The sequence below is a fragment of the Malaclemys terrapin genome, chromosome 4 (assembly GCF_027887155.1).
Source record: "Malaclemys terrapin pileata isolate rMalTer1 chromosome 4, rMalTer1.hap1, whole genome shotgun sequence".
In the NCBI taxonomy this organism is placed as follows: Eukaryota; Metazoa; Chordata; order Testudines; family Emydidae; genus Malaclemys; species Malaclemys terrapin.
Window position 1 is genome coordinate 13,992,116 of NC_071508.1, and position 240,678 is coordinate 14,232,793.

The 240,678-nt window shown below is 44.9% G+C and overlaps 4 protein-coding genes across 13 annotated transcripts; 1 reads left to right on the forward strand and 3 right to left on the reverse strand.

The window, feature by feature from the left end:
- Positions 1–36,528: 36,528 nt before the first annotated feature.
- Positions 36,529–59,224, reverse strand: DYRK3 (dual specificity tyrosine phosphorylation regulated kinase 3). Of its 4 annotated transcripts, none has more exons than XM_054024919.1 (3): positions 59,125–59,224; positions 49,298–49,413; positions 36,529–39,351 (listed from the first exon to the last, which is right to left on the reverse strand). In XM_054024919.1, exons 2-3 carry the CDS (start codon positions 49,379–49,381, stop codon positions 37,780–37,782), a joined length of 1,656 nt encoding a protein of 551 aa, XP_053880894.1. In that variant the 5' UTR covers positions 49,382–49,413; positions 59,125–59,224; the 3' UTR covers positions 36,529–37,779. The 4 variants fall into 4 exon arrangements, with proteins under 4 accessions (XP_053880894.1, XP_053880892.1, XP_053880893.1 ...); XM_054024917.1 differs by lacking the exon at positions 59,125–59,224 and adding an exon at positions 51,873–52,048; XM_054024918.1 differs by lacking the exon at positions 59,125–59,224 and adding an exon at positions 51,033–51,285.
- An 89-nt stretch (positions 59,225–59,313) lies between these two features.
- Positions 59,314–95,303, forward strand: EIF2D (eukaryotic translation initiation factor 2D). 4 transcript variants are annotated; one of them, XM_054024914.1, is made up of 16 exons: positions 59,317–59,530; positions 62,243–62,433; positions 63,250–63,333; positions 68,017–68,107; positions 70,315–70,422; positions 73,413–73,702; positions 76,588–76,705; positions 77,671–77,716; positions 78,814–78,917; positions 81,289–81,447; positions 82,109–82,198; positions 82,557–82,652; positions 83,193–83,313; positions 83,958–84,132; positions 84,239–84,320; positions 95,178–95,268. In XM_054024914.1, exons 1-15 carry the CDS (start codon positions 59,475–59,477, stop codon positions 84,307–84,309), a joined length of 1,800 nt encoding a protein of 599 aa, XP_053880889.1. In that variant the 5' UTR covers positions 59,317–59,474; the 3' UTR covers positions 84,310–84,320; positions 95,178–95,268. The 4 variants fall into 4 exon arrangements, with proteins under 4 accessions (XP_053880887.1, XP_053880891.1, XP_053880889.1 ...); XM_054024912.1 differs by lacking the exon at positions 84,239–84,320 and having other exon boundaries at positions 59,314–59,530; positions 83,958–84,171; positions 95,178–95,303; XM_054024916.1 differs by lacking the exon at positions 84,239–84,320 and having other exon boundaries at positions 59,314–59,530; positions 83,958–84,171; positions 95,181–95,303.
- RASSF5 (Ras association domain family member 5) lies at positions 85,118–184,014 on the reverse strand. Of its 4 annotated transcripts, none has more exons than XM_054024921.1 (6): positions 183,275–184,014; positions 148,342–148,460; positions 95,357–95,470; positions 92,344–92,641; positions 89,120–89,235; positions 85,118–88,004 (listed from the first exon to the last, which is right to left on the reverse strand). In XM_054024921.1, the coding sequence occupies exons 1-6, from the start codon at positions 183,984–183,986 to the stop codon at positions 87,852–87,854; spliced, it is 1,512 nt and encodes a 503-aa protein (XP_053880896.1). In that variant the 5' UTR covers positions 183,987–184,014; the 3' UTR covers positions 85,118–87,851. The 4 variants fall into 4 exon arrangements, with proteins under 4 accessions (XP_053880896.1, XP_053880897.1, XP_053880898.1 ...); XM_054024922.1 differs by lacking the exon at positions 183,275–184,014 and adding an exon at positions 171,389–171,764; XM_054024923.1 differs by lacking the exons at positions 148,342–148,460; positions 183,275–184,014 and adding an exon at positions 130,988–131,488.
- Positions 184,015–195,731: 11,717 nt separating this feature from the next.
- Positions 195,732–228,593, reverse strand: IKBKE (inhibitor of nuclear factor kappa B kinase subunit epsilon). Its single transcript, XM_054024925.1, has 20 exons — positions 228,504–228,593; positions 226,476–226,616; positions 225,628–225,763; positions 224,028–224,209; positions 223,209–223,369; positions 221,711–221,821; positions 216,285–216,464; positions 215,414–215,610; positions 214,011–214,075; positions 213,824–213,915; positions 212,804–212,905; positions 210,446–210,521; positions 210,223–210,332; positions 207,085–207,161; positions 206,832–206,871; positions 205,755–205,856; positions 201,405–201,501; positions 200,292–200,404; positions 198,682–198,753; positions 195,732–197,678 (listed from the first exon to the last, which is right to left on the reverse strand). The coding sequence occupies exons 1-20, from the start codon at positions 228,588–228,590 to the stop codon at positions 197,645–197,647; spliced, it is 2,175 nt and encodes a 724-aa protein (XP_053880900.1). The 5' UTR covers positions 228,591–228,593; the 3' UTR covers positions 195,732–197,644.
- Positions 228,594–240,678: the final 12,085 nt, after the last annotated feature.

Consider the following 240,678-nt stretch of genomic DNA (forward strand, 5'->3'; position numbering starts at 1 on the left):
CCTCCAGAGCTTAACTATCCTTTATGTTAAAAAGATTTTCCTAATATCTAACCTAAATCTCCTTGCTGCAGATTAAACCCATTACTTCTTGTCCTACCTTCAGTGAACCTGGAAAATGATTTCTCTCTCTCCTCTTTAGAACAGCCCTTAACATAGTGGAAGACTATCAGGTCCCCTCTCAGTCTTTGTTTCTCAAGACTAACCATGCCCAGTTTTATTAACCTTTCCTCATAGGTCAGGTTTTCTAAACCTTTGATCATTTTTGTTGCTGTCTTTCTCCAGTTTGTCCACCTTTCTTAGTGTGGCGCTCAGAGCTGGACACAGTACTCCAGCTGAGAACTCAGCAGTGCCAAGCAGAGTGAGACAGTTACCTCCTGTTCTCACATACAAGACTCCTGTATATGTATGGCTCTGCCTTCCCCATTACATTGACATCCTAACCCAGAAGAATGACAACAGCACTTCCCTGACTCTATGTTGCTGGTGACCCCATTAACGCTGGACTAGGATTCAGGAATTGCAGATCATCAGGAGACATAACCAAGCCACAGTGATCTTGGAAAGGGATCTCTCCATTTTATTAAGGGCCTTGAACAACCGGGCTCAACCTGTGGCCAGCCAGTGTCCTGGATGAAGCACTCAACTACTCTGGCCATTTCACATGAGAGTAATCCTACTTGAGAAACCTCCTTCACCCTCCACGATCCTCCCCAACCCCTGTGTAATTCAGGAAGAATGAACATTTCAAGACCTTCCGGATGAAACTGATTCTCTGATGACAAAAGGGGCAGGTCATTTTACTTCCCGTTCTGGTTTCACAATGAACCAGAAGCAATTTCCTTTTCTTCCTTCTTGAGTCAGTTCAGGCATCACACTGACCTTTAGCAAGAAACAGCCCAATTGTCTCCAGGGAGGGAAAGGGCAAGGAAGGAGAGGAAGCAGATAACTAATGCTAATAGAAATACAGAACTCACCCACTTTCCAGCTAAGAGTTTTGGAGGGTTCGGTTCCTCGGTGCCTCCAATCAGATGTAGAAAACAGGCATCATGTGATCTGATCCAGATCTCATCCATCCAACATATTATTCATATGTTATATACAAAGATTGTGGGCTTTGCTCCCTTCTCCCAGTGATACCATTGACTTAGCTCCACAAAGAATCTAGTAGTGAACTTTTCAGACTGTGCATTTCAGCATGTGTTCCATGCAGCACACATGATAGACAAGTCCCTCTGCTTTCCATCACAAGCCTCTGCCCTCCATGAAATAGTGTGAGCAGACCACAGGAAATCTTGTTGGATGGTTGTCGTGCTGTGCAACTAGAAAGGCCAAGCTCCTGGGAACAGTCTGCAGTGTGCAGCACAGTTATGTACCACATGCATCTGAAACAAACTGCATGTCGCAGCTCTGGGAACAAACAGCAGGGAAATAGACCTAAAAATAGGAAATCATCCCATGTATACAATTTTCATTTGGACATTAAAACTGCACATCAACTGCTTTAGTTCCTCTTTTGGTTAGCTGTGGGTTCTTTTTTTCTCCCCTTCGTATTGGACACGACTGACTGCAGTTCTCAGTAAAGACCAAGAAGCTAATGGGATGCAGCAAAGTTGTGATTGGGGGGCATGGGGAGGAGGAGGGAATTGTTTGCATGGCTGTGAAGTGAGAGTAAGGATGCAAACTTGGAGATGCGTGTGACTATGTCTGTACGGAGTGTAAGTCTGTATGTGTGTCTATCTAGCCATATGCCGTGCTCACCACAGTAAGACGCTTACAGTAGGCTGCAGATTGGCCTACGTAGACCATTCCAGGATAGCTTTTATTTAAAGTGCTACAATTTCAGAAGCCAGACAGGGAAAAAAGTAGTGTTTATGTGCTGGCCTGTGTGGGTCCCATATTGCTTCCTATCCTCAGACTAGAGAATAAAACCCTGCAGAAGGTGTGGGGAGCTCACAATATTCTAAACAACTGAGGCTACATCTACACTACAGAGGGGAGTCGATTTAAGATACGCAAATTCAGCTACGTGAATAGCGTAGCGGAATTCGACGTATCGCAGCCGACTTACCCCGCTGTGAGGACGGCGGCAAAATCGACCTCTGCGGCTTCCTGTCGACGGCGCTTACTCCCACCTCCGCTGGTGGAGTAAGAGCATCGATTTGGGGATCGATTGTCGCGTCCCAATGGGACGTGATAAATCGATCCCCGAGAGGTCGATTTCTACCCGCCGATTCAGGCGGGTAGTGTAGACCTAGCCTCAGTTACACTGTCATAAAACCTGTGGTAGTTGAGATGCTGCCAACTAGTGGCAGGGGGGAAGGAGAGGATAGTGAAAGAGCCATAGAAGGGAAAATTCTGCTGCTGGTTATACCACTGCTTCCCTACTGAAGTTATGGCACCATGCAGTTAAGAACAGAATCTAGTTCAGAGGGTTGGACTGCTGGTAACTTGACTAAAATACCCATCCCTTTGGTCCCTGATGAAAATGCACCAACCTAACACTTGCAGTTTGAAAGCAGTTCATTGGTTCATTAATAAACCATTGTAAAAGAAACAATCCCCAAATAGCAAAGTCAGTTTTCCTCAGTTGCTGTCGGTCCTGCCTCCATCCTCCAGTGCCCTCTGGAAAGTCTGGAGGGGCAGGGAGGGGTCTATACCCTAGAGAGCACTCTTAACATGCCTCATTCTTAAAGGGCACTTGTTCCCTGTGGGTGACCACCCAGCCTGAACCACAGAGACAGAAATATGGAGCAAAGATTGATTGGCCAATGCATTGGCGGGGGGAAAGGCTAGCTGGTGCTAGGAAAGTGCTCCTCTGCTTGTCTGCTGACTGTGCTACGGGGGCGGGGGGGGCGGAGTCCAGCGGGGGTGGGGACGTGAAGGGGGAGTTATGCCTTGTATTTCCCTGCCTTAGCCCTTGATTAAGTTATTTCCCTGAATAGGAAAAAAATGGCCCCCACAGTCACCCAGATACAGTCCAGTCATGCGGGGGCTACATAGGCTACTGTAGTAGCCTGTATGTGGTCACAATAAAAGATCCCAACAGAAATAAAGTCCCCAGGCTTCCCAGGCTGTCTGCCCCTCTCTTCATTTCAATGGGCAAATCCCTACATCATCAGGGGCAGAGCCTGAACAAATCTTTCCTCTGCTCTTTCCTCCCCAAAGACCCCCAGTAACTGTGCCCCGTGGCACATGATGGGATTGGTGACAGGGCTCCATGGGAACTGTGATTCTCGCTGGCTTCACACGCCCCTTGCTTTAGGATTCAGGGGGCAAACAACCCAAAAGCCTCCCAGTCAAAGGAAGCAGAAATCTCAGAGTGTCCCCTGTTCTTGCCACAAAATTACCCTGGTGGATCTCAGGGAGCCTCTTGGCACACCTGGGCTGAGTTTCTGCTTTACAGAAAAAAAACCCAAACAGGATTCAGGTTTTTCAGTTTCCTCCTGCCACAGCCAAGAATCCCAACAGAATGCCGTTCTCTTACTCTAACCACCAGAGGGTGATATCACTTCAGCTCTGAGACTATCCTATGGTTTCGTGGGATCATTTGGTTCTAGGCGACTTCACCAACACAATTGCTTAAGGAATCATTGCATTATTCAGAAACTGCCTTAAATTTCTTCATGGATTCTAGTTTTACACCTGGTAGACATGAAGCAATCCCAAACCATTTCGACAGTGGGTCACAGGCATCACACAGGAGATCCTCCTTCACACCTAGATGCTAAACTAGCTTATCCCTTTGCCTAGATCTGTCCGTACCTGTAGCCCTGGGGACATTCGCCTTCTGTTGATCCACAGAGCAGGTACAATGTTATGCAGCAGGTTTGGAGAGGTTCCTTTCCTAGCTCTTGGCAAGGTGCTGACTTTCCAAAGTGCCAGGGGGTGCTCGACCCCTGGCTCTGCCCCAGGCCCTGCCCCCACTCCACCCCTTCCCCCCCCAAGACCCCACCCGCATCCTGTCTCTTCCCTCCCCTGCTCCGCCCCAGCCCCATCTCTTCCCGCCACGTTCCGTCCCCCTCCCCCGAGCACGATGCATCCTCGCTCCTCTCCCCTCCCCCCAGAGCCTCCCGCATGCCGCAAAACAGCTGATTCTGGTGGGTGGGAGGAGCGGGTAGGGCAGGGCCCGCTGGCGGGCAGGAGGTGCTTCAGGGAGGGGGAGGTTCTGATAGGGGGGCTGCTGATGGGTGCCCAGCACCCACCATTTTTTCCCTGTGGGTGCTCCAGCCCCAGAGCACTCACGGAGTCAGCACCTATGCACTTGGGAGCAGATCCTCAAAGGTATTTAGGCACTTATCTCTCATTGATTTCACAGGGAGTTTGGTGCTTCTATTATCTTTGAGGAGCTGGGCCTTAATCTCTCAGTGCCTCTGTTCCCCATCTGTAGAATGGACACAATCATACTCCTAGACTTGTCTTACTATATGTTTGCACAGTGTGCAGCACACTGGGATCCTGGATCGGCGTTGGGGCCTCTAGGTACTATTGTAATTCAAATGATCACAAGCAGCAACCTTTCCACCACTGTGCCTTAACACACTTCCGAAGGGAAAAGTTCTGCGGGCTGATGGGGGAGTTCAGGCTCCCCATCCCAGACATGCTTTGGCCTCTCTGCTGAGGGGGCCAGCTCTGAGGGTGTTTTCCATGGCACCGGATACCTGGCCACAGCGCAGGCTTCCCAGGTTGGGTGGCTGGAGTAAAATCTGTACCTGCTGCTGTAAATAAGCCCCGAGCATCTCTTTGCATGTCAGTTTTCTCTCCCAAATGTCCCCAGCAAACTGGGAACTGGCCCAACATTATAATTGCTCAAGGCCCAGGGCTGTGGCAGATTAAAAATTCTGACAATTTTGAAATCGAGTGGGGAGGGGAGCAGGGGGGAGTCGGAAAGATATACTCTAGTTCGTGCAAACCAGCATTATTTCGGGACAAGTTCCATGACTGTGCTCTATAAGGAGGGCAGACTAGATGATCCCAGTGGTCCCTTGTGGCCTTAGAACCGATAAATGATTCATCTCAAAGGCCACACCAATCCACTTTCAGAAGGGAGCACGTGGACTTGATTGGAAGCAGTGCTGGGGAGGTGAAAGGCTCCTAACGCCAAACCCCTGAGCCCTCCAGCCCTCTGTCACATTATTAAGAGCAGTTTGCTCCCTGCGGTAAGCCTAATCCTGCAGACGGGTTTGAGAATGGGGCAATCCTGAAGTTTGGGGACCTATTTCCAGGTCTCACATAAAACAACCAGGATCTGTCTGTTGCTCAGCTGTGCTCTCCTTCCCCACCCTAAGGAGTTTGAAGCTCTCTGTGCTCCGTTTTTTGCTCTTTTCAAAGTATTAGAAGGGTGGAAGCAGTTACTATCAAATGCTGAAATGCCAAGATACTCTGAAATCTAGCTATCGATGGCATTTCTAATCAGAGAATCCTAGAAGTTAGAGATAGGAAAAAAGCTATTAGATCATCCAACCCATCATCCTGAGTCTACTGCAGGAATGTTTCTTTCAGCACATCCATCCCCAGAATATCGAGCTATTTCGGCCTTAGTTAGTAAAAAATAACCTCCAAACCTCCATCCATCAGTGGCGTCTAATGCGTTATTTCTGGGAGGGGCAATTCTGTACTTGCTCCCGAAGGATGGGCTGGCTGATATGACAGGTCTTTCCCATCTCTAGCTTCAAGGCTTCTGTGATTAGAAAAATCATAAACAGAGCAGCCTGCCAGGAGATAGATAGGTAACTACTAGGATTCTCAAAAAGAACAGGAGTACTTAAGGCACCTTAGAGACTAACAAATTTATTAGAGCATAAGCTTTCGTGGGCTACAGCCCACTTCTTCGGATGCATATAGCTATATGTCTCTAAGGTGCCACAAGTACTCCTGTTCTTTCTGAGGATACAGACTAACACGGCTGCTACCCTGAAACCTGTTACTAGGATTCTATTATAGAAATACACCTCTACCTTGATATAACGCTGTCCTCGGGAGCCAAAAAATCTTACAGCGTTATAGGTGAAACCGCATTATATCAAACTTGCTTTGATCCGCCGAAGTGCACAGCCCTACTTCCCCACCCCCCTGGAGCGCTGCTTTACTGCGTTATATCCGAATTCGTGTTATATTGGGTCGCGTTTTATCGGGGTAGAGGTGTATATAGAAATACCATGGATACACTGACATATTGGAGGACAAATATACAGATACTTAACTTCTAGGATCCCAGAGACAGAGCGTCAATACGTATCCTGAGAAATGGCTGTATGGGTGATAATGTAATTATCTGATGTGTCTTCCCCCTGGCTTTTTGGACTCTCATCTCAACCTCCACCTCTCCACCCCCTCCATGAGGCCGTTCTGTGCTAAATGCAATTTGTCCCCAGTGATGAGTAAAAACCCCAGCCACACCTAGGAACACAGGAACCAATTGAATAGTGTGACTTCCACTCCATGCCCATTAGAATAATTTATAAGGATGTGGATTTCAATGAGAGGAAGCTATCGTTTCCCGCCTCCCTCTCCGGACTCCCCAGCAGGGAAAAGAAATGGCTGGCGGCAAGCTCAGCCTTTATATCCTCCTCACACAACTGGCTGATTTGCTAAAGCACTTTGCTGGGCGAGCCGTAAACTAGATTATTATCTGATTATAGCAGAGTTATAGGGGGGGGAAGGCTCTTGTGGCTCCGGGTGATGATTATTAAGGCTCCTATCCTTGGGTACGTCTGTGCATGTATGAGGCTGGTGACAAGCTTTCAATGATAATGCATTTAAATAACCCTGCATACTTTCAGGACAGAGCAAACTGAGTTGAAGAAATATTGTAAAATCCCATTAAATCTATTAAAGTCCTTCTTAGAGTAATGAGAGGATTGAAATGCTGCCACAAGCACAGGAGGTAGTGCTGGGAAAGCTTGCTGGTAAATGTAGTGTCTGTGATTATCCTTTTTCAGTAAAATCTGGAGAGGGTCATGTAGTTATCTGTGTAAAGGAGAGAAACGTATTCATCCCCGATGCTGCTGTGCCGCCCCGCACTTCCATCTTGTCAGATCTCACAGGCAAAGCAGAGTCTAGATGATTTGTTCCTTGACTATGAGGCTGCCAAAGAACGCTTAGGGCACTGCAAAAAGTGGGACTGGTGAATCAGTACCAAAGCAGCCAGCTTCATTCCAATTACTTGCTGCCAAACTAAATTCCCCAAGTTGTTTTAATTGCATACAGCAATTCCTCTTCACCACCTGCTCTAAACTTTTGTGGAGTGTTGCTGCATGCTGTTAAACAGCTGCTGTGTTCCTCCCCAGAAGTGGTGGCATTTGCGTGCTGAGGGAAATGATCTCCATGTATAGTTTGTGTGTCCGTTTAGAAAGAATTTTGGGATGAAAGAAGCTATTATAACCTAGACATATTGCCTGGAAAGTAATTGAGACTGACAGATGTATAGAAACACCCTCCGACTAAGAAATGAATCATGAGACCACAGCTTAGCAGGGAGATCTTTTTTACAAAGGAAATTTTTCCTATTATAAAAAACATATTCAAGAGCTTTGGGTTTTTTACTATATATTTGTACAGCTCCTTGCAAAATAAGGCCTCATCCAGTTTGGGGCCCGTCAGTGCTACCATGGTATAAATATTACTTAATAACATCCGACTTAACCCTAAATCTATGTATCCTTATTGTGTGGGTTTTTCCACCATAATTTTTCTTATTGTGTTTGTGCTCTACAAAAGGGGCTTATGTTGGATCACAAGAATGGCAGAAGGGCAAGTACAGTAGTAAACAGCCTCAGCACATTTGCTTTCAGCTCCTGTCCTGTCAGCAGTGCATGAGGTGAGGAGGGCTGAACTTATCAAGACTAAGATTTCCAGAGGGGCCGAAGGGATTTGAGGCCAGATTTTTATAGGTATTAGGAGTTTAAAGATCCAGATAGGCACATTTAAAAATCCCACTGGGCACTTATCTGCTTCTTTAGGCAACTAAGTACCTTTAAAAATCTGGCCCTTAGCTACCCAAATCCCATTGAATTTCAGTGGAACATGAATTCCCTTAAGATCCTTTGAAAAATCCCACTCTTATATTGGCACTTATCACTGTAGTATTTAAGTATTGTGACGGTCTTATTTGGCTGATAGTACCAAAGTAGGGGTTCACTAATTGCTGGAAGTAGTCTATAACCTTAGCCCAGGGGTTCTCAACCTTTTTCTTTCTGAGGCCACCCTCCCCCACTGATAGAGCGCTATTCACACTGTTTCATGCTCCTGGATTGGAGCAAACAGGATCTACCTGGTCTGACACTAGAGTGAGTCAGCAGAAGTCACCCTGTATGTATACAGTAGCCTAGTACCTGAAATCAGAATGAATCAGAAGCTCCCTGCGTCTCTAGGAAGATTCTAGAACAAGATTCCCGGTTATAATGTCTTTCTATGGTTTCTGGAACCATCAGACTGCATTTTCAGGCACTATAGAATAATAATAGACCCTCCTGCTCAACTATTGTAGAATCAGAAAACGTTTCTAGCTGGCATTATTATGCTGTATGCATCTTGCTGGAAACCCAACTTATTAGGAGGTGCCTCTTTTTTTAAAAAAAAAAACACCCTCCTACCATGACAGGATGATACAGAGAAATGTATGCCTGGCATTCAGTTTTGTGTCAGGAACGGTTCTAACCGCAACGGAGTTTGGCGCCTCATCAGTAAATTGGCAAGCCGGCAGAGTCCAGAATTGCTCACATGTCAGAGTAAAATAGTTTGCAGGATTCATCAGGCTGAGCATACTCCGACCGGCTGGCAGAGCCCATAAGTGAGTGTCATGTCACAGAATATTGTTCAGGATTAAATCCATTTGATTAATGGGTACGACACTGTGACAGCCTCCTGAATTCCTCTTTCCATGCCCTCTTAGGGAGGCTGTTGCCCTCGCTGCACTTATCTCCTGAATGTGCAGTGCAGAGGATACGGGGAAGGCGTTTGAACTGGTCCAACTGGTCACATTACGCTGACGGTGACTCAAGCTATGCCGCTAATAATGGGAAGTCTCTTAAAGTCCTTATTCAGGATATGTGTATGCTACGGGGCCTGTGGCAACATAGCTATGGCACCGTACCTAGGCTGGCATCACCCCATAGTGCGGACACAGAAGAACACCAGCTCCCCAAGCAATGGCAGCTAGGACGACAAAAGCATTCACCCGTCGTCCTGCCTGGGGTTAGGGCAGCATAGTTACAGGGCTCAGGGGTGTGGATTTTTCACACTCCTGAGCCTGGAGCTAGTCAGCCTAAGTTTTAAGTGTAGCCCAGGCCTCAGGCAGAACATTCCCACTGAGGAAGGACCACGGGGCAAATCGTCAAGTGTTTACTTATTTCTTACTCAAGCAAAACTGCCACTGACTCCAGGGAGAGCTTTACCATAGTCAAAACTAAATACAAAAGAGCCAAGGCCCAGTATTAACGGGTGCACTGCTGCTCCCAGTACCACCGAGTGATAGGGACGTGTGTCCTGATTCATTGCTGGCACGGAGTTGCCAACCCACCACTCACCCCCAGGGCTGAACACGGTGATGCAGCAGCCCTGCCTCAGTTTCCCTGCAATGATCTTCAGCCACTGAGGTGATTGGGCCGATCGGCCAAACAACTTTAGTACGTTCAACCCCTTCCAGGGGAACAGAGTCACTTAGTCCAAATCTAATAAACGTACCAACCCAAGAAGAGAATCCTCAGTCCGTCTGGGTTGAGCCTTCAGCCCTCTTCTTGCAGGTGAGTCCAGCTACAACAGCCAGTCTTTCCACTTAGCAATCCATCTAATTAACTATCCAGGCCAGGCCTACCCTCCAGCCAACAAGCCACAGTCCTACTATAATCCCTGGTCCAAACCAGCCTCCCAGCTTCACCCAGGTCAGCCTGTCTGCCCTCCTTCACAACTAGCCCCCCACGGCTGGGCATTCCTCCTCTTAAGCCCAATGCTCAGCACAGGTGTAGCAGAGGGAGACTAACTGGGCCCAGGGCTGCTCTTTAACCCCGTCCTATTTGGTGTGGGCGTTTGTCTACCAAATGATCTCTGCTTCCTTAGGTGCTGTCCAGAAAAAATGTATATGTATGCAGAAGGAACATGCGTCATAATCTTTCTTTGATTGCATTGCTGTTTGTGGGAGGGGGTCGATCTGGCATGCCAAAATCCAAATCACACCAAAAAGGAAGACTAAAAGCTTGACACACACCTGCTGATCAGCAGCTTGGATCTACTGATAAACTGTCAGGACTGCTCTAGGTGTGTTTTATTTCTAAACCTCATCTTGTTTCAGTCATTTTGAACACAGTGAGCAGACATGGCTTGAAAACTGCCCTGTGGAGGTTAATGAGGTAGCCATAGACGTTTAGGACCATTTGGGTTAGAGAGAACCTCTATAAGCTATATGCATCCGAAGAAGTGGGCTGTAGTCCACGAACGCTTATGCTCTAATAAATTTGTTAGTCTCTAAGGTGCCACAAGTACTCCTGTTCTTCTTTTTAGAGAACCTCTAGTGAGTCCTGAAGTGTGTCAACCTGCATCCCATCCCTGTAAAGAATTGAATTTATATGCCAGTCTAGACAGGGGCTATGTAAATTAGCTCCTGGCAGGAACTCAGATTCATGTGGTTGTCCTGCCATCAGGAAACATGGAGATTTATCCTGCCAGGAATCAAAATAGTTTTTTTCCTGCCAGAGATTCAACCTCTCTCATCTGACCATTGTCCTTTTGTCTGTCTTCTTTCTACCGTGTCCATCCCCATAATACCTGACCCCTCTACAGCACTCTCCAGGCCATAATCTCAGATGTTTTTAAGTAAGACAAATTAAGCATCACACAGTCCCCTACTGTTGTTGCTATGGTCATTTTAGACAGGGAAACCGAGGCACGGAGCAGTAACGTTATTTGATCACGGTCACACAGGGAGTCAGTGACAGAGCTGCAACTAGAACACAGATTTCCCCTACCTTCCAGTCTCAGGCCTTAACCACAAGACCATCCTTTCTCCAGGCACACTTGTTTGTCTTTCTGTGGGTCTTCTTCGCTTAGGAAAACATTGTGACACCTTCCAGCTACAGGGGGCAAGCCCGGCCTCACAGCATCCTTCCCTTTCGCCGGCAATAGCATTTTTTAAGTGATTGCACTGGTTCAACACAACCAAGGAGCAGAGACCTTCATGCTGCACATAAAATGTAGAAAACTGACCTCTTCGATTTTGGAAGCATTTGCTCGTTTGGCTACTTTCCACCGTGAACTCCAGTGCTCCTATTAATTTATGAGCTGAATTTTCTGCAAAGAAAGAATCCGTTTATTTAACAGTTAAAAGGGACCAGCTCCCACCAGTATTTTTTGCCATCTCTGACATTGATGCTACTGAGGATATTGTTTATTATCAGGGCAAACAACTACCATCCTAATACAGGACTTCAAATGAACACATGCTAGTCTGAGTCCTTAAAGAGCTTTCAGTTCCTAAGCCTTGCTGCCTTGATAACCTGCACTCCCTTATCTGTTAGCTGTGTCTGCAACTTAGCAGCAGCTCAAGGCCAGTGATAGTGGGTCCAAAGTACCTTCCCTGAGTGTTAAATAACTCGACACAACTCAAACAGATACAGGTCAGTGTCACCAGGGAAGGCTGTTGGAACAGGTAAAATTCATAGATTTGACATTCAGAAGATGATCATTATGATTATCTAGCCTGGCCTCCTGCAGAACACAGGGAACTATAGCAGATGGAGAACTGAGATGCAGAGAGAGGAAGGGCCAGATTTTTAGAGGTATTTAGGTGTGTAAAAATGCACCTAGGCACCTAGTTGGATTTTTAAAAGTGCTTAACTCCTATTGAAATTGAGGTTAATCCACTAACCACTGAGCCATCCTTGCTCCCCACAGACTTCTGAAGCTGTCAGATCCAGCTGAGGACTGATAGGGCATGACCAAAAATCCCAACATAACTTATTTACTGTAAATGTTCCTTCCTGCCTAACCCATCAATGTCTCTAATTAAGTGAGCGTAGTACCAGTGAAAGGTGCCACCCTGGCAACCCTCACATCTGAAGTCCTCTTCTGAGCCACAACACAAGTACAAATACAGTGCAAGTGTCCGCACCTGGTCCCCACCACCATGACTCAACTTGAACTGGAGTGACTTTCCCTAATGACAGGAGGGGTGGGGGTCATTCTCTATGAATAATCCTGGGCTTCTCTGCTGAGGCTGCCAACAAGGGGGGAGAAGTTAGTTCCACCTGCACTGTTGGATTCTTGCAATATGGGCACCCGTTCACCAAACTCTAGGCCAGGAGTCGGCAATCTTTCAGAAGCGGTGTGCCGAATCTTCATTTATTCACTCTAATTTAAGGTTTCGTGTGCCAGTAATACATTTTAACATTTTTAGGTCTCTTTCTATAAGTCTATAATAGATAACTAAACTATTGTTGTATGTAAAGTAAATAAGGTTTTTAAAATGTTTAAGAAGCTTCATTTAAAATTAAATTAAAATGCAGAGCCCCCCGGACCGGTGGCCAGGACCCGGGCAGCGTGAGTGCCACTGAAAATCAGCTCGCATGCCGCCCTTGGCATACGTGCCATAGGTTGCCTACCCCTGCTCTAGGTTGAGGCTCCCTCCCCACCCCAGCTCATTTCCTGTTGCCAATGAACAGTCTTCATATGAGAATGGTTCCTACCAACCTGAGCTGCCCTGGAACTGGAGAACTAGGAGTGTGAAAGACTATGTCCTATCCCTAATCTCCTGAGCCATCCCATTTCCCAATCTACTGCAAATATGCTGCTATTCTCCTTCCCACTCACGCAAGACAAAAAAAGTGGGAATGTGCTAATAAAGTTTGCAGGTGACACAAAGCTGGGAGGTATTGCCAGTACAGAGAAGGACCAGGATATCATACAGGAAGATCTGGATGACCTTGTAAACTGGAGTAATAGTGATAGGGTGAAATTTAATAGTGAAAAGTGTAAGGTCATGCATTTGGGGATTAATACCAAGAATTTTTGTTATAAGATGGGGACGCATCAGTTGGAAGTAACAGAGGAGGAGAAGGACCTCGGAGTATTGGTTGATCACAGGATGACTATAAGCCGCCAATGTGATATGGCCATGAAAAAGGCTAATGCGGTCTTGGGATGCATCAGGCGAGGTATTTCCAGTAGAGATAAGGAGGTGTTAGTAATATTATACAAGACACTGGTGAGACCTCATCTGGAATACTGTGTGCAGTTCTGATCTCCCATGTTTAAGAAGGATGAATTCAAACTGGAACAGGTACAGAGAAGGGCTACTAGGATGATCCAAGGAATGGAAAACCTGTCTTATGAAAGGAGACTCAAAGAGCTTGGCTTGTTTAGCCTAACCAAAAGAAGGCTGAGGGGAGATATGATTGCTCTTTATAAATATATCAGAGGGATAAATATCAGGGAAGGAGAGGAATTATTTAAGCTCAGTACCAATGTGGACACAAGAACAAATGGATATAAACTGGACATTAGGAAGTTTAGACTTGAAATTAGACAAAGGTTTCTAACCATCAGAGGAGTGAAATTCTGGAACAGCCTTCCAAGGGGAGCAGTGGGGGCAAAAGACACATCTGGCTTCAAGACTAAGTTTGATAAGTTTATGGAGGGGATGGTATGATGGGATAGCCTAATTTTGGCAATTAATTGATCTTTGACTATTAGCGATAAATATACCCAATGGCCTGTGATGGGATGTTAGATGAGGTGGGATCTGAGTTACTACAGAGAATTCTTTCCTGGGTGCTGGCTGGTGAGTCTTGCCCACATGCTCAGGGTTTAGCTGATCGCCATATTTGGGGTCGGGAAGGAATTTTCCTCCAGGGCAGATTGGCAGAGGCCCTGGGGGGTTTTCACCTTCCTCTGCAGCATGGGGCACAGGTCACTTGCTGGAGGATTCTCTGCACCTTGAAGTCTTTAAACCACAATTTGAGGACTTCAATAGCTCAGACATACATTAGGGGTTTGATACAGGAGTGGGTGGGTGAGATTCTGTGGCCTGCGTTGTGCAGGAGATCAGACTAGACGATCATAATGGTCCCTTCTGACCGTAAAGTCTACGAGTCTATGATTCTCTAAGACAGTTTGTGATCGGAGAACCCCACCCTCCATGCTTTCAGGGAGATTCTCCATGGCATTCCACCTGATAGACTCATTTGCACCTGTGCATAGGGAGTTGAAAATGCTACCAAACCAGTTTAGCTTCAGCTCTGTGTAAGCTTGAAAGCTTGTCTCTCTTGCCAAGAGAAGTTGGTCCAATAAAAGATATTACCTCACCCAATACCCTGGGACCGGCACAGCTACAACACTGCACCAAACCAGTTTGGCAGTGTTCTTATGCCCATTTGGCACAGGAGTAAATGACCGTACCAGGTGCAACTTAAAGCAGTGGGGAATCAAGCCCACCACACCCACTAAATCTGACTGCGCTTGTGGGAAAGGATGTAATAAAGAGGTGGGACGCTTTATAGTGCAGAGCATCTACTGTTCAGGCTGCACACACAGGAGAATGCCTTTGGGCAGCCGGCCATCTGTAAATATGCAGAGGGAGCGGAGCTAAGGGTTCTTCACATGCTCATCATCTCTCTACAAATCCTTCTTTGTCAGCAAGCCAAGAAAGAAAGTCGGAGGGGGGGAAAAAGGCACCGAGGATTTTCTCTTGTCAGTTTCCATATTTTCAATGTAACAGACTAAACTGAGCCATCAAATGAGCAGTCAATGAAGCAACCTATTGACTAAGCCAAATGATGACAGTAGTGTGTTCTGTTTGTGATCAGATTGCTGGTATTAACAGGGATCTCTTCATGTGCTACCGCTCAGCTTCGCGTCAGCAGTTCCATTATTCCATTATTCAGGGATTTATAGAGCTCAGCCATAAAAAAATTTGCTTGGGCCTAAGTTTGGGCCATGAGGTTTTTACATCTAGAGCAATGTGCTTTACTGAAGTGTCAAAGAACAGTAAGTTAAAAGGTTCTTTAACGGGAATTTTCTAACAGAGATGTGCCCAAAACCCAAACCACAGGTCTAGCTTGTGTGTGTGTGTGTGTCGGGGACGAAGGGGTTACAAACCGTCTGGCACTAAAATGAGGCGTTGTCTGAAAGGATTGTACTCAGAGGTTCTTGTGAAGCGTCCTTCAGTCCTTTCTCCATGACGGCTGTACGATCACCATCATCTGCTTTCCCCTTGTGCTATGTTTACTGATCATGGCACGCCTACTCTAATTAGTGTTCCAGCTAATCCTTAAAGCATGTTTTATGCACAAAGCCAGGCCCATCAGCTGTCAATTTATACTCAGGAAGCAGGGCCGGCTCTAACTTTTTTGCCGCCACAAGCAGCAAAAAAAAGCGCCGCCCCGCCGTAACACCACCCCCCACTGAGCGCCGCGCCGCCAAACCCCCCCCTGCCGAGTGCCGCACCACCAAACAACCGCCACCCCCCGGCCGAACACCCCCCGCCTCCCGCCGCGTTGCTGAATCCCCCCCACGCGGAGCACCGCCGAACATCCCCCGCCAAGCGGAGTGCTGCCGAACAGCCCCCGCCCCTCGCCACACTGCCGAACACCCCTCGCCCCCTGCCGAGCGCCACCAAACACCCCCCGCCCCCCGCCGCACTGTCGAACACCCCCCGCCCCCCATGGACCGCTGCACTGCTGAAGCCCCCCGTGCAAGCACTGCCAAACACTCCCCGCAAAGCGCCGCGCCACCGAACACCCTCCGCCGAGCGCTGCGCCTCCGGAACCGCCCCACCCCGCTGAGCGCTGCGCCGCGCTGCCCCCCGCCACCCCAAGATTGGCCGCCCCTTACCAGGTGCCACCCCAAGCACGTGCTTGGTTGCCTGGTGCCTGGAGCCGGCCCTGTCAGGAAGAGGGCACACAGCTGATGATGGGGAGGCTTTTGGTGAAATTTAAGCCGAATCCCTTCAGACAGCATGGAAATGAAATAGCCCAACCAGAAGTGAAACTTCTGAGGTGAGGAGGAGTTGACGTGACAATCCTTGAGGGTCTAGCCCAGCCTCAGCTCCAACCGCCCTCTGCCTCTGTGCCCATTAGTCAGAGGGTGCAGGGCCATGTCATAATCTAGCTGGGTTTTTATACTATGCTGCTCACCAAGGTATCTAGAAAAACAGGGTGCGTGAAGGGGAAGAAACAGATAGCGATGAGTGTGCTGGGCAGGAGAAAGGACGTGGGAAGGGGAGGCCCAAATTTGAAGCAAGAAGAGAGAAAGAGGACTGTGGCCAGCAAGGCCACGCGAAGCAAAGAACTGCCTTATGGGTGCTTGAGGCCTAGAATCCTGAAGCCTGCAGGGGACTCTGGTTCTTAGCACCCTGAAGCAAAGAGAATCTATTTACTGGGTTGGGACCTGCAACCTAAAGCAAAGATGGAGGAGGGTGCAACAGGCTTGAGGCCTTTACCCTAATGCAAAAGGAGGCCTGGGGCACTCATTGGGAATGATTGGAAACAGCCAAAGGAGAGAAGGCTTTAAGGTGACCTGTAAAGGATTTTTTTAAATATTGAGCTTATGCTCTTTTTTGCTTTGTTCTAATGGCTAAAGAATGCCGGAACATTTGGGAGAGGGTTTTTTTTGCTTGTTTCTTACCTTAGAAATATCAGGTGCGTTGAGTCTGAGTTTTAAATGACGCCAAGCATCATTTCGCTTGTTGGCACTTATGGTTCAGCAACAGGTCATTTTTCAGAAAGCTGGAGCCTGTCCATTGGGTCACAGCCAAAGATCTCCCGAGCTGATGCCAGTGCATTTCTGGGCTTGCCAAGTGCCTGTTTTAATGGTGCTAAGAGATCCAGGAATTAAAAGAGGAATCTGCACCAAAGAACACAGCTGTGGGGGGAAATGAATGGCCTTTGCTCTGGGCTGGCAGCAGAGTCTTTTTCCATAAATATCAAAGGAATATAGTTTTTGCTTTCAAACATTTCACCTGCACCTCCTAGCAGCAGCCTAAATTAATCCCTGATGTGATTCCCACCTAGCAGAGTTTGACCCAGGGTGAATTTGGCCAGGTAATTGTGACTATTATAGTCCTGGGAGTCTGGGGGGATTGGTAGCAGGACATAGAATCTTTCCGCTCAAGGCTGACTGATTCTATCCATCTCAGCTCAAGCATAACCAAAAGCTGCGACCACCTGCTGTTTGACATTCCCTATGGGAAATGAGTTGGTGTCGCAGTTCTGTTCCCAGCAGACAATTGTCCAAGGGAGAAAAACCTCCAGATGAACAGGTGCTTTGAAAGAAAGTCCACACGCTGTGTTGAGTCCAAACCCACCCCTCCTCCTCTGGCGTCTGGCTTTGTTAACAAAGAACTAACATCAGAAAAGTTCAGCCCAAACTTTCTCCTTGGGCTTGGTTCCTTCTTCAAGACTGGTCAGCCCACACCCTAGATCCCAGAGAGCCACTCCCACCTCCTTTATATCCAGGTGCATAACTAGCCACTTGCCTCAGTTAGCCAGCAGAACCTATTTAACCCTTTTTCAGCAGGATTAACTTCTGCTAACAGGACAGGGTTTCCAGGCAAACACTGCCAGCCTGTTACAGTCCATTGCAACTGACACTATAATTGGCATCCTTGGGCACTTTGAGCAAAGAGGACAGTTGTGGACTAGACCATGAACTGCCCCTCATCCCCTCAAGCTAATTCCTTCAGGTCAGGGTGGGGCAGGTCAGCACAGTTGAAACTTGCACCACCGCTGTCCATAGCTCCCCTATCATCTTGGCGATCTCTTCCTCAGCTTGCACTATGATATATAACCCTTCCCAGAGCTAAATTCCTAGGGTATCACTACCATCCCCTACATTTGCCCCTTTCCCGTTGCACGAAGGTGGAGCACATATGATGTCATCTGCATATAATCCCAAATCCCTGCCCCTCTGCCAGCAGTGAGGAGGCATTTGTGTGACAAGATTACAGAGATTAGCTCCATTAGCATAAACGACTCCTGGGGCTGGCCCTAATCCAGTGAGACATATGCAGTTGCAGCTCACACAGCAGCATTTATTGCCTTTATTGACATGCCCTCCAGGACACAGTTGGGCTGGAGGAGGTTTTTTCCATTGTTTGTAGGTCAGGCGGGGGACCGAACAACCATGTGAAATCTGCAATCATCCTCTGATTAGCCCAGCCACCCATTAACGGGACACTCTCCCAAGGGCTTTTCTTCTCCACGTATTGTTATTTATTGTTCCTCAAATGTTTCATTCCCTCAGTTGTTGTAATCAGAATAGGAGCTTCTTGGGGCAGGGACCTGTCTTTTTACATCTTTTGGCAAGGCCAGTTGGGAGCTACATAAATAAGAGAATGTTTTCAACTGCTTGTAATTAAGACTTTGGTCCCCAGTCTTCCTTACTCTGGTCTTGGGCTTGGTGCAGGAATAAAGATGGCTAGAGGGGGTACCTTTAAACCATCTTTGCGTTCCACGTATTCTTAGGCTGTGAAGTCCCCAGCATCAGTTAGAGCAGACTCAAGGCTGCTTCAGCTTATGCTCTGCTTTCCATGGCTCCCTGATAAGGGAGCACAGCAGGCAATTCCTTCCTGACCACTATGCCCTGAAGCATGAAACTCACCTACTTATATCTTAATATGTATCAGAGATGGGCCTGAGTTGTGAAATTCACGTCCAGATTTGAATTCTGGGGTGTTCAGTTCAGCCTGTCACAGCTGAATGAGCCAGTCCCAAAGTCTGAACCCAGATCCGAATGTCCCCAAAGTGAGGAGTCAAAGTATTGGTTCGGTCCCATCTCCAATGCCTCAGAAGCCTGAAAATAAAAAGCCTGTCTCTATTGATTTGATTTGGTTCCATTTGTCAGACATCGATTTCCTCCTTCCCAGCCCATTTCTAATGGAGTTTGGTTTGGTTTGTTCACTCCTTTATCTGTAGCACATTATATGTGGCTGCCATCAGCACAGCCCTGGGCTCTTGCCTGTGTAAAAAGCTTTTCAGAGTACAAGTGAGATGTGCCTTCACATCCAGCAGAGACTGCATCCCCTAACACCGTCCTGTGACATTGGTTCAGTATGGATTCAGAGGAAAGGGGAGGCCTGGTGCTCGGCCTTTTAGAGCCACTGCTCATTCATCTATAGAGACACTAGGGTTCAAACAGGTCATAAGTGGAAATGAATTGGCGGGTTATAGCATAACTACAGATGACATCATAAAACCACACATGACGCTATCCAACAGTTCCCCTCCTTACTGGAATTTGGGAAAGGCAGCATCAGGGACAGGAGGCTTTATTTGTATTCGCCAGTCAGGATTGCTACTTTGCATAGGTAGCCCTACGTCATAAACTAACCTGCTGTATGGGCCGATGTTTTATCTGGGTCTGAGAATACATCCTTCCAGCTGTTTCCTAATTCAAGTGACAGGTGTTGCCATCTCCCCACTAGCGGCTAGTGTTTTTATTTGCAGAGGAGATAGTGATAGGTGACAAGAAGTCGCACCCTGGATGAAATTCACCACTTAAGTCCCACTTAACCTCTCAAGATAGGGCTTAAGTGAGACTTAAGTTGGGTTGTCAGCCTTATGCTGGCCCTCCACATGGGTCCAGAGCTGGTCAGACACAACCATATCTGGACCAGTGGCCCCTAACATCAATCTGTGAGCAGAAACAGCTGCTCTGTCGCGGAAGCTCATTCCTTTGACATGTCCCTTAGCCACCCACTACACATTCAAGGCCACATCCTCAAACATGGTCACGCCACCATGACAATATGTGTGCAACTCCTGCCTGTGTGCATACAACTGGGGTAATTGCACATCACAAAGAGAGCAGTTTTGCCTGCACACTGCCTGGTTCGCGTGTGCAACAGGATCACTTGCACTGTTAGTAGCCTCCATTATTTGTGATCGAAGCCGCATTGTGCGGCACGTTGTACAACACACACGCTAAGAAACAACCCCTGCCCCTAAGAGCTTGCAATCTAAACAGCCAATACAAAGGGTGGGAGGGAAAACAGACATAAATTCTGTAAAACAGACTGTAAATTCCTTAGTCGGGGATCATCTTTTTCAGGGGTGCCCAATCTGTGGGTCCGGAGCCACATGCGGCTCTTCAGAAGTTAATATGCGGCTCCTTGTATAGGCACCGACTCCGGGGCTGGAGCTACAGGCGCCAACTTTCCAAAGTGCCGGGGTGTGCTCACTGCTCAACCCCTGGCTCTGCGCCTACTCCACCCCTTCCTACCCCCTGAGCCTGCAGTGCCCTCGCTCCTCCACCTGCCCCGCCCAGAGCCTCCTGCATGCCACAAAACAGCTGATCGGGAGGTGCGGGGAGGGAGGGTGAGGCGCTGATTGGCAGGGCTGCCGGTGAGCGGGAGGCACTGGGAGCTGGGGTGGGGGAGCTGATGGGGGGCTGCCGATGTATTACTGTGGCTCTTTGGCAATGTACATTGGTAAATTCTGGCTCCTTCTCAGGCTCAGGTTGGCCACCCCTGATCTTTTTGTTCTGTGTTTGTACGGTGCCAGTGGGGTCCTGGTCCCTGTCGCTGTCTCTGAGGCACTGGCACAATACAAATAATCTAACAGTGAGAGGTATGTGGTCACATTTAATGAGTGACTACAGAACACCGCCAGGGGAAATGATTTGCCTAAGGTCATACAGCAGGCAGAGCTGGGAAGGGAACCCAGGTCTCTTGACACAACAGTAACTTTGTCACCTTGTTGCTGCTGGCAGAGGATACCAGCTTGCTTTCAAAGTCCTCCGTGGGTGTCACTGATTCATTGGACCAATCTAGGTTCCTTTCCTGATTCCAGCTTAATGGACCCAAATGGGGAAGAGAAAGCAGCAGATGTAGTTCATTTCCCACCCGAAAGGTTGGGCACCTCCCCTACACAGCTTTACTGACTCACACCCAGTCTTTTCCCTGGCCTGTCTTATCTGCGTTCCTCAGCAGGTGTCCGCTCCCCAAGAGGTGGGGCGGCACAGCTGATGGAATGTTATCTAGTCTCAGTTGCAGTGGAAAAACACTTGGGCTAGTGAGGTGCCGAAAATGCCCGTCTGCAACTGCCATGGGCCGAGCAGAACAGCTGTTCCGGGGAAATGCTAGAGGAGCTTTGCTCTGAAACCAATGCATCCGCCCCGGTGTGCTTAACCAATAATGTGGGATTACATCGCACCAGGCTATGGCCTGGTATGCAGTGTGAGCCAGAAATAAAACTGTTTACATAGCAACCAGGAGAAATAGCAACAGCAGGCTAAGTGAGGTGTGTCTTCTTTTTTTTTTTTTTTTTTTTTAAATAATCTATTTTGTGTTTGAAGGGCTTTGTTTACATTTCCAGAGAGTTTTGGTTCCAATGTCAATTTCACAGGCGGTGTCCTGGAGCCTAAACATGCTTTACTCTCACCTGAGTGGCTTTGCAAACAGCGTTAGCCACACAGCCTAGCCCTTCACAAGTTCCACACCATATATGCCAGCGGTAGTGTTATTATTAAACATTTAAATACAGTCAAGGATGTGGGGCACTCAAACTATGGTAACAAAGGCCATAAAAGTACCTAAAACAGATACAGCTGGTGTGGTAGTACCTAAAGGCCTCAGCCAAATTGGGCTCCATTGTGCTAGGTGCTGTACAGACATGTTATAACTGACAGTACCTGCCCCAAATAGCTTGCAGGTTTTATTCCCACTTTACAGATGGGGAAATAGAGTCAGCAAGGTTAAGTGACTTGCCAGGGTCACACAGTGGCCAAGCCAGGATTATTACACTAGTGATCCTGGTGGCTAGTCTTGCAGTCTGACCACTAGACAGTTCAAATCCTTGCTCTGAGACTAACTCCCACTCTCATAAAATACACAGGGCCAGTTCAAGGGTTGGATACGCAGGGCCCCTGCCATGCGCACTGTGCCACGGGGCTCTTTTTTGGATCTGCTCCACTGATTCCCCAGCTGGGGTGGGGGGGGAAGGAAATTGGTTTGTTTGTTTGTTTTTTGCTTAACCACTTTGGGGGCAAAACCACTAGATATGCTCCTGATAGTATGTTCTTGATACTGAAAAATTGTCTGAACACTAAACATACCATGGGCATTCATCATAGTCAAAATAAGGCAAAGCGGGGCTATTTTTTAAGATCATCGAGAAAAGTGAGTCCAGAGTGAAAGAGCCTGCCCTGTGCTAGCAGGATGAGAGGTGAGTAAATGGGACAGCAAAGGGATCAGAACTGATTCCATATGAAGACATACAATAGTGATACTGCTTACAAGCAGCTTTGCAACTGGAGATCTCAGAGCACTTTACAAAGGAAGGTAAGGATCTCTGTCCCCGTTTAGTAGATTGGGAACTGAAGCACAGAGAATGACTTGCCCAGGTCACACAGCAGGTCAGTGACAGAGCTAGAAACAGAACTCAGGTCACCTGACTCCCATTCCAGCTCTTTCCACTGGCCCGCACTGCCTCCTTTCTTATCCACACCAAAAGATTAGTATTTTCCACCTGGCAAGGAGCCCACATAAAGCACCAGGAGAAGACCCTGAACTGGATTTCAGTCCCTGCCTGCAACCACTCACTCTTTAACATATATCCCCATCTCCTGAATTTGTCATGGCTCTTTGGGAATTCAGTGACCCATCTTTCAGAAAATGCTGGATTCTTCATCAACCCACTGAGGGAAAAAATGAGGTCAGGACTCGCAGAAAATATTTGCACAGGTGCTGACTTATTGACTGTGTATAATTAGATACGGTTTAACTAACAAACAGTCCAAATGATGCATGATCCTGTGGTTTTAATGTAATTGGAAATATGAATCACCCAAAGATATTTATAAAGGCCCATGTTGTTCTCGCAAATCCCATCACACTGGGCTGTGTCAGAGGCTCATGCTCGACCCTGCTATCCACTACAGCTGCTAAAGAGAGGGACGGAAATTGTTGCCATGGACCATATGATCACATTGCCATAGGGAAAAGAGGGGAATCCGGAAGGAGGAATTTGGGGGGTTGGTTCCCTCCACCTTTTCTTGCTATCTTGTTACTTCTCCAAACAACCCGTGTATGCCTCTCACAGTGCAAAATAGAAAGACAAGGGAGCTAGAACTCGGCTGCATATACTGTGACTATAGCAGTCACATGTAACTGATCCCTCAGTGGCTTTTCTCCATGCAATTGTCACGGCCGAAAATGTCCTGAATCAGCACCAGCTGGCTGGAAAATGAATGCTGTGCTATGCACTCCTCCCTCTGCCCCCCTCCCCACAAATAGCTGGAGGTTTCCCCATCCCCCTACTCACCACTGGCAGGGATTTAACAATCATTGGAAACATACCAGGGCTGCAGCCATGCCCAGAACAGGCCAAATGGTGCCAGCAGAAAGGAACGTAAGAAAAAAGAATTACGGGTGAGATTTTCAAAAGAGACTGAGGGAGGTGGGAGCCTTAATCCCATTGAAATATAAGGTGAGTTGGGCACCTAACTCCTTTGAAAGTCACACTCAGACTACAGCTCAGGTTAAAGGACATAATAAATTAAATTACCCTTTGCTCTCTGTAGCAATCTTACCGCAAGCTCTAGAATAGGCTTCCAAGGAAGGTTGTAGAATCCCCATCATTGGAGGTTTTAAGGAGTGTTTCAGGTTGGACAAACACCTGTCAGGGATGGTCTAGGAGGTTTACTTGGTCCTGCCTCAGCAGAGGGGACTGGATTTCATGACCTGTCAGCCAGACGGTTCTATGAGTCTGTCATTTTATAACCTTTCTGACTTCAGATCTCTCCTCACCTGTGGCAGCTTTTTTCTGTACTGACAATACTGTTACTTTTAGATAATTTGTGCTGAGTGTTTTATAAGGCAAACAGAAAGCCTTTCCTGTCTCCAAAGAACTGGCAAGCTAAGTCACCAATCCCAACATCTGGGCCATGCAGATGACCTCTTATGCAGAGCCAAAGCTGACGGCCTGTCCCTATATCTACAAGGAGTCCTCGCCTAAAACAACAAACAAAACCCTAAGTAAGGGCTAGATTGAGATACCCTTATTCACATTGAGTAGAACCTTACTTATCAAGTCATCATACTGAAATGAAAGGGTCTGTGTGGGGAGCAACATACTAGTCCTCAGCCTCAATAAAAGTTTCAGAATCTAGTCTACCCCGGAAAGTTACACCAGTGTAAGGCAGAGTGTGAATTTAAATCACTAGAGTTACCTGGATATAAATCTCCCCCCTGCAGACTCTCTTTTCACAGTTCCTTCTTCTGGTTTAGTTTATAGGTGTTTGGAAGTAGTTCAAGTTAAGCTGCAGAAAGCCCCTCGCTCCGAAATGAGGGCTGGTTGGCACTTCAAGACTTAGGTCAGTTTAATGACATCGCTCAGGGCTGGGAAAAATGTCATGCCCCATGTGGCGTTGTTAAGCTGACCTAAGCCCCGGTGTGGACACCATTAGGTTGGTGGACAAATTCTTCCATTGATCTAGCCTCTCAGAGAAAGATTTGCTACAGAGACAGAAGAACCCCTTCTGTTGCTGTAGGAAGTGTCTACACAACAGCAATTTAATTACACTGGTATTTTTATACCAGTATAACTGGAAAACTCTCCCATGTAGGCAAGCCCTAAGAGAACAGAAAACCACCCTCCTGAAGAACAAAGGAGCCAGAACAGGGCACTTTCCCAGCCTTTGGGGAAATTAGGACAGGAATAGCTACAAGTTTAATGTCCCTTCCCACCCCCGCCTCAGCCCCAGCCCCCATTGCTCAGCAACACTGACTTGCAAACACAACTCTTAAAGGGTCAGGGTGTAGTGCCCATCCTGAGATGATTTAAAGTCTCATAAGCGGAAATCAACAAGGCCGGGAACAGGCCCAGTTTTTGTTGGTGTATGGAGCCGGGGCAGGCCATGCAGGAGTCAGTTGGTCAACACGCTAACGGATTGGCCCCCCCGGCTGTCTCTGCTGCCCCAGTGGGGCTGCTGTTGCCAGCATCACTCAAACTGATGTGGTGTTCCATGTGTGTCTATTTATAGCAGACACTGCTGAGTATCAGGAGAGTTTTCAGGATGGTGCTGAAATGTGATGGCAAACTCCATCCCTCCCTCTATGGCTGAACAGCTGAGCTTAGTACCCCCAACCACTCGGCAGCCACTATCACAGCTTCGGGGCTGCAGCATAGATGATCAGCACTTCAGACTTCTCTGACCCACCCACGTCAGGCAAAAGCTGGTGGATTCAGATAGCTATGTCCTGGCCCCTGGCCAGTCCTAACTCATACTACACCCCTGCTACCTAGACACCGCCCAGGCCTCAGCACAGTGAGCTCCTAGAGAGTTGTGCTCTGGGGCGCACAGGGAGTGAAAACCCCTGCGCTGGATCCTAAGGCCGGGCACTTCTTGAACAGGCAAGTAGGTAATGCTGCAGGCAGAAACCTTGGCTTTGTTCATGCTTTGTTGGGAGCCAGTCAGGTTTAGATCGGGTTTAGGAGGGGGGTTAGGCTGAATCATGGCCAAAGTTCTACCGTAGATTCTAAAGCACCAAAAATCTTCCAACATCCCCTCCAATCTCATGAGATCTGCTGCCCTGGTGAGATTTCTGCCACCTTTGGTCCATGCTTGATGCCTAAGGCGGGCTGCATTTGAAGCTCAGCTAATTCACTAGCGGACAGTAAGCCGCATTAAACAATGTTATCAGCCTGCACAGCCGTCAGAGATTCAGTCAGGAGCAAGCCTGGACACTGCTGCTTCTAGGCCCTGGGAGAGGTCAGCGGCAGGACAGCATGGGAAACTTCAGCTGCCATTGCCAGCATCCTGTGTAGCAGAAACCTGCATGCTTAAAAAAATCCCATTGGCAGCCATATATTTCAAATCTGATGGCGGCTTAAAATTAGCACTGGGTGAGCATACACAGCACAGATCAATGTTTTTCTACATCACAGTCACATTAGCTTATTTAGAGCTCTTTCCCTATCTCCTTCCCAAGACACACCTCCTGGTTTGCACCCCTAGCTCCCAATGACTTCGGCTGAAGTCGTGGTGATGCTGGGTTTTTGAAAAAATCAGGTCCTTGCTGAATATAGACCCTCCTGCTGCTCCATTGAGCCTACCATCAATCAAGCTATTCTCAACAGAAACCTAGAATTCAAGGGATCAAGGATCCAGTTTTGCCAATTCCCGAGCACCTTCAACTTTCATTAAAGCCAAGATGCTGAATGCTGTCAGTGCAGGAAAGAGTCCGAATTGTGATTTTTGTGCACACTGTCCAATCAAACTCCTTTTGCTGCTTTCCAAATTATAGGACATCTTTGTCAAACCAATGTGACACGGTATGTTTCCACTAGAAATAACAACACAAAAAGAGAAGCCTTTATCCAAGCCCATCTTCTTCTTTCGCCCTCATTTGAATGTTGATGGCTCAGGTCCTTTGGAACCTACATCTGTTCTACCCCATTCTGGTTTTGAAAAGCTAAAGATGCAGATAGGTGCTTAGAAGGAGAAAGTGCCTCGTTGTGGAACTCCCATTGAAATTAAGGTGCTTTGGAAAATCCCACTGTCTATCTGCATCTCTAGGCATCTAAATATCTTTAAAAATTGGGTCCTAAATGCCTTGCCCACAGTCATACATGAATCTGTGGTAGAGCAGGAATTAACCCAGGTCTCCAGAGTCCCAGGCTAGTGCCCTAATGACTGCATTATGCTTCCTCTCATCGGCTGCCTTTCAGACCAGTGCATCACAGATCACATTACACATGAGACTAAAGTGTGGAATCTACCAAACAGAAAATTAGGAGTATTCTTTCAGAATTATGTAATACACGTTAGGCTTCATAAGTCTAACAGTTGCCCAAGCTAATATTCTAATAGAACATATATAATGTACTGCATTAGTTCACAATGCAATTATAGAATAAGATACAGAAAGAAATCAAGCTGTATAGGCAAGGTTTTCAAGTGAGATTTGAAGAAGGCTCAAGAGATGCAGGGAGGCTGTTTGAAATGACATGAGCTGCAGGGGCAAAGGCGCTCTCACCACCATTAATAAGATTGCGAAGGAAGGAACCCAGAGAAGCACAGGCTGTATATGAGTGCTGAGGCGCAGAGAGAGAGAGAAGGGATCTTTATTATTCATGAGCACATTTGCAGAATGTGTACTCGAATATAGCCCCTGTAAAGGGGTTTGTTAGGGTCACCCCTCTCTGGGGCGGCTGGGAGCCAGGCCGCCTCACTACAGCCCCTGACTCTCAAGGCAGACACTGTCTCCATTCCATTTCTACCCCATTTCAAATAAGAGAGGGCAAGTTGCACAACATTAAAATGAATAAATCCTGCATAGCACAACAGTAACGAAGGTGATTTCATGAGGAATATACAACCTACCTTTGTGGGGGGGAAGGCGGCAGCCATCTCTGCTTGCACATATTTTTTTTGTGCTTTTTGATTGTCCATTTACTGACAGGTCGAGTGCAGCGAACCACTGGTGTAAATTACTTACATGACCTTTCCTGTTTGATGACATTACAGCCAGTATGTCAGTTACCCAGAGCTCAAATATAATTTCATTTATGTCATCCATCATCGACACCCTGCAAAGATGCTGACAGCTTTTAGTATTAATGCTACTGTAATCAAACATTGTAGCAGAGTTGCTGGGTGGAAGATGGATACTTATTTAAAGGCTTAGAGCATATTACCATTTTAAATTAGTCCACAATGTGCCCAGGGCCGTACTAGACAAATGAGAACAGTCACCCATAATGAATCACATCAGTAACGGTGTCTTATTTTTATATTTCTTCAAGATGCACATTTTTCCCCCCATCCTGTATCTAACTAGTAACCTAGGGATCATCAGATGGAACACACAGCTAGCTCACCCATCTGGCATTGGGTACATCAGTGGCAAGTTGTAACTCCTGTGTTTGTTACCTCATCCTTCCAACCTAGCCCAACTCTGTGTCATCCTCCTATTGCAACCTACCTGCCTCGCAGACTGTGAACTCTCTAAGGCAAGGACTGTCCTCCTTGCTCATTGTCCATAGAGTGTCTAATTCAACCAGGCCCTGATCCCTGACTTGGTCTCCTAGATGGTACAGTAACACAAATAATCAATAATAAGTTAAACAGCTCCAGTATCCTGTCACTAACAGCTGGATACACCAGAAGAAAATGCAGCACTTCTAACCCCCAGTACCAAATCTAGCTGTGTGATCATATACCATAGGGAAGAGGCGTTCCTCCTGACCCCTGCCAGTGGTCAGCTTATCACTGAAGAATGAGGACTGGTAACGGGAGTGGTGTAATTGCAGATGTCTTTCTTCAGATCAGGATTTAACCCATTTTTTAAAAGATCTCACACATTATGCATTATTTCTTTAATTCCTTCTCACTCTTAGATATGCTTTTATTCCCCTTATCCTCTGTGGTAGAGTCATGTCTTTGCGTTCCCCCCCCCTCCCCAAAAGCAAAAACAAAACAAAAATGTGCTTCTCTGCAATCTTCACTTTCAAAGCCAAAGAACATATGGTTTTCAGAGCTAGCAGGAGGAATGCAACTCCTTACATGGTTTCACTCTCTGGCTAGAGGAAGGGGCTGACACTTTGTCATCTTTAAGAGCTGCTCTCGGCAGCCAGGAATTGGCAGAGTTATGTTGGCAAGCATCTCGTGCAAAGGCTGCTGATCAAGAAAAGCATTGTCCTTGCAGACTAAGCAAGCTAATGTGCACATGAGGAAAAATTCATCTGAAGCTTCATTTGAGGGGAAAAGAGGAAAACTTGTTTTGTCAAAGTACCAGTGACTCCTCCCTGCAGTTTTGCATTATCAGTGAAAGACTTCCACTTCAGTTTCACAATCCTTCCTTTGCTTGCATCTCACTCCTTATAAGCTCAGACTGCATGGATTCCTCGCATCACGGATGTCTGCTACTGGCGGCAACTATGTATAGCAAGTAGAGAAATTATGCACATTTATTACGTCGGTATAAACCAGGGGTAGGCAACCTATGGCACACGTGCCGAAGTTGGCACGTGAGCTGATTTTCAGTGGCACTCACACTACCCGGATCCTGGCCACTGGTTCGGTGGGCTCTGCATTTTAATTTAATTTTAAAGGAAGCTTCTTAACCATTTTAAAAATCTTATTTACTTTACATACAATAGTTTAGTTATATATTATAGACTTCTAGAAAGAGACCTTCTAAAAATGTTAACTATTACTGGCACGCGAAAGCTTAAATTAGAGTGAATAAATGAAGACTCGGCCCACCACTTCTGAAAGGGTGCCGACCCCTGGTATAAACACTGGCGTGAGACAGTGATGGTATGGGTGGAAAATGTTTGGCGTGTATCAAGTTCAGCCAATCCCAAGAACATGTATTCATGCTACTACAACAGCATGATCAACCGAGAAAAAAAGCAATCTTGGGCATCTTTGCTCATGGATTCATCAGAAGTGTTTATAGAACTATTTATTAATATGACAGAAGGTAAAAATAGTGCTTAACACCCATTCATTTTCTGTGACCAAAAAGTTTGCATGATTCACCTAAACCTTTTATAACTATGGCTAGAACTAATTTATTTGCTGCTGCCTAAAGCCAAACACGTTATGGGCAAAATTCTCCTTTTCGTTTCACAGAAAATCTTGATTCAGATATTCTGCTCTCCCTCCCCATAGGAACTGTCTATATGCAGGAATCAAGAGCACCCATTGTTAGAGGAGACTGCTGACCTGTACCTAGACAGTAGGAACTAAGCAGCAACACCAGAACCATTTTCACTTCTACAGAATGTTCTAACTCAAAGTTCTGGGTACTGCTGTGCAGAAGGTATTGCCTGGCCGCCCACTGGTGGTAGTGGGAACATGGGGTGTTGTCCACCTTTGTTTGGGCGCCTCTGAAACACCACAGGCCCCTTGTAACTGGAGACACCCATGCCTTGTCTTCACTAGGAAAAGTCTGCAACCATTTCCTACCATTGCTAACACTGATGCAGCTCTAGCAGCGTTAGCAATGTTGGGAGCTCGTGGCCCTTGGTCTTTTAAGCACTGCGTCATTGAACCCTATGTAGAGCAGCTCTAATTGGCACAGTCCTTAAAATGCCAGCTGCACCAGTTCACTAGCGCTCCCAACATCACTAGCACCACTGCAGCTTAATCCTTTGGTTGAGGTTTGGACATATCTGCCAGAAATATCAACACAAGAAGTGGCTAGGGATTTTGGGTGCCTATTTTGAGACACCCTAAAGGGGCCTGATCTTTAGAGAGTGTTGAGCACCCGCTCTCTGAAAATTCAGCTCCTTTTAAGATGTCTCAAGTTGGGCATCACAAAAAATTGAGGCCTCAAAATTATTAGTTACATTGAAAATCTTGGTCCATCTAGATAAATCAGCGAGGCTGCTTTAAAAATCTCAACCTATATGCTTAAAAAAAAGACACTAAACACTAGGGACGCGAGACAGAGCTGTGCTAAGCAATAACTCACTTGCCAAATTGACTGCAGTTGCATTTTTAAATCACTTTGTGCTACATGGTCCCACGATGTGTAACAGCAATGCCTTCTGATTATGCGAAGAGTGAAAAGCTGAGTCTATTGAACCCACAGAACTATCGCTAAATGGAAAAATAAATCTTTCTATCTTCTGCCTGCCCAAGTGATCTATGGCTGTCTTCTTAAATGTGTAATTTTTCTCTTTAATAATCCAACATGAATTAGTGAATGCTAATTTTTCCACAGTGGAAGCACATATCTCACATTACAAATTACAGGCCAGATTGTGAATTTCTTCCCTATATTGGCAAGTAACTACTCAATTAATTCATTTCACCAAGACAGATCCAGATCTTATGTTGACATTCCTTAATAGGTCTGTTTAAGTGAAGCCCCTACTGCTGTTCAAATGTAGCTTTAGTATTTAATTCCTTGCTTCCTTAAGCTGCAGCATTAAACAAAATTGTTTGCTAGTGTATAGTACTGCACATTATAATTGCTCTCAATTTCAGAATTTGTCTGATAATAGTGTGTCAACACACAGTACGACAGAGTGATGCAAAATATCTTAAGGGACACTATGAGAATACTACAAACTCATGTAATACACTCATTGAAAAACATTGCTAACAGTGAAAGTCCTACCAAAATACTCTTGGCAAACAAGTGGAGCAGGAACTATTTAGTTATGAAAAAAAAATCTAAAATATACTCAAGTTTCAATGGGTATTTATTTTACAACAGGCCTAGGATTGTAAACAGTTTTATTTTAATAAAACAAAATTGTCATTCAATGGAGTTATATAGTGAAGGAAAATCCACTCACTCTCCCCTGTTATAAAAGTCTCCTAATTGAAGGCTATCCTTAAATCAATCATTAGAGAACTAATATACTTTTCTGCTTTAGTTCAGTTGGTTAAATTGGTCAATAATGGGCAGTGACTGATTCCATGAAAATTAAGTGCTTCTTTATGAAACATGCAAGATTTAATCCTGTATGCTGTAGCTACGTAGGTCTTTTTATGGCAGTGTGACTTCAGCTTCAAACTATTCCAATATCTCACTGGGTAGCCCACTGTACACAAATGTAGGTTTCTATTAAAAGCAAATCTTTCCTAAGTAGCTATTGCTGGATTTTTCCTTCCAGCCTAGGGATTAAAGGGATTCTGCCTCCACAACAAAAACCTCCAATAGATTAAATAAGAAAGTGATGACTCAAGAATGCTATGGCAAAACTTTGAGATGTTCAAACGCAGCACTGCTAATAAGAACATTTGTCAGGTCATTCACGTTTAGCATGAGCATATTGAAATTGTAGATGTCCACAACACGTTTTCCTCTAGTTCAAGGAGAGGAGATTAAGTATACAGCAAAGGTGAAAACTTCCAGTCTGAAAAAAGATTTTTAGGTTCAGATTCAGGTAGTTGATATTTTAGTTCCTTTCCCTCGCAATTACATTACGGCTTGCTATTTTTATTTGTGGCTGTTGTTGGTTGGTTGGTTTGGTTGCTTCCCTTCTCACTTAATCTTCTCATTCCCTCCCTCTGCACACAAAACATGCCACATTTTACCACGTGGGAAATGTCTCCTTTAAATGCTGACATTTTTCAATTGCACTCTAGTTAAGAACCACAGAGGGTAATAGTGGCCAATGCAAGTTAGATGACTTTTTAAAGAAAGTCAAGTATTTCTTTTAGGAATTTGCAGAGACTGTTGCTAAAGAAAATTATGTATTTATTTAAAAAAAAAAGAACTGAAGTACAATTTTAGGAAATATTTGTTCATTACATTTACATACAAAGTTTAAAACTGGCTTATTTCAAAAGTGTTCCTTCACAAAGAGAAAATGTTAAGTTCACATGCACCTTACTGTTTTCTACATTTGCCACCATATTACACCTCATAACAATTTACAATAATAAAAAGGCTAACCTGTAAATTCTTTAGACATATGGACATTTAGTATGAACAGCTGCAATGTATAAGAAACCCTGATTAGTAATTTGATTTCACTGAGACAAATGTAGGCTCGTAAAATAATAAGGCACAGTTCTATGAACAGGGAACATGGTTTGTTCTTTCAGCAACCCAGACTTCAACCAGGTAGCTAATTTATAAGGGTGTTATTTGGTGTAAAGTAAATGCACCCTGTTTAAATGCAGATAGAACAATGTTCTCCTATACAAGACTGTTCTGAGGAGCCAAGTGTTTTGCATGTTATGGTGGGAGTTGTAATTAGAAGCTATATTTAATAGGATATCAGGGGAGTTTTATACCAGACTAGATGGGGGTTCTTCTAAGGGAAGTATGATTATATATAATCCTACTGTATGTGTATACACATACACACACACACATATGTATACATAAGCTTAATCTCTCTGCCTCCTTATTAAAAAGAGCAGCATGATAAAATCATTGAAAAGAGCAGGGGTATACCTTGTGTATCAGAACTCAGAGCCCAATTTTCACAGTTGCAGAGCACCCAAAATTCCTACGGAAGTTTGAGAGATGTAGGTGCACAGCAGCTCAGACAGGGCAGGTCGAGGAAATCAGATTCACAGATCTGTCTATTAAAAAAAAAGTTTTGGGTACACAGCCTCTGTCTTTAATCTTGTTACATAGTGCATTAAAGTACTGCAAATATTTCCATATTATTTTGGCTCTTCACTTCCACTACAGCATTAAAGACTTTGTCAGGCAGGGGATTGGCATCTCTCGTTTTCGACACAGAGCTTTGGGTGCAGAATCAGCCTTTTGCTTGTATGGCTGGGATTAGTAAGACACTGCTGAGATCATCATGTATGTGCTTCACAACCAAAATAGCCATTACTAATGAGGAGGGGATGGTTGTGGTTTGTAGTGGGTGTCTTTTTAAAGGACCCAGGGTTTATTCAGAGGTAATTTTCAGAGGATCACTGTAATGAAGCACCAGTAGTATTAGTTTACCATTAAAAAGATACTAATTTTTTTTACCGCCGCCAAGTCCAAAGGGATCACAGTCAAAGTGAACTATACCAGATTTTGACTAACACACCCACCGTTCCACAAAAATTCTCTCAGAATGCAAACCCCTTCCAATTAGTTTAGATTCTTAAATTGTCACTAGACGAGACGTCTTTCTCAAACTAGGTAGGAAGAAAAAACAAAAATTCTAACAGTAACTGCAGCATGTGGAAAATGACAACTGTATGGAATGATCAGTATAAAAGTGAAAAACACTTTTTCAATAATCAGTATTAGTAAGAGCAAACCTATGAAGGAACATAACATAACCTTGAGTACTAAATGCAAATGTTTGCATCTGTAATGGAAGAGTAATACTCCCCTGCCCGCCTGACTTTTAAAATAGAACCACGTTTATCCTTGCATCTTGGATAGTCATATTATGTTTGCCGCAGTGTAAAAGTAAACAGTTGTATGTCACATGTGATGCTTATGTCTTATTATTCAGTAATTTAAATTAAAAATATTGCTAAATTAAATTGCTACAATCCACACTTCTTAAAAGAGGATTAAAAACCACACAATAAACAGCCCGTGTTATTTACAATATGTCTACATTATGTGTTGTAAAACATAATGAACATTATAAGGAAGTTTTAAAAATGAAGTTTGGACTAATCCATTAAAAATTCTTACAAATTTGATGTTATGGTTTTACTATAAACCTCAATAAATTACATTTGTTTTGTGTTAGAGTCACAGGTGAACATGATTTAAATTACAGTAGAACCTCACTAATGCCTGGGAGACCCACTGGGATCTTGCTGATTTGCAAAATAGAGAAAACAACAGAGGACAATGCACCAGTACCAACAAAAAGCTACTTTTTCCATTTTAAACAAACTTAACATACTAGGTGTTCTGTTTTTCCTTCTCTGCAATGTCTATACAGTCAAAGGCCTTTATCCAACAAGGTACCTAAGCATGTTCCTGATTTTAAACATGTGAGTAGTCCTACTTAAATGGGACTACTCATGTGCTGAAAGTTAGGCATGTGATTAGGTACCTTGCTTAACTGGGGTCAAGGTGAACAAATGTTTCTGGTAAAAGCAGTGGTATTTTTTCTGCCATTGTTATATTTCCTGCTTTATAACACACATTTCAAATGACAGCACTGTATCTATACAAGAAGTGTAACATTAGAGGCCATCTAAAATGGTAGCTACGGTATTTTTGGTGACGTGACACTAAAATAATCTTGTTTCATGCAGTACTTTAACAGATCAAAAACCTCTGGCATCAAGGACCGTGTTCATTGCTCTCTAGAGCAGACACATGTTTTCTACTGTATGTATGGTGCCCTAATCCTTAAAGGAAGTTTATAGGTCCTATCATAATATAAATAGCAATAATGATAATTTGTCCTCATATATGTAATATTCTCTTTTTCATTTGTCTTGAATATTCTTCCATGGCTCCTGTGGTGTTTCTCCAAAGATTTCATTCACATTGTGCAAATAATTACTCTTGCTTCTGAAGATGCTCCATATGTATTCAATTCAGCTAAAACCATAGGCATCTTATAGCACTTATTAAAGTGTGCTTGCTTGACTTTCCATTCAAATAAAAAATTACTGTAGCCAGCCATTTGAGGAAGATTGCTATAAAGTGCAACATGACCATATAAGGACCACATGTAGTGGCATTTGAGACATATTAACCAATGTATGGATAAATGCTAAGCTGCATTACTTTCAATTAATGTGATTATTAAGCTTATTGAAGAAAAATTACAACAAAATTTAAAAGGCCATGTACTGCAGAACCCTTAATATAGCCAACTTCCTGGGGGAAAGTTTGGAATTTAGAGATCAGAATAAATATATATCCAAATTGTGCTCTGTCTTCTTGAATTTTTACAATGGTATTTACCAAACAGTTTGAGGGCATTTGCCGCCACCACTGAGCCTGATCCAAAGCCCCTTTTTGCCTAATTTTGGTCCTGACCCTGCGATATGCTGACAAACTTGCAGGACTGGGCCTTTTATCATCAAACATTTTACGGATAAATACAACTAAACGCAACAGAGAAAAAAATGCATTTCCATCTTCTCAGAAAGAGTCTGGGATTTAGCTGTTTGGTCAATATATTTTGCAAATCACACCAATAATTCCTTTGGTTTCCCTGTTTTAACATAAACCTGCTCTAGAGAAACTTGTTAAATTTAAAATGCTCTGTTTGTAAAAGCTCTAAAATTGTATTTAAAACTCTGTTCAGACACTTGGCAAGGGATCAGATGTTTGTGTAACTGAATCCTCCCGGACCATGGGGCTCTGAGGAGAACAATCTTGACAAGTTGTGCTGCTGTCTCTATTGGTCATAACAACATTTCACATTCTTGCCAGGGGGAGAGAGAGAGAAAGAATATATCTGAAGCACTCCAAACAGCATCTGAGACATCTCATTCTTTCAGCCACCTGCTAGGACACTGCTAGAAACAGAGCAACTTTCCCCCCATACAAACTTGCATTTCAATACTTAAATTTATTACTCTTTACCAAATCTGACAATTTGTGTTTAAAAAGATTTCAGGCCACTCTTTCAGTGACTAGTCTCTTGTCTCACACATAACCTCTGGTTACAGTCCTGACCCTTAAAAATTCTACTTATCTAGCAAAAAGGAGTGACTATTTTTAAAATGATTTCAATGTTATTCAATGGAATTCACCCTGCAGGACAGAAAAAAAGACTTTAAGAGCGTAGTACTGTAAACATTTCTAATGGCAAGGGTGCTTTATTTTGGCTGGGCATCTTCATTTTGGGAGGGATGGGGAAAGAATCAGTTAGCAAAAGTGTACGTTAAATTAGGGTTACCATACGTCCGATTTTCCCGGACATGTCCGGCTTTTTGGGCCTCATATCCCCATCCGGGGGGAAATCCCAAAAAGCCGAACATGTCCGGGAAAATAGGGAGGGGCCGGCGCCGCTGGGTGCTGGGCCGGGAGCGGCGGTGCTGGGCCAGGGTGCTCGGCTGGGGGCTGGCCCGGCGGTGCGGGGCCGGCGGGGCTGGGCCGGGGGTGCAGGACCGGGACCGGCGGGGCTGGGCCAGGGGTGCGGGGCCGGGCCGGAGGTGCGGGGCCGGGCCGGAGGTGCGGGGCCGGGCCGGAGGTGCGGGGCCGGGGGCGCTCGGCCGGGGTTTGGCCCGGGGATGCGGGGCCGAGCCGGGCCCGGCGATCCAGGGTCGGCGGTGCGGGGCCGCGGGTGCTGGGCCAGGGGCCGGCCCGGGGCCGGCCGGGGGTGCTTGGCTGGGGCCAGCACCCCAGGAGCCGAGCTAGGCTGGAGACGCTGGGGCTGGCCGCCGGAAGGAGCCGCTCAGTTGGGGGGGCCAGACTGGGCCGCGCCTCCTCCCCCCACCCCCCCCACCCCAGCTTACCTGCTGCCTGCTTCAGGCTTCCCGCGAATCAAATGTTCGGAGTTGGGGTGGGGACTTTGGGAAAGGGGTGGAGTTGGGGCGGGGGCATGGGCGGGGCTGGGGCCCCGTGGAGTGTCCTCTTTTTGGACACTCAAAATATGGTAACCCTAATTAAATTTAAGTCAAAACAATGTTTTTAATAGCCCTGAGCAAATTATACTTCATGTTATGATCCAGTTCTGCTCTTGTGCATGCCTGCAACTCCCATTGACTTCAGTGGGGGTAGTGAGTACATATCCCAGTAAAGAAGTTGATCCTAGCAGGTCTACACACAACTGATGTGTCCCTAACTACTTGTATGCTCCTTTGAAAATCCCAGCCTAAGTAATTTAGGAATGCAGCAACTTGGATCCCTATATGCCAGGAGCCCTCCAAAACGTGTAAGGGGAAAGCATTCTGTCGGGAAACCAAATCATTCAAATATAAATTTGATATTGGCAAGTACCGGTAACATTCTCGCTTTTTAGATTAAAACACTTGTGCTCTTGACAGTAAATCTGTAAAATTTCATCCAAATTTAAGAAGTTCACTTGGGGATTAATTGAAAGCAGAGCTCATTCTATCCAACAGAATACAATTTTAAATGCTTTTTTCTTGCTGTCTTGTGACAAAGCATTTGCTAACTGAAACTGTCCTGATAAGAAATGATTTGATTCTTTTTTAAATAGTGCTATTAAACACAACTGTTAAAGCATGTAATCTCACTGACCAGAACAGATGTGTTGACCTATCAAGTGATGTAATATGCACCACACTGCAACTGAAACAACTTGATAAAACAATTAGCCCTTGAAATGTTTATATTTTGATTCATCTTTTTTTGTACAAGATTAAGTGTTTAATGAAAAGTAAATCCATTAAAAACCTCTGCATTTCACCACCTTACACGTTTCTAGCAGATAATTAAAATACATGGTATGTATTTTGGGAATACATAATTTTCTATTAACTGACCAGTTTTGGTAGCACAGTGCATAGAGGTATACTGCCATTTGATTCAGATGTTAAATTAGCCCTCAGTTTGTTTGCCACTCCAACTACTGGAGGCAACTTAGAACCTATTCCTGGGAAGGAGCTTGTGTAGTTAGATATCCGTTTACCCATGCTTTTATCAGTACTGGGTGGTTTGGGCATTCGCTTACAAATCCAAGGGTGTCTTAAAGCTTGACTTGGAGTCATGCGCGCAGAAGGATCCCAGTTAAGACATTCTTTTAAGAATTCTATAAACAAGGGGTCATCACAGCCTTTCAACGCCGTCACCCAGTCTTTGTTGCCTGGAGCACCACGCATTTTACCCCTGCGTGATCTACTGCCATTGAGGATCACTTTCCCATCCGTATGTGTAGTTGCAGTGCAGTAGCGAGGATGACCCTTGGAGTTGATGAAGTTCTTGGCTCGCTTGGATTGATCCAAAAGCTTCTGAGGTGGCATTCCAAGAAGCTCCATCATACAAGCCAGTTGGTCTCCCTCATCTTCTCCAGGAAAAAGAGGATATCCAGTCAACAGTTCCACCAGAATACAACCAAAACTCCACATGTCTATGGGCATCCCATAGCGACTTCCCAGAATGACCTCTGGGGCCCTATAGAATCGAGACTGAATATACGTGTAGACTCTTTGGTGCTCAAAGCAGCTAGACCCAAAATCAATAACCTTGATGCCACTCCGCCCTTGCTGTTTTAGAAGTATATTTTCTGGCTTCAGGTCACAATGTATGATTTTGTTTTTATAAAGAGCCTCCAAACATTGTAATATAGAGTGGGCAAACTTGCGTACCAGCTGCACACTGAACCCTTGAAATTTATTTCTTTTGATCAGCTCATACAGGTTCATGCTCAGGAGCTCAAAGGTCATACATATGTGGTTCCGAAAGGTAAAACTTTCTAGCATGTGAATAACATTCATGCTGCCAGTTTTATCCTGTTTCTTGAGATGCTCCAAAATCCGAATTTCCTCTGCTGCTTGACGGTGAAACCTCTTCTCATTGCGAACCATCTTTAAGGCCAAATGCTGGTGGAGTTTATGATCATAAACTTTAGCTACTTGTCCAAAACTGCCCTTTCCAATTATTTTAAGTACTTCGTATCGGTAAGCCAGATGGTCATGAGGCACATGAATGTATCCACCTTGGTCATCATCATATCCTCCATTGTTGGGGCCACCGACTACTCCTTGCCTCTTTTTTGCATTTGGACCCACAAAGTAAATTTCAGAAAAGTTACATATTTCTTGCTGCTCGTAAGCAGATAACTGATGTTTATATTGCTTCACTGCTTGCTCTGGAGCCTGAGAGATAGCTTTGCGCACTTTTGATGAACTTCCACAAGATTTGGCTGTGCTTAAGCTGTCTATACTTTTATCTTTTGACAGGGAAGGAAGAGATCTTTCGGAACTACTGATTCCTGCAGACTGAAGAGTACTGCTCCTCTTATTGCCAGAGTCCTCAAATAGTTGCTCAACTTTGACCTGACTTCCAGTCAGAGGATGATCTTTCATAGTGAGTTTGTTGCTAGTAACCTATAGGGATGAAAAAAGCCAAATCTTAATTTTTTTTTTTAAATGGATAGAAGAAGATTAAAATACCACATAAAACAAAATGCTTTGACATCAGCATTAGGTTTGCATTTATTTTCACAATGCAGATGTATTTTAAATGTACTGCATAAATTATATTGTTATCTATTCTAATCTGAGTTATATGCACTGCCATACACGTGTTTGTACACCAAATGCAATGAACTTTTTGAAAATGGAGTACGTATAAATATACCGTATCTTCTAGTTCAGAAAAAGGGCAGGTGGTGCAGCCCAGTATTGCTATGTTTAGTCTTGGAGGTGGGTGTGGCAAACATGACCCAATGACAGATGCAGCTTGCACCTGTTTGAGATATGCAACCTAGCATGAATGTGTGCAGAGGGGGGGAGAATATTACATGGACAAGTGCGCAGAGGGGAGACAAGGGATCTAGAGTAAAAAATCCACGATGGATGGGGTAAAAGGATGGGGAAAAAGGGACAACAGCAAGCAAGAGGAAGATGACAAAACAAGATAAAATAGGCTGTGTTTATGCTCAAATACGTACCCACAACTCCCATGGACTTTAAAGAGGGTCACATTACTGTGTCAGACTGCAAAACTGGATACAGTGTGTATCCCCACGAATACCAGCTTCCATCAAGTTTCTTTCCTTTTTCCTCCCCTTCTAGTGTTCTAAAACACAACAGTTCTCCACTCACTGCTCTAAGCTAATTTGGGCATAAATATTTTCATCTACCAAGAGATGTTAATTTGTTGCAGACAGAACATTACGACTAGTAGGAAAATATTGCGGAATATATTTAAGACTTGTCATTTTTACAGGATTAAAATTAGCCAATGCTGCACTCCCTGAAATTCCGTCCCTTCCTTTAAAGGCAATGCACTCATTCACGATTATTGCTCCTTTCATTTCCCCAGCATTCTACACTACAAAATCGCATGAGATACTATCCTATGCAATGCTGAAAAAGTCAGGACTAGTGCAGCAACATCTGTTTTCCATTCTGGCCTTTAATCTCAATAAAGATGTGAGACATGTGCCAAGCCCAGTCCCTGAAACTCAAATAGCTGCTTAGCAATCAAGCAAAAGTATAAATAAACCTGTAGCTCCAGAGCAATAACATCCAATTACTTTTTAGTTAAACATACAATCCACCATCTCAACACAGTCAGTAAATAAGAGCAATGATTATGTTTGCCAAAAACAACTTCGCAAATATCCCCCGTCCTCCGTCCTGGTTAAGAGTCAATTTGCTAGCTCTGCACTGAAATGTTAGTGTGCACTTCATGACAGGAGCCTGGAAAATGCAGACTTCCTCTAGGAGCCTGTCTCAGATCAGTGATGATTAGGCCTTTGGAATCTCTCCTTTATTCAGTGTTATGTCTGCCCAGAAATGTGGACAATACACTGTAAGAGACACACCTTTCCAGGAACTCACTGAAAACATACAATAAACACTTTATTCTTTCAGCCTGTGGCTGAACTGCTGAGATAAGAGTGAGAGATACTATAAGATTCTGAATGAAAGGCATAGAGAATGAAGGGCAAGGAGATCAAAATGGTAAATTTGCAAATGAACAGAGAATCCAGACTTGGAACAAGGTGCAGTTTTTGTTTTGGGGTTTTGTTTTCTTTTTGTTAAGATGTCTGAAAAACTGTTCTCCTACCTCCATAGCAGAAATCTTGTGTGTGACCATGTCTTTTTTACTTTGACTGCAATCAGAATTTGATTAAGCACATAGCCCTAGTCCTTGAAAAGTCTACCTGTACTACAGGAAAGGATATTCTTTGTACAAGAACTCTGTGTTATTTAAATTAACTCACCATGCAGGCAGGAAGGATTTTAAAGGGCCAGGACTGTATGTGCTATAGTGAACTTCACTCAATTTCATCTTCCAGCAGGCAATGCCTATTTATCTAGCTTTATGAGGTTCCTGCAAAGTTCCTCAGTCTTCTTTAGACTTTACAAATAATTGTGTGTCATTTGAAAGTTTTGCTGTCTCTCCCTTTTCTACATCATTAATCCTAAATAAATGGTCCTAGAGAAATGATTACGCAAGAGAATTAGAATTTCAGGTGAGGAATAAGCAGCAGGAACAGATGAATTACCCATAATAGTAAGGGAAGAAAAGCCATTGAAGGAGCACTTCTGACCATATCCTTTTAACAGGAGGCTTTCAGAGCTTTCACTTAAGATAGCAGCAGCTATTTAATGGTCCATTGCAGAATACTTATGTCAGGTGTTTGAAACACTTTATTGGAAAGGTCTTTAAGCCCGCTGAACTAACTTGATTTTTAAAGGTGAAGTCAATTTGAGTACATGATATTATATATTTTACATACACACAAAACTGCTTAGAAAAAGTTCAGTATTTTGTTTCCAGCATGACCTTCATCTGACACGCCTCCCACCAGGATGTAAAAGGAGGTTGGCTGAAAAGCAAAACACTGAACTTTCTCTAAATTCAAAAAACATTTGTAAAAAGCAGCAAGACTGGTAGTTAACTCTTTAGTGGCATGTTGGGAACAGCTCAAAAATCAAAGCATTTCACAGAGCCTGACCTATTGTTGCTCACATCCCTGCATTACTCGGGATTCCTTCCTGCGCTTGCCTGCATGCAGCTGCAGTTCCACTCACAAACTACTTGGCCAGTTGCTATGCATTTTTTGTTCTCTTTCGTCCCCTGCCCCCTTCCCAAAATTCATACCTGGAAAACAATTCAGGAATGAAGGTGTTAAGGCAGAGTTTCACCATTTAAAAAAGGCTAATGCACCCGTTAACTTACATTTAAATCTCACATCGATACACTGTCCTGTAGATATCTTATGTTCCTATCCTAGACAAACTCATCAAGATGCCCTAGAAGATAAATAATCAACTTTGCTTTGTTGTCCTGTAACCTAGATCTGTTCACGTGACATCCTAAAATACAAATAGGGCCTTAGAGCACCACACACACTTCTGTTACAGTGCTGTACAATTAGGAACTAGTGCAACACTTTAAGAGCTAGAATTATACTAAATATGGTATAACCATTCTCCAAATGATGATGTACCTCAAAGGGCACTAGCAAATAGTTTTGCCATAACATTTAGGATTCACAAAGAAAAAAAGAGGGGGATAAAAAGGAATACAAAATCTAAAGAGAAATGCTTTTATGAATTCTTTGACTATGGTGATCCCTTGTAGAGCTAGAAACCCAAAAAGCTGCATTGTGCCAGTACTTGAGAACCAGCAGGTGAAACTGACTAATTCAGTTTCATTGAAGCCAGCACTTGAATCATGTGCTAAAAAAAACAAAACTCTCCTCCCTCCGCCCCAAAAATAAACAGTAAAAATGGTGAAAAGCGAGATTTATTGATTTACTTGTTTATACTTTCTAGTTTTAAGATGCTACCATGATACTAATAAGGGTAAAGTATTTTTTTTTAAATAGTGAATATTATCCCCTTAATATAGACAAAGGTAGTTAAAAATATATAGTATATACTTGTTCATTAGCCCGTTCGTTTATAAGCCGACCCCCCAAGATGGTTAGGTAAAAAGAGCAAAAACTGTATGACCCTTTCATAAGCAGACCCTATATTTCAGGGGTTGGCAAACTTTGGCTCCTGGCCCATTAGGGTAAGCCGCTAGCAGGCCTGGACGTTTTGTTTACCTGGAGCATTCACAGGCATGGAGCCCCTCAGCTCCCAGTGTCGGCGGTTTGCTGTTCCCAGCCAATGGGAGCTGCGGGAAGTGGTGCGACCCCGGCTCTTTGATGCGTCACTTTTTTACCAAAAATATTCGGCTTATGAACAAGTAGATATGGTATATTGTTTTAATCACCACAAGTGGCAAGGTCTCATCCACAATGTTGTTCGTCCTCATTTACTGGCTGTCTGAGTTATCCTGAAGTCTTCTGACACTTCAGACTACCAATACTGCTGAGGAAATCAGACCTGCTGCATTTATGAGCCCTGCACAACTCACAAAACCCATCTGAGCTTAAAGTTGTGCTGCTATTTTACTACATGCTACTAGCTTCAACTTAGTGTATTAAAAAACAGTAGTATTTGATCAAAAGTTATAACTGCAGAATAATGGCGGTTAAAGGCCTGTCAGATATCTGTGCTGATTCAGTGCATCTCCATGGCAGCCTCAATTTGCAGGGTTCCTCTGGAAAGAGGTACAAAGGGAGCAAGTGTACCCCTCTGTACCCAGGTGGGAGAATAAAGCTTTTAAGACTTCAAAAAGATAAAAGAGATGTATTTAAGTCAACAAAGCCTGATAAAATTCACCATAGAGTACTTAAGGAATTAGCTGAAGCAATCTCTAAACCATTAACGATTATATTCAAGAACTCATGGAGGACAGGTGAGGTCCTAGTGGGCCGAAGAAGGGCAAACATAGCACCTATCTTCACAAAGGGGAGTTATACACCAGTCAGCCTAACTTCGATACTCAGAAAGATACTGGAACAAATGATTAAACAAGCAATTTGTTCAAACCTGGAGAATAAGGTGATAAGGAATAGCCAATATGGATTTGTCAGGAACAAAACATGCCAAGCCAAACTAATTTCCTTCTCTGACAGGATAATGGGCATAGTGGATGCATGAGAAGCACTAGATATATCCTGTCTTTAATAGGGCTTTTGTCACAGTCCCATACAACATTCTCACAAGCAAATGGGGAAAATATGGTAGATGAAATTACTATAAGGTGGATGAAGACCACCAAGCTGGGAGGGGTTGCAAGCAGTTTGGAGGATGGGATTAGAATTCAAAATGACCTTGGCAAACTGGAGAATTGGTCTGAAATCAACACATCAGCCTTCTTCCAATGACTTCATTTTATAAGCCAGGAACTGCACAGTTTACTTTTGCCATAAATTAGCTGTCAGCAGCCAAGAAACTTGATAAACAACACAAATAATACTCCACTGACGATTTCTCACATACTCAGAAAAACTTCATTATGAATAATAAGGAAATGGCTAACCAGTTTGCTAAATGTTTTGCCCTTCCAAGTGTCTCAACTGTTACTTTTACAAACTAAATTAAAACTATGTGTCTCTGAAAGCAGAAACGTTTAGTTTACTGTATATAACTAAGTCTGAGAAGAGAGACAGTTGAGGGTACCTGGAGTTTTCAATACGAATGCAATTTTATATAGATTCATAAATTCTAGGACTGAAAGAGACCTCGAGAGGTCATCGAGTCTAGTCCCCTGCCCGCATGGCAGGACCAAATACTGTCTAGATCATCCCTCATAGACATTTATCTAACCTACTCTTAAATATCTCCAGAGATGGAGATTCCACAACCTCCCTAGGCAATTTATTCCAGTGTTTAACCACCCTGACAGTTAGGAACTTTTTCCTAATGTCCAACCTAGACCTCCCTTGCTGCAGTTTAAGCCCATTGCTTCTTGTTCTATCCTTAGAAGCTAAGGTGAACAAGTTTTCTCCCTCCCTCTTATGACACCCTTTTAGATACCTGAAAACTGCTATCATGTCCCCTCTCAGTCTTCTCTTTTCCAAACTAAACAAACCCAATTCCTTCAGCCTTCCTTCATAGATCATGTTCTCAAGACCTTTAATCATTCTTATTGCTCTTCTCATAGACTCATAGACTTTAAGGTCAGAAGGGACCATTATGATCATCTAGTCTGACCTCCTGCATGATGCAGGCCACAAAAGCTGACCCACCCCCTTTCCCTTGACTCAGCTGTTGAAGTCCCCAAATCCTGTGATTTAAAGACTTCAAGTCGCAGAGAATCCTCCAGCTAGCAACCCCCGCCCCATGCTGCGGAGGAAGGCGAAAAACCTCCAGGGCCTCTGCCAATCTACCCTGGAGGAAAATTCCTTCCCGACCCCAAATATGGCGATCAGTAGAACCCCGAGCATGCAGGCAAGATTCTCTGGACCCTTTCCAATTTCTCCACATCTTTCTTGAAATGCGGTGCCCAGAACTGGACACAATACTCCAGCTGAGGCCTAACCAGAGCAGAGTAGAGCGGAAGAATGACTTCTCGTGTCTTGCTCACAACACACCTGTTAATACATCCCAGAATCATGTTTGCTTTTTTTGCAACAGCATCACACTGTTGACTCATATTTAGCTTGTGGTCCACTATAACCCCTAGATCCCTTTCTGCCATACTCCTTCCTAGACAGTCTCTTCCCATTCTGTATGTGTGAAACTGATTGTTCCTTCCTAAGTGGAGCACTTTGCATTTGTCTTTGTTAAACTTCATCCTGTTTAACTCAGACCATTTCTCCAATTTGTCCAGATCATTTTGAATTATGACCCTGTCCTCCAAAGCAGTTGCAATCCCTCCCAGTTTGGTATCATCCGCAAACTTAATAAGCATACTTTCTATGCCAATATCTAAGTCGTTAATGAAGATATTGAACAGAGCCGGCCCCAAAACAGACCCCTGCGGAACCCCACTCGTTATGCCTTTCCAGCAGGATTGGGAACCATTAATAACAACTCTCTGAGTAGGGTTATCCAGCCAGTTATGCACCCACCTTATAGTAGCCCCATCTAAACTGTATTTGCCTAGTTTATCGATAAGAATATCATGCGAGACCGTATCAAATGCCTTACTAAAGTCTAGGTATACCACATCCACAGCTTCTCCCTTATCCACAAGACTCGTTATCCTATCGAAGAAAGCTATCAGATTGGTTTGACACGATTTGTTCTTCACAAATCCATGCTGGCTGTTCCCTATCACCTTACCACCTTCCAAGTGTTTGCAGATGATTTCCTTAATTACTTGCTCCATTATCTTCCCTGGCACAGAAGTTAAACTAACTGGTCTGTAGTTTCCTGGGTTGTTTTTATTTCCCTTTTTATAGATGGGCACTATATTTGCCCTTTTCCAGTCTTCTGGAATCTCTCCCGTCTCCCATGATTTTCCAAAGATAATAGCTAGAGGCTCAGATACCTCCTCTATTAGCTCCTTGAGTATTCTAGGATGCATTTCATCAGGCCCTGGTGACTTGCAGGCATCTAACTTTTCTAAGTGATTTTTAACTTGTTCTTTTTTTATTTTATCTGCTAAACCTACCCTCTTCCCATTAGCATTCACTATGTTAGGCATTCCTTCAGACTTCTTGGTGAAGACCGAAACAAAGAAGTCATTAAGCATCTCTGCCATTTCCAAGTTTCCTGTTACTGTTTCTCCCTCTTCACTAAGCAGTGGGCCTACCCTGTCTTTTGTCTTCCTCTTGCTTCTAATGTATTGATAAAAAGTCTTCTTGTTTCCCTTTATTCTTGTAGCTAGTTTGAGCTCATTTTGTGCCTTTGCCTAGTTTCCATTTTTCATATGACTCCTTTTTATTTTTTAGATCATGCAAGATCTCGTGGTTAAGCCAAGGTGGTCTTTTGCCACATTTTCTATCTTTCCTAACGAGCGGAATGGCTTGCTTTTGGGCCCTTAATAATGTCCCTTTGAAAGTTGTTTTTCCCCTCAGTCTTGATTCCCATGGGACCTTACCTATCAGCTCTCCGAGCTTACCAAAATCCGCCTTCCTGAAATCCATTGTCTCTATTTTGCTGTTCTCCCTTCTACCCTTCCTTAGAATTTCAAACTCTATGATTTCATGATCACTTTCACCCAAGCTGCCTTCTACTTTCAAATTCTCAACGAGTTCCTCCCTATTTGTTAAAATCAAGTCTAGAACAGCTTCCCCCCTAGTAGCTTTTTCAACCTTCTGAAATAAAAAGTTGTCTGCAATGCAGTCCAAGAATTTGTTGGATAGTCTGTGCCCTGCTGGGTTATTTTCCCAACATATATCCGGATAGTTGAAGTCCCCCATCACCACCAAATCTTGGGCTTTGGATGATTTTGTTAGTTGTTTAAAAAAAGCCTCATCCACCTCTTCCACCTGGTTAGGTGGCCTGTAGTAGACTCCTAGCATGACATCACCCTTGTTTTTTACCCCTTTTAGCCTAACCCAGAGACTCTCAACACTTCCATCTCCTATGTCCATCTCTACCTCAGTCCAAGTGTGTACATTTTTAATATATAAGGCAACACCTCCTCCCTTTTCCCCCTGTCTATCCTTCCTGAGCAAGCTGTACCCACCCACACCAACATTCCAATCATGTGTATTATCCCACCAAGTTTCAGTGATGCCAACAATGTCATAGTTGTATTTATTTATTAGCACTTCCAGTTCTTCCTGCTTATTACCCATACTTCTCGCATTTGTATATAGGCATCTAAAATACTGGTTTGATCTTTCCTCCCAGTTTTGTCCTGACCCTCCTTCCTCTCTGCCAAGATAGCCCACATTCCCTCTCGTTTCCAACCCATCTCCCAGGTCTCCATGTTCCCCACTTACCTGTGGGCTTTGCTCACCTGTCCCCGTCCTGAACTATCTGTATTTAGAGTGGCAATGGAAAATGAGCAGGCATTTAAATACTGGATAAGACTATCCTTTAAAGTAGGTTCTCTGTAAATATGACGTGGAGGAACCAAAGTCAATAAATTCGTTGCTACTAATAATGGTTGGCAAAATAATTTTCTTTAAATGATTTCTACAGTAATAGACAAAGTTCTGTGACAAAACAGAAAATGTTGAAGAAAAGAAACCAAGTATCTCTTCAATCTAAATGTTTTCCCATAAAAACTGCTTAAAATTTTCATTTCCACATGCATTCCTAATTCCTGCTAAGCAGGACACTACTAAGTATTTATTTTGTTTGGCACAAAGACAATGCTTGGCATTTTACAAACAAGTAAGAAAACAAAGTCCTTGTCCCAAAGAACTGACAGTCTAAACAGACAAAATACAGATGAAGGAGAAAAGAAGAGATGTGACACACAAGCAAAGTGATCAAGGGGCTATTTTTGGCATGTGTCTTGTTAGTTCCAGAGTTGATTTTAATACAGTTGTGAAAATGTTTGGATATGTTGTAAGTTAGATATAGCACTTTATATCGCAAGAAAACTGCACAACCATTAATCATTTAAAAGATTATTTAAAGACAGCACTACAGCTCTTTTGTATCAATATGCTCACACATGTCTCTCACATATAAGCACCTCAGTGTTTGAGGAAGAAGGCCGGTCAAATTAACTGCTGGCATAAACTATCTCACTCTATTGACTTCTCAATAAGTTCATTTTTAAATTTGTCCCTTCATCTATCCCATTTCTTCAATCTGGCTTTTAGCCACAAATTTTCAAGGAGCACAAGATTTCAGACAGAATTCAACTGGAGCCTAAATATATTTCCAGACTATTTTACAGTATGACTGTTACACAGCTGAAAATGACTGCTACAGTCCAGCTGAGACAATTAAAGAAAGGATCACGATTCAAAACTTCTGTTTAAGAAATGTACAACTGCTACAAAAATACAAATTGAACATCAGAAGTCTGTGAAGTGCTATTTTGCTATCAATTAAAGTGCCAGATAATGCTAGTGCTCCCACCAAAAAAAAATTTTTTTTTTTGTATTTCGTTGGGTGTATCTACAAATCACACATTTGTACAAACAGAACTTCTGGTTGTGTTCTACTATTATGCCCCTGTTATTTCCAGTATTTTCATGTGAGACAATAAATATAAGTGTGCACTAGTTAAAGTAGAATACAGCTGTGGATTAATAAACTACCATATATATCAGTATGTGATGTTCTATGGCATGAGGTCCCAAACAGGTTGTAAACTAACTTTCTTGATCAAAGCATGGACAATGGATTATAAATTAGCTTATTCAGAGTTACTTAGCCGGTTCATGCAGAACACCATATCATGTTACCTTTTTTATTGATAGTTAGTAAAAGCAAGTGTGTTAATGAGCTGTGACAAGGTTATAATATTTAGCTTTATTAATTTACTGTGTGACTACTTAGTTTATATCATTATTTCATTACCAACCAGATCACCAAAGCAAGAAGCCAGAAAATTACTCACATTTGATCTCCCAAGTGAAGGAAGTCCAGAAGGGCTGTGTTCTTCATTTGTAGGATCTGGGTACCTAATTTGATCTATTCTCATGTAGGAATCATACAATCCATCTCCAAACCTGGCTGAACATGTCAAATATAGAAGCCAGTTAGTCACAACCGTGTGCACTAATACAGGAAAAGACATTTGTCTCAGCTCCTAAAAATTATCTCATTTGTAATCATTCTTCAAAGTTTTTGCTAAGACAGTCAGCTTTTGCTAATTTATTGGATAAAATGCAGCAAGAGCATCATAGCTAAATATTAATGAGCTACTCAACAGTTTTATTTCTTTTAATGATCCTAAGCATTTAGAAAGCACTGTTCAAACCTTAGTTTCTGATTATTTTTTTTAAAAACTAGGAGCTTTTCTTAAATTAGATTCATCTGTCATTTTTTTGCAGTGCAAAAACATCCTTAAGAACCTTTAACCTATATCCTATTTTAAGGAAAAAGAAGGATAATCCTGAACTATCTGTATTTAGAGTGGCAATGGAAAATGAGCAGGCATTTAAATACTGGATAAGACTATCCTTTAAAGTAGGTTCTCTGTAAATATGACGTGGAGGAACCACAGTCAATAAATTCGTTGCTACTAACAATGGTTGGCAAAATAGTTTTTTAAAATGATTTCTACAGTAATAGACAAAGTTCTATGACTGTGCTTAAAATAAAATTGGCTAAAGCAATTAACATTAAAACTCCAGAGTTTTGATCACCATCTGCACTCATAATGTCAGTGTGAGTTAGACAAAAAGTACTATTTATATCGAAATAATATGACATCCTCTCTCATTGCTATAAATACTGTCCTTCGTATACCAAAACAATGCTCTAAAAAGTTTAACTAATTGGTTTTTCATTTTAGTTCTGCTGACAAAATGCAAAACTCAGTCACTTCTCCCAAACAAGCAATCACAACCGGGAAGTTGGAAATTATATTTAAAAATTCCCAGTTACAAGTTCAAGGCAAAATGTGATCAGCTAATTTCGTCTGCCACCAGAAAACATGCTTGTTCACTGCTGTGTATGAAGAATGAACTACATTTTTTTCACAACAATGTATCACCAGCTTCTTTGTAAACTTGTGTGTTATTAGGAATGTTTTGTACAATATACTGATATACGTGAAGGGTGCTCAATAGTAAATTAATGTACATTGTATAAGTCACAGAACTGAATGCTAGAACACATATATTTACAGAATTATATAATGCAGATACTGTACAAAATAGAAGAGTGGGAAAATTGTGTTCCTTTTCTTAATCTCTGGAAACTCTCTAGCTTCCTTTAAACTTGGATTCTGAAAAACTACTCTACTCTGTGGTTACTTTAAAGGATAACAAACACTTCAAGCATTAATTGAAAACACAGTCAAGGATATAAAATAAGTTGCCAAAGGAAAAATGCCAGGAATGTTCCTTTCCTTGTGCAGAGTCTGCCCAAGTCCTGATGAAATCTGGCCTGTTTTGAGTCATTTAATCCACATTTGTTTTCCCGTAAAAACACCAGGGATACTTTAGATGGATGCTATACAGATAAAATGTGTTGTTTTAACAACCAATTGCTGTTTTTGCTGTATTCATCCTCCCCTTTTGGTTTAGCAGAGTGAAATGTACAAAGACATAACAGCTACTAAGTTACCAAAAAAAAAAAAAAAAAAAAGTAGGCACTGAAAGAAACTCAGCATCATTTGAAATCACCACAGAAGGAAGTTTTCTACTGTTTGCATATTTCACGCCTTGTCCAGAACTGGATTGTTCGTTACAATCTATTCTCCAGTGCTTTGTCCAGTCTAGTTTCAAAAGTCTCATGGGATGATTAGGCTTCCACTGGTTTCCTGGGACGACGAGTAACTCGCACCCTTAGGAGATGTTTCCCAAGACAGTCTACGTTTCCTGTCATTTGATTTCACTCCCCACCACACTTTAGGTTCCCCCTAGTTATTCCCCCACAGGCGCCTATGAGATCTCACCCCAGTACTCCCCTGCCCTTGATTATACTCCCAGCTGCCCCCACCCCCCATAGAACCAACCACTTTTCCTCCTTATTTTTATCCCTCTAATCACTCGTCCCCCACCCCCGGGGGGTTTCCATCTGTCTGAGCGGATGGGAAACCCGCCTCCCCCTGCAGTCCGGACCCTCCCTGCTGCCCCCACCCCCGGGATCAAACCCCCTCGCCCCGTGGTGTTGTGATCCCTCTACTCACTCCCCCCAACCCCAGGGGTTCCCCGCCCCATGCTGCCAATGGCCCCCGCGTCCCCCCGGCAGGCACCCCCCGCCCACGTGCATCACCCCCCGAGGGGGGCACCGCTGGGGGGGACCCAGGCCGACCAAGTGCATCACCCCCCCCCGAGGGGTGCACCGCTGGGGTGGGGGGGACCCAGGCCACCCCCCCGCCCAAGTACATCGGCCCCCGGCTCCCCCGGGCACATGGAGGCGGGGGACCGTGTCTCATGCCCAGGCCCCGGCACGTGGGACCGAGGCGGGGCTGCGCTGGGGCGGCCCCGAGACCCCGGCCGGGATGCGGGGCCCCGCGTTACCTGCGGTGAGGGGCCCCTCCGGCTTCCTGCTCAGCAGCATCACGGCGGGGGGGCAGCGGGCCCCATCCCCCTCCCGGCCCCGCACACCGCTCCCCCCGGGCTGGGGCGGCTCCTTCGCTCGGGCCCAGGCCGCGGCAGCGGCGGGACCCCGGGCGGTTGCTAGGGAAACGTCCTCCCCGCCCGGTCCGGCAGCGGCCGCGTCTGCGCGCTGAGGGACAAGAGGGGGAGGGGAGAGAGGGGGAGAGAGACGAGGAAATAACCCAGGGTGAACTGGGAGGCGGGGGAAGGAGAGTAGGGCTGGGCCTGGGAACCCTGGAAGCTCCCTGGGCCTTGCCCTGTGCGGTCCCTTCTCTGAGACCCACCCCGGGGAGCAGCGTTTCTGCTTCCCCACTCAGAGCCCCCAGCCTAGCACACGGTGGGATCTAGGTGTGCCCCCCCGCTCCCCACTCTGGTGTGCAGGACCCAGAGCTGCTGCTGCTTGGGACTCACTCAGTGCAAACAAACGTTAACACCCCACACACAGACACACACAATTAAAAGCTACTGGGGATTGGAAATGGAAAGTTTTCCATTCCATTGACATAACTGCAGCTAAGCAAACACGGTTGTTGCTGGGAGAGGCCCGGCCCCTGGAGTGTAATGGGGTTTGGCTTTTCTTTTTCCCCTTTCCATTCTTCCTTTACATACAGCCCCTTTTAACTGCAAAGCCCTGTTCATTTCCTCCTGTGATGTCTACTGTAGGTGGATATCCTGAGATAACAGGAGAGTGGAAGAGCGGTTAGGGTGCTAAATAGAAACCTGGTTCATTTTTTAGCTCCACTACAGACTCCCTGTGTGACCTTGGATAAGTCTACACGAGAAGTGCTTTTCTGGAATAGCTATACCAGTATATTATACTGGCAAAGTGCTCCTAGTGTGGACACAGATCATACAGGCAAAACTGCACTTTTGCCAGTGGAGTTTATTCTGGCAACCACTCCTCACCAATGAAATAAACTATACCAGCAAAAGCAGTTTTGCCAGGTTTTTTTGCCAACACAGTGATTTTGGTGAAGGATCACACTTCCACGCATCCTGACCAACAGAAGTTTGTAGTGTGGACTCGGCCTTAGCCTCTCTGCGACTGTCTTCACTAGCCAAAAAGGCATGTTGTTACTATGGGATAATTAACACAGGTTAGCTACTCCGAGGGAAAAATAGAGCAGAGACAAGGCACTGTGGTTTTACCGTGAGGTGAACTAAGATAAGTCAGCACTTGCTGGCTAGGGCTACCTTGTGACAAAAACTACTAGTACCTTGTCTCCATTTAGGATTTTACAGTGAGATAACTAGTATGTATTAGGGATCTTGTACAAAACAAACAAACAAACAAAACTCTTTCTGTTAGTCTCAAAGGTGCCACAGGACCCTCTGTTGCTTTTTACAGATTCAGACTAACACAGCTACCCCTCTGATACTAAACAAAACTCTTGTGTCAGTGAAGACGTCTGACTCCCATCAGTAAAATGAGTCTAATAGCTAGCACTTCCCTACCACACCGGAGTGTTATAAGGATAAATGCATTCAAGATTGCAAAGCACTCAGCTACTACAATAATGGTGGTCAGATAAGTACCTTAGAGAGAGAGAGAGAGAGAGAAACTTTTTAGGGTAGGGAATATGTCTACTCTATGTAAAGTGTTACAGTTCTCTAATGCATGTTTGAACAAAGGAGACATTAATGAGCGTCCTGTGTCCCTGACTCTTGATGAGGGGAGATATGAATAGTGTTGCAAAGGAAAACCTCGAGGAGTCCTTGTGGCACCTTAGAGACCAACACATTTATTTGGGCATAAGCTTTCGTGGAAGTGGGTTTTAGCCCACAAAAGCTTATACCCAAATAAATGTGTTAGTTTCTAAGGTGTCACAAGGACTCCCCCTTGTTTTTGCTGATACAGACTAACACAGCTAACATTCTGAAAGGAAAACCTGAGAGCCATCTGGTGTTGGCAACAGACATCACAACCCTGCCCATATCCCCAGAGGCATGTCATGCATGTGAGAGAAATTGGAGATTCTATTCACACTGAACTGTGATTTATTTTTATAAATCATTATTCAAAATCTTTTAACGTGTACGAGGGCTTCCGTTCTTTTTCCACTGACTGTTCCTGTGTGTGAAGCCATGTGGAATCCTCTATTCACTAACAAAACATGAAAAACAAAAGCTTATGCCTAAATAAATCTGTCAATCTTTAAGGTGCCACTGGACTCCTTGTTGTTTTAACAAAACACAGTTAAAGGGAGGGTAGGTTGCCTGGCAATGCCTCATCATACCCTCCCAGAATGTAGAAGTGGCCACCTGACACACACATGCCTGAACATCAGCAAATACACAAAACAAAACACAAACATTAGAAAACAAGGAAATGCTCAGTTAAGATAATGCTTCCCATAGCACTTCCACCATTGCCTTAACCCTCTTCCCTTTTGATCACCACAATAAAGAGTACCTCAGGGAGATCTCAGTGCCTTCCCTTCCCTAAAGTGGGTTGAGTTCAGCAGTTAGGATGAAAAAGGGCAGTGTTGGGCTAAGTCAGAGGAAATTTTACATCTTTAAAACCCTCTGATTCCTGCTCTCAAAAGTGCCTCAGGAAAATGGCGTTGCTATACCACTGTGAGGTCTGCCAGTGCCCTACCAGCATCTTCTATCAATGGTGCCACAGAGAACACAATGAAGGTACATAGAAGCGTATAATAGGAATGCTGACATGGAGCATTGTGGGCACTATTAAACTATCAGTTTTTGTTAGGCTGGATAAAGTATTGTTATATTCCCTGTGACTAAGGCCATCTCCCCAGTAGCAGAGTTAAGGTTGTGTCGCGTGTATGGTCTAGAAGAGGAGGTTACCTTAACTGTGCATTTCCTTGTTCTGTAGGTGGGTCTGTGAGGAGTGCATCTGCTAGAAGGAGGCAGAAAGGGGGAAGGGACCCCAAAGTCCCTACCCCACCTCAGTGTAGGGTGAAGGGGCTCTGCGTGCTCCTCTGTAGCATAGGAGACTTGCAGAGGTGTGGAATCAAAAAATCCCATGAAGATTAAAATAGCTTGAATGAATAGTTCCGAGGGGTGTGAACCATCCCATTCATTGCTGTTGCTGTGGGTGTTCTCATCCCGCATCTCAACTATGGCATGCACTGAACCTGCTTATTCTCAGTTCCCCTGGTCTCAGCGTGGTGTGACTGTGGCATGTTTGGCGCATGCTCCAAGAGAGGCCCCAGATTCAGTGCTGTGTTCCCATACTGTGCAACAACTTTGCCTGTTTTCAGTTCACCCAACACTTAAGCCCGCTAGTTTCTGCGATGTCCCTTCATTGGGACATCTCACAATGAGTAAAGTGAAGCAGGTGGATAAGTGTTTGCACGATCAGGTCTGTATACTGTCACAATTTTGGAATCCTCTGCAAGTTTATTATGTCTGTACAATATACAGAAGTCTGAATTGAAAACACAGATTTTTTTTTTTTAAGTTGCAAATGTTTCTCCTAAAATACAGTAAATGATCTGAAAAATAGTCAGCCTGCACAAAATATAGTATCACCCAAACACAAAAGAACCCATTTCAAAGTGGGAATTATTTGAAGAAAACCAGAAAATTGCTCACACATTTCTTTCCTACATGCATCAGACATTCCCCATTATTCCTTGCATAGAGCAAAATGTGTGACTAATTTTCTGGTTTCCTTCAAATAGTTTCTGTCTTGAAATTGCTGCATCTTCTTGCTTGGTATGCCTGGGGCTCCGCTTTTCTTGTTTTCTAGCCAGATATCAAAAGTGGGATGTAATTTAGGCCCTGGTCCTGCAATTGGATCCATTCAGAGAGGCCAGCGCAGCATCTTATTGATGTAAATCCTCATTGACACAGGTCCACTTGCATGCATCCTATTGCAGGATTGAGGCCTTCTTAGCGCTTCTTACAACAGCTGAATTGACTGCTCTGAAGTCCTCTGTTTATCAGAGTAAGGGGACAGCCATGACAGCAGCAGGCCAGGCTTCCCACATGCTCATGCTGTGCTCGCTCTGTCTATTCTGTTTTATTAGAAATGTTTATATAGATTTAAATGAAAATATTTTTGGCTTGATTTAAACATCCCCCTGCAGTGTTTGCAAGACAATCACTGCAGCTCCCGACTTGAGAACCTGTGAGTAATATTCACTATAAAGAAAGGGCGGGGGGGAAATAACACTCTTTAACAAAGACATGCATACACACATACATGAAATATTATTGTATACAGGATGGGACATGTAGCATTGCAGGGGAAGGTGTTTGGAGACCTCTGGCTGGAGGTCAGGCAATTAATCAAAAGTGAGAGACAGAAAGCTATGTGACTGCACTCTTTGCAAGGGGCAAGTACAAAAATCTCTATCCACTATCCACGCTAAGTAAAATGCAAACTGGGTGAGAATGATTAAGGGGTTTTGTAAGGTTTATTTTTAACAAAGGTTAGGAAGATTTTGTTCAAAGACCTACATTTTGTAAAGTGAGAATCTAAAATGAGGGATTTAGAGTAGCAGCCGTGTTAGTCTGTATCCGCAAAAAGAACAGGAGTACTTGTGGCACCTTAGAGACTAACAAATTTATTAGAGCATAAGCTTTTGTGGACTACAGCCCACTTCTTTATTAGAGCATAAGCTTTCGTGGACTACAGCCCACTTCTTCGGATGCATAAATTTAATAAATTTGTTAGTCTCTAAGGTGCCACAAGTACTCCTGTTCTTAAAATGAGGGACTGTCTCTCCAAAGGAGTGAGATTTTTGGCAGGGCGGCCTAGAGCTGGAAGGGCTGAATTAAGGCAATCAGGGCCCCAAAGCACAAGCCACCCCTCCTGAGGGTGTGTTCCAGGATGGGGCAGTTGATACCTCGTCAAGCTTGTATTGTTACCAGCTGTCTCTTGCCTCATAACCTAAGTCGTGCAGAACGCAATGCCATCCACAGCCTCAGAAACCACCCTGACATTATCATCAAAGAGGCTGATAAAGGAGGTGCTGTTGTCATCATGAACAGGTCTGACTATCAGAAGGAGGCTGCCAGACAACTCTCCAATACCAAATTCTACAGGCCGCTTTCCTCAGATCCCACTGAGGAATACACTAAGAAACTGCACCATCTACTCAGGACACTCCCTACACTAACACAGGAACAAATCAACATACCCTTAGAGCCCCGACCGGGGTTATTCTATCTACTACTTAAGATCCACAAACCTGGAAATCCTGGACGCCCCATCATCTCGGGCATTGGCACTCTCACTGAAGGACTGTCTGGATATGTGGACTCCCTACTCAGACCCTACGCCACCAGCACTCCCAGCTATCTCCGTGACACCACAGATTTCCTGAGAAAACTACAATGCATTGGTGACCTCCCAGAAAACACCATCCTAGCCACCATGGATGTAGAGGCTCTCTACACAAACATCCCACATACAGATGGAATACAAGCTGTCAGGAACAGTATCCCTGATGATGACACAGCACAACTTATTGCTGAGCTCTGTGACTTTATCCTCATGCACAATTATTTCAAATTTGGTGACAATATATACCTCCAGACCAGTGGCACCGCTATGGGCACCCGCATGGCCCCACAATATGCCAACATTTTTATGGCTGACCTGGAACAACGCTTCCTCAGCTCTCGTCCACTCATGCCTCTTCTCTACCTACGCTATATTGATGACATCTTCATCATCTGGACCCATGGGAAGGAGGCCCTGGAAGAATTCCACCATGCTTTCAACAGCTTCCACCCCACCATCAACCTCAGCCTGGACCAATCTACACGGGAGGTCCACTTCCTGGACACCACCGTACAAATAAGCGATGGCCACATTAACACCACCTTATACCGAAAACCCACCGACCGCTACGCCTACCTTCATGCCTCCAGCTTCCACCCCGGTCACACCACACGATCCAGCGTCTACAGCCAAGCACTGAGGTACAATCGCATCTGCTCCAACCCCTCAGACAGAGACCAACACCTACAAGATCTTCACCAAGCATTCTCAAAACTACGATACCCACACAAGGAAATAAAGAAACAAATCAACAGAGCCAGACGTATACCCAGAAGCCTCCTGCTACAAGACAGGCCCAGAAGAGAAACCAACAGAACTCCACTGGCCATCACCTACAGTCCTCAGCTTAAACCTCTCCAACGCATCATCAGTGATCTACAACCCATCCTGGACAATGATCCCTCACTTTCACAGACCTTGGGAGGCAGGCCAGTCCTCGCCCACAGACAACCTGCCAACCTTAAGCATATTCTCACCAGCAACCACACACCGCACCATAACAACTCTAACTCAGGAACCAACCCATGCAACAAACCTCGACGCCAACTCTGCCCACATATCTACACCAGCAACACCATCACAGGACCTAACCAGATCAGCTACAACATCACCGGCTCATTCACCTGCACGTCCACCAATGTTATATATGCCATCATATGCCAGCAATGCCCCTCTGCTATGTACATTGGCCAAACTGGACAGTCACTACGCAAGAGGATAAATGGACACAAGTCAGATATCAGGAATGGCAATATACAAAAACCTGTAGGAGAACACTTCAACCTCCCTGGCCACACAATAGCAGATGTAAAGGTAGCCATCTTACAGCAAAAAAACTTCAGGACCAGACTCCAAAGAGAAACTGCTGAGCTACAGTTCATTTGCAAATTTGACACCATCAGATCAGGATTAAACAAAGACTGTGAATGGCTATCCAACTACAGAAACAGTTTCTCCTCCCTTGGTGTTCACACCTCAACTGCTAGCAGAGCACCTCACCCTCCCTGATTGAACTAACCTCGTTATCTCCACACTGATATATACCTGCCTCTGGAGATTTCCATTACTTGCATCTGAAGAAGTGAGGTTCTTACCCACGAAAGCTTATGCTCCCAGTACTTCTGTTAGTCTCAAAGGTGCCACAGGACCCTCTGTTGCTTTTTACAGATTCAGACTAACACGGCTACCCCTCTGATACTTGACAGCTGTCTCCAGAGTCAGACACGTGTTCACATTTCGCAGCTCCTCCCCCTAGCCCCTTCCACGAGGGCTGGGAATACTGGGAAGCTGATTTCTTCCTGCCACTCCAGCAATAGCAGCAGCCTGGTTCTGTGATGCATCTTCCAAATGTTTTGGTGTCTGCAAACTTAATTGGGCTGCAATCATCTTTGCACTCATGAATAATTTACTTACGGCAGCGGTCCCATTGACTCCAGTAGCACTTCTAGAGACAAAGTTCCTCACGCGTGTCTACGCGTTGGCAGGATCAGCCTCCCTCGCCTAGCAGGCATTAGACAGCTTGGCCATTGCAGAGGAAGCAGCAGAAAGCAGCTACGTGTTGCCACACGGGCTCTTTTTGCTGCAGGACTGCAACATGGCTGCTCCCATGCAATGAAGCAGGAGCGCTGCAATCCTGGGGCTTAACTCATGCTTTCGCCTTTCTAGCATCCTACCTGCACGGCTGGTCCAGCGCCTCTTGGCCTGCCAGGGTTTTGGGGGCAGAGCCGAAGGAGGGGCGTGAAGCCTCCCCTTTGGAGTGGATCATGTTTTCCAAGTCCTTCAGGGTGAAATCCAACACTGCCATCAAAGGGTCTGATAGGTGAGTGAGTTATGTTAATTTCACTCCAGGCCCACGGTGAGATTTTTAGGGTAGCTAGCATGTTTTACCTCCTCCTGCTCTGTCTGGTTAAGGCAGGCACACAGTCACAAGCTTTTACAAGCTTGAACAGGAGCGATTTCTAAGAGGCATGAGTCAGATTTTACATCTTGCTGAAGAGCAGACAGCAATGTCCTGCATCACAAGAGGGGGAGGCTTTTTTTATTATTAATTCTTAAATGCCATTCCTGAGAATCGGCAATGTATCTCCTTCCAAATAAGTGAAGCTAGGCTGTGAATTCTTTTTCTGTAGCCTTGGTATAAAAGCATTGCCAGATGGAATGCACCCAAGGACAGGTTACAAAGTAGCTTTGAAACAGATGGGCTTTAAATAATGTGGCAGTCTGAGTCATGTTGTGAGGCAAATTTTGAAGGCTTTCTTTCTTTCTTTTCTTTCAGCAGGAAAACCTCCCTTACCATATTTCTGCTAGCTTGTGGAAGTCTATTTGTAATATTTTGTGTAATGCTGCAGTGAACATATTAACACTTAAAATATTTGAAACACAAGATGGGTGAGGTAATATATTTTATTGGACCAACTTCTGTTGGTAAGAGACAAGCTTTTGAGTTTACACAGAACTCTACAGAAGTTGGTCCAATAAAAGATATTACCTTGTCCCTATACTAGTCTGGGACCGCATACTTTAAATATTTGTAATAATACAAACCAAGTCCACTAAGGGCCCTGCAGCACAAAGCTAGCATTCACTAACTTCAGTCAGTACTAGTGTTTAACTGAAGATGCCTTTGCAGCAAAATAAAATGTAAAACATGTTTTTACATCAATAACTTATCAGGTGGGAGGCAAGGGGATGACATCGAGTACTACCCAGGCCTTGTCTCTGCTAGGATTTTACATTGAGGTAACTGTCTTGAGTTAAAACAACAAGGAGTCCTTGTGGCACCTTAGAGACTAACAAATTTATTTGGGCATAAACTTTTGTGGGCTAGAACCCATTTCATCAGATGCATGGAGTGGAAAATACAGTAGGCAGGTATAAATATACAGCACATGAAAAGATGGGAGTTGCCTTAGACACCATCATAGGATATAACCACATCAGCCACACCATCAGGGGCTTGTTCACTTGCACATCTACCAATGTGATATATACCATCGTGTGCCAGCAATGCCCCTCTGCCATGTACATTGGCCAAACCGGACAGCCTCTATGCAAAAGAATAAATGGACAGAAATCTGACATCAAGAATTGTAACATTCAAAAACCAGTAGGAGAGCACTTCAGTCTCCCTGGATGCTCAATAACAGATTTAAGTGGCCATTCTTCAACAAAAAAAACTTCAAAAACAGACTTCAAGGAGAAACGGCAGAACTGCAATTAATTTGCGAACTTGACACCATCAAATTAGGCCTGAATAAAGACAGGGAGTGGCTGGGTCACTACAAAAAAGAATTTTCCCTCTGTTGATACTCGCACCTTCTTGTCAACTGTTGGGAATGGGCCACATCCACCCTAATTGAATTGGCCTCGTTAGCACCGATCCCGCACTTGGTAAGGCAACTCCCATCTTATGTGCTGTATATTTATACCTGCCTACTGTATTTTCCACTCCATGCATCTGATGAAATGGGTTCTAGCCCACAAAAGCTTATGCCCAAATAAATGTGTTAGTCTCTAAGGTGCTACAAGGATTCCTCCTTGTTTTTGCTGATACAGGCTAACACAGCTACCCCTCTGAAACCTGTCTTGAGTTAGCTATCTTGCAGTAAACACATACCTTTTTAGCAGTGAAGACATAGCCTAAGTTAACCAATGGCCTTTATCCGAAAGAAGGCTTGGGGTCCCAGTTCACTATTGCTGTTTACATTCGTGTTGTCACTTACACCCATGCAAAATGAGTGTAGAATTCTACCAGTCTGATTTGCTCATGTTTTACACCCACTTTGTGCTGGGCTGAATGACCCCACAAAGTTTCACGACAACAGCGAATCAGGCCCTCCATCTTCAGATAGATGCATTTTTACTAGCAGCTTTGCTGATGTAGAATTGTATGTTGTTTGTGACTGTTGATGAAGGGCTTCAGCCTGCAAAACAGATGGAACGTGGTGTGAACGAGGATTAGGCAAAATGTGAACGGAACTGGGGGGCGAGCAGAGGGATCCTGCAGTCATAGAGCAGTGCTGCTGCGTGTCTGCCATCTTGCTGCTGCTGCCTAGTGCCATGAATGAGACATAAGAAATGAACTGATAGCTAACTGCCTCGAACACAGTGGTTCTCAACCTTTCCAGACTACTGTAATCCTTTCAGGAGTCTGATTTGTCTTGAGTGACCATTAGTTTCACCTCACTTAAAAACTACTTGCTTACAAAATCAGACATGAACATACAAAAGTGTCACAGCAGAGTTACTGAAAATTCCTTACGTTCTCATTTTGTCTGTATGCAATTTTAGTTTGTAGGGACTTCGCTAGTGCTTTTTATGTAGCCTGTTGTCAACTAGGCAAATATCTAGATGAGTTGATGTACCCCCTGAAAGACCTCTGTGTAGTTGAGAACCACTGCATAGCTAGGATCCCACCTGAGCCCATGTCTCCTTAGGCATGACTAGTCGCTGCCTGTACCCTGTCCTTTAAAAAATTTAAATTAAAAAAAAAAAAACCTTACTTTTGCTCAGCACAGATTTGTCTTTACAGGAGGAAACTGCGAACTGATGTTGCAGCAGCTTTTCCCGCCCTCAGCAGTGAACAGCTGTCAGAACTTGTTCCAAACAGAGAAGAACTCAATGTAGTCAAACTGTATGCTCACAAAGGGGATGCGGTCACAGTCTATGCCAACAACAGGAACCCGGTCCTTTTTGAACTGGAGAAAACCTTATATCCAACAGGTATGAGTCATGAAATAGAATATCTTTCCCAACCCCTCCTGCCTCTCGGACATAAAACTCTCCCACAAGTTCTGTGCATGCCCATCTATTCAAGGTACTTGTACACGCCATTACTGTAGTATCTGAGCACCTCACATTCTTTAATGTATTTATCCTTACAATACCCTTGTGATGTAGGGCAGTATTATCCCCTATCGTACAGATAGGAAACTGAGGCACAGAGAGGTGACTTGCCCAGGATCACACAGGAAGTCTGGGGTGGAACAGGGACTTAAACCCAGGTCTCCCAGATCCTGGGCTTTTGCCCTAACTGCTGGACCATCCTTCCTTTCTGGCCCATTTACTGTGAGACACAACTGCCATGAGTATGAAGTTCAACCTTCTTTATGTGGAATTCTGTGCGTGAAAGACTGAATTGCCCTGGTACAATATGCTGTTCCATCATTTTTCTCTGCCCGCTCAGTGACTCTCCCATGTTATCATAACAATTCAGGTCAAAGCATCCTTGATTTAAAGAAGACAGTGTCAACACAGCCATAGATCATCTATCCATCCTTTATTAAAATCCATTGGAAGCTTGAAACTGAAACATTAGCATTTTAGTTTGTTCGTTGTGAGTATCTACTGGCTTGTTATTTTGATGCTGTTGGGCGGTGCAGCCTGATTTGTTGACCATCCATGTGAGAGAAATATCTGGCTAGTTACAGTCAAGGATGTGCTGCTGTAATTGTATTACAGGGGCTTGAAGATGGCGAGAAGCAACAGCTAGAGACATCTGTAATGCCATGTTTTTAAAATCGGTTTTCTTTTGGACAGTTTATACTCTGTGGTCCTATCCAGATCTTCTTCCAGCATTCTCAACATGGCCCCCTGTGCTGCAGAGACTAGCAGGAGGAGCAGGTAAGAGAATCAAAACTCATTACTTTGCGATACATGTGTCAGTTGCCTTGGGAAATTCATTCTTCTGGATCTGTACTTTTTTTAAGCTAATTTTTCTAGTGCAGGACAAGATTTTAAGATTTTTTTTTTTTAAGCAGAAATTCACTGTTCACAAGGATGCACTGAAAATGTGGGATGGTTGTTTTTTTGTCTCCTTAAAAAGGAAAACCAATTAGCCACAAATACAGTTTGGACCTATATATTATATTTAGTTCACAATCTGTTCAAATGCATTGACCCTTCCCATCAGATGGCGCTAGAGTTGGAATTTTACCTGTTGTTGCTCCTCATGCATTGGTTAGAAAGATATTGATTTAACAGCCATTAACTGGGACACTAGAAGTACTTGTTTCCTCATTCTGTAGCATTTGTTGTGATTAACTTTCACAGGGCAACTCAATTTAGCTGCTTTCATTTTGCTTTGCTTTAAGAGGCATCTCTATCCACATTCAGGATAATAAGATACCACTGTGTGTGCATGTAGTAGAGATGGGCCCCAGCTGCAGTCTCAGAGCTGATCCCCCACCCCCTACATTTTGGATTGTGTATGTCATGTGGGGGTTACGTTCAAATCCTTGGTGCTGAAATCTCATAACTGCTCATGAGAGCTGTGACACCTCAAACCTTACTCCTGGCTTGACCTCAAACCTAAACAGCAAGCCTAAACCTGATCAGAATCTGAACGCTGTCTTCTCAGCGTGTGTGGGGATGTGTGTCTAGAAGTGGGCTGCCTTTCTCCCACCACATAACCTGCCTCAGGTGGAAGTAGGGTTGTAGTGGCACTTGAGGCCCTCTGCTTTGGCTGCCTGCTGCTTTCTAGCTGAGGGGCCTGTGTGGAAAGCAGCCCCTGGTCCTGTGGCCTGGCACGGAGATAGACAGCTGAGGAGTGGGCCTAGCCACTGACCCGCAGTGACTTAGTTTACATGGAGAAGGTCCTGTTGGTAGGAGAGGGAGGCTGATTAAAGTGGGGTTCAGGTCACTGGTCTCCCTTGGCAACCAGATGGCCTCAACTGACCTCTGAGCCAGAGCCAAAGATGAGAGGGTGGCCCTGGAGACAGTAGTCATCATAGAGGGGAGGGGCAGAGAGATAATGATGTAGAAGCCTCTGGAAAGGGCGTGAGACTTTGCAGCAGGGAGCCAACTGTTGTGGTAAAGCCAAGGCAGGGCCACTCTGTATTATCTCTTCATTTGGCTCTAAGCATCCAGCCAGGTGTTTTTTGCCTTGATATGTTCTGACATGCTGCAGTGCTCAGACCGTTGTGTGGCTCCTTCCCTTGCCCAGGAATTTCACAAATCAATCCCAGTTTGGGAGCCAGGGTTGGATGCATATCGCAGTGTTAGATTTGATGAAAGCTGTTGTAGCAGCAAATGGGAGAAAAAAAGTGTTTGCTTCTGTGTGTGTATAAAAATCCATGATGCTGGGGAGCGAGGGGCCTGCAATAATCCAAAGTGTCTACTCAGATCAGACCACGCAGCTGTCGAGCCCTGCTCCTTGCCTCCATCCGTGGCCAATATCTGAGGCAGGCAACCCTTGTAACCTAGGAGGGGAATGTTACAATGGTGTATTTGGCAAAGAGAGGGTTAACACTGTGTCCCTGTGCAGAGGAAAGGTCACAGCTGACCTCAGTGCAGGCATTGTCAGGGTAGCAGGGCTGGCCCAGCTGGGGCTAATTAGGTAATCACCTCTGTACATTCAGAGGGCAGTACACTAAGGGGCTTGCACTGGCTTGTAGAAGAAGCTAGAACCTACTAGGAGGCTGAAAGGGAAAAAGGTTAGCTGGAAACACACTCCTTTATTCCTCCCTCTCCTTTTCCCATGCCCTTATTTTAAAAATATGGGCTCAGTTTAGCTGCCCAAAGCTTTCCTGCTTTGGCTAATTTAATTTAACAACCAGGCTGAATGAAGCCTTTTAACAGTAATGTACTGGATGGGCTCCTGGCAGAGTGTTGGAGCCCTGTTTTCTTGCAGCATTTGCAGCGTCGGTGTGCAGAATTAGAAGCTTTTGGTGGAGGGCTTTACCTTTGAATCCATGACGAGGGGCCAGCTCAGATGTATTAGGGGAAGGGAATTGTCTTCCATATGGAAAATACTCTGTACAGTGCACATGATTCAAAGTAGCTTTGGCTTTGTCAGCAGGATCGTTTTAGATAAGAGGCTGTGATCCAGATCCACAAAGGTATTTAGGCTCTTGACTTCCATTGATTTCAACAGAAGTTAGGAACTTAAATACCTTTTCTGGATCTGGGCCTATGGGCCTCTTCTGGATTCATAGACTTTAAGGTCAGAAGGGACCATTATGATCATCTAGTCTGACCTCCTGCACAATGCAGGCCAAAGAATCTCACCCACCCACTCCTGTAACAAACCCCTAACCTATGTCCGAGTTATTGAAGTCCTCAAATCGTGGTTTAAAGACCTCAAGGTGCAGAGAATCCTCCAGCAAGTGACCCGTACCCCATGCTGCAGAGGAAGGCGAAAAACCTCCAGGCCCTCTGCCAATCTCCCCTGGAGGAAAATTCCTTCCTGACCCCAAATATGGCGATCAGTTAAACCCTGAGCATGTGGGCAAGACTCACCAGCCAGCACCCAGGAAAGAATTATCTGTAATAACTCAGATCCCACCTCATCTAACATCCCATCACAGACCATTGGGCATATTTACCTGCTAATAATCAAAGATCAATTAATTGCCAGAATTAGGCTCTCCCATCATACCATCCCCTCCATAAAATTATCAAGCTTAGTCTTGAAGCCAGGGCCGGCTTTAAGCCAATTCGGCTGATTCCCCGGAATGGGGCCCCGTGCCTAAGAGAGCCCCACAATGTCCGGGGTTGCCAGCAGAGCAGGGAGGGGAAAAAAAAAAAAAAGCCGCGTTCTGCTTGTCCCCCCTCCCTCCAGTGCTTGCGCCGCCATACAGTTGATCAGCGCAAGCCTGGGAGGGAGGGGTGAGGAGAAGGAATGCAGCATGCTTGGAGAAGACACGGGACCAGGGCGGGGATTTGGGGAGGGATCCAATGGGGCAGGGAGAGGGCGGAGTTGGGGCAGAGGGGCGCGCGAGACAATTCGCGTCCCAGCATGGGGCCCCACACCTGCTAAAGCCAGCCCTGCTTGAAGCCAGATATGTCTTTTGCCCCCCCCTACTCCCCTTGGAAGGCTGTTCCAGAACTTCACTCCTCTGATGGTTAGAAACCTTTGTCTAATTTCAAGTCTAAACTTCCTAACGTCCAGTTTATATCCATTTGTTCTTGTGTCCACATTGGTACTAAGCTTAAATAATTCCTCTCCTTCCCTGATATTTATCCCTCTGATATATTTATAAAGAGCAATCATATCTCCCCCCCAGCCTTCTTTTGGTTAGGCTAAACAAGCCAAGCTCTTTGAGTCTCCTTTCATAAGACAGGTTTTCCATTCCTCGGATCATCCTAGTAGCCCTTCTCTGTACCTGTTCCAGTTTGAATTCTGTGTGTTGCTTATATTTTAATAGGATGGTAAGCTGGTTTTGTAGGTCCTCCCTCCCCATCCCTACTGTTTAGATTGTGTATAGAAGGGAGAAGTAGTGTAAGTAACCTAGGTAGTGGCTGCAGTTCTTGTTTTATGCTACTGGCTTCTGGCTTGCTTGTTTAGTTTAGGTTTTAGTTGATCCTGCCAATCAATTTTTAAAGCACCTCAATGAAAATTGTCTTGGCTATGAGCCTTAAAGCTAAGTGGCATGTGGCAGATTTTCTAACAGTCTCTGCCATTGCTTCGCGGAATTGTTTGGTGCATTCTAAGGGTTAGGGCAGGAGCCTCTAGAGGAGTGTGGTCTAGTGAGATAGAAAAGGAAGGTCTGAGAGTCAGGACTCCTGGCTTTTAATTCCGCTGATGTGCTTTGAGAACTTGGGCAAATCATTCACCTTGTAGTTCTCTGAAAATCCTATTTTCCTGTGTGTCACAAAAGGGAAGTGATGTTATTTGTAGAGAAATGAAAAATCAACCTGCTTAGTGCAAATACCACAGATATGTTAGGACTGTAATTTAAGGAAAATGCTTGATTTCCACCCTGCACTGAAATGTAACGAATCAGACTAGAAAATGTCCTTCTGAGACAAGAAAAATGGCTGGAAGGAAGCCATGGTCTTCTGCTAGAAAGGAGGTGGGACAGGACTAGTTTCCCTCTTGGTAGCAAACAAACTTACTGCCAAGTTTCTCAGTTGGTCCTTTACATAGAGTTCACCTCTTTCTCCTAACAGTCCCTTTGACCCTGACATTACCAGTTGCTGAGCAGACATGCAGCTGTTTCTTGTGTCCCTTGGGATCCCCCTGAATCAGGCCAGTTATCCCACCCAATTCCGGAAGGAAACTGGAAAGTATTCTTAACTCGATAGCAGGCACACAGGAGATTGTGTTTTACCTGGCATGTGCTCGGCTGTTACCAGGGTTGTATTTTTGCTGAATAACAGAAGGGCTGGGGGTAGGGTGACCAGAGAGCAAGTGTGAAAAACCGGGACGGGGGTGGGGGGTAATAAGAGCTTATATAAGAAAAAGACCCCAGAATCGGGACATCTGGTCACCCTAGCTGGGGGTAGAAGAGGTGGCTGGGTAGTCACTGACTTGCAACTGTAAAGCAGAGAGGATGCTAATGGCTCTTTACTTTTTTATCTCAGATCTAATGCTGCCAGGAGTTATGGTGCCATCTTGTGGTCTTCCTCAGGTACAGCAGGGCACTCTCTGTGCCATCACTCTGGTTGGAAACAGGTACAATTTATATATAGGTTTCAGAGGGGTAGCCGTGTTAGTCTGTATCAGCAAAAAGAATGAGGAGTACTTGTGGCACCTTAGAGACTAACAAATTTATTTGGGCATAAGCTTTTGTGGGCTAAAACCCACTTCATCGGATGCATGCATGGGGTTTAGCCCATGAAAGCTTATGCCCAAATAAATTTGTTAGTCTCTAAGATGCCACAAGTACTCCTCAATTTATCTATAGTTTCTCTTACAATGAGGGAAGAAAAGTTGCATTTTTATGTGAGGATTTTGAGAGGGATTAGGAGACACAAAATATGAAGGCGGACTCTGATGTTGGGAAATTCTGCAAAAAATATTTGCAATTTTGCTGTGGCATAATCATTAGTATCCTACAGATTTCGCTTTTGGTGGAAAATTTTGCAAATTGGATGGTTTTGAATCCTAAAATGCACCATGTTCAAATAAATATAAGATTTTTCTTCAATGTCAAGGGTTGTGTTTTGAAATAGGAGTATTTTTAACAAAACAATGAAATTCTGCTCAGTTTTTCTCTTAGAAATGGGCTAATTTGTCCTCTGAAGTATGGTGGGCAGGGACCACAGAATTTACCAGTGTGGTTGGGGTGGGTTTGTTTGATTGTTTTGTGAAAGCTTTTTTCCAAGTGTTGTTTTGAGTGCTCTTCACAACCCTGTAAATTAGTCTCCTCCTAAGGAGAAAGGCAGGTAAGTAGCTGGCTCACCCAGTACATAAGAATAGCCATTCTGGGTCAGACCAATTGTCTGTTTAACCTGGTATCCTGTCTTCTGATCAGGGTGGATTTAATTTAAATCAAATTGGTTTAAATCACTAGTCAGGAAGACTCTATTTAATCATGGATTTCTACATAAAAGTGCATTCTTGGTGGTGGTTATAACCTTAATACATATTCTTTACAACTCAGAGATAGATGTAGGTTTCATTTTTAGAAGGTACACACTATACATTTTTAAGTGATTTATTTTGAAAACTTTTCACACTAGTTTTATAGCTATATCAGAAAATGAATGATTGTTTGGTTATTTCATTTACCAAAGGTAATTGTAGCAGATATTTATGAAGTCATTGGGAGGTGAACTATCTCAAGTTCAACAGGTTAATCATTAATATTTGGAAGATTTTCTTGCCATGCTGTATTAGGGGTAGAACATCACCAGACAGACATTTACATTTTTTAGTTTTTATTTAACTAAAACAACAATGTTATGTATTCTGGATTTTTTTCTTCAACAGCAAACATCCTAATTTAACAAAACAAACATATGAATGTTTGAATTTAGTTAAATATTCAAGTTTTTTTAAATCATGTTTTTGATAAAATTGTTTTTAAACGAAAATAGTTAAATGAAATTAAAAAAAAACCCAACAACCATTTTTGCTGTTAACAAGCATGTTATCTCTGGAGACACAAATCCACAGTTTGAGAACTGCAAAACTAACCATCTCTGATGGTATCTTCTAGACTGAACACTGAGTCCCATTGGGTAGATAGAAAGATTAACCTAAATCTATACAGAAGCCCCTGGAACCCCATAAGAATGGGTCCCTAATCTGTGAACTATTGGAACTCATTTACAAAACTTTTCTTAAACATTATATGAATTATTGTCTCATACTATAGAATTAGAATTTATAATCCCTATTGCATGATGAGATATCTTTGAGCTATAATGTATCTTAATTAAAATTATCTTTAGCTAGGTTTTTTCCTCAAAAAGCATTTTATCAAAACAATCTGATTTTTTTAAAAATATTTTTAAAAAATCATTGATTTTTATCCACCCTGCTTCTGACAGTGGCTGGTACCAGATGCTTCAGAGGGAATGAATAGATCAGGGCAACTTTTCAGTGATACATCCCCTGTCGTCCAGTCCCACCTTCTGGCAGAAAGACAATTATGTTAAGAAAGGGTGGCTGTCCAGTGACAATTCATGTGGGGTTGTATTGGGAGAAGACCTTGCATACTAGAGGGGACTGGGTGAAAATAGAAGATATCCTGATGACTTGAAATTGCAGACTGTCAAGAATAGATTCAGTGTAAAACTGTCATCGAATAGTAATTAGCCTCCATTATCAAGGACATTGAGAAAGAAAGCGAATGTGCTATGGTGGCTTAGGAATCATGTGTTCCAGGTAGCATGAAAATTTAGCCATTTCCCATTCTGATACTGTTTTCTCAGAGCCCCGGTAGCAGTAGGAGTCGCTACCATGTCCACTGCAGAGATGCTGGCCGCCAGAATGAAGGGGAAGGGCTTCACCGTGCTGCATGCTTACACAGACCACTTATGGTGAGTTTGCAGACAAGAGTACAGTGTGTCTCAGAAAATGAGATGAGTGAGTGCTGGGTCTGAAAGACTGCCTGGAACCTGTTGTTGTAATTGGCCCTACAAATTTACCCTAATGGTGAGCTCAGCTGTGAGAGAGTTCATGGAATGCCACAATAACCTATAACCACACATGTTGACAGGAAAAGGTGCAAAAGCAAGGCAGGCAGGCTGAATTAGTCCAGACAAAAGGGCTACTGCTATAAATCAGGACAGTGTTCAGGTCATGCCTGGTAGACAAGAAAAGCTAAAACCAAAAAAATCAATGAGCCAAAATTGGGGTGTCAGAAACTAAGCATAATTGTTGAATGTCATGAGGGGATGGGCTATTCCACCCCCCACTCCTTTTTTGGGTCTTTAAAGAGAGAGATGTGGCATAGAATAAATTGGCTACCGGAGCAAGCTTTGCCATCTTGGTTGCCACCCTCACCATCTCCTGGGACCTCAGACCACCTGATTTGTAATCATGAGAGATGTTCTAACCAGACTGGCTCAGAGAGGGAGCCAGGTGACCACTGCCACCTCCACTGGCTCCAGCTAATTCCTGAATACCACTTGAGATGCAGAACTTGGCCATTCTCCATCCCCTTGCAAAATGTGTCCTTTTCCTTCCCTACTGTATTTCTTCTCTTTTCTATCCCACTCCTTTTTTCCTTCTGTCTAATAAGAGTCTGGCTTAGTCAGCCAAGACTGCATATTTTGCAACACTGCTGTAAGCTTATGACCCAAAAGAGACAGCTAAAAGCAATGCCTTAAATAGCCCAATGCTGGTACAGGTTTGCTAGGATTTGGAGTAGCTGGTAAGACCAGGTGCTGGACCTGTGTTTTTCCAGTAATGAGGCTGCAAGTGAGAGTCAACACCAGAGACAGAAGCTGCATTTTCTATCTGTGCTGTTGTTTTCTCTGCCCGTGTATGTGTGTGTGTTGTTTTGTCTGCTAGGAAGAAGAGTTGGCTTTAATAGCAGCAACTAGGGTGACCAGACAGCAAATGTGAAAAATTGGGACAGGGGGTGGGGGGTAATAGGAGCCTATATAAGAAAAGACCCCAAAATTGGGACTGTCCCTATAAAATCAGGACATCTCGTCACCCTAGCTGCAACAACCCATCTCAACTAACTTCTCATTTCCCCAAAGGGACAGTTGCTACCATCTTGAATAGCATTTAAGAGACTATCAAACAGAGGGGATTTCCCCCCCTTAAAAGCTCTCTCCAGGGAAAGGGAACAAGGGATGTTGTTAAAATGAAAGCCTTATTTAATACTTTAACTAGTTTTCCTTATTTTCTGTATCTTGAGTAAAAGAATTCTTAATGGTGTTTGTGTCGTGGTATTAATCAATCTGAGGTTTCCATATACCAAATCCTGAACCTCATTTAACAGTGCTTAATGTTAGTGACTGGGTCATGTTAACATCTTTGACTCTTTGGGCCCATTTGTCCCATCTAAGTCAGTATAAGAGACCAAAGGTTTAGATCCCAGCAGAGGCAGTGTAGATACATAGTTCGATACTGTTTAAGGGCGTATTTTGGATGACCCCTTAACAATAGACGTCTGGTCTACTCCAGGTGCTGTGGGAATTTTAACATCTACTTCTAGCAGGAGTTAGGGGTTTGCCCTGATGTCCTTTTATGTGCATGTGCACATGAACACAGGATATTGGAAGTAAATCTCTAGTGAAACTTCTTTGAGCTTAATGGAGTTGCATCATGAACAATTTGGCCCATTGTTACTCTGCCTTAATTTAGTACTTTTTTGCTCTGCGCTGATTTTCATTTAAAGAAAAGGTGTATCCAAATCTTGACTCCCATTTTCCCTGGACAACACTCTCTGCAGGGACTTTCAGTAACCACCTCCCCAGCCTGTTCTCTTATAAAACGTGTGTACTGCGGAAGGAGATTGCTATAGCTTTCACTCTGACTGGTGTCCACAGAGAGGTACTTTGGGTGTGTTCCCTTATTAGAACCCTGCAAGAGCCTGTCTGTGTCCCACTAGCTTGTTTTCAGAGCTCCACGGCCTGAGGTCAGCTGGGGTCAAAATGTAATGCCATTGGATGGCTGTTTGGCCTACGTGAAATGAATTGGACATGGGTGTGTCTCAATCCAGTCCCTGACGTTCAAGTACTCCTATCACAAAACGGCCATCCCGCCTGGCACTAGCCACCCTCCTTGTTCCAAGTTACAGGTGGGAGGCCCAGACCTGAATGAGCCGTGGAGACTCCACTGCCCTCTCGGCTCTGGTAGGACAAAGCCACCGATTAGAGTTAAGGCATGGTGTGGGAGAAGTTTGCACTGCTGCTGATTGTGTTGTTCCTGTTGTGTGGATAAACAGAGGACTTGAGCCTCCAGGACTAACAGTCTGGTGCTTATCATGGGCACCAGTTTCACCACAAGGGGTTTTAAAAATCAAAACAGAGTATTTGGGGACAGCAAAAGCATGATGTGCTGTAGGCTTGGCAGTGACAAGTTACCTCTCAGTGGACGTGGGATCCTGACTGGCCTGCTTTTGGGCTGGCTCGTAGCTGCAAAACACCAAAAACCCCATCAGCTGAAAAACCCGCCTTATAGTGAGAGGCCTTATGGAAAAGAAGGATAAGAAGTGGCTTGATGAGTCTAGAAGTACCTATGTGGGAAGGAGATTTCTGAAAATAGAGGACTCTATGCCTTTTCTGCTAAATGAATGAGTCCCAATGGCCAAATTCAGACTAGAAATAAGGTGCAAACTTCTCACAGCAAGGGTAATTAACCATGGGAACAACTTACTTACCTAGGAATGTGGTGGGTCCTTCATCACTGGATGGACCTGAATTTTTCGAGCTCCGTGATTTTGTGACAGTCAGCTGGGACTGGCCAGGCTTTTCAGCACAGGATGCTTCATAGCTATATGGGGAACCATCCTGTATCAAGAGAGTAAAGAACCATCAATAAAGCTGCTTTATGCTTTTTGTTATTTTTAAAGGGGATTTGGAGACAAGTCTTACCCACCCACAATAGCTCCCTTGGTAGCAGAGCCTGCGGAGTTGGAAAGCACTGATGACGATGACAAAGATGAGGAGGGACGGGAGCCTGACAGAGACCTCTGCATTGCCCCGTCGCTACAAATGGACATTGGCAATTTGAGCCTGCAGGAGGGAGATAGCTGTGCAAGGCTGATGGAGGAGGAGGAACCCAGTGAGACTGGAGCTGCAGAAATGGCTGAAGATATCGCCGAGGTTCAGCCGGAAACGGAAGATGGCAGAACTCCACAAGGTACTACAGCATGAAAATGAAACCAAGTTATGTGTCTGTGGATCTATGTAGCTGTCACTTGTGTATTAGATTTCCATGTGTTCCCGTTACTTGACTAGCCATAGCAAGCCTTACTTCAGCTTGTACTGAGAGCGGCTGCCCAGTTCTTGAACAGTGGAGGGACACGGAGCCTGCAGTCCTTTGCAAAACCCCGTAGTGACTGCTGTGAGCCAGGGCATTCATGCAGAAATCATTGCATGCATAATGTGGCTCCTTGGGTACCATGCTGACCTATAAACACCTCCCTTTCCTCACTGAGTAGTCCATGAATACTGCGTGCAGATGTGGTCGCCCCATCTCCAAAAAGATACATTAGAACTGGAAAAGGTTCAGAAAAGGGTAACAAAAATTATTAGGGATATGGAATGGCTTCTGTATGAGGAGAGATTAATAAAACTGGGACTTTTCAGTCTTGGAAAAGAGACGACTAAGGGAGGAGATGATAGAGATCTATAAAATCATGACCGGTGTGGAGAAAGTAAATAAGGAAGTGTTATTTACTCTCATAACACAAGAAGTAGGGGTCACCAAAGGAAATTAACAGGCAGCAGGTTTAAAACAAAGAAAAGGAAGTATTTTTTCACACAACGCACAGTCAACTGTGGAACTCTTTGCTAGAGGATGTTGTGAAGGCCAAGCCTATAACAGGGTTCAAAAAAAGAATTAGATAAATTCATGGAGAATAGGTCCATCAGTGGCTATTAGCTGGGATGGTGTCCCTAGCCTGTTTTTTCCAGAAGCTGGGAATGGGTGAGGGGATGGATTGCTTGATTATTACCTGTTCTGTTCATTGTCTCTGAATCCCCTGTCGGAAGATGGACACTGGGCTAGATGGACCTTTGGTCTGAACATAAGAACAGCCATACTGGGCAATCTCTTGGCAGTCCCAGGGATTTGCCTGTTAGTTGATGGGCAGGCAGCAATTCAGTAGCACCTCATGCCTTAGCTGCTGAGCACATGTCTTGGTGGGCTGAATTCTCCTTGACTTCAGTGAGGTGAAGGTTCTCAGCATGCTGTGTGGTCTGGGCTCTATGGAACTGTTTTGCCTGAAGCTGCTGGAGCTGACAACGTGACGGTCTTTCAATATAGTACCAAAACTTCCCTCTTTTGGTTCCGCTTGTGTTATGAGATGTGTTTACGTGATTAAGGCATTGAATTGAGAGGAGATGTGGATTCTAGTCCTGGATCTGCCACTCACCTACTATGTGACTGTGGGCAATTCACTTCTCCTTGCATCTCCATTTCCCCATCTGTATAATGGGGATAAAGATACTTATCTTTGTAAAGTGCTTTGAGAGATTTATGGATTAAGCTAAATGTAATTGTTGTGGGAGCAACGCCGAAGGCTCCATGCTCAAAGGATACCCTGGGTGATAGTGTGCTTAAGAAAGCACCCTCTGGCATGCTGCAGAAAACTTAGTGTTCAAGTACCATAGTTCATGACATGGTATAGATAATATAGCCAATTCAGTGAGGTTTTTTGGCATGACGAGCTTCACAAATGTTGCCAAAGTGGGTGTGATAAAAAGAGAATCATAGACTATCAGGGTTGGAAGGGACCTCAGGAGGTCATCTAGTCCAACCCTTGCTCAAAGCAGGACCAATCCCCAACTAAATCATCCCAGCCAGGGCTTTGTCAAGCCTGACCTTAAAAACCTCTAAGGAAGGCGATTCCACTACCTCCCTAGGTAACCCATTCCAGTGCTTAAAAAGAGAGAGACACCTACCTCTTGGGTAGATAAGGTGAGCCCAAGATGGGACTACAGTGGGAGCTAATAATAATTTTGCAGCCAAGCTGGTCTCTAATGTAGGCGATTCCAGTATCCCGTTGGGAAGGAAAAACTTCTCTGACTGTACACTTTTTTTTTTTTTAAACTGAGAATTTCAGCCCAAAGGCCCATATTTGTAAAAGCTGCTTCCCCTGAGCAAAAGTTGCCTGGTGTGAGGCTTTTCTGGAGCACTTCTTACAATGTGTCCCTCTCTGGGCTCAAAACATAAATTCCTTGTTAGTCGGGAGTGCCATTTTTGGAATTTCTAAACTAGAAGCAGCACTCTGAAAAAATGATCTAGGTACGTAAACTCCACACCGACAGTGCACTGCAAACAAACCACTTGGGAAAGTGCTTTTCAAAGGATTGCAGGCTCCGTGTGCCCAAGTTCACAGAGGGAAAACAACCCACCTGAGTGACGTCTGAGAAGTGGTTCTCTGTTTAACAGGCTGTAGTAGGGCTAGGCAATAAGCATAGTGAAAAAGTCAGAATTTGGCCTATGGTATGTTAAAGGGAATTGTATTTAAAACAGATTTATGTAATTACTCAGTTCACTTCATAACAACTCTTAGACCTTTGATCTTCCTACTTTAATCTAGATAAAACCCTGGAGAGGGGGAGACTAGGAGATGAACACTATTATCCTTATTTTACAGATGGGGAAACCTTGGGCACAAGAGAGGTTAAGTGACTATCCCAAGGCCACAGAGGAGAGCTGGTATCAGCACTAGGATTAGAATGTACAAGATCCTGGCTCCCAGTCTCTGTTTAGATGTGGTGAACGTAGTGCGTAAATCAAAATGATTTAACGTTGTAAGGTGCAAACTCAGAGGAATCAATACAAAAATAAAGGTCCAGATGAATGAGAAATCATTCTTGTGAATATCAGAGGGGTAGCCGTGTTAGTCTGAATCTGTAAAAAGCAACAGAGGGTCCTGTGGCACCTTTGAGACTAACAGAAGTATTGGGAGCATAAGCTTTCGTGGGTAAGAACCTCACTTCTTCAGATGCAAGTTCTTGTGAGTGCGCTCTCCCTTTCTGCACAGAGGCCTGTGAGAAATGTTTGTGTTTCTTCAGAGCGAATGGATGAGTTACTGCATCAATGTTTTTTTCACGCCTTAAAATGTAAAGTGAAGAAGTCAGAGCTCCCTCTACTGACCAGCACCTTCCTGCGCAACTATATGTTCTCATGCTGGTATGTGGTAAGACGACCATCCTTGGGTTTGCATGGTGGGTTTAAATGAAATTGCTGTGGGACAGTGAGATATTTAGGATGAAGCTGCTGCCTTTCATGTAATTCAGGTGTTTATGGTGCATGTTTACACTACAATTCAATTTATTTGATTGCCAATCAACTCAAGTTGGCTAACCAGTTTATACATCCTACCCTGGACTGTCTCCCTCAATTTCCCTCTTGAATTAATTGCCAATGGCCATTTGAAGTTAAAAACCCTATCAGTGGTTCCCAAAGTGGGATTGCTGGCCCCCTGGGGTTCTGCGGGGCGGGTATGTCCCTTGAGGAGTACTGCAGTGGGGTCAGAACAGTGTTCCAGCACTTCTGCTCCATGGAGGATGCCATTTTGTTCTCAAAATGGCATAGTCTGTGCACCATGACCTTGCACACACCATGTGTGAGAGATCATGCCAGTGGGGGCATTCTGGTAGTGCCCATTCAGGACTACACCACCAATTGTAGTTTAAGTGAAAATAGGGGGGGGTGTAATAACTGCAGACTGCTTACTTCTGGTTCCTTTGTGAGTCTATTTTAAAAATATATATTTTTAAAATAATAAGAACATGAAATGTATGTCTAACAACTGAAAGGGGTTTGGGAAGGTTGGTCAGAGCCCAACAGGTCCTTGGCAGAAAAAAGTTAGGAAATCACTGTATGTTACAGACATGCTCTTGGTGGTGTTACACCTAACACACTGGAATAATCAGCATTGCCTCTGCCGATTTCAGAACAGACTCCATTATCTCAAATACAACATTTAAATCCACTTTCTCGCCTGCAATTCATATTCACACCACTAAGAAGCTTTTAGCACAGAGATTCTTGAAAACTGCATTTATTGTTAATCTTGCCAAACATCAAATATTTTTCCTTGGTTCCAGCTATTTCTTGTAACTTAAAGGTTTAATTGTTTCATCTGTTTGTAGCCCAGAAGGACAACAATTAGACATAAAGAAATCAAGCTACAAGAAGGTGAGATTTCTTGATATTTACGTTTGTTTTTTTTTAAATATATATATAAAGTTCTTAGGCCCCCTTGTAAAGAAGCCCTTCCCAAAGACATGTATTGTAATCTTTTCTCTCATCACTTGTTCAGTATCACCTTGGTGGACCCATACAAATGATTTCAGGACAAGTTAGTCTATCAAATATTGCTAGCTCTGTCTATACCATTTTTTGCTGGGGAACACCAATCAAAACTGGGAATCTATTTTGCTAGGTACTGTCCATACACAGACTAGGAGATCGTCCCCAAGGAATTTAGACTTGGTCTATAGTAGAAAATTGTCAGCTTGACTATGATGCTCAGAAGCATGAAAAATCCACCCTCGAGTGGCGTAGTTAAACTGACCTAATCCCCAGCGTAGACAGCAGTAGGTTGATGAAAGAATTATTCTGTTGATTTAGCTACTGCCTCTCGGGGAGTGGGATTACCTGCGCCAGTCGATGTAGGCAGTGTTTACACTGAAGCACTGCAGCTGTCCTGCTGTAGCATTTCAAGTGTAGACAAGCCCTTAGAAAGTCTGATTATTCCTGTTTTACAGACAGGAAACTGAGGCACAAAGAAGCGGTGATTGGCCCACGGGCACCCACCATCTGTCGCAGAGGTGGGAATTTGAACCCAGATCTCCTGAGTCCCTTTCCAGTGCCTTAACTGCAAGCTGATCCTTCCCCGCTGGGATATTCTGATTACCATCCTGCTGTTTTCCTCTTCACTGCTAACATGATTTTAGCAGCTGCTCTCTCATAGGGGAGAGCAAGGAATTAAAGTGTTGTCAGCTGGGAGTAGTAGGTGGCCCTAAGAAGGTCACAAAACAAATCAGTTGCAGACCCAGTAATGGAACCTGTGGTGTCTTGCTCTCAACACTAGACTGCACTGAGCATGCAAAATACTGCCACGGGCCTGTTACATTTATGGAGCTGAGGAGTTGGTTTTGTGACTTACTTACTGAGATGATGGTGCAGATTCCAAAGCAGAGACGGGATGGCTTGGGTTCACTGGCAGCATGAACACAAATTTCAACGTACCTGACTTTTTCCATTATTTCTGCCTGATGTTTCCCCTTCAGCTCTCCAAGTTCCTGCAGTACATGCAACAGCAGAAGATCATACAAGTGAAGGAGCTGAACAAAGGGGTGGAGAGTATTGTGCATATAGACTGGAAACACTCCGAGTAAGTTGTTATAAATGGCACTGAAGTTGGTAGAGATGTAAAATGTTGTGATCTCGCTGCTTTTTTCATAGGAGTTAGGGATGTCAGACTAACTACCTGAGGTGAAATTTGGTTATGTACCTCAGTTCCCAATTTAAATGGCTCTTATATTCTTTACTTGTCCTAAACTGTTATGTAGGGGTCGTGTAGAATAGTCCACCCAAGAGGTGGGTGAACTGGTCTATCCGAGCTCCTATGTAGCACTTTACAGAGGAGATAAGTAACATCATCCCCAATTTACAGATGGGGAAACTGAGGCACAGAGCCTCATCTAACATGTCTGCTTCACAAGGGTGAGATTTGATTGTAAAGTGACATATTTAGATGAAAGAGCCACACCAAGTGGTATTACTATAGATTTTTGATAGTTTAAGGCCAGAAGGGACCATTAACTCTTTCATTTTGACCTCCTGCATAATACAAGCTATTAAATTTCACCCAGGTATCCCATTATTGAGCTCCATAACTTGTCTGGCTAAAGCCTACCTTCCAGAAGGGCATTCATCCAGTCTTGATTTGAAGACCTCAAGAGATGGAGAATCCACCACTTCCCTTTGTAATTTGTTCCAGTGGCTAATCACTCCCTGGTAAACATTTGTGCCTTATTTCCAGTTTGAATTTGACTGGCTTCAGCTGGCAACCATTAACTTTTGTTCTGCCTTTCTCCACCAGTACCTGGTATTTTAGAACCTGGTATTTTCTCCCCGTGAAAGTACTTAGAGACGCTCATCAAGTCACCTCTTAGTCTTTTGGATTAGCTAATCAGACTGAGCTCTAAGTCTCTCACTGTCAGGTATTTTCTGCAGTTCTTGAATCATTTTTATGGCTCTTTTCTGTACCCTTTCCAATTTTTCAACATCCTCATTAAGTTGTGGACAGCAGAATTGCACACTCTGCATGCAGGTAGTCTAAAACGTCTTCTTTTCTTGGATGCGATGCAGTGTTGAAATTTGCACTTCCAGACTATACATCTTCTCCAGAGTGTTCACCGGCTTGTACTTCACACATCAGAAATCTTGTGTGTGTGTCAGAAAGGAAAACATACCACATCCAAGGCAGTCATCACAGTTGTTTCCTTGTGGTGTAGAGCCATCCCTAAAGGAGAAGGACCCTCTCTCCCTCACTGTTGCTCCTCAGGAGTTCACCTGGCAACTGATTTAAATACTAATTGTCATTGCTTAGGTCCACCCCTTTGCATTACTCGGACTTCAAACATTGGGTCTGATTGAAGACCCAGGGGTTCAAGCCTTATGCTCCTCCCAGAGATGCTAACAAACAGGGTGTCTCACCTGCCTTGTTTAGGGGTCTAAAACCCCAGACATGCGACCTCCTGACAGATCAAACCTGCAACTCACCAAGTCTCTTTACCTCCAAGCACAGGGTTGCAGTCTCTGATGCTGGGAAGCAAGAACAGCGCTCTAATTAGCTGAGCCTTGGCATACTTATTTAGCAGACTGAAATTCAGCACTTGCCCCTGATATGTTTCCTGGTCTCTCTTGTTCTGTCCTACTCTTTCAAAACTGGTCATTTCCCAGTTGTCTATCTGAACTCCGTCCACTTTAAAGTGCCACACTTGTGTCTTGGAGGTTTTATTTTTACCTAGTAGGGATTGCAGCACTTCAGCTATGATGGTATTCTTGTCAATATGGATATTCTTAATCACATGGACAGATGTTGCTGTTAGTACCCCCTAAACCTTTTACAGCAAGAGATTAGAGGAAAAAGAGTTCCTACCTCTTTAGTACACTTTGGGTATTTGGTAGCAATTCATGTAGTCACTTTCACCTATGTGGGGGGTGTCTTTCATACAGAAAAAGGGGGAGAAATTTGAAAAAGGAATAAGGAAAATACAGTTGTAAACCCCACAAAACTGGCATTGGGATTTAGGGGCAGGTTAGTACCTGAAGCCACTTTGGCTCTCTCTTTAAAACCGTGTCTGTTTCAAGTAACTGGGAAACTGTTCTGGAGTCTAGGACCCAAGGAAGGGGCGAGGGGCTGTGCTGGGTATTAGCAAGGCAAGTCAGGATGCTTGTGCAATCCAAACCCTTTTTTTACCTCCTGATTTAAAATCCTGACCATTGCTGCTGGCTCTTAAAATCGGGCACCCTACAGAGGACACTTGGGTCAGGTGCATCAGCCAGGCCTGCGCCAGTAGCAGAGTGTACCCAGGAAAGGGGGGAGAGGGTGTGGGTCAGAGTGTCTGTTTTGGGAGGACTATTACACTGCTGAGAAGCTGGAGGCTAATGTAAGAGCTAAACAGTCACCAATACTTCCTCACCCAGGAAACTATTGTGAACCTGAGCTCCCTGTTATTTTCCCTATTTCATTTCAGCATTAAGTCATTTGTTGTCCCCGAAGTAGTCTCTGCTGTGTCAACTGCCCCAGAGAGTAAATGTGGAGATGGAGAGCAGCTGTACCATGCTCCTGAAATCATACCACTCTATGGCGTCTCAACCAAAATGGCTCCACTTTTCCAGGAGTCAGGACACAAGTAAGTGCTAGGAAGATAGGATAAAACCATAATTGTCCTGCTAAGCCAGCATTCAGATAGGAGATGTAGAGGGGAAGACCTATGCCAGGTGCTAAAGGGAATGGTGATAGTTAAGTCATCAGCACCTTCCCTCAGTCAGTATTGAGGCAATGTCAGAGCGTGCTGCTAGGAGCACTTGGCTGTTGCTGGTGACGTTGTTGGGATCAGAGGAACAATTGAGGCCCTGATGCTTAGTCACCAGAGAATCCCTTAGCACTGTTTACCAGTATAGGTGTGATAACTCAGGTGACCTGGCCAAATTCCAGATCAGGTATTTACAGTCTACTTATGACATTTTCCTTTGAAAATTCAAGGGGATACAGTGTGTTCTACCTTACTACACAGCAGTTGATGAGAAGAATTGTCATGTACTGTTAAACAGCTGCCTTGTTACCCCCTCTGGGGTGAGATTCTGTGCTGTAGTGCTGCCCAACGGGGGGACGGAGGTGACTTAAGACACTGTTGTGCCCCCGATTCAGGGCTGGAGCAACATGCTGTAATTTAAACAGCCTGTGGTGGCAGCCTGTGATCATCAGGATGCAAGCTACTCTAGAAGTACCAAATGTTAATATGAACATCTGATTTCTTAATGCAACATAGTAACAATTTCCTCCTTCTATAGGAAAGGCAGCATCCTCTCCAGCAGCGATGTGAGAAATATTATCATCAGCTATGTAAAGAGTAATGAGTTGGTTGATGAAACAAACAAGAAGTGAGTAGAAGTGAATCTTATTTGTGCATCTATTTTCACTAGTCAAGCTAAGTGCAGTGCAAAAAGTTAATTTATTGAAAAAATCTGTTTGAGTAGCAAGTAATATTAAAAAAATTAAGATGTTACACTGATCAAATTACCAAACTACAGCACAAGTGCACTAGACTTGTGTGGAGGCCAGTGTAGCTTTTAAGTTAATCACCTGTTATGGTGGATTTGGTTCAGCTCCCTTATTTGCGAGCAGGTCATGGAAACAATCGTAAATGATGGCATACTTGATAGAGAACATAGGCTGTATTTTCACATCTCTGGGACAAGATGGGCCAGGCTTGCATCTAATCAGCTTGTTTTATTACAGTTTTGTAAAGGTGAATCCAATCTTGTGCGACTGCCTGTTGGATAAATGGGAGCAAGACGAGATCTCAAAGCTCAAATGGGATGATCTCCTGAGCAGGTGACTAATGTTGTTTCCTGACTCTGCTTTAACATTTGCAAAGATTCAGAGTTAGCACTAGACTACTACATGATGCAAAGCCATGTCTAACTCTAAGCCCTGAAGTAGGCAGTGGCTTCCTTATTGTCAACATAAAAATACCTACAAATAAACCTTAATTTGTAATGAGTTTAGTAGATACTGCTAAGAAAGTGCAAGTTCCATTCTTTCTTTTCTTGCCACCTTGCAAATGACTAGTAACCTAAAAATGTAATATTTAAAAATGGATAATAAGTGTTCACAAGGCAAGTCTAACAGAACCTAGTTCCGTATACGGAATCTATGTACATACACACACACACACACACACACACACAATATAAATCTATCCTGGAACACATCCTTACATTTATATTAGAACAGCCTTAAACATGTGCTCAGAACTTTGAGACCCTTGATCACTCTTATGGTCTACAGATCTGTGGAATCCCAGATTTAATAAAAAGATCTTGTCCATCCTGCTGTATCTGACAAACTAAACTCAAGCCATACCTTTCTCAGGTGTCTGGAACAACTGCAGCCTTACCACCAGGTGACGTTTTTTGGACATGAACCCATTGTGAGGAAAGGAAACCTTGATCCCATCGACATAACCATAGCACAGAGATCATCCAATAAAAAGGTAAAGGCAGAGAGAGATGATAGGGAAGAGGTGTGGACGATTAACCCCTCTTTGGATCTTAGTCCATGCTGGAGCTGTTCAGCACTTTTAGGACAGACCTTGCTGGAGTTCGGGGCTTCTGCATAGCCAGTCTTGCCCTTTGTGGAGGAGAAGTGGGGGGTGGGTCATAGTAGCCTGGGCAGTTGGGAAAGTGCTCCAACTTGGCCCAGGACTCTGGTGTAGTTCTGTGCTAATGAGCACCGGCTGTCACTCAATCCTGCAGGTTAGAACTCTAAGGATTAGCGTGCATTAAAGATGTTAAAATTCTTAACACAGCCCTGGCATAGAAATTATCAAGCACATCACAGTGCTTAAGTGCAAACAAATGATTGTTTGTGGGGGGAATTCTTTGATATTTTGCCTCCAGCTGTGCTTTTATATGTATATATGTAGGTGGAGGGGGGGCGTTATAAATTAGAACAGATTGTATTTAATCGATCGGAAATTTTGTATATGAGCTTATGATGTGACGCTAATGAGGAAACTCTTAATGCCCAGTTCTAATCAGAAAAGCAGGACAGGGTCATAACTGCTGTTCTTACATAGGTGGTGGTAGATTTTCACTTTGTGGATTATTTTCTTGTGACAATGGCTAAAATCCACAGGTGACCATTATTAAGAATCTTGAACTGTATGGCCTAGACCCGCAATTAGTTGCCAACACTCTCCAGCAAAGAGTACAGGCCAGCGCCACTATTAACACACTACCTGGGACAAAGGACAGAGTCCAGGTCCAGATTCAAGGCAACCAAATCAACCATCTTGCCAAGTTGCTGCTTGGTAAGTTTGAGCTGACATGGACGGTGTCAGTTATAAAAGGTAAATGTTTTGATTATAAAACCTAGCTCTGGGATATACTTAAGTTGGATTCTTGGTTATATTGCAGAGGAATACCAGCTACATCGGAAATATATTCAAGGGCTGGAGAAGGCTCCAAAGCTTAGCCGGAAGAAGTAAATATGTCTAGTGTAAGAAGTATTCAAATCTCATTATTTATAACCAGTTCTGCCTACAGCTGAGGGTGAAATCCTGCTCCCCTTTAAGTCAATGGCAGTTTTGCTGTTGACTTTCATGAGCCCAGGATTTCATCCAAAGAATGTAATTGTTTTAGCTGTTCAAATTTTTTAAAATAAAAATCTCAAATGTCGTCTTCTTCCAGATATTCTACTAAAGCGTTCTAATGGGTTACCAAACGGCTGGCTTGTAAACTAATCTTTAACATGCTTTTTTTTTTTTTGTTAATAAAAGCAGTCTAACAACTAAACAAAGCCTATTCCAGCACATCATGGCCTAGAATTCATACCTTTAGTAGTTTAAAAACGTTTTCAGTTGTCCGCATCCCTTCTCTCCTCCCCGCCCCCATATTGAGTTTTGACAGTGTAATAGACCACATTGGACCCAAATCAATTGCAAAATTTGGTGTAAATACAAAAGGGGACTGTTTATTTTAAGGCTCTTGTCTTGCAATGAGCTTCATAGTCTCTTATAAACTGCTGACTAACTTCAATAAGGGAAAAGCTTAAACATGTTTTATAAACACTAATGACCTTACACTCAGATCCCCTTTAAACACTGAGGGCACCAGACAACTTTAAATAGAACAGACACAATTCTTCTTAATCGTTGACTGTTTTATTATCTTTCTCTTACACTGTTTGCATCGGAACCAAGTTTCAGAACTTCCATAAAAGCTGAGTGACTTTTAAAAAAAAATACCACAGAATTAACAGGGAGTAGTAAAAAATAAATTACAGCATTGCAAAAATGCATTTCACTGTGCCACAGAAGCTTTACTATTCCATTCTATACATAGTTTTTACAGGTTGTACAGCTGACAAATTTCACACGTACACTAGGCAACACAATACTAACCAAAGGCACTGCCAGCAGTATTTTGCGTATCTGAAGGAAGGGGGCCTTTGCTAATGTCTAAAGTTTGTGCCTTTGGCACAGGTCACTTGACTGTGCTTTGCAACAGAGTTTCAAGGTTTTTCCTTTTTAAATGCCCCCTAGCCAACAAAAACAAAAACAGCCCTCCCTCTTTGCAGGAGGTTTTCAGCAGCATTCACCGTAATTGCATAAGAAGCCATGCCTTCTACAAAACCTTAAAGACATGCTGGGGGTCTAGAGGGTGGGATGGTCACTGAAGGAAAAAAAAAATAATAATCAGTAAAAACACCCATAAAACTTCTAGCCAGTGAGATGAAATTTAAAAAAATTTGGATCTTGCTTCTCAGAACCAATGACATTTTACAGTGTGCTTCTTCTTTCTGCTCAGTCAATATTTGTACAGAATGCTTTCGAGGTCTAAAGCACTAAGGGCTAATTACTTATTGACCTCACAGTGTACTTGTGAAGTCAGTAAGTATTCTCCCCATTTTACAAGTGGGCAAACACCCACAAAGCCTGTGATTTCCTGAGGCTGTCTCTGCTACCTCACGGCTGTTAAAGGTCACCTGGGGAAGGAATACAGTACAACTAGGTGCCTTTCCCTGCTCTGCAGCCCTATTATCAAACCCGTCTGTGCTACTAGCTAAAACATAAGCTACCAGCTGTGACACAAAGTGGCATCTCTACACAGTGGCAGGCTTTCTAAACGGTGCGGTCACTTTCTCCCGTTTAAAACATGCTTAGATATAAAACTGGAAAAAAACAAAACAAGCATATAGTCACCTTGGGGGAAAACTGACAATTCCTTCCTCCTCCCCCCCACAAAATCAGCTTCATCCCTACAGTACTTCAGAGAACAGGCAGAGGGAAAAGGTGACTGAGGCCTCTCAGAAAAGCCCTTCCCAACCGCTGATCCTCATTAGCTTTACAGTAAAGATTTTACACTTTAAAAAAAGGCACTGAGGTAAATCTGACTCTTAAAATTGCCTTCTGTCATCACTTTGCATCTAGTGGACTCAGACCTCTGAAGTGGAATCATTTCACCATATAACAAGTTTCAAGGGATGCTTTCAACTCAGATAGTCATTTCAGGTGTTCCAGCTGCACCTACCCCTTTTCATGGCTTTACCATCAGGTTTCCTTCCTTTTCACACATCCCTTTGTTGCTGTGCGAAGGATCTATGCAGAGAAGGGAAAGAGTGAAACCGACTACACACAAAGTGCTTAATCCGATGCATTAAGAGGAAACACTGGAAAAATAACCTGTTAAAAGTAACACCTTAGATTAAAGCTTTCCAGACAGAAGTGTAATTTTTAAGTTGGCATCCTTCAACATGGGGAACCCTATACCAGCCACATGGAGGTGTGTGTAACCAGGAGCTAGGACTGGATTAATAGCAGTAACTGTGTTGTCTCCAGCTACAGCAATATCTAACTGTAAAAGGCTAAGCTGTTGCTCTTAGAAAGGGGAGTAATGACATTCTTGTTGCATTCTCCCAGCTCTAAGCACCACACACGTGGCGGGGTGGTAGTCATACAGGGAACCTAGCAGCCTCTCATCTACGTGCAGAAGGAAGACAGTGGGAGGATGTGGAGGCTCTGTGGGTGGTTGGGTGCGGGTGCAAGAACAAGAGGTGAGAGGATAATAGTAGACAAGCTGCAGGAGACTGGGCAGTTGCTGTTCTTCTGCATGGCTGGAGATTATGCTCCAGTTTTGAAGGGTTCTGAACTGAACCATCATCCATGTTCCCACCTCAACCATCTTGCATGTAAAAAGAGTAAATGTGTAAAACATTGGTCCCTGAGTAGGAAACTGGCAATACACAGAATAGCCGCACTCAGCATTCGGGAATATTTGCTCCCAGGCGGAGACTGGCTGACCAAACAATCCTACTTTCACACTCAGTCTACTTTATCTTTTTAAAAAAATTCCCTAGAATGAAGGTTATCTAAAATCCCAATAAAACCTACTGGAAAGACTATGGTGGACTTGGAGCCTTCTTGGCATCTGACTTTTTATGTTTCAGTAGCTATCTTAGAATTGTGCAACAATCTGTTTTGGCATCATCGAGAGCTGCAACATGCACATGATCTGGTGCAACCAACCCCTGTTGCTTTATCTGCTGCTTCCTGTGGCGCCACCTAACTTATGAAATGACAGAACTACACAACACAATCACACACAAGGCAGCCGCAGCATCTTAAAACAAAGCCAGCAGGCAAGTTGGTGGGAGGAGGGTGAAAGAAATGCAGTTCTATCCTGCCCAACACAATAACCCAGTAGATATTCCTATTTATTTAACATTCAGCCGTTGCCATGAAGTTTCTCTGCTCGGCGACTCAATGCGACAACTGAAAGCTAAGCAGCAGCTCTATTTGGTTTATTAAGGGCCTGCAGATTTAAATCGAGGCTTTCCATTCTTTACTGACGGGCTGTGATCCAGCGATAACGTCTGAGGGAAAAGAAATGCAACGCTTGTCTCTTTGTGGGGTGCGTCATTCCTCAGACAGAGGAACAGGGAGAAAGGGTCAGACAAATCTGAGGTGTCCTGAGAAGTCTCTTTTAAAAAATATCTAGTTTAGTCTGGTACTATATGTGCTTTGTTTGGTTATCCAGGTTTTCCTCCTGCTTCTTTCAAAGTCTCCTCCAGTCTTTGTTTAAACTTGCTGTACTTCTTTTGTACTTGCTGAATTTTGTCTTTTTCCTCTCTGTCCAGTATCATTAAGAAATTTTGTAGCTCTGGGATAGAGAATGCATCCCACTGCAAAGAAAGCAAAAACAAAGTGAGATGAGCAGACAGAATACCTCCTCCCCTCTGCTTGCCTGTAACATACACACTGTGATGTATTGTGCAGCTCAGTGCTCGTCTTGAAAATCAGAGGAAAAGACACATGCTACCTGGCAAGGTCAGTTAGTTAGATTTCTATATACAGAAAGATCTAGTTAACTGGCCTTGCACCTAGACGCTGCAAGTATCTTTCCCCTGATAGAGTGGGTCGGGAATTTTTCAAACCAAACATTTTAATCAAAACCAAAACTGTGGGAAATGGGCAGTTTAGACAAAATGAAAAATTTCAATTTTCCAATAATGCATGTCAGGAAGTATCCCTGAGAAATACTGACAGCTAGGCCATAATTTTGGAATTTAGATACACTTAATTCTGCTTTTTTGATCTCTCCTTGGGGCAGGACTGCTCTCTTGTGGTTAGAATCTGGACTACTTGACTATGTGTCAATGCCCTATACTCCTTAGCAGCTGACAGATTCATCTTCAGCACAGGTGGTAGTCCTGAGGTTTAGCTTGAACACTCTCTGAAGTTCTAAGTTGCTGTACTGTGTGGCATATGAAGCCGTAGGAGGCTGTAGGTTTATTATACAGCATAGCATAGGCCTCTATTTTAAAATCAGTGGATTAGCTATGGCTCCATTTAGCTAATCTACTCTGAGGATTAACTGTAGAACTGCATTGCTTAGTTCTATAAACAAACAACCAACAAATGGATTATGGTCTAAAAACATCAAACAGGCCACAGCATTTTTTACAGATCAGGTTTTTAAAAAACACAAAGTTTTCTGCACTACACTGATTGACTAAAAGGTTCTGAAAAAACACAGGCTAAGCTCAAGGAATCCTTTGAGATGCTTTAATATTTATTCTTAAGTGGAAGGTTGGTGTCTAATTCAGTGTTTTGGATGATCAAACCGTAACACAAGGAAAGTAAACTTGCTCCCTCTTGTCCTCCAGCAAAAAAAAAAAAAAAAATCAAGTTGTGTTTCTACTACAGTAAGTCTCACGGGTTTGTTTAACAAGGCCCTGTGTTTTTGTAAAGCTATTAACATTGGTGTGAGAGCCAAAGGAAAGACTCCCAGACATACCTCAACTTCCCCCGTTTCATTTTCCTTCAGCACAAAACTGAGAACATCTGTGTCAGGTCCAGCCAGCAGCCGGAGATACAAGGGGTATTCTGTTAGAGAGAGCTTCTGGAAGAGAACTGCAGGGAGGAAGAGAGAGATTCTTTAGGATCAAGGGCAGGAAGATGCTCAAGAAGTTACTGAACAAACACAGCATAGGTTCCAAGGCATCTTGAGCTGGACTTTATTATTAAGAGTCACTACGGGACTACCATCTCCAGCAAAGGTGTTTAGAAAGGGCGAGGCTGCACAGACTAGTGGTTAAAGCAAATGATTGAAAGTCGCAACCCCTAGATACTAGGTCTGCTGCTGATTAGCTATGTGAGGTTGAGTAAAAGTTCTGTCCAGATTAAGGAAATTAGAATCAGTGTAGATACAGACACCTGCCAGGGACAGACTTCACCAGTGCAGCTGAATCTGGTCACACATCCAGGTTAGCTGGTGTAAGCCCCCCTACCCCACATTCAAGCTGAATGTGCTGTGAAGCTTAATTAACACTCTTCATGAACAACACACTCGGCACTGAGTGTCTGAAGTGAAGCCCCCAAAAGCCCTATTTAGGTGCCTAGGCAAGTGGCCTCGTTTTCCAAAGGAGTGAAGATCCTGCAGTTCTATCAATGTCAACAGGAGCTGCAGAGGGCTCTGCCCTTTTTAAAAATCAGGCCACTTATTTAGGCTACTACATTAGGATTTAGAAGCTTAATGTTATGCACCCAGTTTAGAAAGTCTTGGCCCGAGGGCTGTGAGACCCTTCAATGAAAGGATCTATATAAACACAAACTATCAGCAGGGAAGAGCCCACCCCACTGGCCAACACAACCAGGCACAGGTAGACTGGAAGTTGCTTAGTGTGATGTACATAAATTCATTGAGTTGGCCCCCATCCCAAACCCACTTTCTAATCTGTCCCACCCCAAAACTATGCTGTTTAGCCCCCTTTTGGGTGGGGGGTTGTGTGTGTGGGGGGGAGATTTTAACAGACAAAGGGGCAGCAATACACCCAAATCTCCTGGAATTTCAGTGGGAACAGGGCACCTAACTCCCTCACATGCTTTTGAAATTCCCACCCACAGTCTCCTACACTGTTTTGCACCAAGACTGTCTTGCCATTACAGTTTATAGTGCCAAAGTAGTTCAGCTTCCTGTGATAGTGTTTCTGTTGGAGTGCTAATGGTGGATTTTTTTGGGGGGGTGGGACATTAGGGTAGTGGGAGTTGGACAGTGGAGAGGCAGATGACATAATTATGAACCATGGGACTAGAGGAGGAAAAGAGAAAGCGCGACAAGTCCATTCAGAGCAGCTGCACTCCTTGCCAATTTATAAATACACTTTTAACATAAATATCTTGTTTATAAGGGTGAGTGGGTCATGATGATTCTGCTAAGGTTAAAACTCCAGAAGTCTATATGAGTCAATTAGAATGTCAATAATATTTTGCAAGTACCAAAGATAAGGCACCATCAGAGATCAGTGTTGATACACAGAAGCCAGGGACACTAAGGTGTACACTGTTTGGAAAAGTGCTGTGCATGAATAGCAGAGGCCCCAGGGCTGACAGGACCACGTGGGAAAGACTGAATTCCATGCAGGTGGGTGTCCAACTCAAAGGGATGAGTCACCCTGAGGAGATTTTGAGCCTCCACAGTATCAAAATTTAGTACATGATATTTTTAAAGCACGCAGCAGTCTGCTATAACTGAACTGAAAGGCCTGTGTTATAAATGACTAAATTTCCATTGATTTCGCTAGGAGTTGTCTCCACCTATGGCAACGACTCAATTTAGCTCAGGCTACAGGGGGCTCACAAGCTAGGTACACCCAGGCACTCATGCCAGCCAGTAAGTAGCAGCTCCTAGCTTCTGTTACAACAGCTTGTATTCCACAAAGGTGGCCATATTGGCATCTCAGCTCTGACACAAGACCCTGTAACTTAAGCGGGAGCTACTTGTGGTGCTGGAAATTAGAGCTTGTGTATGCACCAGTGAACATTACTTGTTTAGCGATGAAACAATGACTCCTGCCTTAGCCAACGGGGGCTGGCCCTGAAGCAGAATAAGGCAGTAGGGTGATATTTTTACTACACAGTGGGAAGGCAAATATTGCCCAGGGATTTAGTACGCTGCAGAACAGTAATTAAACCTTCCTTAGGTTCCTAAATAGCCCCCCTCTCTGTAATATCTGAGCACTTTACCATCTTCAATGTATTCATCCTCCCAACACCCGGGAGGCTGCAAAGCATTCTGTCCTGTAATCTCTATATAGCTCCTTTCACCCTGAACACAGCACAGCAAGTAAGATTATGTACCGACTCTACGCAGCCCCTGCTACAAAGTGGCAAGTGTGTACCTGGTCACAGAAATGCTCCACCCAGCTTAGGGCAGGGAGTGACTTATCCAACAATTGCAGGGGGAATTTGTTAGGCATATTTGATTATCTAAATTAGATTTGGGCCAGGCCACCCCTAACTCCTGCAACAAGTGACCACAAGAAGTCAGAATCAGTGTGGTGGAAGGCCACATATACACGGGTTGGTTATTATAACTCTTCCCTGATGAATGTATTGGTAAGAACACCGCACAGCAAAGCAGATCTTCCCTTGGGAAAGCATTGCCTCTGACAGCTCTGCTATTAGGAATAACACTTATGAATGAGAGGAAAGATGGCTTTATGGTTTAGGCACTGGACTGGGACTCCACAGATTTCGGTTCATTGCCCAGGTCTGCCACTGACTCCCTCTGTGAGCTTGGTCAAGTCACTTGATCTTTCTGGTCCTCTGTTCCCCACCTAATATACCTATATTTATATTATATAATATCTCCATATCTCACAGAACTGGAGGGGACCTTGAAAGGTCATCAAGTCCAGTCCCCTGCCTTCACTAGCAGGACCAATTTTTTTGCCCCAGATCCCTAAATGGTCCCCTCAAGGATTGAACTCACAACCCTGGGTTTAGCTATCCCTCCCCCCTCCACTGGGCTATCCCACCCCACACCTGTAAGACTATCGTCCCTTTGTCAGTCTTTGGAGCAGGGGCTGTCTGTATGTGCAGCACCTTTCCCAGTTAAGGCCTCTACTGTAACGCAAATTACAATCTTACCAACTGTGGCAGAGAGGAGAAGCATCTGGGAATTCCCCTCTCTGCACTGAGCCCCCATGGGACTGGTTGCTCAGAAGGGCGTGAACTCACCTTGCCCATCTCTCTGCATCTCCTTGAAAAGTGCAAACTTCTGAGGGTTGTCCACCACCATGAACTTCTTGAGGAGCCCCTGGATCACCTCGCTGACTGTGGTCGTGCTGCTGATGTGCAGCTGCTTGACTGCATCCAGCGGCAAGTAGAAGGACGTTCTCTTGTCCGTCATATCAGCCAGATTCACCTCCTTGAGGGCATCGTAGATAGACTGTGGCCGAATCCCTGCTGGCACTGTCACAGGCCGGCGCAGTTTCAAGTGCACTTTAATGAAGCCCGTGTAAGTGCCATCCTCATTCTAAGGCAGAGGAGATAATGAAAGTCAAGTTTCAATGAGCTCTCATGGGGCAAGACAGGTTTTCAGCTAATGCCAGTATTTCCCACCCCCAGCTGAAGGGGGTTTTGCAGGACTTAACCCAGTGGTAGACATGGTGAGCTGACTTTCTATAGTGCTTGAAACTTGCCTATTAATAATGTAAAAGGAACTAGCAATTTAGGTTTAGTCACTACAGAATTCTTCCTGTTCCTTACTATTCAATAATGCCCTAGGATTCTTCCCCGCCCCTTGGCTGTCTCATCCTGTGTAAACTGTTCCTGCTACAGAGAAGAGTTATGGAAACTAACTGACATTAAATACCGTTTGTGCCTGCAATTACACTTCTCTCTAAAGCCATCTCCAGTTAAAGGAGACAGAACGTATAAGCATCTGAACTAGGGTTTCCGGGGGTTGAGTTGGATAGGCAGGCTGTTTTCATAAGGTTTTAGCTCCAAGTAGTTGAAATCTTGCAGCTCTCCATCTTAAATGATGGAAATTTCATGAGATTTTCACCATCCTGGGCCAAATCTGGAGATTAAGGCCCTTTACGCAGACTACATGAGAAATCTAACCCTGGTTAAGCATGGACAACACCGTGGGTGCCAGGCTATAACAAATTCTGAAAGATGAGAACCTCTGGAACGGATTACTCAGGTACTGCTTCACAGCTGTCAGTCGGGGCTGACGTTAGTTGCTACAGAGTCCCAGGACTGCACAGGTTACAGGCAAAAGATGGCCCATTTGCCTTAAAAGAAAATGATCCAAGAATAAATAACTCCTTTGGAACCCAGGCTACTCCAATGTTAATTCATGGATCACAAAAGTTAGGAGACGGAAAAAGATCCCTTTGATGACTCCCTGGCTACGGTAAAGGGCTCCTGCAGTAGTTTTTGTTCACTTCAGTCGTAGGTGATGTCTGTTTAAAGACAACTTGGGGCTTGTTTTCACAAACTGACAAGCTACCGGAAAACCATAAACAACTGAACTCTGGTCTCTGAAATTGTAAAATCTCTATTATTTCTGTTTTTAAAACCTCCTTCGCTCTGATCTATGGGAACTTGTGAAATTTGCTCCTTTTGTTAAATCTCCTTTGTGAACACAGCCATTCTCTTGGCCTCCCAAGACTTACCAACAGGGTTTGGTTTACATGGTTGTTTTTTCCAAGCCGTAAACAAGGCTGCAATCAATGGCTGGAACTGTAAGCAAATTACTAGGGGTCCCACAACTTTGTTTAAAAGTTTGACTGTGGTGGAACAGAATGGCACATCTGTTTCCCCAAGGGCTCGATGTCACCAAATAGGCTGTGTAACAGCTGCTGAACTGCAGTGATGCAGCTTTCTAGTTAACATGATTCATCTAAGCAAGAACAATACAGCCTGATCTATGTGTGGCAAATCATTGGCTGGACATCGAAATTACTCTGAAAATTCCCCCACTGGAAAAAAATAATAATCATAGATCCATCGTCTGAACTGTGTGGTGGCTCACGCCAAACGGACCCGGGTACAAATAAGGCTGGTGAATAAGCACTTTAGGTGCTGAAATAAGTGACCACCCTCGAGACCGAAGCCCTGAGTTATCCGTAGGACAGACCAGGCCTGATTCAAAGTCCACTGACGTTAATGGGAATCTTTCCACCAGTATAGTGGGCTTTTGGATCAGGCCTGGACAGCACAGACACCGGCAATGCACATTTTCCTCCTTATCTCAGCCACACCTCACCAGCAGGGCTAAGCAGCGAGCTCAGTCTCCATGGCACAGTATTTAGCCTCTCCCGAGACTCCTATTGAGGGAGCCTGGCAGGATGGTGGATTTTTTTTTTTTTTTTTTTTTTTTTACCATCGACACTTGTCTCCAAGGCAGAAGCCGAGAAGCAGCTAATTCAATGTACATAGTGGCTACTGAAAAGTCAGCAAGTTGCTTAAGACTGGATTTAAGTGCTTTGCTCTACTGAGGTCTTATCCAGTGAGTACAAATTTCAAAAGCACTTTTATGATGTAGGAGCTTAAGTCTCATTAAGTGAATTAGGCTCCCAAGGCACTTAAATGCTTCTGAATTTTTTACCCAGCATGTTTCATACTCCCATCAATTAGCAGTACAGTAGTGCCCTGACCCACCAAGCAGCGATTGGGACCCCTTGGGATAGGGGCTGTATCGACACAGGCTCTGCCCCAAAGAGCTTACGCTGTTCTCCTACTTGCATAACAGCAGCCTTGGGCACAGTCAAAGTTAAAATCCAGATTCAAATGCTGCCCCTCTCTTCCCCCTGTTTAGACCCAAGTTTTTGATTCAGGCCAGTCTGTAGCCTTAAGAGTTTCAGGAGAAGACAACTGCTCAAACAGGTTAATACAAATGCTATACTCAGAATTCATTTGTCATACTGCGGTTCAAATGCCAGGCAAGCAGTCTCTGTACTGGTAACTGATGCAGTTACCACATCATCTGATTGTCTGCCCTTTACAAATGCAGTTGTGTCTTCTATGCATTTATACCCTCTGTCGGTGTGTTTTCCTCGCAGTAGAACCGGATTTCCTGCTGCTGTTTGGCAGATGAATCAAAGATTTTGGAGCTATCCATGTCGGGTGAACTTCACCCCTGTGCAAAGGCTCAGCGCAAGGCCTAGTCACTGCTGAAGCCGGAATTAAAAGCCTGCCCTTTGTGCCTGAAGTAATGTAGACAGATGAATAAAATACATACCAGCTTCATCACGAAGCAATTTGTAACCTTGGCATTGTAACTGTTGATTATCTGTTCAATCTCCTGGGTAGTGGGAGCTTTGGGTTTTTCTTCTGCTACTGCTTTTGTTACATTCTGAAACGAGAAATAAATAATAGTAAATACCTTCAGTGTGTACGTCACTTTGCAGCCATACGAATGGTATGCTCTTCATGGCCCTGCCTTTGCCAGGATATACATATAAGCACACAGACAGACACAATCCCTGATCCTGAGAGTTTACACTAAGAATGATGGAGAAGATAATGCCAGTTATTGCTATTATTTGTATGGGCGATTTGGGCCTCTAGGCCCTACAAGGATCAAGGCCCCACTGTGCACAGAGAACAAAAAACTAGTCCCTTCCCCAAAGAGCTTACAATTTAAGTAAGAGCCAACTGATGACTACAACCTCCATCAGTTGTCTGCTCACCCTCCATCCACTGGTAGCTGCACTTCAGAGGTGTGTGGAGCGACGTCTCCTTCATTATTAAGAATGTTTCTTAATATTTATATTAGAAGCCCCAGCCATGCAGCTCCATTTGGAAAAGGACACGCACAGTGAACCAGCCCCCTCCACAATAGCGTAGAAAGGGGAAAAGTTTGGCCAAAGATGCATAGGCCACCTCTTAGCACCCCCAGCACCATTTTCATGGAAAGTTTTGTGGCTTCCTTAATTTCCCTGTAGAGTGAAGAGGGTTTTGCCCAGAGGACACTTCATTAAACCTGCATGGAATTTTCTCAGATGGATGAAGGTGTTTGGATTTTTTTTTTTTTTACCCTACTGGAATTCAAACATATAGTTCCAAAGAATCTAAGTGATTTCAAACCTGATGCTTAAAGCTCTAAGCTGTCCCTTCGGGAAAGCTGAGAAATGCCACATGGGTCTATGACGCAGGAGGGTCTGAGATTTGAGCAGTCGGTAATGACAGGCAGATGGCTGATATAATTCCAATGAGTTCGTCAGTGAGGTATTGATCCAAAGTGCTCTGGGTGGTTTAATGACTAGCAGACAATGGCTCCTACAGGCTGATCAATGGGAAGGCCAATGGGGGGGTAAAGGACCAGACAAGCCACAAAAGGCTTTTGCTCTCTCAGGGTCTTGGATGCTGCCACACCACACGCTTCATCTGTAAAACATCTCCATCTGCCACGTGCCAGCGGCCTGCAGCATCTGCATAGCAATGGGTGTTCCATTCAGTGGGCTTGTCACGTTTGCTCCTTGCAATCTTGGTTCTGGCAGTCCCCGAGAGAAATATTTCTGGGATAAGTGCTGCTGATGGCAAGGAAAAAGAAAGAATGGCTTTCCTGAGCCACTTCCCACAGCACTGCAGAAAGACATTCACGCACTGCAAGCATCAAGCAGCAGAGATTGTAGAGTTTCGTGGAGGGGTCAAAAGAGGGGCTGGGAAACAAGCGGCACAAAATAAAAATCTCACCAAGGATGGGGAATGTTTTCGCCATGGAACAGACCTGTGAGCCAGCAGCCAACACAGGAGACCCGAGGGAGTTGCATTTATTATGGCAAGTTGTGGGCAGCATCCCCAATGCTTGCAATAAGCCCTCGTGCAATTAATGAAAGACACAAAGTCCAAACTCCCTGAGAACTTGGGCATCTTTGTTGAGCATGACTAGAACAAAAGATCATCATGTAGCCAGCTGATTGCTCACTGCCATTTTATATGGGGAAGTAAGGGCACTCTCAGACCAGCAGGTTCATCCAGGCAGAATTTGCAGTTAAATCTACATTGGGTTCTTCCTCCGAGCAGTGCGTTTTTAGCAGCTTCGGAGGAGTTTGTAATTACTTCAAAGCGAAAAAGCGATAACTCCACATAAACCGTGAGCAATCTGCATGGCTAATCCATAACACGCGCCTGCCCAAAGGCTTTAGTAATCCAATCAACGCATTCACAGCCTGCCTTGGAAGTCACTCTGTTCTCTATTGTGGGGGAAACAGAGGGACAAGGATTCTTTCCTCTCCCTTTCATAGGTTTTGGTGAATTTCCTTTTGGGAGGCTAAATTACAGTCAGATGCAGTGTGTAGGAGCGGTTCACACACAGGTCTTTTACGTAAGCGTATTCATTAGTCATTAGAGACAATCGGAAAAACACCAGTAATCAAGTCCCATCACAGACAGAGACAGCTCTGGGGAGCGAACGAAAAACATAACTGGGTATTGAGAGGATTTAAAGAAAAGGGCAATAAACACTTCTGGATACGCCTGCCATGAGGGGCTTATTAAGGAGGCTCATTAAAAGCCATGATAGCCTATTTGAACTGTGCTCCCAGCGATGTCAACAGGAATCACGGCACCTTTGAAACTCGGGCCATGGATGTATCTGAAGAAGGCTTAAATTCAAGGGGGTGCTGCCAGCTACTTCTAGACCCAATATACGGAGCCAGATCCTCAGCTGGCCTAAATCGATGTAGCTCCATTTAAGTCAATGCGGCGATGCTGATTTACACCAGCCGAGGATCTTGACCGTAGAGTCTGTAAAAATCAGCTAACTCCATTAAGGGAGAAAGGGGGATCTGTGAGTTTTCTTGTTGCCACCTGTTCCTCTGCAGTGCTCCTGCCACCGAGCTTGGCAGGCAGGGAGAGGAGCCACGGGAAAGTTGCTATATGGGTCCTGATGCCACCAGAATCCAGGGTTCTCTGAGCAGCATGAAGCCTGCTTCTGTGCCCTACGAACCCCATCAGAGGGATCAAGCAGGGGTCAGTGCCAGTATGGGAGACAATTAAGTGCTTTTGGGAGGTATACAGGAGTCAAGATGCTGCCTCCCCATACAACAGGTTCTGCGAGGTTTGGAGCAACTTTCCCTGTGCCCCTCAACTACCATAGGTTCTATCCCCTGGCACAGCACCTCCTCCTTGGCAGAAAACACTGTCAGGGAAAGCAAAACCAGGGAGAGATTACAAATAAGTCCTCCCCTTCCACAGGTTTACATGCAGGAGGGAAGCAAATGACCCAGGTATTTTCTTGTCTGCAAAACTTCAGGTGAAAAATCAGACTCCGCTCACTGGAATTGGAAATCTGTTGCAGCCTAGAAATTCATTAAAAGCCAAGTCTCCTCTTGCTATCAAAGAGTTTACATATAATTAAATTAGAATGGTCTATGAACTGCAAACTTTAGACAGATTTAGGAGAACCCAGGGATTAAACGGTAATTAACTGACAACCACAAATGCTCTGATATTTGGGGGAACCAAAAGAGAGCTTGCAAGACTGGCCCAATGAAATCAAAATCTCCAGAGAGAGTTCCAGGAAAAGTATTAGCATGTGATGGCGCTGGCAGAACTGACTGGGCTAAGCTGGAGCAGATGCCAGAGCCAGATACACGTGGTTGTTCATGCTTCTGGTTCAATGCGATGAAGCTGTGATCACAGAAGATGTTTTGGAAAAAGATCTGCTCTAGTTCAGACAGGAATAATCCCGGGGAAGGTCTATGGCCTGAGTCATGCAGGAGGTCAGACTGGGTGATCACAGGGGTCCCTGTGGATTCTAGGACAGTGGCCCTAATGTCCTCCAGGGAGATAACAGAACAGTGCTGGTCTTAAGTGCTTCCTTTATTGACTCAGGACTCTGATCCCGCAAGTGAATCCAGGCAGCCAGGTCTTTGTGCTCCCATAGATCCACGCACAGGATCAGCGCCATAAAGAGGTGCTGAAAGGAATGGAGACAGCAATGAATGCAGGGCTCAGGGCAGGCCATTTCCAGGACGAGGAGATGCACCAACACTCTCCCTCAGATGGATTATAGCCTAGTCCAAGCCAGGGGCGGGGGGACGGCGTTATCGAAGTTTGCATCAGCTTCGCAGCAAGGTCAGTGGATGTGTTTGGAGAGGCCCAGGGACTGGTCTATTCCTGGCTCCTTGTACTGACTTTGAAGATGTTACTGATGAATCACAGCAGCCTGACTTGCTAGTGCCCACAGACTGAAAAAGCAGCGAGGTAATGAAACATCCTCTGGGCCGCGGCAAGTCAATTCAGCTTGACAGGCACATCCAGGGCATTGCTGCCGCTTACTCCTAATTCATGGAAGCAGGTCACACAACAGGGTACCACATCCTCCCCAGAAACATCTCAGGACCTCTCTCAGCCTCACCTCTCTCTGCATGTCCCGGGGGCCTCAGATCAGTTTGGTGGGAGAACAGAGAGGAGAAGATCACACTGCGGACGAGGAAAGGCCCTTAGAATCTCCCAGCCTTCCTATACGCACCCACTGCACACGTGCTGCCAGGGCTCCAGGTAAAAAGGCAGGAAGCACCTTGAAAAGGCTCACTCCCCTCCCCGCCCCCAGCCATGCTCCCTGTGGAAACCCACAGCCGAGAGGGGGGCTACACAGAAACAAGAGAGTCCAGTCAGTAGAATGGCGGAGGTTTCAGCACACCGGCAGCCTAACTGTGGCAAAGTTTTTTGTTGGCCTCACAGCAAAGGAGAGTTTTAATCCTTCTACCTCAAATGCTTGCCTGGGCTCCAGCTGTCGTTAATCCCCCACCTCGCTATCAGGATTCATTCCCCCTGCTTTGGAAAGCATCTCTCCAAGGCCTCTGCCCTTAACATACGCTGGGCATTAAATGATTGTTTAGGGGGAGAGGGGGAGAAATGCCTCTGAGAAAATTAAGGGGGTGAGTTACCAGGAAAAAATGAACCAGCTAGAGATAAACTTACCCTGACAGGATCATTGGGGAAAAAAAGCCAGCCGTGCCCTCTGAAGGATTCAAGTGTGCGATTTTTCATGATTAAAGATTCTGATGCTCCCCTGAGTTTGCTTAAGACCTTGGAAACCTGAAACTGGATGCTGCTTTCCCTCCACAGTGTTATTGTAGGGTTTATCCCAAACGCTGTTCCCCACACAAAGGTCCCTTCCCCTTGCTCACGGCACACACTTGGTTGGCTCCCTGGGCACCAGGGAAAGACGGGGGCACTAGAGAGGCTGCGTCTGGCCATGACATCCCACACATCCGGACGGTAACATTTGGGCAGAGCATTGCTTATCCCTATAGTGACTGCTGCTGGTGTGTGCTTTCCCACAGCAGCCCTCGAAGCACCACACTAGCGTCTAGTCTCTGCCTGCAACGTGCCTCCAGCTGTCCTGCTCTGCCAGTGCACCCCCCTCCTCCTCTCAGGAGCAAGACTGACAGATTTCAGCCACATCCTTTGAAACCAAGGGCAGAGAACTCCAGGGCTGTGACTGAGAGCTCTAGGCCAATGAAAGGCACATCGGCCCTTTAGGGAGACCTGGAAAGCATCAGCGTCCCTCCGAGTCTGGAAACAGCGGAGGGAAAACACAGCAGCTACACCCAAAAAGGAAGTCGCTCAGTAGGGTGACCAGACAGCAAGTGTGAAAAATCGGGACAGGGGTGGGGGGGTAATAGGAGCCTATATAAGAAAAAGACCCAAAAATCGGGACTGTCCCTATAAAATTGGGACATCTGGTCACCCTATCGCTCACCTTCAGAGCAAATCACAGTCCCTTATAAAATTAACGGGCCCTGTCATAGAAGGATGGAAACAAAAGGGTTTGTGCAACCCTGAAATGAATTAAAATGGAAAGAGAAAAAAAAATCTATTGGGAAAATGGACGCTGTAATGAAATACAAGTCGATACACGAAGCTGCATCTTCATGGTCTATGCAGCAAGGCGTGGCAGCTTCCATGTATGTTTCCTTATGGGGAAATAACCCACTGAAAGGACAGTGCTGAGCTGACTGCAAACTGGATCACACACACACACACACACACACCCCTTTAAGGATCCCAGGGTCTATCTCAAAAGAGGTTTGGAGTGAACACAGATTTAGTGTATGGTACTTAATCTAAACACCTGTCCTGAAGCCATCCTCCTAATTACAGGAAACTCAGAATCCTCATGCCAAAATCATGGTGCTCATTTCCATCCTGCAGACAAGCAGTTATATTCTAAAAGATGCTTTCTGCTATTCAAAGCCTCTCAAGATTGGGCTTTGATGCATAAAAGAAAGTATCTTCATTGTTTCTTTTTAGCTGTTTGTACCAATGACAATGGGAGATCAGATGGTCAGATACTGTAGCTGCCTTTTTTAAAGAAGGGGCTGGATAATTTTATAGCCATATCATATGTAGCAATCCATGTGACAGATAATTAACTCTCATGCTTCAAGGCATAATGCTAACACACTGCAGAGGCCAGGAAGGAATCCCCCTCCTAGCCTTGTGCATAGTATTGGCCAATTGAAAGCAGCCTCCTTATAGGGAGGTTTTGCCTGTTTCTTAAGCATTGAAAGTTGGTCACAGCTGGAGGCAGTGTACCTGAAATGGTGGACCAGGAATATATCTATACCATTAGTGGATGTAAGTGGCTCAGAGGCTACAATGGTAGGTACTCACTCAGGGCCCAATCCATGTCTCAGTGAAGTCAAGTGAAAGATTCAGACAACAACGGGCGTTGCATCAGGATCAGAGTATGTACCATTGTAACCTCTGAGCCCATCACATCCACTAATGGATTTATTCTGCCAACATCCCTATAAGGCAGAGAAGGATTATTATCTCCTGGTTAAAAGACAGGGAGCTGAGGCACAAACAGAAGAAGTGACTTGCCCAGGTCACACAGAGAATCGGTTGCACAGCCAGGACTTGCACCCAAACCTCCTGAATCTCAGCCTGGCTTTCCTCTCTAGCACTGGTCTGATCGGCCTGGCAATACCTTTGTCCCTAAATAAAAATTAAATGTGGTTAATGAAAAACTAACTAATGTTATTAATGTGCTCCAACTGCAACTCCCTCTTCATTTTGGGGCGTAGCTTGGTTTGCACCCAGAAGCATTTGCAGAGAGTCTCTTCAATTTGGCTGAGCGTCAAAGGATAAAGTCTCCTTTAAAGAACAGAGACTCTATAGTCCAGAGTCCATGCATACTGTAAACAAATTCATGCGTGTCTTGGAATAGTATCAGTGAGTGGCATTTCACACTACAATGCACTGCTGCATTTGTCATAAAACACCACCTTCCCCAGAAGCAGGGCCATAAATACATTTCAGATAGATGCTGCCTGAGATCACTAGCAGGACTCATCTTTTATGTTGACTGACTAAAGTTAGTTTTAACTGAGAACTTTAAGTATTAAGGGATATACAAATCAAGGCTGGTAGGCCTAAAATGAGACCTGAGGTCTCCAAACAAAAGCTCTGTGGGATAAACTGGGTTTCTTTGCATATGGTTAGGGGATTACAGAGCAGGCTAGAACAATGCCTTTTCAGCTCACTGCTCCTTTGAGCTGCCCTAAAACTCCTGGGTGTAAGCCCTTCAACACCTCACCCTACCTGTGGGACAATTCCCCAGATGAAGAGGGAGAGCTGAAATCCACTCGTGGTAATTAGATTCATTAGAACCTAATGGTAAAGCACAGTCCTGGGGCCAATAGAAAGAACACTTTTCTGCGCAGGAATGCAGGGGCTTTCAACAGTATCCCTCCTGCAGCATGTCAAAAGGGGTTATAAATGCCAAGTCAGGATAACCAGCAGATTCTGCAACGTGTGCATGCACATCACTCCTTGTCCTGACAGCTGTGCATGGCTGCACGACCTTCTCACGCAGAATGGAAACAGGACCCAGGAGGGACCAGGACATGAGGAAAGTTTAGGCTTGCATTTGAATGGCTGCGGTTGCATGGTTTGGGTTACTCTCAGAGTAGCACCATCCCTCCCACCAGTCTCCACGTACATTAATCCGTGTGGTACTGAGGGTAAACAGTAGGGGGCACTCTTAGTGCCCCACCTTTTTCCTAGTGCAGATGCAGCCATCCTGGCCTAAACAAAATCTCAACACACTCAGGCAATCCTCGATGTTTCCTAGGAAGGAACGATTTTCATATACCCAGACCACTGGATGGAAAAGCTTGGGTTATTATGGTGAACGTACGTGCTGCATTTCCCCCTAATCTCCTTTTATGCTGTGTAAGCATGAATTTAAAATCAAACACAACATAGCCCACAAATAATGCAGCCCCCATGTTCCTGCCACTCCACAAAGGCAACAAAACCAGCAAATTGCAAGATGAAAGCTCTGTCGTCAAGGCAGTGACCTGTTATTAAAAGATCACTCCAGTCCTGGAACATGAGAGACAGAATCAGCAATCTGTGTATAATACGATATCGCTCCTGGCGAATGATATTTCTTTAAAAAAAAAAAAATAAGAGAAGAGAATAGGTTAAGGATCTTAGTACACAATTCCCACACGATCCCTGGGCCAGTTTTAGTATCCATAAGGTTTCCAACTTAAAATTCCCAAAACCTTACTAGAGAATGGTGGAGAGGTCAGGTAAGGACCAAAACACTTCCAACGAGCCCCTTAGATCAATGAATGCCCCATTCAACAAGAATCCCACGTAATAACCTGGGGGGAGAAGTCTGTACAGTTAACTTGCCTGACAGCATACTTACCCTTTTGCTTTCTCTCCCTTTCTTTTGGGTTCATGTTGTATCCATGTATCACAAGGACGAACATTTATCACAACAAACCTATTTAAGGTCACAAGTCAGCAAACGACTTAAGCACGTGCTTAACTTTATGTGCTTCTTGTGCCCATGTGCTTTGCTGAATCAGGGCTCTCTGGCAGACACGTTAAGGACTGAGATTTTCAAAGCAGTCATGGGGATTTAGACACAGGTTCAATTAAAATTAATAGCAGTTGTGTGCCTAAATCCCCTGGACTGTTTGAAAATCTTAACCAATATATTTAACAGCAATACTGATAGAGTTCTGCACGAGGTGACCTATTTCTTTTTCCACCCATGGTTTCCCAAATTCTATTAACTCCCTCCTGGTGAATTTTGTGCTAGTGGAAAATTCAGCCTATTCAGCCAACAGCTGGAGTTTTTACTGAGAATCCTGAAGAGTGAAGTCTTCTGTATTCTGGGGATACCACCAATCATTAACTCTATTATTCAGTCCTGGTCTCTCTCAGACTGCCAACCCATGACTTGCCCATTATCACATGGCAAGTTGGTATCTGAGCCAGGAACAGAACCCAGGAGTCCTGACTCTCTGGCCATGTCTAGACTAGAATTTAAAGGTCTGATATTAGATTGAGTAACCCAGGTCAACCTAATTAACTCCCTATAAAAGTCTAATAAAGATAAAGCAATTGTATTTTTTTTGCTGAACTGACTGAAGTCATGTCTACATGGGCAAGTTTCAACGGTTATACTGGTATAACACACCATGTAGACACATGTTATTCTGCTGTAAGAGTGTCCACACAGGAAGCTACACTGGAATAACTATTTTGGTTTAATTTCACACCTTAGGTTATCCAAAAAGCCCCAGACATAGATGCAAACATACAAAAACCTTCCCATGTAGACAAGGCCTAAGTCCCTTCCACCAGCTACTAGATCACATATTGTTCCAAACAGATATGGGCATAAGCCAACAGACAGATTGGCTACATCAGTCTCTTTATCCCTGTAATTTGCCTCTTCCTGTTAAGGCAGGTCACTCCTTTGTTGTGACGTTCTCAAATGAGAAAACAACACATGCCGGCAGTTAAGAGCCCCTTGAACAAGTCTGTGATAACGATGCCATTTGGTTTCCATGGAGGAAGCATAGAGTCTCCAGTAATGTGGTGAGCACCAGGGAGACAGCTGTCACCAGTGTTTATCAGCAGGCACAAGGCAGGCATTAATTATGGAGCATACTGGAGCTGACACGGGAATACTGCGATTGGACCCCAAGTGAGAAAGACTGGCAACTTGTTCATTAACATCTATCAGCCAAATCATATCCCTTGGAACATTTTAGCAGAAGGTGGCTAATTTGCATGCCCAAATCCTTGTATTTCATCCATTGCATTGTTTTCATTTGTGAATGGTTTCCTCCAATTTATTTTAAACGATTTAAGTTACTTGCCGATAATCCTGAAAGCAAGAAGCTGATGACATTGGTTCTAGATCTCCAAGAGCTGCCAATTCACCTCTATCCTCACCTGCAGAACCTCTGCTATTCCATCCCTGAATCCCCATGCAGCTCGACCACCACAGAGCCATCCTATCCCGCAGAACACCTTCCAACTCCACTCCTATTCCCGCCTCCCCGCAACTCTCCCAATGCAGCTCAATCCAGATCTGCAGCACCATTGCTTTTCCAGGTCCCCTCGCTCCCAAAGCTCTACCTCCTGCTATTCCAGCCTGGGATATCCACACACGCCAATCCTGTTGGTCCAGTCCCCTCTCCCAGCTCAGTGTAAGGCAGCTAAATCGTGATCTGCGCAAAGGCTCTCTTGAATCATTTGCTTCAGTATCTATGCTATTCATTTATTAACTGGCTCCCGTTCTCTACCAAGGATTACAGCGAGGATTGAACTAGATTCGGTTAATGGAAAATGGGTCCTAATTCAGTCCCCTCCCCCCAAATCTACCTAAACTTTACAAGTTTGCCCTGTTTACCACTTCCTCCCTGACTTGTCTCTACATCCTCTTACTTTAAGCAGAGGGAAAGGACAGAAGACATGGGTGTAACTGTGGATAACTGACTACCAGCAATGACACATATTTTAAGTGGCAGATCTCTCATTAAATGACTCAAAAGAAGTCTGATTGCCTGGCCTTAAGACCAAGCATATGATGACCCCAAAATACATCACGAAGGAGCCTTCTGCTCATTTCTAGATTTACATTTTTTAAATTGATGTAACATGCCACCCATCTGCCTCAACGGGTGGGAGAACTTGATGGGGCCAGTGGTGGAAGGGGGACACCCCCAGCAGCAAGCGAAGGAGACACTCACTGAGGGACATCATATAGCTCCCCCCCGCAACTCCCCATTGGAATCTCCGGCCAGTTGAGGGGGGTGGGAGAGGTGCAGCTAGCATTCCCTAACTTCCAGGACTTACTCTGGAACAGCGGCCATTTGGAGCCTCTTTTGGCCCCGTTCCAGCCGCCCCACCTACCCACCCTGAACTAGTAAGGGGAATCCGGCCTGACAGATGCTGCAGGTCTAGCCGATCCCCTGTTTGGGGGGGGAGGGGAGGAGTGTCAAGAAGGAACTTTTTCTCCCATGGGCCAATTGGCAGAGGATTGGAGAGTTTTTCACCTTCCTTGCAGCACCTTCAAGCCACAGCAGGTTAGCCAGGAATGCATTTAGTATCTTGGTTGACTTGTTCAGTCCTCGCAACTTGCAGCCGGTTTCCAATGTGGTTAAAAGGATAAAATGAATAATGAATGGTTCCCGGAGGTAAAAAACCTGGGATTCATGAGATAGGGTGAAACCTTGTGGCCCTCATGGGACGAGGTCACTGCCCCTCTGCACCCTCTGTCCTCCTGGGTTGGAGGGTGGGTAGCCGAGTCCGGGGGGGGGGGGGGGGGGGGTAAGGCTGATGAGAGCATACTCCAAGTTACGAGTTTTACAGTAGGAGCCCTGTAACTCCCGCACTGGAACCAATTAAATGCCTGGGATAGGGGAGTATGGGTGATGGGCAGGTATTGCTCCTCCCCTTTATTTAAGTTTAGTAAAAGTTGCGGCCTGCCACTTAACATCCATCCATGCATCTGTCCTCATTTCGCTGCTGTCTCCACAACAAAATACCCACACAGTGGTTTGTCTTGCATAAGGAAAAACTTACTCTCTCTCTCTCAATGATGGATTTCAACAGTTGGCTGCAGCATGGACACCAGCATCGTTTTTTAATTTTCTTTAACTCTCTCCATTCTTGGTGCAGCAAATTACACATGGCTTCAAACTCCTTCCTGTCATAATTTTACTCATTTAAGAGACACACAGAAAGTGGCCAAATCATAGTTTGCTTCTTCCCTCTTCCATGTACAACTTTAATTTAAAAAGAACCCTTGCATGATGACTTAACCAATATGGGTTTTAACAGCCTTGCTGCTCTCTCTTGGGGGGCCATTTTACAAATCATTTTGCATCTGGTGTGGAATTAATTTGCTCTTATGAAGCCCCCAGTGTTTAGGGACAGATGGTTAAACTGCTTCCAATTGCTAACAAGCAATTTAAGGTGCCTGGAAAGTAACAAAGTTGTTTTGGAAACAGAACTGTCAGCCAACACAAGTCACTTGCCATAACCCTGAATGTAGTTAAGAGCTGACCATGTGCTTAAAACACTTCTCAGCCAGCAGTACATTTTGTGCTGTGGTTTGAAAGAAAAGGACACCATTTTCAGTTACCGGACCTTAAACTAAACTGGTATCCTTCTGTTCAAAAACGACACAAGGCAAACTCAATATAGGCTCCAGAGACTATCAAGATATTTTTTCCCCCTGAGTTAGACATCAGATGTGCTGCAAACCACAGAAGTTGGTTTCCATGATACCAGCATTTAAGTGGGCTTGAAATGTAAGAACCATTCTAATTACTGCAGTTCAGATTTTAAAGGGAAACTGCATTGCAATATTAAAGATGGGAGCTGGGCAAATACTGCAGCAATCAATCAGTGGATATTCATTTGAATTTCTAAATCCAGTCTCTTTGGCACTGTTCATCTCCCTTTGCTAATCTGGGAACATTTATGCTATTGAATTCTACAAGCACCAGTGCTCTGAGAAGGTCAATTTTCAGTTCACATGCTCAAATATTCACGGAAAGGAAGTTTTAAAGTTCTCTTTCCATGGAGCTTTCACACCAGGAAACTGATTTTCAAAAGCAATGAACCCCTAATCTAGAAAAAGAAAAACCACCTGACATATGACCAATATCAACTAAGCAATAGAGTAGCAAGCCATGAGATGTGCACAAGAAAACAATTCATTATTTCTAATAAAGAGGACATGGGAGAAAATGGATCTGTTTGGGGACATTTCCCTAGGAGCGAAAGAAGAAAAATTCAACAGATTAAGATATCATAATCATTGTCCCTAATCGCAAAGGAGAGTAAGCTGTTAAAATAATTCCAAACCCATCCTAAGTACAATAAAGAATAATTAATCAGAAATCCCTCATCTTGATGGTGCCACTATAAGGGCCGGTAGGATAGAGGAAATGGAGTTCCCCATTGGAATAATCAGATTTCCCAAATTGGTTTAAATTTTTTTTGCGGCCATGAGCATCTGATTTCCCATTGCCCCAAGACATGCTTCATGGAGGACTCTCCAGCAGGGAGAGCCACAGCTTAGTCGGAGGGGCAATATTCCCAGCTGCATTCCATTCCTAGCTCTACCCCTGGCCTCCTGGGTGCCCGGACACGTCACTTCCCCTGCCTCAGCTTCCCCCTCTGCAAAACGGGGATCACAACACCCACTCATCTTTGTAAAGCACACGGATCTCTGGATGGAGAGGCCAGTTATTAAGGAACAAGAATCCGCATAACCAGCAACTAGTGCATCAATCGGGTTATCCTCCAGAGCCGAGGCGATCACCACTGAGTCCCGGAGACAGCGCTAGGCCCCGGGGACTCGAGCTGAAACCCATGGAGTTGGATCTTAAACATTCCTGCAGTCTGGGTGTGTCTGGGGCCCGTTTTTGGTTTCAAGTCCATCTCTAGCACAAGGCTGCCCTGTCAAGGCATTTCCCTGCATGCCAGAGAGCGGGCAGAACCTGTGGCAGCCTTTCTGGACGCGACACCCCCCAAAGCAACTGCCCCATCCTGTTTTATTTACACAGCTATTAATAGCCAAGATACAAGGGGAGAGGATCCAGGGTGCTATATAAAGAACTGGGAAGTTCAAAGGCTTCTTCCCTTAACCTCTTCCTGCTGCTTGCGAAGCTGAGATGGTCAGAGACAGGTGCTGGGCACAGTGAACCAAAATCCATCTCTGGTGTAAATCTACCAGCATCAGTGGAGTTGCATCAAGGACTACTTCGGCCCAGCGTCAGTTCTGGATAACAATCAATGCGTCATGCTGTTTGAAGGATGCATTACAGAGACAGACATATCCCTTCCTCTCCATTCCACATAGTGCTGCGAGATGGTTTCTGTCTCCATCCAAGTGCCTCAAAGCATCCAATGGGCCTCTTCCCAGGAGAGAAAAGGGGTTAGAATGCTACACTTCGCACCTCTACATTGCCTGTCATCCAAGAATCTCAAAGTGCCAGAGCTTAAACCCCCCAGCATCCCAGGGAAGTAGTATACCTGTTTTACAGATGGGAAAATAGAGTCAGAGAGAAATGCAATGACTTGCTCAAGATCATACAGCAATTTAGGGATGGATCTGGAAAGAGAACCACTAAACCAGTGCTACAGGACTTAATTCATTCTTTCCATCTGAACGCCGAAGCCCAGGGAGATTCACTGCTCACCAAGCAGAGGTAAGCATGTCATGGGATCCCTCATAGGATCTAGCGAAAGCCTCCTTATTATCTTTAGCAATTGTTTTTGTTTCCAGGGAGGGAGCTGGCTGAAGCAGATGCAGCTTCTCTACAAGGAGAGGTTTCCCTAAGGGATAAGAGGGCATCAACAGCTCTCAGGACATATTTCGCGCTAAGTTAAAACTGAATGAAGGGTGCTAACAAATCTTTGCAGGGGAATGTGGCACGTGCTGCACAGTGAATGGAGCTGGGTGCCCCACAAGTGACAGCTGTCAGTGAAGGATGGAGACAAACTGGACCTGCAGCCCACTAGCCAAGTCAGATCAGGATTGTCAGTTAGGAAATGTGACAATTTTTACAGTAAAAAGACAGACAAACACTGCAGGTGGGTGGGAGCAAGGACTGAAATGCAACTAGGCAAAGACCCATTGTCCGGATGGAGAAACAGTGGCAGTAAAATGATTTTATCATAACAGAGTCATTTGTTAAGAGTCCTATGAAGTCTAGCCTGAGGTCTGCAAGCCTTTTACTGCTCTTCATGAATCTGCCCTAAGCTCCTATTTTGCAAAGTTTCTGCAATTCTGGTTGAAGAAAAAAACAGAAGCGATTAACCATAAGCCGTTGCCACATTTCCTGTTTCACAGAAACAGGATGAAATAAACTGTTAGCAAAACTTCTCAGTAATTGTCTGTCTGTGCATGCATGGAGGAGGACGCTGCTAGGATCCACTTGGGGAGAGGATGCTGACAAGAGAAGGATCAACTCCAGAGTTGGATTTGGTACTCTCAAGGGAACAGGGTTTGCTAAAAAGAGCCCTGGTGAGACAGAGAGGTTGAAGGCTCTGTGGGTTTGTTTACCCCTTCACCCAGTGTCAGTGGATCATGGCCGCTGCTTAGTAAAGATTTAGTAGAACATGCAAATCAGTGACCACATCAGGATTTAAAGGGCACACCCAGCTGCACTGGCGCCAGTAACACACGGCTAATCCTTTTCTGTGCATGCAGTTTGCACTTCCACCACACTTTTCATCCTAGGATCTCCAAGTGCTTTACAATCAATCAAAAGTCACAAGCGCCCCCTTACAGGTTGGGGAGGGGGGGGGGAGGTGAAACCCACATGGGTTAAAGTGACTAGCTAGGGGTCAGCCAATGATCCAAGTGGCAGAGCCTGGGGCACGATCCAGAAATCCCAACTCCTAAACCCCAGCTCAAACCACTAGACAATACTCCTTCACAGACACGTGATATTCTTGTGTTTCTTTGATGTCTACAGATGTCCTGCTAAATTTGCCTGTGACGCAGCATAGCCGAGAAGCCGTGGAGAGAATCAACACTGGCTAACAATGCTGAATTTAGGACAGTAGCAGGTCAATCGCAGAATAAGAATGCCTGAAATGACACCCAAGATCAAGCTTTGCCCTATGCCCCAACACCACATCTATTCTGAAAGAACCGCACAATGACATTCATGCCACCAGCATATTACACTGACGGGGAAAGGAAGAGGGGATAAAAATAAGAAAACCCTCTCACTAAACAAAGACTAGAGATGCTGGCAGAGAGATCGGTGATGCTGGTATCTGTGCACTAACATCATAAAAATGACATGATAAAAATGACTCCGATCACCTGTGAACTCTAACTTGCACCATTATTGTACACATCCTGACACAATTTCCTGTGCATCATGGATTGTTGTAATCTGGTGGTCAAAGCAGAGGACTCATGACTCAGGGTCTACTCCCAACTCTGCCACTGACTTGCCCTGTGACTTTGGCCTAAGGCCTTGTCTACATAGACGCGTTGCACTATTTTAACTAAAAGCCGTTCATAAAACCAGTGCAGACACTCTTAATTCAGTTTAAACCTGGCTTATCTCTGTTTATCTTTACTGTTTAAATACATCTGTTTAAATTTACAGACACAAGCTAAACGGATATAAATTAGGTTTTAAATCAAATTAAGAGGACCCACACATGGTTTTGCACTGGCTTAACTAAATCAGTTGGAAAACAAACACACAGTGCTAACTGTGTGTGTATAAATCAGGTCTAAGTTCATCCACCTTCAAAATAGGGATATTAACACATACCCCACCTGCAAAGGTGTCAGGAGATTAAATTAGTGCTCTTAGAGTGCATCTTCACACCAAGGAGCTACAAGTGCAGTTGATGTGACAACTGTCATGCCATGGCTCCAGCATTTGAAGAAAATAGTTTGAGAGACAGGATTTCACAAGAGGTCAGCTCCATATAGGCACCTAAGGAAAGCAGCCAGATTTTCAAAAGGGCTCCACACACAGCAGTCTCCATTAAGAACAATGGCGAGCCCTCCCTACCCCCACTGAGAACAATGAGTGGGAGGTGCTAGGTGCAACACACTTATGAAATTCTGGTCCCTTGTTTAGGTACCTAACTAGAAGCTGGTGGGAGCAGAGCTCTTTTGGAATACCTGGACCTCAAGTTTTAGCTCCACCTTCCTCAGCATAAAAATTAAAAAGTGGACACTTAAAACAAGGAACCCAAATTGCCACAGCCTACTCAATCATCTCTTAGGATCTACATCGCTACAGCACCCATCACTGTAGTATCTGAGCATCTCACAATACACCTGATAGGTAGGGCAATGCTGTTATCCCCATTTTACAGATGGGGGAACTGAGGTGAATTAAGTGAATTCAAAGTGAATTACGCTAAACTGAATTAAGGCCACTTAAATTCTGAATGAGAATGTCCACAAAAGAATTTAATGCAGTTTAGCAAACCCATTTTAAATTTCGCACCTTTAATTAATTTTGGTTAACTTTCCTGAGTATCCCCTGTGTAAACAAACCCTAAGTAACTTGGTCAAGGTCACCCAAGAAGTCTGAGACAGAGCAAGGAATTGAAGCCAGGTCTCCCAACCTTAGCCATCCTTCCTACTAGACTGCCAAGTCAGACCCATCTCCGGTACCCACACTTTATCTGGCACTGGGATTACTGCTCACCGAAATACAACCTGCCCAGAACAAATACGGGGCATGATAAGAGACAAGCCGCACAAACACACAAAGTGCGTCACTGTAGACTGCTCATGTTTTTGACATATGTAGTTCAAGAGCTAGTTAGCCACACTCGCCTTTTCTTTGCAACAGAGCACTTATCTAATGAGCCATAAATTCACAATCCAGGCTATTAATGGGAGAAAGGGGAAAAATATGGGCTATGGGGATTACTGGGCCTTGCTTGTGAAAGAGCAGTTGTAATCCAGGAAATGTGTCTCTAAAATTGGCATGGTGGGGTTCTGCATTTATCATCTTTCAATGATTCCAGGGAAAATATGCTCCATTTGCAAGTCAAGACATGTTTTTTTCTCACTGTTAGCCTTGCAAAAGTCAGCCTGGGATTTAAAAAAGAGGCTGGTTCTTTTATCCCGTCTTATATCCACAGCTTGCTGACAATTACACCAAATTATGCACAAGGCAGAATAAAACGTAGATTACTATTCCATAGCTTTATTGAGCCCTGCAGGGCTAACAGGAATAAAATTTTGTGTATACGACTCAAAGGCACGCAAGAGGAGATAAGCAGAGCGAGGAGGATCTCAGAGCCAATCTTAGAGTCACTTTTCTGACTTAGATGAGGAGAGCTCAAAAGCATAAATTTTGCAGGTACAATACACTGCATTATTTATCATTAGGGAAACTGTGTGTGACAAAAGAAACATAGGTGGAAATGAGGAATATGCAATTCCCCTGGGATATGACCCCTATGAAAACAACTAGTAAGATTTGGATTTATCCATCCCAACCCCCATCCAATCACAATGAATGTTCCACCCTTTCCTGCCATCCTTCATCTGCATTTGTTTATTCAATCGTATGCTCTCTGGGGCAGGGATTGTTCCTCTGTGTGTGGAAAACATCAAGCACTACCACTAATTCTATGCCATGTGCTGGTTAACCAGTCGTAAAACAGCTGAACTGTAGGGAAGGATTTGGCCCCAGCACTGCATCATTCTAACCAGAGAGAGACAGACCAGGCTAAATCCTCTGCTATTATAATCTGGCACAGCTCCATTTAAATCAATGGATTTAATCAATTTAAAAATCAATATTTTCATTCGGCTCAAGTGTTTATATAATGAAAATATATTTAAATATCCCTTTTGGGAAGGGATGTTAGTTTACTACTCAGCTCATCAGCCCCTCAGTCTTCACACTGGTTATCAGACAAAGGTTTGTTTTAAATTACAAATGAGAGAAGTATGAAGTTTGTCTGAGTTTCCTATGTCCTGTCACTCTAAACCCGTTAGACATATTTGAAATTAAACGGCCCGTCAATTGCTAATGCCCTGTACCCAGTATCATGCAGTGACGAATGAGATTTGAGTAAATTAATTATGAAGACCTCTCAAATTATAAGCAACAACAAAAACAAGCCAGCAATTCCAAAACCTAGATTCTGTTGCATTTGAAACTGGTTATGCTCCGTTTTATGCGCCTCCGGCAGATCTAAAGGGAAAAAGAAAACCAAACAAACATAACAAATGATTCCACAAGTCATAAAAGATTCAGTAAAAGGCTGGGTACCTTTTGTTCTCCCACAATAGCTGTGTAATTATAAAACTTCCACCACTCACCCTCCCCACGCTCCTTGCAATTTACATCAGCGGGGAAAGGATCAAACTATAGAGGGGTTTGAAGCGCAGAAATATAGATGTTTTAGGCATTTCAAATCATTTCAGTAGCAGGCTGGAGCTTACTTGCGCTTGTTGGGTCTGCACAAAAGCTAAAAGGAAACTATCCAACCAGAGAGAAGAAGAAAATGATTATTCCATTCCAAAAGAGGTTAAGTGAAATGAACTAGTCTTTCAATTACCACGTAGATTTAACTTAAACAGTGTTTGCTATCTGTTTCTTTGTTCACAGGCAAAAATGTTTAAAATTAGATTGGACAAAACACTAAGTTGTTTGCAGCGATGGTCCCAGGATAGGAGACACAAGGTGGTTATTTGACCAACTTCTGCTGGTGAAAGAGACAAGCTTCCGAGTTCCACAGAGCTCTGTGGAGCTCTATCGCTTGTTTCTTTCACCAGCAGAAGTTGGTCCAATAACATACTACTTCACCTACCTTGTCTCATGTATAATAAGCACAGTTGCATTTTAACTGGGACGTGGGAAAGACTGGACCCACATGCCTTTTATGGAGCACTTGATAGCCACAGTACCTAGGCATGAGATCTAGTCCTAAAGTATATGATTCAATAGAAGCGCATTTGAAACTAAATGACAAAATTTGGCATGCCTTTCTAAAAGTGATGCTCTCAACTACAAGTTACTGTCCTAGATGCAAGAATCACTAGGCAAAGTTCTCTGGCCCGTGTTACACAGGAGGTCAGGCTAGTTGATCAAAATGGTCCCTTCTGACCTTAAGATCTAGGAAAAGCCAAAGAGACTGAATGAAGATCGATATTTTAACCCTTAGCTAGTTCTTTTGGTTAAAAAAAAAAAAAGTTCCCTTGAGATGAGTTAAAGATGGAGAGAGCCACTGATGAAACCATCCTAACTCTGCTCACTTCTGGGTTCCCACTCGAGGAAGCCAACAGAACCTGGCATGTGGTGGAAAGTCAAGGCAGGGCAAAATGCCTATGACCTTTGCTCTAGCAGCGAATGGAGCAGACCAGTGCAATCAAATGTGGAGTATTAGCCAGGGAAAGGACAAGGACTGGTACTGGGGAAATACTTGATTCGACACCTCTGGGGAGTTCCCTATGGAGGAGCCCTGACTGTATTTTAAAACCTTCTGGCGGCAACACCCATGAGGGCGGGGGGGGGGGGGGGGGGAGAGACAGTACAATTAAGCCCATTGTCTTTTGCCAGAGGTAAGTCCCTCCTAGTATAGCTCTCTGCCTATCTTAAGTACTTCTATGGCCCCATCACTGTGATATCTGAGCACCTCGCAATCTTTACTGTATTTATCCTCACAACACCCCTGTGAGGGAGGGCAGTGGAATAAACAATGGGCAACTGGAGCACAGAGAGAGACTTAGTCACTTGCCCAGCATCACACAGGACACACTAACCATTGTGAACACACTACCCACTGGACCAGCCTTCCCCTCTGAGGAAGGCTCCTTGGCATGAGGCTATGAATTATAGAGAAGAATCAAGGCCGTGATCTTTAAACACAGGGTTCTCTCTTCCCCCCCCCAGATCTATGTATCCTCACCTATAAATCTCCCGTTTCATCTGGCGTGCGCCATACCATGTGCAACATGCACTCACTCCCCACTCTCTTCCCTCACATAATGAGCTGTCAGGGCAGAGAGCCCATGTCCTTTTCAACACAAACGGATAATACTTCACATGAAAAATTAAAGTCGAGCAGAAAAAGCCTCCAGGAGGAAAACATGGAAACCTCAGGTAATTATTATTTTTCATCAATCATTAAGGGCGCCCTGTGGCTTTTCTGCTACTCTGGCAAAACGGAAGGCAAATATAGCCGTCATTCTTGTTCCTTAGAGCATTTCACAACTCTGGCACTATTCAAGTGAGGCAGATGCTGGTGTATTCTCCCCATTTTACAGATGGGGAAATTAAGGAAGACGACGAGGGCTTGATTTTCAGAGGTCACGAGAACCAAGAACTCAAATTGCAGCTGTGCATGTTCAGCACTTCCAGAAAAATCAAACCCTTGGGGCCTGATTCCAACCTTGTGAAGTCCAGAGGAGTCTTTCCATTGCTTCAGTGGGCTTTGGATCAGGCCCTATATGATTCTAATGTGAGAGAAATATCATTAAAGCTAAGGAGTTCCTGGCTCTCCCAGCTTAGTGTCTGACCACTAGGACACAGCTCCTTGAAGAGCTCTGAGCTAGTGTTTGATCAGACCTCTAGAAAGGCAGGGATACAATACAGCCCCACATTCAGTGCTTTCGGATTGTGAAACAAGGAAACTCTGTTCCCACTGCATTAGATTCTACCGAGCAGTCACCGTCTTTGCAACATATTGCTCCTCTTCCCCTCTAACTAGATACCACCATCCTCGAGAGGGGTCTGATCCTGTGTGACCCTTATGCACATGAGTAGTAAGCCCAGAGACTACAATGGGAAAACCTATGAGAGTAATGATTACAGAACCAGGCCCTAAAAGCACTGCCACCCAAACAGGATCTCAGATACGTGACGCTGTAGCCAATACTGTTCAGCTCAGGCCAGTAGTGCCTGGCACAGTTGAGGTTCTAGTCTGACGCTGGTAAAAAGGTGCCTGAGAAAAGGGGGGGGGGAGATAAGGAGGGGCGTTAAATTTTTCAAAAGCACCTGTGTGATTTAGGAGCCTAAGTCCCATTTTCAGAAATGACTTGTGCACTCTGCAGCCCAAATCCCATTACTTACACTGAGACATCCTATCTCACTTCTGAAAATGGCACTTAAGTGCCTTTGAAAATTTTACTGGTGGACAAAAAAAGTGGAACAAAAAAAATTTGGTGGTACTTTTAAAAATAAAAATGTTGTTTTCATTCCAGAGGCTTCCAAATCGACCCTCGTTTGTCATCTCAATGTCATTTTCTTGAAAATTTTCATTTATCAAAAGCCTAGTTTTCAATAAACAAGAAATTCCTAATACAACTGTGTTGGTTTTGTTCAAACTTTTAATTAAAAGTGTCTCAAAACTTTTAACAACCATCCCTCCCTCTGAAAATTTGAAAGAGTTGACAATTTGACAAAATTCTTTTAGAAAAACACTTTTTTTTGTTTAAAATTTTTTGCTCTGCTCTAGTGAAAAAGCTGGGAGCAATCAACATAAAGCTACATTATATCATTGTTCTCAGAACAGGATTCATTATACATTTTATATATATATATATATATATATATATATATACACACACACACATACACACACCCCCATCCATTTCACAACAAACTATGAGCATTTTTGATGAGCAGCTCCTACCAACAGACCACCAGAAAAAAAATCCTTCTGGATGAAAACCTGCCAGATCAAGAGTTTTCTGGCTTTTGTTGAACTTTTTTTGGGGTGTCTGTGTGTGGCAGGGGAGTAGGGGTAAAGTATTGTCTGATGAATTTGTAGGTGGGAAAATCTGAATTTCACCCAGCCTATAGTGAAAGAAAAAGAGTTGACTTTAAAGCCTCTGTATCAGAATATCCAATATTGTTATCCCCTTTCTGCTGCAACTAATGACAAATATTAATGAGCATTTGGTATCAGATAAGGATTTCCTTTTGAATAAATTCATCTAAAGATTAACAGCCGCCATGCTAAAAATTGCACTGTTGATTATCTCCCTTCCTCCCTACAAATTATCAGAGCCCTCAGATCTCCAACCTAACATTTTTTGGTTTCCAAATGGGGCTGGAGACTGACTGGAGTAGAACATCTATCCTGGTCACACTGAATGACAGTAGCCAGCTTTGACAAGGGCACCAGCTGCTAGGAACACAGAGATTACCTTTTGCCAAAAGATAAACTTGAGAGGCTCAGAGCCTATGAATTATTAGTAGATGTCACCCACCCTGGTACAGAAGCCAGCTTTGCAGAAATAAATGACTGAACATCATGCAGTGAAGAGCTCTACTTCATCTTTCAGGTTCCCCCTCCTCTCAATCGGATGATTATGGACATTAGAACCCTGGTATTGGAATCTATACCTGGTGTTTTGAAATCCATGCTTGGCAAAGCTTCTGGCATTGTTTGCTTAGATGGTACACGGGAGGAAATGTGGTTTGGAGCAAAGGAATAGCAATCAGAACTTGTGGGTTTTATTCCCAACTCTGCCACCGATTTGTTGCATCACCTTGGGACAGTTAATTAACCTCTGTACCTAAGTTTCCAACAATAAAATGGGGATACTTCCCCACCTCCCAGGGTGTTATTAGGCTTAATTTATTCCCGAGGTGCTGAGCTCCTCTATATAAAATGGAATCTTACAAATACACACACATACATAAAGTATATTTAAACAATTACTATGAGGCCTGATACTGCCATCCTGGCTTGCATTCAGTAGTATTTTACCATGTGAGTATAGTATTCCCATAGAAATGAAGCGGATCATTTAGGAGCTGATCCAAAGATCACTGAAGTCACTGGCACTCTTTCCACTGACTTCAATGAAGTTTAGATCAGGCCCTTGGTAACGTACAAGGTGAAATTAGTAACAGTAGCAGAATTAGTCCCTAAAACATGACTGGATTATTTACAACTGAGTAATGATTACAAGGAAGCTTTAAATGAAAGCATTTTCCAACTCTATAAGGCTGTTAAGATTTGTCTAGAAAGAGAAACAATCTTCACATCCACATGCCTGGAGCTTTGTTTTGCTTGCAAACAGGGTACATTCAGCAATCCATATTCATCTGATAAATTCAATCCTTTTTTAGGAAAAGTAAAAGAGATTAACAGAGTCCCCAGAAAAACCCAGGGGGGAGTGTGGGTGGGCGGGAGTTAATGCTAATAAACTTGTTCATCCTCTGACAAAGGTTGCGGATTCAGCAATGCAGTGGAAATCTGTTGTCAAGGCTGCATCTATTGTTCATCTGGTCCTTGGGCTTTATATTCTTCGCGGTAAGAATAGCACACAAGCTTGTATAACATACAAAGCTAATTCACTCAGGTGGCCAGGAAATGCTGAGGCCCAGCGCTCTGTACATTCTACAGGATACTGCAATCCCCCCCCTTTTTTTTTTTTTTTGGACAGTTTCTCCTCTTTCATGTTGCTGCCCCTACCAACCAGCTTTTTAAACTATTCCATTAGTAGCTGCATTTTTCTTAGGGGGCTTTAGGGCTAAAACTTCCTTAGCACTTGATCCCACGAGTTGCTAAGCATCTCCCAAGATCAGGGCCTTAGTGAAAAATAAGTCAAAAGAGTTGAGTACGTAGAAGCACAGTTGAGGGCAAGTTTTCCTTGCTCGGTGATCAAATACCACCTAAGCCGCTAAATAAAGACTTCAGCTAATTGACTGCTCTTCAGATGGCCTGGTGGTTCATGAACACCAGGAACACTTATCTGTTTGCTCTGCTTCCAACTGTTACAATAGGTTCCACCAGATACTGTCTGTTCTAACAAAAGAGAAACAGAAGGGGAGTCTGGCAAAACATCCAGTGTGCAAACAAGGCTCTTTTTGACCAACTGGAAATAGGTTGTCTCAGCCCCAATGCCACTATTAGCCTGCGGTTTTATCCTTCAAGCCAAATCCTCTGCCATTTCGGGGTTTAAAGACACAGCCCTAGTGTCACCTGAAAGACAGTGATCTATTGAAATCATTAAGTGCTTTGAGATCGCTTCATGGAAAATATTGTTTAAGCAAAAGGCAGTGTGAGCTGGAGGAATGAGCCAAGCATTGAAAGTCCAGAGTTGTATTCCGAGGCCCAGACACGGACTCACTGCATGGCCATGAACAAGTCACTTCCTTCTCTGTAAAATGGGGATACTAATGCTTACCCTACCTGACAAAGATGCTCTGAGAATTAATCAATCAATCAATGTCTGCATATCACTTTCAACATACCAAGTGGTGGTAGACTAAACGTGCTAATAGAACAGAGGGAGGGGATAGCTCAGTGGTTTGAGCATTGGCCTCCTAAACCCAGGGTTGGGAGTTCAATCCTGGAGGGGGCCACTTAGGGATCTGGGGCAAAATCAGTACTTGGTCCTGCTAGTGAAGGCAGGGGGCTGGACTCGATGACCTTTCAAGGTCCTTTCCAGTTCTAGGAGATAGGATCTCTCCATTAATTTATTTTTTATATTTATTTATTTAACTACTTCCAAAGTATTTTAGCAACAATTTTTGTTAGAATAATAAATAAAATAAACAATAACAACAACAACAATAATAAAACAATCTAGGAAATGTTCCAGACATCAAAGGACCATAGAGCCTATTTGGTAGCATGCCCGCCACACAGCGGGGATAAGGGGACAGGATGCTTGGGTCCAGAATAAAAAGGAGAAACACAAAGGAGCAGAGCACATGATTCAGTCCAGTGACTGAGGTCACAGTTTCCTTGCATGACAAGAGCTGGAAAGAAAAATGTACAGGTTGGTCCCTTTTAATCCACAGCATTAACAAAGGCAACTGCATCCCAGAAGGGTTTCCAGGTGCTCTAAGAATCAATGCTGGGACACAAGAGAATAATAGTTGTTAGATACTTTCAGCACAGGTAACAGGCCGACAGCGTCTCAACAGCAGACTTTATTTGTCCATGGGACAGGTACAACATGGGCAATAGCAGTACAAATGTCCTTCATAGGCCCTCTGCCAGTGTACCTCCACCTCTTATAAGGGCAGGAATAACGTGGCCTCTTAAGGTCTTATTCTTCCACTCATCACCACAGTATTGGAGATCTCTTTACCAAGACTGCCAATGAGTCTAGCAATTTGAGTCGGTAGTTTCCAAGAAATGGACAACTTTCCACTGGAAGTGGCGCAAGACCCACCAAACTCATTTCACATCCATCTAATGCCTATTCCATGGCCTCTCTTAGGTAAGTATATGGCCCTGCTCATTACCGCAATATCTGAGCACCTTACAGTCTTGTTAATATTTTTATCCTCACAACACCCATGTAAGGTACTAGCCTCCCCATTTGACAAAGATCATGCAGGAAGTCTGTGGCAGAGCAGGGAATTAAACCCAGGTCACCCAGGTCCTAGGCTAGGGCCCTAATCACTGGATCCTCCCCGTCCAGTGAGTTAGTCAGTTTTGATGTGGGTTGGCTTCAAACTGTTGACTTAAGAGGTGAAAGGTTCTACATCCCATTTCCAATAACCAGAACCCCACACCAACAAATTAATATATTGTCTTTTACCAGTTTCAAAACAATTTAGGGACCCAGCTAGAAACCTCAAAAATGGGACTAACAGTAATACTGAGACCCCATCAAGACTCTACGTTATAATTAAAGAGTCTTCCAGGCAGCACAAAAGGTTACGTTGTTATTTTCAAGTATTCAAATGGAAATAAAAGAAAACTTGCTGTGACTGACAGCCCAGAACTCAGTTCCAGGCCAGGAACTTCTCTGTACAGCATCATAAATAACTTAAATAGTTCAGCAGTGTCTCTGCTAGGAACATATAATCAGCAAAGAAAGAAAAAGAAAACCCTCAGCTAATGGAAATTAAAGTGAACACTCCGAGGCCTACTGTTTTATTTATTTATTTCTCCTTACTGCTCTTGGCATTTTACAGCTTGCGTATTAGAACCGCAGCCAACAAGCCTTTCTGACATGGCAACAGTTTCCCAAAAGGACAGTGGCAGAAACCCCAATGCCTGGACAATTAAAACCAGACTAGACAAAGCACGAGCAAGTAAACTGGACAGTGTTGTGGTTAAATCACTGGACAGGGATTCGGGAGATTTAAGCTTAATTCCTGGCTTTGCCACAAACACCTTGCGCAAGTCACTTGGATCTCTCTCTACTTCAGTGGCCATCTGTGAAATGGGTATAATCTGTCTCTTCTCCCACCCTTTATCACAAAGCCCACACAGCAGCTTCTCTGCCATCACAAGTGTCCACGCAACCACCCACGATGTTTGTACCAGGGAATTCTGGGGAAAGCTGGGCAACTACCCCACAAGGCCTCAGCAGAAGGCAGAGCACACAGAGGACGTGCGCCAAGGGCAGCAGGAGTGGGTCTGGGGCAATGCACTTGGAGTGTCCTAGCGCACACAGTTGGAAGGAGAGACTAGTGAAACTGGATACACAAGCAGTGGGTCTGTCAACCCTGCAAAAAACCCCAGTGCACCCATTTCCTTGAACATCTGTAGGAGTGAATATGAGGTTAGTAACTATGGCAGCCATCATTGTTTTGCCCCTGCCTGAGGTATAAAATGCCACATGGGTGTCTTCCTGACCTCCATTGCCCAGCACCTTGCATCTTCATTTACACCAGTGCCGGGTGATCACAAGGTGGGTGCAACACACCAGTAGTTACCGATGATACGGTGGGGTTACAGTGGGTATTAATGATATCTGTGATGGTCTCAGCCTTGAGACTAGCGGCTCCACACCACAAAACTGCCCCCACAAGTGACTCTAAACGTGCTTCCTGGCAGTTTTGGCAGAGAAGCCAAAGAACTGAATGAACACAGACAGCAAATCCCCTCTTCTTATTTGCACTATGGTAGCACCTAGAGGTTATAGCAGAGATCAGGGCCCCATTATCCTAGATGCTAAACATACACTTAGGTATGTCTACGCGGCAATTGGGTGGCAAGACTGACACACGTCGGCATACCTGAGCTAGCTTGTTAAAAATAGCAGAGTAGCCAAAATGGCACCGGCTAGCTGCCCAAATACAAGCTTGCCCGGGGCCCTAGGTATGTACTCACATGGCTAGCCCATGCCACCATGGCTACACTGCTAGAATTAGTGAGCTAGCTTGATCAAAGCTATCCTGGATGTGCCTACGTGTGCTGTCACGCCTGTCCCTTAGTGAGAGACAGTCCCTGTTCCAAAGAGCTAACAATATGAATAGGTAAGGCAGATGACGGGCAAGAGGGGAAACAGTGGTTCAAAGAGATGAAGCAACTTGCTCAAGGTCGCTGGCAGAGATAGGAATAGAACCTAGGCCACCCAAGTCCCAGATGAATGCCACTGGGCCACACTTGCCTCTGTTTGCCTCGAGACAGCCCCTCCAATGAAAGGCTGTGGCATATGAGTGGAGGCTGACACTGTTGCTGAACATGTTTCCCCTGTTCTATGCACAAAGAATCCAGTCTCCGGGGTAACTCATCCAGCCCTTTTCAAGAGTGTGAGAGCCATTAACATTCAAAGATAGGACACCTACCTTACAAACATGCATAATCTGACTGGTACCAAACCTAATCATAAAAGTGATACCCACAGTTATGACAAGTCCAGCACCAACAAGCCGCAGTCACTGTCTAAAACTAATTCCAAAGGTCCCTGCCCCAACGAACTACAGTCTCCAAAATATATATATATATATAGAGAGAGAGAGAGAGAGAGAGAGAGAGAGAGAGACTTAAGGATAAACAGCTCTTGCCTACCAATGCTTTTTGGTTTAAATTGGACAAATTTATCTGGTCTTAAGAGAGGTCCCCTCCTCTAAGAGGTCAACAGGGCTAAGGTAACCATCATGTTCTTTGTTGCGAACCCCAGAGCAACAAGTTACGCAGTCAGCACCGCAGTATTACCTGGTAACATAGCAACATAGCTCTGCATATCTCCATGGCAAACAGTTGAAAGAATGATTTAATTTTTCTCTCTCCGATTGAGAAAGACATTACGTGGTGGAATTTTCTGAGCCACTGAAATCTAATTGCAAGGCTGCACTTCACAAAGGCTGGATCCCAGTTTCTTCATCCCTCTCCTCTTCCTTCATACCCCCAACGTGAAAAGATATTTAGTCTATCTTAGGTACTTATATGGCTGCCATTTCATGAGTATCTGAGCACCTCACAACACCCCTGAGGCAGGAAAGTGCTATTGTGATGGCCACCATTTTGGCCAACACACCAGGGACTGAACCGTAGACCTTGAGTGCTAAAAGCATGAGATGCTACAGCTTGAGCTCAAGAGCCCTGGCACTCTTGCAGGGGCTGTAACATACTTGGGCACAGAGGGGGACCCACTACCCCAGTGGATTACACTATCCCATTTTACAAATAGGGAATAGAGGCTAAGCGACTTGCCCCCGTCATACACTGAGTTTGTGACAGGACAGGGAGCTGAACCCAGGTCTCCCAATTAGCACCCTAACCACTGGACAATCCCTTCCTCTCTCTACCCAGCTAGGGTTTGACACAAACTAATTCACTAGGGAGACATACCCAGTGTGACTCATCCCCCACAGCAAAGTCACACATCCAAAATATCTGAGTCTTCCTTGGTGTTTGTTCAGACTTAGATATTCCACAACTGAACGCACATTTGCCAGCATCTGACCTACAGAGGGGGTGTGGGTGTGGGAAAGCCACACATGCGTTGGGCCACCACTACTCAAACCCAGCCATAAAAACTCTGTTCTCACTGCAGTCTCAGAAAGGCACCAAAGTCTGACTGAATGGGCCATGGAGACAGGATTCCTCTCTTACCCCTTAGAGGAAGGTCCCTTCAAACTAGGTTGAGGCACATTGTTGGGATAGCAGTTGTCTCTGGCTCTCTGGATAAAGAGGAGTCCAGTCTCCAGGACTCTCAGTCAACCTTGTCTGTGCTGAACTCTTGACTCATGGGCAGCAATTTTCAGCCAAGTGGTCTTATTTCTGTGCGCACTGAAGGACACCTTCCCAATACAGATGGCTTGAAAAGTGCTCAGAGAACATCATGCCTCACTAGGGCTCAAACAGTGGAATGATTCCAAAGCACAAACTAATTCAGGTCTCCATTTTTGTGCCATCTTCCCCTATGACTAACAGTAAGCACTCTAAGAACTAGTTTTAAAATGGCAGTTCTCAAACTGTGGGTCGCAACCCCAAAGTCGGTTGCAATCCCCTATTAATGGGGTCACCAGGGCTGGTGTTGGACTTGCTGGGGCCCGGGACTGAAGCCAAAGCCTGAGGGCTTCAATCATGGGTGGTGGGACTCAGGTTAGTCACCCCGCCTGGTGGTGGGACTCAGGTTAGTCGCCCCAAGGGCTTCAGCTCCCACTCTTGGGCTTCGGTCCCACTTCCTGGGGTCATGTAGCAATTTTTGTTGTCAAAAGGGGGTCGCAATGCAATTAAGTTTGAGAACCCCTGAACTAATATATGCAGTGAAAACTGGACAAAAAAAGGGTCACTGGATATAGCTTCCTCTCAAGAAACTGCCCTAAATACACCACCTACAATTCTGCTCCATCTTCATTACAGAAGATTAACTCCATTAAGCTATTGGGGCTGAGACCCTGAATGGTCTCTTTGACCAGGTCTTGCTGTGTTATGCATTTCCCCCTCCCCTTTGTGGGGAATCTTTCAAATTTGCCAGTCGCGTCTCCATTTGATGTCCAAAAGAACAGAGAAAAAACTAGACTCCCGGTATCTTCCAATCCACTACTTAAAATCCTACAGATGTGCTGTCACGCAGACGCACCTGAGTGCGAGCGCATGCAGTTTCCCAGCCTGACACACAAGGACAGAAGGAACCCAGGCTGGATTCTGCAGCTGCTCCACTTGTGGATCTATCTTGGGTGTCCACGGGACTTCCATGCGTAGCTGGATTACGGAATCAGGCCCTACGCTCGTGCACGGTCTCCGCCCGTTAGAGAACCGAAGGAGGTCACGCTTCTATACAGCTGGCTTGCTGATATTAGTAAGCAGAAGAGACATGAATGCAGCTGCAGTTTGCTCTGGACCTCTGCCCCAAGTCAATGCACTTGCTCTTGAGAAAAGTGTTATTCAGGAACTGGCCCTGCTTACTTACATTCCAGTGCGCATCACTTTCACATTCTGAGGCCAATGAGGAGACATTTGGACAGAGGCAGAGCTAAGTGCTACAGACCAGCGTCCAAATCAAGGAGGTGGTGAGGAAGCTCAGAGGCCCCTGAATTAAGGCCTTGAGGTCACAGGTCCTGATACAACCAAAGTGAAGTAGGTTGGGTGACAGCCCTGTGAATTCAACTTGATTGGCACATACAGGAGAGCTGAACATTTTGAAGGGTCATATGGGTAGGAACATTATTTTGATTAATCAGAGCCTGAATACTATAGTCTTAATCTACCCCTGTATTTGAGCAGGGGGTCTCCATTCTGCCCTTAGATCGATAATGGCAGAACAAGGTGGAAGAGACTGCAAGAAAGCGACAGGGAATAAAAGGGAAATCAGTGGGTGGGACAGTTAGCCATAAGAAGCCTAAAGATCTTCCAAAGCGTTTACAGAAAGGCCAGATTGCTTGAAATGGAGGTGTACAAAGGGAAGAGAAAAGTGAGATTGATTTTAAGAAGCAAGTTACTTACTGCAGATACACAGAATTCTGATCAAACGACGACGGGAGAACAACAGATATGCATCATAATGTGGAAATGCACATTTTAGATCCTAGATAGTAATTTGCCCTTTTCTCTTTATAAACACAATGTCCCCATGTCTGTTACTGCTGGATGCCAACAAGCAATTTGATTAAGCCCTTTAAGTACATCATATTGTTCTTTATACAGAAGCTCACGGAACCAGTCAGATGGTGAATTAGGAAAGTACAGAGCAGCAGAGCTGCAGGGGAAATGCTACAAGGAAGACCCAAATGTTTGCTTTGAACAATGATGTTTCCAATGTTGTATCTCTTATGATGCTAGAAAAAAGTTTAAGAATGATGAAGTTACTAAAGAGGCAAGATTTCCAGCCTAGATTTTTTTTTTAAATCACCTTTTCAAACCATGGGAATTAGCCACTCTGATGGCTGCATTTTTCTCTGTGTCTCACAATTTGTTTCACTTTCTCTAGGTCTATGTGGCCTTGCAACTCTCCTTAACTATTTCAGCTGTCTAGCACTTCCGTAGAAGGCAACCTTATCTAATTTTACACTATGCCATAGTCATTTAGGCTGAGATTTTAAGGGAATTAAACATCCAAGTCCCACTGAATTTCAGTGGTGGTTGGGCAAATAATTCTCTTAACCTCCTCGGAAGAATCCCACCTCAGAGTTCTCTAAGCTTTAAAGGAGGATAATGAGAAGCAGGGCTCCAAGGTCCTATGCCTGGCTTTACCTCTGACCTACCCAAAATATCAGAGCAACTCAAATTCCGTGTTTCAGTTGTAAAATAGGGATACCACTTATCTACCCATTGTGAAAAGTTACAAAAGGTTAGTAAAATGCTTTAAGATCCTAGAGCTTGTCTACATGGCAAGTTACTATGCAGCATGCCATGGTGTGAATCTACAGCGCTCGAGCTTGCCCTGGAGCTGGCAAACTCGCTGTGTGGACCCTCCTCCTGAACACTGAAAGTTCCATAGTGCGCTCCGACATCCTTGCCATGTAGACCAGCCCTTAGCATATGAAAGCGTACTACACTTATATGCAGGGGCATTCTTTAAATGGTTAACCATTTAAAGAGCTGGCTTGAACAGGCTGATTAAACCAGCTGGATGGGAACGAAACAGAACACGGAAAAGCACGTGCCAGAAAATGGCAGCGCTACTTGAGGTTTGACAAGATGGTTCTCTCTGCAGTCCCATCAGTGCTGGGGGGCCAGTCTAGTTAGGAAGCCTGTGGTGCTCAGAAGAGGGTTGCATCTCTGATTTGGGCATCCTTCCTGAATATCTAGAGTGGGACAGGCTGGGCTGAAGTGTGGCCAGCAGATTAATTAAATCTTGGATTCAGAACATGTTGACTGCACACAGCCATGGGCAGACGATGGGTTATGTGGCTGAAAACACAAAATTGTTACCATACAGAGGTGTTTTACAGACTGCGGTTGTGGAAACATTCCACATTTAACTTTTCAAAATGGTTCCAGAAGGAGGTACAAGTAGAAGGGGGGAATTACCCTAATTTGATGCTATGCCTGCCCAGTTCTGAGGGATTTCAGACAGCCAAACACATACATGCTTTGGCCCAGCATCACTCACACTACTTGGTATTAGAGCAATCAATCGCTGTAACAGGCTTCGTTTCATAATCCTGGCATCTCATAATCAAAAGAAGAGCGTCTCTGGATCCTAAACGTGTTTGGTTCTGGGACACCAATAAAAAGTCTCTGCTTCACCTAGTGACAGCCAATGACCAAGAGAGGGGCCTGGAGACTAACAAACAAAGCCACAGAGATTCCAGTTTGACGGAGGAGACAGAATCTCATTGTTAAGTTGCTTTTCTCAGACTATACAACACTTGGAGAGTGAATGAGAAGAGCAGATAAATGGATCAAATCCTAAAGTCTTCGGAAAACTCCCAGTGGCTTCAGTGGGTGTTTTGATTGAGTAAAGACAGATTGAGGGCCTCCAGAAGACCAGTAGCAAAAATAAGACTGTCAAGTTAAACCAACATCTCAAATATCTGCCTTGCCTGGCCTGGGAGGAGTGTGTACTGTACAGTAGTTCCCACCTGCTGGGGCGATAGTGCTGCTGTCCCAGAATTCTGCACATCGATGCCTGTACTGGTGTCAAGGCTGAATAATGACTGCACCTGTTTCCCTCTGTAATCTCCAAGGATGCTTGGGCAAAGCATTCCACCCACACCAACCAGCCTGTGCCTATCAAACAGCTTGTGTGTCATCTGGATCCAGGATGAATTTAGTTTCAATGATTCACATTTACATCAGAGATGGGAGGAGACAAAAACTCATTAGGTTCATGCTACTACATAACTGTCAGTGCCGGATTGTTCCTTACTGTCTGTTCTCTATTCCCTTTCTTCCGTCTCTTCCCCCCACACTCACATACACACTTCTGAGGCAATGGGAAGCTTCTCAAGTGATCAGGTTCTTGCAAGTACTAATTAACCATTGGAAATCATTCATTTTTTGGCCATATTAGGCCTCTAAATTTATTCCTAGCTATTTTTTGCCACTATTCAGTGACTTGTTCCTTCAGAACTCCAGGAGCCGGCTCCAGCCTTAGAGGGTCTAAGAATTCTCTGCAGTACATGTATAATTCCCATTAATCACACCTTCAAAACAAGAAAGCCAAAAGCAATAGCACACTTTGAATAGCCCCTACCACCCTAATATGATCAAGAGCCTTAAACTATTTCTCCCCCAGGAAAAAAAAAAAACAATCAATCAGCTGCTTGATGACTTGCATCTACTGTACTATTGTAAAGCCAGAAAATATAGATCATACAATAGGATTTGCTTGGGCCGCTATGCTGTTTTAAACAAGAAACATTTCCTTCCCACAGTACAAGAAACCTGTAATACCAGATCACTTGACATGAACTTCCTTTAACTTTCACCAGGTTTGACTGTTAAGAAGAGAGCAATGGAGGGGAGAAACCAGTGCAGTTAATATCCATTAGAATGGAGCCCAGATATCACAGTGATGAGCACATATTAGGGCAGGATAAAGCAGTGATTGAAAGAGCAGGCTTATTTAAAAATTAGCATTTCAATATCCTGCCACAGAAGAAAGAATGAAATAGGAACTGAATGCACACAGGGATATATATATATAAAATTATACAAAGATATTTAGGTCTTCTACACAAAGGGATAATCCAATGACATTTTCTAAAAAAAATGTTTGTTAGAGGTCAGCTCCTGACACAGATTACTAATGGGGGATGTCCCACGTTATAACCCAAGGGAGTATTTCTAAAAAGTTTCAGATGAGTAAGATGAGATCCTAAAAACTACCGGATAATAAATGGACTGTCGCACACACCAATTCACTCAACTGGACGAAGCAAAATAAACACTTTCCGATTAACTCAGAACTGCCCCCCCCCCTTTTTTTTTTTTGCACGCCACAGAGAAAGATGAGACCAAAAGCACCTGCTGAGGATTATAATGTTGCAGTTTCAGACATGCAAATATGGTAGCAACCTACAGTGGAATTTCACCACTGATCATTTAAAGTATTTTTTTCTTAAATGAAAAAGAAGAACTGCTACAGTGACATGGTGCTTTCCTCAGTCAGGCTGACAGCACAGCCAAGATCAAACTTTTTGCAGCGGTGGAGGAAAATGGTGACCCAGCGCATGCTTCCTAAGTAACGTGATCTGTGAACATTTTAGGGTTCTTTTTCCTGTGTAAAACCTCTACTTCTGTGACAGCTTTTTCCTCTCTTCTCTTTTTTACAGCTTGTGCTGGTTGGGGATTACAGATTCTCGGAGGGTTGATTTTAAATGTGTATATTAATATAGGCAACGTCTTGTCGGTGTTACTAACCGATACCAGTTTTGAAGTCAGGATAAAATGGTATACACAATCAAACACTCTTTTTAAACATACACCAGGGATTAACTTTGTCCATTTAAGTAATTCCAATGAGGTCAATAGAATTAGACCAGAGATGAATTTAGCCCATTAACTTTAGAAAACCTGCTGTCACCGTAACATGCCTCTCAGAATCTAAATGATCTGCAATGTTCTATGTTGCATGTGACAGCACAGGCATTCTCAGCCTGAGGGTTCTGACGCCCCGGGGGGGCAAAGGGTTTCAGCCAGATCCTGGATGACTGGGAAGGGGATCTTTTGGAGAGTGGGGGTGCATATCCTGCCATGGAAAAGGGAGTGGCAGAATAGACAAAGGTGAGAACCATTGCAACCGAGCAAAGACATTCCATCTACTTTACCAGATAGTGAGAGATGTAAGTAAATGCCCCCCTCGTTCTGAGACCAGACTGTGACCCTGACTATGACCGCAAGCTAATTTTGAGAACCTGGCACCTGCAGATAGATATGCATGCGCACAGAGACACTTTTTTTTGCACCTTGCTAGGGAGAATGCTCCAGCCTACACCCAACATGGCCTCTTAGATAGTTTTAAAGCTATTACCTTGCCAGGGGCTTTGCTCTGTGCACTCTTGAAGAAGGTGGTCTTGGCTGTGAAAAAAAAATCCTCGAGCTCTTCATCCAGACTACTGTACCCGCTGCTCATGCTGCGCTGCCAAAGGTCATCTACCAACAGTGGATTTGAGACCCTCAGAACGTTTGGGGCTCACCAAGCAGCTGGAGGGGCAGGTAACCATCTGATTCCTGTTCACTGCAGCAGCAGTGGGATTTCCCAATCCAGTTCCTGTACATTCAGCAGCAGACACGATTTCACATCCTCGGCTTCGCTCGTCCTTATCTGCAACAGCTCCTTCTGCTTGTTATCCAGCATTTAATTCCATGATTTCTCTGTTAAAACGGCCTTGCTGGGTTACCCTTCCCTTTCCTCACCCAACCAACTCCCTTAGCAAGGGCTGCCGGAGAATACTGAGGGATCAGACCTGAGTGAGTTTCTTCTCTCTTCACTCAGCCTCACTCACCATCTGTGGTTTAATCTCCTGCCTGCAAGCACAGCGGAGCTGGCTGTAAGAACACATCACCTCCCTCCCCCCACCCCCTTTCCTGCCTACTCTCAGTTCACACAGAGAGGAGCCCAGCCACTTCCTCTTGCAAGCTTTCGCACCCAGTTTTTGCACTGGGCTCAAATTCTCAGCATCTCCAGGGTAGAACCTCAGTGGGTGTAAATCCACATTGTCTGTGGAGCGGTGCTGATTTACATCACCAGCTGAGGATCTGGGCTTCCCTCTCAGGTGTCCTGCAATACCTTTCATAAAGGCGGGGATTGAGATCAGAGTAATCCTGCATTTAAAAGTATATTGCTATAGAAAGCTGGCTTACGGCGCTCTGCCAGGTAGATATCCTTGTGTGGCTTAATTCATTTACAGCCTTCCTGGAATTAACGCTGTAAGAACAAGCTGAGCTGAGTTTTAGCTTTGCTCAGCTGCTACATATTTTGCACCAAGGGAATCCAAAGAGAGGCAATGCAAGGGATCAGAAGCTCAGTACACTATTAAGCACAATGAGACCCCAGCCCTTAGTTGGGGCCTGTGTTATTCAATCTGTGGTAGCACATAGACACCACGGTGGTGGGTGCATGACAGACAGATTGCCTACTGACATTTTAATGCATGAATCAGTAGGTGCCTCTGCATTCTGCAGATAATTTTAGAACAGCCAGGATGACTTCAGCAAAGCTGACACAAAAATGAGGCAGTTTTGATTATAACCTTAGAAAGCACCACTCAGCTTGCCAGGTTAGACCTTCCAGTTTGTCAATTGCTGTGACGTTACAGGCAGATTCCCAAATCTGTTAAAATGATTCTTTAGTGTTGATAAAGCCTGGTAGCAACAGCATCACTCCCCCTCTGCCCACCTTTCAATCCCCCTATCTTTCTGCAATTCACAGAACCACAGAAATTAGAGATGGAATAAACCTATGAACCTACTCTATCCCCCCACTCCTTCCTTCACCTGTCCACTGCAGGGTTGCTGGTTTCATGTCTCGTACTCTGAATTCTAGTTTTAAAACATCTCCCCTGCCTTTCTCAGAGGTGAAGAATCTGAATATTTAGATGGAGACTTGCAAAGGTAAGTTCTATATCCATAAACTTCCACCAGACTAAGGCTTGATCCCCTCAGGGCTGATCATTGGAGTCAATGGGAGTTGAGCACTTTGTCGGATTGGGCCCTGAAGTATTCTGTAACATTGGGTAGCAGGTTACATTTTGACCCATCTGGAAAATAGATAAGTATTAACTACAAGCTTTGTAGGGCTAGTGAAAAACCCAAAGTCAGTTTGAGATTAAGCAGCTTCTTAATAGTAAAATACTAGTGGTCAATGTAGGACTCAGATTTTTAGAAGAGGAAACTTTCCCCATGTATAACAATTTTTCAGGGCTTAATTTATAAAACAGGAGAGGGGTGGGTGGGCAGGTAGAGAAGACAAGTGTGTGTGGGGGAGAATCTCGTCCTTTTTTTGTATCGGCTCTCTAACTATAAATATTTAAATTCTTCCCAGCCTGGGAATTTATTTTTCTTCTCTTCCTCTATATAACTTCTGTGGTTTGCACTATTTCATGCTCAATAAGGCCCCAATCCATCTTCCACTGAAGTTTATTGCAGTTGGATTAGACCCTAACTAACACAGGTGAGCTGTAGATGCATCTGACACCAATGTACTCATTTTAGAGTCAGGTAATTTTTTATTTCTCTCTCTCTCTCACACACACACACACACACACACACACACACACACACACACACACACACACCACTCACTCTCATATGGAATATCCATCCATCCCCTTTTTAGGGTGCAATTCTGACTGCCCTGGTGTTTTTAGAATTTAGCAACAAAAACAGGGAGCGGGAAATCAGGACTCCTAGTTTTTAATTCCAACTTCCCTGCTGATTTGCTGTGTGACTGTAAGCAAGCCACTTCATCTCTCAGCATCAGGAAAATGGCATAATACTGTCTGCTTCACTAGGCTATGAGGCTTCACTGTGGATTAAAGGGCTTGGAGATCCTCAGATGAGCGTAAATGCAGCAATTATTCTAACATTAACATACATTCTGTTACAGCAAAGTGCAAAGAATTTGCTGTGTATTAAACTTCCTCCCCCTGTGATAATTTACAGATGGTGTTTTATGATCTTACAGGATTTATATGGCACCTGTTGCCATGGCACCTGCGCAATTCACATTCAATTTCAAATCAACAAATATGAGTCACTCTCCAAGTGGGCAACTCTGAGATTACAGAGAACCAAAGAGCAAGGGTAAGCAGGTTAGCTTTGCAATATACCTGAAGACCACTGGACACTGGCAGGGACCACCAAAAGGAGCAAGTTCTACACGTTTGGATGACTCGTTGAGAATGCCCCAACACCTGGCCCAGGAAAGTTTGATTCTAGCAACTGATAGCAAAAGCATCCCACTGTGACAGGACGGAGCAGGCGTCATGTCTAAACGCACAAGCTGGGAATGTATTACAGATGACAGCCGTCCGTGTTCACATGAACAGCAGCTCTGCGTAAGGAGGTCTCTGAGCTGCCAAGCGCAGATGAAACATGCGTTATGGGCACGGAGGTGTTGTGCGGTTCCGACACACAGCAGCATTATAAATCACTCGGGGCAGTAAAGACAACACATCGGATATGCAGCTCCACTCCTCTCTGCTCACGCAGAGTGCATGTCTATTAGGAGAGAATTCTGCTCAGCCAGCTTCTCGGAGAAAATTCCCTCCTCGAGGCATTTTCTTTAAGAGGCCAGGAATAAACAACACTTGGCATTCCAAGGTTTGTTTATTTCTCTGATTCTAAGTTGCGGGGTAGAGCACAAATGAAGCAATGCGCTTTAGAACATTGTCCAATTAAGAGCTACATGCTACCCTTGGAGGGATGAAATGGACCCCTGTGCAGAGACCACCATTACCACTTAAGCCCTATTCTGAGGTCAGAAGTGCGGCTTAAATGGTGCATACACCTTGTTGTGGCCTCAACACAAGGGCGAATTACTCCCTCGATGAGGGAAATGATTGATGCCACTGCCAATCATGTGAAGATAGGGGGCAAAGTTTGGGCCTCAGAGGGGAGAATAAAAACCCGAACTAGTTAATTATTCAAGTATTTACAACGCAACTTGTAACAATATAGCAGCTGTTTTCTCACCACATGGAATATTTCTGATTGGGCCTAGCTGAGTGAGCTACATTGACTTTATAAGGGTAGGTTTAAAAACAGGCTCGTAAATTGTATGTACAAAGATACGCCCAGAAATGGTCAGGTGCATAAATGAGCCTAAACACATGCCATTGCATGCGCAAAGCAAGCGCTGCTAGCGGAGTTGCTGCTCAAGTCAGCAATTTTTTGAAAATCCAGCCATATACATTTGGTGGCAAGGATGGAATGCAAATCTAGAGCAGCAGCAGCTGAACAACCATTTCAGCTACAAAGACACGAACACTGGACCAGATCCTCAGCTGGGGTAAATGGCCGTAGCGCCACAGAAGTCAAGAACTAGGCAAATGGACACCAGCCAACGAGGCTCATGGTTCTCTTTCCAGATGTCAGTCACCAACCTTTTGGAGATCAGTCCCTCTCTGTAAACCGTGTCCTCCCATTTGTTGGGGGGATGGATAGCTCAATGGCTTGAGCATTGGCCTACTAAACCCAGGGTTGTGAGTTCAATCCCTGAGGGGGCCATTTAGAGATCTGGGGCAAAAATTGGGGATTGGTCCTGCTTTGAGCAGGAGGTTGGACTAGATGACCTCCTAAGGTCCCTTCCAACCCTGAGATTCTATGATTCAAATTCTTTCATTGCCAAGCTGAAATGTCTGCATCACAAAATAGCCCATTCCCCCCCAAGTTTGGCATAACTATAAGCATCTACTCAGGAAATCCTTCCATGCTTGAACTGCCATAGAGGGAAAAAAAGCAACTCCCAGCTATGGAGAGATCCAAAACCTAAGTCGAGGCTAATGAGATGCTGGTGAAGATATGGCGATTATGGTCTTCGCTGAAAGAAATCTGCATTGTCCACCAATAGTGAGCACTGAAAGACAGGTCAGTAAGAGAAGGGAAGCCTATCACACATGCATTTAATATTAAATATCTGGATTACAGTAGCACCTTGAGGCTATTCAGGATCAGGATTCCCTTTTATTGGGAACTCTGGGTCAGGGACATCTTTATTTTACTAAGAACTTACAATCTAAGACCTCCATTTTGCAAACACTTACACACATACATGAGTAGTTCTATTGGAAAAAAGAAATCAATGGAGTTTTCCCATTAACTTCATTGGGGCTTTCACCCAGGAATCTACTCATGGGCATAAAGGTTAACACATTCTTAAGTACTTTGCTGGCTCAGGGCCCAAAATATTAAGCATTGTTAACATGCAATATTAAGCATTAACTAGGTGTTAAGTGGCTATTCCTTTGATTTCACTAGCTCAGTTACATTTAATCACCACGTTTATTGCTTGCCAACTCTGAATCAGTTTTAAGATTCTTGAGTTTGTAACATGTGCTGCCAAAGGATTTTTTCACCCCACACATTAAATAGCTCACAACCAAGTTCCGTATCTCTCCCTGGTGCTCTGATACGGTTTCTTCATCATCTTTCCTCCTTCATGCTCTTCTGCTTTCTCCCAGAAGGCAACACTACACGACCAACAGAAACACATGACTGGAAGCTGGTTCAGCTCTACAGGTCAAGATTAAGCAGCAAATATGAGTTTGCAGATCAGATACATCTCTTATCCTTTCCCATCTTTTGTTGACAGTGGATTATTTTTTTAAACTTTGCTTTCCCCCATTAATTAGGTAATACACTGGAGATTCACAGGTACAGATGCAGTCCTGAAAATGCAAGTAAGATGTATGTTTATTGCCAAGGTTTCCTCCTCCCCCAAAGCATCTGAAACAAACAACTAATCCATTTTCCTATTGTTTTGTTTCTGACACAACTTGGGGCATGGAAAGAACATGAGCTAATATACTGGCCAACAAGTCCTGACGGAATATGGTACGAACAACAGATTTGCTATCTTCAGCAGGTGATTGATATCAAAGACTATCTCCCTCCTTCTTGCTAGATTCCCCTCTCTCGAGGAGTCTATGGCTTCAGGTGCAGAATAGGTTAGATATTTTCATGGGAACAGTTGAGAAAAGAAAGGCACAGTTTTGCTGGAGCAAAGTTTTAATGAGCAGGTAAGATGACATAAATCCTAATTGCCGAGTGATGGTATGAGCCGGTTTTATAGATTTCCATTTGCTGAAGCTGTTGTGTGTGTGTGGGGAGGAGGTGGAGCGGCAGAGTGCGTGCGTGTGTGGGGAGTGGTTCTGCTTCCTGGTCACTGAAAGCTCCTCCCTTTGGGCTGGACTGAGGGAAGGCACCAAGGAAGTGTCAGAATGATGAATTGCTGTGATACGCAGACTCTCTGTTTATTATTAGAGCTATCAATAATGCACTGGCTGTTTTGTCACTCTGAAGATGAAACAAGCCTTTTAATACACATTCTCACTCAGTGGAAACCCTGATACGTTTGAAATAGACAGAGCATACTCTCTGCTATTAAAATCATTCAAGGTTTAGTGGAGAATCTGGTTAGATGCTTATTTTAAGGCATAGCTTAAAAAGAAAAAGGAAGGAAGGAAGAAGAAAGCAAAAATACTTGCTCCCAGTAGGTCATGTCTGAATTTAGACCCAATGCAGTTTGCATGAAAAGTCTCACTTACTTGGTTTGAAACCAAGGTGCAGAGAAGTTAAATGACAAGAGCACAGAGTGAAGTTCACCCCTGCACAGAGGGCTCAACTGTGCTTAAACCTTGTGTTAGCTCTCTGCACAGGGGAGCAGCACACCCCAAGTGAGTCTGTGGCAGAGCCAGGATTAGAACTGACATCTCTTGACTCTCAGGCCTGTGTCCCAGAAGCTCCTGTACTTCAGTGCTAGGGAGTGTGTCCATTTGGCTCCGCACCCATCAGTTTGCTTTAGCTGATTTTAAAATCGCTGAAAAAATTAAGAGTTTATGATGGAAGATTTACAATTTTACATCCAGTTAAGGGGGGGGGGGGGGGGAGGAGAGGAACACAACCACCACAAGAAGCTTTCAAACATGATGTATTCTAATGTTCGCAAAATCAGCGGCGGCTCCAGGCACCAGTGCTCCAAGCACGTGCCTGGGGCGGCAAGCCGCGGGGGGCACCCTGCCAGTCCCTGTGAGGGCGGCAGTCAGGCAGCCTTCGGCGGCATGCCTGCGGGAGGTCTGCCGGTCCCGCAGATTAGGCGGCAATTCGGTGGCGGGTATGCTGAAGCCGTGGGACCGGCGGACCTCTCGCAGGCATGCCACCGAAGGCAGCCTGCCTGCCATGCTTGGGGCGGCAAAAAAAGCTAGAGCCGCCCCGGCGCAAAATATACCCAGCTCAATTTTCTATGGATGCCTTCTCTGCTGAACAGTGACAATACAATTAAATATTTTCCTTCTGAATAATTAATACAGTAAATACTTCAGATAGCCCAAAACCAGGAACCTTCTACCCAGCAAAATCCAGATCAGCAGAAAAACTGGACGGCCAGCCAGCTTCTAATGTTTGCTCCTTGCACAGTAAGCACAAATATAATGTCCTTTTAATGTGCATGTTCCCCATTTCCAGTTTTGCATGAGTACATGCAAAGGAGCGGAGCAGGCAGGCCTGGTGCCTCGGTTGTCTAGAAGGAATGACAAATCACTTCTTCGCTACATTCAGTGGTTGAGAGTGGGAGTGGAGATGTCAGATTGCCCTGGCTGGATTTTTAAATCCCTGGCCATCGAGGATGAACTTGCTATTTGAACTAATGGGCTTCTGGTTGCTGTAGATAGCTGGCAGAGCAGCAGCTGATAATTACGGGTTTATCAATCACCCCCTGCACACACAGACAGCTCCCACATACACAAATGAATCCACTAACTAGAGGTCTTGAAAGAGCCCAATCTGTTCTACTGAGAGGAATATAAATTCGTGTTTGGAATCATAGAAGTGTAGGACTGGAAGGGACCTCGGGAGGCCATCTAGTTCAGCCTCCTGCACTCAAGGCAGGACTATGTAATAACTAGACTATTCCCGACAGGTGTTTGTCTAACCTGTTTTAAAAACCTCCAATGATGGAGATTCCACCACCTCCCTAGGCAATTTATTTCAGTGCTTAACCATCCTGACAGGAAGTTCTTCCTAATGTCCAACCTTGCTACAATTTAAGCCCATTGCTTCTTGTCCTATCCTCAGTGGTTAAAGAGAACAATTTTTCAACCTCCTCCTTGTAACAATTTTTTATGCATTTAAACTGTTATGTCCCCCCTCAGTCTTCTCTTCTCCAGACTAAAACAAGCCCAATTTTTTGAAGGGTTAAGGATATTGTAAAAAAAAAAAAAAATTACACAGCAGGTAGAGATGCCAATGAACCTATACCTCCAGTCAGTCCAGGATTGTTAATCTACAGCAGGGGTAGGCAACCTATGGCATGCGTGCCGAAAGCGTCACACAAGCTGATTTTCAGTGGCACTCACATTGCCCGGGTCCTGGCCATAGTCCTTGGGCTCTGCATTTTAATTTAATTTTAAATGAAGCATCTTAAACATTTTAAAAACCTTATTTACTTTACATACAACAATAGTTTAGTTATGTGTTATAGACTTATAGAAAGAGACCTTCTAAAAATGTTAAAATGTATTACTGGCATGTGTAGGGTGACCAGATTTCCCGATTTTATCGCGACAGTCCCGATATTTGGGGCTTTTTCTTATATAGATGCCTATTACCCTCCCCACACACACACACACACACACACACACACACACACACACACACACACACTCTCTTTCCTGATTTTTCACACTTCCTGTCTGGTCACCATAGGCATGTGAACCCTTAAATTAGAGTGAATAAATGAAGACTCGGCACACCACTTCTGAAAGGTTGCCGACCCCTGATCTACAGTATATCCCCCCAAGGCTTCATCTAGTCCTGTTTTAAACATTGCAAGCAACAACGATTCTGGCACTTCCCTTGGGAAACTATTCTCCAGTAGAATACTCTCCCCCAACAGGAAGTTTTCCCTGATACTCCACCTTAACTTTAATCTACCTCTAAACACACACACACACACCCTTTACTCCAAGCAGAGGTTTGACCCCCAAAAGGGAGAAGTACCAGAGAGACTCCATGAAGTCCACTAGGGATTTCGCTATTGCTATTGATTTTACACAGAAGGCACCCAGATACTACACGGATGGGCAGCAGCATAAAACTAAGATACATTTTCTTGTTCTTAAATTTCGTCCTGGTAATGGCAGTCATACCCACCCCAAACCACCCTAACAAATTACTGGCCCCCCTTGGAGATTGCACCCTATGGGATTACCTGCAGCTGCTCATCATGTTTGTCCTCTAAGAGTCATTGTTTGGCCAAATTAAACATTCAGATCTTTTAACCTTTCATCATAAATCACTTTCTCCGGCTGCTTCACTATTTCTGTTGCTCTTCTCTGCTTCCCTCTCAATTCATACACTTACTTCTACTCCCAGGTGCTAGAACTAGGGGTACTGCTGCAGCTTGAAGTGGTTTCCATCATATAAAGGTTTTACAGTTTGGTTCAATGGCTTTCTGCACCCCCATTATACAAATTGTTCCAGCGCCCCTGCTTGTACTGTCCACTAAAAACAACAGTCGCCAATCAACCTGTGTTTCTTGGCAAAACAGTAAGTGGACAGTGAAGCAAATGAAAACTGGGTGACAGATCAGTTCGTGCCCAACACATTGGAAAATTGTCCAAGAACAGGTGGAAAATAAGAGCCAAGGCGCAAACCCAAGGTTTGCATGATATAAAGAGTGGCTGCATTCACATTCATTACTACAAATGAATTAAACCCCTATTACTCCTGAGATTTCTATTAAGTCCAGAGTGAATGTGTGTCATCTTGCTTGCATGCAGGCTTGGCAGAACTTGATTTGATTTTTTTTTTATAATTTCGAAGGATAATAATGCTTATTTTAAGCATTTTTTCCATCTCTAAATTTTCAGTTGCACAAAATTATGGATTTTAAGCTGTTTTATTTGTATTGATTTAAATTTTCACAGTTGCAAAAAATTGTGGGGTAGGGGAAAGAATTATTTACAGTAGATGTCGACATTCTAAAAGTTAAAGCTTTTAAGGTTGAAAAATTGTCAACATCACATCAAAATATACAAAGTAAATATTCTTAAATGAAACTAAAATTCTCAAGCAGCATTTTTCTTACTTTACCGATCTGTAAATTTCGATTCATGTCGACCGAAATCTCTTAGTTGGTTTGCGTGTGTCTGGTGAAATCGACATTTACTGATAAAAACCTAATTCTTCCAAGCCTACTTGTATGGTACAGTCCCTCCCCACACCTTTCATCTTCTCTGCTCATTTTAAGATGGCACAGGTGCCCACTGGATACTTGACTTGTGGCTAGAGCTGTGCACCAAATTCTAGGAGTCTTGTGTTATACTCCTTTCCCTCAATAGTCTTGTCTATTGATACTGTAAGCTCTTCACGGAGGGATGGTACTTCTCTGAAGACAGAACCTAGTACACTGGAGCCCCATTTTTGGTCAGTCCTTAGGCACTAAACATGATAAATACGATTAATAAATAATTAGTGTAAGGCGAATACAGATATTTGCTAACTTAAATGAGAGCCAGAGGAAAAAGGAGATTTCAACCCTTTATCATTTAAATGACACAAATATTCCATAAATAGCTCATTTTAAATGATTTCCCCCTCATAGTCCTACAAAAATAAAATACTAAAAAGGTCCCAGCTATGATAAAAGGGGATAAAACTGTTCAAAAATTGCAGCTATGTACTTAGCAGTGTTTTACCGAAAGAAATTTAAAAAGCCAGCATTTGAAACCACTCCATTTTTATTTTTTTTTTTGTGAATGGATTCACCGTTGATCGACCTACAGTCCTTTTCGCGTAATGATAAATCACTGTGCCAGCATTTACAACCCGCCTGCCAAGTTTAATCCTATTGGGTTTTAAAACAGCTCCGTTAAAAACCCACTAGAAGTGAGGACTCCATTAGTCAAGTCTGTCTGTCTGTGTAGCCAGGTGCTTGTGCCAGGCCTATCACTGCAGCATCTCGGTGCCTTCACCGGGACCCCACTAAAGCATACATCCAATTAGTGTTAACAGTTGTATAAAGAATTTACTGTCATAGGATGAAATTCACCCACTAGAGTCGGGTATTCAGAAGCCTCCCCAATTCTGCACCATGCGGTCAGGGAGCTGCAGAGCAGGTGCATGTGGCAATTGTGCACCAGCTCCATATAGGTCACCATGGAGAAGGAATCTGGGGACAGGGAAGGGATTTAGGGACAGCAAGTCAGTCAGCAGCAACACAGGTTCAGTGGCCCACAAATCAGTGGCTAGTAATACTTGAGAGGGACTAGAAGTCAGGAGGCCTGGGTTCTATTCTTGGCTCGGTGACTATCTCACTGGGCAAGTCACTCATTCATTGATTTTAAGGTCAGCACGGACCATTGTGATCAACTAGTCTGACCTCCTCCTCATGCTTCAGGGCTTCAGCCAGTCACCCATAGGGGTAAGGAAGAGTTCTCCCTCCCCCACCCCACCCCCCCGATGTGTTCTGGGGCTTGGGGTTTTGTGTCGCCTTCCTCTGAAGCATCAGAGACGGCCACAGCTGAAGTTGGCACATTGACGGGGTGGGCCAGGGCTCTGAGGTGGCACCGAGCAGCCTCTATTAAGTGCCTGGCTGGCTGGTTTTTGCTCACATGCTCAGGGTCTAACCAATCGCCATGTGCAGGGCTTGGAAGCAATTCTTCCCCAGGTCAGATTGGCAGTGACCTTCGGGGGGTTTCCACCTTCCTCTGTAGCATGGAGGTCACTTGCCAGGATTATCCGGGTTTCCTCTCACTTCCTCAATTCCCAGACGTTGCAGAGGCCTTGGGCACTGGTGCGCTTTGGTCACTCCTGTGCTCTGCCTGTGGCACAACAGTCTAGTCTCCTGTGGGCTGTAATTGTGTCCGGGTGCGGGGTGGTGTTGGCGGCCGGTGACATAAGGGAGGTCAGACTAGAGGATCAGGTGGTCCCTCTGGCCTTCAACTCAAGGACTCCTGCATAGCACAGGCAGAGAATTTCACTGCATCGAGCCCAACTTGTTAAATTCATTTCCTCTCTCTGCCTCAGTTTCCCCATATATAATGGAGCTAATGATACTGACCCTCCTCTGAAAAGCATGAGCTGTGCTGTGCCCTGTTCATAGGCTGAGTGCCTCCCTCCACAGGCCAGAGCAGTTCCCCATATAAAGTGGCTTAGTGCTCTGAGAGGGAAGTTAATTTAACTCGGAGGGATGACATATTTTGGATCAGCTTCAATTACACAGCAAGTGAGGGGATTTCACTGAGTATTTGCAATCACCAGGTGAACATGGAGGATGAAAATCAGTGTAAAGTCCCTCTCCCCTTACACTGGGAACAGCTGTGTATTCAGGCCAGAACCACCTCTGAGTAACTCACAAGACACTATCCTTCGAAAAGCCACTGGCTGGATTTCCAGTCTTGGACGACCCCAGCTCCTACCGAAATCAGTGGGAACTGCAGGTGCTCAGCACCACTGAAAAATCAGGCTGTTAAACTGCATTTCCTTTGCAGCCTGTTGTGCCCTGGAATGCTGTCCAGGTACCAAAGTGATCACATTGCACCTTCCTGGCTGCCTGCAGCACTCACCGGGCATTGCAGTGCAAACACATACGCATGCAATTCCAGGCATCACTTACCACCCGGCTCCCCCAAGCGACACCACTAGGTAAGACACTGGTCCTCCTGCAAAACAAAAACTGAGCAGCAGGGCCCCTTCCGGCTGCAGAGAGGTTTGGGGCACATGACTGTGCTGTGGATGGGGCTTCAAAGTGACTCTGCTGCTCTGAAAACAGGAATTCTCTCTGCTTCTTAAAAGTTGCTCCTTCCCTTAACCTTCTAGCACCTGTCCCACCCAGCTATATACATTCCCACCTCTCTGATTCAGGGGTTAGACTGCAAGCTCCTCAGGGCACAGAACTTGGGTTTTCAGAGTGCCAGGCAGACCTTTGGTAGCATATTAAATAATAATGGGTACTTTGCAAATATCAGGCCAAAGCAAGCCCTAGGGCAAGGAATACAGAAAGGAAAGTCTCATCAGTGCTAACTTCCAAGTTTTGTAGTTCCTATCATTTTACCTGTCTGGTCGCCTAGCTCTTACTGCCTGTCTGGTCTATTTCGATTGTAAGGTCATTGGGGCAGGGAATGTTCCTCACTGTTTGTAGTGTACTGGAGTAACAGCGCTGTCTCGCTTTAAAGAGATTTTCCCATCCTTGAACACCAAAGTGGCCTCTCCTTGGTAATCAAGATCCACGGAGAGCTGGATGGGCCATTGTGCACCCTGGTCTGTGGTGGATTTTCAGCATCAGCGTTGACTGAACCCCTTTTAGGAAATGCCATTGCTGGGCACGGCAGGTGAACTAGGTACCAGGGGTGGCGTGCAAAGTTCTACCGCTTGAGAGGTGGCTTTGTGAGAGAGAGGCAATCGGAGAGGTCTGCTCATAAAAGGAGAGTGCGGGGAACAGGCCCGAAAGCTGGAATGCAGCAGTTTGTTGATAAAAGGATATGGTCTCATTCCACTTTTGCTAGAACACGCAGTTTGACCTGTCCAAACCAAACAGGACCTGCTGATTTTATCAGTCTGCGGGAGCCAATATTTACTTAATTAAGGTACAACTTAGCTATTTAGATCCCTGCTGATATTTGTTGGCTTCTGTCACGGGCTTGAGGCATGTTTGTTTTTGCCTGCACTTCAGGATTTACAGGCTATCGCTCTCTCTGGTAATCAGATCAGACTGTTCAGACCATTTTTGGTCACAGTGCTAAAGCAACGCTGTCAGAACACAACATTCATCCCTAGGTGAGCATTCCCGAGGGGAGGAGATGCCACCTTCCAAAGGCATGCTGACTTTGGACATCTAGGTCAGTACTCACCCACTGCAGCCCAGTGACCAACCTGCCTCCCACTGCAGCCCACAAACTGCAAAAATAAACTGGCCATATCATGGAGGATCGAGTTCTGGTAGCCTAAAATGGGCACAATCTGTTTGCCCCAGTTTATTGCAATATTCATTGCTAGTGACCCAGCTCAAATATGGCTGAGTAGAACTCTTGGTAAAAGAGGGGTGGCCTTCTGGTTAAGGCACTAGACAGGGGCTGAGAAAATCTGGGGGCAATTCCCTGCTCTGCCAGACTGTGTGTGTGACCTTGGGCCAGTCACTTCACCTCTCCATGCCTCAGTTCCCCATCTGTAAAAAGGGGATAAACCTTCCTTTGCCTGCCTTGTCTATTCAGACTGTAAAATCTTTGGGGCAGGGACTCTCTCTTACTAGATGAATGTACAGCTTCTAGCACATTGACCACCCTCTCTAAACTCTTCTGCTGTTCAAACTATCATGTTTAGAATCCTACCAAATTCACGACCATGAAAAAAGCAACACAGACCGTGAAATCTGATCTTCCCCGTGAAATCTGGCTAGTGTAGGGGAGGGGCAGGGCTGTGGGCTCTTACCCTGAGCCGGACTCCAGATGCTAGTCCCAGCTGGGCTGGGGGGGAAGAACATGACTTCCTCTTCCCCTGCAGGGCCCACTCCCAGGACCAGGTTAGACCCATTTCTGGGAACCTTCCCCGACTGCAGGAAACTCCGCAGCTGCTTGCCAGGAGCCCAGCTCTGGGGACAGCGCCACCACCAGCAGCAGAGCAGAAGTAAGTGTGACATACCATGACCCCCACTACAATAGCCTTGCAACCCCTCCCCTACCCCCCCCCCAAAAAAACATTTTTGGGTCAGGACCCCCCCCCAGTTACAACACAGTGAAATTTCAGATTTAAATATCTGAAACTGAAATTTACGATTTTAAAAATCCTATAACTGTGAAATGGACCAAAATGGATGGCAAATTTGGTAGGGCCCGAATCGTGATGAATGGAATACTGAGACCTCCCCCTCAACCACAAAACGTCCAGTCCTTCCACCCTCCCAGGGCTGGCAACGGCACCAGCAGGTCACGGTCCAAATCCCATTGTTTGCCATGTGGACGGTGCCCACAGGTCTTAGCTGCCAACCTAACACTGTTTCTATTGTTAAGCGGAAAAGTCACCCATGACCAGCTTTAAATCACCTCCCTTTGCGGCACAAATACCGGCAGATTAAGGACGCAGCAGAGAGGGACTAATCTAGGCATCTGAACCTTGGAGAAGAAGAATAGATCCATAGTCATTCAGGACTTCATGACAAAAGAAGGGACTGAGCTCACCATTGTCCTTGTTCTCGAAAACTGACTTCGGCTATAGGAAAATCTCATTTACCCTTCGCAGTTTAGGACTTCTGACACATAATTGAGCACTTCTGCCCTCTAATGGATGGAGTCAGTGGAGACTGAACGGTTCATTAGATACACTTGGGTAACAGGCAACTCAAACAGTAGCTCATCCAGCAAGGCTGATTGCAAAGTGACCCCCTTCAGTAAAGTCTGGCAGCTCAGCCCTGCAGGTTTCCTGCTGGTATTTGGTTTGGCGATGGCCAGGATCAGGGAGTGGCCAAGACTTCCCTGATGTGGTGGATATGCAATGACTTAGCAGAAGGCCTCGTACATGGTGATGTGAATGTGCCGCTGCCTCATCCCAATAGCTCCCCTCCTTAGTGACAACGTGCAGGGACTTTTGTCCATGTGCACGAAGCATCTGCTGCTGCCAGGAACTTAATGAGAATCTGGCAGGGGAACCACACCAAACCGGAGCACTAGGCTGACACATACCCAACTCAGTCAACAGGTCTTTTATTCCTGTGCCTGGCTAGCCACCACCACCAAACAGCAATCATAGCATCACAGAAATGTAGAACTGGCCGGAACCTCAATAGGTCCTCTAGTAGTCTAGTCCACTCCCCTGCACTGAGGTAGGGCTAAGTATTAGCTAGACCTCCCTGAGAGGTGTTTGTCTAACCTTTGCCCAGACACTCATGCTGCTTCTGGTGTTGCCCTCCCCTTTACATCTCAGAGCAATATTAAAGATGTGGAGGGTACAGCACAGCCACAACCATAGTGGAGGAAGTGGATGGGTCTCACTGACACCAACTTTTTGCTCTCCTGTTGACATCCAGGTTTGAGCATTGGCCTGCTAAACTCAGGGTTGGGAGTTCAATCCTTGAGGGGGCCATTTAGGGATCTGGGGCAAAAATCTGTCTGGGGATTGGCCCTGCTTTGAGCAGGGGATTGGACTAGATGGCCTCCTTAGGTCCCTTCCAACCCTGATATTCTATGAATCCACCCTCAGTGCAGCTGCAGGTCGCCTGCATTTTCAATGCTGGCTTCCCCTGCCACCACCAATCTCTTCTTTTCCGTAGTTAAGTTGCACTTTTGGGATGCAGACTTGAGCACAATCAAGGCTCCTCTTCAGCTGGAAAGAGAAGCTGAGCCAGCAATCTATTATCCGGGCAAACGTTTCTCCATGGACGCCTCACTGCTGTCATTTGATATTAACATCCTGCATGAAGCCAGTGAAAGACTATTACTGTGAATTTCACTGTGGGATAAACGGATATTGGAACAGCCTTGTAACATTTTGCATCATTCGTTTGGCAGGGGAAGATTTTAGAAACAAAGCGAATAATGCGACTGATGACCCTTTCTATTTCTCTGGATTTTAAGTTCTTACACAGAGGCCTAGCTAAGCATCGGAGTACTCCCACTGACTTCACTTGAATGGCTCGCCGGCTTACAATTGGGCATCTGCTTCGGCACCTTGCTGAACTGGGGTTGCAATGCACTGTGGCATCCTTCTCCCGACTGGATGCAAACACTAAAGTTCCTGACCAGTGGCGGTCACTGAAGAACCCACCGCACTTTCTGTAAGAGTGAATGGTTGAGATTTTCAAAGCCGCGCAAGGAACCGACACGCACTATCCCTTATCACCAATGGGAGATGCGTGTCTATATTCTCTTGCTTTCCAAGTTTTAATCAAGAGCATCAAGCTACATGACATGCCCCAGCAAAATCCATCTTTGCTAAATTGCATTCCGCCAAAAGCAAACGGCAGGTGGAATTTGCCTCCATTTTCCACGCTCTAGCGTTGCTGTGCACTGCTGAACACCTGACCCATTCTAACAAGGGGCAGGCAAAGCAGCAGCAAATGCACAACCCCCCCCCCCCGCCCCGCCCCCACAAAAATACGCTGCTGTCCTGCCTCAAAGAGGCTTGTTGTTTCCATGGCAACGCACTGGTTTTTGTGCACGGTGCTGCACCACAGGCACCTTCGGTTAAGCAGCTGTAGTGATGACTGGATTTTAAGGCTCTTGACAAACATTTGTAGCTGTGCGCACAACGAATGGGATAATCACGCTGCAGAGCGCAAGCTGATCCCATGCTCCACCCTGCCCAAGAACCATCAGGCAGCTTCTTCTGGTTACCTGCCTTGGAAGCATGATTTGATCCACCTGGCAAATCCTCCCAGGTAAACTAAGTAGAGAAGCTAAAAGCTCATGTTAAACCACAGCAGGGCAAGAGCTCTGAAATCTAAAGGGACAGGAATTTAATTGGGAGGTGCTTTAAAAAATTGTGTGTGTTGGCGAAGTGTAATTAGCACTGAAGACGACGAGAATGCCATGCCATCATCTCTCTGCAACGCACTGCCCCTGCTTGCCAGAAAAGCAACCCCCCACCCTCCCCTCTCCATATACAACTCCAAACACCCTCTTATCCCCTTCCCCTCCCGCCAGCCCCCCAGCACAGGGGCTCCCCAATCCGTACCTGGCTGCAGTTGTGCGTCAGTGTATTTTCTGGCGAGGGTTTGTTCTGGGGCTGTCCTTGTTGGCTGCAGTCCAGCTGAATCAGGCTTCTGCATTCCTGATGGCAAGTATATTTGCAATCTAAGCAGGGGGAAAAAACAAAAACAAAAATGAAGGATGCTTTAGAAATGACGACTGGCTTTCAAGGGGGATAAAAACAGAACAATGAAACAGTGAGAAATAAAAGGGATCAGATTACTGCTGAAGGTCAAACTCTAAAGTTACAGAACCGGATGTTCAGGATGGCACCACTGCAAGTGAAGCATGCACATGCCTACCCAAATCGCAGCCACAATTATTATTTCCATTGGGGCAGTGCCTCCAAACCCTACACAGGCCTCAGGCCCCATTGTACTAGGTGATGTGCAAAGAAACATTTACTACAATGACACACATAAATGGTCTATCAGCTGCCTAATGGGTTATTTGCATGCATATTTGTTGTGACCAAGCATGCAAATGCATATGCAAACTAGGCAGCTGTACACATGAAGTACCAATAAAGACGAGTTAATGGAAATTGTTGCAGACTAGCGGTTGGAAAACTGGGAGTCAGGATTCCTACGTCCTATTCTTGACTATACTATTTAGATTAACACACTTTGGGCAAATTATGACCTCACTGAGCCTCAGTTTACCCATATGTGAAATGAGGGTAATAATACAGCCCTCTCTCATGGGGATACGGAGGCTTTCACTAGTATTTGCCGAGTACCTGGATACCCTGAGACAAAAGGTACCAGAGAAGCAGCAAATAATCACAATTGTTAATGGGCTGAAGTTTACACTTGACCAGTGAACAGAAGCCTATGAGTATTGGCTTGGCATAGAGGTTATTCAGATGATCTCGGTGATGTAATTGGTTTTCACATCGTTACTTCAGCTCCAAGTATACGTGGCGCTTTGCAAACCAGCCCCACCGCCAGGTCTCTGCCTCAAAGAGCATTCAGTCTCAGTGCCCCACATGGCATCTGTCAGATTGAAAAAACAAACTAACGGAATTCTCAGTAGCACGTGCCAACAGCCTCACCTACATGAAACACTGAACACTACACAGGCTTTGATGTCTCAGCACTTGCCTTAAACTTTCGTTTGCCATCAGAATGCATAAAGGCAAAAATAATAATGAAAAGAAAACCTACTCCCATTTAGGCTAAGACACTGTGGCAGAGAGGCAGGTGAGCTCTAGAGATTAGCAGCTGGTGATGCACCATGAGAAGGGGGGGGAAAAAATAACCCATAAACCCAAAGTGTGAAGAGCACTGTAATTAAACATGAAAAAGCCAGCTTGCCCCAGTACACACACAACATTAGCAATACTTGCATGAGTAGCAGCGAGTACTTTTACCCATACACAGAGATAACTTACAAAGGGGGGGAGAGTAATTTTAGAACTGTGTTGCCATGAGCAATGAAAAGCTTTGCAGTGTTTTCTTCCCATTTCTTTCCTTTTATTTCTACGTGGAACACTTTGGAAGGAAAATATCAGGGTTTGTTTTTTTTCCTGTTCAAACTCTAATTTCTCAGATAAGCCCGAGACACATTCTTCACAGGAGAAATACTGTACACTTTGGTTCCCAGAGTACCGTAAGAGTCGTAAGTACAGTGCACTCAGTACAGTGCATTGTTTAGGTTACATGGAATCAAGGACATCTACATTTGCTGCAAAGGTGATATAAAAAAAATTAAGACCCTTGTCCTGTAAATTGTTCCATGTGGGTACTGAGCTCTGCTCAGGTTGAACAACTTGAAGAGGATTCGGAGTGAGACATGGAACCACTGCAAAAAAATAAATTAATTAATCCACATTTCTTTGAGTGGTTTGTGTTTCCTAGTGCAAGACGTTACACTCGACTACAACTAGTGCACTAAGAGATGTGCCCTCCCAGATATTCAAACAGAGAGAGAAATACTGACCCCTTCCCCCTCCAAAAAAATTCCAAACTGACCAATACAAGAAACCATTCACAGGTGGTCAAGCTACGGATGAGACGAGCCCAGAATAAGCTCTTTGGGAGCATTTGGATTTGAAGTTGTCTCTCTGGCTCCCAGCTCACTAACCAGCTGGACCAAAACCCCACTCCAGAAGCAGAGCTGGGATGCAGTCAAGGATTTCCCAGCTACGAGCCCTGTATTTTTCCACTAGACCATTACCAGCATCCCAACTCTCTTCCCAACCAGAGGAAAGGTTCATAGATTCAGCTTGGTTTCTCAGCACGCAAAGTATCTCAAAGTGGTGAGGAGAGAGAGAAATGGTTAGAACTGTGGCAGGGGGAGTGTCTGGCACAATCCTGCTTTCTCTTGGTGGGTGAGGAAATGTATCTAGCAGGGCACAAAATTCTCTGCTACAGCAGTGCCTGGTCGCTCACACCCTTGCCCAAAGGAAACCTGTACTAATTAAAAGCTGACACAGGTGGAGTTTCCTGCCTTACTCTTGACTAGTTTTTCTCCTGATCTGAAATGAGAAGTGCTGACACTTGGATACACAGAGTAGAAGGTAACATCCCATTCCACTCAATTCACAGCGCCTTGCAAGTCTTTATAGCAATGCTCCTTCGGGCGTCGCAGCTGATATCTCTCCACATCTTACTGCACCTCTTGTGCTGGGGGTTTAAGAGACTGATTTTCTAGCAGCGGAAGAACAAGTCTATTGCAAGGCTCTGCTAAACTGAAGCTAGAACCCTTCCTTCTGATACCAGTGATGTAACCAGTAACTTGTAGGTAAAGTGTTGGTTTGATATTTAAGGCCTAAAATAGGCACCATTATCAACTAGTTACTGGAAGGTAGGACTTCTGAGTTCTATTTCTAGCTCCGACATCGACTCATTGTGTGACACGGGGCAAGCTGATGCAGTTGAGAAAAAGGGTAACAACGTTCTCGGGTGTATTAACAGGAGTGTCATATGTAAGACCCAGGAGATAACTTCCGCTCTACTCAACACTGGTAAGAGCTCGGCTGGAGTATGGTGACCAGTTTTAGGCACTGCGCTTTAAGAAAAAAGTGGACGAATTGGGGAGAGTCCAAAGGAGAGCAATAAAAATGATGAAGGTTTAGAAAACGTGACCTACGAGGAAAAGTTAAAAAATCTGGGCATGTTTAGTCCTGAGAAAGGATGACAAAGGGGGACCTGATAACAGTCTTCAAATATATGATGGGCCGTTAAAAAGAGGATGGTGATCCACTCCTCTCCACGTCCCCTGAAGGGAGGGCAAGAAGCAATCGGCTTAACCTGAAGCAAGGGAGATGTATGTTATACGTTAGGAAAAACTTTCTAACTAGAAGGATAGTTAAGGTCTGGAACGTGTTACCAAGGGAGGTTGTAGAATCCCTCTCATTGGTTGTTTTTAAGAATAGGTTGGACAAACACCTGTCAGGGATAAGAACATAAGAATGGCCATACTGGGTCAGACCCAAGGTCCATCCAGCCCAGTATCCTGTCTTCCGACAGTGGCCAATGCCAGGTGCCCCAGAGGGAATGAACAGAGCAGGTAATCGAGTGATCCATTCCCAGGTTCTGTATGGTCTAGGTTTACATGGTCCTGCCTCAGCACAAGGGCTGGCTAGCTCGAGGTTCCTTCCAGCCCTGCATTTCTATGGTAAGCCCATTTCACATCTCTACGTATCAGTTTCCCCCATCAGCAAAACGGGATAACACTGAAGGACAGGCCAAGGCTTTGGGCACTAGCCTGGGACTCAGCAGACCTGGGTTCAGTTCCCTACTCCTCTACAAACCAAGAGTAAGTCATTAATGCCTTGTCTTCACCGCTGGAAAGGGGGTCCCCCGCCCTTCTTTATGACAAGGTAACACCGGTGAGTTATCTTGGTGTCAGATCCTAAGAGGAGATGAGGCACCTGGAGTGTTAACTGTGAGGTAGCCAAGTGAGGTCAGCACCATAGCCCCTATCCGTGGTTGGCCTTGCAGTAAAACTGAAGTGCCCTGGTTTCACTACATTTTTACAGCCAGCCAAAGAGCTAACACCCATAGTACAAAGAAAGTCGGTCAGTGAAGACACCCTTAGTCTCTCTGGGCAGCAGATCCCCAGCTGTGTAATGGGGATAGTAGCACTGCCATGGCTTACAGAGGTGTTGTGAGGATAAATACATTAAATATTGGGAGTCCTTCAGATACTGTGGTGATGGGGGCCAGATAAGTAGCTAAGATGAATACTGATCTGCTTTTTATAAGCCATTTTGAGAACCTTGGATTAAATAGCATTATGCAGGTGTTTAGTATGATTACATAGCAATTTATAAGAGCAAGTTTAGGAAGAAAAGAGGTCTCTCTGTATCAGCATTTTCATTGCCAGTTACTGTAACTGAAGTATGTGCCTAAATCATAAATCTATTGTCAGATTCTGCCTGGAAACGCCCTTGGATAGGATATTGGAAATTTCACATGGTCTCAAATGTACAGCTGACATGTTACCTAGCTCCCTCCTTGTACACACACTGCCTAGGCACAAACAAAGAACTGACACGGCTTTTCTCGGAAGACGATCTGTGTTACTGTAAGATGTTCAACTGCTCGATAAAGCAGAAGCTCCATAAAGAACTTTAGGAAGTGAACATTTTGCTTTGGCCTCTTTATAACAAAAAGAACGATTTTCAAAGGCAATCGCAGCACAGCAAAGTTTGCAGCCTGCACCATATGTGGCTTGACCATTTCTCTTTACTAAAAGCGACGTGTTGGCCTAAATTTGTTGCCGTTCTCCCATCCTCCTCTGTCAAAGATTTGACTTGAATGTAGTTTACTAAAAAGAACAGGAGTACTTGTGGCACCTTAACTACAGCTAAAACATCCTGTTGGTATTTACATGACCCATGTGAGCCTTTTCAATTTTAACTATATTTATAACCGAACTTGCTTTCCCTTTTACATTAGCCAAAATTCCAGAGAGGTTACGGGGGGAAAAAAGCAATTCAATCAACAGCATTAGATTGGCTACCAGATATTTTCCATAAAGCAAAATGTGTATTGCACTTGGCATCTGCTGCTGCAGCAAATTAAAATATCACAGTGGAGCTTTCAAAAAGATAGTAATTATCCAACCATTCTATCCGGCTGTGCTTAGAGATGCATATTAGCTCTTGCATTGCAAAGTGCTGGTTAATTTGCAGCTGCAAAGCCATGGAACAGAACCAGGGTTTTCTTTTATAGACCTAGGCCTCGTTCATACTCCAGGCACCCATAGCACGCATCAGATAAAGGATTGTGCAGGTGGCTCTCAAACCCCTGAGTGGCAAAGCCTTTCCTATCATCTTTGTCCCATCACCACTAGGGGGCCACCGAGAGAGAGAGAGAGAGAGAGAGCGCGCGCGCGCGAGCAAGTCTGCTTGTGTTCTGAAAGGTAACAGATGGGCAGGAGGGGTCACCTGCTCAGCATCTCATCTGAGGGATGGCGCCTCAAAAAGATAGCAACACTCCCCTGGTGTTGCATTGTGTAGTCAGCACTGGACTGTGCAAGCCCACAATTCTCTGGCTGAGAGAGAGAGGGTATTAACAACAGGGCAGCAGCAATTCTTCGCTCACAGTTTGCCCTAAAGTCAATGGGAGTTCTCCGTTGCACCCCGAGGACTCTAAAGGACTGTGGTTCCAACTGCACTGAGCACTTTCAGAGCTCAAAGCTCCAAATAATAATTGGAAATGGGAGATCAAGCTGCAGTTCAGATCCAGGTTTCAAACACCACCAAATGGAAGGTGGCGGGGGTGGGGCTTTTGGCACACGCCCATCTCAAATAACAATCCTTTGCCCAAATGCAGCATCTTCCATCTGAGGGTCTCGCGGTGCTTTATAAACGCCAGCCCTCCCAGTACCTCAGGGAGCGGTGCTTCATTTGTAATGAAAGAGGTGCCAGGGCTCAGGCAATTTTTTTACGTTCATAACTGATGCAGCAAGCCCAGAAATGCTGGGGTCATGAACTGCCAAGGAGCAGTGTGTTATACCCATGCGAAGGATGAAAAATACGGCGGCATAAAGGGACTGAAGTAGCCACTGGCTTCGGAAGCCCAGCTGGAGACACCGAAGGTCTGATGGGCAAAGAAGCACCTAGAAATCAGGCCCAAGATTTCTCAAGCTGGACACCCAAAAATCAGGGGTCACGTTTAAAGATTTGGCAGCGGCTTGTCCCAGCTCACACAGCAAGTCAACGGAAGTCGTGGGAACAGAACCCAGCAGTCCTGTTGCCTCAGTCCCAGGCTCATACCACCAGACGTTTGTCCATCCCGGCTTTCGTAAACCTGCTTGCTTAGGCTGTTTTTTTCAGTACAGGATTCAGTCACTGGTGTAATTGCACACAGAGCAGCTATTAGAGAGTCTTGATCATATCAATGTTAGGTAAAAGAATCCCTCATTAAAGGGCTTTCATCCCCATTCTGGAGCAAATTAATATTCATAGGCATACTCCGCATATCCTTTCATCTGCCATTCTTTTATTTAAAACATGTGGCACATTTAGTTGACATTTCAGACAACACAGTAACATTTAGTCTAAACCAACAACTGAGATGTTTTGGAAGTTGTTGTTGTTGGAGTTAAGATTTATTTTCCCAAATGGCCAGTCTCAATTAAAAGACACCATTTTTTAGAATAAAAAGGGTCTCTGCTTTGAAAAGACAGCTAAAGACCCATCTCTTAGGAGTCAAACAAACAGCAGCTTTACAAATATTATGGCTTTGTTAGTTCACTTCTATGGCCCCTTTTGTCTGAATAACCCAAAGTGTTTTTAGAAACATTAACTATCTTTCCCTGTGAGGTAGGGAGTATTATTGTATCCATTCTACAGATGGGTAAGATAAGGCACAGAGAGGTTAAGTGACTTGCCCAAGGCAACACACCTAGTCAGTGACAGAGCCAGGACCTCAATCCCTTAATCATCCCCCTCTTCACTCTCCCCTCCCTTGCCCGTCCTCCCAAGCTGGTAAGAGAACCCATGAGTTCTAAGCCCAGGTCTCCTGCTCTAACTAGCAGACCGCAATTCCACCACAGGTGACAAAGCATGGACAAACTGCTATGCAGCTTGGGTTACTATAGAGCAGTGCCCAGGACAGGAGCAGGATCTTTTAAATTTCCCTAAGCAACTATTCCCTATTCCCAAAGCAACTCGTTAACATCAGCCCTGGATGTTCCTGTTACTGGAGTCCAATGATAATACAACCGAGAGGGCACTAAGGGTTCACTGCAAGGTAACCTCCTGCCTTGCTGGGCTGAGACGCTGCCTCCATAGTGCTCAACGAAGGGATTACTGTTAGATTCCCCCCGCCGCCTCCTTGCTGTTTCACAGTTTGTTGGAAGGGTTTTTAAACTTTGCAGAACTGGAGGAGACACCTGGCTCCTTCCAGAACGAGGTGAGATTTGTTTCTTCCAGAGTTCCAGCAGCACCAGAAAGCTCACCAAGCCAGGGCCGGCTCCAGGCACCAGCCGACAAAGCATGTGCTTGGGGCAGCACCTTGTAAGGGGCAGCCAATCTTTGGGTGGCGGGGCAGCGCTTGGGTTTTTTGTTTTGGTTCCGCGGGGCGGCGTTCGAGGTTTTTGGTTTGTTTGTTTCGACAGCGCAGCACTTGGGGAGGGTTGTTTCGGCGGGGCAGGGCGGCGCTTGGGGGGGGGTTGTTACGGCGGAGCGGTGCTTTTTTTTGTGTGTGTGCTTGGGGCGGCAAAAAAGTTAGAGCTGGCCCTGCACCAAGCACATCAGCTCTGAAGGCTAAGATGGCGGAAAAGCCCTCAGAAAGGAAGGGCGATCTTGTGGTTGGAGTATGGGATTGGGAGTATAGAGACTGAGGTTTTACTCCTAGTTCTGCCACAACTTCATGTGACACCCCCGCCCCCAGCAAAACACCTCATCTATGCAAATAAGGATAACACTTATCTACCTCACAAGAGCATTGTGAGGCTTAATTCATTAAGTTCTGTAATGCACTTTGCATGATCCTCGGATAAAAGGCTCTGCAGAACTGCCAAGACTTACAGCAAAGGCCCTTCGTGCAGTAGAGACGCAGGAATTGGAGAAGAGTCTCATATCCCATTCATACTGCCAGGGGAAATGTAGGGAGACATTGCAGTCACCCAAACTAGTACTTGGAAAGAATAGGATTTATCACTCCAACCCTTATGAAAAGCAATAGGGGACCTTTCATGATCACAAATAGCCAGATGACCTTCATTTTACATCCTATCTGAAAACGAGAGCCAACGTCTGTAATACGTTCAATACCCTGAAAGATCATTTAGTCTGCTAACTCATCCTCGAACGTTACATAACAAAATGGTTCACAGGTTTTGCACAGCTCAGTTATCCCAAATAGTACATTTTAGGACCGATGTTTGACTCCTATTAGCACACCTCCTTAGCTTACATGGAAAATAAAGACTTACAGAGACAAATTTTTAAAAGTGCTCACAATGGGTGCTGGGCTCTTTTGGAAATCTGGCACGAAAGGCAGGTTTATATGAGCATTTTAAACCAGTTAATTTATTGCCTGTGACGTTGATTTGGCTAACAACGTCTGTAATGCTAGGGTGGACACCCCACAAAGGTTGCCATTTACCGTTAACATTTATGGAGTGTCCAGCCTCGCATGAACAAACATGTTTGCCAATTAATCTGAGTCAACTATCAATTCACTCAAGCTAAAAAAAACTCGAATGCAGACATAACCTTAGTGTCATAGGGGGAGCTCAACCTGTCCTGATTGTGGGAGCTGATCCCTTGGAAAATTAAGCCTACCCAGAGCAGGTTTTTTTAACCTCTTGCTTGAGGAGATCTATGAAAACAAAAAGAGAAAAAGAGAGTGCAACCAGTCATGAGCAGAGGCAGGGAGCAAACCCCACCAAACCATCCTGTGAGTTTTTTCCAATCACAAAACCTCAATTGAGCTTTTTCTCGAAGTTTTCACAGATTTCCTGCCAAGCCCCAGGTTTCGCTACTCACTCTTGTCTTCACTCTGGCAGCTGCCAACACAGTGCTTGCCAGGGAAGTGTGAAATTGATCCCAGACAATTCCATGATCGCAGGACAAAAATCAATGCATTCATTCGTATTCTACATATATCAATGATGCTTAAAAGCTCCTTATGTAAATGGGGGTGGGATGTATGAAATGGAAACTCTATGGCTGAAAACAACCAGCTCTTCAAAATCATACCTGGGGGGTGGGGGGGGGGGGGGAGAAAAAAAACCAACTCATAAAACCTACCCAAGATGTAGATAGGACACACACAGTTTTTAGACTCTACTACTAGAGCAAGTTCTACTATAAGTCCACCAAGTCATTTAACAGAGATCATTCCCCTCCCTCCTCCTCCCAGGGCACTCTGGAATCTAATAGGCTAAGAAAAAATTAGGCTTTGTTGATTTGATGCAAAACAAAAGGCAAAAATAAGGCAAGGAGAGATTACACACACACACACACACAAGAATTCTGATCTTTAACATTACACTGTAGCATTTACAGAGTATTTTTAAAACAGTATCTGCTTCACCAGATTTTTGTATCAACGTTTACAAGAAAAATAAGGTGACTGTATAAACAAAAAGCAACCTTTTCCACTGCATTACAAGCAAATAGAAAACACCAAGAAGAATCTTGTGTATTACCTATTTTATTTAACACACACAAATTATCTATATGATCTATTTCACTCCAGAACATAGATTAAAGGAGGGCCTGATCTTTCAGCCCTTACTCACATGCACAATCTCATTGATTTCACTGGGACCACCCAAACAAGTAAGGACTGTGGGATAAGTATATTCAAACCATAATTTAATGTATTCTTGAACTAAAAAAGAAAAAAAAAGAAAAAAAAAACCCAGACACACACACACAAAAAACACACCACCAACCACCCACAAAATAGAGGAAAGATAGAAGACTGGATATGCCACATAGATCTGGATATTAGCCCTTGGATTGGGAACCCTGTTCCAAAATAGTTCTGCAATGACTGTACTTCTAGGGTTAGGACCAATCCTGGAAATACTCACTACTCAGGAGAATACACATCCCTGTGAATAGCCCTAACTCAAAGGCAATGGGACTACTCTCAGAAATGGCATGATGGTTCCAATCCTGCAACGGGAGCCAGCCGGGCAGGTTCCCTGAGCTCTGCACAGAGGCCCACTGAGTTCAGCGAGACAGCACACGGGCATGAGAGTCTATCCATGTGGAGTCCTGGTGAAATCAATGGGCCTGCCTGCATGTGAGGATCCAGCCACATGGACGAAACTGCAAGATCAGGGACAGTTCGTTAAGAGGAAGAGTTTACAGGACGGTGGCCTTACAGAGCATAATATTTCAGAATTAAAGGGACTCTGTCAGGATTCAAATTGGATTCAGTAAGTCACTCAAGCACGGGCTTAAATCCCAATGAAGTCGAGAACACTCCATTATAGTTAAGTGCTTTGCTGAACTGGGGCTGAAAAGCTTATTTTAATTGAACAAGTTTTTCTTACCTGTGTTCCCAATACCTGAGATTGTTAAAACTGAGCACAAATATAATATATAATCTGTCTTCTAATAGCTGTGCTATATTTAGAGTTTTACTCTACTTAGGCAGCAAAGATGGGCTGTCACGTCTCATGTCCTGGGCTGCATATGCTGCTGGGAAATATTTAAAGCCCCAACACAAAACCATCTACACAGATTTTATTTAAAGTCACAAAGGTCTTCCTGTTTACAGCAGGTTTGTGATTTTTAAACGCAAAGCTTCCATTTGGAGGCTAAACTAACTGTAGATTTAAAGATCAATAAAAGATTTGCTCAAAACAAGTGCGATTTCACAAAGCCCGCACAATATTCCTTTATCAATTTAAACATGCAGCAGCCCTAATGTTTAGCGGGGAACTTGTGATCCCCCTGCAATTTTAAAAAAGTTGCCTCTTTACGGAGAGAAATCCCTTGTTACTCACCAGGCTTGGGGAGAGGGGAAGTGGCTCAAGATAACCTAAATGAGCTCCTTTAAAAAAAAAAAAAAAAAAAAAAAAAAAAAAAAAAAAAAAAAAAAAAAAGCTTGCACTTAGATCTGAAGGAACGCAATTTATATGTTCAGCATCGTTTGTGTGTCAGGGCCTAATCCATGCATTACCTGGCAGGTCATTGCACAATGGAAGGAACACAAAGAAGGATGACTAGCCTTGCATTTGGGAGCTCTGGGTTGAAGTACCTGTTCCATCAGACTTCCTGTGCGGCTATTTTACAAGATGCGGAGTGCCAGTCTCCCAGGCCAGGCCGACAGACTCTCACACTAAAAAGGTTCCAGCTAGCATGCAAAAGAAAAAAAAAATTATATATATATCAGTGTGGACATTGCAGCTTGGGTTCTCAAACCTAAGGGGCAGATGCACTTGAGAGCCCAAGCTGCTGCCGGAGTCACAACATCCACGCTACTACTTTCAGCAGGCTAGCTCGAGCCCTGCTAGCACAGATCCACCTACCTGGGCTAGAAGGCTCTCCCCCAGCTGCAGCACAGACTCTCTGCCTCTGTTCCCAATCTGTAAAATGGGGATAACAATACCCACAGGGGTGTTGTGAGGCTAAGTACACTAGCGATTGTGAAAAGAACAGGAGTACTTGTGGCACCCGTAGAGACTAACACATTTATTAGAGCATAAGCTTTCGTGGGCTACAGCCCACTTCTTTGGATGCGATTGTGAGGCACTCCGATACTACAGTGATCGGGGCTATGTCAGTATCTCAGACAGACAGAAATGTCCGTTATGGAGTTTCCTACACCTTTGTCTGAAGCAGCTGGCATAGGCCATTGTCAGAACAGGATACTGGGCTAGCTGCCCTCTGGTCTGCTCCAGTCTGGCGATGCCCACGTTCCTGGGACTATCAGTGTTATTTCAGTAGCTTTTAAAAAAAGAAAATAGGAACTGTGAAAGGCAGTGTTGCCAATTCACATAATTTTAGCACGAGCATCACAATTTTGGGGGGGTTGGGTTTTTAAAGCCACAGCTCCTGGAGTCAGGGGATGATGTTGAAAATCTCAGCTTTCTTTAAAAAACAAAAAAAAATATTTTAGCCCTCAGGGTTGATGGGAAAAAGCTTGAAAACATGCTTCCTAAAATCTCAAAAGCCCAAGAAAAAGAAACCAAAATTAATTAAAAAAAAAAAAATCTCATGATTTTTAAGCAACAAGGAGTCCAGTGGCTCCTTGTTGTTTTTGTGGATACAGACTAATACAGATACCCCCGATATATGATTTTTAAGCCAATCTCTTATTTTTTTTGGAACCTGATGCGTGATTTTTGAACGCTTAGGGCTGGCGATGCTAGCCCGAGAGGTGAAGGAAGGAATACCCCATGTTTGCCCTGGCAATGGTGGTGTCTGCTCAGCTGCATGCACTGTCTTACTGGAGGAATGACTGAGAATCAGAGAAGCTGAACCTCTGCTGGGGAGCTGGTGCCTGAGGGGAAGGTATTAGCAATCTCAAGAGGGAGAGGGAAGTCATTTATCATTTCACAGTTAGCTGACGTGAGCTGCTTATCATTTTTCTATTTAGAGTCAATTTGCTTAAATATGCCTGGGGGCAAGTCAAGAAGGATTTTTTTTTTTTTAATTAGAGAGCTGAACGGTTACTCGGTAATTGTAATGCACGGCTTTCTGGGTAATCAGAACATCCTCTCAGTAAGGGTCATGTACAAATGCTTTGCAGGAGGTGCCAGTTCTGCTTGAGCTGTGCATTCACCTACAGCAGCTGGAGGGGGAAAAATAAACCCAGCTTGTGCAGGGGATGATAGAGCTGAACAGAAGTTAGGGCGAAGGTGAACTGAATCCGGACCATTTGTTCCACTGGGGTGAGCACACAGCATTCAACACCCACTGAGACAGATGGAGAAGGATGGTCTTGTGGTTAAACCACTGGACAGCAACTCGTTAGATCCTAGTTCCATTTCTGGTTCTGCCACAGACACTTTGAGAGTCACTTTTCGTCCCTCCGGGACCCAGCTTCCCTACCATAAAAGAGGGATAACAACACTCCCTCCGTCCGTCTTGTCTATTTGTACTGTGAGCTTTTAGGGGCAGCAACGGTCTCTTATTGTTCATACAGCGCGAAGCACAATGAGAGCCAGGTCTTTGCTGGGGCCTCTACATGCTACCAGGATATAAATAAGGATTAAAAAAAAAAAAAAATCTCCTCCCTCCCCCTCCGCCCGGCAAAAATTCAACTCGCCAATTCCCCTGGCAGACTGATTCCGTATTCCACGCTCTGTACCCCACCGGAAATCATACCAGGAATTCTGATGGATTTAGCTTGTTCACCTGTATGGCAGTGTTTTGTCACAGAACCCCACTGGAAAGGTTCAGCTTTGCAAACACGTTTGTCCTTGAAGCTGTGGGGTAAGCCCCCCGAGCCAAGCACTATCCAGGTGGGCGAATCCCCATCTAAAAACTTTTTGGCTCCGGTTCGTCTCTGACATTTATTCCTTCACGTGCATCAATTCAGGACGACCAAAAGGAGCTTTTCTCAACAGCCCCGGGGACTGAACTCTGCTCTCCCTACACCGCAGTAGCTGTAGCCCAAGCTTCCCTTAAACTGCTCTGTCTCTGTGTGGAGACGGGCATTCCAGCTCTATTGGCCTGCTCTGTCCCTAATCTTCGCTCTCCGCTGAGGGTGCCAATTAGATCCAGCTGTGCTTGTGGTTCTGGCGACAGGGACTCCTGTCACTGGGAATGTGGCTGGGACTCATCAACTGCATGTCACTCAGGCCACTGGAAAGAATGGGTGTTTATTGCAGTGCGGTCGTGTTTAGGGAAATAGACCTTACACAGCGTTCTTGTTGGAAGCCTTGGCAAATGGAAAATCTGAGACTCCTCAAGTGAGCACTGACCAAGAAAGACTCGCTGCCCGATGGAAACAGTCTCGGTAATGCTACTGAATGTCATATTACAAGCAGAAGTGTCTGCCAGCTCAACAAGATTCAAAATCTTCAACATTATTGAAGTACTGCAGGGCTCCTAACCCTTTAGAATACATTGGAGCCCATGGGCCATATCAAAATATACGCACACTACCACAGTTACTTGTACCTAGAGCCAGCTGAGAATTTTTTGATCAATCATTTTTCACTGAAAAAATGCCACTCTGTCAAAACCAAAACAGTCTGGGTTCAACGAATTTCCCAACTCAAGAAACTGTCAGGGAAAAAGATTCACAAACTGTCAAAATGAAACATTCCAGATTTTCCAATAAAAACCGATTCCCATTTCCAAATTTAAGCTATCTAGAAAAAAAAAGGTTAAAAAGGTCAAAATCAGAATATTCTGATTTTCCTGAAACAAAAGAAATTTTGGTTCGCGACTACTTGAAATTTTGACTTTTCGTCATGATTCAAAATGAGAAGAAAAAAAAAATCTAACTCTCAAAAACGTTCACAGGACAGAACAACTGTTTCCTGCCCAACTCTACTTATAGCTCACTTGGACAAAGAAGAGAAGTCACATGGGACAGCTTGCCAGCCATAACAAACATACTCTTGATCAACTTTGTCTTCACCCCATGGGGAGCAACAACAGGTTGGAATTTAGCACTCTTTAGGCCACCCTTCAGTTACCTCTGAATTGGACAAGTCTTAGAACAAGCCACAGACTTTTTAAGGCACCATAGACCAAGATTTTCAAACTTGGGTGCCCTACAATTAGGCCCCGAAGCCTGAATTTAGGCACCTTAACAAGCGTAATTGTTTTCATAAGCGCAGAACTGCTAGAGAGCAGGTCAGCCCCTCTCAGAATCAGGCCTCTTATTCAGGTGCCTAAATACAGACTTCAGAGCCTAACTCTGCGCATCCAGGCCCAACGTTATTAATGCAAAGAGAGAGGGGAAGAGTTCAGCGCATGAGGATAACAAAGGTCACAAGTCTGTGGTCAGGAGATCCTTCATCACCTCACAGTCTGGGTAGGTGATAGAGCCTCTTTCTTAGCGGGAGGGGAAAGGTGGTGGTCACCTGTTTAGATACCACCAGCCTCTATCTGGGCTGAATGCAATGGAGCTTTGGAGCAAGCATTCTGGAAAGATGCACTTGAGGGGTATGTGTAAGTGCAGTGACATGCACCTCAAAAACTTCATGGGAAAGATGAAGCAATTAACGTAACCATCCCCTACTTCATAGTAGCCTCAGATCCCCTCTCCCCTCCGTAGATCAAGTGAGGGTTGGCTCATAAAGCAGTAATTCCAGACCACTGACACAGGGGCCAGTGCAGATACTTCCAGCTGATCCGACCAGCATTCCAATCTCCCCCTCCCTACACCTTGATGATAAACTTGGGGTTGGGTCCCAGTAATGGCCTCCAGCTCTGCATGCAATTGCAAAGCTGGGAGTTGCTGCAGACAGCTCTGTTATGAGTCAGAGAACCCAGAGCTGAATGGAAAGCAGCAAACGCTGGCTTGTACAAAGAAAGGGCATTCTGGGAAACCAATTCAGTTACTCACACAGTTTGGGGATCACAAGCATTTGAGAACAAGTAATCACAACAGCCTCACTCCAGATCTTCCCCAGTACCACAAATTCCCTTTAACTGGAATTTCATGAACGATGGGTACTGTATTGCTGCTGTGACCTTCTTCCAGCTCTCCCTGCCATATGCCCGGAATATGCATTATTTAATTGTTCCTGTAATGAAAGCTGATTTACTGCATGGAAAGGCAGAGAGTAATAAAAGGAATAATAGAGTTCTGAGTAGGTGAATTGGGAGCAGAGACTGAGTATAGCCCAACGCACACCAAGAAATTTAACCAGCAGATTGTTTTAGATATTAAGATAACGGGATCCCTTTTGACTTCAATTCCATATATGCACTCAGACAACCTTCCGTGGATAATAAGGCAATTTGAGACAGCTTTGCACTGCAGCGCATTAGTCTAATTTCTGTGGTTGTACCTTCCACAAAGCTCACAATACAATGGCCATAAAGTTCAAAGGCATTTTCTTTGTAAATGGTGTCCTTCCACCAGAGTTTCTAAATACACCAAAGGCGCATTACAGATGGCACTAGATTTATTAATTAATTAATGGAGATATCCTATCTCCTAGAACTGGAAGGGATCTTGAAAGGTCATCGAGTCCAGCCCCCTGCCTTCACTAGCAGGACCAAGTACTGATTTTGCCCCAGATCCCTAAGTGGCCCCCTCCAGGATTGAACTCACAACCCTGGGTTTAGCAGGCCAGTGCTCAAACCACTGAGCTATCCCTCCCTGGATGGCTCAGATGATTGGGAAGGGGCTAGAGGTTACCCATTCAAACCCAGGCAAGGTCAGTAACGTCTTTCAACCACTACTTGAGTGCGTCAGGTCAAGTCCCAGTGAATGTGTACCAGTACCACTACAACTGGCCACGTTCTTGGCATTCTCAACAAAGAAAACAATGGACAAGCCATGGAGGCTGAACTATCCTCACTGGGGCCTGGTCCACACTAACCCCCCATTTCGAACTAAGGTATGCAAATATTAGTTCGAACTTACCGCGGGTCCAGACGCGGCAGGCAGGCTCCCCCGTTGATGCCACGTACTCCTCTCGCCGAGCTGGAGTACCAGCGTCGACGGCGAGCACTTCCGGGATCGATTTATCGCGTCTAGACAAGACGCGATAATCGATCCCAGAAGATCGATTGCTTACCACCAGACCCAGAGTAAGTGTAGACCTCCCCTCAGTCTCGGAGACAGTCCCTCCAGCTCAAGGGTGAAGTGCAGGCTAATATTGCCACTGTATAATGCTTTACCTGGCCTGTACATAAAAAGCATCCAGCACCCTTCATCAGCACTAGATACATACCTTTTTATTTGATCATTTTTTGTTAATCTTTCCACAGATACCTACTTAAAAAAACCCAAAGAAACCCTCAGCTGCATCAGTCATACTAGTTATTTTTTTTTTTAAATGAGCCAAATCAGAACTCCCTATGAACAGCACTTAAAGCAAAAACATAGGCTTACACAAAGCATTGGGGAGGAGGTACCTGAATACGCAGAGCGGAACCCAATACAGCCATTGCTGACCTGACCCTTCCAGAAACCCTCCACTCCTGTTGAGGCTACAAAGCTGGGAGATGAAAGTGAACAAGAACGGGCTTGGCCAGAAGACAGTTGGTGCTTCCTCCTTCCAGTCTGATTGGAAACACCACAAGACTAGATGTTCTTACTGTATCAAAGGGATTCCAGATGCATGGGAAAGCCTAATGTATTGTTTGAACCTCCAAAAGGGTTTGGTTTAGAGCTGGTCAAAATTTTTTTCCATCCAAACATTTATTTTTAATGGGGGAAAAACAGCTTATTGATTGAACGGAAACTTTACAAGGCAATTCCCACTTTAATGAAAATTTGCTTTGACAAAAATCTGAAATATGTTAACAAAACAAAAACAACTTACATATTTCCCTTGTGTAAAATTTGATGGAAAATTTATCTTTTCCCAACCAGCCCTAGTTTTGTTCCACACGGGAGTCACACGGAGGGGCTATTTCATCTGACATAGATCTCTCCAGCTCTAGTCATGTACCTACTTATTTTTCTGGACAGAAACAGTTTCACACTAATAATAGTAGTGAGGTGGAAATAGAAGCCTCAAGGGGGAACCAGAAGGTAAGTGTTCCCTGCCTTGGGTCTAGTGCTGACACCAACAAGGAATCCAGGAGGGCAAAATCTCCACCTTCTATGTTTTGTGCAAGACAAAGCTTCACAGACATTTGCTCCCAATGCTACACATGGCCTAGCTTTCAAGAGGCTTCATTCTGCTCACTACCGAGATGGGCTCCCATGAACCGCTTGTGATAGAAGGACCATCAACTGATCCAGAACTGTCTCAGGTCTCTCATATGTATTTATTTGTAGGTTGGGATTTTCAAAGCAGTCTATCGGAGTCAGTCACCCAATTTCTCTATGCTCCTTTGAAAGGTGCTGCTACAAAGCAACTACAGCATGCTTAGGCGACCGGATCATTTAATCTCTCGGCCTTTACCCCACAAAAATGTAGGATTTGGTTTGCAAAATGGGCTAAGGTCTATGAAAGCTTCAGGTCCACTCTCCTTCCCAATCCCACTTTTGCACATCCAGAATATGATTTTTCTGAAACAACTAATAACTTTAAGAGCTCAACTTGAGACACTTTAAAGAGACCTAATTTTCATCTAGATATTTGCCTAGTTTAACAACAGGCTACAATAAAAGCACTAGCGAAGTCAGTACAAATTAAAATTTCATAGACAGGGATTTGTTTATACTGCTCTGTATACTATACACTGAAATGTAAGTACAATAGTTATATTTCAATTGATTTATTTTACAATTATATGGTAAAAATGAGGAAGTCAGCAATTTTTCAGTAATAGTGTGCTGTGACACTTTTGTATTTTTATGTCTGATTTTGTAAGTTTTTAAGTGAGGTGAAACTTGGGGTACAAAAGACAGACTCTTGAAAGGGGTCCAGTAGTCTGGAAAGGTTGAGAGCCACCGTTCTAGAGTAATGACACTAATTCTGCCTCGCATTCCTGCCAGCTGTAGTGCGTGGGACGCATTCCTAGAAAACTGCAGTATTTCGCCATAAGGGAATTGCAAGAAATTCTAGGATGCCATGACCCAAGTTGGTCTCATTACCTTTTCAGCCCAAAGTGGGAAGTGAAAGGGCTGGAGAGCACTGGTAAAAAGCCTCCTCTTGGGAAATCCCCAGCCCAAGTTTGCAGAAACAGCAGCCGAACTTTTGGGTGTTTACCAAACAAAACCCAAACTCTCTGAAGCTGGCCCCTTCCCTGCACCATTGTCCCACCTATCTCAGTACTTGTATGGCCAGCCTCACCACTATATCATCCTGGGGCTTGTAGCCAGCTCTGGATAGGACTGCACCGATAGCATGACAGAGAAGCTCTCACTGTAATTGCAATGGATTGGTTTGTTCATCTTCCTCAGACCACATCAATAGCTTAAAAACACAGATATTGGCTCTGACCCTGGAAGCAGCTAGGCACCCATAATGCCACCCCTCCCCCCCAACACACACACTCACACTCTGAGATCAACAGCAGTCCTGGCCGCTCAGCAACCCTCAGGATCAGGCCCACGATTAGGCAGCATTTCTTTACAGGATCTACTATGACACTCTCTAGTCACTATCACCTATTAACAGACAATCACTTCAGTAACGTGCAGGGACAGCTAATTTTAGAAACTAACCCAGCTCTAGGATATAGCCACGTGACAGGTTTGCCAAGAGCCTCTGAAGTAGGATACCTCCACTCAACGAGTAAGATATTTTACATTTAAATGAAGAGACACTTAATTTGACAGAAACTGAATTTCTATCAAACATGTAAATAAATTCCCACAAAGGCATCAGGTTTAGTGATCGATCAGAATCTCAGTCGTCCTCCATTAAAAACAGAGATTGATTATTTTTTGTCCGGCTAAAATTAGAGACTCTTTGAGCGGATACGTGAGTGCCCCCAGAGGAAGCTATTTCTTTCCATCTCCTCCCCAAATGCACAAACCAAACAGCACCTCTTGCAGTTTTAAGCACAAATACTTTTGCCAACCCAGTTTCCAAGAGACAATTGTATATCTCTAAGCTCCTCCATTCGACAGATTACTCCATCGTACTTGTGTATCTGGGACCAGATTCTGCTCTCAGTTACACCAGTTTAAGTTGGGGGCAATTTTAGGTATTTCAACTGAGTCATGTCAGAGCAACATTGGTATAGCTGAACGCCACATTTGGCCCTTGGGAATCTCAGCCTTTTTGCAAGATATTAGAAGTAATCAGAGCTTGCTAGGAGAGGAACTGTTAAGCTGCCAAATATCCTCTCTTGCTTTTCCAATCAAAGCAATTTTGAAGTTGCACAGAACAAAGCAAGCATGTCCAATCAACAGAAGCTAAGATTTAAAATAGCAACAACTTTAAACCAGCTTCCTCGTCTCCCACAGGAGGTGCTAGGGTTTCAACACGTCTGCTGCTCACTCTCTTGGTCTTCACTTTTACCGCTGTTTCTAAGTCTCAGGCTATTACAATATTTTATTCTTACCTATTTTCTTGTTATATATTTATTTTGAATGTTACCCTGTAATTCTAGTGCTCGACTATGCTCACACTTTGTGATGATGCACCTGCATAGCACATAGCCACAGGATCTCAAATAGGGTGACCAGACAGCAAATGTGAAAAATCAGGACAGGGGTGGGGGGTAATAGGAGCCTATATAAGAAAAAGACCCCAAAATTGGGACTGTCCCTATAAAATCGGGACATCTGGTCACCCTAATCTCAAAGCACTTTGCAAACATTTAATTAAACCTCACGGTAGACCTATGGGATGGGTATTTATTACTATTATGAACTGCGAACTCCTAAAAACGTGTAAGGTACTTCATACAGAACTAAGGTATAATCCTTGACTATCCCAATGTATAGAAGAGGAAAATGAAACACCGAGAGAAGCAGCAGTGACTCGCTCAAGGTAACATAGCGAGTCTATGGAAGAGGCAGGAAGAGAATGAAGGAGTCCTGAAAACAAGCCTTCTGCTCCAATTACCAGCCACACTTCCTCTTAGCAGCAAGAAAAGAACCCAGGTGTCCTGAGGAGCGGTTTTAACCTCAAGACCAAACTACCTGGGGGATGCAATAAAGATTACCCACAAATTTTAAATTAAAAAAAAAAAAAAAAAGATTTAAAATATTCAGTAGGTTTTATACACGAGAAGTTTCTGAAACTTGGTTCCTGAGATGAGACCTGTGGGTGGTGAAGATGGTTTGGGGCAATTTCTCTACCCCCCCACCTCTGGTTTCTGCTAAAGCAACAGTTCTCACACTGATCTGAAAAGCAGGCTGGCCAAATGTTTCCAGCTGCTGAGATGGATGGAAGGCAATCCATTCAATTGTGAATGGGAGGGGACATGTCCATGTAACTATCTATTAAAAAGCAATGCTGCCATCTTTCATGATTTTATAAGGAGTCTTGCAATATTTGAGGTTTTCCTTAAAGCCCCAAGAGTCATGTGATAACAGAAACTCACTGCTTTCATTTAAAAAAAAAAAAAAAAAAGGTAGCCCCATGGAGAAAAGCTTGGAAGAGAGACATGGGTGCACCCACAGAGAACAGACAGTAAATAAAAAGAGCACAACATCTGTTATTTTAAATCTCACGATTTTTAAGCCAATCATGATTTTTTGAGGCCTGACACATTTTTGAATGCTTGGGGTTGACAATGCTAAAGATGCATCCCATGCTATGAAAAAGTTTGAGGTCCCCTGGGCTAAGAAATCCTTTCCCAGATCGCTTTATTCCCAGTTCAAAAAAAGGAAGCTGGAAAGAGAAATTATTGGCTTCTAAAATACAGCAGATTGTGACAAACAGCGTTCCTGGGGAGAGCATAAGGGCTTTATCCTCCCACTTGCACCAGTGCAAACACAGCTGGAGACCCAATATGCTAAAATTTCAGCCTGAGGTTTACAAACAAAAAAACAAAACAAAAAACCCCAAACACTTGACAACCAGCTGGTAAAATCCTCTGAAAACTACAGTTTTTAATGGAAATGCTGACACGATTTAACTAGAACACAGCAGCTGGGTGTAGCAGCAACCCCACAGCCCCTAGGTCTGCAATTCCATACTTGACTGATATTATTAAATCTATAGCCCCATCTCAAATTCAGAAGCAAAAACCAACAGGGAAAGGACCTCTGAATAATTCTTGGCCTGCTGTTCAAGAGAATCAGTCAGTTCCCATTACATGCACTCCGCAGCCTAACACGCTCTCTGTGAAGGTCATGGGATAGTCACTAAAAAGATAATGTATGCACCAAATATAGTGATCTTTTAGCAGGAGACTCATGGCAGTGAATACCGCAGTTCCACAAAGTGCTTAAGATGATCTTTAGCAATGCTGAAAGGTGAACCATGAACACAAATAATCTAAATCCCTTAAAGTTACATAGTCATTTTCACTCACTTTCAAAGTCTGGCTTTCCCGCGATTTCCATATTAACTCCGCAAATGCCACACACTTTATAGGAGATTTGATTTTGAAGGCTCTTTGTCACTTATCTTTCAAACACAAGAAGACTGAAGGTTCAGTCCTTCAGCCTGAACTCAGACAAAACACCTTGAACACATTAAACACCTTGGCCAGATAAAACACATCAATGGGCATTTTACCTGAGTAGAGACTGCAGCATCTGGCCCTTTAAACATGATAAAAGGAAACCTCTATTGTCACATAAATTTCAAGGGAGGGGGCAATCTAAAAAGTTGCCACCAATTTAAGTGATAACAGAGCGTAAAACTTAAACCTGTTCTGTTTTCCAACAGATATTCATTTGAACTGCTCATATTCATCTTTAAAAGCGGCCTTTTTTGACTTCCTGGTTAACACATAGTATATGAACTGCAAATACTTTTGTCCAAAGATTAGTCTCCAACTACAGTCCTAAGATTTCACAGTAACATATTTTCACTGGAGACGACAAACCCAATTTTTGAAGTGAATAAAATAAATCTTGCCTTATTGTTTCAGAACAAGCACACCCCAAAAAAAACCCTAAACTGTAACTGTTATGAAAACACTCCTGAAAAACATACAATGACTTGATCTTGGTAATATCTGAAACCAGCTTCTTAGCAAATGCAATAGGGTCACCTTTAGTTAGAAAGTTGAGCTTTCCTGGGGAAAGAAGAAATTTAACACCCCAATACAACAGCCCACAACAGCCATACTTCAGCATTTGGGGACATACTTGTAGAAAAACATAATATAAATCTTAAGTAGCTGAGACTAAACAGAAGATTTTTAAATTGCTTAATATCCTCAATAGTGACATATGTAAGAACACAAAGCCAAAAGGAAAGTTTATCATCTGGCCTGTTACAAAGCAGAACTACTACAGGTTGTTACCTCTTTCTTATATGTTGCATTTCTAATACATGCAACAATCCAGTACTGCACAAATCCCATAATGTTTAACTAGTAGCTGCAACCTGATATATCTCGGCAATTAACTAGTATGCCTAGTATACAAACTTGCAAGAGCACCTACCTTTAACCAGTAAGACCTCCCTGCTGGGCCTCCTGAATAGGTGGAGACCCTCGGACCAAGATTTCGACTTGGGAAAATGCCTGAATATCTTGCGTATTCTCTTTGTTACAACCCCAAAGCAAGCGGCTGCCTCTGCTTTCCCTTGTGTCATCCTTGTAACAGAAGATCAATAGCTTCTTCGGGCACAAGCAACGGAGGCGGACTAGAGAAGCAAGCGGGAAGCACTCTGATGCGGAATGTTATTGGAAGCAGTGTGTACCATTGCAAGTTATGTACATTTCTAACTCAAGCCTCTTTCTCTTCCCCCATGCAGACAGACCATCAATACTGTTCACTTATAATCGACTGCCACTTTGGGCTCCTTTTTTTAAGGGGAATGCACACAGCCTAATGCTGTGTATCCCAGGGCTGGTTCTCTTACCCATGGAAAATTTTCTATTTCTGGGACTTTTTGTTTGATAAGATAAAACAAGCTAACAGAAGAGATTACAGCGGAGAGGGAGAGAGAGAGAGCAGGACCCATCCTTTCATTGGGAAGTCTTTTTCCAATATCCTTTTTTTCACACAAGTGATAGCTTTCTGCTGTTTTCAGAGTTTAAAGTCAAAGCCTCACAAGTTTAATTGCAGCCTAAAATAAAGGAATAACTGGTAAAAATCAGGTTAAACTTAAACACTAGATTATGGATTTAAACTCCACAGATAGGCACTAATCCAAAGGAGGGAAAGAATTTGCTTATTTTATAGTTGCAGTTACGATTGGAAATGAATGCCTCAGGTGCCATGTGTCAGGAAAAGAAATCAGTTCAACAGCACACTTTAAATCTAGCCCTTCACAACCAGTGCATGGCTACTATCCTGCATTTATACAGCCATCCAAGGTTGTGCAAATATGAATTAAATTTTGCAATACCCCTGTGAGATATTCTTGCCATTTTACAAGTGGGTAAATAGAGGCAGAGATGGAGTAACTTTCCTTACGCCACACAGTGAGTTAGAGGCAGTCCTGGGCAGTCCACTAGGAAATACTCCCCTTAATGCACAAACACCTCTCCCCCAAATCCTTCTAATCCTGTACCGTAGCCACTCAACCTCTACAAAAGTTAAGGGAACACTTCAAGGCTAACAGACCCAATTTAATCTACTGGGCCAGAAAAACAGACTACCCTACAAAATAAGAGCTACAATCTGTGCTGGTTACCTAACCACATTTCTTCACACACATACACACACACACACACACAGGCACACAGGCACTAAACTGGTTTGCAATGATAGTAGCGGCAAGGGAATATGATCCCGTAGCTGGGACAATGGACCTGGAGACAGGGGACCAGGATTCTATACCCAGCTCTGCCACCGATCTGCTGTGACCCCTTGGGTAAGTCACCTCCCCTCCCCGTGTGTCAGCTTCCCACTTGCAAAACACACTGCCCACCGCTGGAAAGAGTTCTTATGTTTATGTATTTAAAGCATATATAAGCTTCGCATTAGCAGCAGCACCCCATTTCCCCACCTGACCTATGTTTGTAATCTTCTGAACATGCTGTCCATTAAAGTGACACCTCCATAGCTGCCCAGATGGCTGGGTCCAGACAAAGTCTCACTACTCTGCTTAGACTAGCCAGAGAGAGTAGCAGGATATTGCTCCAAAAATTTTTTTTACTGGGTGCATAACTGGCTGGATAACCCTACTCAGAGAGTAGTTAGAAACAGTTCCCAATCCTGCTGGAAAGGTATAACGAGTGGGGTTCCGCAGGGGTCTGTTTTGGGACTGGCTCTGTTCAATATCTTCATCAACAACTTAGATATTGGCATAGAAGTACGCTTATTAAGTTTGCAGATGATACCAAATTGGGAGGGATTGCAACTGCTTTGGAGGACAGGGTCATAATTCAAAATGATCTGGACAAATTGGAGAAATGGTCTGAGGTAAACAGGATGAAGTTTAATAAAGACAAATGCAAAGTGCTCCACTTAGGAAGGAACAATCACTTTCACACATACAGAATGGGAAGAGACTGTCTAGGAAGGAGTACGGCAGAAAGGGATCTAGGGGTTATAGTGGACCACAAGCTAAATATGAGTCAACAGTGTGATGCTGTTGCAAAAAAACCAAACATGATTCTGGGATGCCTTAACAGGTGTGTTGTGAGCAAGACACGAGAAGTCATTCTTCCGCTCTACTCTGCTCTGGTTAGGCCTCAGCTGGAGTATTGTGTCCAGTTCTGGGCACCACATTTCAAGAAAGATGTGGAGAAATTGGAAAGGGTCCAGAGAAGAAGAGCAACAAGAATGATTAAAGGTCTTGAGAACATGATCTATGCAGGAAGGCTGAAAGAATTGGGTTTGTTTAGTCTGGAAAAGAGAAGACTCAGAGGAGACATGATAGCAGTTTTCAGGTATCTAAAAGCGTGTCATAAGGAGGAGGGAGAAAACTTGTTCATCTTAGCCTCTAAGGATAGAACAAGAAGCAATGGGCTTAAACTGCAGCAAGGGAGGTCTAGGTTGGACATCAGAAAAAAGTCCTAACTGTCAGGGTGGTTAAACACTGGAATAAATTGCCTAGGGAGGTTGTGGAATCTCCATCTCTGGAGATATTTAAGAGTAGGTTAGATAAATGTCTATCAGGGATGGTCTAGACAGTATTTGGACCTGCCATGAGGACAGGGGACTGGACTCGATGAACTCTCGAGGTCCCTTCCAGTCCTAGAATCTATGAAATTTCAAGTGCCCAAATTGAAAAGAATTTAAATGTGGGGGGGGGGAGGGGGAAGAGGAGTGCAGACAAAGACAAAAAGACAGTGACTTATTTTAATCTGCCAGTGGTCTCCTGAAGAGAGAAATATTAAATAATATGAACAACTGAAATTCTAGTTCCCAGGTTTACTGGAATCACAGTATTAAACGGATGCTTTCACCTGGTAAAGGAATGCACTGCCTTAAATAAACTAGTGCTGTTAGAAATATGCAGCATTCCATGAATCATGGGGAGAGATGGGGGAGAGGTTATTCCTTGCTAGGGAAATGGGCCCTGATTCAGCATAGCACTTAAGCATGCACTTAATTGCTTTGATGAACAGGGATGGATTCAAGCAGGTGCCTAAAGCCAGGTACATGCTTAGCTTAAGTGTTTTGTTTAATCAGGGCACAATGCAGAAGTTAAAGGCCAAATCCTGTCCACAGATGCACATGTGCAATTACCCCTGAACTCAGTGAGCAATGCATATATAAACCTAAGGGAAGAGCCTGGTTCCGTGTACATTTCAAGGGCGTCCTCTACAGAGTGTCACATGACTAGTCTTCCTTGCAGAAAACACACAGAATGATTCGGAAGCTTTCCTTATAGAGAAGCATTAGTCCGAAAGGTTTCCTGTCTTTGTAAAGTTACGGCTGTCGCAGCTGAATGCACACAAGCTGAAGACTGAAGGCATCAGATTCCAACCCCAGAGCAGGCTGCCCTTTCCAGGGAGATGCTATCGACATGCCACAAACACTCAATGAAACAATCACTGTTTTATGGTCACTCAAAAATGCAATGGCTGCACATTCGCCTGGATTCACTGGGGATGAAAGCAAAAGCCATGAGACTTCACAACAGAGGCAAGCGGGGGAAAACATGAAAGGGCACTGGCTGCGAGAAGGGGAAACAGATTTGACTGCTGGGAAACAACAAGGCTAATCAAGTAACGAAGTTCTAATGGTGAGGACAGGTAACCTGAATCTTCTCCCCAGGTGGTAATGCAAATGTACATTATTGTGGTGGCAGGGAGGGGTGCATATATACACATTCCCCCAAAATAGCAACCTATGGTTCAGGTGGAAGTAGCTATCAAAATTAGTGCCAACAATAAATTCACCTCTGAAATCTTCCTTAGCTAAAATCCATTGTATATAACAAGTGACCTTCATCTCTCCAGGTAGGAGACTTCACAATCAACAGAGCCAACTCCTAGATAAATTAATCTAGTTTTTGTAAGTGGTGAGACTGACTACCTTTCAGCAACCCACAATACATGTGACAAATCTCAAATTTGAGACTTCCCCTTCACCTCCATAATTCGTGGTCCATAAGCAGTGATTGCACCAGACTTCAACATTCTAGCTTCAATGGGTACTTGGACAACTGCAATCCTACAACAAAAAAGACAGGGGACCTCTGATAGAAAGATCCAAGCTGACGTGTGGATTTCCCTCTGCATATTCAGTGATATAATAAAAGAGAACCAAATATCAAGATTCTTGCTCAACAGAACTTGAAAATGAATTGCTCCACTCACTCCTTTAAAAAAATGTGTATCACACTAGATATATACACACACCTATATCATAGCGCTCCAACAACTCGGAACAAAAGCAGGGTCTGAAGGTCTTTAAATTGTTAATGACAGTAGCTATGCCATCCTTTATAGGTCTTGGACTACAAAGTCATTTCAGACCATCATCATTGCATGGTGACACTACTTGGTCAGTCTTCCCCAACTCTATTTGCTGTTCTATATACCCTGCTGTCCTAGCTCCATCTGAGCTCTGTGTCCAATCTAGCAATATCCACTCCTATTTTCTCCTCTTCCTCTCCCCCCCTCAAGATTTATCATCAAAAGTGTAGCTCACATCAGCAGTTCAGCCTGGTTCTCTGAAATCCTCGATGAAAACCTGATGGGTTCAGAACGGAATTTGTCAGCATTTCCTTTAAATAACTGCCCTCTGCTCCACTACAGCAGCGACATCACAAACCTAACCACACTCTTAGAAAGCATTGCAAGATACATCTCTTTTCCAAGCTCCCTCCACCCAAACAAATTCCCAGTTTCCTGGCTACCAGGTAAAGCTTCCTGGTAAAGCTGTAGGCAGCAGAAGAGCCTGGTATTTGGTCACTCCCATTGAGATCTTGAATGTCTCAGCTCAAACCTTGTAAAATGCCATATCACAGGATGCCGGTTACCAAACAAATGCTTAAAACTACAGACTAGGTTTCACACTTTACAAGCACAAGGCACAATAGCCTAGTCTAGTCCCATATACCTGATTCCATTTGCTGCAACAATACAGATTAAAGACTGAAGCCCAAATGTTTCTTAATTAACTAACAGGATGACAAATAAGGGCCATATGGTGCCCTGGATCCACATGCAGAACTACCATCCATTCATCTGTTGACATGAATGGGGCTGCCTGTGAAGACCCAGTAGTCCACCCTACAGAAAAGATGAAAAAGACCAATAAGATCAGGCCAAGTTACTCTCTCCAGGCCTCTGTTCAAGTTGAGGCACATCCTAGGAGAAGCTAGGAACAAGACTCTGGGACACTGCACACTGAACAGCCCACTTCCCTGCTCTCTATCCAAAATTTCCCAAAGCCACCACATATTAAGTGATCGTGAAAGGTCTCAGCCAACTGCTGTTGGAAAGATTCCCATTGACTAGAATGGGAATCACGGATGCTGTTAAGACTGGATTCAAACCTACTGAAGTCAGTAGGACTATTAACTGCAATGGCCTTTGGATCTGATCTTGAGAGGGAGATAGAGTCTGAACCTACCAGCTGCCATAAGAAAGGCAGTTTCCAGGAAATGAAAGGTTTTTACTTTGATATAAGCACGGCATACACTCTGCTATCACCACACTCCTAGCTTTTCCATTGAGAAGGAAACAAAAAGAATCCACCCAAACTAGTTTTTGCAAAGGGTTCATTTATGGCCATCAATTTAGAAAGGGGAAATCAAAAATAGGGGATTTCAACATGTTTTTGGTTCACACAAAAAGAAAAAAAATTCCAGCCAAAACCCCAGTCTTTGTTCAGCAACATGCTGCTGTCACCTACTACCCCTTTTTCTAATAGCAGAACCATTCACACCATCTCTAAAAAACAAGTTAGGGAAGTTCTGGACTCAACGTCTTCCTCTCCCTTCAATCCCGACACTGGAGGACTCTCCCGCTGCACGTTCAGCACGTGCTGCTTTGCGTTGCACTGGAATGAGAAGTTAGCTATTAATGTAGACAGAAACCTGAACTGGGAAAAACACACAGCCCAGTGTTCCAGGTAAAGCCCTCTGTCTGGTAAAGAATAGGCCAAATTAAATTTAAATAAATATTAAAGATGGGCCAGAACAGTAGAACTGTACTAATGAAACCGTGAATAGCCTCCAACTTTGGATCTGGATCCAAGACATGGCTCAGACCCACCTCTTACATGTCATCAGGAGTTGCACAAAAGTGAAATTTGCAACTTTCTGTGCTTCATGAGACGCACAACTGGGACTCACCAAGTGTCTGACTTTGAGAGACACTGCTGCTCTGGGGGACATAACTTTTAAAGGGGTCCTGGTTAAGAAGATACTGAAGACCTCTTTTCCTGCATTACTAATATTGCTTTAGATTCTTACCACTGAATGATAACCTACATTTACTCCACCTCTGACCCCATATGCATTTTGTTTATTTTTGGAATTTTGATACTAAAACTACTCTGTGTGTATTTTTGTTCAGAGTTATTTCTCTTTTTGGTTCTCCTAACTAAACGCGTTCGGATTTTTTTTTTTTTAAATCTTCTTCCAGTGTCTTTAAACATTCCTAAGCAATATGAGCTATCCCCCTAAAACCTATTCACAGGGTGTTTGTAACACCTTTGGAGGTGGAGGGTTGGTTTTATTTTAAATAAACCATATGTAAACATCTGGTCCTAAATTAAAGCACCATATCCCTTTAAATGCTTGACAGTCAATCATGCCTTGCCTTTTGCATAACATGTGGAAAATTTTAAAGGCAGAACTTTCGACACTGGTGAACAAACACCATGTGCACCATTTATTACTAGTACTTTAATAAGCAAACAGGGCAGGTGGGAAGGAAGTGCATGTAAGGTGCACACACTATTCTGCAGGGATTTAAATAACATACCATGTGACAAATTGACCAGCACTGACATATTATTGTACCCTATTGTGCTACCATGTGATATGATGTTGATAGAGTTACACTTAATGAATATCATATCATGTTAAAACCTTAATGTGATACAACAGGACCATATGCTGCTACTGTCTCTCCCACTTGCCGTTCATTAACAAATGGCACCAGGAGGTATGTGTATGATCCCTGCTTACACCGTAGTATGTAAATCACAGCCAGAAACATTTGATTCAGAATCCAGCAAGTGCCAAAAGCATAAAAACCAGAAAGGGCTGAACAGGGGAATAATTGCTCCAGAAAGGTCAGCATTAGAACATGTGTCTGCCAAAAAAAACAAACAAACAACATCAACCCAACACACACACACCCCTTCCAATGGACCAGGAGCAAACTGTGATACTGCCTGCCTGCCAGAGAAACTGTCTGCCAAACTCATGCAAACTGCATCCACTACCAGGAATGTGGACGGACCAGCCCATTACAGAGCATTATCCAATGCTGCAGTCTCTATCATGGGCAGCTTCATAACCTACCTTTATTTATTTATCAAATCAAAGGTGAGGATATTTCATGGATGTTACTTGTCTGTCTCCCTCTCTACAAGGAAGCAAATGAAACGACAGCGAAAAGCCCAGGAGATTTCATGATGTTATAAATAACACATTCACACAGTTTCTACCACCCACTCGATTTAAGTTTATGTTGGCATGAGAGTGGGAGGACAATATATTGTTTATGAAAGGGAAATTTAACATCACAAATGAGAGTTGGAGACAGACATGCTCCATCTAGCTATAGAATACGAACACGGGAAGCGGCAAAGCAAGCTTCCCGTTAAAGTGCCCGAACGCTAAGGGAAAAGCGTGCTGATGAGTGACAGGCATTTCATCTTCCAGGGCCTAGTCAAACTCCTGGCCTCCCGGCTGATCTTGCCAACAACCGGATGTTGGCAGGCAGCTTTCACAAGGAACCAGACCAGCAAACTCATTTCACAGGAGCTGCTGAACCGCCTCCAGATTTTAGCAGCTTTGAGTTGCTACTGACCTGGGGTACATGTCTACCAGATGACCGAGAGCCCAATGGCTCCACAGACTACTAAAAAAACCCAAACAAAAAAACAAACAAACAAAGAAACCACACACACCACAATTTGGGCGAAAGCAAGCTAGGGTGTTAACTCTCCCTGTGGTGTTAAGTGGTACACAAAAGGATGGGTCTCACGAGGCACTGAACACCCACAATGTCAGCAGAAGTCAATGGGCTTGGTTCTCCACTGACCAGCATTTGGGAAGTCCTTTACACCAGAGCCAAGTGAGAGCAGAACACTCCCTGATGAGAATCTTCCACTTACACCAATGGCTGTGACTCTACACAGAGCCAGGCAGCAGAGAATGAGGTCCCACAGGTGTGCAGCAACTCCAAGGATCAAAAGGACTCAGTCCCTACAATCAGGGCCAGACTTTCAGAAGAGCTCAGTACACTGGGTACATGTTTTACACTGAGCTCTCGTGAAAACCTGGCCCCCAATATTCTTTGTATTGTGGTAGCACCTAGGAGCTCTAGAGGCTTTGCACGAACACAGAACAAGACGACAGCTCCTAACCCCAAAAAGCGGACATCTAAATAAGCTGGGGGTGCTGAGCACATACCAACCCAACTCTGCCCTCTTGAAAATCTGGACCTAAATGTCAAATCACATCAAGCTGGAGACAACCAGTCAGTAACCAAGCACTGCAACAGAAATGTGTGTTAGTAGCAGACGGTGTGTTCAATCTCCAAGAACACTTTGCGCTCTTAGATCACTTCTCTTGAGGTGACTGAACAAACTGATTTATTAATGTCAATTTAGGTCCTGCGACAAGAAAAAGAACAAACACATTCATTAGCAAGACTAACTACTAATAGACTTTCAGTGTATTCATCATTTTTCCCCCTGCTGTATTCAGGATTCATGGTACAGCTATAATCAGCGAATGTTATACTCTAGTGAATGACAAATCAAACCAAAAAGTGTGAACTTCTCTGCTAAGTGAAAATACTACCCTGCCATCTATTAGTCAAATACTGCATCAGGTAGTTTCTTGCCCCTTCTATTATTATGTGGAATGTCTTCTCCAGTGATGAGGCATTTTCTCAAAATAACAAAGGTAATTAAAACATGACAATGGTCACCTGAAAAAAAATATATTTTACTGTATATAAATCTAATAATCTACATTGACACACCTACTCTCGTGAAAAGTGCCAGTAAGAGCTTGGGCTTCAATCCTGCAGACACTTAAGTATATGTCTAACTTTACTATCAGGAGTAGGGTCATAGTAGCAAAGATAAATGTGCATAAATGTCTGCAAGGTCAGGGTCTTAATAACCATAAGTGGCCAGGACTTTAGTTTTAGGTCTCTTTTGAATGATGGCATCTCCAACACCACAGGAGACTGTAAAGCCTTCAGTAGAGGAGGGGAAAGTAATTTCATCATGATGTTGACTTCTATTAGCAAACACCATGTTTTGCCAATGGAATCAAAATTAAATAGGTCTGCTTTTTTGTTTACTTCCACGTTTGGGCACTGCCGTCATTGCAGATGTCAAAACAGCACTGAGGACAGAGTATTTTAACTGCTGCAGAAGTTTTGCTTGTTTGGAGGGATTTTTGTGCAGTGCTGGAAATAAAAATGGGGCTGATGGCATGTGCCTAATCACATGTGCTGGATTGTTTTTGCAGCCTGCCTCAAATTTCTCAGGTATTGGAGTAGAAAAAAAAAAGAATCAAGAGATTTAGACTCCCGACATGCTTCCTTTTCCAGATCATAGCAGTTTCAAGATGGACAGTGATACTGACCTACTTTTAAATAAATAAAATGTGAATTTTTTTAATTATTTAACTTACAGTTTAACTTATCAGTTTCTTTAGTTAGTAACTAAATATTCCTCCATAAGCTACTGAACAAACCACCACACACAGTAAATTTAAGGAAGAGAACTCTTCCCCCGCCCCATCAATATCTAGTATACAGGTAAGTTAGATTTGAATATGGTACATTAGCACACACATTGCAGGGTCAATGTAACCTCTGAAGCATGCATCCTCTGCCAGACACACAGTTGAATATACCAACGCACATCAGGCTTAGATAAACTTTACAAGATTCTATGGCTGCACAAGGAAAGGTTAGAAAAACACACACAACACAAGAGAAAATCACTGTAGAAATATTTAGCTGCTTAAAAAAAATACAGCTCCAGTACTTCACAGGTTATCAGTGCCATCGTTTGGAAAGAGGAATTTAATTACTATCCTCTTTACCTCTGTAACTATATTAACAGTTATACGGAGTTGATAATAGGAAAATGTAATTTTCAGCTACTTAAACAAGGGTAGACACAGGGTGAATGTCCATTCAACACCGAACCTGGAAGCATATTTATCAGCTACAAAAAGGGAGAGAGAATGAGCCATTCCAAGCCAGTGCTGGGCACAGGAAAATGTACTTCTACCTAACCCAATCACCCCATCAAATATTAAAGCTTTGATTACTATATGAGAGTCAATTAAAAAATATCAATAATCCAAGTTCCCTTGACACTATCAGAAGTTCCACACTGATAATTAAGTTCAATCAACCCTCTCCCCCAGTGTGTTATTTAGGTTATTGAGAAATGCCCTTACATTGCCAAATGGCATCTTGGCAGAAAAATATACATCATGCAATGATTCAGGGGCATCCTGCATTCTAGGGGCTAAATCCCATAAGCAGGTGCAACTCCCACTGACATCAGAGGCGTCAGAATTTCATGATGATAGATCATTAAACTATGAACATTCTATAATGAAGGTAGGAGCATCTTCCAATACCACCATTATTACTCTATGAATTTGCAACTTTCTAGAAAGGCTTTGAAAGGGATGGGAAAAGACTATTATTAAATGTCACCAGCCCTCAAGGAACAGCTGTTCTAAATCTTAAAGCCAAAATGACAGGCGTTATGTGCTAGTGACCAAAATGAACTCTGGACGCAGCAGTTGACTACAGCACATTAATACATACGACAAGCTCTTTGCTACCAGAATCAAAAACTCATCTCTCATATCTATTTGAGCATCGTAGCACTATGCAAGTCCACAGTGTTGTACAGACAATATTACATTAGATCCCAGTGAATCGATACCTTTTAAAGCAACACAGCCCCTGTGCATCAAACAATTATCTGTCATCAATATAGCTATGTACTTAGCATGCCTTTACAGCTACTGAAAAAGGTAAAACAGGTAACCTACTCAAGAATAAATCTGCAAATACATTGTCTGAGTACCAGGTGATTTACCAGTGGGGCAAAGGAGAAGGCATACAATGATACAAAACTGCAAATTAAGGTAAATACCTTTGGATGTAATGGGTTTAATAAATGGTAATGCAAACCATATGGAAAAATGAGAGAAGGGGGGGGGGATATATTCCCCACCTGGGAGGTTACTCAAGGTTTAGAAGCAGGGAAAGAAATAGCTCTCCTCTAATAAATACATCACTGCAGGCACTACTGAAATAGCCTTCTGCATAAAGCAGTGGTGCTCTCCTAGAGGAATCATAACTGCTTTACAAGAATGCAAATCAGATGCAACAAGGTTACACCATGTATCAGTTCTCGGAGACAATATATTCTGTTCTAAAATATATAGATTCCCTCCAGCTCATTTTTCTTGATACAATCAGTAGGGCGTGGGGTAGGGGATTTGGAGGTCACCAGCCATTCTCAATCAACTGCCATGGGGTGGGGGTATCCCAGAGGTGGGGGGGGGCTGTACTGGAAGGAGGAGGTACCTGAATTCTGTTATGGGGGCTGAAGGGTTGGGTGATGAGGGGGTGATTACATTTCGGATCGAGAGGGGCTGCAGGTCCTTTCAAGGGGTGGGGGGAACCAGACATCTGCAAAGGGAGGCGATCAGTCACCTGCAAGGAGGGAGGGGGAAGAGACACTTACTGGTGCAGCGCAGTGCCCGTTGCTGCACCGCCTCCCCGCACAGGTCGCACCAGCCCCTGCCGAGAGCGAAGACTTCGAAGCGGTGCCCTTCCCCCTTCTCCTCCCGCACGCGGGGGTCCCGGGGCTGCTCGAAGATGGTCCGCACGTCGGGCAGCTGGCGCGGCGCCCCGGAGCGCAGCCGCAGGCGCAAGTGGAGCAGCCCGGAGCGGGGCGGCTTGCCCAAGCCCGGGGAGGCGGGCGGGTCCTGGGGGCTGCAGCCGGCCAGCTCCACCTCTTCCCCGGCTCCGCTGCTGCCCGCGAACGGCTCCCGGGACTGCGGCACGGCCGAGGGACCCGCGTCCTGCTGGGCGGGCGCCGTGCGCCCCGGGCCGGGGTCCTCCGCGGTGCCAAGGAGCCTCCCGCCCCCAGCTTCGCCCCGCGGGCGCTCCCCTTCCTCGGGCCCCCAGCCGCCTCCAGCCTTCCCCGGCGGGGCTGCCAGCCCGCTGCCCTGCTCCGTGCCCCGCTGCTGGGGCATCGCTCCGGCTGCAGCCCCCGCGGCGGGCGGCTGCTGCGCCGGCGTCTGGCGCTTCCACTGCTTCATGTCGCCGGACGCCGAGCGCTTGAGGATCTTCTTCCTCTCGTTGGCGCTGAGGCTCTGCAGGAAAAGCTGCTGCTCTTTGTCCAGGAGCAGCGGGTAGGGGCATTGCCCGATGGCAGGGGAGGCCATGGCCATAGCGAGCCGCCAGCCAGCAGCTCCGAGCAGCCGGAGGGTGGCCGGGGAGCGCAGGCGCTTTTAAAAGGGACCGGTCGCCAAGCCTCAGCCCTGCTGAGCAAGGGGGTGGGGGGAATGGAGAGAGGAGGAGACGGGGCGAGAAGCAGCAACGCCAGCAGCGCTCCCAGGTTTGCAAACGCAGCTGCAGTGGGAGGCAACCTGTTTAAAAAAAACCCACACAACAGGGGCAAGTTCAACCAGAATAGTTCTTCGGGGGGGGGGATAGCACCTGAGCGAGCCAATCAGCGACCCCCGCCCCGCTGCGCTAAGATCAAAACACTTCCTCCAATAACCATTCCCTGCCCCACTGAGCTTACCGTCCAGGGCCTTGGATCCTGCATACAAGGGTGCACCTGTATAACAAGGCAATCACTAACTCTACCCAGGTGCATGCACTCCCAAGTCAGTCACGTGGAGGCATGGAGTTTTAAACCCGAGCTATCAGCCCTTCCACCAAATGCCACTGGGGGCCGGTCCTATAAGGCAAATATACCAGAGGTGAGATTTTCAAAAGTGTCTCACTGATGCACCTGCCCACATGTCATTTTCAAAAGTGACGTAGGCAGTTAAAAGCCTAAAACTATTGAAGACTTATTTTCCTAAGTGTCCAACTCACTTTTGAAAACAGGATTTATAGTCAGATTTTTAAAAGGTAGTTAAGCACCTAGGGGGATTTTCAAAAGTACCACCAGAATTCCTTTAGTGAACTGGCCCCTTGGCATATCTAATAATTTTGCCCCTGTGTCTATATGGGGTAAAACAAACATTCACAATTTGGAGTTTAATCGAGCAGTTTTTGATATACCATGGTAAATAAATCAAAATGTTAAGGGGTAGAGAGTTTACACCAAGTTACAGCACCTCCTCTTTCCCTCACGTTATTTGTTGAACCTGCAAAACACTTTGGTCCATTAATTTCACACTTTCCCCAACCCCTTAACAGGAAGCTATGTATGAAGATGCAACAAAGGAGTTTTTGGAGGGGAAGTTTTAAATCATTAAATCCTATTTATAAATAGGATATTTATATATACATATAAATACATATATATACATATATAAATATAGGATATTTAATATAAAGTAAATTACAGCCTTTGCAAAACAGTAAGCTACCACAGACCTATATTTTCATATATACAGAGATACATTTCAGCTGGTGAGCGGATACTATTGCCAAATAAGCTCACCAATATTTTCTCATTGTTTCCTTGTACGTCCCTGTCTGTCTGTATCCACTTATTTTATAGGTAGACTGTAAGCTCTTTAGGGCACGTTCTGCTTTTTTGTTCTGTTTGTACAGCACCTAGCACCCGGGGGCCGGGATCTAGGACTAGGGCTCCTAGAAACCATATTAATAATAATAATGTAATTTTCCTACCTGTCGCAATCACTTGTTTATTAAAATGTTAACTTTTTTTCATTTTTTCATTGTGCACCAAAATATTCAAACTTGGATGCTTGCTTTTAGGTGCCTAAATCCATACATAAGGCACTTTCAGAGGTGATGGGCATTCACAACTTCCACTGAACTTAATGGGAACTGCAGCTACTCAAGGTCTTCTGGAAGAAACGGTGGGAGGGGGAGGGGGAAATCAAGCCACTTAGGTGCCTGCCTTTGAGCTCCCAAGTTGAAAAGTTTTTACCGCTTTTTTTTGGTATGTTTCATTCCCTGGAAGCAAAGTGAAAATGAACTTGTCCACTTCCCATTGCAGGCCGCTTCTGTCACTAGCATGACCTAGCTGCAATTACACAAGGGCTGCAGCAGGTTATGTACATTTAGAAAGTTGAAACTTATCTCTATACATGCCCCAGGCAATATGAAGGGGGAAAATATTATAGACCAACTTTAAAAATGGCTCCAGCCAGGGCCTCGAGGCAGCTGTACACCCCAACTGGGTACACATCTAGCTACCTGCTTTGCATTCGCCAGTGCCAAGCAAACAAGGTTTTCAGGGAGCACAAAAATATGGGTGGCCAAACAAGCTGCTGCTTTGGAAGTTTTTTGCCTCCTCCTCAGAGCTTCCTGCAATCTCTGCTTTGCAAACTCATTATTTTCTATGCCTTTCCAATCAAGAGAGAAAAAGAACAAAAAGCCAATCATACCATTAAATGTAATATCGTACCTTCTGCAGCGCTTCTTGACCAGGGAACATCATGCACTTCCTAAACATCAATGAGGGTTCAGTAAGTGCCCATGAGCCAGCTATTGTCCCCATTTTACAGATAGGAATACTGAGGTACAGAGAGAGAGAGAGTAATTAGGTCAAGGTTTTCAAAAATGACTAATTATTTTGGGTGCTTCAGTTTTTGGGTGTTCAGCGAGAGAGAGGCTAAAAAAGTCTGATTTTCAGAAGGTGAATGGCTCCACAATTTCTGAAATTCAGGACCTTTTAAGGCATCTAAAGTTGGATGTTTAAATGAGAGGTTTAAAATTGCTAGACTCATCTGAAAATTTCAGCCAAGGTCACATGCCAAGTGAGCAGTAGAGCAGGGAACTGAATTGGGTCTTCCAGGTCCCAAGTCATTGCCCTATCCCAGCACCACCCTCTCTCTCTCTTTCTGGCACAAGGACTCTCATACAGGTGTAAAACTGGTGCAACTTCAATGGTGTTACTTCTAAATAATTTTCAGTGAGTTACATGGGTTCCAATGTGAGAAGAATCAGGTCAATAATGCAAAGAGATAATAGCTTTTCATTTGCTGTCCTGGAGCAAAATTTGAGTTCTTAAGTATGTCTGTTTCACAAGTGAGCGAGGGATGAACCAGAGATATTTAAATCCAAAAAGTACTGGATCTGGGTTACAAGCTAATAGTGCCACAATAGAATGGAGATAGCATGAGGTTAACACTCAAGTCAGTTATCAAACAGCAGTCCAGCTTGCAAAATTCTAGTTTCATTCCTCATTTCAGCACAAAGTTGTTTGTTTTGCTTTTGCCTTTTAAGGTCTCTTCTTCACAATGTTCAGGATCCTGGGTTGTTTTAATATAATCACAGCCCGCTCTTTTCTATGAAATTGAGGGCTGCATTTTACTGAAGTGACAGTTATAATGCAGCTGCAGCCCACACACCCACCCACACACACCAGTAAGAGGAGAGAATGGAAGAATATTTGTGACAGGCAAATGCATGTTATGTCAAGGCTTCTTCATCAGGGATTTTTAATTCAAGGTTATGTGGGATTTGAAAAAACAAAACAAAACAGAACTTCAAATAAAAATACATGGGCCCCAGGGAGAGTCCATCCAAAAGTTTTGCTTCATATACAATTATGTGACGATTCCCCATTGGATTCTGGGTCTGTTCCAATTACATGCATCCATTATACTTACAGGGCTGCTGGACTAGAAGAACTCACTTTCTCACGCATTTCTTGTCCTGTCAACATCTAGTCCCATGATCTGCACACAGGACCAAGACTCAGGAATTCTTGAGTTCCAATCTTGTTCTGATACCGACTTTGTGACCTTGCACAGATCACATAACCTCTCTGCCTTAGTTTCCCTATCAGTAAAATGGGGATATTTACTTAACTTGAAGATGGAGGACTGAGAGAGTTAATATTTGTGACGTGCTATGTATTCTTCTGCATATTTAAACAGAGCTACCATTATATACACACAAATTGCTTTCCCCCAACTAAAATGCAGCAACCTCTGAGATGAGACTTTGCAGCTGTTTAACAACCATGCAACTGTTTAGGGCAAAACACCATTAACTAGGTGGAACTGCAGGTGGAATTTAGATAGGCCCAACGCTCTTCCCTCTGCACAGCTCCAAAACCAACAGCAGAATTTATTCCTGGGAAAACTGTTTGAACATAACACGGTGTTTCCCCGTTTGCTTTTCAGTACAGTGAGCAAATGCTGGATGTTGTTGCTAACGTTGCTAACATTTTATTTATGAAGCACTCTCCTGCCCCTCCACCAAAGGAAGTTGTCTATAACAGAGCTGGGTGAGATTTTCTGAACAAATAGTTTATTTGCCAAGAAATACAGTTTCAGGTTCACCCAAACTATTTGCAAATTCAGGTCAAATTAGGTGAATAGTTTTGGCCGCAAATTTTTTTTTTTGGGGGGGGGGGAGAGGGGGTAAGTCAAAAACTTCTCATTTGAAAGTGCCATCTAGTTAAAAAAATTAGCTAGATTTACTTGCCAGAAAGAATAAGACACCCCAAAACAAAACAAAAGAATAAAAATACACGTCGGGTCAAACACGTTTTGTTCGAACCAAATTGAAGTTAATTTAATTTTGAACACTGAACAAAAGAAGTCAAGTGTTTGCTCAGCTCTGATCTGTGAATGTCTCCTATCATGTCACAACCCTCCTAATGCGGATCTAAATGTTTGCTTGGCAGGTATTAATCCATAGCCAATATACCTGTAAAAAGCGGTATTTTTTGTTTGTTTCCACTAGCAAAAAATGCATATTCAGCTGCTGGACAACAAAACACTTCCGCTCACTATGGACCGATACAGCTTGTTAAAGGACTATTTGCCACAAGAGCAGATTAATAAATGAACCTTCACTTGAGAGAAAGCCGTAGACACGCTTAAGACATTGACTACCTATCCTGAACATTAAATACAACTATCATCTTACTTACCCCTCTACCTTACGGAGCAAGCAGAATATCAGGGCCTGTCCCGCAATCCACCATTACTGTATTGTGGTGTGTTGACATATTGTGGTCACTGTATCAACATGTTTATAATGTGAACTTTCAGGGGGCTGAAATACATGCTCAGAGTAAAAGTCACTGCCCACCAGGAGCCCACAATTGGTTATATGCATCAGAAGGTGGCAATTCAGACAGCTTCCGACCTTTCACCCACCTCTACCCTGGGTTTTTTTACACTCTACTTTGGGTGCCTCTTTAGCTGCCAACTGTTTGTGTGTCAGGCTCAGACCGTTCCAGCTGACACAGGGTGTGCATGGTTGCATGCGTGTTCTGAGCACAGATAGGTGCAGGACAAAGCCTAAATCCATTTGAGAGGATTAAAGTTGTTTTGGTCAATTGCTCCTCTGCCATAAACCCAGGGGGACAGTGTCACTTTCAAATGGTTTCACAGTCTGAGACAAAACAAGAACTTGGGGGATTCCCCAGTTGCTTTTGGATTCAGTGTGTTAGTGGTTCTCGCCAGAGGAAATTCCCTGTGCATACCGGAAGGGACCACCCTTATTGCCTTTTTATACCATTTAATAGCACATGCCTAGACATAGGCTGGAAGAGGCAGGCTACAGGAAATTTTGCAGAGGCGGGGTTCCACCAGAGAAGCTGATCCTCCCTTTGGAGGAAAGTCCCCTTACATCACAACAGAAAACCTTCTACCTACAGGTCATGCGCGTGTGCAGTGTATTGCGTGTGTCTGATTCCGCCGCGTCAGCTCTTGTGGCCAAGGAGTGGGAAAGTTTGCACACTATGTAATAATGGTGCACAAAGGGGTGAAGACAACAAATCCATATTTGTGGCAGGAACACAAAGTGTAGAAGTCCGTGAGTTCCAAGGAGAAATGGCAGAGTGCGATCATTTGGATGGGCTTCTCAAAAGCGCTTGGAGCTGGCCTCACTTTGTTCCTTTAGAAAATCAATACCTGATTTCATAGATGAGCGCTTTTGAAAATCTCATCTTGTGCGTTCAAACTTTGAGGAGCAGAAAGGACTTCACACTCTTGGGAAGAAGGATGTTTCTGAGAGCAAAGCATGAGACTAGGTCAGGACACCTGGGCTCTACTCCCAGCTGTGCCATGGAATCCATGTGACACCTCAGGCAAGTCACCTAACACACTGCCTCAGCTTCCCCATCAGTAAAATGGGGACTCAGAGCAGATCAGTGTGGCTACATTAATGAATGTTTTTTACACATTTCCAAGCCCTGGGCTGCAAGGTGCTACAGAAATGCAAAATAGTTTTGTATGGGACTGAGCAGGAAAAAAAATCCCTTTCCTCCCACTTAGTTATTAAAATGCAGCATTAAAAAAAAGCAGGTTTTTGGATAGTGTCTTTAAATTGCTAAGTTAAGCTTGCATAGGGATACAGCCTAGGGCTTGCAAGAGGACAGCATTAGCCATTCTAGAGTACTTGGGGAAAAAAACAAGCTCGCTGCTCTTTTCCCAACCTCCTGGACTGGACAGCTACAGTCTATTAAGTGCGATTTTGCAGAAAAGAGGATACAGTTTCTTCCCTAGAAAAATGTTTCCATTTTCATTAGTCAGCAGGTTTGTACAGGCCAGGAAAAGGCTGGTTAGAAACAGTGGTTAACCTAGCCCAAATAACCTTTAGGAACCAGTGCATCTCATCTTCCGACACTGAAAATCATGAGGTGACCGTTAAAAGATATAAATGAGACAGATACACACACACACACACCTCCCACCCCCCAGCTCTCTCTCTCTTTTTTTTTTAAATGAATAAAAGATCTATGGGGTCAGTTGATTTTTGTTTGAGCGATTCCAAACACAAGGGGTGAAATTCTGGCCCTACGGAAAGCAACGGGAAGTTTGCCAACACCTTCAGTGAGGCCAGAGTTCACCCCAGCAGCTTGAGATGGTGGGGGACGGGGATGGGGGCAGGAGGGAGTGAAAGAAGCCTTCTATATCAAGGGTTAACATAAGAAAATTACAAGCCAAATAATTTTGGCAGGAGGATTTCTGTTTCATGTTGATCCAGGGAGTTCTGTCTAACTGCTGTTTCATGGCAGTTTAAACAGGACAAGAGCTGTTAGTGCAGCCCTGCAGGAAGTTTGCCAAAAAAGCCCAACGAATTCCTGGTCCGAACCCCAGCTGGTGTCAATCAATGCCACTCCATTGAAGTCAAAGGAGCTGTGCTAATTTACCCCAGCTCAGCTTCTGGTCCTCTGCTCCTCCAAGAGCTTTAAGTATGTTTAAGGCTGACTGAAATATAAATGCTAGCTTATAAATTAGGAGGTTCTTAGAAAATAATTTGCGGGTAAGGTTTTTTAAACAGGGCCTCATTCCCAGTGCGTTCATGATCGCAAGTGGTTTGGTTTGAGAGCTGGGTATTTAAAATCGGAACGTAAAGGGAACGTTTAGATTCTATGCCAGATTTCACTTGGTGTATATGACTTTTTCCCTCCAGAAGTCTCTAGAGATACTTCTTATACCTACCACCACGATCTTTGCAGAAGCGTTATGTTAATACGGTTTAAATTGTTTGTTGTCTACTTAAGTCTGAAACATTAAACGGATTTCAGTTCAATTTGATTTTAGCCCCAGATTTTCCAATAGTGGCCACTAAATTTTTGATTCCTCATTTCTGAGGAATTCAACCAAACCCAGGGGCTGACTTTGTGGATACTGAACACCCACAATTCCCACTGAAAACAACGGCAGTTCAGCACATCTGAAAGAACAGACCCTAGATGTCTCAAGCGTTCGGATGGATGGTCCAGTGGTTAGGGCACTAGCCTAGGACTTGGGTTCAAATCCTTACCCCACCTCAGCCTTCCTGTGTGAGCATGAACGAGTCACAGCCTCTCCATGCCTCCCGTTCCCATTTGTGCAATAGCACTGCCCTGCCTCCTAGGAGTGCGTGATGACAAACCCATTAAAGATTATGAGGATCTCAAATCCTATGTGATGGGGGCCATGCAAGTGCCTTAGACACCCAAAACCTGGGGCACTTTAAAAGCCAACATTTTCAGAAGTGGCCCCCAACCTTAATTTCTCCCCTGCAAAGTAGAGTTTGGGGCTCATTTTATGCATGTTGTGGGCCCCAGATTAAATTTTTTTTAAAAAGATTTATCCTTCAGGGATCACGTTTGCATCAAGGAAGCAAAACAAGCCCTTGTGATGTGACCACTGCATATTAAACTGACCTTAACGAATACTCACTTTTACTATGTGCTACCCACACCAACTGCTGTCCTCACATTTTGTCCTTTGCTATTTACTTCGACTGTAAACGCTAAAGCAGGAACTGTGTGTGTGCACATCACACACACACACACACACCCTAGCGCAACGAGGCCTAATCCCTGATCGGGGCTTCTGGGTGCTACCACAATACATGTATTTAATAATAATAAGCAGCCAAAAGAAAACCAAGTAGAAAACTTCCCACCTTGGTCCCCAGCCCAGTCCTATGGCCCCGGAGGTTTGGATCCTGATTTCTTCCTAATACATCTATCCAACTCTATCCCCAAAGAAACCTCTTTATAGTCCTTCCCTCAACTGGTTGTTCAAAAAGTGGGGTATGCAGATCTGAGATTAACCTCTTGTTAACCAGGGACCAGCCCCGTGCACGTACACATCATGTGCAACAGTAATAACAGCTAGTGTTTAGCCTCCCCAAGCAGGTAGCAAAAAAATAAAAATAAAATAAAAAGCCCCCATCCGGTACAAGGATAGTGGAGGCTTATCAAGACTGTGAGGCTATTAATTTATCTAAAGGTTGACACCACCCTATTGTCAGGGGGTGAAGGATATACTCAGGGCTTAGAGTCTGAGCTTAAGCAGCACTTTGGGACCGTTCAGTTTCTTTAAATCATAATGACAAAGTAACCTGTCAGGCTGCCTGAGCCCAAGGACGTGACTGCTCGAAGGACGCAAGAGTCAATGCTCTGGAACCAAAACATTCACTCAGGGGGTTGAGGTTTGACAGTGGGGTTTACCGTTGATTGTTTAGCAAACAAATGGTTAGCCACAGAAAACGCACTGGAAAGGGAATTGCAGGAGAGGTGAAAGAAAGAGAAGAAACAGCTTTTTACAGATCTGCTGCGACAGTCATTCTTGGTATCCTGTTTGCTATTAATTCAGACATTCATGCTTGGATAGCAGCCCCGCTTCTTTTTCTATATGTGGGATCAGCACATCGGCTGGAAAGTATGAACAACCACAAGCATTTTGCACTTTTCCAGTGCCTTGATCAGAAGCTCTCAAAGCACTTGGACTCAATTTCCTGGGGCAGCCCAGTATTGCTATTGTCACTACGTAGGTGTAGATGATGCTGAAGCCCAGGAAAGTGAAGTGACTTGCTTAAGGTAAAATCAAATCCACTAGGATTCAGGAATCTTAGCTCTCAAATCCCTTTCTCTGGTAACCCAGTCCCATAATCAGACCCAATGCTAGGAACAGAAGTCAGATGTCTTGGTTCCTAGTCCCTCGCTCTGAGCACGTGATCCAATGCTATGTTCAAGAACTGGAAATAGAACCCAGGAGTCCTGGCTCCCTGTCCCCTGCTGTAACCATTGGATACTACTTCCTCCCTTAAAAGTATCAAGTTAGTCATATTTTTAAAATGTTAATAGCTTCAATAATAATCAAAACTAGCAAGAAATATTATCAAGGGGCAGGGACTGACAAACACATTGAAACATTAAGTTTCATAAGTGTGAAACTTTCCTCCAACAAAGTTTCTCTTTCTGAAAAAAGAACAGGAGTACTTGTGGCACCCTTAATCTTGGGAAACTGACAAGGAAGCTTGACACAGAGGGGCTGTTCTACTCCATCATGTCTTTGAAACACTCAGCTTGCCCTGACTTGTAACACATCTTACACCAGTACGCAGTGAAGGGAAAACCCACAACCACAAGGCAACTACGGTTTTACTAGACATGAAGATTAATTACCGGCAGTGCTGGTACAAAAGCACCTATTTGCATTGTGAAAGAGTCAGAGGCCCACTGAGCCAAATGTTGTAGGCATCCACTCAGAGGCAGTCCTTGCCCCGAGGAGTTTGCAATTTGAATAGACAGGCTTGGAAGGGAAGAAAAGGGAAGTGACTTACCCAAGGTCATCCAGCAAGCCCGTGGCACAGCCAGGAATAGAATCCAGGTCTCCTGGCTTCCTGCCCAGTACCCTACCCTCTTTATCACATGGTCTCTCCACTTACCATTGCTAAATGGCTATAAGTACAAGTAGTGCAATGAGCCTGCGTTTCCCACTAGAGACGCCTGGACACCTTCTACATTGTATCATTAGCATAGTTCCCTTTTTGTAACATGAAAAGTAGGAGTCTAGGGGGCATAGGCAGTGATTTATCTATAAGTGTGAGTGGGGCGGGAAGGGAGAGAGAGCACCAGGGGAATTCCCTCCCCTTTTAAATGCTCAGCTCCCAGGTTCTAAATAGCCACCTCTCAGACATGGATTGCATTTGCAACCCCACTCCCCTCCCACTTTCTGTGAGCGGCATCATCACTCAGTTTAGCTCCATTTGCAGCTTGGAGACCTTTATCTGGGTCTCTCTGCTCCCCTCCGCTGGGGGTTTCACCCATAAATCACCCAGCGGGAAGATGGAAAAGGGAAAAGGGAAAAGACAGCGCACCTGACTCTGCTTGCAAATAGCTTCTTGATATCATCTAATGTTTGCCCCCTGGAGAGTCTAAGCTTCCTATATCATCACCACCTGACACACTGCTGCCAGCAAACAGCTGAGTCAGCGGATAACGGCTAAGGATTACAACCCCTCGTAAAGCCCAACGTTAAAAATGGTAGGAAGTTTGGGGCATAACAAATACTGGAGGCAAAGCATTTGGAACCAGCATTGACTTAGAGCAATAGGGATTTTGAATAGATCTCATGTTTTTCCTGGCCTACAATTATATGGGAATTAACTCCCTTCTCCCTCAGTCCCAGCTCTCCTAGACCAACACAGGCAAAGGGCTGTGGCTGTCCTCACACACAAAGCAGCAGTGGTATCTTCAAACGGCTCCACTGGTTCAGCATTCATTTCAGGCATCAGCTCAGAACTGCCCTGTTTTAAGTCCGCCACAAACTCACTCCAGCCAACCGCATGGACTTGGCCTCTCCTACTTCTCTGCCTGCTCAATTGGCACTGGCCTCATCTTTGCATTCCCTCCCCTCCCCCCCAATGCTGTCGGTGCGAGAGCCTTCTCCTCAGAGGCTCCTGCCATAGAACAGCTTGCCTCTGTCTCTGTGACCCATAGATAACTCCATTTCAAAACTCAGAAGATGACAAATGGTCCCTTCTTTGCTTATACCTATTCAGTCTCTCAACCAAGATCAGGGAACCCTTGTGCTAGATGTTGCATGGACACATCAGAGACAGTCCCTGCCACAAAGAGTTTAGGATCCAAACAGACAGAACAAAGAGTGAGAGAAGGGAATCAGTTGCATGAATAGATTTTTCTATTCACACCCAGCAGGCCAGTGGCAGAGGCAGGAATAGAGCCCAGCCCAGTGCTCTAGCCACTAGGTCATGTGTCCACAAGGCCCCAGTCTCTATTATTCTGGGATAAACTTAATCCCTAAAGGCCTGCTGAGGATCAGCAATAAATCAAGCTATAGAACATGCAAACCATCGGTTTCTCCTTTACAAATGCAGTCACATTTTATAATGAACTCTGCGCACAGCAACACGAAACACTCAGCGTTCGTTCTGTTCTCAGGTGGATTTATCTTCAAAACCATGCCTGAAAATTATGGCTTGGATCCTGCACTCTGGCGCATGCAGGCAGACCCCTGTGCCCATGCAGAATCCCACTGAAGAACATGGAGTTTGGCCAAGCAGGATGGGGGCCTGTGCATAAGGACACCTTTGCATCCACTGTCAAAGCGCATTATCTCCCTAATGAAAGCTAACAAAACGCTTTTCTGGAACGCTGCAGTCAGATTTACTGGGAGTCTGGGACTGTCCAGATCTGCAAACTCCAGACGCACAATTCTGCATGTTGGAGCCGAGGCTTTATAAATAGCCCTACGAATCATTTCTGTAACAAAACACCATTTCTGTAACCATTTTATTCCATTATCATGTGGACGTTAACACACCACAGACATGACCAAGCAAACGAGTTCCATTTACAAGTTGTTCTCCAAACAAACCAGACCATTCCTGTGTTTACATTTGGTTTGCATTAAAGAGATGCCTTCTCTGCATCAAATACACTGTCAGATCCAGATCAACTGTACCACCAAATACGCTTGGATCACTGATTATTTGAGTAATCAGAGTCAAGGGACAGGGAGCCAAGAGGGTACCAGGGCAGTGTATTAGAAAAGAAGGTTTAGAGAGTGAAGCATTCGGGTAGTCAGTGTTCTGCTATCACATACATGGGACCTAGATACACACACACACACACACACACACACACAGCTCTCATTAACTCTGGTAGCAGTTAAAAGCGGAGACTCAAGAAAGAAGAGATTCCTGATCGAAAACAAGATTGAAATTCATAGGGCCAGATCATGAAGCTGGTGTAGATCAGTGAAGCTCCAATGGAGACACCAGCTGTGAATCTGGCCCATGTGGCCAAGGAATGATAACACTTAGTGAGTAGTGAAATTATTCCAGAAAGAGTTATTTTTATACCATCTGTTTCATGTGTATAGCTTTCTGTGAATAAATGTTCAATGGTGCCTAAGTGATTTAGGAACCAAAGCCCAGTTGTCAAGAGTGACTCGGGCACTTAAGAGCTTGAAGTTCCATTAACTTTCAATAAGATTCAGGCTCCCAAGTGCCCAAGTCCCTTTTGAAAATATAATTTAGGTCTCCAAGTCACTTTTGAACGTTTTTCACTTTGTCCCTTCTGGGATGCCAATCTAACAAATTTAAATTAAATCGCCAATAAGCCAATCGGACCAGCGTTCTCTGGAATAATTCAGCATTTTACAGCTAGATCAGCTGTCCGCTTGGCATTGACTTCCACGGCTCATCCCAAAACAAAAATCACCCTCTCTCACTTGTAAAGATGCGTTTGGATGCAGTCCATGGATGTCACGTTCAAGGATTTTACACAATATCTTTAATATGCAATTTCTCAGGGAGCGTGTGCGCGCATGTGCATATAAGCACAGAGTTCATGTATCGCTCTGGAAACGGACCTACAAGACACGGCAAGCGAAGCTTCCGATTGTTTCATATTCTTATGGCCATCGGTAATCAGAACATATGCGACTTAGGTGGAGAGGAAGTGACAGAACACAACCAGATGGTCCAGTCAGTCTCCAGCAGACAGCTGACAACAGCTATACTCCAAAGCGAAGCTCTTCGAAGATTTGGTGCTGTTGATTTCTGCATTGCCCATATTCCACCTTCTCCCAGTTGAAAGAGGGAATATTTCCATACTGGAGCAGATCTCTGATCCATTGAGTCCACTATCCTTCCTGCACATGGCTCACACTGGAAAGGACCCATGATGATCAAAATTGACAAGGATAAAGAACCCAGGAGATCATGCAATGGAAAAATCATCTTTCTGCTGGAGTCACAAATTACAGAGACTTCTGCTTGTATTCCATGGGTGGGAGAGATGTAAAGTGGCTTAAAGATGCTGATTTAATCTAACCCATTTCATCTAACAGAGCACGGCCTCCTTGATACAGGATGAAGTCAGCAATTCGATGGGAACAAGAAAGAAATGTAAAATACTGGAAACAATCCATTTTCTCAAAGGAAACCCAAACAGGGCAACGTCTGAACAACATTAGGGACACTGCCAGTATTCAAGCACTTGAGGTTTGCAGCCCAGGTAAGGCTAATGCTGGTGAACTGTGCCAAAGTGCTGGAGCAGAGAGGTAGGACAAGGTGATGTCTTTGAGCTGAAGTTCTCCATTGATCTTGACCCAAAGTGCGAGAGATAATTTAAAAACAAAAAACAAAACACTATTTCAGCAGCTCCAAATCCATCACATCTCCCTCAAACATCTGGAGCGGACACAACCCCACTTAACCTGTGGGAACAAAAATCAAAAGGTTTATACTAGAGAAGGACACAGCAACCTTTCTGGATTCATACACTCCTGAACTCTGGGGTGGAATTTGGATGTGGATCCAAACTTTTGCAGCTTGCTCCCACATCTCCTGAAATAAGCCATTCGTTCCGAAACACACCTGCTCTTTTCTTCTTCATTCACAGCCAGGACTATGGTGATAATGTAGTTAATGTCTCCCTCTAAATTCTAGCCTGAAACATATTGACATTTTGATTCTTATTATTCAGAAGGATTCATGGTAACTGAGGTGGTGTCATCTAGGGAGCAGGAGGTGAGTCTCCTGGGTTTTATTTCTGTCTCTGCCACTGACTTGCTGTGTGAGCCTAAGCAAGTCACTTAACCTTTCTCTGCCTCAGTTTCTCTATCTGTAAGCAGAGATGTATTTAATGTTGTTAAATCACTTTGTGATCCTCAGACCCAAAGACCAAGAGAAGTGCCAGATGTTCTTAGTAGTAGGAGGCTGATCTTACACTTAGCAAATGAGTTTGTAAAGAATTTCTGGATGAAACACTAAGTGCGTACAGGAAACACTTCAACCGTCACTGGAATACAGCCACTTCTGGGGTGGGAAAACAGCAACTGTTGAACAGTGCAGAGCAACAAAGGAAGAATGCGTGAAATGGCAGGGTGAAACGTAGGTAGGCACTCACATAAGCTAAGGTCAGGTATAACTTCAAAGGCAAATAAACTCTTTACTAAATTTACCTCTTGACCTAGAATTTCTGTAGTATTCTCCACTGTGAGAAATGGCTCAGTTGTCTGGCATAAAACTTTGTTGTAGACCTTATATCCCTTTATCTCATTACAGTACCAATGATCCACACTATTCCCCTGGTCAAATTCGTATCTGAGCCATCCCACGCTCCTCCCAGGCAGCAGGTTAAGCACTATCTAGACATCAGAGGAGGCAAGTAAATGCTCAGCTGAGTAGCTTTGCTGCACACAGAGCACTCTCTCTTACCGCTCAATGATGCTGTTGTTGCTCTGGAGGTCATTCGCTACCAGTTTCATTTGCTCCCGAAGCTCCTTCATTCTGATAAAGACACAAACAAGCCTCTTAACACACATGCTGTTTTGCTAGTGGGAGAGTTTCCTGCAGAAGGAAAGTGGAAGTCCTCTTCTCTTCAGCAAGTCCTCACCCTCAGGTAGGAGAACAGCGTGCGCAAAAGTAAATGGCTTAACATAGCAAAGAACACAAGAGAAACGTTCCCCAGCAGGAGGCATAATTAGGGCCCTACCAAATTCATGGCCAGGAAAAACGCATCATGGACCGTGAAATCCGGTCTTGTATGCTTTTACCCTATACTATAGAGATTTCACGAGGGAGACCAGCATTTCTTCAAACTGGGGGTCCTGACCCCAAAAGAAGTTTGCGGGGGGTTGCAAGATTATTTTAGGGGGGTTGCGGTATTGCCACCCTTACTTCTGAGCTGCCTTCAGAGCTGGGCAGCTGGAGAGGGGCGGCTGTTGGCCAAGCGGCCAGCTCTGAAGGCAGCACCCCGCCAGCAGCAGTGCAGAAGTAAGAGTGGCAATACCATACCGTGCCATCCTTATTTCTGTGCTGCTGCTGCTGGAGGTAGTTCTGCTTCAGAGCTGGGCTCCCGACCAGCAGTCGCTGCTCTCCAGCCACCCAGCTCTGAAGGCAGCGCCACCAGCAGCAGTGCAGAAGTAAGGGTAGCAGTTCCACAACCCCCGTACAATAACCTTGCGACCCCCCTCCCCACAACTCCTTTTTGGGTCAGGCCCCCTACAATTACAGCACTGTGAAATTTCAGATTTAAATATCTGAAATCATGACATTGACGATTTTTAAAGTCGTATGGCCGTGAAATTGACCAAAATGGGCCTTGAATTTGGTAGGGCCCTAGGTATAAGGCAGTCCTGTGAGTACCAAGCACAGAGCTCCCCTGCTCAGACACGCCCCCATTCTGAGTAGCAAGTAGCTATTCTGGAGTTTCCTGCATTGCTTCTGAGAGCTCAACTTGGCCTGCAGTCCCCTCCTCCCTCAACCCCTGTGCAGCTGTGGAAGGGATAGAAAGCCGGTTAACGCTATCTGCTAGAGAACAAACAAGGTCTCCCTGCTCCTTCAAGTTCTTAAGCCTGCTCTGTTCTGATACCCACACCTAAAATCACCACCACCCCCCTTCATATTAAGGTTCCTTTTATGAACAGTTCACAAAGGGTTAACAGCGGTCTGAATACACGGTTTATCAATTGTTGTAGAGTCCAACAGGCTGCTTACAGCCACAGCTTATAACCATCTATAAAGTCTTCTCCTGATGGACGCCGAACCATTTATAAACACATACATGTCTAACATGATATTTGTTAACCCCTCAAACCATTTATTAATGGAACCTTAATATAAAGGGGGACCATGAACTCTCACATGGCTGGTAGTGGTCCCTAGCCCAAGCCCAAACCAACCATAGCTCGGCTCTGGGGAAGTTTATGATTCAGGCCTATTCCTAGGCATAAGGGAACTCGTAATGGTGCACACAGCTTGGGTCCTTCCCATTGGTTCTGGACATGTTCCAGCTCCCTTCTCTCCTGTCACCCACCTGGACTCACCTAAGTACCATCTCCTGATCGACTAGATTCATGTAAATTGGTGGGGGAGCAGAAGAGACCTGGGTCAAATTTGGTTTCTCCCACAGGATTCTCTGAGGTAATCTGTCCAAAGCCTGTGAAGGAGAAAGAAACTTTACAGCCTGCAAATGACATACTATTTCCTATATTTAACTCTAGCATCTTTGATGCTTAGAGGTTTTAATAGCAAGGGGGTTTTAAACGCTGAAGTAGAGTGATGTGCAGATAACCAGGGCCATCACATAAACCTCTCCAGGGAAAGCAAAATAAAAATAGCAGATGGACCAGGGCACCTGTTATGTGTCTACATCATAAAGTACCAGAGAATGCATCCTAAAAACCACTAGGCAGCTCATCATGTTTATAACTGTTGCCACTTCCAGTTTATTACAGTCTAAAGTAACTACCACTAGGCAGCTATTCACTTGAAGGAGGGGTGTTCATTGTTTCCTGTCCACTGGGCACCCAGGACCTGCCATGACATAACCTGTTCAGTTAAGAGATCAACACATCATACTCGACCATTAGTTACACAGAAATTTGGCAGGGTGTTAATGAAAGTCTCAATGAGGCAAAAAAACCACAAGAGTCATCAGAAGAAGCGTCACCCTCATGAGATTACAGATTGTATGTTGTAGCGTATAGGATATGGGCCCAGCACCTATACTCACTGGGACAATAACTTGTTAGCAGCAAATTAAGTCACTGCTAAAAATGTTTTTTGAAGAAGTGCGAGCGTCTTGCAGACTAGTAGTCTGAACACAGGATTGGGGCCAGGAATGAGTGCATTCTAACCCCAATGCTGACACCAACTCACTGTGTGACTTTGGGCAAGTCACTTGGGATCAAATTTTCAAAAGCACTTAAGTGCCACAAGAGCCAAGGTCCCATTGACTTTTGAAAGTGTTACCCACTTCACCTTGCTCTTCTGCAGGTTTTCCCCACCTATAAAATGAAGACTACTTAGTATCACAGGGGATTTGTGAGCACTTTGAAATTTACAAGTGCAAGATACTAGCTTGATTTAAAAAAAAAAAAATCTACATTGTAGTATCCATCTTCTGAGCAGAGAGGGTTTTAGAATAAACACGGTACATTATGGAGGCACTCCTGGCATCCCATCATCTCCACATTACAAGCGGCTATAGAGTTGCTGAGTTTCTTCAAATGTTCTCTCATCTCCCAAACGTCCCTATTGAGAAAAAAACAACAAAACAAACAAAAACTCCAGTCAAATATTTGGTAAGAATGAGAACTTTGATTTTTTTCCCCCCTTCTGAAAACCATGTTGGATTTGGGTTAAAATCCTACAGGGAAGCAGATGAATGGCTCTTGGTGTCACACCCATGTTATAATTACAGTTGTGCCTCTATTGTTCTTAGGCAAGGCTGTCCAAAGAGCACTAGCAGTAAACGAATGGGGAAAATGTACCCTGTGTGGAGGGTGCACACACCTGGTGCCAAAATTCACTGTAAAAGGCTATTTAAATTTGTAATTAACAATGGCTGTTCTCCTTTCTCTGTGCCTGATCCAGTAGAAAGACTCCCTTTGTCTTCAGTGGGCTTTAGATCAGGCCCTATGTGCTTAATTCCCACACAGACAATAAAAGAAAAATAGGCATTGCCTAAAAGTAACGACTGCACTTCTGTAGCAGCCACGAGTCTCCAAGCAATACACTAAACCTTACTATAGGGAGGTCAACATTACAGCTGAGGAATTCAAAGCACAGAGAAGTGAAGTGACTTGCCTGAAGTCACACAGCACATCGGTGGCTGAGCTGGGAATAGCACCTTAGGGTGGTCTACACCGCACATTAAACCAGGGCTCTGACTCAGATTTGAGCCCAAGCCCTGCTTCCGTCCACACACAGATGAGTCTGACTTGGGTCAGCAAGCACTTACGACCTGGGTCCTAGGACCCTACTAGGGGGGAGGGTCAGAGCCAGAGTCCTACCATGACTTGGGGTCAAGCCCTGTCATTTTGCAATGTGGACTCCAGTCAGGCTGCAAACCCAAGTCAGAAGGGCTGAGTAGTGCGCTATAGAGGCGTCAGCACAGCTGTGAGACCCAGCTCCAGCGACTGTAAACCCAGGTTAACAATGCAGTGTAGATGCTCAAACACAGGCTTGGAAACACCTAGTGCACAAGCCTGGGTTCCACAGACCCAGTTTCATGAGGCAGTATAGACATACCCTTAGCGTCCTGATTTCTGGGTCCCTATTTTAGGGCCAAATATAGCTTACCCTATTCCTGTATTATTAGTAGCAGTTTTATGGTAAGGCGTAGAGGCCCCAGTCAAGGATCAGAGTTTTGTTACGCTAGGCACTGTGCAGACAAGAAACTAGACCAGTCCCTGCCCCAAAGAGCTCAGATCACTCCCAGTCAGTGGGATCACTTGTTTGATCAGAACAATTAGCATTGAGTCATGAGACCCTCTCCAATGGAGCCGTCACACATCTGGGGTGAACAGAGCTCAATATTTGGTCAGAGCAACAGCTGCCACGTGCAGATTACCAACAGCGTCACTGGTGTGTTTCAGACCAAGAACCTGTCTACAATCTTGGGGGGACTCACCCTGTTGCCACCTGTGCTATGTGCCTGAGTGCAAAGGTGCCTCCCAGTGGACAGACGTGACGCAGATGAAACCCTCATCATTCTGGAAAGAGGTTGTACGTTTGTTTTGGCTTTATTTTTGTTCTTTGAAAGTCAACAGTGCAATCCCCAGAAAAGACCCATCACACCACAGAACCCCACCCACTAAACAAGGACAAATCCAAAACAAGCCAATTAGAAATGAAGTGAAAGTAAGAAACAACTCTGACCTCAAACTATAGAAATCGACCAGGAGAGAAAAGGAAAACAAGAGAAATCTTAAACAAAAAAACCCACTGCTCCCATGCAAATCCCACTTAAATCTAAATGAGACTAACATGTTGCAAAGGCCTCATACTGTCCCCTCTGCAAAGGGGTGAAGATCATCCTCAGAGAAAAAACTCCCACTGAAGTCAACAAGCAATTTAACTGCACAGGGAATGGGGACTCCAGGATTGCATCTATTATGTTCGAGAACTCCTTCCCCTACCACTGAAATGCAGCCACTTTTGGGGTACGGGATTGCAGCTAGTCAGAACTGCTGCACAGCACATGATTAGAAAAGGGTAGGGAAGGAGGGCACCTCAAGAGGTTGTCTAATCCAGTGGTTCGTGTACCCGTGGGGGTAAACCGAGATCTTCCTGGGGTACATCAGCTCATCTAGATATTTGCCTAGTTTTACAACAGGCTACATAAAAACCACTAGTGAAGTTGGTACAAACTAAAATTTCATACAGACCATGACTTGTTTATACTGCTCTATGTAATATACACTGAAATATAAGTACAATATTTATATTCCAATTGATTGATTTTATAATTATATGGTAGCAATGAGAAAATAAGCCATTTTTCAGTACTAGTGGCTGTTACACTTTTGTATTTTTATGTCTGATTTTTGTAAGCAACTAGTTAAGTGAGGTGAAACTCGGGGGTCCGCAAAGCAAATCAGACTCCTGAAAGGGGTACAATAGTCTGGAAAGGTTGAGAGCCACTGTTCTACTCTGTTTCTCCAAGGAGGTACTGTGTGCCTCCTGCCCAACAGTGTGGGGGGAAGAAAGAAAATGGTAGCCAAGGACACCAAGGCAGATGCTTGCTCCTGAAAAAGATGTCCTAGGGCTTTTTGAGATCCACTTACAGGAGGTTTGAGCTTCACTACCAGGCTTGTCCTAAAAGTTCCCCCACACAATAAATCTCACTGAACTCGATTCCACCTCAAACAGAGGGGCCAAACCAAAAGCAAGTTCTAATGCTAACGGTTAGAGAAAATCATTCCCACCCACACCTAAAGCCTTGGGGAGAAGATGCTCCACTTTAAAAGCAACTTTGCAATAAAAACCCAACCTCGGCAACAGCCACAGCTAAGTAACTCCACTTTTTTTGCTGTGGTAAGTCACTGTGCAGCACTCAATCACCACAGGGCAATTTGCTCTTTGCTGTATTCCCCAAACACCATTTAACATAAAATCATTCTTTGTAAGTGGCGCTCTCTGTCTTAATAGCAGCCTCGTTGTAGTACACGGAACCCTCCCGTTGAGTGAACAAAGAAATCAGCCACTTGAAGGGAAGCTGAGGCAGTTTGGCACTGGGAGGGATGGTCGGCTGGATTTTTTTATTTTAAAATGCTGCCGTGTGTGTTCCCCAATACAGAGGTGTGAGGGGACAGTCAGGGAAAATCACCCCCTTTTCTCTTCTCCCTCAACTCTGACTGATCAGCATTTACCCAGCCAGGGAATTAATTTTCTCTTCCTCTTACCCACTTGTAACTTTTTCCTGTGCTCTGGGTTATTACTTAGACCCTGGTCAGCCAATTGGACAGAGCACTGGACTGGGACTCTGGAGGCCTGGGTTCGGTTTCTGATTCTGCCTCTGCCACTGCCCTGCTGGCTGACCTTGGGCAAGCCACTTAACCGTTCCCAGGCCTCAGTTTCACCATCTGTAAAATGAGTATAGCGATATTGCCCTCCTTTGTAAATGTGCTTTGAAACCTACTGACGAAAAATGCTACATAAAAGAACTGGGTATTTATTATTACCCTGTAACAACTTACACACATGCTTAAGGCCTATTGACACCATAAATAGCCCCACTGATGTTACCTAGGGCCCTAGACTGTAAGCTCCTTCAGACAGGAAACAGGCAAATTAGCATAATAAAACATAGGCAATAGATTAGAACTAGAGGTGGATCCTCAAACCCCAGGATCCAAACTCCAGAGAGAAGCTTTGTCAGCCAAACCCAGACCCTGCATCCAAGCAATCCAAGGTTGGGGGGGTCAGAATCTGAATCTAAATTCAGTCTTTCCCCCTAGGGTTCAGGTTCTTTGGATTCAGACCACCACAGAAATAGATACAGGCTAGAACATGGATCCAGGAATCAGACTTGGGCTCGTCTCTGAATTACATCCGTCCACACTATTAGGAACATCACTGGCAGGGCCTCTCCACCATGCTTCTTAATAAGCTCTTCTACAGAGCAACGGCTGAGCAATTCTTGGCACAGGATAAAAACACAAGACAGGCAGTAGCAGCCCTGGAGGATTTCTTACTAGCTTTGTGACTTATTACGATTTCCTCCCCAACCCCAACGGGAGGTACTAGTAATATATCTTGAACCAAGCCCCACCATTAGCGTAATGTTTGGAGACCTTTAGGAGCTACAAGAGGTTCTCGGAGGGATGACTACATATTAGTGTTCACAGGAATCACAGCCCCTGCACCATGGTGATCCCAACCCACGACTATGAACACAGAGGCTGCTCCCAAAGTACCAGCTCTGCTTACATGGAAAACTAGAACCAGGATATCTGGTGTAACACACAGGACACAGGTGAAGAAGAGAGCACGGCCATTACCTAGTTATGTTCCCATGGATGGCCAGAATAGCTTGATATTTCTGTACGCAGTCCTCCTGGAAAATCGACAAGACCTTTTTGGCCAAATGCCCTAAATTCATCCTGAAAAGATTGGGGGAGAGGAAAAAGAAAATGAGCATTATTTGGGTGGGATTCAGTACCATCACTGAAGTAACAGGAGCGCTGAGATGGTCTCCAGAAAGGAAAGATGGGCGGGGTGCTGCACTTTCTGAAGGCAAGGCAAATTCTGCTGTGGCGTAAAAACAAGTCCCAGGCAAAATTTTGTAGGGAGACTCTCTTTAATGGGAGATTTTCCAAAAGCATCTAAGAGATTTAGGAGCACACGTCCTACTGAAAGCTATTAGGACGTGTGCTCCTAAATCCCACAGGTGCTTTTGAAAAATCTCCACCTTCAAGTTTAATGAGACAGTCCACAGTAACATTAGATCTGATAAAATATATAGGGGGTATAAACTCTGTTGTGTCAGGTGAACATTTAAGCACGTGATTAACGTTTTGCATCTGTAAGTCCCATTGGCTTCTGTTGGGTTTGGGGGAGATTTTAAAAAGAACAAGTGCCATTTAGATACCTAATTCCCACTGAAAGTTAAGCTTGTGGCTTAATTGCTTTCCTGAACAGGGGTCTTCACGCATAAGCCAGCCACTAATTGTTGGCGGGCAGTAACCTGCAGGTAGGTTGTTTCATCATTCTCCATGACTATTCGTTTTAATTTGTAATGTGATAGTGCCTCAAGGCCCCAGTCACGGATTGGGCCATTTTGCGCTAGGTGCTGTGTACACATAATGAAGAGACAGTCTCTGCCCCAAAGATCTTACAGGATACATATATTTACACTATGGGGTTTCTTGCACCTTCTCCTAAAGAGGTTTGTAGTTCGGCTGGGATCGATAAACTGATTGACATGGAAGTCATTTACAGGCCAGACATTCTTAGCATTAATAATCCGAGAACGTTTTGAGTCTCCTCAAAAGGCAATCAGAAATGCCAGAGATTGATCGGCCCAGTTAACTATGGCCAGGCATTCAAGACCCTGGAACAATGGGTTATTTACTTACTTTTCCAGCTTGTGTATTTGTTCCTCATTGTAGGCTAGCCCTAGAAAAGAGAAAGATACTTATTGGTCATGTGCCGGGAAAGAACATTGGGACCTTCCACATTCATACAGACTGATAAATGTACCTACATATACTCACAGCTGCTACACTATAGCAAGAGACCTCTTGAGGAAAAAACTACAGCTGAAATTTTCCTAACGGTGTTCAAGTCAACGGCAGTTGGGTGCCTAACTCACCAACTTCAGCTACTTACGCGGACTCATCCGGGTCTTCTTGAATTGCTTGTATATGAGCTGCATCTTCTCGAGGCAGCACTCCATCTGCCGGATGCTGTGGAACCAGGACATGAGATGTGTTTTCTTTCCATCCAAATGTTCAATTAAACCTTGTTTCAGACGAGGAGCTGGGTCTGCAGCAACCCATTTCCCTGTGAGTCGCACAGAGCGCAAAGCGGAGGCTGTGCCCCGTAGTGGATAGAGCACTGGACTGGGATTCAGGATAACTAGGGTTCTCTTCCCAGTTCTGCCACTGGCCTGTCGCATGACCCTGCGCATGTCCCCTCTCTATGCCTCAGTTTCGCCCTCTGTAAAATGGGGATAATTATACTGATCTCCTTTGTAAAGCCCTTTGAGGTTGACAAATGGAAAGCTCTACACAAAGCTAGGTATTACTACTACTACCCCAGCAGGACTTTGAAATCTAGGTGGCTAAGACCAGCCCTGAGGCATTCACTTGTCTCCTCACACAACGAACCACCAACTCCCTCCTTGTTAGTACTGCTACTAGCCTTTACATCAGGGTGTCCAGGCATCTCACTAGACTTAAGCGGAGACATTCAAGATGTTGAGAAGGCTGCATCGACACTGAGCCTTGTGTGAAGTCTCCCAGCATTGCATCAGCTGCAGGAATGGCTCCCCCAGCAGGAGCCCTTGCATAGAAAGAGCGCAAGCAGGTGCTTTTACCGCTGTGTTGTTTAGCCCTGCTCTGAGTGGGGTTAGACCACACACTGGTTAAAATACCAGTGTCCAGTCCACACCAAGGCTCCCACTGTTGCTAACAGAGATGGGATGCACAAGTGGGAGATTTTAACTAAAAGCTCAGTGCAGGAAAGGCTCAAGAGCTTAAACCCCATCTCCCTCTGCGGCAGCCAGCCAGGAATTCATCAGCGGGCTAGGCCTGGCCAAAGAAGGCTGTCCTGCAACTCTTCCCACGGGAGACCAGGATCATGCAAATTCATCCTTAACACACCCCTGTTATTGTGGTTGGTTGGTTCTGGTAGTGCCTGCAATGTTCTGAGGCATTTTCCAACCAGAAAAGCAGCACAGTCCCTGCTCCCAGGGCCGCCCAGAGGATTCAGGGGGCCTGAGGCAAAGTAATTTTGGGGGCCCCTTCCATAAAAAAAGCTGCAATATTATAGAATACTGTATTCCCATGGGGGCCCCTATGGGGCCCGGGGCAAATTGCCCCACTCTCCCCCCCCCAGGCAGCCCTGCCTGCTCCAAAAGAGATTTCCCAATGGTGCCTATTGCAAGCTTCTTCTCCCCCACCCCCAGCTTGTATTAGCCCAGGGATTGTGATGGTGGGTAGCGGGACGGAGAGGAACGTAGCTCTGCCACCTCTGCCCATAGCAGATGGGTGCTGCCCCTTCCCTCCCAGGCTTGGGGAGAGCAGCTCCCACTCCTATTAGCTCAACTGGTGCAGTGAGAACTCCCCTCCTGTTTCAATCTACTTTAACCCCTACGTATTGCACCTCTGAAATATTGTGCTTGTGCCTGGAGCTGGCTGCAAGCTCCCTGGAGCAGGGCCTGGGCATTTTTCATGGGTCCACTCCTCGGGCATTCAAATAAAAACAGAGCTGGCTGGTGTGGCATGGCATGGGTGGGGAGGCACTTAAACACCCTTGAGCTAAAGGGGAAATTGGGAGCCCACCAAGAAAACCTCAAACTGAGTCACAGAAGTGGGTTTATTTAGGAGCTAGTGCCCGAGACCACATTCTGCTTGTCAAACCTCCCCAGAGACTTGCTCTGCCAGCCTCACCTCCACCTACGCTGCCCCTCCCGTCTCCATTTAACCTCACCTTCACCTAGTCCTCTGCTCCTTTAGGTTTGGCTTCCGGACAATTCCTCCCCCGACACCTCCTTCATTTTCTATAGCTGTCAATTCATTTGCACTGCTCCATTTGCCTGAGGCAACCTCCCCATCTCCTTCCAAAGGGGAGTCCCGTCCCTCCAAACTTCTCCTTCTCACCTAAGCTTATCATCGACATTCACCCATAACGGGCATTATGACACTTGCCATGAGGGACATTATAAAAATAAGCAGCATTCTAAATATAGCTTAGTTTAAACAGCAATGACCTGGAAACACAGAGGCTTCTGAGTGCAATCTCTTCTGGCTCCTGGGGAAAAGCTCCGGCTCTGGCTTTATTAATACCATAAGACAGTCCCTAGTACTCTAATCCAGGAAACTGGCATCCTCAACGCAAACGTTAGATAAGAATGATAAAGAGCATCCTTGAGATCAAATGCCACCAGAGACTATAGTACCCAAGTGTATACACATTTATACGCATGTTTCTCTAGAAGCTGGGACTGAATTGTTCTCATAGCAGAAAGTGAAACAAGTTCCAAATAAGTAGCCTGAAATGAAATCATGCTCCCTAGAATCACAGCTGGCCAACGCACATGCACCAAGAACATTACTAGAAGGTTACAGGCAGTATGGTCCCAACTGGGCCTGGGAGTTGACAGTCAAAGAATCATAGAACCATGGGTTGGAAGGGACCGCAAGAGTCATCTAGTCTAATCCTGCATCTTGGCAGGGGGTTAGTTATGATGTGTGTGACAGTCCTGAGTTCTAATCCCAGTCCTGCCACTGACTCCATTTCCCTATTTATGAAAATGGGGATAATTATTAGAACAGACTGAAAAATGGGGGAGGGAGGGAATGCTGACATATTTGGTGCCAATTTTCCAAAGTTTTCCCACAACAATAATGATACGTTAAGAAAGTGCCTGGAGATGTATGGATGAAAGGCACTATAGTATGTCCAAAGTAATATTATTAGTGCTAATAATGGTACAGCTATTATTACTTAAATATATAGTGCAAAATAAGGTGCCAAATATTGGCAGTGTACTGGAACTGGATATGCATATATACAGTACACCACTTATATCTGACATAAAATTATCAATATCTTGCACTTAAATGCAAAGTAATATTAATATAAAACGTACTCTTAACTGTATGCAAATATTGGTAGTGTACTGTAACTTATACATCAATATAGGCACACACTATAAGTAGGTGTGTACAGCAATATACAGACAGTTGCATATGAAAATATATTAATGTTTTTCAACATTAAACAAAAGCTTATTCCACAAACCTATCTTCATGTGCCTGTTTCCTGTGCTTTACCAGCTCAGACAAAAGAGAGTCCAATGTCCCTTTATGTTCGGAGATGCTGTGGGAACATCTGGTGAGGTCTTCAGTGACCTACAGTGGGAAAGAAAAGGTCCAGACCAGGGCTCTCCATTAATCAGAGAAGTTCCACATGGGCTTCTCAGCTCCTTCCCACATAACACCCATAGCTGGAGCTACATACTCACAGTCTGCAGCCTTGTTTTCACCTCAGCCAGATCCTTCAGCTCTGGACTACCGTTCCCTCCAGAAACAGACTCATACCTATTAGACACAGATCAAAGCTTTATTAAACCAGAGGCCGGATTCAGAGGGGCTTTTCCTGCCCTGGGCTAAGAGGGGCAGATAACACCTGGGCAAATGAAAACCCTCCTCTTAAGCTGGAAGTTACAAAGGCATCTAGGAGATTTACAATCACAGCTCCCATTGAAATGAATGGGAATCACACCTCTAAATCCCCCTAGGCAGCTCTCTCAGCAATAAAATAACCCAACCCCAAATAAACCATTTTCCACCCCTGAGGTGATAAAACAAAGACGCAAGAGCTAAATGACCACGGGTAGGCTTGGATTTCACTGGAGCAGCAGTGACAGCAATGGACGTATTTAGTAGGATTGTCTGAGATTTCCCTGTAACTTGGTCTCTGATGGAAGTTCCACTAATGGAGCTTCTTAAATGGAAATAAAAGGCACATCAACGTAAGGAGTGCGGTCAGGCTGGAGGCAGCGCTCAGCAGAAATGCACTGTAATGGGTTTGAATCCTAGAGATTTAGAGACAGAAGAGACACATCCATCCTCCAGGGCGAATGCAGAATTGTTCCTTATAGTAGAGATTCTACAGGGTTTTGGACAGGGATTCCACCCATTCCCTTGGGAGAACAATGTCTCTGTCTGACTGACCTCCCCCTGGGATTTAGGTTAATGCAGTGTAACTCTTCACGCGGTTTTCATTTTACCGAGCAACAAGGCTCTTTTTTTCCATTTGCATTCAGCTGAAGATTCCAGCACTGGTGTCTCCTTGAATTTACGCTATGACTTCATCTCTGTGGCTTATATAGGTTTGCTGTACCCTGTAATATTCAATCTGAAAAACCCCAGAGAGCAGCCAGACCACCAGGGACTAAAATCCAAGTTCTTATGAAAGTGGAGACTGATCATCCAAGGGGGGGGAGGGGGAAGGGTAACCATTCAGCTCAGACATTCCTGCACATGCCCTACGTACAAGGATTGCAGGAACGTAACACTCACCAGCAACCCAGTTTACTCACAAGTCTCTTTCTCCACTGCCCCAATCATCTGGAGCACAATACCTACAGATAACCAGCAAGGGCTCCTGACAAGTTCCTCCTGCACAGAGCATTGCCTTGGTCACTTCGTTTCAGGAATAAAAGTAATATCAAGCTCTTGTACAGCACTTTTTAATCAGTAGATCTCAACGCGTTTTATAATGGAGACCAGTCTCATTAGTTACTTTTTACAGATGGGGAAACTGAGGCAGAGAGAGGGGAAATGACTTGCCCAAGGTCACCAGAGGGCAGGAATAGAAGCTGGGTCTCCCGAGTCCCAGCCCAGTGCTCTATCCAATAGGCTGCGCTGCCAAGCGCTGCCTCGAGTGGTGAGCTAGATCCAGTTCCTAGTGGACTGGCGTCCACATCACCAAAACTGCCACCATGGGTTGAAGATCTCAGCACAGAAGACAAGGACTGAATGGGCCCTGGAAACAGAATGGGAAAGTGGCTCAGATGGTCAGGGTGAAGGTACTCTACACTGGTGGAGGGAGAAGTGGGATACCGCACTGCTTCCTTTCCATGCTGTACCAGCTCTGTGGACAATAAAGGACCTCGGCCTCCTTGGCTGTCAGGGGAATTCTCTGCCTGGTGTTCCCCTCTGGATCCCTTGTTTGCACCTTGTGAGCTACATGCTCTGCCCTTGTTTTTGATTCTTTGTCTCCTGCAGTCAGTTAAGTTCTGGGTTCTGTGGCTGCGCACGTGGCCTTTGCTGTTACCCTGGTGAGTTCTGCTCCCCCTCCCAGGATTTAAATAGGCAGCACCAGATTCACCACAGAGACGTTAACGGAGCTCTACACATTTTTCTGTCACGCACGAGAGCAGCAGATGCCTCAGTACAGAAGGTGGGAAACCTACATCGTCCCAAGTCCGGAGAAGAGAACATGGCCTTTGGATTTATATTAACCAAGAGTCCTATAACTGACGCTCCAGTCGAGTAGGTGGGGGCCACCAAAGAGGCCTCAGGTGGATTTTTCCAAAGCCCCAGTGTGCGTGAGGAGCACAAATCCCAGTGGCTTGCCGCTAGACTTGTGCTCCTGAGTCATGCAGGAGTTTTGGAAACTTTCCCTCTTAATCCCTAACGTTCTGAGAGCTGCAATAACTTCTCTTCAAGCTCAAGTGACAAGGGCCTGTGCAGAGCCCCTATCGGACCAGCCCACGTGTGGGACAGACACAGCTCAGTGCCACGACCACATGCGCACAGCTGCAGAGCATCTTTACCCCTTGCTGCACAAGTGACAGCAACAAAGCGATACTTACAACACGAAGGCCTTCAGCTCGGTATGCTGCAAGCCGCTCAGCATCGAAACGGCCGCTTCCCTTCTCTCCACAACACGGGAGCACTTGGCTTTCAGGCTCTCACTGCAAAGAGACAGGTTTGTCTGGAATCATCCAACTCCCCTCACCCAAGGGGTGCAATGCAGCTGAACTTTGAGTGTTTGCCCGTTCGCAAACCCACTTTGCCAGAAGCTGGGAATGAGTGACAGGGGATGGATCACTTGATGATTCCCTGTTCTGTTCATTCCCTCTGGGGCACCTAGCATTGGCCACTGGGCTAGATGGCCCTTTGGTCTGACCCAGTAGGGCCGTTCTTGTGTTCTTAACTTGCTTCTAATCACATCTGCCTCTCCCCACCCCTCAAGCCCCAGCCTTGTGCTTCAGGGTTTCCTTTGGGTGCTTGTAACCATGAACGGTAGAATATACACAGCTCTATCATTTACTCTGATCACCTGATATTGGGGGCCCTATAACATGAGAGAGTTCTTGCTCCAAAGAGCTTAGAGTCTAAACAGGCAAGACACTGTACTATGGGCATTAACACTGCTATATTTACCACCCTGGCCTGAACCGACCCATCGGTGTCAGACTGTGACACGTGCTCAGCCACAGTGGGGACAAGGATTCCATCTGGAACACATGCTCTGAATGAATCTCTCGGGTGTCTCTAATTCACACACATGCACACACCCTTCTGCAGTTCAGAAGCAGAGAGAATATCCCCAAATTGTTTTATTTTTTTACATCTAACATTACACATGTGCGTGCGCGCACACACACACTTTCTCTCAATAGTATTGATCCAAACCACTGCAGCATATGCAGTGACACTGCAAGATTTGGAGCACCACTGTAGAATATTATTGGGGGATTGTCTGAGTAAGCGATCTGGTTCTCAAACACAAGATATTTCTATCAGCTACACAGAGAGAAAAGAAATCAAACAGTTCCGGCTGTTCTTTACACAGCACCAACAGGGTACACTGGCTGTCATGTACTTACATCACCCAGTAAAGACCTCTCAGAATAAACTCTTGACATTTCAAAAGTGACCGAGAGATCTTCAGTGTCTGGTGAACGGCACTCAGGACACCCTAGAAGGCAAAAGGGCACTGCCAATGACCATTCCTTCACTTGAGTGTGATTTCCAAAAGCCTATTTCAATCTTGAGCTGAAATCCCCAACATACCTTTGCCATGCTGCAGTCAGCTAGGACATCAACCTTTGGGACAAACTTTGGAAACTCATGTGACGCTGAAAACAAAGAGACATCGTTCAGAGCCCTTTGTGGGTATATTTCCTATATCACCCGCTATACAGAGGGACCCTCTGTGCTTCACGTTTGCTTCATAACAGGGAATCTCTCAAGGAGTTGCACTCTTGTGGATCAGCAGTGACATCTAGTGCCCACTTAGGCAAACCACAGGTATTACACCAGATATGGGGGACATTTTCCAAATCTCCCATGTGACTTAGAAGTCCAAGTTCTACTTTCAAAAATGACTTAGGCTTCTAAGTCACATAGGAAATGTTTAAAATTTTACCTACATCTTGGAAGTTGTACCATCAGCTCCTGTGCACAAAACACAAGCAGGAATGTAACTATCTGCCACTCTCATCTCAACCGATGTTTTATTATACAGACATCAACACAGAAAGCATCCTTCCCTGAAGGCTTTATGGGCACTTCTCTGTCTAATCTAATGGGAAGGGTAACGTTCTCCTCTCCGGCTCACATTGTGGGTCTCTGCAACACATTTTGCCCTGGAGGTCTGCACATGGAATAAAGAGAGGATATAAAGCAGCGAACTGCAGTGTGGATCCTAATACACAAAAGTACTTAGCAGGTAGAGAGCACTTTTGATCTCAAGTGAATTACAAATATTAACTAATTAATCCTCTTCATATCTTTAAGACATGGCTAAACAATTTACATTTTACAGATAGAGAATGAGAGGCAGAAAATTTTCACTCAAGCCCATAGAGGGAATCTGTCAGCTCTGGGATGAGAAGCTAGGAATTCCTTGTTCCTAGTCCTGCGCTCAGATCACTCGCCCACATCTCTGGGTTCAGCAGGGCAGAGCAGAGCTCAGACTTTATTAACTGATGGTAGCACCCGGATGTCTCAGCCAGGTCCTGGCCCCATTGTGCTAGGCACTCTACAGAGACATTGCAGGAGGTGGTTCCCACCCTAAAGAGTAATCTGAACGGACAAGACAGACAAAGGGTGGGAAAAGAGTATTATCATCACTCCCATTTTACAGATTGGTGACAGAGGCACAGAGAGGCTAAATGACTTCCCCATGGGCACACAGGAAATCTGTTTCAGAGATGAAAACTGAACCCAACCCAACCATGTCCAATGCCTTTAACCACAAAACCATCCCTTCCTCTCTGTTGAGCTTTGCCCTAATAATTTACAGCTCTGCAGTGAGACTCCAGATGAAGTGACCAAGAGCCCTGTATCAGGAGGACATTGCAAGCGTGACCATATGCGTGCATACACAGATGGCGGAAACTAAACCCACTAGAAGAGCTCAAATGGCTGGATTGGAAGCAGAAGGCTCCATTTTACGAGATGACTGTACTCACGATCTCTGAATTTCACTCCCACGGGCTCCTCCGGTACACTGCTCAGCAAGGTCAGTGGGCTATTTTCTGTGGTTCTGGAGAAATTGTGAGCTTGCAAGCTGGGTTCCAATTGATACGGGTGACCTTCAAAAAAATATTCTTGATGGTGAGGGGCTATATTTGTCTGCGTGAAGACAGCTTCTAAAAATATGGTGGTACTGAAACAAAAAGCAAACAAGGGAACAGAAGGGAAATAAAACATGAGGCTATCAGCAACCGAAATAATTTCACACAATAGCCAGTAGTTTCGCTATTATTCTGTCCACCCACCCCCCCAATCCTACTCTTGAGTTTATCGTTCACTAAAGGAAGCTCGGTTGGGATCCAGCAAAGCTTCCCGGCAGCATGCGGCATCAGACTTCTTTACAGTGATATTTATTGTGGATTGCCATTGCCCTAGCATTCGGTCACCTGAACACTTTAGCAGTCTGACCTAACTTCCAGTGACGTCAGGGGGAGACTTTCCTTTCACATCAATGGGTTTCGGATTATGCCCAATACGAGCAAAACAAACAAACAAAAAAACACTCAAGGATCACTTCTCCTCCAATGAAATGCAGCCTCCTGTGCAGTGGAGAGCAGCAGAGCAGGCATACAGGGGACAGCAATAAGCAACCCCTTCCAGCTGATACGCTTCCCTGGGGAAGCGCAGCTCAGCATTAAACTGAACCTTCTGCTTTTCCCACTGGTTTTTCAGCCGGTTTGGCCGAGGTGCAAAGAGAACACGTGCCTCTCCCAGGTGCACACCGTAAACCTGCAGTGAAAATTTGGCCTGCAACTCAGGGCTCCTGGATTCTTCTCCCAGATTTGCCAGGGGCTAAGCCGTGCTTACGTGTTGTAGGCATGGATGTAGATCCGGTGCATGGTAGCTTGCTGCAAGGAGAAGACATGGACCACTATCCTGTGCAGGATGTCAGTGGTTTCAGCAAAAAACTGATCAAAGCCCCAGCATTTTTCCTGATCAACTTCCAGAATGTTAGCCAGTATGGGGATGAGCTGGCTCTTCAGCCCCCTGAAGCGAAGGAAAGGAAATGAAGATGTTTATCATATATATATATATATATATATATATATATATATATATATACACACACACACACACACACACGCACACACAAAATAACAAAAAATAAATAAAAATAAAAATAAAAATGAACAGAAGACAGTGCGTTCCAATGGATAGGATGCTGGACTGGGAATCAGGAGACCGGGGTTCTATTCCCAGCTTTGCCACTGACCTCTGTGTGACCTTGGGCAAGTTACTTCCCCTTTCTGTGCCTCTGTAAAATGGAGATACTACTAGGCCTTCTTTTGTAAAGCGCCTTGAAATCTACAGATGAAAAGCATGTGCCCCAGATTAAGAACCCAGGCACTCTATGATCCTGATCCAACTCCCTTTATAATTTTTCCAATCAACTTCAAACAGAATGGGACTGGGAATTATAAGGATGATACATCATCAAATTGTATGCCACTTACTCCCCATTTCATGGCATGGCCGAATAGCTTCCCTGACGAGCTCTCAGGAACGCATGGCCTACGCTTTGTCATCATTAAGGATACGTTCAGCTTTCCTTGACACAGCCCCATACAATATTCATCCAGCATCCATGGGCTTGTCACATGCATTTCTCCAGATGCTCCATTACAATTTAGCCCTCGCCAATGAATCAAACTCAGGACCCAGAGAGTTTGTTTTCCCAATATTCATTTCCCTGGGGATGTAACAGAGACTAAATAGATGGGTTCACAGGCTGTCAGGCAGGAAGAGACAGACTGACTATAAACCTCTTTTGAATCCCTGAAGCCTCATCTTGATAGGATGGAAAGATTGGCGGGGGGGGGGGGAGCGAGGGGAGGGTTTAAGAAATGAATGCCTTTTCTTTTAAGGTGAATTTAGGGCTGGTGAGAGGTGCTGTATTGACAGCCCTAGAGACTGAAACCCCTTCTTTAGCCACAGGAGAGGGATGGCACAGACAGCAGCAACAGCTTAAGCGTAGAGCTGCTTGGGAATATTTTGACTAACTGGTTTTTCGCCCACTCGTTCAAGCCGAAGCTGTTTGCAGAACAATGTCCATTTCCCAACTCAAAAAAAAAGGATCGGATTTTTCCCCCCCACCCAGAATGGTTGAAACCCCCATTTCAACATTTTCAAAGTGCAAAGTTTTGTTCAAATCAAAAGGCCTTGTTCAAAACTGTAGTGAATTTAAACTAAAAAGAGTTTACGTTGCAACCAGAACAAAAAGTTTTGATTGGCCCTGTGACGTTGTGCAGTCCATATGGTTTTATAAAAACATGATAATAAGTGAATATAATGTAACTGGGATAGTTTTAGAAAAATATGGTAAGAAGTGAATATAACATCACTGGGATAAGCTTCATGCAAAAGGTCTCTTGTAAGGTATCATTACAAAGCTTATAATCTACTGAGTGTGATCATCCGATTTGTATAAATGTACCACTCACATCTAAAACTAGAAATATAAAATATAACTCTGAGGGCCTATTGTAATTATGTAATGATGGTTTGGAATCTTGATGACTCCCATTGTCTGTAGATGGCTGTGTTTACCTGTGAGTCTTCCTGTATATGTTTCAGAGTAGCAACCGTGTTAGTCTGTATCCGCAAAAAGAACAGGAGTACTTGGAATCACTCTGTATGCATCCGAAGAAGTGGGCTGTGGTCCACGAAAGCTTATGCTCTATAAATTTGTTAGTCTCTAAGGTGCCACAAGTACTCCTGTTCTTTTTCCTGTATATGTGTGTGCTGGCAAGTGAGTAATGAAGTCTTGCAGTGACATGTGATCATGTCACCTGAACTGGAATCCATCTTTAACCTGGTGCTTTTCCAGTGAGAGGGGGTGGAAACCCAGAGGGACGAAGGGTTCCCGCCTTATGCAAACGATATATAAAGGGGTGGAAGAGAACAAAGGGGGGAGAGGAGCCATCATGAAGAATCCCCTAGCTATCACCTGAGCTGCAACAAGAGCTGTACCAGGGGAAAGAATTGTGCCCAGGCCTGGAAGGTGTCCAGTCTGAGAAAAAAAACTTACTGAAGCATCTGAGGGTGAGATTATCTGTATTCAGTTTGATTAGACATAGATTTGCACATTTTATTGTATTTTGCTTGGTGACTTACTTTGTTCTGTCTGTTACTACTTGGAACCACTTAAATCCTACTGTCTGTATTTAATAAAAATCACTTTTATTTAGTAATTTACTCAGAGTATGTATTAATACCTGGGGGAGCAAACAACTGTGCACAACTCTATCAGTGTTATCGAGGACGAACAATTTATGAGTTGGCCTTGCATAAGCTTTATGCAGGGTAAAACGGATTTATCTGGGTTTAGACCCCATTGGGAGTTGGGCATCTGAGTGCTAAAGACAAGCACACTTCTGTGAGCTGTTTTCAGGTAAACTTGCAGCTTTGGGGCAAGTGATTCAGACCCTGGGTCCGTGTTGGAGCAGATGGGAAAGTCTGGCTCAGCAAGACAGGGTGCTGGAGTCCTGAGCTGGCAGGGAAAACAGGAGCAGGGGTAGTCTTGGCACATCGGGTGGCAGCTCCCAAGGGGGTTTCTGTGATCCAACCCGTCACAGGCCCAAACGGAACTTTGCGGGGGGGGGAAGGGAGGGGGGAATTTTTGGTTCATGCAAATTTTCTAGATTTCGACTCTTCCTCCCAATTTAGGATGAGAAAAATTCTCGGTAACTTGAAAATTTTCACAGAATGGGAAAACCATTGCTCAGGTAAGCTTTAGTAAAGTGTTCACCTTGCCCCATCCATAGGTTTCAACCCTGACCTCAGGTGCCCAGATAGCACAGCAAGGGGCACAGTACAAGACCTGGAACAAAATAGACTTGGGAGGAGCAGGGATGGTTTTTACGGCACTGGTGTGTTTTACAATGTGGACACTTGCCCACATTGGAAATGTCCTAATTCCCTGGCAGTATATTTCACACGGATTATCAGAAGGGTGTGGACAGAATTTTATTTCTTTAGTTTTCATCAGCTGTTTGAAGGCAATGCAGATACAAAGGGTGGCCTTTTGCTGCCGATGGACAGTGCCTTAGCACTGAAACTTCAGCTTCTGATGTCTCTGGGGAACTACGTAAGGAAACTCACTCATTGTACAAAAGTAGAAGAATTGGAATAAAGGTGCTCGGCTCATTTTTCCTCCTCACATGAGCTGTGCCTCGTGCCATGCGTAGGCAAGGCACCGAGGAGAGGAAGCGGGGGAGGGGGGGTTATAAGTTACTATCACCTCAAAGCATGTTAACAGAAAGGACACTGGGACAGAGGCTACAAAGTATTAGAAAGACTGTTCCAAAATGGAGCACCAGTGATGTATATTTTTTCCAATGCCCTCCCATAATGCACTTCCTCCTAGACCAGAGCTGGTGCAACCCATTAGGTGACGTAGGCAGTCGCCTAGGGCGCTAACATTTGGGGGGTGGCGACCAAATCTTCGGCCACCCTGGTCATCGGCAGTATTTCGGGGGCGGGACCTTCTGCCGCCTCTGTTGGGGGCAGGACCTTCCGCTGCCTAAGGCGGCAAAAAAGCTGGTGGCGCTCCTGTCCTAGACACTTACAAACATGAATGAATCCAAACTGCTTTGTGTTGTAGGTGAATATAATTATTTACATTTTGCAGATGGGAAAACAGAGGCACAGAGAGGGGAAAATGCCAAAAACCTCAAGTTAACCTCATTTTTTTTTTTTTTTTTGGCCTAATACAGCACCGGGAGTCAGCGCCAGGAACAGAACCCAGGCTTTTCTGGCCCAGAGTCTCATTCTCTAATTATGAGCCTGTGTTAATACACAACTGAGACACATGGGAAGAGAGGAAGTAGATAGAAGTTGGGGAGCTCATTGACAAAAAGAACCTCCCTGGCTGGGGTTTTAAGATTAACCATTTAGCTCCTGGAGAAAGAAGAGAGACAGTGGAACTTTCAGGATCACCTCAGAAGTCCGAACACATTGCAGAAATTATTCAACTAAAATCCCACACAGTAGTGCAGCTACTACAGATTAACATGACTGTGAGAAGTCTCCAAGTTATTTCAAACAATGATATGCTTGCATACTGGTTATGGGCTTGATCCCAGTGATAAGTCATTAGGGCTGCTAGGTTCAATAAGGACTCATGGCACGATTACACCCTAAATTCTGATTTTAAATACCAAAGCTATCTTCTACTGTGAAAGGATTAATATAGACACTGTCAATAGTGGGAAATTTTGGAATTAACCAAAACAACGTGAGTCACTTCAACTGAGAGGGATAATGTGACAAAATGGGCAAATTCTCTTTCCCTGGATTTATAGCATGGGACAAACACTAACTGTTTTGAGGCACTTTATATACACTTAGGCCCTTTAATACCACTCCAGCCTTAACATAAATGAGAATCAGGCCCCAGGTACATATTAACAAGTACCTCACAGGAGACAGATACACAGTCACAGAAGACTATAATGAAGGGCACAGAGATAGCAATGGGCTCCACACATTCTCTTTGAGGCTTCAGTCACCGCTTTTTAGAGCCTTGTATTGCTCTGAAAGTCTTAATCATGCTCAAGTTGTTTATTTCAACACCAGCCACGCGCCCAGCGCTGTACGGGACACGGGACACTCGGGAGGGTCGTGGGTCGCTGGGATTGAAGTAACGCACCTTATGATCGACAAGCAAGAGCCTCCTCTGCCTGAGCAAAAAGCCCCAGCTCTGTTGGCTCAAAGGATGTAGCCAACTCAACCATCTCTGCAGTCCAGCCACTGGGGGGGGGGGCGGGGCGCACAGCTATGTTGTGTAAGCATGCGTGACAAGTCCCCGCCCCCGAGAGCTTATAATCAGAGACAGAGAAAATGGGATGCATGGAGAAGTCCAGCAGATGGAGCGAGTAGGCTTTTACAGCTGAGATGTTCAGTGCCCAAATCCCATAGAACAAGGCGTGCACGTCTCCATAAGCACCATTGAAAAATATCCTTTATATAGCGGTATTCATATTATTACAGACGCGCTTGGTCCAGGCACTATGGGAGGAGCAAATCTAGGGGAGGGACGTTTGCATGCCATAACTACATCCCTGGAGTATGCCGAGGGCAGGGCAGAGTCCCTGTGCTCTTTTCCAACCCAAAGCAGCACTTCTGGCCATGCAACTCACTGACTGGTTGGAGACTCTATGATCAAAGCAGGAGGTGGGACAGCTCCCTGGAAGCAGAGACTGCAGGCTAACTCCACCCCCTCCAATACTCACACAGACAGTTGGCAGGTGATGGGCAGCTCGTAGCGCCACTCAATGGGCCCGTTCTCCTGCCTCTGGACACCTGCGATAGCTCCAGCGGGTTTCTCGGTCGTTATTTTATACCTGTTGAAAGAAAAGTCGTTTCTGTTGTGTGGAAACTGGACAACCGGCCTCCCCTTGGCACATTCCAACCACTTCTTGGCAAGTCCTAGGGGATACGGGCAGAGAGAGGGAGTGAAATGGAGCGGCTAAGGAGAAAATCAGTCTCCACCTTCCCACATCATCAGGGAGGAGTTTCAATTGACAGAACCAAAATTTACCAACACGAGGTGCCTTAATTGCACATGGAAAACCAGACCAACAGGAACAAGCGAACAGAGACTGTGCGTGCTAGCGAAGCAAATGGGAAATTGCACGTACAGCCACATAACCCCCACACGCTTAGACTAGTTTGCACCTGCCTGTTTCCTGGGTGCCATTTAGGCATCTGCTTTTTGAAGCTGTGATCCAGAATGATCAACCCCCAACCCAGAAGTACAAAGGTATGAAAAGAAAAATCCCAAACCTGTTTGCATCATCCCTCGGGGGAAAAGCTGCGTCGCTTTCAGAAGACAGTGCGTGGGGGGAAGGGAGGACATTTCAAGCAACAGCATGGAAGTCAAGTCAGAAGCTGCCCCGTCTTTCAGCCGTTAAACCACAAAGCCACAGAAACACCGTTATCAGGGCAAACATACCATAGAAAGGGGCACTGATTGCCAACTGCAGCTCTGCCGTCTTCCTGCCTGGATCCTCGCTCTGAGCAGAACCCAGTTAATCCCTCATGTACTTGAGTTAGGGACAGCACAGCCGGCTTGGTCTCCAAGGGGGCTTTAGTGCCCGCCCCTGTAGTGCTAACCACACGGGCGGTCAATAGCAGGGGCTGCATTGGTGACTTGCCAAGATGGGGCAGCCCCCCAGAAAGTACAGTCCCTACTACATCGTTCGTGTTCTATCTTGCCCCAAGAGGCCTTTCCTAAGAACAGCATGGAGCAGGGCATGCTGGGAACTGCAGATGAAGCCAGCCACAGGCTACACTTCCAGCAGATCTAAAGTATACATGAGAATCTGGGTGATTAAATCATCAGTAAGCTAAGGTGCATAAACACAAACAGACCCGGTCAATTCCACATTCATAGAAAACAGCACAATGAGGAATCGGTAGCTGAAATGGGTCTTCAGCAGACATCTGAGGCTCAGAGCCTCGTATCGGGACAGAGGAAGGACTCGAGAAAAGGATGCAACACAAGGACTGGGAGGCACTGGCAGATCTGGAGGGGCACACAGCACTGGCAGAGCAGGAGGTATTACAGGTCAGGATTGGGGTGCACTGTTAGCTCTCCACGTAGCCTACCTCGCCCACTCGTCACTACAGCTTCTCACTTTAGGACCCAATTCAATTCACCAAACTCAGCCAAAACAGACAACACAAAGCCCATTTAAACACCGCACTCCTGTCGGCGGCACTACCTACATGATTTCTTTATTCTTGCGAGGTCCGCCGAAGGGGATAAATGGGAGACTGCCCGTAGCAGCATGGTAAAAGGTTACCCCAATGCTCCACAGATCTACAGTCACCCCATAAGCCTTTTGCTGGGGTTTTCTCAGAACCGCTCGCTCGTACATGTCCGGGTGCTAATGGGACAAAGTGGAAGAAAAGCATTGTGAATGAATCTGCTTTACTTACAGCAGGTCGGTCATGGAAGCCAAGATTTCCCCAGTGACTAGTGATTTAGGGTTCTTCCATTTTTGGGTGCCCAACTTGAGACACTTCAGAGGGCTTGGTTTTCTGAAAACGCAGGCACCGAAAATCTGGTCCCTGTAAGCTGGGCTCCCCAAAATTGAGGCACTCCAAATCTCCAGTCACTTTCAAAAACCTTGGCCATAGAAAGTGAAGTTCAAGCAAATGAGTGTCTATGAATGAAACGCTTGGGGACAGAGGAGGTCGTCCATTGTAAGTGGACAGAGCAACGGACTGAAACTAGACACCGAGGATCTAGTCCCAGCTCTGTCACTGACCTGCTGGATGATCCTGGGCAAGTCACATTCCCCTCCCCCCCCCGTGACTCAGTTTCCCCATTGGTAAAATGGGGATAATGATAGTGGGCTCCTATGTAAAACACTTTTGAGATCTACCGATGCAGAGTGCTATAGCAGAGCGAGGTATTGTTATTATACGCTAAGCATAGCGACAGCCCATGCTCCTACCGTTCCAGACCATGTATGCTGAGAAAAGTGACCCTTCCTTCCTGAACTCTTGCTCGTTAAGCAACTGGCATTTTGCTTTACTCACAAGATATTCCTCTGTCCCGTAGACCGACACAAACTTCTCGTCATCGTCCAGCTCTCGAGCGGCCCCAAAATCCGTGAGCTTATAGATGCTCTGCCCGTCTTCCCCCACCAGCCGCATGATGTTTCCTGGTTTGATGTCTCTATGGACAATGCTGTTCTCACGAAGGTGGTTCATGCCGGCCACTACGAGCACAATGGGAAAGTGAGACACTGCTTAGAATGGCCTCCGCTTCTCTGAGCCGGCTTTGCAAACAGGCAGCGGTATGGACTAAAATTGAGGCAGGCAGGTGGCCCTGGGTTCAGCTTTCAGACCCGGTGAAGCTAACGTGAATTTGTGATAAACAGAGAAGACTCAAGAGCATGACGCCCATTCTAAAGAGGCGAAGCACGCACAGGCAAACCATACCATCTCAGACATGTGATAACATGAGCATCACCTACTTTCTTGTTCAGTTGCAGTTAAGTCTCTCAGCTCCCTCAGAATGCCGAGGGCATCCTCAGAATCCAAGCACCTCGATGGAGAAGCATAGGGTGACATTCCTGACATGCTCAGGGCAGGCTTGCTACAGGGACCGAGAGCATTGCAGCACCTAGAGTCCTGCCAACATAGGCTCATGGAAATGCCCACTCATCAAATGGCCTCTCAGTATAAGGGTTCGGTTCCAGGGTATGGAGTCTTTCACCTGCCAAGTCATTGGTTCAAATCCAGCTTGGGTCAGTAGTGACAGCCAGCCTGGATTTGGTGGCCTGAATTTGGCAGTCTCAGTTCTTAAGGGAACTGACTAACAGTCACAGCTGGCCTCAGCAAAGGACAAGTGGGTAGGGGAAGTGCACTTCTGGCAGAGGGACCATACTCCCTGTGTATTCGGCAGACAAAGGCCTTCACTCTCCACCATTCCCACTGCTTTGTAAAATGAACCTCCAGGCATGCAGTAAGTTAGTTAGTTTTTGCCCCCATCCACATCTTTACACAACAGCAGATCTGACGAGGAGCTGAGTGTGAGGAGAGCTGGTACAGGAGGAGATTAATAAGACTGGAACTTTTCAGCTTGGAAAAGAGACGATTAAGGAGGGATATGATAGAGGTCTATAAAATCATGACTGCTGTGGAGAAAGTAAATAAGGAAGTGTTATTTACTCCATCTCATAACACAAGAACTAGGGGTCACCAAATGAAATTAATAGACAGAAGGTTTAAAACAAATAAAAGGAACACACAACACACTGTCAACCTGTGAACTCCTTGCCAGAGGATGTTGTGAAGGCCAAGGTTAAAAAAAAAGAACTAGGTAAGTTCATGGAGGATAGGTCATCAATGGCTATTAGCCAGAATGGGCAGGAATGTTTGCCAGAAGCTGGGAATGGGTGACAGGGGATGGATCACTTGATGATTACCTGTTCTGTTCATTTCCTCTGGGGCACCCGGCATTGGCCCCTGTCGGACGACAGGATACTGGGCTAGATGGACCTTTGATCTGACCCAGTGTGGCCATTCTTACATACAGTAGAATGCAAATCCCATGTCCCCACTAGCTGCATCGAGCACCCGTTTATCCCCCTTTCCCGTCACAGTCACCCAAGCCAGTAGCTCTGAGACTTACCAACACAATGCAACACGATGAGGAATTCTGACTCAGACAAGCCAAAGGAGTTCTCTGGCTCTTCCAACACGCTCAGCAAGCTCCCACGTGAGCAGTACTCCATCACCAGCACCTTCTGCTTGCTGTTTCCCTGGGTCTGGGGGGCAGAAGGAGAGATGGATCCCTTGAGCAGCATTCTGAGAAACAGGAACCCTGCAACGCTTTGTTATGCACAGAGTCCCGGGGCAGGCTGCTGTGTCCCACCCTTTGCCCCTTCCATGGAAGTGTGGTGTCCCTTCCTTGTCCAAGAAGCTTACGTGGCTCTTCTAGTCAGAGACGACGGACTGCACAGGCAAGAGAACGTTGGGTGGGAAAATGAGCTCTGCCACCCAAAACAAAGTCCTTGATTAACACAATACACCCCACCCAGAACTCGAAGGAATTGGCAAATGAACCACTTGAGTGTGCAATCCAGGACACTTGGCTCCATCGCCTAGGGTGTGGGATTCTGGGTAGACTAGTGGTTAAAGCACCAGATGTGATGGCAGGGCACCTGAGTTCTATTCCTAGCTGCATCACTCAGCTGCCTTGGGGCCTTGGCCAAGTCACTTCAACGCGCCATCCATCAGTGGGGAATAACACCACAGGGATGCTGGAAGATGTCACGAGTGAATGTTTGTAAAGTGCTTTGAGCTGAAACAATAGGGAGGGTTGAGGGTGAGTAGAGAAAAGCCACAGGAAACAGCTGTGGTTATTCAGCAGTGGCACATCCCGGCAACAGGTGCCCTGTCACAGCTGCTAAAAGCCAAGTCCCGCTGCATTACCACCAAGCCACACCTTTCCCACCATAGAGCTAGTGACAGACTTACAGTCTCTTCAACTGCAAACAGTTTGACGATGTTCTTATGGTTTAATTTCCTCAGCACCTCAAACTCTCTCATCTGCACCTCCTGTGGTCTGAGGTAGCTGGCATTATTAAAGACCTTCACAGCAACCAGCTCCCCTGATCTCTGGGCAAGGAGGAGAAAAGATACAGGATAGATTCAGAGTGCAGCCCCCAGGTGGAATGCTAACCCGCCAGGAAAACAGGTTAGTGGACAACACGTGCTCTGTAGAGGGGGGACGGTTCTGTGCTAGCGGGGACGATAAAAACGAAGCCAGAAGGCAGCTCAGTTTCCAGTTGGGAATGAAAGGATTAAGGGGGAGGATTTCAAAGGCACAAAGGGAATGCCCAGCTCCCATTGAAAATCAAATTCCCCTTTACGTCATCTCAAAATCTCCCCGCAAGATCCAGAGCGGCCCTGGGTTTCACACACTGTTCATTCGCCACCGCCGCTCACGGCTGCAGTACAGTAGCTGGTGGTTTGACTCTCTCCCTAGTTCTGTTCCCCATTTCAGACCCAGCCTGGCGCCGTCATGCAGTTCCTGTCCTGACCGAATAGCTCAGCCATGGTTAGTACATTGCAGTTTGGAAAGCAAACAATCCTGGCAATGTATGTGTTTCTTTGTAGGATTCACCCATTCTCCCCATTGCAAAGCAAGGGCAGCGATGCTTACTGCACTTCCTTCTGTGCCCCCGAAGCCCAGGTGAACGGTGCTGAGCGGGACATGTTTATCCAGTTCTGTAAAACATCTCCAGCGAGGCCCGAAACCATCACCCCCAGTCTTTCCTCCACGAGAGTTAGTGGTTTACATTATAAAGCATCCTTTAAACTGAATCTCCTTCCAAAGCCCGACTCTGAACTGAGCAATGAGACAACCCTCTGAATAAACTTCAGAGAGCAGAGACACTGATCAGCATCTGGCCCAATCCCAGTGGGTTCATTTCCTGGAACTCACGCACGATACATTCCAATGATTATGAGTGGCATTTTCAAAAACGTTCGGCATTTGCCTCCCTTCCCCCAAGGTCACAGGGAGTTTTACCATGGGCATAGAACGGGAACACAGATAAGCCAAGGCATCTTGAAAAACCCAACCATATCCTTAGTCTAAACGACCCCTTGAAAACCATGGCCTAAGTCAGCCTCAGAATGAAAACTGGCCTGGATCAGGTTATAACATGAAAATGCCTTGGATGATTTTGCAGCCCGCTGTCTTTGCTCGAGGAAGAGAGCAGTGCAGGGACTGTAAAATGATGATCAACGGTACGGATACAAAATCAAGCCTGGCTTTGCTCACTGGGCTGCGCAGCATGGGGCAATGGCTGCAGGGCACCAACAGGGCACGGAGTGATAGTGATAGAAACTACCCACCCAGGACTAATTTACACATAGTTGAGATGAGAAGGGCATGCCAGGGGATTGACGGTTGAGAGCGGGTTGCAAGAGAGTGCATGGGAAGGGTTGGTAGCTGCGCTGGGGTGCACATCGCTTGGGAATTTGTGGGAGGGTTTGGAAGCATGTAACAAATTGGGAGGTCTTAGCAGCTGGAAGATCAGAGTAGGGTTGGTTGTTGAGAGGGGGGTTGGCCACACGTCGCTAGGGGGTGTGTGTGTGTGTGTGTGTGTGTGTGTGCGTGTGTGTGCGCACGCTGGGTTGGACAGACTGGAGAGAAATCGAGTTAGGAGCCTACGTGAGTCCATGTACTGCCAGTAAACTCTGCACCCGAGAGAAGAATGTGCGCGCTGCAACCGAATCAACTCAGGCTTCCCACCCCCAGGGCATTCATAGATTCATAGATTATAGGACTGGAAGGGACCTTGAGAGGTCATCGAGTCCAGTCCCCTGCCCGCATGGCAGGACCAAATACTGCCTAGACCATCCCTAATAGACATTTATCTAACCTACTCTTAAATATCTCCAGAGACGGAGATTCCACAACCTCCCTAGGCAATCTGTTCCAGTGTTTAACCACCCTGCATCTCATCCTGTGCTCTCCTCCTGCCCCTCACTCACCTTACTGCGGGCTTTGTACACGCTGGCTGTAGCCCCTTGGCCCAGCACATCGTCCATATTCCAGAGGTAGTTGGGCGTGCTCTGCATTTTCAGTATGAGGCCAGCTCAACTCTGAGCTGTGAGGCAGTGGGGAGAAGACAAGTCTGTGAGGAAAAGAGCCGTTTACACACATGGACAACCCCGGCAGACAGTAAAGTCATACCAGCCCCAGTGTGCTTTCACACGCCTCCCTGCTGTTTTAACCCTCATTCCACTTCTCCTGCTGCCCAAAATGAGATGTGGGACCAAGCCACACACAGCCTGGACAAGGAGATGAACCTCCTCACCGCTTGGAGGGTTCAGATCCCGTCTGTTTCCATAAGAAGCTGATTGTAACAGCCAGCCACACCTACTACTGCACGGGTGTCACTGAACCAACACACAGCCTCACAGCAGCGGCTTGTCTAAGAAGTCTGATCCCTATGGGTTAAAGCCCAGTCCGCTGCCACTGCAGCTGTCAGAGAATCTCCATCAGACGTCAGCAGAAGAGATGGGAGTTGACACACGGCTGAGTTCCGATTCTGTCCAGCAGAGGTCAGTGGTGCACAGACAATACCTATCAGCATAACCAGGAACAATCTGTCTCCAACAGCATCATTATTCAGGGGTTACTGACCCACCTCACCCACCCCGTTCTCCATGTGTCCACTGCCCCTCCCCACCCCATCTCCAACTCTTCTGCTGTTTCTTGCTAAAGTGGAGTCCTTCTGTCTCCCTTAAAAAGCAGCCACCAACCTCCCTCTGCAAACAACATGAAAGCAGAGCTCAGAAAGGATGGGAGAAGATGGGGTAAGGATAGAGCTGTGAACCTTGTGCAGGGAAACCCAGTCAGAAGCCACTCAGGCTGGTAAAGAAACACTGACTGATGCAAGAAAAATACTAAGCGTTGAGGGCTGCAAGGTAAGAGAGGCACCTCCCAGCTGCAAGCACAGAAACCTATAGGATTGCAACACCAGCTTCGCAGCCACTGGTTAAAGAGGAAGCACTCAGCTTCCTGCCCCAAGAGCAAAAAAATTCCCAGACCCAGAGCAGTCTCTGCTCAGCATTCAAATCTCACTTACCAGCAGCAGCATCTCAGTACAGTGAACCTGCAAGCTCATGTGGTCATTAGAAATGGGCTTGTGCCAAACTCCACAGTGGGACGTCCCAGACTTGAGTGGTGTGTGAGATTGCACTTGGGCAGAGGGACACACTGGGAGACAGCTCGGCATCCAAATTGGGATCCAGATCCAAGTTTTGCACTTGAACCCCTCACGACAAAGAGCTGAACCAAAATTCTATGTCCAAACACTCCTGAAGTTCATACGTCTGCAGTTCTGTCACTTGTGCCCACCTGCAATTGTTCTAGGGAAGAGTGCACAAGCACACGCTTCCGTTGGCCTTTGACGCTGTCCCCTCACAGGAGAATGCCAGTTGAGGCATATTCGGGACTGGACAACTCACTATGAACACCCCACTGGGGAATGGGAAGCAAATGGGGCACATCATGCTTCTTACAAGCAACCGTCAGGGCTTCAGCGGGATACCCATCCAACCCTACTCATCAGATAACTCTCCCCATAGGTGAAAGCCATTGTGCAGAATTGATTGGTGACAAATGGCTGCCATGTTCCACTGCAGAGGTGTCTGTACTCCTGTGATGAGCCAAACTCGCTTCCTCCCACCCCCGAACACCCCATCCATCACACAGTGCTGTCGTCTTCCTGGCAGCTGCCCTTCACCCCCTTCAGTGGCAAAGCTGTACGCACATAATTTGCAAAGTGCTTGATGCATCCCTGCACTCCTTGGAATAGCCATAGTAAGTTATTAGCCAATTCACGTGCAGGGCCTGCTTCTCCCAGCTGGAAATCACACCTTCCAGCTCTGTGTTTAGGAGATGTCCAGAGCCGGAGTAGCAAAAATGTTACAAGCCCATGGTAAAGTGAGCTTGCAGAGCTGCATGGAGGACACCTGCAGTCCAGCGCCCTCTGGCCTGCGCTCTCCTTGCATGTGCTTTAAAATCCCAGGCAAAAATAGATCACAAAACGCAAGATTGGAGATAGGGACCTTATTCAAACGAAACCAATTTTTTTTTAAAACATGGCTCGCCACAAAGGGGACAAACCCTGTCCCTCACTCCTGGGAGCTGGCACATAAGTCTGGTGCGTCCCCTGATCTAGGCTCCCTTAGATCAGCACCCAGAAAGGAAAATGAGGAAGCGTCTCGGCGAATCCTCAGATCGATACAGAAATGTTTTCAAGGTACAAGTCACTACAGAGAGCTAGTGAGCCCGCGGATGTTCTTGCCAAGATTAACATGGTCTATCAGGTCATGCCAGATGATTTAACCACAACGAATTTTCATCCCGAACAAGAAAGCCAGTACTGCTCTATTCCAGCATAGAACATGTATTGATCATGGGGAGATCACCTCTAGTCTAACTCTCTTTCTCATCCCCCCGCCCCCCCCCCCCCAGCCCCAATGCTTCCTTTCGCAGCTGTCATCAGCACATGATCCATCTTTCTCTCACTGTTCTGGTCTCACATTATCACATGCATGTGAGGATAACAATGCATTTCAGTATTATTGTTACAACAGACTACCATACTACACAAACACACACAGGTTTTTACCCACGAAAGCTTATGCCCAAATAAGTCTGTTAGTCTTTAAGGTGCCACCAGACTCCTTGTTGTTTTTGTAGATACAGACTAACACGGCTACCCCGATACTTGACACACACACCCTGGCACTACCTGTAATCCTGGTTGCACATCACAGGTTTCCATACACCACCCTAAGCATAATGCAGTGCAACAAAGCCAGTGTAGACTCCAAGAGAGGAACATTCCGTAGCATTTACCTAGCTCTTTACGTCTGCAAGACAGACTGTACAAACGTGAAAGGAGATTCCCACTCACCTGAAGACAGCAGCTGGCTCAGGACCAATGTATGCAGTGAAAACCCTTAAGTGCCCAGGTTGGGAGCCATGGTGTGGGCTTGAAAGCAGCCACAGGGACCCCACACAGGCAGGGATGGAACGAAGTCCAGGCTGAGACTTTCTTTCTGCTCAGACTTCCTGCTTTCTTTTTCTCTTAAAGGGACACTGCCCAGTTTCTCCCTTGTTGTTTGAACACGTTGCGAGCATCGACACAGGACCCCTTTTCACTGAGCTGACGCACATCAACGCAAATCATTGTTTCCTGCTTGGATAGACTTACAGTAAAAGCAAAAAAAAAGGGACCAAACCATGACCTGCCTGTCAAGCCATTGAACGGAAGTTCATCTCCAGTGCAGTGCAGTATATTCTCTCTCACACTCGCACACACGTAAAATTATCATGAAAAGTTACACCAGCCTGGTACAACTTCTGCTCCCTGTCCTTAACAATTCTAATTATTATCCCATCAGAATCAATGAAAATGGGGGAGGTGGAGAAAAAAAAAATCACACCCCCCCCCCCACCCTAAGGATATTCCTTGCCTTTAGGAGAGAAATAGAAATGTTGAGGTCTGTATTCCATACAAACACACACAGGAGGATTAGTCCTGTGGACAGGGACTCAGCAGATCTGGGTTCTGTTCCTACCTCTGACACTGACAAATTCTCTGTGTGACTTAAGGCAAATCACTTTAGTCTCTCTGTGCCTCAGGTTCCTATCTGTAAACTGGGAGTAATTTCCTTTATAACATCTGAGGCACAGATGCTCTTTCACTACATGCAAGTACAGTGCCTTGCATAAGGGGGCTCTCTCTGGATGATGCTGGAATAAAAACAACACTACAAAGAATATGTGATGTACTGTCACTATAGGACTCAATAGAAATTGATGTCTTAAAATTATGCTTTAAGTCAAAATTGCACCCTGAAGAACACTGTCCTGTCAGTTGCTACCAACATCAGGGGGGCATTGTATTTGCCCCACTGCAAATCACGTTTTTATTTTTCCTCACCCAGTGACATCACTTAATACAGATCTGCACATCCTACCAAGTTCAACTAAAGCCCCCGAACTGATTTTGGGAGCCAGTTTTAAATTCACTCCACTTCTGAAACCAAATATGCATGGTACACACTGGATGGGCTGCTCCATGTTATTCATTCAAAGCAGACAAAGATCTTGGTCTGTGTACCTGGGGTATTTGGACTGCTACCCATGAAAAAAAAGTTTGCAGTTTGTTTCTGTTCTCGTGACTTTGCACAGAGAGTGTATAAGTGAGCAGCAGTTAACATAAGGAAGATGCTTCTACCAGTAAAAAGTCTGAAGGGAAATTCCCACTGCAGTACCCAGCAATCTTCTCATGCAGCCCTGCCCGAAGGCATAGTGATATTAACACAACCAGAATACAGTGTTTCCTGCTCATTCACATGACTGTTTAGAACACCCACTTCACGTTTGCAGACTGCTGCTCCTGCATTTAACTTCCAGGGACAGAGCACCTGTTTAGTTGCGAACGCAGGCACTGTAAAAACAAAAGTGTATTTCCAAGCCACACAGAGAGCCTTACAGAGCACCAGAGGAAACCTTTAGTGTATTGCATGCCATTGTAAGTCGGCCACTACCAATATGTAAATGCAAGATCTGACGCCCAATCTTGTGCTTTAACCACTGGACCAGCTTTCCTTTCCTTTTACTGTCTTGTGGGCTCCCCATAACCACCACACACTTGTCAAAGAGCCCAATTCATGCACAATGGCCTCCTGTATCCTGCTTCCAAAAACACCAATGAACAGACTACCTGAGCTGAACCTGAACACCAAACATGTTCAATGAACAGGGGCCTGACTGTTCCAATGAAAGACACTCAGGCCTGGAAATTCCAGTGGTGATCATGTGAGCCGAGCCCATAGCTCAGAAGAGCGACCAAAACCCTCGCATTTAAAGTCAGAGCGCTCAAAACCAAGTGCGTTTAGTGTCCTCGGACTTATCTACACTACCTTGACTTTCACATATGGCTCTGTGGATTTGAACTGAGGGTGCTGATGAGATAGAGAGGAAGGAAGCAATTAAAATATTTTTTGTAACAACAAAAAAAACAGCCTATTTTCAGGTCCTGCTACAATTCCCTTTTCTTTTGAAAGCACAGCTCTCCCTAGCCAGACCCAGAAGAGGAACAAATGCCCCCTTCAATCAGAGGTAGCCCCAAACTACAACTTCAGGTCTAAAATCCCTCAAACTTTTGCAAAGTTACAATTAGATACAATTGCAAAGTTACAATTTTTTGCAAAGTTACAATTAGATTACAATAAGCTCCTCAGGGCACAGACCTCATCTGCCACCGTGCAGTGCCAAGCACAGCGAGCCTTTGACCCTGTTCAGAGCTTCTGAACACTACAATAGACCTGTTAACAACCCACCCATGTTTGGATCATAGAATATCAGGGATGGAAGGGACCTCAGGAGGTCATCTAGTCCAACCCCCTGCTCAAAGCAGGACCAATCCCCAACTAAATCATCTACTGCTGATGTTTCACAAGATGGAACCAGTTCCCTCCATGCTCTGGGGAAGTTAAGGACTAGGTCCAAGTTTCCTGTATCTTTGCGGTCATGCTCTGCCTTTTCACCTTTAATACTTTTCTTGTGGTTTTTCCACGAAGTGCAAAATTTACCAACCCCTCCCCCCCATTACAATGCTGCATCCTGCTTCAAATCTGAACCAGATGCTCAATTCCTTCTACTGATCAGAAACAATTGTAAACCTTTCATCAACAAGCCATGAAGAAAAAAAACCCATGGAATTATAGAACTGTAGGGCTGGAAGGGGCCTTGAGAAGTCACCAAGTGCAGCCCCCCTGCACTGAAGCAGGACCAAGTAAAGTTAGACCATCCCTGACAGGTGTGTGTCTAATCTTGTTGTTAAAATCCTCCCATGATGAAACTGCCACAACCTCCCTTGGAAGCGTGTTCCAGAGCTTAACTAGAAAGTTTTTCCTAATAACCAACCTAAATCAGCCTTGCTGCAGATTAAGCATTAATTACTGCTTGTCCTACCTTCAGTGGACATAGAGAACTACTGATCACTGTCTTCTTTATAACAGCCCTTAACATATGCCCAACCCTGTGAGAAAGAAATCAGAATAATAGAAGATTAAGGTTGGAAGAGACCTCAGGTCATCTAGTCAATCCCCTGCTTAAAGCAGGACCAACCCCAACTAAATCATCCCAGCCAGGGCTTTGTCAAGCCGGGCCTTAAAAACCTCTAAGGCTGGAGATTCCACCACCTCCCTAGGTAACCCATTCCAGGGCTTCACCACCCTCCTAGTGAAACTGTTTTTTCCTAATATCCAACCTAGACCTCCCCCACTGCAACTTGAGACCATTGCTCCTTGTTCTGTCAAGGAGTGAGATAGCATCATGCTACGGAGCAACTTGCCCCTTGGAGCAGGAAGAGACACAGGAAGTCAAATTCCAAACACAGTGATAAAGCTTATCCTGGGCAAAGTGAACCTCTCTCTGACAGACCTCAAAGGTCCCCCTTTCACACACTGGCAGCAATAATGGTACAGTTTAATGAGGGGGTTTGTCAATAGTTTCCCTGAAGCTGAATTATTAGTAAAATAGACACTCCACAAGGTGGCAGTAGAGATTCAAAAATAAAGCTGGAGGTAGGAAGGTGGGTGTGTTCGCATGCTGCCTTCTCCGGGCCCCTAAGGGACAAGGTCAGGCCTGCAGTGCCCACCCGTACGCACACGTGCTCTAAAGGCACCTCTTCCCCAGGGCCCGCAGTGCTGATCCACCTCCCAGAGAGGAGTAAGGAGACCGCTGGGTGCTGCACCACCGCCCCTCCTGGTCTGGTTATTCAGTTCAGTCTAGGCAGCATTCTGTGTCCTTTAACATCACAAGTGCTCCAAGGCCAGGGCCACATCTCTCTCTGTCCTGCACTGAACACGAGGTGAGGGCTCAGCCTGTGGTGGCACCTGCTCCAGCTACATCTACCACAGGGCCCCCCGGCCCTTGGTGGGGACACCCGGGAGACCAGACATCCGGACCAATGAGGCAGATGAAAACTGACATCCAATGGGATGCTTTGCATGTGCTCTTCGGTGGGAAACTGTTATAGAGGAATTGTACACATAGGAACAAAGTGAGACTCTGCAACCTGCAGAACTCCATTACCCAGAGTAGCCTGCCCTGCAACAGGCCAAATCTCTTACTGGCTCTCATGTCTTACACGCAGCGCACGCAGAAGGGACCTCTCAGCAATTCACCAAGGTCCTGCCCCATCGGCAGCCGGCACCTAACTGTAACAGACAGGAAAGCTAGACCCTCCCAACTACTAGCCCCCAGGAGCATTCACCTCCTTTGGACCAGCCAACTCCATGACACCATTCAGCCCTCATCAGCGCTTTTCATCCTGAATGTACTTTACTCACATGAACTAAGTCTCCCGACAACCCCGGGGTAAACACTCCCCCTTTTAGAGAGCGGGGGGGCGGGGGGAGAACCAAGGCACAGAGCAGGGAGGCGATTTGCCCCAGGTCGCACACTGACTTTCAGCAGCAGGGCTGGAATTAGAGCCCTAAAGAGCCTGGATCTCAGTTCTGTGCTCAAGCCACTAAACCATCCCAAGCAAATGGCAAGTGAATCTCAACGCTAGGTACACGTGCCCTCACCCACTCCCAGCTCACCTCCAAGGCTGGGGGCCCCAAACACGGCAGATCTCCAGTCGGTGTAACTGCCGCTGTAAGTCAAAGAAGGGAATCTCACAGAACAGGAAAATGCCCCAGCTCATTTACATTTGTAACTCTGCCATGAGTGGAGAAAGAACCGGCTTTAAAGAGCTATCCTCAGCATAGACGCCTGGTTCCAATACCCTCCCATGTGTTGAGTTGTGCTTTATTGTGACAGTGCTCCCAGCCCATTGATTTCACCGGGGTTGCTCACATGGTAAGGTGCTACACCAGTGGGAAGAAAGGTGGCGGAATCAGGCTCATAAAAACAGAGGAGAACCTGCTGAAAGGTCTGCATCTTCCCATGGTTCTGAGGGATCACACCCTTTCCAACCACCTTGCTACAGAAGCTCTTTCTAAATAGGTCTGGAGCAGGGGTTCTCAAACTGGGAGTCAGGACCCCTCAGGGGGTCACGAGGTTATTACATGTGGGGGTCACAAGCTGTCAGTTTCCACCCCAAGCCCCGCTTTGCCTCCACCATTTATAATGGTGTTAAATATATAAAAAAGTGTTTTTAATTTATAAGGGGGGGACGCACTCAGAGGTAAAAGGGGTCACCAGTACAAAAGTTTGAGAACCACTGGTCTGGAGCCTCCATTACTTAGTCACCTCCTAGCTTCCCAGCTGGGAACATTCCCCCACCTGGCCTTTCACTTGTAACCTTTTACTTGCAATTTACCAATTCATTTATTTTTTCACTAAAAAAAATAAAACCAAATGTGCTTTCGGAGAGGGGAGGAAGGGTTCCAACTCCCCAGATGCCCAAGCTGCAATAAATGATCTGATTAAAAGGTTTTAAGAGATTACAGCATCTGAGTCAATGTCATCGGACAGCAACAGCTCTAACGGAGAATCAAAAATCATTTTTATTGGTGTATCCGATATGCTCAAAAAAGACGTGCGCCGGGAGCCCCCGGAAATCAGTGGAGACTAATTGAAGATTCATAAAAATGAAAGGGATGTTCAATTCAATCAGCCTGTTGATTTATTGAAGAGGACTTTAGCAGCAAGGAGCCTGATTTCCTTAAAAGCCCAGACTCCCTGCAGCGGAGATGGAGCCTGTAGGGAACAGAGTCCCCATCCCTGTGCCTTGGAGGCCAAGTACATCACAGGGGCTCTTCGACAGACAAGGGCGGATTTGCAGGACACCACTACCTTGCTTGGAAGACTAGCTGTTTTCCAAATGGTTACGGGCCCACTCCCACTGACTTCAATGGGGCACAATCAGGCCCTGTGTTGTATACAGCCATAAGGACAGGCGTGGCTACCCACACTGCCTAGAACAGTGGCTCTCAAACTTTTGTACTGGAGACCCGTTTCACATAGCAAGCCTCCAAATGCAACCCCCCCTAATAAATTAAAAACACTTTTTTATATATTTTTGACACCATTATAAATGCTGGAGGCAAAGCGGGGTTTGGGGTGGAACTGACCACTCACGACCCCCCGTGTAATAACCTTGTGACCCCCCCCCCGAGGGATCCCAACCCCCCATTTGAGAACCCCTGGCCTAGAACAATCCTCACTGGTATTCTACTAGCACCATGAAGCTTCAAGGGAGATCCCGGCCCTGATGCACAAGGCACTGTGCATGATCTCGGAGTGTGTCGCAGTGTGGGTAGGGGGCACAGTTTTTAGCACCCATTTTTACCCTGGTGTCAATGACAACACACAGATGCAAGGAAGGCAAAGGACAATCACTCTCCCCCATTGACCATGCTGTCAAATCCACAAAACCAAACGGGGGAAAGAAATGACATATGCAAAGAGACAGTCGTTGAACGTCACCTTGGGGGCTACCTGTAATCATAGTGGGGACATTTGCAAATGTAAGTGTGATTTTTAGGTGGATGGTGTCCCCTGGCATAGAAATGCAGGGTGCTAAGCAGAATCTTGGGAAGCAGAGATGGAAATGACTTGCCAGGGCACCAAGCACATTCTCTGGTGATCAGGTCAAGGCTGTTTCCTACAGTACATTCTCTGTCCGAATTACTCTTGGGGATGGAGTGTGTGGGGGTGTCCATGGGGCTAGGCTAATCACTGTATCCATAGCGCTGAGTGGCACTGGGGGAGAGAACATAACCTTAAGGAAAGGAAGACAACGATTCCAGGAATCGGATGCTCCAGGGGTCAAAATGGCCCTATAGTAACTTTGGCAGCCCACCCCCTGCTGGCAGTGGTGACAGCACTCCACAGCGGCCCTGTAGTGCTAGAGACAATGGGGCTGCCCTATTCCAGTCCTGCCCTTGAATACCCCCTACACTAGAGCTTGCAGGATGGCCCCATAGGACAACACAGCTGTGCTACAGTCTGTTTGTCCTGGGGAAATTCTTCCCCCCACCAGCCTAGGTATCTTTTACAACCTGGGTGCACTGGCCCAGTTCCTCCCTAGCACTCCTTTCCTGACAGGCTTCCTCCTCACTCCTGGAAGGGTCTCATTTGTGGCTGACCTGAATCAGCGATAGACTCCTACCCACCCTGGAACTGGCTGGGTTACACTGGCCAGGGAGTAGGAGGGGTGGAGACAAGGCTCTGCCCACTCTCCAGCCACCTGAGAGGGGAGGAGCAGCAGCCAAACCAATAGTCCCACTTACCCCTACACTCCTGGACCAAAATCCAGGTGGCTCCTGGAGGGGTGCCTGCAAGGTCCCTACTTCCTTATGTGAGTGCACAGCCCAAGTCAGAGCCTACCTCACTAACAGCACATAGCCCTTTCCACAGGCTGGCAGGGGAGATAGGCCTGCTTTGGTTCCAGGCCACAGGGTTTACTGTGACAGCAAAAGCACGACAGAACCATGCAGGGAAAGCCAACTGATCAGATGACATCCACCAGGAACTCTCTTGAATCAACAAAGAGACTCAACATAACATTCCTCAGTTAAGGTTTCTTACCAATTAGGTTAAACCAGGCCATAGTCTCTTCCACCTTGCTGCAAAGCAGCCCTCGTACTTCTGAGACAAGCTAAGGGTTTCCAGCAACAGTAGAGAAGCAAGTTCTTACCTGTAGAAAAGAGAGCTTTGAGATACAAAGGAAGCAGATGTCCCAGCATACAAGTGTTGCTTTGCTCACTGTGGTGTCTAGTCTGGTTTCTGGTGTTTCCATTTAGCCTACTGTGATTTAGACCACTAATCCACTAGAGAAAGATTCCCAACTTCTCAGCATTCCTGCCCATACATTGGCTGCATTAGCGAGCAGTGGCATTGGATGACAACACTGATCTTTGCCGTGTCAAGGTGTGCAGCTCTGCTTTGCTATCTTGCAGAGATGTAAAAATAAAATGGTATCCTGTATCAACAAAACCAATCTCGTTAACCCGTCGTATATTACTGCTCCTATAACATTTTTTTTTTGGGGGGGGAGGGGGGAGCTACATTCTGCAGTAATTGATCTGTGGTTTGTACCTGTAATGGTAAAATGTTTAGTTACAGGGTAAATAGATCAAATTAAAAATCCAACTACTGAAGCTGGAAGTTGTGAACCAGATTTGTAAGAACTTTTTTTTTTTTTAATGCATTTGTTTCCAGTTATGCGAGGTGGAATTTGACAAGACAGAACGTTAAATCTCAGACTCCACAGTCTCTTATTCAGGAACTCCCCCCCCCCCCTTTCCTTATAAAGGAATTCCCCCTGTGACTTATAAATAGAATTAGACTTAAGTAGATGTAGGGTAGGGGGTCCTGCTGGGGATCACCCTCCCCTGTCCCAGGAGTTTCAGAAGGAGCCAGTTTCCCCTCCTGATGGGAGTGCAGCACGTGATTGCGTCCATGGCTAGCTGCACCCAGCTGACTTCCAGCGCAACACACAATGGTTTGGTTAAACACCAAACACCCCTCCCTTCCCCACACCAAACCCTACTGTAAGTAACTAACTATCTGGACCCTAACAAAAAAGAGGATGTTTAACCCTCAGTTACAAAAACCTGGTGGGATTCCGCTTTCCCCAACAAAATATTGAAAACATAAGAAACTCCAACTCACAATCTTTCCCCCAGGGGCAGTTTGAGCCCCCTCCTCTCCATGAAAACGCCAGCAAGATTAAGCATTTTTTAATCAGTCCATTGCAGGAGGAGTTCATGCTCCATCAAATCCTGTTTGTAACCAGACAGGTGTGTCTAATCTAAACTGGATGGGAGCTAAGAAAACATGGAAAATGTTAGCAGCCTGGGTGTCCATTAACAAATAAAATTCAGACCCTGGAGGGAGGCATATTTGGATGGATTTCAAGGTTTGAAATTCACCAGCTTTTTGGAACCAAGAAATCTTGGAGGCACTGAATCAACCTTTTCCTGTGGATTCACTGCTGTTTACTGTGCATGTTGTTCTGATTTAGGCACTCAGATTGCATGCTGATGGTCAATCTCCAAAAGACTGTTAGAAGAACCTTACACTGTTTTCTAGGAGCAGATATTAATCAACATGTGGCCCTATTCCCATAGTATTCCTGAATGCCCCCCAAACCGTAATTAAATGTATAGTCAATGCCCT

Bases quoted from the DNA above. Each gene is read 5' to 3' on its own strand.
- DYRK3 (XM_054024917.1), bottom strand. From the start codon at position 51,912: ATGCTGCTGAGCAGGAAGCCGGAGGGGCCCCTCACCGCAG. The intron at 49,414-51,872 runs GTAACGCGGGGC...TGACATGTTCAG, and splicing joins GGAGGGGCCCCTCACCGCAG to CCAGGTTTGGAGATGGATTG. The intron at 39,352-49,297 runs GTGAGTAATTTT...TCATCCCTATAG, and splicing joins CTTCACTTGGGAGATCAAAT to GTTACTAGCAACAAACTCAC.
- EIF2D (XM_054024912.1), top strand. From the start codon at position 59,475: ATGTTTTCCAAGTCCTTCAGGGTGAAATCCAACACTGCCATCAAAGGG. The intron at 76,706-77,670 runs GTATGTGGTAAG...ATCTGTTTGTAG, and splicing joins AACTATATGTTCTCATGCTG to CCCAGAAGGACAACAATTAG. The intron at 78,918-81,288 runs GTAAGTTGTTAT...ATTTCATTTCAG, and splicing joins ATAGACTGGAAACACTCCGA to CATTAAGTCATTTGTTGTCC.
- RASSF5 (XM_054024921.1), bottom strand. From the start codon at position 183,986: ATGGCCATGGCCTCCCCTGCCATCGGGCAATGCCCCTACCCGCTGCTC. The intron at 95,471-148,341 runs GTACGGATTGGG...TTCTCGTTTCAG, and splicing joins TGACGCACAACTGCAGCCAG to AATGTAACAAAAGCAGTAGC. The intron at 88,005-89,119 runs GTATGTCTGGGA...CTTTCTTTGCAG, and splicing joins ATGAAACGGGGGAAGTTGAG to TGGGATGCATTCTCTATCCC.
- IKBKE (XM_054024925.1), bottom strand. From the start codon at position 228,590: ATGCAGAGCACGCCCAACTACCTCTGGAATATGGACGATGTGCTGGGC. The intron at 226,617-228,503 runs GTGAGTGAGGGG...CTCCTTGCCCAG, and splicing joins TGTACAAAGCCCGCAGTAAG to AGATCAGGGGAGCTGGTTGC. The intron at 201,502-205,754 runs GTAATGGCCGTG...TTTTCTCAATAG, and splicing joins ATCCATGGGAACATAACTAG to GGACGTTTGGGAGATGAGAG.